Below are 217,454 nucleotides of genomic sequence, written 5' to 3'. Positions count from 1 at the left end.
GGAGTCCAAACAGACTGTGTTCACCCTCTGCCTCCCTGCTGAGCCCCCGCCTGGACTGCCCAGGTGTATTCTCTCCACTCATCCCTGTCACCTCGCTCTCCCCCTGTCCCAGTGACTGGCGCTCTCTCTGTCCCTTCATTTCTGACAGATGCCCTGTCCCCAAGAAAGCCTTTGCTCTCTGTCTCATGCCTGAATCCCTCTTGTGTGAAGACAAGAACCCCACGGCTTCCACGACCTTGCCTCCGGTGACATATCGATTTCTTATCTCCATTGGCACAAGAACCTTGAATAAAATGTAAGACCCTCAGGCCCAGAAGAGTCCCCAGTCTGGGGACCCAGCAGGGTAGGTGTGGTCCTGTGATAGCAGAGGGGAGGCCGGGAGTCAGCCTGAGTGTAGGAAACATCAGGCTCCCTGCAGGAAGGAGGAGCAGCCTGGGCACGGGAGCACCCAGGGGAAGTGGACCCTGGCTCATGAAGGCTGACTTTGTGCCTCCTGAGAACTGGCCTTGACCTCTGCTCAGCCCAGGGCTCTCTCAGCCACCATGGCCAGGGATAGCCCAGGCCAAAGTCCAGAGGGAGATACATTATCTGTGTACCGTACATAGGTGGCTGGGCACAAACACTTGGGCCCTCCTCTGCTGCTTTCCCAGGTGCCTTAGCAGAGCTCTGGGTCAGGAGTGGAGCAGCTGCGACTTGAACTGTCGCTCATATGAGATGCCAGCGACATGGGTAGAGGCTTAACCCCCTGTGCAAAGCAACAGCCCTATACTCCAGGTTTCCTGCATCAATGATTCATGGTGTCCCAGCTGTGGAGGTAACCAGGTGCCTTAGAGAGCAGAGGGTCTAAGCAAATGTGGCAGGTTCACTCAGATGAACGTGACTCAGCCGTGAAAGGACTGGAACCCTTTATTTGTGGTTGCATGGATGGGATTGAAGTGCCACTGTGGCAGCCCGCCTGGTTGAAGCTACAGTGGCTCCTGGTGTCTGGGTCCTCTGTAGCCACTAAGAGATGTGAGATCACAGGGCATGCTGGGAGGAGGAGGAGGCAGTAGGGCTTAAGGCACCCAGGGGTGGGCAACAATCCCCAATGCAGATCCCTCCACATGGGGAGAGCCTTGGGCTGGGAGGAGAGGAGAGGGAGGGTGGGGAGAAGGTGGAGGGGGCAGAAGCAGGAGGGCCCAGAGCCAGTGGGTGTTGAGGAAGCTGGGCTGGCAATGGTGTTGCCCAACACAGCTGCATAGAGGTGTACTGAGTGCGTCTCACACGAGGGGCCCCAGGGCAGGCTTGGCAATGAACTTGAAGCCGTGGGTTCTCCACAACAGTCTGCTGAGTGGAGGGAGGCCAGCAGGACTGAGTGGCCATGTGAGAGTGCTGAATGCATGGCTCCTCCGGGGATGTGTGTGAGTGCATCGGGGCCCCACCTGCACTGGAGCCCCTGACCTCCACCCCCACACTGGCAGCTACAGCTCTGTGTGCTTCTGCTCAGAGACCCTTAGCTCCTGGACCCTCTGGGGCAGGGTGTGGGTCCAGAACTGGAGCCTGCGGGCCTTCAGGGCCTGGCCCACTGCAGGCTGCACGTTCAGCTGCAGGTATCGCTCCTCCTCGTCGAACACGGGCCAGTGCGGCAGGCCCTCGCCGTTGGGGTTCCTGCAGACAAGATGTCAGGAAGGGGGCACCACGGTCACTCTGAGCCCTGCCCAGCCCAGCCCTGAGCACCTTTTCTGGGGTCCGGCCAGGCCACCTTGCAGGCAGGAAGGGTGGGGAATGTGTTTCTTGAAGCAGAACAACGACTTCCCCCTAGAGTCAGCTCCCCAAGGGGACCCGGCATCCTGACCTGGCCTGTCCCTCCCCCACAGGGAACCTCTGGGCAGAGCAGCTCATTTCCAACCCCAGGTCACTGGGATATGGGAAGAGTGTGCCTGGTCCCCAGGGCCCCTGTGAGTGCCAGTGGGTCCTGCAGCTGGGGAGGGCACTGTCACGTGACTTAGGACCCTGGGTGCTGGTGAGGTTTCCACAGAGAAGGGAGGGCAGAGGGTCCCAGGTCCCTGGGAATTTGGCGGGGGTCGTCTCACCCGTTGCGAGCAAAGTTGGCCCAGTACTTCATCACCCTCCTGTTCAGCAGCTCCTCCTCCTCAGTGAGGGGCACTGCAGAGGGGAGGGGGCAGGGTCACCTCGGGCCACCCCAGTCCTGCTGCCCCATCATGTACCACGCCCACCAGCCCAGGTGGAGGTGACCCTTGGCTACTCGCCAACCTCTATGTCTTTCCCTCACCAGTGGGACCTGCGTTTGTCACGCTCCACGATCCCAGCCAGCCCTAAGTCATTCACACTAGCTTCTCACTTGCCTACACGTTGCTTCCCTCTCTCTGTCCCTGGGACATTTGTAAGGAAACAGCATCACTTTGAACCCATGTGCACCCGGGCTGGACACTCATCCCTGGGCGGGCAGAGGAGGGAGCAGAGGCTGCCCCTGCGGGCTCTCAGACCCAAACCTGGCCCAAACCCTATGAGCTGTAAGACTTTGGACCCTGGATCCCATCTGAGCCTCGTCCATTCATTCCTTTGGTGGGTGCAGAGCCCCTAGAGAGAACCTAGACCTCATCCCCATCCTGGCGAAGGAGGAAGATTCACCTTTGCTACCAAATAAATGTGATCTAAAGACAAAGAGGATCTCATCGCCGTGGTCGGCCCTCACGTGGGGCGGCCTGAGGTCCTTTGTGAAGCTGGGTCGATGCTGGAACTCGTAGAAGTAGACAGGGGCGCGGGAACCTGGGGACAACAGGGAGATGGGTGGCCCCTTCCCAGTGTTCTCCTCCAATGCCCATGGGGATGACACATAATTGCTGCACTGGGTTGGGTCCTGGGCAGCTGGGGAGAAGTAGCAGGGGGAACAGGTACAGTGGCCAAGCTCTGGGTTCGATCCTGGCCTTGGACTTCATGCCTTTGAGGTCTGGGTCAGTGAGTGAAGCTCACTCAGCCCAGTCTGCTCCACTGTACCAAGGTGGAGATGTTGGAGTCTGGAACAAGCCATGTGAGAGCAGGGATACCAAGTCCCCAGCACCCTGAACCCACTTAAGATATGGATTAGGACCTGGACAGGACAGGTGTCACCCTTGGGAAAGGACCCAGCCCTGAGCTGCCCCCTAGCGAGTGAGGCCTCAGTCACAGATGAACTCACGCTGGAAATGTGCTACTCGGAGTGCAGGCATCACGAAAATGGCGTCTGCCATCATCTCCTGGAACTGGGCCATGAGGGTCTTGGGGTCCTCATTGCTCCCCATGTACTCGTCCATCAACAGGTCCCGCAAAGCGGGAGACAGCATCTGGCCCAGGGGGAGGGGGAGGAGTGAGGGGAGCAGCTCCTGGGAGGGAGGCAGCAGCCCCAGCCTGGGGGACGGAGGTCCTGTATAGTCAGAAACTGGGGGAAGACCCAGGCTCCGGGAGACCCCACCCAAACACACAGCAGAGCCTTGGTTCCTGGAGTCCCTGTGTGGGCAGGTGTCTGGGATGCGCTCTGTTTGGGCAGGAGCCCTGAGACCTCACCAGCTGTTCTGCTGCTTGATGGATAATCTCCCGCATCGCTTCTCTGTCTCTCTCCTCTTGAGGGTCTGTGCCGAACAGGAACTGAGTGGAGAGGGGAGAGTCCCAAGTGTGTGTGGGGGGCTGGGTTGGAGCATTGAAGCCCATAGGACTGCTCACCACATAGTCTGTGCAGGCACTCAGGAACTAGGGCTGGAGCTCACCTTGGGGAAGATCCAGCCACACTCATCGTTGTTGACACCAATGATGCTGGGGACGGGTTGAAAATCAGCTGAGGCCAGCAGCTCCTTGGGGTGTCTGGGCAGGAAGACTCCGTCCACCACCCCTGTGATGAGCATGAAGGCCTGTGGGGTCACACGGGGTAGGGAGGAAGCTGTGTTCCAGGTGTTCTCTAATGCCCTCTGTGTTCTCCCATCCCTGATTGGTTCAGCCCAGCATGTTCACCCTTACCACCTAGGGACCACAGCCAGGCATACAGGACTGGGTCCCCTGTTCCATCCAGGGCTGGGATGTCAGGAGGCATGGATGGGAGGTAGCAGCCCCAGGGACTATGAGGTGCACACAAGCCCATCACCCCTCACCCACATGCATGGGGCCCGACCTTGGTGATGGCCAGCATCTCCTCTTCACTCTTGGCCCGCAAGCAGCGCACCAGGGTCTCAGAGTCCACCTGGCCACAGCCAGACAGGTTGGCCACCACCTGTAACGGGACCACACAGGGGCTGGCACAGCCATGCGGGAGACATGGTGGTTCCAAGGCCCCACTGGAGGCAGGTGCACCTCATGTCGCTCAGGGTATGGTGTGTGCATAGCTGCAGTGGAAGCTGATTGTTGTTCCTTCTCCATGACTTGGCACCGCCCAGCCGCAGTGGGCAGCACCTGCTGAGCTGGTTGCCGAAAACCTGGGGCTCAGGGCAGGGAGGTGGATGGAGCTGAGGACTACCTCTGCCTCTGCTGGGACACAGGTGTGTGGATTCGAACCCTAGAGCCTCTCAGTAATGCAATGGTGGGCAGCAGTGCCTGAAACCCAGGTCCTCCCTCCTTGTGCCCCTTGATGAGAGATGTAGTATAGGCAGGAGCAGCAGGCCTGGGCAGTGAGGACACTCACTGTGGAGACCACCTCCGATGAGTTGGTGATGAGGCTGGGCAGCAGGGCCACCCCACTCTCCATGATGGCTCCGTGGAAGAGACCTTGGGACATGGGCGACACCACATGGGATGACACACTGGTGCCACCCGCAGACTCGCCAAAAATGGTGACCCGGCCAGGGTTGCCTCCAAAGTGGGCGATATTCTGCTGGACCCAGCGCAGCGCGGCCACTTGGTCCAGGAAGCCCCAGTTGCCGGCGGCGTGCTGGTCTCCAGTGCTGAGAAGAGGCAGGGACAGGGGTCACAGGGCTTCCTGGTGCCACTCATTCTGCAGTGCCCACCCCAGCCCTGGTCTCACCTGAAGAAGCCCAGGACACCTAGGCGGTACTGAATATTGACCACCACCACGTCCTCAAATGCCGCCAGTGCAGTACTGTCACACATGGAAGCCATGCCCATAGTCAGCCCACCACCGTGGATCCACACCATCACCTGGGGAAAGTCAAGGGCGTAACTCAAGGCTTCCCCCACCTATTGCCAGCTCATCCCCCACCTGGCCTAACCAGTGCCTGTGGTCTGTGCAGGTGCCCAGCACACAGAACTCGGGCCAGATGACAGAATCTGGACCATGAGCCAGGGACCAGGGTTCCATCAGAAAGGCCAGGACTTTCATCCTTTGAGTCTCTCACAATGTTCAAAGTCTTGGTCAATCAACTTCTGAGGCCTCTGGGAAGTGGACAAATAACAGCTCTCTATCTTATCAATCCACACGGATGCCAATCCAAGCGCCTTCCCTTCTTCAGGCCCCCACACCATTCGTGCTGGGAGCTGTGGTGACCTCTGAGTGTAGCCAGAGGTCACTGAGTGTGCCTCCTGGGCATGAGGAGCTGCAGGTGTCCTGGGTCCATTCAAAGCCATCAGTCTGACCTCTGACATCTCAGTCCCTGGGACAACAAGCCCAGGCCTCAGCTGCCCACCGTGGGGGAGCAGCACTTCTTGGCTCCGATAGTGAGAGGCTTCTGGACAGGTGCACTCACAGGAGAGCCCGTGCTCAGTTTCTCCTTTCTCATCTTCTAGCAGAAGGCAATGCCCTCCCACCCCGGCCAACCCTGCCCACACTCACAGGCAGGTCAGAGCCCTCACGGGCATGTGCAGGCGAGTAGATGCTGAGGTACAGGCAGTCCTCGGACATGGGGATGGACGGCGGGGTGAAGTTAAAATGCAGAACAGCTTGATCCATCATAGCCAAGCTCTGCAGACACCTGGAGCCACCCAAGGCAGCCATTAGTCCAGGCGGCAGCCACAGCCAAGCCTGGGTCCAGTGTGCCCGACCTCCCCGGGCCTCCTCCTACGCCCTGCTCACACATGAGCCTCCATAAGACACTTCCCACCAGGATCAGGTCCTAGACTCTGGGTGAGCTGGGAAGGTCCAACATCCAGGGAACCTCAGGTGTCTGAGAGTCTGGGGACCACTTCTTGACTGACAGGGGACTCTGTGGGAAGTTGTGACTGCAGGAGGGGACATTCAGTGCTGCATACCCAGACCCAGCCATGCCGGAGCAGGCCAGCCTCCCGCACATGCCGCCTGGATGGACGGATGGCGTTTCCCCAGGAAGGGCAGTGGACGTCCCTCACCTTCACTCTAGACTCTCAGGACCCTCACCGTTCCCACAGTCTCCAGGTCTAAGGGCATACACGGGTTCCTGGCCAATGTCCTCGCCCTGTCTTTGACTCAGTAGACATGACGACCCCCTGGTGCCCATCTCAGGGAGCTGCAGGATCTGCTGATGGAGTCAGGGACTCCTACAAGCTGTGGAGCCAGGTGGACCTCACCCAGACACAGCGCCCCCAGCAGGCAGCGAGCCTGTGGCCTCTCCTGGACACGGGGAGAGCGTCTCTGCTTTTCTCTCTGTACCTGGATTTAATGTGCTCTGAGTGCCAAGTTCTGGCCCCAAAGCATTTCATTGCCACTGCATCCTATAAGCCTAAGCAGACTCACTGAATCACGCACGAGGGAGCCATCACCCACAGGGAAAGCTGGTAATGGGAGCTCTGTCCCAGGACAGCTGGGCTGGCCCAGAACTCAGAGGATCTTTCCCCTGACCTCCTCCCGGAGTGGGAGCTTCCCTGGGCCCTGGGAGCGCTTACATGGCTGGGTGGGAGGTCCCGTCCCTCACTCCACTCCAAGCTTCAGCAGGTTCAGGAGGTGCAAACCGCAGCGGCCCCAGAGGTGGTTTGGCAAAGGGAATTCCCAGGAAGGTGTGGACGCCCGCATCGGTGCCTTCCACGTGGACCAGGCTCCCGCGCACCTGCCCCGTGTGCGTGTTCCGGATGGGGCTGGCAGAGTCGTGGCCTGTGGGCAGAGAGGCGCATCAGGTGGGGGCTCTCCATCAGCTACCCCCCACATTGCTGCTGTGGCCGTCTCAGTGACATCGGCACCTTGGCATTGCCAAGGCCTCAGACCTACAAACACTGACCTGACCAACGTCCTGCATGAGCAACTCTCCCCCATCTCCCCAGCCAGCTGTGCTGTCCCTGGGCCAGCCCAGGACATCCCACACTCACGAGGTTCCTGGGGCCCTAGCACCATCCCTGAGCACTAGGAGTTCAGCGGCAGGTGACAGCCCTGGGGGCGAGGAGATCGTCCTTTCTGCTGACTGCCCTCAGTCACAGGAGGTAGAGCTGTGAGCACCAGACTGACCAGGCTCCCCTGCTAGGAGGCTCTTGCTCCTGGCGGCAAGAAGGGAAGACAGGAAGTGTCCTCTGGGGGGCAGTGTAGTGGCGCTCGGGTGCCTCCACAGCCTGCATGGCCAGCATCCCCTATCTCAGTTCCATCCTGGCTGCCTCACCAGGATCCAGTTCCTTGCTGATGGGTTTGGGACGTAGTAGAATCCCCCAGCGCTTGGGCCCCTGCACCCTCCTGGAGGACCTGGATGGCTCCTGGTTTTGGACTGGCTCAGCCCTGACTGTTATGCGTCTATGTGGAGGGAATCTGAGGATTAAGGTCTGTTTTCCCTTTCTCTTGAGCTCAGCATTTCAAATAAAGAAGAAATCTTAAAGAAAAAACAAAACATCTATACATAATTTTCTCATACATATCAGTAAAAAAAAAAAACAGAAAGAGAGCATGCTCTATAAAAGAGATAGATGGCACTGGTGCCATGAATGCAGGAGGGAGGTGACCGTACTGAGGACATCCTGACCCGAGCACAGCCTGACCTGAGGACCAGCGAGGGAGGAGGTGACGAAGTCACCTAATGGGGAAAGTCATGGATCAGTACAAAGTTTCTAAAAACGAATAAGAACATTTTAGCCACACATCATAAAATAGGTGTAGGGACCAGAACTGTGGCATAGCAGGTAAAGCCGCCATCTGTCATGCCAACATCCCATATGGGTGCCAGTTTGAGTTCTGGCTGCTGCATGTCCATCCAGCTCTCTGCTTTGGCCTGGGAAAGCAGAAGGTGGTGCAACTCCTTGGGCCGTGCACCCACATGGGAGACATGGGAGAATCACCTGGCTTTGGATTGGCTCAGTGGCAGCCATTGAGGTCAATTGGGGAGTGAACCAGAGAATGAAGACCTCTCTCTCTCTCTCTATCTCTCTCTCTCTCTTTCTGTCTGTCTGTCTCTCTCTCTTTCTGTCTCTCTCTCTCTACGCAATTGCCTCTCTATAAAACTGCCTTTCAAATAAAATAAATTTCTCCAAAAAAAAAAATAAGGTGTACAAATATGCACATAAACCTGAGGATCTCACACAAATGAAGGGAAAAGAACGTGGTTCCAACTACCTCAGTGGCTTCTTGATTGTAATTTGTATTCATTTATTTGAAAGACAGAGACACACACAGAAAGACAGAGATGTCCCACGTTCTGGTTCACTCTCCAAGTGCCCACCACAGCTGGGACGGGGCCCTGATAGCCAGGAGCCCTGAACTCAATCCGGGTCTCCCACGTGGGAAGCAGGGATCAGTACCGGAGCCCACCTGCTGCCTCTCAGTCTGCACGTCAGCAGGAAGCTGGAGTCAGGAGGTGCCGAGGCAGGACCCGGGCACAGGGCTCAGGGCTGGGGCGTCGCCAGCGGTGGCTCCACTGCTGCTCCCAATGCGGCCCATCAGGACCTATGTTGTGCCATGAATCAGATATGAAAACGTGGAGATGTTGTATGCTGGTCTTGCCAAAACAAGAAAAAACAGAAGCAGAACCCTAACAGCTGAACCTGATGGCGCCTCTAGGCTAGAATTCCTGTGTACACAGGGTGAGGGGACAGAGGAACGGCCAGAAGGCCCCACAGGGACGGTGCCACCCTCTCCAGAGAGAGCTAGGGGTAAACCGGTTTCTTCATCACAAGGAATCAGGAGGAAGAGCACAGTGAGGCAGAGGGGGGGCTGAGCGTGAGGGAGACTCAGAGACACACAGCCAACCGCACAGGGGTGCAGAGCGCTGGGCGGGGGTGGGGAGGGGAAGCTCTGCACATCGCTGGTGTTAGGGAAATGGGACAACAGCTCTGGGAACCCGATGGGCAGTCCTTCAACATTTAACCTGGAGCTCCACCCACCTGGCAATTCCCACCCTCGGTAGAAGCCCAAGGGAAGTGCAAACTGTGGGCAGAACCTGGCACAGCAGTAGCAAGGCAGCCGGGATGCTGCCCTCCTAACACAGCGGGCGACTGAGGGTGACCGTGGAGGGAAGATCTTTCTCACTCTGTCTCTCCCTCTTTCCCTGTCTCTCTGCCTTCAAACCAGCAGAAATCAGTCATCCTAGGCCATGAAAGCTGACTCCTCCCCGGAGAGGAACCTCCCATGTCACAGTAGGCGATGCCCGGCCACAAGGGTGCTCTGGGCCCTGGGTCCGGGAGAGGAGAGCCTGGCCCCGGAGCGGGTGAGTAAACATGGCCTCTGTCCTGACCTGGTCCCGACCTTGTCCTTGTCGTTCGCCCCAACCATGGAGGACAGAGTGACTGCAGCAGCAGCTCCGGCTGTGAGGCTGACAGTGAGCTGGAGCTCAGCAGAGTCCACGGAGGACAGGGGCGGCTTCCATGCAGACGCTGCCGCGGTTCCTGCCCCGGACACGCACAGCGACTGCCACGGACCTTGGGAACAACTGCTCCCTCTCTGAGTGGGACCCAACCCCAAATATTACTTTATTGGGAGCCACTAACGATGTGGGGGAGACGATCTGCCTGGAAGGTCCTGGTCGCTGGGAGAGTCTGTGCATAGCAGGGCAGGCAGGGAGCCCATGGGTGAGCATGGAGGAGGAGGAGTGGGGACTGTGCTGGCGGACTAGAGAGGGAAAGGGGGCGGGAGAGACCTGGCTTTTCACAATTTTTTTTCTCTTTAAAGAGGTTTTTTTTTTTTTTTGAAATGTCAAGTTAGAAAGAGAGAGAGAGAGAGAGAGAGAGAGAGAGAGAGAGAGAGAACCCATCTGCTGTTTCAGCTTCCAAATGGCCCACCCAGGCCTCAGCCAGGAGCCTTGAGCTCATTCAGCGTCTCCCACGTGGGAGCATCAGGGGCCTGGGACAGAGCCATCTTGCACTGCTTTCCCAGGCACATCACCAGAAGCTGCACTGGGTGATGAGCAGGCAGAGCTGGAACCAGTGTTCCCACGGGACGCCATTGCTCTGCAATGCCAGCTCCAGTCTTGGGCCTTTGGAATGAGGAGATAAAGGCTCCACGACACACCCAGGGGTGGTGCCCTCTTGGCCTGAGCTCCCAGAATGCCAGGCACCGAGGTGTGGTCAGCTTTGCCCTGGAATCCAGCCCAGGAGGACCCCTGCCAGGTGCACAGGGTCAGAGGAGACCCTGGCAGACACACAGCCCAGGGCAGGTTCCTCATTGTCCTGGGGAGGGCACAGTCACCACAGCCTCAAGCTAGGGAGGGAAAGGGCCCCATTTCCACGCCCCTTCCTGTCCCTGGGCTGCCGACCCGACCAGCGCTGCTGAGAGCCTTCGTGCTGGGCTCACTCCTCCATGTCTGGGCCTCAGGGGCCCACCATGGGCTCCCAGGTCCTGCGTAGTCACCACCACCCCCTCCAACCTCCCAGGTGCTGCCCTCCTGTGGCCGCAGGCTCTAACTGCGGGATTGGGCAGATGTGACCATGGTCCCTGTTGCCGCCCGCGAAGCCTCACCGTGACCCGGGTCGAGGAGCAGCAGGAGCCCGCAGACCATGGCGCCGAGCCGCGCGACCCTTCGGTGCAGCCCCATGCTCCTAGGAGGCCCGCGTGTGCACCTCTGTGTCCTGTAGGCTGCACCCAGTGCTCCAGGCTGGGATCAGGGCCTCGCCCCTGGGCTGGGCAGGAAGCAGGCGGGGTGCACTGCGGGGGCGGGGCTTGAGCGCCTCTGGTGAGAGTGGACTGAGAGAAGAGAGGACAGTAGGGACCCAGGCATGGCCGCCTTCCCTCTCACCTGGCTCCTAGGGTGTCCAGGCCCCTCACCTCAGTCCTGGAGACACCAACTTCACTGTCCTTGCTGTCTTAGTCCAAGATAGTGTAGGCATACAGGAGGCAGGATACCAGGGTCCCTCTAAGGGGAATAAACCTTTAAAGATGGGATTTATCTATTTTTTATTTATTTGAAAGGCAGAGTTAAAGTGTCAGAGAGACACACAGAGAGATGTCCCGTCTACAGGTGCAGTCACAAACGTCCAGGGCTGGGTCAGCCCAGCACCAGGAGCCAGCAGCTTCTTCTGGGTCTCCCAGTGAGTGCAGGGGCCCAAGCACGGGGGCTTCTGCTGCTCTCCTAGGCGCATTAGCAGAAAGCTGGATCGGAAGTGAAGCCGCCGGGACTGGCTCTGTGCCTACATGGGATGAGGGCACTGCAGATGGTGGCTTGACTGCTCTGTGCCACAGCCCCTGCCCAGGATCACCTGAGCCAAGGCTGGCAGGTGTCACTGCCCCGGATCCTGGAAGCTGCTCCTTGGTTTCCAGGCTGGTTGCCCACTGGGTCCAGGCCCCTCCTCCATCCTTTCCCGACTCTGCCCATCCCCTTCCTGCTCACTCAGGGTCCAGGTTTTGAGAGGCAGTGACCATGGCACCAACTAAGGGCTGAACCCAATGTGTGCTGTGTCCCCAGCTTCTTCTGAGACACAGTTCTGTTCTCTCCTTGACAGTGACAACCTGCTGGTCCACCCTGATATGTGGCAACCAGGCAGGAAGAACAACGGGAATAGGGGAGCTGAACTTTGCCAGCCCTGCATTGTAACTTTATCCCTTTGCTTGTCAGTCTTTTACCCCACTTTCCCAGGATGCACCTATGTCTCAGCTGGGACCAGGAAGGAGAAGCCATGATGGAAACCTGGAAGTGACATTCTGGAGGGAGGGGCCACAACAATCCCTTCAATATTCCCACAGGTGAGATCCCACCCCACGGGGTTATGCATTTAGGGCACCGCCCCCTGGGATGAGAAAGGGGAGGGCGCTCTCTGCCCCTGGCTGTGCTTGGGAATCCTCCCTGAGCTGCCTCTTCCTCTCTTCCCTCCTTGGCAACCCTGGCCCATTCCTGCTGAGTGTCTCTCCGTGTGTGGCGGCCTCAGTAGGCGTGCAGGTGTCCCTCCCTCTCCTTGAAATAAAAGCTGCTTGTGTGCACTGTCTGTGGTTGCTTCGGCTTCTGTCAGGTAGGAAGTCACAAATTTAGCCTCTGTGTGTGTGTGTGAGAAAGGCCTGCATCCCAGCACCTACTGCGGAAGCCCCAGAATCCCAACATCTTGCACTTCACATCCTGCCCAGACCCTGATAACCTCCCTGGTGGTCCCAGCCCTTTCCCCAAGGAAAGCTCCCAGGATTCTCTCTCCTCAGGACCAGATGGGTTACCTGACCTGATGACATGGGGCAACAAAACCTTCACAGATGCCATATGGGAAGCCCCACTGCTCTGCCACGCCAGCAAATCTGCAGCGGAATTTAATAATTGTCACCCTACAAACTGTTCCACTAGGACTCCCCATCCTGTGGCCTGGAGGCGCAGCGGAGGTGGGTAAACAGGCTCCCTTTGAAACCTAGGGAGTCCACTGGCCGGCGCCGCGGCACACTTGGCTAATCCTCTGTTGCAGCGCTGGTACATGGGGTTCTAGTCCCGGTTGGGGCTCCGGATTCTGTCCCGGTTGCTCCTCTTTCAGTCCAGCTCTCTGCTGTGGCCCGGGAAGGCAGTGGAGGATGGCCCAAGTGCTTGGGCCCTGCACCGGCATGGGAGACCAGGAGAAGCACCTGGCTCCTGGCTTTGGATCGGCACAGCCCGCCAGCCGTAGCGGCCTTTTGGGGGGTGAACCAATGGAAGGAAGACCTATTTCTCTCTCTCTCTCTCTCTCTCTCTCAGTATCTAACTCTGTCCAAAAAAAAAAAAAAAAAAAAAAGTAGGAGTCCAAACAGACTGTGCTCACCCTCTGCCTCCCTGCTGAGCCCCGCCTGGCCTGCCCAGGTGTATTCTCTCCACTCATCCCTGTCACCTCGCTCTCCCCCTGTCCCAGTGACTGGCGCTCTCTCTGTCCCTTCATTTCTGACAGATGCCCTGTCCCCAAGAAAGCCTTTGCTCTCTGTCTCATGCCTGAATCCCTCTTGTGTGAAGACAAGAACCCCACGGCTTCCACGACCTTGCCTCCGGTGACATATCGATTTCTTATCTCCATTGGCACAAGAACCTTGAATAAAATGTAAGACCCTCAGGCCCAGAAGAGTCCCCAGTCTGGGGACCCAGCAGGGTAGGTGTGGTCCTGTGATAGCAGAGGGGAGGCCGGGAGTCAGCCTGAGTGTAGGAAACATCAGGCTCCCTGCAGGAAGGAGGAGCAGCCTGGGCACGGGAGCACCCAGGGGAAGTGGACCCTGGCTCATGAAGGCTGACTTTGTGCCTCCTGAGAACTGGCCTTGACCTCTGCTCAGCCCAGGGCTCTCTCAGCCACCATGGCCAGGGATAGCCCAGGCCAAAGTCCAGAGGGAGATACATTATCTGTGTACCGTACATAGGTGGCTGGGCACAAACACTTGGGCCCTCCTCTGCTGCTTTCCCAGGTGCCTTAGCAGAGCTCTGGGTCAGGAGTGGAGCAGCTGCGACTTGAACTGTCGCTCATATGAGATGCCAGCGACATGGGTAGAGGCTTAACCCCCTGTGCAAAGCAACAGCCCTATACTCCAGGTTTCCTGCATCAATGATTCATGGTGTCCCAGCTGTGGAGGTAACCAGGTGCCTTAGAGAGCTGAGGGTCTAAGCAAATGTGGCAGGTTCACTCAGATGAACGTGACTCAGCCGTGAAAGGACTGGAACCCTTTATTTGTGGTTGCATGGATGGGATTGAAGTGCCACTGTGGCAGCCCGCCTGGTTGAAGCTACAGTGGCTCCTGGTGTCTGGGTCCTCTGTAGCCACTAAGAGATGTGAGATCACAGGGCATGCTGGGAGGAGGAGGAGGCAGTAGGGCTTAAGGCACCCAGGGGTGGGCAACAATCCCCAATGCAGATCCCTCCACATGGGGAGAGCCTTGGGCTGGGAGGAGAGGAGAGGGAGGGTGGGGAGAAGGTGGAGGGGGCAGAAGCAGGAGGGCCCAGAGCCAGTGGGTGTTGAGGAAGCTGGGCTGGCAATGGTGTTGCCCAACACAGCTGCATAGAGGTGTACTGAGTGCGTCTCACACGAGGGGCCCCAGGACAGGCTTGGCAATGAACTTGAAGCCGTGGGTTCTCCACAACAGTCTGCTGAGTGGAGGGAGGCCAGCAGAACTGAGTGGCCCTGAGAGTGCTGAATGCATGGCTCCTCCGGGGATGTGTGTGAGTGCATCGGGGCCCCACCTGCACTGGAGCCCCTGACCTCCACCCCCACACTGGCAGCTACAGCTCTGTGTGCTTCTGCTCAGCGCCCCTCAGCTCCTGGACCCTCTGGGGCAGGGTGTGGGTCCAGAACTGGAGCCTGCGGGCCTTCAGGGCCTGGCCCACTGCAGGCTGCACGTTCAGCTGCAGGTATCGCTCCTCCTCGTCGAACACGGGCCAGTGCGGCAGGCCCTCGCCGTTGGGGTTCCTGCAGACAAGATGTCAGGAAGGGGGCACCACGGTCACTCTGAGCCCTGCCCAGCCCAGCCCTGAGCACCTTTTCTGGGGTCCGGCCAGGCCACCTTGCAGGCAGGAAGGGTGGGGAATGTGTTTCTTGAAGCAGAACAACGACTTCCCCCTAGGGTCAGCTCCCCAAGGGGACCCGGCATCCTGTTCTGGCCTGTCCCTCCCCCACAGGGAACCTCTGGGCAGAGCAGCTCATTTCCAACCCCAGGTCACTGGGATATGGGAAGAGTGTGCCTGGTCCCCAGGGCCCCTGTGAGTGCCAGTGGGTCCTGCAGCTGGGGAGGGCACTGTCACGTGACTTAGGACCCTGGATGCTGGTGAGGTCTCCACAGAGAAGGGAGGGCAGAGGGTCCCAGGTCCCTGGGAATTTGGCGGGGGTCGTCTCACCCGTTGCGAGCAAAGTTGGCCCAGTACTTCATCACCCTCCTGTTCAGCAGCTCCTCCTCCTCAGTGAGGGGCACTGCAGAGGGGAGGGGGCAGGGTCACCTCGGGCCACCCCAGTCCTGCTGCCCCATCATGTACCACGCCCACCAGCCCAGGTGGAGGTGACCCTTGGCTACTCGCCAACCTCTATGTCTTTCCCTCACCAGTGGGACCTGCGTTTGTCACGTTCCACGATCCCAGCCAGCCCTAAGTCATTCACACTAGCTTCTCACTTGCCTACACGTTGCTTCCCTCTCTCTGTCCCTGGGACATTTGTAAGGAAACAGCATCACTTTGAACCCATGTGCACCCGGGCTGGACACTCATCCCTGGGCGGGCAGAGGAGGGAGCAGAGGCTGCCCCTGCGGGCTCTCAGACCCAAACCTGGCTCCGCCCTATGAGCTGTAAGACTTTGGACCCTGGATCCCATCTGAGCCTCATCCTTTCTTTCCTTTGGTGGGTGCAGAGCCCCTCAGGGAAAGCCTGGACCTCATCCCCATCCTGGTAAAGGAGGAAGATTCACCTTTCTTGCCATAGAGAAACGATCTGAAGACAAAGAGGATCTCATCGCCGTGGTCGGCCCTCACGTGGGGCGGCCTGAGGTCCTTTGTGAAGCTGGGTCGATGCTGGAACTCGTAGAAGTAGACAGGGGCACGGGAACCTGGGGACAACAGGGAGATGGGTGGCCCCTTCCCAGTGTTCTCCTCCAATGCCCATGGGGATGACACATAATTGCCTCACTGGGCTGGGTCCTGGGCAGCTGGGGAGAAGTAGCTGTGTGTTTGGGTGGGGTCTCCCGGAGCCTGGGTCTTCCCCCAGTTTCTGACTATACAGGACCTCCGTCCCCCAGGCTGGGGCTGCTGCCTCCCTCCCAGGAGCTTCTCCCCTCACTCCTCCCCCTCCCCCTGGGCCAGATGCTGCCTCCCGCTTTGGGGGACACTGTACCTGAACAGCTCTGGGTTCGATCCTGGCCTTGGACTTCATGCCTTTGAGGTCTGGGTCAGTGAGTGAAGCTCACTCAGCCCAGTCTGCTCCACTGTACCAAGGTAGAGATGTTGGAGTCTGGAACAAGCCATGTGAGAGCAGGGATACCAAGTCCCCAGCACCCTGAACCCACTTAAGATATGGATTAGGACCTGGACAGGACAGGTGTCACCCTTGGGAAAGGACCCAGCCCTGAGCTGCCCGCTAGTGCGCGAAGCCTCAGTCACAGATGAACTCACGCTGGAAATGTGCTACTCGGAGTGCAGGCATCACGAACATGGCGTCTGCCATCATCTCCTGGAACTGGGCCATGAGGGTCTTGGGGTCCTCATTGCTCCCCATGTACTCGTCCATCAACAGGTCCCCCAAAGCGGGAGGCAGCATCTGGCCCAGGGGGAGGGGGAGGAGTGAGGGGAGCAGCTCCTGGGAGGGAGGCAGCAGCCCCAGCCTGGGGGACGGAGGTCCTGTATAGTCAGAAACTGGGGGAAGAGCCAGGCTCCAGGAGACCCCACCCAAACACAGAGCTGAGCCTTGGTTCCTGGAGTCCCTGTGTGGGCAGGTGTCTGGGATGCGCTCTGTTTGGGCAGGAGCCCTGAGACCTCACCAGCTGTTCTGCTGCTTGATGGATAATCTCCCGCATCGCTTCTCTGTCTCTCTCCTGTAGAGGGTCTGTGGCGAACAGGAGCTGAGTGGAGAGGGGAGAGTCCCAAGTGTGTGTGGGGGGCTGGGTTGGAGCATTGAAGCCCATAGGACTGCTCACCACATAGTCTGTGCAGGCACTCAGGAACTAGGGCTGGAGCTCACCTTGGGGAGCATCCAGCCATACTCATCGTTGTTGACACCAATGACGCTGGGGACGGGTTGAAAATCAGCCGAGGCCAGCAGCTCCTTGGGGTGTCTGGGCAGGAAGACTCCGTCCACCACCCCTGCGATGAGCATGAAGGCCTGTGGGGTCACACGGGGTAGGGAGGAAGCTGTGTCCCAGGTGTTCTCTAATGCCCTCTGTGTTCTCCCATCCCTGATTGGTTCAGCCCAGCATGTTCACCCTTACCACCTAGGGACCACAGCCAGGCATACAGGACTGGGTCCCCTGTTCCATCCAGGGCTGGGATGTCAGGAGGCATGGATGGGAGGTAGCAGCCCCAGGGACTATGAGGTGCACACAAGCCCATCACCCCTCACCCACATGCATGGGGCCCGACCTTGGTGATGGCCAGCATCTCCTCTTCACTCTTGGCCCGCAAGCAGCGCACCAGGGTCTCAGAGTCCACCTGGCCACAGCCAGACAGGTTGGCCACCACCTGTAACGGGACCACACAGGGGCTGGCACAGCCATGCGGGAGACACGGTGGTTCCAAGGCCCCACTGGAGGCAGGTGCACCTCATGTCGCTCAGGGTGTGGTGTGTGCCTGGCTGCAGTGGAAGCTGATTGTTGTTCCTTCCCCATGACTTGGCACCGCCCAGCCGCAGTGGGCAGCACCTGCTGAGCTGGTTGCCGAAAACCTGGGGCTCAGGGCAGGGAGGTGGATGGAGCTGAGGACTACCTCTGCCTCTGCTGGGACACAGGTGTGTGGATTCGAACCCTAGAGCCTCTCAGTAATGCAATGGTGGGCAGCAGTGCCTGAAACCCAGGTCCTCCCTCCTTGTGCCCCTTGATGAGAGATGTAGTATAGGCAGGAGCTGCAGGCCTGGGCAGTGAGGACACTCACTGTGGAGACCTCCTCCGATGAGTTGGTGATGAGGCTGGGCAGCAGGGCCACCCCACTCTCCATGATGGCTCCGTGGAAGAGACCTTGGGACATGGGCGACACCACATGGGATGACACACTGGTGCCACCCGCAGACACACCAAAAATGGTGACCCGGCCAGGGTTGCCTCCAAAGTGGGCGATATTCTGCTGGACCCAGCGCAGCGCGGCCACTTGGTCCAGGAAGCCCCAGTTGCCGGCGGCGTGCTGGTCTCCAGTGCTGAGAAGAGGCAGGGACAGGGGTCACAGGGCTTCCTGGTGCCACTCATTCTGCAGTGCCCACCCCAGCCCTGGTCTCACCTGAAGAAGCCCAGGACACCTAGGCGGTACTGAATATTGACCACCACCACGTCCTCAAATGCCGCCAGTGCAGTACTGTCACACATGGAAGCCATGCCCATAGTCAGCCCACCACCGTGGATCCACACCATCACCTGGGGAAAGTCAAGGGCGTAACTCAAGGCTTCCCCCACCTATTGCCAGCTCATCCCCCACCTGGCCTAACCAGTGCCTGTGGTCTGTGCAGGTGCCCAGCACACAGAACTCGGGCCAGATGACAGAATCTGGACCATGAGCCAGGGACCAGGGTTCCATCAGAAAGGCCAGGACTTTCATCCTTTGAGTCTCTCACAATGTTCAAAGTCTTGGTCAATCAACTTCTGAGGCCTCTGGGAAGTGGACAAATAACAGCTCTCTATCTTATCAATCCACACGGATGCCAATCCAAGCGCCTTCCCTTCTTCAGGCCCCCACACCATTCGTGCTGGGAGCTGTGGTGACCTCTGAGTGTAGCCAGAGGTCACTGAGTGTGCCTCCTGGGCATGATGATGTTGCAGGTGTCCTGGGTCCATTCAAAGCCATCAGTCTGACCTCTGACATCTCAGTCCCTGGGACAACAAGCCCAGGCCTCAGCTGCCCATCGTGGGGGAGCAGCACTTCTTGTCTCCAATAGTGAGAGGCTTCTGGACAGGTGCACTCACAGGAGGGCCTGTGCTCAGCTTCTCCTTTCTCATCTTCTAGCAGAAGGCAATGCCCTCCCACCCTGGCCGACCCTGCCCCACACTCACAGGCAGGTCAGAGCCCTCACGGGCATGTGCAGGCGAGTAGATGCTGAGGTACAGGCAGTCCTCAGACATGGGGATGGACGGCGGGGTGAGGTTCAACTGTAGAACAGATTGATCCATCACAGCCAAGTTCTGCAGACACCTGGAGCCACCCAAGGCAGCCATTAGTCCAGGCGGCAGCCACAGCCAAGCCTGGGTCCAGTGTGCCCGACCTCCCCGGGCCTCCTCCTACGCCCTGCTCACTCATGGGCCTCCATAAGACACTTCCCACCAGGATCCAGGTCCTAGTCTCTGTAAGCTGGGAAGGTCCAACATCCTGGGAACCTCAGGTGTCTGAGAGTCTGGGGACCACTTCTTGACTGACAGGGGACTCTGTGGGAAGTTGTGACTGCAGGAGGGGACATTCAGTGCTGCATACCCAGACCCAGCCATGCCGGAGCAGGCCAGCCTCCCGCACACGCCACCTGGATGGACGGATGGCGTTTCCCCAGGAAGGGCAGTGGACGTCCCTCACCTTCACTCTAGACTCAGGACCCTCACCGTTCCCACAGTCTCCAGTCCTAAGGGCATACACGGGTCCCTGGCCAATGTCCTCGCCCTGTCGTTGGCTCAGTGACCATGACGACCCCCTCTGGTGCCCATCTCAGGGAGCTGCAGGATCTACTGATGGAGTCAGGGACTCCTACAAGCATGTGGAGCCAGGTGGACCTCACCCAGACACAGCGCCCCCAGCAGGCAGCGAGCCTGTGGCCTCTCCTGGACACGGGAGAGCGTCTCTGCTTTTCTCTCTGTACCTGGATTTAATGTGCTCTGAGTGCCAAGTTCTGGCCTCAAAGCATTTCATTGCCACTGCATCCTATAAGCCTAAGCAGACTCACTGAATGACGCACGAGGGAGCCATCACCACAGGGAAAGCTGGTAATGGGAGCTCTGTCCCAGGACAGCTGGGCTGGCCCAGAACTCAGAGGATCTTTCCCCTGACCTCCTGCCGGAGCGGGAGCTTCCCTGGGCCCTGGGAGCGCTTACATGGCTGGGTGGGAGGTGCCGTCCCTCACTCCACTCCAAGCTTCAGCAGGTTCAGGAGGTGCAAACCGCAGCGGCCCCAGAGGTGGCTTGGCAAAGGGAATTCCCAGGAAGGTGTGGACGCCCGCATTGGTGCCTTCCACGCGGACCAGGCTCCCGCGCACCTGCCCCGTGTGCGTGTTCCGGATGGGGCTGGCAGAGTCGTGGCCTGTGGGCAGAGAGGCGCATCAGGTGGGGGCTCCCCATCAGCTGCCCTCCCAAACTGCTGCTGTGGCCGTCTCAGTGACATCGGCACCTCAGCCTTGCCAAGGCCTCAGACCTACAAACACTGACCTGACCAACGTCCTGCATGAGCAACTCTCCCCCATCTCCCCAGCCTTCTGTGCTGACCCTGGGCCAGCCCAGGACATCCCACACTCACGAGGCTCCTGGGGCCCTAGCACCATCCCTGAGCACTAGGAGTTCAGCGGCAGGTGACAGCCCTGGGGTCGCGGAGAGCGTCCTTTCTGCTGACTGCCCTCAGTCACAGGAGGTAGAGCTGTGAGCACCAGACTGACCAGGCTCCCCTGCTAGGAGGCTCTTGCTCCTGGCGGCAAGAAGGGAAGACAGGAAGTGTCCTCTGGGGGGCAGTGTAGTGGCGCTCGGGGGCCTCCACAGCCTGCATGGCCAGCATCTCCTATCTCAGTTCCATCCTGGCTGCCTCACCAGGATCCAGTTCCTTGCTGATGGGTTTGGGACGTAGTAGAATCCCCCAGCGCTTGGGCCCCTGCACCCTCCTGGAGGACCTGGATGGCTCCTGGTTTTGGACTGGCTCAGCCCTGACTGTTATGCGTCTATGTGGAGGGAATCTGAGGATTAAGGTCTGTTTTCCCTTTCTCTTGAGCTCAGCATTTCAAATAAAGAAGAAATCTTAAAGAAAAAACAAAACATCTATACATAATTTTCTCATACATATCAGTAAAAAAAAAAAACAGAAAGAGAGCATGCTCTATAAAAGAGATAGATGGCACTGGTGCCATGAATGCAGGAGGGAGGTGACCGTACTGAGGACATCCTGACCCGAGCACAGCCTGACCTGAGGACCAGCGAGGGAGGAGGTGACGAAGTCACCTAATGGGGAAAGTCATGGATCAGTACAAAGTTTCTAAAAACGAATAAGAACATTTTAGCCACACATCATAAAATAGGTGTAGGGACCAGAACTGTGGCATAGCAGGTAAAGCCGCCATCTGTCGTGCCAACATCCCATATGGGTGCCAGTTTGAGTTCTGGCTGCTGCATGTCCATCCAGCTCTCTGCTTTGGCCTGGGAAAGCAGAAGGTGGTGCAACTCCTTGGGCCGTGCACCCACATGGGAGACATGGGAGAATCACCTGGCTTTGGATTGGCTCAGTGGCAGCCATTGAGGTCAATTGGGGAGTGAACCAGAGAATGAAGACCTCTCTCTCTCTCTCTCTATCTCTCTCTCTCTCTTTCTGTCTGTCTGTCTCTCTCTCTTTCTGTCTCTCTCTCTCTACGCAATTGCCTCTCTATAAAACTGCCTTTCAAATAAAATAAATTTCTCAAAAAAAAAAATAAGGTGTACAAATATGCACATAAACCTGAGGATCTCACACAAATGAAGGGAAAAGAACGTGGTTCCAACTACCTCAGTGGCTTCTTGATTGTAATTTGTATTCATTTATTTGAAAGACAGAGACACACACAGAAAGACAGAGATGTCCCACGTTCTGGTTCACTCTCCAAGTGCCCACCACAGCTGGGACGGGGCCCTGATAGCCAGGAGCCCTGAACTCAATCCGGGTCTCCCACGTGGGAAGCAGGGATCAGTACCGGAGCCCACCTGCTGCCTCTCAGTCTGCACGTCAGCAGGAAGCTGGAGTCAGGAGGTGCCGAGGCAGGACCCGGGCACAGGGCTCAGGGCTGGGGCGTCGCCAGCGGTGGCTCCACTGCTGCTCCCAATGCGGCCCATCAGGACCTATGTTGTGCCATGAATCAGATATGAAAACATGGAGATGTTGTATGGTGAGGACTCAGCACCACATGCTGGTCTTGCCAAAACAAGGAAAAAAAAGATGCTGAACCCTAACAGCTGAACCTGGTGGAGCCTCTAGGCTAGAATTCCTGTGTACAGAGGGTGAGGGGACAGAGGAACGGCCAGAAGGCCCCACAGGGACGGTGCCACCCTCTCCAGAGAGAGCTAGGGGTAAACCGGTTTCTTCATCACAAGGAATCAGGAGGAAGAGCACAGTGAGGCAGAGGGGGGGCTGAGCGTGAGGGAGACTCAGAGACACACAGCCAACCGCACAGGGGTGCAGAGCGCTGGGCGGGGTGGGGAGGGGAAGCTCTGCACATCGCTGGTGTTAGGGAAATGGGACAACAGCTCTGGGAACCCGATGGGCAGTCCTTCAACACTTAACCTGGAGCTCCACCCACCTGGCAATTCCCACCCTCAGTAGAAGCCCAAGGGAAGTGCAAACTGTGGGCAGACCCTGGCACAGCAGTAGCAAGGCAGCCGGGATGCTGCCCTCCTAACACAGCGGGCGACTGAGGGTGACCGTGGAGGGAAGATCTTTCTCACTCTGTCTCTCCCTCTTTCCCTGTCTCTCTGCCTTCAAACCAGCAGAATCAGTCACCTTAGGCCATGAAAGCGGACTCTTCTACGGAGAAGAACCTCCCATGTCACAGTAGGCGATGCCCGGCCACAAGGGTGCTCTGGGCCCTGGGTCAGGGAGAGGAGAGCCTGGCCCCAGCCCAGAGTGGGTGAGTAAACAGCGCCTCTGTCCTGACCTGGTCCCGACCTTGTCCTTGTCGTTCGCCCCAACCATGGAGGACAGAGTGACTGCAGCAGCAGCTCCGGCTGTGAGGCTGACAGTGAGCTGGAGCTCAGCAGAGTCCACGGAGGACAGGGGCGGCTTCCGTGCAGATGCTGCCGCGGTTCCTGCCCCGGACACGCACAGCGACTGCCACGGACCTTGGGAACAACTGCTCCCTCTCTGAGTGAGACCCAACCCCAAATATAACTTTATTGGGAGCCACTAACGATGTGGGGGAGACGATCTGCCTGGAAGGTCCTGGTCGCTGGGAGAGCCTGTGCATTGCAGAGCAGGAGGGAGCCCATGGGTGAGCATGGAGGAGGAGGAGTGGGGACTGTGCTGGCGGACTAGAGAGGGAAAGGGGGCGGGAAAGACCTGGCTTTTCATATTTTTTTTCTCTTTAAAGAGTTTTTTTTTTTTTTTTTGAAATGTCAAGTTAGAAAGAGAGAGAGAGAGAGAGAACCCATCTGCTGTTTCAGCTTCCAAATGGCCCACCCAGGCCTCAGCCAGGAGCCTTGAGCTCCATCAGTGTCTCCCACGTGGGAGCATCAGGGGCCTGGGACAGAGCCATCTTGCACTGCTTTCCCAGGCACATCACCGGAAGCTGCACTGGGTGATGAGCAGGCAGAGCTGGAACCAGTGTTCCCACGGGACGCCATTGCTCTGCAATGCCAGCTCCAGTCTTGGGCCTTTGGAATGAGGAGATAAAGGCTCCACGACACACCCAGGGGTGGTGCCCTCTTGGCCTGAGCTCCCAGAATGCCAGGCACCGAGGTGTGGTCAGCTTTGCCCTGGAATCCAGCCCAGGAGGACCCCTGCCAGGTGCACAGGGTCAGAGGAGACCCTGGCAGACACACAGCCCAGGGCAGGTTCCTCATTGTCCTGGGGAGGGCACAGTCACCACAGCCTCAAGCTAGGGAGGGAAAGGGCCCCATTTCCCACCCCGCTTCCTGTCCTGGCGGCCTACCCCGACCAGCGCTGCTGAGAGCCTTCGTGCTGGGCTCACTCCTCCATGTCTGGGCCTCAGGGGCCCACCATGGGCTCCCAGGTCCTGCGTAGTCACCACCACCCCCTCCAACCTCCCAGGCGCTGCCCTCCTGTGGCCGCAGGCTCTAACTGCGGGATTGGGCAGATGTGACCATGGTCCCTGTTGCCGCCCGCGAAGCCTCACCGTGACCCGGGTCGAGGAGCAGCAGGAGCCCGCAGACCATGGCGCCGAGCCGCGCGACCCTTCGGTGCAGCCCCATGCTCCTAGGAGGCCCGCGTGTGCACCTCTGTGTCCTGTAGGCTGCACCCAGTGCTCCAGGCTGGGATCAGGGCCTCGCCCCTGGGCTGGGCAGGAAGCAGGCGGGGTGCACCGTGGGGCGGGGCTTGTGTGCCTGTGTTGAGAGAGGAGAGGTCAGGTGGGGAACCTAGCTTGGCTGTCTCTCCTCTTTCTAGGATCCTCTGGGGGTCCAGGCCCCTCACTTCAATCCTTGAGTCACCAGCTTCACTGTCCTGGCACTTGGTCCAGAATAGTGTGTGTGGACAGGAAGTTGCACTGGGCTGTAATTGGACACCCAGGAGGCCTTTTCAGAGAAGATTAAACCATTAAAAAAAGAGATTTATTTATTTGAAGGCAGAGTTAAAGTGTCAGAGAGACAAACAGAGAGATGTCCTGTCTACAGGTGCAGTTACAAACGTCCAGGGCTGGGTCAGCCCAGCACCAGGAGCCAGCAGCTTCTTCTGGGTCTCACAGTGAGTGCAGGGGCCCAAGCACGGGGGCTTCTGCTGCTCTCCTAGGCGCATTAGCAGAAAGCTGGATCGGAAGTGAAGCCGCCGGGACTGGCTCTGTGCCTACATGGGATGAGGGCACTGCAGATGGTGGCTTGACTGCTCTGTGCCACAGCCCCTGCCCCAGGGATCACCCTGAGCCAAGGCTGGCAGGTGTCACTGCCCCGGATCCTGGAAGCTGCTCCTTGGTTTCCAGGCTGGTTGCCCACTGGGTCCAGGCCCCTCCTCCATCCTTTCCCGACTCTGCCCATCCCCTTCCTGCTCACTCAGGGTCCAGGTTTTGAGAGGCAGTGACCATGGCACCAACTAAGAGCTGAACCCAATGTGTGCTGTGTCCCCAGCTTCTTCTGAGACACAGTTCTGTTCTCTCCTTGACAGTGACAACCTGCTGGTCCACCCTGATATGTGGCAACCAGGCAGGAAGAACAACGGGAATAGGGGAGCTGGAACTTTGCCAGCCCTGCATTGTAACTTTATCCCTTTGCTTGTCAGTCTTTTACCCCACTTTCCCAGGATGCACCTATGTCTCAGCTGGGACCAGGAAGGAGAAGCCATGATGGAAACCTGGAAGTGACATTCTGGAGGGAGGGGCCACAACAATCCCTTCAATATTCCCACAGGTGAGATCCCACCCCACGGGGTTATGCATTTAGGGCACCACCCCCTGGGATGAGAAAGGGGAGGGCGCTCTCTGCCCCTGGCTGTGCTTGGGAATCCTCCCTGGGCTGCCTCTTCCTCTCTTCCCTCCTAGGCAACCCTGGCCCATTCCTGCTGAGTGTCTCTCCGTGTGTGGCGGCCCTCAGTAGGCGTGCAGGTGTGGTCACGCTCTTTCTCCTTGAAATAAAAGAGCTTGTGTGCACTGCCTGTGGCTGCTGCTGCTTGTGTCAGTAGGAAGTCAGAAACTTAGTCTGTGTGTGTGTGAGAAGGCCTGCATCCCAGCACCCACTGTGGAAGCCCCAGAAGCCCAGCATCCTGCACTTCACATCCTGCCCAGACCCTGACAACCTCCCAGGTGTCCCAGCCCTTCCCCCAAGGAAAGCTCCAGGGAGAACTCCCTGCTCAGGACCAGATGGGTTACCTGACCTGCTAACACGGGGCAACAAAACCTCAGATGCCAAAGGGAAGCCCCTCTGCTCTGCACAGTGCCAGCAAATCTGGCGAGGAATTTTCTGATTTTCACCCAACAAACCCTTCCTGGGGTCCCCAACCTTTTTCCTGGAGGAGAGGGGGAGGTGGGTAAACAGGTTCCCTTAGAAACCAAGGGATTCCAGACTGGGCGTTCAGCCCTCTGTCTCCCTGCTGAGCCCCCGCCTGGACTGCCCAGGTGTATTCTCTCCACTCATCCCTGTCACCTCGCTCTCCCCCGGTCCCAGTGACTGGCGCTCTCTCTTTGTCCCTTCATTTCTGACAGATGCCCTGTCCCCAAGAAAGCCTTTGCTCTCTGTCTCACGCCTGAATTCTTCCTTGTGTGAAGACGAGAATGCCATGGCTTCCATGGCCTTGTCTCCAGTGACATTTCGATTTCTCATCTACATGGGGACAAGAACCTTGAGAAAAATGTAAGACCCAGGGTCCAACCTTCCCTACTGGGGACCCAGCAGGGTAGGTGTGGTCCTGTGATAGCAGTGGAGGGGCTGGGAGTCAGCCTGAGTGTAGGAAACATCAGGCTCCCTGCAGGAAGGAGGAGCAGCAGCCTGGGCCCGGGAGCACCCAGGGGACGTGGACCCTGGCTCATGAAGGCTGACTTTGTGCCTCCTGAGTACTGGCCTTGACCTCTGCTCAGCCCAGGGCTCTCTCAGCCACTATGGCCAGGGCTAGCCCAGGCCAGGTCCAGAGGGAGAAACATTATCTGTGTACCCCACGAGGGAGGCAGGGGCCCAAGCACTTGGGCCCTCCTCTGCTGCTTTTCCAGGTGCCGTAGCAGAGCTCTGGATCAGGAGTGGAGCAGCTGGGACCGGAACTGTCACTCATATGGGAATATCTGCAACATGGGCAGAGGTTAACCCCCTGTGCAAAGCAACAGCCCTACACTCCAGGTTTACTACATCAATGACTCATGGTATCCCAGCTGTGGAGGTAAGCAGGTGTCTCTTGAGAGCTGAGGGTCTAAGAAAACGTGGCAGGTTCACTCAGGTGAATGTGACTCAGTGTGAAAGGACTGGAACCCTTTATTTGTGCTGCGTGGATGGGATTGAGGACGCCACGCATGGCAGCATAAAGGGATGAAGCCACGGTGGCTCCTGGAGTCTGGTCCTCTGTGGCCACTAAGAGATGTGAGATCACAGGGCATGCTGGGAGGAGGAGCAGGTTATAGGGCTTAAGGCACCCATGTGTGAGCAACAATCCCCAACACAGCTCCCTCCACGTGGGGAGGGTTCTGGGGCTGGGAGGACAGGAGAGGGCAGTGGGTAGAGTGGAGGACATTGGGAGGGACTCAGGCCCAGCGGGTGTTGAGGAAGCTGGGCAGGCACTGGTGTTGCCCAACACAGCTCCATGGAGGGTGTACTGGGTGTGTCTCACTCAAGGGCCCCAGGGCAGGCTTGGCAATGAACCTCAAGCCATGGATTCTCCACAATGGTCTGCTGAGTGGAGGGAGGCCAGGAGGAATAAGTGGTCATGTGAGAGTGCTGAATAAATCTCTCCTCTGTGAGTTTACATGGGCACATTAGGGGCCCCCACCCCCACACTGGCAGCTACAGCTCTGTGTGCTTCTGCTCAGCGCCCCTCAGCTCCTGGACCCTCTGGGGCAGGGTATGGGTCCAGAACTGGAGCCTGCGGGCCTTCAGGGCCTGGCCCACTGCAGGCTGCACGTTCAGCTGCAGGTATCGCTCCTCCTGGTCGAACATGGGCCAGTGCGGCAGGACCTCACCATTGGGGTTCCTGCAGACAAGACATCAAGAAGGGGACACCTTGGTTACTCTGAGCCCTGCCCAGCCCAGCCCTGAGCACCTATCTGTGGTCTGGCCAGGCCAATTACAGGCAGGATGGTATGGAATGGGTTTCCAGAGGCAGCAGAAGAACAACCTCCCCCTAGCGTCAACCCCATGTGGGGACCCACAGAGGAGGGAGGGCAGAGGGTCCCTGGTTCCTGGGAATTTGGGGGGGGGGTTGTCTCACCCGTTGCGAGCAAAGTTGGCCCAGTACTTCATTACCCTCCTGCTCAGCAGCTCCTCCTCCTCAGTGAGGGGCACTGCAGAGGGGAAGGGCAGGGTCAGCTCGGGCCACCCCAGTGCTGCTGCCCCATCATGCACCACGCTCACCAGGCCTGGTGGAATTTGACCCTCGGCTACTCGCCAACCTCATGTCTTTCCCTCACCAGTGGGACATGCTTTGTCACGCTCCACGTCCCCAGTCAGCCCCTAAGTCAGACTCTGGCTTCTTCCTTGCCTGGATGATTTCTTCCCTCTGACCTGGGACATTGTTAGGAAACAGACATGACTTTGAACCCACGTGCTCCTAGGCTGGACACTCATCCCTGGGCGGGCAGAAGAGGATATTCCCCTGGACATCTGGACCTCAGGCTGTGGCCTGAGGGCTCTCAGATTCCAATCGCGGCTTTGCCCTCTGAGCTGTAAAACTTTGGACACTGGATCCCATCTGAGCTTTGTCCTTACATCCTTAGGGTGAGCACAGAGCCCACACAGGGAGAGCCTGGACCTCATCCCAAAGTTGAGGGAGAAGATTCACCTTTGCTGCCAAAGAGAAACGATCTGAACACAAAGACAACCTCATCGCCGTGGTCGGCCCTCACGTGGGGCGGCCTGAGGTCCTTTGTGAAGCTGGGTCGATGCTGGAACTCGAAGAAGTAGACAGGGGCGCGGGAACTGGGGACGGACAGGGAGATGGGTGGCCCCTTCCCCAGAGTTCTCCTCCAATGCCCACACCATCACCTGGGGAAAGTCAAGTTTGTAACTTGTGGCTTCCCCCACCTATTGCCTGCTCATCCCCCACCTGGTCTAACCAGTGCCTGTGGACTGTGCAGGTACCCAGCACACAGAACTCCGGCCAGATGGCAGGATCTGGGCAATAAGTCAGGGACCCAGGCAACACCAGGCAGGCCAGACCTCCTATGTTTTCAGTCTAATTTCATGTTCAAAGCCTAGGTCCGTCAATTTTTTGACAGGCAGAGTGGATAGTGTGAGAGAGAGACAGAGAGAAAGGTCTTCCTTTGCCGTTGGTTCACCCTCCAATGGCCGCTGTGGCCAGCACATCGTGCTGATCTGAAGCCAGGAGCCAGGTGCTTCTCTTGGTCTCCCATGCGGGTGCAGGGCCCAAGCACTTGGGCCATCCTCCACTGCACTCCCGGGCCATAGCAGAGAGCTGGCCTGGAAGAGGGGCAACCGGGATAGAATCTGGCACCCCAACCGGGACTAGAACCTGGTGTGCCGGCGCCGCAAGGCGGACGATTAGCCTGTTGAGCCATGGCGCCGGCTTAATATATATATAGTTTTCTAAACACAGAAAGAGAGCATGCTGTATAAAAGAGATGGCATTGATGCCATGAATGCAGGAGGGAGGTGACTGTGCCCAGGACAGAACAAGCACAGCCTGACCTAGGGACCAGCGAGGGAGGAGGTGATGACGTCACCTAATGGGGAAAGCCATGGATCAGTAGAGTTTCTACCAATGAATTAGCACGTGCTAGGCACACATTAGCAGGAAGCTGTAAGGATGTGCCCACAGACAAGGATCTCACACAATGAAGAGGAAAGACGTGGGACCTGATGCCTCTGTGTCTCTTGTTTGTAATTTGTATTCATTTATATGAAAGAAGGACAGAGACACACACAGAGAGACAGAGATGTCCTGGTGCTAGTTCACTCTCCAAACACCCACCACAGCTGGGACGGGGCCCTGATAGCCAGGAGCCCTGAACTCAATCCGGGTCTCCCACGTGGGAAGCAGGGATCAGTACCGGAGCCCACCTGCTGCCTCTCAGCCTGCACGTCAGCAGGAAGCTGGAGTCAGGAGGTGCCGAGGCGGGACCCAGGCACAGGGCTCAGGGCTGGGGCGTCCCCAGCGGTGGCTCCACTGCTGCTCCCAATGCGGCCCCTCATGACGTATTTTGTGCCTCAAAGCAGATATGAAAAGGTCGAGATGTTCTACGGTGAGGACTCAGCACCACATGCTGGTCTTGCCAAAACAAGGAAAAAAAAGATGCTGAACCCTAACAGCTGAACCTGATGGCGCCTCTAGGCTAGAATTCCTGTGTACAGAGGGTGAGGGGACAGAGGAATGGCCAGAAGGCACCACAGGGACGGTGCCACCCTCTCCAGAGAGAGCCAGGGGTAAACCGGTTTCTTCATCAGAAGGAATCAGGAGGAAGAGCACAGTGAGGCAGAGGGGGAGCTGAAGGAGAGGGAGACTCAGAGACACACAGCCAACCTCACAGGGGTGCAGAGCGCTGGGTGTGGGTGGGGAGGGGAAGCTCTACGCATCACTGGTGTTAGGGAAATGGGACAACTGCTCTAGGAACCCGACGGGCAGTCCTTCAACACTTAACCTGGAGCTCCACCTGCCCTGCGGGTCCCACCCTTGGTAGAAGCCCAAGGGAAGTGCAAACTGTTGGGCAGACACTGGCTCAGCAGTAGCAAGGCAGCCGGGATGCTCCCCTAGTAACACAGCGGGCGACTGAGGTGACCGTGGAGGGGAGATCTCTCTCTCACTCTGTCTCTCCCTCTTTCCCTGTCTCTCTGCCTTCAAACCAGCAGAAATCAATCATCCCCAGCCCTTGAAAGCTGACTCCTCCCTGGGAGGAACCTCCCATGTCACAGTAGGCGATGCCTGGCCACAAGGGTGCTCTGGGGATTAGACAGGGAAAGGGTGTGGGAGAGAGACCTGGGCCTTTTGAGTGAGTAGACAAAGGATCAAGGATACATGCCATGAGTAATTCCCACATGGCCTGATTCATGATAAAACAAATGTCAGGTTCTACAGTGGGGTCACCTTCACCATGGAGCCTTAGCCCTGTAAAAGTCCCTGGCAGGTGCACGGGGTCAGAGGAGATCCACAGGGGATGCAGGCACTTCAGGCAGCGACCTTACCCACTATGCCACAGCTCTGGCCCCAAGGGAGAGATCTTGTATCATCTGGTTTACTCCCCAAACTGCTGGGGCTGGACAAGCGAAAGCCAGGAGCCAGGAGATTCTTCTGGGTCTCCCAGGAAAGTGTAGAGGCCCAAGCACTAAGGGCTTCTGCTGCTTTCCTAGGCGCATACCCAGTGATCTGGCTTGGAAGTGAAGCAACCAGGACTCGGCTCTGTGCCTACATGGGATGAGGGCACTGCAGATGATGGCTTAACGCACTGTGACACCACTTTCCCAGGATGCACCTGTCTCTCAGCTGGGACCAGGAAGGAGAAGCCATGATGGAAACCTGGAAGTGAAATTCTGGATGGAGGGGCCATAACAATCCCTTCAATATTCCTGCAAGTGAGATCCCACCCCACGGGGTTATTCATTTAGGGCACTGCCCCCTGGGATGAGAAAGGGGAGGGCGCTCTCTGCCCCTGGCTGTGCTTGGGAATCCTCCTTGGGCTGCCTCTTCCTCTCTTCCCTCCTAGGCAACCCTGGCCCATTCATGCTGAGCATCTCTCCGTGTGTGGCGGCCCTCAGTAGGCGTGCAGGTGTGGTCACGCTCTCTCTCCTTGAAATAAAAGCTGCTTGTGTGCACTGCCTGTGGCTGCTGCTGCTTTGAATCCTCTTCTCCATGGGACCAGAACCTTGAGTAAAATGTAAGACCCAGGGTCCATACCTTCCCCACTGGGCACCCAGCAAGGTAGATGTGGTCCTGTGATAGCAGTGTGTGTGGGGGGGTCAGCCTGAGTGTAGGAAACATCAGGCTCCCTGCAGGAAGGAGGAGCAGCCTGGGCACGGGAGCACCCAGGGGAAGTGGACCCTGGCTCATGAAGGCTGACTTTATGCCTCCTGAGAACTGGCCTTGACCTCTGCTCAGCCCAGGGCTCTCTCAGCCACCATGGCCAGGGATAGCCCAGGCCAAAGTCCAGAGGGAGATACATTATCTGTGTACCCCACTTGGGTGGCAGGGGCCTAAGCACTTGGGCCCTCCTCTGCTGCTTTCCCAGGTGCCTTAGCAGAGATCTGGATCAGGAGTGGAGCAGCTGGGACCTGAACTGTCGCTCATATGAGATACCAGCGACATGGGTAGAGACTTAACCCCCTGTGCAAAGCAAAAGCCCTACACTCCAGGTTTACTGCATCAATGATTCATGGTATCCCAGTGTGGAGGTAAGCAGGTGTCTCTTGAGAGCTGAGGGTCTAAGGAAATGTGGCAGGTTCACTCAGGTGAATGTGACTCAGCCGTGAAAGGCCTGGAACCCTTTATTTGTGCTGCATGGATGGGATTGAGGGCGCCACACATGGCAGCCTGCAGGGACGAAGGCACATTGAATCGTGGAGTCCAGGTCCTCTGTGGCCACTGAGAGATATGAGATCACAGGGCATGCTGGGAGGAGGAGGAGGTGTCTTTAGGCACCCAGGAGTGGGCAACAATCCCCAACGCAGCTCCCTCCATGTGGGAGGGTCTGGGGCTGGGAGGAGAGGAGGGGGAGAGTGTAGAGAAGGTGGAGGGGGAAAGAAGCAGGAGGGGCCCATGGCCCAGTGGGTGCTGAGGAAGCTGGGCAGGCACTGGTGTTGCCCAAACAGGCTCCATGGAGGTGTACTGGGTGCTTCTCACACAAGGGGCCCCAGGGCAGGCTTGGCAATGAACCTCAAGACGTGGGTTCTCTACAACAATCTGCTGAGTGGAGGGAGGCCAGCAGGACTGAGTGGCCACGAGAGTGCTGAATGCATGGCACCTCCATGGATGTGTTGAGTGCATCGGGGCCCCACCTGCACTGGAGCCCCTATCCCCCACCTCCACACTGGCAGCTACAGCTCCATGTGCTTCTGCTCAGAGCCCCTTAGCTCCTGGACCCTCTGGGGCAGGGTGTGGGTCCAGAACTGGAACCTGTGGGCCTTCAGGGCCTGGCCCACTGCAGGCTGCACGTTCAGCTGCAGGTATCGCTCCTCCTGGTTGAACACGGGCCAGTGCGGCAGGCCCTCGCCGTTGGGGTTCCTGTAGACAAGACGTCAGGGAGGGGGCACCACGGTCACTCTGAGCCCTGCCCAGCCCAGCCCTGAGCACCTATCTGGGGTCTGGCCAGGCCAATTGCAGGCAGGAAGGGTGGGGAATGTGTTTCCAGAAGCAGAAGAGCAACACCTCCCCCTAGAGTCAGCCCCCCGTGGGGACCTGGCATCCTGACCTGGCCTGTCCCTCCCCCACAGGAAGCCTCTGGGCAGAGCAGCTCATGGCCCACCCCAGGTCACTAGGATATGGGAAGAGTGTGCATGGTCCTCAGGGCCCCTGTGAGTGCCAGTGGGTCCTGCAGCTGGGGAGGGCGTTGTCACATGATTTAGGACCCTGGATGCTGGTGAGATCCCCACACAGGAGGGAGGGCAGAGGGTCCCAGGTCTTTGGGGAAATTGGGGGGTCATCTCACCCGTTGCGAGCAAAGTTGGCCCAGTACTTCATCACCCTCCTGCTCAGCAGCTCCTCCTCCTCAGTGAGAGGCACTGCAGAGGGGAGGGGCAGGGTCAGCTGGGGCCACCCCAGTCCCTCTGCCCCCATCATGCACCACGCTCCCAGTCCAGGTGGAGCTGACCCTCGGCTGTCCTACACTGGTTCTCTGCCCCCTCTCTTCATTCCCAGGATCCGAACCCTCCCCTGACCAAGCTCCCTTTTCTCTGTGCAGCCTCCCGCTCAGTGGACACAGGCTCATTTCTGGCTCAGCCAGGGGAAGTCCTTTAGAAAACAAACACGCCTTGAAACACCTGCCGCTACTCCCTGGCAGGACCCCTGTGGTGGAATAAGAAGGCCATGCCAAGGTGGCCGCTGGCAAGCGAGCGTCAGTTACTCAGGAATGGCTTTGAAACCTACCTGGCAACGGAGCCTGCCTGGCAACAGGCTGTGATTAGATGGCTTTGTTAACTGCCTTGCAACAGGCTGTGATTGGTTGGGGCATAGACCGCCCCTTGACCGGATTGGCTGGTCTTGGCTATATAAGATGTTGTACCAGCTGAAATAAACGAGTCTGCGGGCTGCTCGCCTCAAGCCTGCTTTCACCCGACTCCCGGGGTCTGTGTGGTGACTCCGCGCCTCTTGCCCCACCACCTCTTGCCTCTTGCCCCACCACCACGCTCCTCTTCTCAGAAACGAATCCACTGCAACATTGTTGAGAAATCAACTGCAACATCTGGCGCCCCAACGTGACTGAGAGAAAGACAGCCTGTCGGACTCTGCAATGTCCGCCCTGGATTTCGACAAGAAGGCCCCTCGGTGTTTTGTGTGCTGTTCGGTTCTGTGAGGGTGAGCACAGAACCCCCTCCTACGCCCCTTTCCTTGTCCTTGTCCTCGGTCTAAGTGACCCCAGGTTAGCACACACCGCCCAGAAGCGTACGTCGCTTTACTTTCGGTTCGCCCGGCGAATTCACATAAGGGACTGATCATCCCAGAATTCAGGACCAAGTCATCTTCCCTCACTCGAGAGAGGTGATGCTCCGGAGACACCGTGTGGGCATACGGCCTTGACCTAACGAATCGAGGAAGTTGCCCACTAAGCACAGGACATACGTACGATCTGATACACCACTGTCTGTTTGTCTAACGTAGGGAAACCTCCTGCAAAATGCCATCAACAGCTGAGGTGCTAGGAATTTGCTTTGTTATGGCAGCAGTGCTGTGCGTGTCTTTCCTTTGGCTAGAGTTGGTGTGTCGTGCCACTCTTAAGCACTCAGACATGGGAAAGATACACCCCTCACAGAAGCGCACACAGATTACCAAACATAGTGAATCTGTGAGTTGTAAGAGCCTGACACTCCAGGCGTCTGTCTCACAGACAACAGTTGATGACTTAGGGAGAGAGAGCTTCATCGGTGAAAATGACAATGTAGCATACAAGATAGCAAACAATGTAGCAAACAAGGTAGCAAACAAGGTAGCAGTGCCTAGTCAGCCACCCTCCATATACCCGTGGGATGAATTTAGAGGACCTCGAGACAATAACCCATGTGAAGTCATTCCGTCCACACCCAGTGAGGATCCCAACATTTGTGGCAGTACTCGGACACCCCAAGCTCTCAGGGCAGCCGCTAGACCCCATCCCACCTGCACATTTGCTGTTAATATAGGAGCGGATGCAGAATTCAGGCCCTGGATTCCAACGCCCATAAATGACCTTACTATGCTAAAAAAGGCTTCTCAAGAGTCAGGTCCTGACTCTCCCTACTTTGAACAAGTGCTCAAACAATGGGCAGCAAACCTTCAAACTCATTTTGACTGGGTTGCACTGCTCAAAGCATGTTTGTTGAGACCACAGATTTTACAGTGGAAAGCCTCCTATCAGGAAGAGGCTGAAACTGTGGCAAGGAATAATGCTGCCTATGGAATAGCAGTAACCTTTGATATGCTTACAAGCCATGGCACCTACATATATCCTCAAGAACAGGCCCGCAATGGAGTAGTTGCCTATCTTGATCAGGTCAGAGATTTGGCAATTAAAGCCTTAAAAAATATAAATCCTCCTGGTTATAGTCAGCTCTTTAGAAACCTAGTTCAAGGCCCAGGCGAATGGTTCCCTGATTTCCTTGCCAGAGTCTTGGAGGCAGTAGAGAAAAGATTACTGCCTGGCCCCGATCAAGACAATTTGGTCAAACAATTAGCTTGGGAAGGTGCTACCAAAGAGGCAAAAGCAGCAATTGCCCCAGTCTGTAATGAAGACATTTCTAAATGGATAGTAGTCACAAAGGAGGTAAACTCTGCCGATACACCCATACAGGCCCTAACTGCAGCCATTAACAAATTGAACACAAAGAAGTCTAATGACCCTCCAGTTTGTTGGGGATGCCAGGAAATAAGATACCTACGGCGAAACTGCCTAAACGCTGAAAGACGGGGCAAGCACCAAACGCTGTGTCCCGGATGTAAAAAAGGCTTTCATTGGGCAAAAGATTGCAAGACCAAGCCTTTAAACTCCCAGTGGGGCGGCCCTCAGCCCAGCAAGTAAGAGGGAGTCCCACCATCATTAACTGGTCGATGCCCATCTTCAATCTGAGGCCGAAATTGACCCTATATTGACATTGCCTTTGTGGGTTTAATTGATACTGGAGCAGATGTTACTGTCTTAAAAGCTAGGGATGCAAGAAAAATGCAACATTGGAAGACAGCACCCGGACCTGACCTCCAAGGTGTTGGAGGATTAAAATTGGCTGATCAGGTCATTATGCCTGTAACTTGGCGAGATGACAATGGAGATACAGGAACCATCTTTCCACTAATTGCTGAGGTTTCCATGACCTTATGGGGGAGAGATGTGCTCTCACAAATGCAAGCGGTCCTTACTACGGATCACAAATCTCCACAAGCCAACAGCTTTAATGGAGAACCTACAAGTAAGATTCACCCCCAATTCTAGGGGCCACTGCTCACCTCATACAAAAGCCAAGCCCAATCCCCATTGAATGGGAAAGAACAGGAAACATCTGGGTAGAGCAGTGGCCAATAATACAACCCAAACTTAGCATCCTTAAAGAATTGGTACAGGAACAATTGGAAAAGGGACACATAGAACCCTCACTAGCCCTCATAACACACCCATTTTTGTGATACCAAAGAAACAGGGAAAATATAGGCTTCTACAGGATTTGAGAGCTATTAACAAAAATATAAGAAAGATGGGAACATTCCAGGCTGGCATTCCCCATCCAGGGTCCATTCCTAATGGATACCACATAGTTACCATTGATATCAAAGATTGCTTCTTTTCCATTCCCATTGCGGAGCAGGATAAGGCTTACTTTGCTTTTACAGTATGGGAGCCCGATTTCCAGCTCCCTGCAAAAAGATTCCAGTGGACAGTACTCTCACAAGGCATGAAAAATAGCCCTGCCATTTGCCAAAGATATGTTTCTCATGCGGCCAGCACACTTAAAGATCAGTGCTTGGTCATACATTATGTGGATGATATCTTACTTGCTCACAAGAATGCAGCAACTCTGAGTGCCTAAGTGAGACAGTAAGAAATTTACAATTTCTGGGTTTGTCTATTGCCACAGAAAAAGTACAACATTTTCCTCCCTTTCAATTCTTGGGTTATCAAATCTCCTCCCATATATCTCCAATGGGTCCAAACCTAAAAGTCAAGCATAAATACTCACTTAATAAACTTCAGCAACTATGTGGCCAAATCAATTGGCTGAAGCCCTTCCTTCCCCTAACACCTGCAGAGCTTAGACTGCTATACGATTTACTGACTAAGGGAAACAGCCCTTCTTCAAAATTCGCATTGACACCAGCAGCCAAATCCACTATAGAAAAGATCAACACCCAGTTGTCAAATTTAAAAACCTTTAGATATGACCCTAAGGTGCCTCTATTTGCCATAACCATATCTACCCTCAAGGCCCCCTTAGGAGTTATTTGGCAACAACATGGACCACTTTTTTGGGTTCACATAGCCTGGAGCAATTGTCGTAAAATAGTAAACAAAGTAGATGCCATCCTTATGATGGGACTTAAATTAAGATTTTATACCAATAAGATATTTAACACAGAGCCAGACATAATGGTCCTACCACTATCACAATTAGAACTGTCGACATGGATGCAGAATAGCACGCTCTTTCAAACTTTAATGATAAATTTCCCAGGACAGGTTGACAATCATCTGCCAGTGGACAGGCTACTCCAGACGCTACAAACCTTAGAAATAGACTATCCAAAACATGCTTTCCCTGCTAATCAACCTATACCCATGGCACCATGTGCGTTTACGGATGCCAACAAGTCACTGTTTGGAATAGTGATCAAATCTTTAACAGAAAAAGATAAGATCCATGTAGAACCCCACGGGGGATCAGTACAGTTGGGAGAAATAAGAGCAAGGTTCTACTTCTTAGCCACGATGGATCGGTAAATATATTTTCGGACAGCAAATACTCAGTACAGGTAGCAAAGATGATCCCTTTTGCAGTCTTTAACCCAACCAATAAGCCAATTGACCAGATGTTCACAACACTTAAAGAGCTGAGAACAGAAAATACCCATGGTATATATCACACGTAAGATCACATACCAGGTTACCTGGCTTTATTTTCCAAGGCAACAGAAAGGTTGATGGTCTTATCTCCTGCAACATGGCTTCCACTGGACATTTAGAACAAGCCCGTATTTTACACCAAAAATTTCATATGTCAGCAAGCAATACAAAATTGCTTTCCCCAGAGCTAACAATGACAATGAGCCAATGCAAACACCTAGTGCACTCTTGCAAGAATTGTGCACCCCTCGCCCCGTTAAGCCCACTGCAACAAGCAGGAGTGAACCCGTGAAGCCTTGCTCCTAATAAGCTATGGCAAGTGGACATCACCCACATTAACTCCTTTGGTAAACTTAAGTTTGTCCATGTGGTGGTAGATACTTATTCAAAGGCTGTATTTGCAACAGCCCCAACCAGAGAAAAGGCTAGTAATGTGATAAAGGCGGTCAAATCAGCCATGCTGGTCCTTGGTGTCCCCTGGACCATAAAGACTGATAATGGGCCAGCATATACATCACAGGAATTTAATTCCTTCCTGAAATCTTGGAACATACAGTCTGCCACAGGTATCCCATACAACCCACAGGGACAGGCAATGATTGAAAGAATTCATAAGTCAATTATAGATCTTTTACAAAGACAGAAAAACAATCATATGCCCTCAGACCCACAGCTTGCTTTGACTGAGGTCCTTTTCACTATCAATTTTCTTACTTTTGATTCCCAAGGGATCAGCCCAGCTTATAAACACTGGGGATCCTTTCTATCACAGACCCCAGCCCCTATGGTTAGGTGGAAAGACCCCCTGACAGGAGAATGGAAAGGACCACACCCTCTGCTAACCAAAGGTCGAGGATATGCTTGTATCTTTCCAGAGAATGCGGAACAGCCCATTTGGGTACCAGCCAGAAACATCAAGCCTGCAACTGACAGCCAACCAGAACCAGCTGAACAAGACTGAGACTCCGCCTTGTTAGCAGACGCACCTGCCCAATCATCCTACCCTGAGGAACTGCCCATAGCCATATCTGTTACTGTTTTGTACCCCACTAGCTCTGGTCAGCCACTCAAACGGCTCACAGCCTGTGTGTGGTCATGCCATTCCTGATTACCATTGTTCCTCATTCCTACCCCAATCTGAGCAAGCACTCCTGTGGTCTCTCGATTTGAGCACTGGTTAGTCAATGACGGGTAAGATCCCCTGGGGAGCAACCTAAGACAGGCACAGCTGCGTACGGAGACCACATGGAAATGAGATCAACAATGGTATGGTCAAGAATCATGCCTCCCGTTGCTCAAAAATAAACGAAAAGGGGGAAATGTGGTGGAATGAGAAGGCCATGCCAAGGTGGCCGCTGGCAAGCGAGCGTCAGTTACTCCAGGAATGGCTTTGAATCCCACCTGGCAACGGAGCCTGCCAGGCAACAGGCTATGACTGGATGGCTTTGTTAACTGCCTGGCAACAGGCTGTGATTGGTTGGGGCATAGACCGCCCCTTGACTGGATTGGCTGGTCTTGGCTATATAAGATGTTATACCAACTGAAATAAACGAGTCTGCGGGCTGCTTGCCTCAAGCCTGCTTTCACCCGACTCCCGGGGTCTGTGTGGTGACTCTGCGCCTCTTGCCCCACCACCACGCTCCTCCTCTCAGAAAGGAATCCACTGCAACATTGTTGAGAAATCAACTGCAACAGACCCACATGACCAGGTGGGCAGAGCAGGAGGGGCAGCTCTGGGATTCTAACCCTGGCTCAGCCCTTGGAGCCCTAGAACCCTGAACACCTACTCACCCTGTATCCCAGCCTCAGGCTCCCCATCTGTGCAGTGGGGGCAACACCCCCTTGGGGCCTTTTAGGGCCCTGGCCTGCCTCCAGGGAGGGAGGGAGGCTCACCTTGGCGGTTTACAAAGAAGATCCCAAAGACAAAGGCCAGCTCATCCCCGTGGTCAGCCTTCACATGGGGCGGCTTCTTGTCCTTTAGGAAGTGGGGCCGGTGCTGGAACTCATAGAAGTAGACGGGTGCGTGGGGTCCTGGAGGGACAGAGGGGCCGATGCTGGGGCTCCACTTTCTAGTGCACACCTGGCTGGATCTGGCCCAGGGTGCGGTAGTGGCTGGGATGGGATCATGGCCTCGGGTAGCTTTGGGAAAGTCACCAATGCTCACTCACCTCCCGTCTTCTGTGCACGATGGGGGAGGCACCTTGGGATTTACTGAGATGGGGCCATCACAGGCCAGGCTCTCAGGGACCACAGGAAGAGTGGGAGGGGAAGGGCATCTGGGGCAGTGGTTACGAAGTCACTCGGGACAGCTGCTTCCTACTAATGTGCAGGAGGAGGCAGCAGGAGATGGCCCTGCCACTCATGGCCGAGACCTGGATTGAGTTCTGGGCTCCTGGCTTTGGGCTGGGCCAGCGCTGGCTGTTTCAGGCATTTAGGGGAATGAACCAGCAGGTGGAAGAGCTCTGTCTGTTTTTCTGTGTGCTTCTTTCCTTCCAAATAAACTCTAAGAATGTGGGTAGGGACCTGGGCAGGACAGACCTCTCATAGCTCTGAGCTATGCCCTTGACTGTCAGGCCTGGGCCACAGACGAACTCACGTTGAAGATGGGCCACTTGGAGCGCAGGCATCACGAAGAGGCCGTCTGCCATCATCTCCTGGAACTGGGCCTTGAGGGTCTGGGGGTCCTCACTGTCCCCCATGTACTCCTCCATCAACACGTCCCCAGACTCAGGCGGCAGCATCTGGCCAGGTGGTGGGGAACAGGCAGGGGAGGCAGACTCAGGGCAGGGAGACGGTGGGCTCAGGGGTGGGAACTGGGTCCTGGAGTGGGACAGGGAACGGGGGGAGGGCCGGCTCCGGGATGCCTCCCTGCCCCTGCCCAGGCCCACAAAGGTGCATTTGCCACAGCTTTGCATGAGCAGGATTCCCCTGCCCAGGCATGGGGCGGGACCCGGAGCCTCACCAACTGTGCTAAAGATGTCCTCAGAATGGCCCGCATGGCCTCTCGGTCGACGTCCTTCTGGGAGTCCAGGGTCCGTGTGTTCTGGGGGGGTTGATGAGCCTGTTAGGTGGGAAGTTGGAAGTTTAGCCTCTGTGTGTGTGAGCAGGGCCTGAACCCCAGCATCTACTGCGGAAGCCCCAGAAGCCCAGCATCCTGCACTTCACATCCTGCCCAGACCCTGATAACCTCCCAGGTGTCCCAGCCCTTCCCCCAAGGAAAGCTCCCAGGAGGATTCTGTCTCATCAGGACCAGATGGGTTACGTGACCGGATAACACGGGGCAACAAAACCTTCTCAGACACCCTAAGGGGAGCCCCTCTGCTCTGCACAGTGCCAGCAAATCTGGGGAGGACTTTGCTAATTTTCACCCAACGAACCCTTCCTAAGAGCCCCATCGTTTGTCCTGAAGAAGAGGGGGAGGTGGGTAAACAGGCTCCCTTAAACACCGGGAATCGAAAGTAGGACTGCGCGCTCAGCCCTCTGCCTCTCAGCGGAGATGCTGCCTGGCCTGCCCAGGTGTGTTCTCTCCACTCAACCATGGAACCTCGCTCTCCCCAGTCTGCGCGACTGGGCGCTCTCTCTCTGTCCCGTCCGTTCTGATGGATGCCCTATCCCCAATAAAGCCATGTCCTATCCCAAATAAAGCCTTGTCACTTCACTCTCTGTCTCACGCCTGGATTCTTTCTCCCATGAAGACAAGAACCCCATGGCTTCCACAGCCTTTTCTCCGGTGACAAGCCTAGAGCAGCAGAGCCCTGGGATCCCTGAACTGACAGAGTCCTGAGTCCCCCAGGGGCGTGGAGCTCAGCCTCACCTTGGGGAGGATCCAGCCATACTCATCGTTGTTGACACCAATGATGCTGGGGATGGGTCGGAAGTCCGATGACGCCAGCAGCTCCTGGGGGTGCCTGGGCAAGAAGGCCCCGTCCACCACGCCAGGGATGGATCTGAAGGCCTAGGGAGGCAGCGAGGTCAGGTCCCAAACATCTTCTGATGCCTTCCACTCCTTCCTGGCTCATGGTCATCTTCACGCCCAGCCCAGCAGGGCTCATGCCTGACTTGGCTGTCCTGGTCTCCACTCCCCATCCAGGGCTATGAGGACAGCAGGCATGCAGGCCGGGGAGCAGGATGAGCACCCAGGCCTGTGACCACCCCCACCTTTGTGAATTCGGCCCGACCTTGGTGATGGCCAGCATCTCCTCTTCACTCTTGCCCCGCAGGCAGCGCACCAGGGCCTCGGAGTTCACCTGGCCACAGCCAGACAGGTTGGCCACCATCTGTAACGGGACCACACAGGGGCTGGCACACCTTTTCAGGAGGGGAGGGGGAGTCTGCCCAAAGCCGTGGCTGGGGGCAAGTGTGCCCCCGTCTCCCAGGGTGCTGCAGCTGTGAAATGGTTCCAGCTATGCCGGTACTCAGTGTCTCAGCCAGAGGGACCCGCCACCTGCCTAGACGATTCCACCCAGCAAGGGAGCCCCAGCGTGGCATCTTAGCAGGACACAGAATCGAGCTCTACCACGGCAGAGGTGTGTGGACTCTGACCCCCAGCCCCTCATCCCCGGGTTGATGGCAGTTCCGGAGGCACCCTGATGTTCCTTGTTGTACCCATTGAACAGAGACTGACACAGAGGCTCTGTGAGGGAAGACAGGAGCAGCAGGCCTGGGCAGGCCAGTGGAGGACACTCACTGTGGAGACCACCTCCGATGAGGTGGTGATGAGGGCAGGCAGCACGGCCACCCCACTCTCCATGATGGCTCTGTGGAAGAGACCCTGGGACATGGGTGACAGCACATGTGAGGACACACTTATGGCACCTGCAGACTCGCCGAAAATGGTGACCTGGGCAGGGTTGCCTCCAAAGTGGGCGATATTCTGCTGGACCCAGTGCAGCGCGGCCACTTGGTCCAGGTAGCCCCAGTTGCCGGTGGCATGCTGGTCTCCAGTGCTGAGAAGTGGTGGGGACAGGGGTCACAGGGCTGTCCTGGTGCCACTCATCCCACAGTGCCCACCGCAGCCCCAGTCTCACCTGAAGAAGCCCAGGACTCCCAGGCGGTACTGGATGGTGACCACCACCACATCCTCAAATGCCGCCAGCGCAGAACCGTCATACATCGAAGCCATGCCCGAAGTCAGCCCGCCACTATGGATCCACACCATCACCTGGGCAAAGTCAAGGCCAATACCACAAGGTTCCCACCCAGCCCAAACCCCACCTGGATACCACCTGGACTACCCTGTGCTTGGCTCTGCACCTGCTCAGGGAAACAGAGCTCCAGTCAGACTGCAGGACCTAGGTCATTGAATTCTTTCAGAAAAACAGGCCACTCACATTGTTGGAGCCCCTCCTCAATTATCAAAGTCTTGCTCTGTTCCTCCCAGCACCTCCATGTGTGCAAAGAAAGGAGTGTCTTCCTGACTGCTCCACTTGAATAGTAACCAACAGCCCAGGACCGTCTTCAACACAAACAGTCCATGACGCGTACTGGGGAACAACCAGCATGGCCCTTGGGCACCGAAGTGATGCTCCTGGCTGCAAATTGGTTGGGTGAGTCCTGGGTCCAACACAGGGCCACCTTCTGTGACCTCTGGGAGCAACCGGGGCTCTGGGACCCCAAGCCTAGAGGTCAGCTGCCCACCAAGGGTAAGAAGCACCTGTTGGAGCTGACAGTGCGAAGCTTCTCACTGGGCCATAATGAGGAGGGATCCGAGCCAACCTTGTCTTTTTTAATCTTCTTGCAAAAGAAATGTCTGTCCCTCCCCGAGAGGATCCCGGTCACTCACAGGGAGGCTGGAGCCCTCATGGGTGTGGGCCGGTGTGTAGACGCTGAGGTACAGGCAGTCCTCCGACACGGGGGTGGGAGGCAAGGCCGTGTTAAAGAGGAACTCGGTTGCCACGGTCATTACAGCTGCATCCTGCAGACACCTGGCGGCCACCATGGCGACAGTCAGCTCAGGGCTTGTGCAGGGCCCCCCTCAATGCCCCCTTCCCCTGATATCCTGCTCACACGTGACTCTCCTCGGGAGTCCCTTTGCACCACATGCCAGGCCACAGCCCCGGGGGAAGCTGGGACAGTACTTCCAGGGAGGTCCCACAGTTGCTGATGGCCTAGGGTGATCTTGACTCTACGGGGACCCCATGGGAGCAATTGACTTCATCCCTTGTCTTAATTCTAGACTCTCAGGGTGTCACATCATCCCATAGTCTCCATATAAGAATATAAGTCCCATGTCCGTAGATTCGGTGACTGTGGACATTGGGTCCCAGGGAGACCCCATTGGCGTCCTCCTCAGAGATATGCAGGATCTGCTGATGCAGTCAGGGGCAAGCTTCCTGGAGGCAACTGACGACACCCTCCCACCTGCCCGGAGACAGCGCCCCCTGGTGGCAGAGAACATGGGCAGAACCTGAATGTCCGCATCTGCTTTTCTAGTCGGCACCTGGAGCTTAATGCCCTCTGATTCCAAGTCCAGAGCCAGGAGCCTGGCAAAGCCCAGTGCTCTTGTGAGCCTCAGCTGACTCACTGATAACTCACGTGGGGCCATCACCCACAGGGAACGCTGGTTATGGGAATTCTACAGGACAGCTGTCGAGGCCCAGAAAACAGAGGATCAATCCCACAACCTCCACATAGGGCAGGAGCTTCCCTGGGCCCTGGGAGCGCTTACATGGCTGGATGGGAGGTCCCATCCCTCACTCCACTCCAAGCTTCAGCAGGTTCAGGAGGTGCAAACCGCAGCGGCCCCAGAGGTGGCTTGGCAAAGGGAATTCCCAGGAAGGTGTGGACGCCCGCATCGGTGCCTTCCACGTGGACCAGGCTCCCGCGCACTTGCCCCGTGTGTGTGTTCCGGATGGGGCTGGCAGAGTCGTGGCCTGTGGGCAGAGAGGCGCATCAGGTGGAGGTACCAATCAGATGCCCACCCCACTGCTGCTGTTGCCATCTCCTTGGCATCGGCACCTCGGTCTTGCCATGGCCTTGAACCTACAAACACTGACACTCACAGACCACCCCCTCACACACCTCCGCCATGCCAGCAGTGCCAGCCCTGGTCCCAGCCCAGGACATCCCACAGCTCATGAGGCTCCTGGAGCTCTTGCACCCTCACTGAACACTAGGAGTTCAGCGGAAGGTGATAGCCCTGGGGGTGAGGAGACTGCCCTCAGTCACAGGAGGTAGAGCTGTGAGCTCCAGACTGACCAGGCTCCCCTGCTAGGAGGCTCATCGCCAGGCAGCAAGAAGGGAAGAAAGGAAGCGTCCTCTAGGGGGCGGTGTGGTGGCGCTCGGGTTTATCTACAGCCTGCATGGCCAGCATCTCCTATCACAGTTCCATCCTGGCTGCTTCACCCAGGATCCAGCTCCCTGCTCATGGGTTTGGGACGTAGTAGAACCGCCCAGCGCCTGGGCCCCTGCACCCTCCTGGAGGACCTGGATGGCTCCTGGTTTTGGACTGGCCCAGCCCTGACTGTTATGCATCTATGTGGAGTGAATCAGAGGATGGGAGATCTGTTTTCCCTTTCTCTCTGGAGCTCAGCACTTCCAATAAATAAGAAATCTTTCAAGAAAAAAACAAAACATCTATACATTATTTTTAAAAATATATCAGTAAAAAAAACAGAAAGAGAGCATGCTCTATAAAAGAGATGGCACTGGTGCCATGAATGCAGGAAGGAGTGACCGTACCCAGGACGGGAAAGCACAGCCTGACCCCGGGACCAGCGAGGGAGGAGGTGACAAAGTCACCTAATGGGGAAAGTCATGGATCAGTAAAGAGTTTCTACAAATGAATAAGAACATTGTAGCCACACATCATAAAATAGGTGTAGGGACCCGAACTGTGGCATAGCAGGTAAAGCTGCCATCTGCAGTGCCAACATCCCATATGGGTGCCAGTGTGAGTTCTGGCTGCTTCACTGTCCATCCAGCTCTCTGCTCTGGCCTGGGAAAGCAGAAGATGGTGCAAAACCTTGGGCCCTGCACTCACATGGGAGACATGGGAGAAGCTCCTGCCTTTGGATTGGCTCAGCGCCAGCCATTGCAGTCAATTGGGGAGTGAACCAGGAATGGAAGACCTCTCTCTCTCTCTCTCTCTCTCTCTCTCTCTCTCTCTCTCTCTCTTTCTGTCTCTCTCTCTCTATGTAATTGCCTCTCTGTAAATCTGTCTTTCAAATAAAATGAATCTCTCAAAAAAAATATAAGGTGTACAAATATGCACATAAACCTGAGGATCTCACAGAAATGAAGAGATAATGCACAGGTTCCAGACTACCTCACTGGCTTCTTGTTTGTAATTTGTATTCATTTATTTGAATGAGAGACAGAGACACACACAGAGAGACAGAGATGTCCTGGTGCTGGTTCACTCTCCAAATGCCCACCACAGCTGGGACGGGGCCCTGATAGCCATGAGCCCTGAACTCAATCCGGGTCTCCCACGTGGGAAGCAGGGATCAGTACCGGAGCCCACCTGCTGCCTCTCAGCCTGCACGTCAGCAGGAAGCTGGAGTCAGGAGGTGCCGAGGCGGGACCCGGGCACAGGGCTCAGGGCTGGGGCGTCCCCAGCGGTGGCTCCACTGCTGCTCCCATGCGGCCCCTCATGACCTATGTTGTGCCTCGAATCAGATATGAAAAGGTCGAGATGTTCTACGGTGAGGACTCAGCACCACATGCTGGTCTTGCCAAAAAAAACAAAAAACAGAAGCAGAACCCTAACAGGTGAACCTGATGGCGCCTCTAGGCTAGAATTCCTGTGTACAGAGGGTGAGGGGACAGAGGAACGGCCAGAAGGCCCCACAGGGACAGTGCTATCCTCTCCAAAGAGCCAGGAGCACAGCGAGGCAGAGGGGGAGCTGAGCGTGAGGGAGACTCAGAAACACACGGCCAACCTCACAGGGGTGCAGAGCGCTGGGCGGGGGTAGGGAGGGGGACCTCTGGGCATGGCTGGTGTTAGTGAAATGGGACAACTGCTCTGGGAACCCGAGGGGCAGTCCTTCAACTTAACTTGGAGCTCCACCCGCCCTGCAAGTCCCACCCTTGGCACTGCAATAGCAAGGCCGCTGGGATGCTGCCCTCCTAACACAGTGGCGTCTGAGGGTGACCGTTGAGGGGAGATCTCTATCTCACTCTGTCTCTCCCTCTTTCCCTGTCTCTCTGCCTTCAAACCAGCAGAAATCAGTCATCCTAGGCCATGAAAGCTGACTCCTCCCCGGAGAGGAACCTCCCATGTCACAGTAGGCGATGCCCGGCCACAAGGGTGCTCTGGGCCCTGGGTCAGGGAGAGGAGAGCCTGGCCCCGGAGCGGGTGAGTAAACAGCGCCTCTGTCCTGAGCTGGTCCCGACCTTGTCCTTGTCATTCGCCCCAACCATGGAGGACAGAGTGACTGCAGCAGCAGCTCCGGCTGTGAGGCTGACAGTGAGCTGGAGCTCAGCAGAGTCCACGGAGGACAGGGGCGGCTTCCGTGCAGACGCTGCCGCGGTTCCTGCCCCGGACACGCACAGCGACTCCCACGGACCTTGGGAACAACTGCTCCCTCTCTGAGTGGGGACCCAACCCCAAATACTATTTTATTGGGAGCCACTAACGATGTGGGGGAGACTTCTTTCTGGAAGGTCCTGGTTGCCGGGAGAGCCTGGGCAAGGGCAGGGCAGGCAGGGAGCCCGTGGGTGAGCATGGAGGAGGAGGAGTGGGGACTGTGCTGGCAGACTAGAGAGGAAAAGGGTTGGGGAGAGACCTGGCTTTTCGTGAATTCTTATTTTCTTTAGAGTTATTTTTTGGAAAGGTCAATTTAGAGAGCGAGAGAGAGAGAGATAGAGATAGAAAGAGAGAACCCATGTGCTGGTTCAGCTTCCAAATGGCCCCAACCCTGTCCTCAGCCAGGAGCCTTGAACTCCATCAGGGTCTCCCACGTGGGAGCATCAGGTGCCTGGGACAAAGCCATCTTCCACTGCTCTCCCAGGCACATCACCGGAAGCTGCACTGGAAGCAGAGCAGGCAGAGCTGGAACCAGTGTTCCCACGGGACGCCAGTGTCACGAGTGCTGACTGCTCTGCAATGCCAGTTCCAGTCTTGGGCCTTTGGAATGAGGAGATAAAGGCTCCACGACACACCCAGGAGTGGTGCCCTCTTGGCCTGAGCTCCCAGAATGCCAGGCCCGGAGGCGTGGTCAGCCTTGCCCTGGAATCCAGCCCAGGAGGACCCCTGCCAGGTGCACAGGGTCAGAGGAGGCCCTGGCAGACACACAGCCCAGGGCAGGTTCGTCATTGTCCTGGGGAGGGCACAGTCACCACAGCCTCAAGCAAGGGAGGGAAAGGACCCCATTTCCCACCCCCCTTCCTGTCCTGGCGGCCAACCCTGACCAGCGCTGCTCAGAGCCTTCCTGCTGGGCTCACTCCTCCGTGCCAGGAACCTCAAGAGACCATGGTGGGCGCCCAGGTCCCGGGCTGTCACCTCCGCCAACTCCAGCCTCCCAGGTACTGCCCTCCTGTGCTCTCAGGCTCTAACTGCAGGATTGGGTAGATCTGACAAGGGTCCCTGTCTCTGTCTCTACCCCGGAAACCTCACCATGACCCGGGTCGAGGAGCAGCAGGAGCCCGCAGACCACAGGGCCGAGCCGCGCGCCCCTTTGGTGCAGCCTCATGCTCCAAGGAGGCCCGCGTGTGCACCTCTGTGTCCTGTAGGCTGCACCCAGTGCTCCAGGCTGGGATCAGGGCTGGGCAGGAAGCAGGCGGGGCACACCGCAGGGGCGGGGCTTGAGGGCCTCTGGTGAGAGTGGACTGAGAGAAGAGAGGACAGTAGGGACCCAGGCATGGCCGCCTCCCCTCTCACCGGGCTCCTCGGGGGTCCAGGGCCCTCACCTCAACCCTGGAGTCACCAACTTCACTGTCCTTGCCGTCTTAGTCCAAGATGGTGTAGGCATACAGGAGGCAGAAGACCAGGGCGCCTTCTAAGGGGAATAAACCATTAAAAAAGGGATTTATTTACTTTTTATTTATTTGAAAGGCAGAGTTAAAGAGTCAAGAGAGACACAGAGAGAGATCTTCCTTCTACAGGTGCAGTACAAACGTCCAGGGCTGGGTCAGCCCAGCACCAGGAGCCAGCGGCTTCTTCTGGGTCTCCCAGTGAGTGCAGGGGCCCAAGCACGGGGGCTTCTGCTGCTCTCCTAGGCGCATTAGCAGAAAGCTGGATCGGAAGTGAAGCCGCCGGGACTGGCTCTGTGCCTACATGGGATGAGGGCGCTGCAGATGGTGGCTTGACTGCTCTGTGCCACAGCCCCTGCCCAGGGATCACCTGAGCCCAGGCTGGCAGGTGTCACTGCCCCGGATCCTGGAAGCTCCTCCTTGGTTTCCAGGCTGGTTGCCCACTGGGTCCAGGCCCCTCCTCCATCCTTTCCCGACTCTGCCCATCCCCTCCCTGCTCACTCAGGGTCCAGGTTTTGAGAGGCAGTGACCATGGCACTAACTAAGTACTGAACCCAATGTGTGCTGTGTCCCCAGCTTCTTCTGAGACACAGTTCTGTTCTCTCCTTGACAGTGAAAACCTGCTGGTCCTGATACATGGCAACCAGGCAGGAAGAACAATGGGAACTGGGGAGCTGGAACTTTGCCAGCCCTGCATTGTAACTTTATCCCTTTGCTAGTCAGTCTTTTACACCACTTTCCCAGGATGCACCTGTGTCTCAGCTGGGACCAGGAGGGAGAAGCCATGATGGAAACCTGGAAGTGACATTCTGGAGGGAGGGGCCACAACAATCCCTTCAATATTCCCACAGGTGAGATCCCACCCCACGGGGTTATGCATTTAGGGCACCGCCCCCTGGGATGAGAAAGGGGAGGGCGCTCTCTGCCCCTGGCTGTGCTTGGGAATCCTCCCTGGGCTGCCTCTTCCTCTCTTCCCTCCTGGGCAACCCTGGCCCATTCCTGCTGAGTGTCTCTCCATGTGTGGCGGCCTCAGTAAGCGTGCAGGTGTGGTCACGCTCTCTCTCCTTGAAATAAAAGCTGCTGGTGTGCACTGCCTGTGGCTGCTGCTGCTTGTGTCAGTAGGAAGTCAGAAACTTAGTCTGTGTGTGTGTGAGAAGGCCTGCATCCCAGCACCCACTGTGGAAGCCCCAGAAGCCCAGCATCCTGCACTTCACATCCTGCCCAGACCCTGACAACCTCCCAGGTGGTCCCAGCCCTTCCCCCAAGGAAAGCTCCAGGGAGAACTCCCTGCTCAGGACCAGATGGGTTACCTGACCTGCTAACACGGGGCAACAAAACCTCAGATGCCAAAGGGAAGCCCCTCTGCTCTGCACAGTGCCAGCAAATCTGGCGAGGAATTTTCTGATTTTCACCCAACAAACCCTTCCTGGGGTCCCCAACCTTTTTCCTGGAGGAGAGGGGGGGTGGGTAAACAGGTTCCCTTAGAAACCAAGGGATTCCAGACTGGGCGTTCAGCCCTCTGTCTCCCTGCTGAGCCCCCGCCTGGACTGCCCAGGTGTATTCTCTCCACTCATCCCTGTCACCTCGCTCTCCCCCGGTCCCAGTGACTGGCGCTCTCTCTCTTTGTCCCTTCATTTCTGACAGATGCCCTGTCCCCAAGAAAGCCTTTGCTCTCTGTCTCATGCCTGAATCCCTCTTGTGTGAAGACGAGAACGCCATGGCCTCCACGACCTTGTCTCCAGTGACATTTCGATTTCTCATCTCCATGGGGACAAGAACCTTGGGTAAAATGTAAGAACCAGGGTCCATACCTTCCCCACTGGGGACCCAGCAGGGTAGGTGTGGTCCTGTGATAGCAGTGGGGGGGCCAGGAGTCAGCCTGAGTGTAGGAAACATCAGGCTCCCTGCAGGAAGGAGGAGCAGCAGCCTGGGCCCGGGAGCACCCAGGGGACGTGGACCCTGGCTCATGAAGGCTGACTTTATGCCTCCTGAGAACTGGCCTTGACCTCTGCTCAGCCCAGGGCTCTCTCAGCCACTATGGCCAGGGCTAGCCCAGGCCATGTCCAGGGGGAGAAACATTATCTGTGTACCCCACGAGGGAGGCAGGGGCCCAAGCACTTGGGCCCTCCTCTGCTGCTTTCCCAGGTGCCTTAGCAGAGATCTGGATCAGGAGTGGAGTAGCTGGGACCTGAACTGTCACTCATATGAGATGCCAGCAACATGGGTAGAGGCTTAACCCCCTGTGCAAAGCAACAGCCCTACACTCCAGGTTTACTGCATTAATGATTCATGGTATCCCAGCTGTGGAGGTAAGCAGGTGTCTCTTGAGAGCTGAGGGTCTAAGAAAACGTGGCAGGTTCACTCAGGTGAACGTGACTCAGCCGTGAAAGGACTGGAACCCTTTATTTGTGCTGCATGGATGGGATTGAGGGCGCCACACATGGCAGCATCCAGAATTGAAGCCACGGTGGCTCCTGGTGTTGTGGCCACTAAAGATGTGAGATCACAGGGCATGCTGGGTTGAGGAGCAGGAGACAGGGCTTAAGGCACCCAGGGGTGGGCAACAATCCCCAACGCAGATCCCTCCACATGGGGAGGGCCTGGGGCTGGGAGGACAGGAGAGGTAAGTGGGTAGAGCTGAGGACATTCATAGGGACTCAGGCCCAGTGGGTGTTGAGGAAGCTGGGCAGGCACTGGTGATGTCCAGCACAGCCCCATGTGGATGTACTGAGTGATTCTCACTCAAGGGCCCCAGGGCAGGCTTGGCAATGAATCTCAAGCCATGGATTCTCTTCAATGGTCTGCTGAGTGGACGGAGGCCAGGAGGATTGAGTGGTTGCGTGAGAGTGCTGAATGCAAGGCTCCTCTGTGGATGAGTGTGCGTGCATCGGGGCCCCACCTGCACTGGAGTCCATGTCCCGCACCCCTACACTGGCAGCTACAGCTCTGTGCGCTTCTGCTCAGCGCCCCTGAGCTCTTGGACCCTCTGGGGCAGGGTGTGGGTCCAGAACTGGAGCCTGCGGGCCTTCAGGGCCTGGCCCACTGCAGGCTGCACGTTCAGCTGCAGGTATCGCTCCTCCTGGTTGAACACGGGCCAGTGCGGCAGGCCCTCGCCGTTGGGGTTCCTGTAGACAAGACGTCAGGAAGGGGGGACCGCGGTCACTCTGAGCCCTGCCCAGCCCAGCCCTGAGCACCTATCTGGGGTACAGCCAGGCCACCTCGCAGGCAGGAGGGGTGGGGAATATGTTTCTAGAAGCAGGAGAACAACGACTTCCCCCTAGAGTCAGCTCCCCAGCATCCTGACCTGGCCTTTCCCTTCTCCTCAGGGAGCCTCTGGTCAGAGGAGCTCATGGCCCACCCCCGGTCACGGAGATGGGTAGAGTGTGCCTGGTTTCCAGGGCCCCTGTGAGTGCCAGTGGATCCTGCATCTGGGAAGGGCACTGTCACATGACTTAGGACCCTGAATACTGGTGAGGTCCCCACAGAGGAGGGAGGGCAGAGGGTCCCAGGTCCCTGGGGATTTAGGTGGGGGTCGTCTCACCCGTTGCGAGCAAAGTTGGCCCAGTACTTCATCACCCTCCTGCTCAGCAGCTCCTCCTCCTCAGTGAGGGGCACTGCAGAGGGGAGGGGCAGGGTCAGCTCAGGCCACCCCAGTCCTGCTGCCCCATCATGCACCACGCTCCCAGCCCAGGTGGAGCTTGACCCCAGGATACCCTGAATCTCTGCCGTCGCCCCTCACCAGCTGTACCCATATTGTCAAGTCCACGTCCCCAGCCAGCCCCTATTCCTTGACTCTGGCTTCTTCCTTGCCTGGACGGTTTCTTCCCTCTGACTTTGGGGTGTCATTTATGAAACAGACATGACTTTGAACCCCTGTGCACCCAAGATGGACACTCATTCCAAGGCAGACAGAGAAGGAGGGGGAACAGACTGTGCCCTGAGGGGTTCAGATTTCATTCCTGGCTCTGCTCTCTGAATGGACACTGGATCCCATCTGAGCTTTGTCCTTTCATCCTTAGGTTGGGCCCAGAGCCCCATCCTGGAGAGCCTGGACCTCATCCCCATCCTTGCGAGGGAGGAAGAGTCACCTTTGCTGCCAAAGAGAAACGATCTGAAGACAAAGACAACCTCATTGCCGTGGTCGGCCCTCACGTGGGGCGGCCTGAGGTCCTTTGTGAAGCTGGGTCGATGCTGGAACTCGTAGAAGTAGACAGGGGCGTGGGAACCTGGGGACGGACAGGGCGACATGGGTGGCCCCTTCCCGGTGTTCTCCTCCAATGCCATGGGGATGACACATAATTGCTGCACTGGGCTGGGTCTGGGCAGTTGGGGAGAAGAACCAGGTGAACAGGCGCAGTGGGCAAGCCCTGGGTTAGATCCAGCCTTGAAGTTTGTGGCTGTGAGGTCTTGAAACAATCAGTGGGGCTCACTCAGCCCAGTCTCCTCCTCCCTTCCACAGCGGAGATGTCCATCTCCGGAACTGGCATGGAGGGTTACCGAGAGGAGCAACACCTTGTGCCCGGCACCCTGGGACCCCCTTAAGACATGGATCAGGACCTGGACAGGACAGGCGTCACCTCAGGAAAGGACCCAGCCCTGAGCTGCCCCCTAGCGAGTGAGGCCTCAGTCCCAGATGAACTCACGCTGGAAATGTGCTACTCGGAGTGCAGGCATCACGAACATGGCGTCTGCCATCATCTCCCGGAACTGGGCCATGAGGGTCTTGGGGTCCTCATTGCTCCCCATGTACTCGTCCATCAACAGGTCCCCCAAAGCGGGAGGCAGCATCTGGCCCAGGGGAAGGGGGAGGAGTGAGGGGAGCAGCTCCTGGGAGGGAGGCAGCAGCCTCAGCCTGGGGGACGGAGGTCCTGTATAGTCAGAAACTGGGGGAAGAACCAGGCTCCGGGAGACCCCACCCACACACAGCAGAGCCTTGGTTCCTGGCATCCCTGTGTGGGCAGGTGTCTGGGATGGGCTCTGTTTGGGCAGGAGCCTGGGGACCTCACCAGCTGTTTTGTTGCTTGATGCATTAGTTCCTTCATGGCCCCTCTGTCTCTCTCCTCTTTAGGGTCTGTGGAGAACAGGAGCTGAGTGGAGAGGGGAGAGTCCCAAGTTAGGAGTGGCTATGCCTGGAGCTTTGAAGCCCAGAGGCCTGCTCACCACATAGGCTGTGCAGGCACTGAGGAACTAGGGCTGGGGCTCACCTTGGGGAGGATCCTGCCATACTCATCATTGTTGACACCAATGATGCTGGGGACGGGATGAAAGTCAGCAGATGCCAGCAACTCCTCGGGGTGTCTGGGCAGGAAGACTCCATCCACCACCCCTGGGATGATTTTGAAGACCTGGTGTCACATGGGGTCAGGGAGAAAGCTTGAGTTTACTCTGTGTACATCCCCCATGCCCGGCCTAAGCTATGGTGCTCCCTCCCACCATGGGATCCCCAGCCTGGCATACAGGTCTGGTTCCCCTGTTCCATCCAAGGCTTGGATGTCAGGAGGGCATGGATGGAGGTAGCAGCCCATGGACTATGAGGTACAAACAAGCCCATCACCCCTCACCCACGTGCACAGGGCCCGACCTTGGTGATGGCCAGCATCTCCTCTTCACTCTTGGCCCGCAAGCAGCGCACCAGGGTCTCAGAGTCCACCTGGCCACAGCCAGACAGGTTGGCCACCACCTGTAACGGGACCACACAGGGGCTGGCACAGCCATGCGGGAGACACGGGGTTTCCCAAGGCCCCACTGGAGGCAGGTGCACCCAAGCTCGCTCAGAGTTGGTGTGTGCATGGCTGTAGTTGGAAGCTGATTTTTGCCTTTTCCCCATGTCTTCGCACTGCTCAGCCGCAGTGGGCAGCACCTGGCTGCTGACAACCTGGGGCTCAAGGTGGGCAGCTTGGTGGAGCTGAGACACATTTCTTCCTCTGCTGTGGCTCAGGTGTGGGTTTCTGACCGCCGAGCATCTCAGCAATCACCAGCAGACAGCAGAGCCCAAACACCCAATGGTCCACGTTGTGCTCATTTCCCTGAGACTGTAATAGAGGCAGGAGCAGCAGTGCTGGGCTGGGCAGTGAGGACACTCACTGTGGAGACCACCTCCGATGAGCTGGTGATGAGGCCAGGCAACACAGCAACCCCACTCTCCATGATGGCTCCGTGGAAGAGACCTTGGGACACTGGTGACACCACATGGGATGACACACTCGTGCCACCTGCAGACTCGCCAAAAATGGTGACCCGGCCAGGGTTGCCTCCAAAGTGGGCAATATTCTGCTGGACCCAGCGCAGCGCGGCCACTTGGTCCAGGTAGCCCCAGTTGCCGGTGGCGTGCTGGTCTCCAGTGCTGAGAAGTGGTGGGGACAGGGGTCACAGGGCTGTCCTGGTGCCACTCTCCCGCAGTGCCCATCCCAGCCCCGGTATCACCTGAAGAAGCCCAGGACTCCCAGGCGGTACTGGATGGTGACGACCACCACGTCCTCAAATGCCGCCAGCACAGAACCGTCATACATTGAAGCCATGCCCGTAGTCAGCCCACCACCGTGGATCCACACCATCACCTGGGTAGTCAAGGGCATACCACATAGCTCCTTACAACCTAAAGGCTGCTCATCCCTCACCTGGTCTAACCAGTCTTGGGGTCTGTGTGTTGCCCAGCACATGGACTATGGCCAGACTGCAGGATCTGGGCTGTGAGCCAGGGACCCAGTGCAGCAGGAAGACCAGGCCTCACATCCTTGGAGTTCTAGCCCTTGTTTCAAAGCTTGGCTGCATGAATTCAAGAATGTACAGTGAGATGGAAAGCTAAGGTAGTCTCTCTGGCTACTCCACACGGATGTTATTCAAAGTGCCTTTCCTCCCCATGGGCTGCCCAAGCTCCCATGGCTGATGTCAGGTGTGACCCCCAAGGTCAGCCCTCACCACACAGCAGAGGGAGTCTCCTGGGCATGAGGGTGATGGCAGTGTCCTGGGTCCATACAGCACCAACTCATTCTGACCTCTGAATACAGTCAGGTCCCTGGGACCCCACGCCCAGGCCTCAGCTGCCCAAGTTGGGGGGGGCAGCACTACTTGGCTCCGATAGTGAGAGGCTTCTGGACAGGTGCACTCACAGGAGGGCCCGTGCTCAGTTTCTCCTTTCTCATCTTCTAGCAGAAGGCAATGCACTCCCACCCTGGCCGACCCTGCCCCACACTCACAGGCAGGTCAGAGCCCTCACGGGCATGTGCAGGCAAGTAGATGCTGAGGTACAGGCAGTCCTCGGACATGGGGATTGAGAGCAGGCTGAAGATCAGCTGTAGAACATCTTGATCCATCATAGCCAAGTTCTGCAGACACCTGGAGCCACCCAAAGCAGACATTAGTCTCGGTGGCAGCCACAGCCAAGCCAGGGTCTAGAGTGCCCGACCATCCCCGGGCCTCCTCCTACACCCTGCTCACTCATGGGCCTCCATAAGACACTTCCCACCAGGATCAGGTCCTAGACTCTGGGTGAGCTGGGATGGTCCAGCATCCTGGGAACCTCAGGTGTCTGAGAGTCTGGGCACCACTTCATGACTGACAGGGGACTCTGTGGGAAGTTGTGACTGCAGGAGGGGACATTCAGTGCTGCATACCCAGACCCAGCCATGCCGGAGCAGGCCAGCCTCCTGCACACGCCGCCTGGATGGACGGATGGCGTTTCCCAGGAAGGGCAGTGGACGTCCCTCACCTTCACTCTAGACTCTCAGGATCCTCACCATTCCCACAGTCTCCAGTCCTAAGGGCATACACGGGTTCCTGGCCAATGTCCTCGCCCTGTCGTTGGCTCAGTGACCATGACGACCCCCTCTGAAGCCCATCTCAGGGAGCTGCAGGATCTGCTGATGGAGTCAGGGACTCCTACAAGCATGTGGAGCCAGGTGGACCTCACCCGGACACAGCGCCCCCAGCAGGCAGCGAGCCTGTGGCCTCTCCTGGACACGGGGAGAGCGTCTCTGCTTTTCTCTCTGTACCTGGATTTAATGTGCTCTGAGTGCCAAGTTCTGGCCCCAAAGCATTTCATTGCCACTGCATCCTCCAAGCCTAAGCAGACTCACTGAATAACGCACGAGGGAGCCATCACCACAGGGAAAGCTGGTAATGGGAGCTCTGTCCCAGGACAGCTAGGCTGGCCCAGAACTCAGAGGATCTTTCCCCTGACCTCCTCCATGGCCAGAGCTTCCCTGGGCCCTGGGAGCGCTTACATGGCTGGGTGGGAGGTCCCGTCCCTCACTCCACTCCAAGCTTCAGCAGGTTCAGGAGGTGCAAACCGCAGCGGCCCCAGAGGTGGCTTGGCAAAGGGAATTCCCAGGAAGGTGTGGACGCCCGCATCGGTGCCTTCCACGTGGACCAGGCTCCCGCGCACCTGCCCTGTGTGCGTGTTCCGGATGGGGCTGGTAGAGTCGTGGCCTGTGGGCAGAGAGGCGCATCAGGTGGGGGCTCTCCATCAGCTGCCCTCCCACACTTCCGCATGTGGCCGACTCCTTGGGATCAGCACCTCACCCTTGCCAAGGCCTCGGACCTACAAACACTGACCTTACCAACGTCCTGCATGAGCAACTCTCCCCCATCTCCTCAGCCAGCAGTGCTGTTCTGGGCCCAGTCCAGGACATCCCACACTCACGAGGCTCCTGGGGCCCCAGCACTCTCACTGAGCACTAAAAGTTCAGCGGAAGGTGACAGCCCTGGGGGCGAGGAGAGCGTCCTTTCTGCTGACTGCCCTCAGTCACAGGAGGTAGAGCTGTGAGCACCAGACTGACCAGGCTCCCCTGCTAGGAGGCTCATGCTCCAGGGAGCAAGAAGAGAAGAAAGGAAGCGTCCTCTAGGGGGTGATGTGGTGGCGCTTGGGTGCCTCCACAGCCTGCATGGCCAGCATCCCCTATATAGGTTCCATCCTGGCTGCTTCACCCCGGATCCAGTTCATGCTAATGGGTTTGGGATGTAGTAGAATCCCCCAGCGCCTTGGCCCTGCACCCTCCTGGAGGACCTGATTGGCTCCTGGTTTTGGTCTGGCCTACCCCTGACTGTTATGCACATATGTGGAGGGAATCAGAGGATGGAAGATCTGTTTTCCCTTTCTGTCTGGAATTCAGCATTTCAAATAAATAAGAAATCTTAAAGATAATACAAAACATCTTTATATAATGGTCTAATACATATCATTTAAAAAAAAAAAGAAAGAAAGCATGCTGTATAAAAGAGAATGCATTGGTTCCATGAATGCAGGAGGCAGGTGACCTTGACCGGGATGGGGCAAGCACAGCCTGACCTGGGGACCAGCCAGGGAGGAGGTGATGACGTCACCTAATGGGGAAGCCATGGATCAGTAAAGAGTTTCTACCAATAACTCAGCACGTACCAGGCACACAACAGCAGGAAGCTGTAAGGATGTGCCCAGAGACAAGGATCTCACACAATGAAGAGGAAAGACGAGGGACCTGACACCACTGTGGCTCTTATTTGTAGTTTTTATTCAATTATTTGAAAGAAAGACAGACACACACACACACACACAGATGTCCCATGTTCTGGTTCACTCTCCAAACGCCCACCACAGCTGGGAAGGGGCCCTGATAGGCCAGGAGCCCTGAACTCAATCCGGGTCTCCCACGTGGGAAGCAGGGATCAGTACCGGAGCCCACCTGCTGCCTCTCAGTCTGCACGTCAGCAGGAAGCTGGAGTCAGGAGGTGCCGAGGCGGGACCCGGGCACAGGGCTCAGGGCTGGGGCGTCCCCAGCGGTGGCTCCACTGCTGCTCCCATGTGGCCCCTCATGACCTATGTTGTGCCACGAATCAGATATGAAAATGTCGAGATGTTCTACGGTGAGGACTCAGCACCACATGCTGGTCTTCCCAAAACAAGAGAAAAAAGATGCTGAACCCTAACAGCTGAACCTGATGGGGCCTCTAGGCTAGAATTCCTGTGTACACAGGGTGAGGGGACAGAGGAACAGCCAGAAGGCACCAGGGGGACGGTGCCACCCTCTCTAGAGAGAGCCAGGGGTAAACCGGTTTCTTCTTCACAAGGAATCAGGAGGAAGAGCACGGCGAGACAGAGGGGGAGCTGAGCGTGAGGGAGACTCAGAGACACACGGCCAACTGCACAGGTGTGCAGAGCGCTGGGTGGGGTGGGAATGGGAACCTCTGCACATTGCTGGTGTTAGGAAATGGGACAACTGCTCTGGGAACCCGACGGGCAGTCCTTCAACACTTAACCTGGAGCTCCACCTGCCCGGGGAAGTCCCACCCTTGGTAGAAGCCCAAGGGAAGTGCAAACTGTTGGGCAGACACTTTGCACAGCAGTAGCAAGGCAGCCGGGATGGTACCTTCCTAATACAGCGGGCGACTGAGGGTGACCGTGGAGGGGAGATCTCTCTCTCATTCTGTCTCTCCCTCTTTCCCTGTCTCTCTGCCTTAAAACCAGCAGAAATCAATCATCCGCAGCCCATGAAAGCTGACTCCTCCCCGGAGAGGAACCTCCCATGTCACAGTAGGCGATGCCCGGCCACAAGGGTGCTCTGGGCCCTGGGTCCGGGAGAGGAGAGCCTGGCCCCGGAGCGGGTGAGTAAACAGCGCCTCTGTGCTGACCTGGTCCCGACCTTGTCCTTGTCATTCGCCCCAACCATGGAGGACAGAGTGACTGCAGCAGCAGCTCCGGCTGTGAGGCTGACAGTGAGCTGGAGCTCAGCAGAGTCCACGGAGGACAGGGGCGGCTTCCGTGCAGACGCTGCCGCGGTTCCTGATCCAGACACACACAGCGACTCCCACGGACCTTGGGAACAACTGCTCCCTCTCTGAGTGGGAACCCAACCCCAAATTCTATTTTATTGGGAGCCACAGTGATGTGGGGCAGACGATCTGCCTGGAAGGTCCTGGTCGCTGGGAGAGTCTGTGCATAGCAGGGCAGGCAGGGAGCCCGTGGGTGAGCATGGAGGAGGAGGAGTGGGGACTGTGCTGGCGGACTAGAGAGGGAAAGGGGGCAGGAGAGACCTGGCTTTTCGCAATTTCTTATTTTCTTCAAAGCATTATGTTTTGGGAAGATGAAGTGAGAGAGAGAGAGAGAGAGAGAACCCATGTGCTGGTTCAGCTTCCAAATGGCCCCAACCCTGTCCTTAGCCAGGAGCCTTGAGCTCCATCAGGGTCTCCCACGGGGGAGCATCAGGGGCCTGGGACAGAGCCATCTTGCACTGCTTTCCCAGGCACATCACCGGAAGCTGCACTGGGTGATGAGCAGGCAGAGCTGGAACCAGTGTTCCCACGGGACGCCAGTGTCACGTGTGCTGACTTGCTCTGCAATGCCAGCTCCAGTCTTGGGCCTCTGGAATGAGGAGATAAAGGCTCCACGACACACCCAGGGGTGGTGCCCTCTTGGCCTGAGCTCCCAGAATGCCAGGCCTGGAGGTGTGGTCAGCTTTGCCCTGGAATCCAGCCCAGGAGGACCCCTGCCAGGTGCACAGGGTCAGAGGAGACCCTGGCAGACACACAGCCCAGGGCAGGTTCGTCATTGTCCTGGGGAGGGCACAGTCATCTCAGCCTCAAGCAAGGGAGGGAAAGGGCCCCATTTCCACGCCCCTTCCTGTGCCGGCTGCCGACTCGACCAGCGCTGCTGAGAGTTTCGTGCTGGGTTCACTCCTCCGTGTCTGGGCCTCAGGGTCCCACAGTCTGTGCCCTGGTCCTGCGCTGTCACCTCCACCGGATCCAACCTCCCAGGTGGTGGCCTCAGGAAAAGGCCCTTTTAAAATTTTGCGAGAGGCGGGCAGGGAAGCAGGAGCAGCGAATCCCATTAGGATGGGGGTGGAGCTTGGCACAGGTAGTTGGGCCATGTGGCCACCTGCCTTTCAGCAATGGCGGCGGGAGCCAGGGCGTAGGATGTAATCAGGGTGTAGATCGCGCCGTGGATACAACTGCACCAGTTTCCTAACAGGAGGGGAGAGTGTGAGCCTGAGGTAGTGTCCTTAGCATTTGTCTCCCCTGAGCTGTGGCTGTGTATGGGCAGATTTGTACCTGGATTTCAGACACGCCCACACACTGTATCCTTTCAGGGTCAGACTTGGGGACTGCTCTGTCCTGACTGATCATCTACTTTTTTCCCCTAAGATTTACTTATTTGTTTGTGTGAAAGGCAGACTTACAGAGAGCGGGAGGAAGGAAGAGAGAGACAGAGATCTTCCACCCACTGGTTTACTCCCCAGTGGGCCACAATGGCTGGGGCTGGGCCAGACCAAAGCCAGGAGCCTGCAACTCCATCTAGGTCTCCCAAGCACTTGGACCATGTCCCTCAGCTTTCCCAGGGGCATTAGCAGGGAGCAGGATCAGAAGTGGAACAGTCAGGACTCAAACCTGCGCTCACGTGGGATGTCAGCTTCGCAGGTGGCAGCTTAACCCTCTGGGCTTCCATGCTGCCCCCTCGACTGTTTCTTTAAGAAATAAGAATTTTGCAGGAATAAGAAACCACGTGCTCATCATAATACGGCCAGGGGATTTATTTTTGTGTTGTTGGCGGGGGAGTGGACATGGGGGCTCCTCCAGGGAGAAACGGGGTCTTTTTTTTTTTTTTGTCTTTGGGAGACTCTGTGACAACACCAAGAGACAACTGGATTCCTTCTGAGCATGAAACGCACAGGAAATACTGTTTAGCCACTGGGGCTGGAGTTACGGCCCAGCAGCTTAACCTGCCGCCTGTGACACCAGCATCCCGCATCAGAGTGCCTGTTGGATCCCAGCTGTTCTGCTTCTGATCCAGCTCCCTGCTCTTGAGCCTGAGAAGGCAGCGGAAGCTGGCCCAGGTCCTGGCCCTGATTCCTGGTCTCCACAGGGCCCATCCCCATTGTTGCAGCCCTCTAGGGAGTGAACCGGCAGATGGAAGCGCACTCTCTCTCTTTGGTCTCCCTGACTTTGTCAATTTTCAAATAAGTAAATGTTTAAAAATCGATAAATGACTAAAAGAGGCATCTACAAGGCCAGGCTGAGCCTCCTGCCAGGCTCAGACATCCTTGAGAGCCTGGGCAAAGGGCCGGGAATGGTGGAATTGCAGCCGGGCTGGGCACAGGGGAGGGTGAGTGTGGAGCCCCTGGGCAGAGTAGATTGGGACAGGGTGGGGGACAAGACCTGTCAACCCTTAGCATCCAGGGTCAGACACCCAGGCCCCATACTCACCTGGGAGAGCTCTGGTAAGGACAGGGAGGGCCCGGGCAGGTACAGAGCCCCTGGTCTTTGCCTTCAAACAGAAGCCTCTGGCCCCAGGGCAGCCGTGTGGGCCGAGGGGCCCTGTGGCCTCTGAGATCAGCCCCAGGGCCCCCATGCTCCCTGCTACTAACCTTAGAGGGGACCCGGTGCCTCTGGCCAAGAGCACCCAAATGTCGCTAATTGTTCTCAGGACCGTGGGCGGGGGCGCCAACAGCCACACACACAGGAAGGGAACGCCCAGACCCCTCAACCCAAGCTGCCCTCTTAGAGCCCCTCCTGTTAGGCTCACTCCTTGGAGTCTGGGGCCTCAGGCAGCCCTGACCCTCTCCAAGCCTCAGGGGCCCACCTTGGGCACGCGGGTCCCGTGCTGTCACCTCCACCCGCTCCACCAGCCAGGTGCTGCCCTCCCGCGGCCGCAGCTCTAACTGCGGGATTGGGCAGATCCGACCCGGGTCCCTGTCGCCGCCCGAGGGAGCCTCACCATGGGCTGGGACAAGGAGGAGCAGCAGGAGCCCGCAGGCCAAGGCGCGTCCAGTCGGTGCGGCCCCATGGTCTGGCGCAGGTCCGCATGTGGGCTGCTGTGGCCCCCAGGGCTGCGCCAGGCGCTCCAGGGGCGGATCAGGGCCTCAACCAACCTGACCAAAGGGGAGTTTGGCCTGGGCGGGGAGCAGGCGGGGTGAGCCCCGGGGGCGGGGCCTGGGAGCCAGGCGAGAGTGGGACTGAGTAGGCAGAGGTCAGGACACAGAAGGACATAGCCTCCTCCCCTGTGTCCCGGTCCCTGCGCGGTGTGCCCCGGACCCTCCCCTCCATCCTGGTTACTACATTCACTGTTCTGGCAGCTGTGGCCCAGGAGGTGGAGAGCAGGGAGCCATGGGCTGTGACTGCAAACACCGGGAGAGTCTGGAGCAAGATCAGGATCCCTCATAGAGGGAAGTGGATGATCTGTGGGGACGCAGGACTGGCCTGGCGTCGGCACTGCGAGGTGACTGTCCCCCAGCGCTGCGAGCTCCCCCTGGTTTCAGGACTCAGTTTACCTGCTCAGCTGTCTCCACAGGCCCCTCCCTACTCAGTCATGGCTCTGTTGAAAGGCACACATGACCCTGGCTCTTCTTTTTCGTTTGTTTAATCATTTACTTACTTAGTGTCCGGAGGCAGAGATATTCCCCAAAGGCCTGTGGTGGTTGGGCCTGTGCCAGGCCAAATCCAGGAGCCAGGAACTCAATCCCAGTCTCTTGCATGGGTGGCAGGGATCCAAGTAGGTGAGCTATCACCTGCTGCCACCCAGGGTGTGCATGCCCGGGAAGCTGAATCAAGAGCAGATCTGGGGGGAGGCACCCCTTGTGACGCCAGCATCCCATATGGATGCTGGTTCCAGTCCTTGCTGCTCCACTTCTGGTCCAGCTCCCTGCTAAAGCACCTGGGAAAGCAGAAGAAGATGGCTCAAGTTCTTGGGCCCCTGAATTCACATGGGAGACCCAGAAGAGGCTCCTGGCTTCAGATTGGCCCAGATCTGGCCATTGTAGCCATCTGGGAAGAAAAGCAGTCGATGTAAGATCTCTCTCTCTTTCTTTTTTTTTTTTTTAATTTTTGACAGGCAGAGTGGACAGTGAGAGAGAGAGACAGAGAGAAAGGTCTTCCTTTTGCCGTTGGTTCACCCTCCAATGGCCGCCACGGTAGCGCGTTGCGGCCAGCGCACCGCGCTGTTTCGATGGCAGGAGCCAGGTGCTTTTCCTGGTCTCCCATGGGGTGCAGGGCCCAAGCACTTGGGCCATCCTCCACTGCACTCCTTGGCCACAGCAGAGAGCTGGCCTGGAAGAGGGGCAACCGGGACAGGATCGGTGCCCCGACCGGGACTAGAACCCGGTGTGCCGGCGCCGCAAGGCGGAGGATTAGCCTAGTGAGCTGCGGCGCCGGCCCTCTCTCTCTTTCTAACTCTGCTTTTCAAATAAATAAATAAATAAAGCTTAAAAAAAAAAAAAGAGCAGATCTGGGACTCAAACCCAGGTACTCCAATGTATCATTCTGGGTGGCCCACGTGGCATCTTGACTGCTAGGCCAAGGCTCCCTCTGTTGGAGGCACTTCTTAAGGGCTATCCCCCGATCACTCTGTGACTTCCCATGTCCCCACCTCCCCCCAGAGAGGTGTGTTCTGCACTTTTCATAGGAACCTGTGGATGTGAACCCAGCGAGGCACTCCCGAGCCCCTGGAGAGGCACGCACTTCAGTGGCAGCTTCCAAAGCCTGTGTCCCTTCAGGCTATAGGGAAGCCAGCATGGCACAGGATCCAGCCTCAGTCCCCGGGAGAAATAGTGTCGGGACCAGCCTCGAGTGGCCTTTGGTACCCGCTGAGAATCAGCCATGGCTTCTGAGTGCTGCCCAGCTAGGATGATGGGCACTCGGGCTCTCTGCCCCCCTCCCGCCATCCCCTGTGAATTCAGCCTGACCTTGGTGATGGCCAGCATCTCCTCTGCACTCTTGCCCCGCAGGCAGTCCACGAAGGCTTTGGAGTTCTCGTGGTCACAGGCAGACAGGTTGGCCACCATCTGTACAGGGACCAAGCAGGGGCTCAATCATCCTTCCAGGGAGGGAGTGGGATTTACCCAAGGCCCTGGAGGGAACAGGTGCACCCCAGATGTCCCAGGTTATTGTATGCTACTTGTGTAGTTTTTTTTTTTTAAATAAACTTATATCTTTTAATTCCATGAATGTTTTTTATAAAGACTTATTCATTTATTTGAAAGGCAGAGTTAGAGAGAGAGGAGACACACACATATGAGAGAGAGCAGAGAGAGAGAGAGAGAGATAGGTCATCCATCCGCTGGTTTATTCCACAAACGGCTGCAATAGCCAGGACTGGGCCAGTAGCTTCTTCTGGGTCTCCTACATGGATGCATGGGCCCAAGGATTGGGCTGTTGCTGCTTTCCCAGGCATATTACCAGGGAGCTGGATAGGAAGCGGAGCAGCCAGGACTCAAACCTGCACCTGTATGGGAGCTGGCCTGCAGGACACAGCTTTAACCCACTGAGCCCCTGCGCTGGCCCTGACTGCAGTTTTGATGTTGCCCTAAATTCGGAGGTGCCAGTCAGGGTGACCAGCACAGCTGCTTAGATGGTTGTGCCCACCCTGGAGGTCCCCAGGGAGACAGCGTGGAGAGCACAAGCAAACTGAATCACTGCAATTGCAGAGCTGTGTGAATGCCGACCCCTCCACCCTTCACAATTCCTGGCCAGGCGCCAGTTCCGAGGCTCCCCGGTGGTCCTTGCTACGCTCATTGGATAGACAGAGTAACAGAGGCGCTAAGAGACAAGAGGTGAGGCAGTGGGTCGGGGCTTCTGCAGTGTGGGTGACTCACTGTGGAGATCACATCAGATGAGTTCACGATGAAGCAGGGGAGCAGGACCACCCCACTCTGCATGATGGCTCCGTGGAAGAGTCCTTGGGACATGGGTGACAGCACATGCGCAGACACACTCATGCCACCCGCAGACTCACCAAAAATGGTGACCCGGCCAGGGTTGCCCCCAAAGTGGGCAATATTCTGCTGGATCCAGCGCAGTGCGGCCACTTGGTCCAGGTAGCCCCAGTTGCCGGTGGCGTGCTGGTCTCCAGTGCTGAGAAGTGGCAGGGACAGGGGTCACAGGGCTGTCCTGGTGCCACTCATCCCGCAATGCCCACTGCAGTCCCGGTCTCACCTGAAGAAGCCCAGGACTCCCAGGCATACTGGATGGTGACGACCACCACGTCCTCAAATGCTGTCAGTGCAGAACCATCACACATGGAAGCCATGCCTACAGCCAGTGCACCCCCATGGATCCACACCATCACCTGGGGAAATCAAGGGCATACCACGTGGCTCCCTCCAGCCTAAAGCCTTCTCATCCCCCACCTGGTTAACCAGTCTTGGAGCCTGAGCATTGTCCAGCACTCAGAACTCCAGCCAGACTAGACACTGAGCTAGAGACCCAGGTAACACCAGGTAGGCCAGGCCTCCCATCCTTGGAGTTCAAGCCCTTGTTTCAAAGCTTGGCTGCTTAGTCCCTGAATCTTCAGTGAGGTGGAAAGAAAGGGGTGTCTCATGGGAATGGAAGGCGAGTTAGGTTCAGCTGCAGAACATCTTGACCCATCATAGCCAAGTTCTGCAGGCACCTGGAGCCACCCAAGGCAGCCATTAGTCTAGGCGGCAGCCACAGCCAAGCCTGGGTCTAGAGTACCCCGACCTACCTGGGCCTCCTCCTACACCCTGCTCACTCATGAGCCTCCATAAGACACTTCCCACCAGGATCCAGGTCCTAGACTCTGGGTGAGCTGGGATGGTCCAGTATCCATGGAACCTCAGGCGTCTGAGTGTCTTGCAGACCACTTCTTTTTTTTTAAAAAAAATTTTTTTTTGACATGCAGAGTGGACAGTGAAAAAGAGGCAGAGAGAAAGGTCTTCCTTTTGCCGTTGGTGCACCCTCCAATGGCCGCCGCGGTAGGTGCGCTAAGGCCGGCGCACCATGCTGATCCGATGGCAGGAGCCAGGTGCTTCTCCTGGTCTCCCATGGGGTGCAGGGCCCAAGCACTTGGGCCATCCTCCACTGCACTCCCTGGCCACAGCAGAGAGCTGGCCTGGAAGAGGGGCAACCGGGACAGGATCGGTGCCCCTACCGGGACTAGAACCCAGTGTGCCGGCGGCGCAAGGCGGAGGATTAGCCTAGTGAGCTGCGGCGCCGGCCGCAGATCACTTCTTGACTGACAGGGGGCTCTGTGGGAAGTTGTGACTGCAGGAGGGGACTTTCAGTGCTGGATGCCCAGACCCAGCCATGCCGGAGCAGGCCAGCCTCCCGCACACGCCGCCTGGATGGACGGATGGCGTTTCCCCAGGAAGGGCAGTGGACGTCCCTCACCTTCACTCTAGGCTCTCAGGAACCTCACCGTTCCCACAGTCTCCAGTCCTAAGGGCATACACGGGTCCCTGGCCATGTCCTCGCCCTGTCGTTGGCTCAGTGACCATGACGCCCCCTCTGGCCATCTCAGGGAGCTGCAGGATCTGCTGATGGAGTCCGGACCTCATACAAGCTGTGGATCCAGGTGAACCTTACCCAGACACAGCGCCCCCTGCAGGCAGCGAGCCTGTGGCCTCTCCTGGACACGGGGAGAGCGTCTCTGCTTTTCTCTCTGCACCTGGATTTAATGTGCTCTGAGTGCCAAGTTCTGGCCCCAAAGCATTTCATTGCCACTGCATCCTCCAAGCCTAAGCAGACTCACTGAATAACGCACGAGGGAGCCATCACCCACAGGGAAAGCTGGTAATGGGAGCTCTGTCCCAGGACAGCTGGCCTGGCCCAGAACTCAGAGGATCTTTCCCCTGACCTCCTCCTGGAGTGGGAGCCTCCCTGTGCCTCCCCCTAGCATCAGGCCCACGTGGGGACCCAGCATCCTGACCTGGCCATCCCTGCCCCCACAGGGAGGCTCTGGGCAGCCAGACAAACCCCAGGTCACTGGTTATGGGAAGAGTGTGCCTCGTCCCAGCGCCCCGTGAGTGCCAGTGGGTCCTGCAGTTTGGGAGGGTGCTGTCATGTTACTTAGAATCCTGGATGCTAGTGCGGTCCCCATAGAGGAGGGAGGGCAGAGGGTCCCAGGTCCTGGGGTTTTGGAGGGGGAGGTCGTCTCACTTGTTCCGAGCAAAGTTGGCCTGGTACTTCATCACCTTCCTGTTCAGCAGCTCCTCCTCCTCAGTGAGGGGCACTGCAGAGGGGAGGGAACAGGGTCAGCTCGGGCCACCCCAGTCCCTCTGCCCCATCATACACCATGCTCACCAGCCTAGGTTGAGCTTGACCCCAGGATACCCACCAACCTCTGCCGTTGTCTGGTCACCAGCTGTACCCAGCCTTGTCAAGCCCCACGTCCCCAGTCAGCCCCTAAGTCCTTCACACTGGCTTCTTATTGCCTGGACAGTTTCTTCCCTCTGACATTGGGACTTCATTTATGAAACAGACATGACTTTGAACCCCTGTGCACCCAAGATGGACACTCATACCTAGGCGGACAGAGGAGAAGGGGGTACAGACTGTGCCCTGAGGGGTTCAGATTTCATTCCTGGCTCTGCTCTCTGAGTGGACACTGGATCCCATCTGAGCTTTGTCCTTTCATCCCAATGGTGGGCGCAGAGCCCCATCCTGGAGAGCCTGGACCTCATCCCCATCCTTGCGAGGGAGGAAGATTCAGCTTTGCTGCCAAAGAGAAACGATCTGAAGACAAAGACAGCCTCATCGCCATGGTCGGCCCTCACGTGGGGCGGCCTGAGGTCCTTTGTGAAGCTGGGTCGATGCTGGAACTCGTAGAAGTAGACAGGGGCGTGGGAACCTGGGCACGGACAGGGCGAGATAGGTGTCTCCTTCCCCAGAGTTCTCCTACAATAACCATGGGGATGCAACGTAGTTGCTGCACTAGGCTGGGTCCTGGGCAGTTGGGGAGAAGTAGCAGGGGGAACAGGCACAGTGGGCAAGCCCTGGGTTAGATCCAGCCTTGAAGTTTGTGGCTGTGAGGTCTTGAAACAATCAGTGGGGCTCACTCAGCCCAGTCTCCTCCTCCCTTCCACAGCGGAGATGTCCATCTCCGGAACTGGCATGGAGGGTTACCGAGAGGAGCAACACCTTGTGCCCGGCACCCTGGGACCCCCTTAGACATGGATCAGGACCTGGACAGGACAGGCGTCACCTCAGGAAAGGGCCCAGCCCTGAGCTGCCCCCTAGCGAGTGAGGCCTCAGTCACAGATGAACTCACGCTGGAAATGTGCTACTCGGAGTGCAGGCATCACGAACATGGCGTCTGCCATCATCTCCTGGAACTGGGCCATGAGGGTCTTGGGGTCCTCATTGCTCCCCATGTACTCATCCATCAACAGGTCCCCCAAAGCGGGAGGCAGCATCTGGCCCAGGGGAAGGGGAAGGAGTGAGGGGAGCAGGCTCCTGGGGGAGAAGCAGCAGCCCCAGCCTGGGGGACAGAGGTCCTGTATAGGTCAGCAGCTGGGGGAAGAACCAGGCTCCGGGAGACCCCACCCAAACACACATCAGAGCTTTGGTTCCTGGAGTCCCAGTGCAGGCAGGTGTCTGAGGTGGGTTCTGTTTGGGCAGGAGCCTGGTGGCCTCACCAGCCGTTTTGTTGCTTGATGCATTAGTTCCTTCTTTGGCCCCTCTGTCTCTCTCCTCTTGAGGGTCAGTGGCAATGTGGAGCTGAGTGGAGAGGGGAGAGTCCCAAGTTGGGCATGGCTGAGCCTAGAGCTTTGAAACCCAGAAACCTGCCCACCTCATTTGAAATGTGGGCATTCACCCTACGGAGGATCTAGCCAGACTCATCATTGTTGACACCAATGATGCTGGGGATGAGTTGGAAGTCAGCCGAGGCCAGCAGCTCCTCGGGGTGTCTGGGCAGGAAACTCCGTCCACCACTCCTGCAATGACTTTGAAGACCTGGTGTCACATGGGGTCAAGGAGAAAGCTTGACTTTGTTCTGTGTACATCTCCCATGCCTGGTTCAACCTAGGGTACTCATTCCCACCCTTGGGAACCCCAAGGACTGCACCTCCTGTTTACAACCAGAGCTGGGATGTCAGGAGGGCATGGATGGGAGGTTGCAACCCCAGTGACTATGAACTGCACAGAAGCCCATCACACTCTCACCCATGTGAATGGGGCCTGACCTGGTGATGGCCAGCATCTCCTCTTCACTCTTGGCCCGCAAGCAGTGCACCAGGGTCTCAGAGTCCACCTGACCACAGCCAGACAGGTTGGGCACCACCTGTAATGGGACCACATAGGGGCTGGCAGAGCCATGCTGGAGACTGGGGGTTGACCAAGGCTCCACTGGAGGCAGGTGTACAACAGATCAGCTAGAGTGTGATGTGTGAACGGCTGTTGTTGGAAGCTGATTGTTGCCCCTTCCCCATGACTTGGCACTGCTCAGCCACAGTGTGTAACACCTGATTGCTGACAACCTGGGGCTCAGGCGGGCAGAATGGAATGGTTGAGCCGAGAATCATTTCTTCCTCTGCTGTGGCTCAGGTGTGGGGATTCTGACCACTGAGCAGCTCAGCAATCACCAGCAGACTGCAGAGCCCAGACACCCAATGGTCCACGTTGTGCTCATTTCCCTGAGACTGTAATAGAGGCAGGAGCAGCAGTGTTGGACTGGGCAGTGGAGGACACTCACTGTGGAGACAACCTCTGATGAGGCTGGGCCACCCCACTCTCTATGATGGCTCCATGGAAGAGACCCTGGGACATGGGTGACACCACATGGGATGACACATTCATGCCACCCGCACACTCACCAAAAATGGTGACCCGGCCAGGGTTGCCTCCAAAGTGGGCGATATTCTGCTGGACCCAGCGCAGTGCGGCCACTTGGTCCAGGTAGCCCCAGTTGCCATGGCGTACTGGTCTCCAGTGCTGAGAAGTGGCAGGGACAGGGGTCACAGGGGCTGTCCTGGTGCCACTCTTCCTGCAGTGCCCACCCCAGCCCTGGTCTCACCTGAAGAAGCCCAGGACTCCCAGGCGGTACTGGATGGTGACCACCACCATGTCCTCAAATGCTGCCAGTGCAGAACCGTCATACATGGAAGCCATGCCTACAGCCAGTGCACCACCGTGGATCCACACCATCACCTGGGAAAATCAAGGGAATACCACGTGGCTCCCTCCAACCTAAAGTGTACTCATTCTGCACCTGGTCTAACTAGTCTTGGAGTCTGTGCATTGTCCATCACTCAGAACTCCAGTCAGACCTCAGGATCTGGGCAATGAGCCAGGGACCCAGTGCCAGCAGATAGGCCAGGCCTCCCATCCTTGGAGTTCTAGCCCTTGTTTCAAAGCTTGGCTGCATCAATTCTATTACCTGCAGTGGGGTGGAAAGCTAAGGGCTGTCTCTTGGTCCTTCCACATGGATGTTATTCAAAGTGCCTTCCCTCCCCATGGGCTGCCCAAGCTTCCAGGGCTGACATCCTGTGTGACCTCCAAGGTCAGCCCTCACCACACAGCAGAGTGTGTCTCCTGGGCATGAGGATGATGGCAGTGTCCTGGGTCCATCAGGACCACTCATTCTGACCTCTGACAGCAGCCAGGCCCCAGGGACCCCACGCCCAGGCCTCAGCTGCCCACCATGGGGGAGCAGCATTTCTTGGCTCTGATAGTGAGAGGATTCTGGACAGGTGCGCTCACAGGAGGGCCCGTGCTCAGCTTCTCCTTTCTCATCTTCTAGCAGAAGGCAATGCCCTCCCACCCCGGCCGACCCTGCCCCACACTCACAGGCAGGTCAGAGCCCTCACGGGCATGTGCAGGCGAGTAGATGCTGAGGTACAGGCAGTCCTCGGACATGGGGATTGAGAGCAGGCTGAAGATCAGCTGTAGAACATCTTGACCCATCATAGCCAAATTCTGCAGACACCTGGAGCCACCACAAGGTAGCTGTTAGTCTCGGTGGCAGCCACAGCAAGCCTGGGTCCAGTGTGCACGACCTCCCCGGGCCTCCTCCTACACCCTGCTCACTCATGAGCCTCCATAAGACACTTCCCACCAGGATCCAGGTCCTAGACTCTGGAAGCAGGGATGGTCCAGCATCCATGGTACCTCAGGTGTTTGAGACTCTGGGGACCACTTCAGGACTGACAGGGGACTTGAGGAAGTTGTGACTGCAGGAGGGGACATTCAGTGCTAGATGGCCAGACCCAGCCATGCCGGAGCAGGCCAGCCTCCCGCACACGCCGCCTGGATGGACGGATGGCGTTTCCCCAGGAAGGGCAGTGGTCGACCCTCACCTTCACTCTAGACTCTCAGGACCCTCACCGTTCCCACAGTCTCCAGTCCTAAGGGCATACACGGGTCCCTGGCCAATGTCCTCGCCCTGTCGTTGGCTCAGTGACCATGACGACCTCCTCTGGTGCCCATCTCAGGGAGCTGCAGGATCTGCTGATGGAGTCAGGGACTCCTACAAGCATGTGGAGCCAGGTGAACCTCACCCGGACACAGCGCCCCCTGCAGGCAGCGAGCCTGTGGCCTCTCCTGGACATGGGGAGAGCATCTCTGCTTTTCTCTCTGTACCTGGATTTAATGTGCTCTGAGTGCCAAGTTCTGGCCCCAAAGCATTTCATTGCCACTGCATCCTCCAAGCCTAAGCAGACTCACTGAATAACGCACGAGGGAGCCATCACCACAGGGAAAGCTGGTAATGGGAGCTCTGTCCCAGGACAGCTGGGCTGGCCCAGAACTCAGAGGATCTTTCCCCTGACCTCCTCCTGGAGTGGGAGCTTCCCTGTGCCCTGGGAGCGCTTACATGGCTGGGTGGGAGGTCCCGTCCCTCACTCCACTCCAAGCTTCAGCAGGTTCAGGAGGTGCAAACCGCAGCGGCCCCAGAGGTGGCTTGGCAAAGGGAATTCCCAGGAAGGTGTGGACGCCCGCATCGGTGCCTTCCACGTGGACCAGGCTCCCGCGCACCTGCCCCGTGTGCGTGTTCCGGATGGGGCTGGCAGAGTCGTGGCCTGTGGGCAGAGAGGCGCATCCAGTGGGGTTCCCCATCAGCTGCCCTCCCACACTGCTGCTGTGGCCGACTCCTTGGCATTGGCACCTCGGTCTTGCCAAGGCCTCATACCTACAAACACTGACCTGACCAACGTCCTGCATGAGAAACTCTCCCCCATATCCTCAGCTAGTAGTGCTGTCCCTGGGCCAGCCCAGGACATCCCACACTCACGAGGCTCCTGGGGCCCTAGCACCATCCCTGAGCACTAGGAGTTCAGCTAAGGTGACAGCCCTGGGGCAAGTAGAGCGTCCTTTCTGCTGACTGCCTTCGACCACACGAGGTAGAGCTGTGAGCACCAGACTGACCAGGCTGCCCTGCTAGGAGACTCATGCTCCAGGCGGCAAGAAGGAAAGAAAGGAAAGGTCCTCTAGGGGGCGGTGTGGTGGCGCTCGGGTGCCTCCACAGCAGCATGGCCAGCATCCCCTATCACAGTTCCATCCTGGCTGCTTCACCAGGATCAGCTCCCTGCTGATGGGTTTGGGACGTAGTAGAATCCCCCAGCGCCTGGGCTCCTGCACCCTCCTGGAGGACCTGGATGGCTCCTGGTGTTGGACTGGCCCAGCCCTGACTGTTATGCGCCTATGTGGAGGGAATCAGAGAATGGGAGATCTGTTTTCCTTTATCTGTCTAGAACTCAGCATTTCAAATAAATAAGAAATATTAAAGAAAAGCAAAACATCTTTACATCATTGTCTAATACATATCATTTTTTTAAAAACAGAAAGAGAGCATGCTCCATAAAAGAGATGGCGTTGGTGCCATGAATGTAGGAGGGAGGTGACCGTGCCCAGGATGGGACAAGCACAGCCTGACCGGGGGACCAGCGAGGGAGAGGTGATGAAGTCACCTAATGGGGAAGGCCTTGGATCAGTAAAGAGTTTCTACCAATGAGTCAGCACGTGCCAGGCACGCATCAGCAGGCAGCTGCAAGGATGTGCCCACAGACAAGGATCTCACACAAAAGAAGAGAAAAGCATGTGGGACCTGACAACTCTGTGGCTTTGTTTGTATTTGTTCATTTATTTGAAAGAAGGACAGACACACACACACACACAGAGATGTCCTGTGTGCTGGTTCACTCTCCAATTGCCCACCACAGCTGGGAAAGGGCCCTGATAGCCAGGAGCCCTGAACTCAATCCGGGTCTCCCACGTGGGAAGCAGGGATCAGTACCGGAGCCCACCTGCTGCCTCTCAGCCTGCACATCAGCAGGAAGCTGGAGTCAGGAGGTGCCGAGGCGGGACCCGGGCACAGGGCTCAGGGCTGGGGCGTCCCCAGTGGTGGCTCCACTGCTGCTCCCATGAGGCCCCTCATGACCTAAGTTGTGCCACGAATCAGATATGAAAAGGTCGAGATGTTCTACGGTGAAGACTCAGCACCACATGCTGGTCTTGCCAAAAAAAGGAAAAAAAAAAGATGCTGAACCCTAACAGCTGAACCTGGTGGAGCCTCTAGGCTAGAATTCCTGTGTACACAGGGTGAGGGGACAGAGGAACGGCCAGAAGGCACACAGGGACGGTGCCACCCTCTCCAGAGAGAGCCAGGGGTAAACCGGTTTCTTCTTCACAAGGAATCAGGAGGAAGAGCATGGCGAGGCAGAGGGGGAGCTGAAGGTGAGGGAGACTCAGAAACACATGGCCAACCTCACGGGGTGCAGAGCGCTGGGCGGGGGTGGGGATGGGGACCTCTGTGCATCGCTGGTGTTAGGGAAATGGGACAACTGCTCTGGGAACCTGACGGGCAGTCCTGCAACACTTAACCTGGAGCTCCACCGGACCAGCAAGTCCCACCCTCGGTAGAAGCCCAAGGGAAGTGCAAACTGTGGGCAGACACTTGGCACAGCAATAACAAGCAGCCGGGATGCTGCCCTCCTAACACAGCGGGTGACTGAGGTGACCGTGGAGGGGAGATCTCTTTCTCACTCTGTCTCTTCCTCTTTCCCTGTCTCTCTGCCTTCAAATCAGCAGAAATCAATCATCCCCAGCCCTATGAAAGTTGACTCCTCCCCGGAGAGGAACCTCCCATGTCACAGTAGACGATGCCTGGCCACAGGGGTGCTCTGGGCCCCTGGGTCAGGGAGAGGAGAGCCTGGCCCCAGAGGGTGGTGTGTAAACATTGCTTCTGTCCTGAACTGGTTCTAGGGTGGGGTCATGTTTGTCCTGGAACCTTAGCCTGCAAACGTGTCTGCCAGGTGCACGGGGTCAGAGGAGACCCTGGGTTACAGATAGACTTCTGGAGTGGCATCAGGGGCTTTGTATTTTGCAGGTCCAGTTACTCTGCCTGGGGCCACCTAGAGGGTGCAGGGAGCCACTCTGCCAATGGTCATCAGCTCTGGAGACCAATGGTGCCAGGGCAGGTTCCTCTCTGTCGTGGTCTCTCTGCTCCTGCTGCATTAGCATATCCTGGAGCACAGAGGAAAGTCTTCAGTTCCCACGCCGCTGCCTGTCTCCGAGCTGCTGACCAAGGGCCGAGCTTCTGAGCGCCCTTATGTTGTGCTCGGTCCTCTGCATCTGGGGCCTCGGACAGCCCCCAGGCTCTCGGAGCCTCACGGCCCAGGTATCATCCTCCCAGGTATCATCCTCCCATGGCCTCAGGCTCTAATGGTGGAGTTGGACAGATCTGATCCAGGTTTCTGAGCCGCCTGCGGGAGCCTTAAAGTGGGCGGGGATGAGAAGGAGCAGCAGGAGCCCACAGGACATGGCTCTGAGTTGGTGCAGCCCCATGTCTGAGGCAGGTCCTCCTGTGCAGCGCTGTGAAGGGAGGCTGAGCAGGGCGATACGGGGCGGGGCCGGACCCAGCCAGGCCAGAGTCTGCCTGGGCAGGGAACAGGTGGGGCGCGCTCTGGGGGAGGGGTTTGGGGGCCTTGCAGGAGAGCAGGACTGAGAGCACAGGGCCTGGTGGGGTCCCAGGCAGGGCTGCCTCCCCTGGCTCCTGGCTCCTCCTCTGTCTCCTGCCTCCTAGGCTCCTGGCTCCTCCCCTGGCTCCTGCCTCCCTGGCTCCTGGCTTCTCTGGGTGTCCAATCCCTCTCCTCAATTCTGGAGAAATTTACTGTCTTAACTGGCTGAGTCAAGGATAGTGTAGGGATGGACAGCAAGCAACAATGGGCTTGACAGTGAAAACCTGTTGGTCCTGATATGTGGCAACCAGGCAGGAAGAACAATGGGAATAGGGGAGCTGGAACTTTGCCAGCCCTGCATTGTAACTTTATCCCTTTGCTTGTCAGTCTTTTACCCCACTTTCCCAGGATGCACCTATGTCTCAGCTGGGACCAGGAAGGAGAAGCCATGATGGAAACCTGGAAGTGACATTCTGGATGGAGGGGCCATGACAATCCCTTCAATATTCCCACAGGTGAGATCCCACCCCACTGGGTTATTCATTTAGGGCACCGCCCCCTGGGATGAGAAAGGGGAGGGCGCTCTCTGCCCCTGGCTGTGCTTGGGAATCCTCCTTGGGCTGCCTCTTCCTCTCTTCCCTCCTTGGCAACCCTGGCCCATTCATGCTGAGTATCTCTCCATGTGTGGCAGCCCTCAGTAGGCGTGCAGGTGTGGTCACGCTCTCTCTCCTTGAAATAAAAGCTGCTTGTGTGCACTGCCTGTGGCTGCTGCTGCTTTGAATCCTCTTCTCCATGGGACAAGAACCTTGAGTAAAATGTAAGACCCAGAGGCCCACACCAGTCCCCACTGGGGACCCAGCATGGCACTTGTGGTCCTGTGATAGCAGTGTGGGGACCGGGAGTCAACCTGAATTTAGGAAACATCAGGCTCCCTGCAGGAAGGAGGAGCCAGCCGGGGCACGGGAGCACCCAGGGGAAGTGGACCCTGGCTCATGAAGAGCTGACTTTATGCCTCCTGAGAACTGGCCTTGACCTCTGCTCAGCCGAGGGCTCTTAGTCACTATGGCCAGGGATAGCCCAGGCCAGGTCCAGGGGAGAAACATTATCTGTATACCCCACGAGGGAGGCAGGGGCCCAAGCACTTGGGCCCTCCTCTGCTGCTTTCCCAGGTGCCTTAGCAGAGATCTGGGTCAGGGGTGGAGCAGCTGGGACCTGAACTGTTCCTCATATGAGATGCCAGAGACTTGGGTAGAGGCTTAACCCCCTGTGCAAAGCAACAGCCCTATACTCCAGGTTTACTGCATCAATGATTCATGGTGTCCCAGCTGTGGAGGTAAGCAGGTGTCTCTTGAGAGCTGAGGGTCTAAGGAAATGTGACAGGTTCACTCAGGTGAATGTGACTCAGCTGTGAAAGGACTGGACCCTTTATTTGTGCTGCATGGATGGACTGAAGCACCCTCATGGCAGCCAGCCGGGATGAAGTCATGGTTGCTCATGGTGTCTGGGTCCTCAGTGGCCACTAAGAGATGTGAGATCACAGGGCATGCTGGGAGGAGGAGGAGCATGTAGGACTTAAGGCACCCAGGGTAGGCAACAATCCCCAACGCAATTCCCTCCTCATGGAGAATGACTGTGGCTGGGAGGAGAGGAAAGGGAGGGTGGGGAGAAGGTTGAGGGGGCAAAAAAGAGGAGGGGCCCAGGGCCCAGTTGGTGTTGAGGAAGCTGGGAGGTCATGGTGTTGCCCAACATAGCTCCATGGAGGGTGTACTGGGTGCGTCTCACACAAGGGGACCCAGGGCAGGCTAGGCAATGAACTTCAACCCGTGGGTTCTCCACAATGTTATGTTAGGTTTACGGAGGCCAGAGGACTGAGTGGCCACGTAGGAGTGCTCAATGCATGTCTCCTCCGGGGATGTGTGTGAGTGCATCGGGGCCCCACCTTCAGGAGCCCCTGTCCCCCAACCCCACACAGGCAGCTAAAGTTCTGTGTGCTTCTGCTCAGTGCCCCTTAGCTCCTGGACCCTCTGGGGCAGGGTGTGGGTCCAGAACTGGAACCTGCGGGCCTTCAGGGCCTGGCCCACTGCAGGCTGCACGTTCAGCTGCAGGTATCGCTCGTCCTGGTCGAACACAGGCCAGTGTGGGAGGCCCTCGCCATTGGGGTTCCTGCAGACAAGACGTCAGGAAGGGGGCACCACAGTCACTATGAGCACTGCCCAGCCCAGCAATGAGCACCTATCTGGGGTCCGGCCAGGCCACCTTGTAGGCCAGGAGGGGTAAGGAATGAGTTTCCAGAAGCAGGAGACTCAATGACCTCCTTCCAGTGGGGACCTGACCTGTTCCTCCCCCACAGGGAGCCCTGGGCGGAGCAGCTCATGGCCCACCCCAGGTCACTGGGAGATGGGTAGAGTGTGCCTGGTCCCCAGGGCCCCTGTGAGTGCCAGTGGGTCCTGCAGCTGGGGAGGGCGCTGTCATGTGACTTAGGACCCTGGATGCTGGTGAGGTCCCCACAGAGGAGGGAGGGCAGAGGGTCCCAGCTCCCTGGGGTTTTGGGGGGGTCGTCTCACCCGTTGCGAGCAAAGTTGGCCCAGTACTTCATCACCCTCCTGTTCAGCAGCTCCTCCTCCTCTGTGAGGGGCACTGCAGAGGGGAGGGGGCAGGGTCAGCTCGGGCCACCCCAGTGCTGCTGCCCCATCATGCACCATGCTCACTAGACCACGCTCCATGTCCCCAGTCAGCCCCTAAGTCATTGACACTGGCTTCTCCCTTGCCTGCATGGTTGCTTTCCTTGTTCCTGGGACATTTGTAAGGAAACAGACATGACTTTGAACCCATGTGCACCCAGGCTGGACACTCATCCCTGGGCGGGCAGAGGAGGGAGCAGAGGCTGCCCCTGCGGGCTCTCAGACCCAAACCTGGCTCCGCCCTATGAGCTGTAAGACTTTGGACCCTGGATCCCATCTGAGCCTCATCCTTTCTTTCCTTTGGTGGGTGCAGAGCCCCTCAGGGAAAGCCTGGACCTCATCCCCATCCTGGTAAAGGAGGAAGATTCACCTTTCTTGCCATAGAGAAACGATCTGAAGACAAAGAGGATCTCATCGCCGTGGTCGGCCCTCACGTGGGGCGGCCTGAGGTCCTTTGTGAAGCTGGGTCGATGCTGGAACTCGTAGAAGTAGACAGGGGCGCGGAAACCTGGGGACAGACTGGGTGAGATGGGTGGTCCCAACCCGTTCTTCTCCTCCAATGCCCGTGGGGATGACACATAATTAATGCACTAGCTGTGTCCTGGGCAGTTGGGGAGAAGTAGCAGGGGGAACAGGTGCAGTGGACAGCTCTGGGTTAGATCCTGGCCTTGGACTTCATGGCTATGAGGTCTAAGAACAGTGAGTGAAGCTCACTCAGCCCAGTCTGCTCCTCTGTACCAGAGTGGTGATGTTGGCCTTGAAAGGAGCCATGGGGGTTTACTGATATGAGTGACACCAAGTGCCTGGCACTCGGGGGCCCAGTTAGGACATGGATCAGGACCAAGGCCTGAAATTTGTCACCCTCAGGAAAGGGCCCCCAGCTCTGAGCTGCCCCCTAGCGAGTGAGGCCTCAGTCACAGATGAACTCACGCTGGAAATGTGCTACTCGGAGTGCAGGCATCACGAACATGGCGTCTGCCATCATCTCCTGGAACTGGGCCATGAGGGTCTTGGGGTCCTCATTGCTCCCCATGTACTCGTCCATCAACAGGTCCCCCAAAGCGGGAGGCAGCATCTGGCCCAGGGGAAGGGGGAGGAGTGAGGGGAGCAGCTCCTGGGAGAGAGGCAGCAGCCTCAGCTTGGGGGACGGAGGTCCTGTATAGTCAGAAACTGGGGGCAGAACCAGGCTCCGGGAGACCCCACCCAAACACACAGCAGAGCCTTGGTTCCTGGAGTCCCTGTGTGGGCAGGTGTCTGGGATGCGCTCTGTTTGGGCAGGAGCCTAGGGACCTCACCAGCTGTTTTGTTGCTTGATGCATTAGTTCCTTCATGGCCCCTCTGTCTCTCTCCTCTTGAGGGTCTGTGGCGAACAGGAACTGAGTGGAGAGGGGAGAGTCCCAAGTGTGTGTGGGGGGCTGGGTTGGAGCATTGAAGCCCAGAGGCCTGCTAATCACATGGGCTAAGAGGGAACTCAGGAGCTAGGGCTGGGGCTCACCTTGGGGAGGTCCCAGCCACACTCATCGTTGTTGACACCAATGATGCTGGGGACGGGTTGAAAGTCAGCAGAGGCCAGCAGCTCCTCGGGGTGTCTGGGCAGGAAGACTCCGTCCACCACCCCTGTGATGACCATGAAGGCCTGTGGGGTCACACGGGGTAGGGAGGAAGCTGTGTTCCAGGTGTTCTCTAAAGCCCTTTAAGTTCTCCCATCCCTGATTGGCTCTTCCAAACATGTTCACCCTCACCACCTAGGGACCCCGCTGGGCATACAGGACTGGGTCCCCTGTTCCGATCTAGTGCAGGGATATCAGGAGGGCATGAAAGTGAGGTAGCAGCCCCAGGGACTATGAGGTGCACACAAGCCCATCACCCCTCACCCACGTGCATGGGGCCCGACCTGGGTGATGGCCAGCATCTCCTCTTCACTCTTGGCCCGCAAGCAGCGCACCAGGGTCTCAGAGTCCACCTGGCCACAGCCAGACAGGTTGGCCACCTCCTGTAATGGGACCACACAGGGGCTGGCACAGCCATGTAGATATATGGTGGTAGCCCAAGGCCCCACAGAAGGCAGGTGCACCCCAGATCACACAGGGTGTGGTGTGTGCACGGCTGCAGTGAAAGCTGACTATTTTTCCTTCCCCATGACTTGGCACTGCACAGCCACAGTGGGCAGCACCTGCTTTGCCAAAAGCCTGGGACTCAGGGAGGTAGCACGATGGAGCAGATAACCACCTCTGACTCTGCTGAGACACAGGTGTGTGGCTTCTAACAAAGGAAACTCTCAGAAATGCAATGGTGGGCAGCAGTGCCTGAGAACCCAATGGTCCTCCCTCCCTGTGCCCCTTGACCAGAGGTGAAGTATAGGAAGGAGCAGCAGGCCTGGGCAGTGAGGACACTCACTGTGGAGACCTCCTCCGATGAGCTGGTGATGAAGCCAGGCAGCAGGGCTACCCCACTCTCCATGATGGCTCTGTGGAAGAGACCTTGGGACATGGGCGACACCACATGGGATGACACACTCAAGCCACCCGCAGACACACCAAAAATGGTGACCTGGCCAGGGTTGCCTCCAAAGTGGGCGATATTCTGCTGGACCCAGCGCAGCGCGGCCACTTGGTCCAGGTAGCCCCAGTTGCCGGCGGCGTGCTGGTCTCCAGTGCTGAGAAGTGGCAGAGACAGGAGTCACAGGGCTTCCTGGTGCCACTCATCCCGCAGTGCCCACCACAGCCCCGGTCTCACCTGAAGAAGCCCAGGACTCCCAGGCGGTACTGAATATTGACCACCACCACGTCCTCAAATGCCGCCAGTGCAGTACTGTCGCACAAGGAAGCCATGCCCATAGTCAGCGCACCACCGTGGATCCACACCATCACCTGGGGAAAGTCAAGGGAGTAACTCATGGCTTCCTCCATCTAAAGAATGCTTATCCCCAACCTGGTCTAACCACTACCTGGGGTCTGTGCAGAGCCAAGCACAACTCCGGCCTGAGTGCAGGATCTGGGCCATGAGCTAGGGACCCAGGTAGAATCAGGAAGACCAGGCCTCCCATCCTTTGAGTCTCACCCCTTGTTCAAAGTTTGGTCCATCAACTTCTGAGGGCCCTGGGAAGTGGACAAACAACGGCTCTCTATATCATCAATCCACACGGATGCCAATCCAAGCGCCTTCCCTTCTTCAGGCCCCCACACCATCCGTGCTGGGAGCTGTGGTGACCTCTGAGTGTAGCCAGGGGTCACTAGTGTGCCTCCTGGGCATGAGGAGCTGCAGGTGTCCTGCGTCCATTCAAGGCCATCAGTCTGACCTCTGACATCTCAGTCCCTGGGACTCCACGCCCAGGCATCAGCTGCCCACCGTGGGGGAGCAGCACTTCTTGGCTCCGATAGTGAGAGGCTTCTGGACAGGTGCACTCACAGGAGGGCCCGTGCTCAGTTTCTCCTTTCTCATCTTCTAGCAGAAGGCAATGCCCTCCCACCCTGGCCGACCCTGCCCCACACTCACAGGCAGGTCAGAGCCTTCACGGGCATGTGCAGGCGAGTAGATGTTGAGGTACAGGCAGTCCTCGGACATGGGGATGGATGGCGGGGTGAGGTTCAACTGTAGAACAGCTTGATCTATCATAGCCAAGTTCTGCAGACACCTGGAGCCACCCAAGGCAGCCATTAGTCTAGGCGGCAGCCACAGCCAAGCCTGGGTCCAGTGTGCCCGACCTCCCCGGGCCTCCTCCTACACCGTGCTCACTCATGAGTCCCCATAAGACACTTCCACAAGGATCCAGGTCCTAGACTCTGGGTGAGCTGGGATGGTGTGGCATCCTGGGAACCTCAGGTGTCTGAGAGTCTTGGGGACCCCGTCTTGACTGACAGGGGACTCTGTGGGAAGTCGGACTGCAGGAGGGGACATTCAGTGCTGCATACCCAGACCCAGCCATGCCGGAGCAGGCCAGCCTCCCGCACACGCCACCTGGATGGACGGATGGCGTTTCCCCAGGAAGGGCAGTGGACGTCCCTCACCTTCACTCTAGACTCAGGACCCTCACCGTTCCCACAGTCTCCAGTCCTAAGGGCATACACGGGTCCCTGGCCAATGTCCTCGCCCTGTTGTTAGCCTCGTGACCATGACGACCCCCTCTGGTGCCCATCTCAGGGAGCTGCAGGATCTGCTGATGGAGTCAGGGACTCCTACAAGCATGTGGAGCCAGGTGGACCTCACCCAGACACAGCGCCCCCTGCAGGCAGCGAGCCTGTGGCCTCTCCTGGACACGGGGAGAGCGTCTCTGCTTTTCTCTCTGTACCTGGATTTAATGTGCTCTGAGTGCCAAGTTCTGGCCCCAAAGCATTTCATTGCCCCTGCATCCTCCAAGCCTAAGCAGACTCACTGAATGACGCACGAGGGAGCCATCACCACAGGGAAAGCTGGTAATGGGAGCTCTGTCCCAGGACAGCTGGGCTGGCCCAGAACTCAGAGGATCTTTCCCCTGACCTCCTGCCGGAGTGGGAGCTTCCCTGGGCCCTGGGAGCACTTACATGGCTGGGTGGGAGGTCCCGTCCCTCACTCCACTCCAAGCTTCAGCAGGTTCAGGAGGTGCAAACCGCAGCGGCCCCAGAGGTGGCTTGGCAAAGGGAATTCCCAGGAAGGTGTGGACGCCCGCATCGGTGCCTTCCACGTGGACCAGGCTCCCGCGCACCTGCCCCGTGTGCGTGTTCCGGATGGGGCTGGCAGAGTCGTGGCCTGTGGGCAGAGAGGCGCATCAGGTGGGGCTCCTCATCAGCTGCCCTCCCATACTGCTCTGTGGTCGTCTCCGTGACATCAGCACCTTGGCCTTGCCAAGGCCTCGGACCTCCAAACACTGACCTGACCAACGTCCTGCATAAGAAACTCTCCCCCATATCCCAGCCAGCAGTGCTGTCCCTGGGCCCAGCTCAGGACATCCCACAGCTCAAGAGGCTCCTGAGGTCCTAGCAAAATCCCTTAGTAATAGGCGAAACACAGGACCAATTGCACAGGTGTACAGAGTTCTGGCACGGTGGTGGGCATCGGAACTTCTACACATTGCAAGTGTTAGGAAATTGACAACTGCTCTGGGAACCTGACGGGCAGTCCTTCAAAACTTAACCTGGAGCTCCACCTGCCTGGCAAGTCCCACCCTCGGTAGAAGCCCAACGGAAGTGCAAACTGTTGGGCAGACACTGGCACAGCAATAGCAAGGCAGCCGGGATGCTCCCCTCCTAACACAGCGGGCGACTGAGGGTGACCGTGGAGGGGAGATCTCTCTCTCCCTCTGTCTCTCCCTCTTTCCCTGTCTCTCTGCCTTCAAATCAGTAGAAACCAGGGCCGGTTCTGTGGTGCAGCAGTTTAATGTCCTGGCCTGATAGGATCTCTCTCTCTCTCTCTCTCTCTCTCTCTCTCTCTCTCTCTCTCTCTCTCTCCATCTCTTCTCTATGTGTAACTCTGACTTGCAAATAAACAAATAAATATTTAAAAAAATATAAAAATTTGCAGAAATCAATCTTCCCCAGCCCATGAAAGCTGACTCATCCTTGGGAGGAACCTCCCATGTCACAGTAGGCGATGCCCGGCCACAAGGGTGCTCTGGGCCCTGGGTCCGGGAGAGGAGAGCCTGGCCCCGGAGCGGGTGAGTAAACAGCGCCTCTGTGCTGACCTGGTCCCGACCTTGTCCTTGTCGTTCGCCCCAACCATGGAGGACAGAGTGACTGCAGCAGCAGCTCCGGCTGTGAGGCTGACAGTGAGCTGGAGCTCAGCAGAGTCCACGGAGGACAGGGGCGGCTTCCGTGCAGACGCTGCCGCGGTTCCTGCCCCGGACACGCACAGCGACTGCCACGGACCTTGGGAACAACTGCTCCCTCTCTGAGTGGGGAGAAAACCCCAAATATTACTTTATTGGGAGCCACAGTGATGTGGGGCAGACGATCTGCCTGGAAGGTTCTTGTCGCCGGGAGAGCCTGTGCATTTCAGGGCACAGACTAGAGAGGGAAAGGGTGTGGGAGAGACCTGGGCCTTTAGAATGAGGAGACAAAGGATCAAAAACACACCCAATGAGTAATACCCACATGGCCTGATTCACGATAAAACAAATGCCAGGTTCTAGGGTGGGGTCACGTTCAGCCTGGAACCTTAGCCTTGCATACATCTCTGCCAGGTGCATGGGGTCAGAGGAGACCCTGGGTTACAGATGGGCTTCTGGATTCGCCTGAGGGGCTTTGTATTTTGCAGGTCCAGTTACCACGACTGGCCACTTGGTGTGGCCAGGCTCCCATGCACCTGCCCTGTGTGTGTGTTCCGGATGGGGCTGGCAGAATCCTGGCCTGTGGGCAGAGAGGCACATCAGGTGGGGCTCCCAAATGTTGCCCTCCCACTTCTGCTGTGGCCGTCTCCTTGGCATAGGCCCATGGCCTCCCCAAGGTCTCTGATCTCCAAAGACTCGCTGCACAGATTTCCTGCAAGTGCCTTCATGATTCCCTCAAATGAGTGGCCAGAAATAACGTATCCATAGTGATAGGAAGCAGGTCAGTGCGTTTCTGCTGCTGGGGCCTGGATCTCACCGCGTGGAAGAACTGATAGAGTGATCTCTGTGAATGCAATAAAAAGCCGTGGAAGTGCACAGTGGACATTGTGCAAGGCCCTGGGACCTTGCTGGCCGCTGAGCAGGAGGCCCTAGGCTGGGTGGACAGAAGCCCATGATACCACCCACCTTTCCCACTCATGGTCTTTAATTACATTCTCCCTATATGTGGGCTCAGTAACCATAGAAGCAACGAACTTTTCAGACCGAAAATATTCAGGCAAATATATCGTGTGTCTGTGCTCAGTATCTACAGACTTCTTTGTCACTCCTCCTGACACTAATATAACAGTTCTTTACCCAGCACTTGCACTGTATGGTAGAACTCATCTGGAGATGATTTAACGTGTGCCAGAGAGCTGTGACACATACACGCAAACACGACGCGACATTCCGTAAAGAACTCGAGCGTCCCCAGTTTCGGAATAGGCGCTCTGGAATTTTGGAAGAGACTCCCAGTTTAGGAATAGGCTCCCAATTCTGGAATAGCCTGCAGCCTGCTGGAGGACCAGCAGAACGAATCCCTCATCTGATGTGCGCTGTGGCCAATCTCAGACACACCCACCTGTGGCAATTCAAAGACTTCATTATTTGTGTGGCTGGGCCAGGGTGTTAAGAGTCTTTGCTTCAAACTCCCCTTCCCTCTGGCTCATGGAAGCGGCTTTTATACACACACACAGAGCATAAGCTGGGAAATTTGGGGGCCAGGGGAGAGTCTGAGCCTGAGGTAGTGTCCTTAGCATTCGTCTCCCCTGAGCTGTGGCTGTGTATGGGCAGATTTGTACCTGGATTTCAGACACGCCCACACACTGTATCCTTTCAGGGTCAGACTTGGGGACTGCTCTGTCCTGACTGATCATCTACTTTTTTCCCCTAAGATTTACTTATTTGTTTGTGTGAAAGGCAGACTTACAGAGAGAGGGAGGAAGGAAGAGAGAGACAGAGATCTTCCCCCCACTGGTTTACTCCCCAGTGGGCCACAATGGCTGGGGCTGGGCCAGACCAAAGCCAGGAGCCTGCAACTCCATCTAGGTCTCCCAAGCACTTGGACCATGTCCCTCAGCTTTCCCAGGGGCATTAGCAGGGAGCAGGATCAGAAGTGGAACAGTCAGGACTCAAACCTGCGCTCACGTGGGATGCCAGCTCCGCAGGTGGCAGGTTAACCCTATGGGCTTCCACGCTGCCCCTCGACTATCTCTTTAAGGAATAAGACTTCTGCAGGAATAAGAAACCACGTGCTCATCATAATACGGCCAGGGGATTGATTTTTGTGTTGTTGGCGGGGGAGTGGACATGGGGCTGCTCCAGGGAGAAACTGGGCCTTTTTTATCTTTGGGAGACTCTGTGACGACACCAAGAGACAACTGGATTTTTTTTTTTTTTTATTATCTTCCATCCTCTGGTTCAATCCTCAAATGGTCACAACGGCCAGGGCTTAGCCAGCGATGAGCCAGGAGCCTGGAACTCTATCCAGACCCATGGGTGCCAGGGGCCCTAGCGCTTGAGCCATCACCTGCAGCCTCCCAAGAGGTGCTTTAGCAGGAAGCTGGATGGGAAGCAGTGTTGCTAGGGCTTGAAGCGGGCACTGTGATATGGCATCTTTTTTTATTATTTATTTATTTATTTATTTTTTGACAGGCAGAGTGGACAGTGAGAGAGATTGACACAGAGAAAGGTCTTCCTTTTGCCATTGGTTCACCCTCCAATGGCCACCACGGCTGGCGTGCTTTGGCCAGCGCACTGTGCTGATCCGAAGGCAGGAGCCAGGTGCTTATCCTGGTCTCCCATGGGGTGCAGGGCCCAAGGACCTGGGCCATCCTCCACTGCCCTCCTTGGACACAGCAGAGAGCTGGCCTGGAAGAGGGGCAACCGGAACAGAATCCGGCGCCCCAACCGGGACTAGAACCCGGTGTGCCAGTGCTGCAAGGTGGAGGATTAGCCTATTGAGCCACGGCTCCTGCCAACAACTGCATTCTTTCTGACCATGAAACCCACAGGAAATACTGTTTAGCCACTGGGGGTGGAGTTACGGCCCAGCAGCTTAACCTGCCGCCCGTGACACCAGCATCCCGCATCAGAGTGCCTGTTGGATCCCAGCTGTTCTGCTTCTGATCCAGCTCCCTGCTCTCGAGCCTGAGAAGGCAGTGGAAGCTGGCCCAGGTCCTGGCCCTGATTCCTGGTCTCCACAGGGCCCATCCCCATTGTTGCAGCCCTCTAGGGAGTGAACCGGCAGATGGAAGCGCACTCTCTCTCTTTGGTCTCCCTGACTTTGTCAATTTTCAAATAAGTAAATGTTTAAAAATCGATAAATGACTAAAAGAGGCATCTACAAGGCCAGGCTGAGCCTCCTGCCAGGCTCAGACATCCTTGAGAGCCTGGGCAAAGGGCCGGGAATGGTGGAATTGCAGCCCGGCTGGGCACAGGGGAGGGTGAGTTGGAGCCCCTGGGCAGAGTAGATTGGGACAGGGTGGGGGAGAAGACCTGTCAACCTAGAGCATCCAGGGTCAGACACCCAGGCCCCATACTCACCTGGGAGAGCTCTGGTAAGGACAGGGAGGGCCCGGGCAGGTACAGAGCCTCTGGTCTTTGCCTTCAAACAGAAGCCTCTGGCCCCAGGGCAGCCGCGTGGGCTGAGGGGCCCTGTGGCCTCTGAGATCAGCCCCAGGGCCCCCATGCTCCCTGCTACTAACCTTAGAGGGGACCTGGTGCCTCTGGCCAAGAGCACCCAAATGTCGCTAATTGTTCTCAGGACCGTGGGCGGGGGCGCCAACAGCCACACACACAGGAAGGGAACGCCCAGACCCCTCAACCTAAGCTGCCCTCTTAGAGCCCCTCCTGTTAGGCTCCCTCCTCGGAGTCTGGGGCCTCTGGCAGCGCTGACCCTCTCCAAGCCTCAGGGCCCAACCTGGGCGCGCTGGTGGGGCGCTGTCACCTCCACCCGCTCCACCAGCCCAGGCGCTGCCCTCCCGCGGCCGCAGCTCTAACTGCGGGATTGGGCAGATCCGACCCGGGTCCCTGTCGCCGCCCGAGGGAGCCTCACCATGGGCTGGGACAAGGAGGAGCAGCAGGAACCCGCAGGCCAGGGCACCAATCCGCGCGTCCAGTCGGTGGGGCCCCATGGTCCGAGGCAGGTCCGCGTGTGCGCTGCTGTGTCCCCGACGCTGCGCCAGGCGCTCCAGGTGCGGATAGGGCTTTGCTCAGGCCGGAGTTCGGCCTGGGCGGGGAGCAGGCGGGGCGTGCCGCGGGGGCGGGTCTTGGCCTTGCGGGAGAGCGGGACTGAGCTCTCAGGTAAGGACCTGGCCTCCTCCGCTGTATCCCGGCCCCTGTGTGGTGTGCCCGGGACCCTCCCCTCTATCCTGCAGTTACTACGTTCACTGTTCTGGCAGCTGTGGCCCAGGAGGGTGGAGAGCAGGGAGCCATGGGCTGTGACTGCAAACACCGGGAGAGCTTCTGGAGCAAGATCAGGATCCCTCATATATTTTTTAACCTTTTTTTTTTTTTCTTTTGAACAGGTAGAGTGTACAGTGAGAGAGAGAGAGGCAGAGAGAAAGGTCTTCCTTTGCAGTTGGTTCACCCTCCAATGGCCGCCACGACCAGTGTGTTGCAGACCTCACACCACGCTGATCCGAAGGCAGGAGTGAGGTGCTTATCCTGGTCTCCCATGGGGTGCAGGGCCCAAGCACTTGGGCCATCCTCCACTGCACTCCCAGGCCACAGCAGAGAGCTGGCCTGGAAGAGTGGCAACCGGGACAGAATCCGGCGCCCCGACCCAGACTAGAACCCAGTGTACCAGAGCCACAAGGTGGAGTATTAGCTTATTGAGCCATGGTGCCGGCAGGATCCCTCATAGAGAGAAGTGGGATGATCTGTGGGGACGCAGGACTGGCCTGGCGCCAGCGCTGCAAGGTGACTGTCCCCCAGTGCTGTGAGCTCCCCCTGGTTTCAGGACTCAGTTTACCTGTTCAGCTGTCTCCACAGGCCCCTCCCTACTCAGTCATGCATCTTTTGAAAGGCACACATGACTCTGGCCCTTTTTTTTTTTTCATTTGTTTAATCATTTACTTACTTAGTATCTGGGAGGCAGAGATATTCCCCAAAGGCCCGCGGTGGTTGGGCCTGTGCCAGGCCAAATCCAGGAGCCAGGAACTCAATCCCAGTCTCTTGCATGGGTGGCATGGAAAAAAGTAGGTGAGCTATCACCTGCTGCAGCCCTGCGTGTGCGTGCTCAGGAATTTGGAATCAGGAGCATTTCGGGGTGGGGGGCACCCCTTGTGGTGCCAGCATCCCATATGGACGCTGGTTCGAGTCCTTGCTGCTCCTCTTCTGATCCAGCTCCCTGCTAATGCACCTGGGAAAGCAGAAGATGGCTCAAGTCCTTGGGCCCCTGAATTCACATGGGAGACCCAGAAGAGGCTCTTGGTTCCTGGCTTCAGATTAGCCCAGATCTGGCCATGGTAGCCGATATAAGATCTCTCTCTCTTTCTAACTCTGCTTTTCAAATAAATAAATAAAGCTTAAAAAAAAAAAAAAGCAGCTCTGGGACTCAAACCCAGGTACTCCAGTGTATCATTGTGGGTGTCCCACGTGGCGTCTTAATGGCTAAGCCAAGGTTCCCTCTGTCGGTGGCACTTCTTAAGGGCTATCCCCCGATCACTCTGTGACTTCCCATGTCCCCACCTCCCCCCAGAGAGGTGTGTTCTGCACTTTTCATAGGAACCGGTGGATGTGAACCCAGCGAGGCACTCCCGAGCCCCTGGAGAGGCACGCACTTCAGTGGCAGCTTCCAAAGCCTGTGTCCCTTCAGGCTATAGGGAAGCCAGCGTGGCACAGGATCCAGCCTCAGTCCCTGGGAGAAATAGTGTCGGGACCAGCCTCGAGTGGCCTTTGGTGCCCGCTGAGAATCAGCCATGGCTTCCGAGTGCTGCCCCTGCCCCTGCGGTCACAGGAATCCATCCACAGAGCAAAGAACACCAGCAGAAGGGGAGGAAACATTTTCAAATGATTTATCTGACAAGGGATTAACGTCCAGAATATATAAGGAACTCAAACACACACTTTTTTAAAAAAGCAATCTGATTTTAGAAAGGCAAATTGTCTGAATGTGTAAGTTTCCTAAAGATGCTACACAAAAGTTTAAAAACTCTAAGCAGCCAACATCACTGGTTATCAAGGAAACACAAGTCAAAACCAGAACGAGAAACCAGCTCACCCTGCTTAGAATGGCTCCCATCAAAAGGACAAAAATTAGAAATGCTGGTGATGATGAGGAGGAGGGGGAACTCCTCTACACAGTTAGCTGGAATCTACGGAGGTCTTCAAAAAGCTGGAAACACACCTAGCATGTGAATTCCTGATCCTGGGCAAATATCCAAAGGAAATGAAAGCAGCATGTCAAGGAGACACCTACGCTCCGGTGTTCACGGTGGTACTGTGGGCAACAGCCGAGCTGTGGAAGCACTGGGTGTTGATGGACAGGTGAAGATGTAAAAGGCTCGTGGTACATACACAATGCGGTGTTACTCACCCATAAAGGCGAGTGAAATCCTCTCACTTGTGGCTATGTGTTTGCACGGAGGGCATCGTGTGAAATGAAATAAGCCAGCCTCAGAGAGACAAGCACCATGTTTACACTCACTTTTACTTTTTTAATACTTATTTTTATTTATTTGAAAGAGTTTCAGAGAGAGGTAGTGACCGAGTGAGAGAAAGGTCTTCCATCCGCTGGTTCACTCCCCAAATGACTGCAGCAGCCACAACTGAGTTGATCCAAAGCCAGGAGCCAGGAGCTTCTTCCAGGTCTCCCATGCAGGTGCAGGGGCCCAAGCACTTGGGCCATCTCTCCTTTGCTTTCCCAGGCCATTAGCAGGAAACTCGATTGGAAATGGAGCAGCCAGGACTCAAATCTGCACCCATACGGGATGCCAGCATCGCAGGTGGTGGCTTAAGCGGCTGTGCCACAGCACTGGCCCCTGCACTCACTTTTAGAAGCTACACAAGTTGACCCCATAGCAGCAGAGAGAACTACAGTGGTCACTAGCGGGGAGGAGAGGCAGGAGGAGAAGCCTCTGCAGAGGTTGGATAACAGTTACCACAATAGAGCTGGAAGCAATAGGCTGTAGAGCTCTAGATCACGGCAGGGTGACTGAAGTTTACTCCTTATCGTGTGTGTCAACAGAACTAGAAGACAGAGTTCAAAGATCCTTAAACAGAGAGCATTAAGTATCTGATTTGACCTTTGTTATCTTGTATGCACGTTTGCAGTATGAATGCTGCATGGACTGGCTGAGTGGATGGCCGTGGATGGAGGATTCAGCCGGCAGTCCCTACGGGTGGTGCGGGCACTTTTTCCTGAGCCCTCGACCTGCCTCGACATAGGCGGCTACAGCTCTTTGTGCTTCTGCTCAGCCCCCATCAGCTCCTGGACCTTCTGGGGCAGATACTTGGTCCAGAATTTGCGCCTGTGGGCCTTTAGGGCCTGGCCCACTGCAGGCTGCAAGTTCAGCTGCAGGTATCGCTCCTCCTGGTCGAACACGGGCCAGTGTGGCAGGCCCTCGCCATTGGGGTTCCTGCAGACATCAGATAGGCACAATATCACTCGGAGCCCTGCCTAGCCCAGCCCAGCCCAGCCCAGCCCTGAGCACCTATTAGGGTCCGGCCAGTCCACCTTGCAGGCCAGGGTGGGTATGGAATGGGTTTCTAGAAGCAGAAGAGCAACACCTCCCCCTAGTGTCAGGCTCACGTGGGGACCCAGCATCCTGACCTGGCCTGTCCCTCCTATCACAGAGAGCCTCTGGGCCAAGCAGACAAACCCCAGGTCACTGGGAGATGGGAAGAGTGTGCCTGGTCCCCAGGGCCCCTGTGAGTGCCAGTGGGTCCTGCAGCTGGGGAGGGCGCTGTCATGTGACATAGGACCCTGGATGCTGGTGAGATCCCAACACAGGAGGGAGGGAAGAGGGTCCCAGGTCCCTGGGGATTTGGCGGGGGTCGTCTTACCTGTTCCGAGCAAAGTTAGCCCAGTACTTCATCACCCTCCTGCTCAGCACCTCCTCCTCCTCAGAGAGGGGCACTGCAGAGGGGAGGGGACAGGGTCAGCTCGGGCCACCCCAGTCCTGCTGCCTCATCATGCACCACGCTCCCAGCCCAGGCGGAGCTTGACTCTGAGCTGTCCCAGGACCGGCGTCTGCCTCTTCCTTCATTCCCTGGGGGGCTGGGAATGCCCAGCATTCTCTTCCTCAGCTCAGCCTCTAGGTCACTGGACACCTGCTCATTTCTGGTCCAGAAAATTCCTTTCTTCTTCTGACTCAGGGAAGTCACTTAGGAGACAAATGCGCCTTCGAAACACCTGCCTCTGCTCCCCCGCCGTACCCCGGGGGTGGGCAGAGGAGGAGGGGCCCAGGCTGCCGAAGAGGGCTCTGGGATTCTAACCCTGGTTAGCCTTCTGAGCTATGAGATGTTGTGCACCTGAGCCGCCCTCTGTCAGAGCCTCTGTTCTCCATCTGTATGGACAGGCGATGCCCCTGTAGGGACCAGGCCATGGCTGTGCCCCATCTCCAGAGGATGAGGAAGACTCACCTCGAGTGCCCCCGAAGAAGGATCTGAAGATAAGCAGAACCTCGTCACCGTGGTCGGCCTTCACATGTGGCGGCTTGGTGTCCTTGGAGAAGCTGGGCCGATGCTGGAACTCATAGAAGTAGACAGGGGCGTGGCAACCTGGGGCATCGGGGTGGGAGGGTGGACAAGCCATATCTGGAGACCAATTACCTGAAGCTTTCCTGCCTCACCCTTGATGATGGGCTATCTTGTCCCTGGTGGACTAAGTGATGGAACAGCACAAAGTGGAGCAGGAGCAGTGGGACCAGCCTAGGTGGATTCATGGCCTTGAACTTCCTAGCTGTGTGGTCACGGAACGTCCCTGAAGTCTGCTCACCTCCCCTCAGCTTCCTCATCTGTGAAACGGGGGTTTTCTGCCTCCTGGAGTAGCCATGAGGATGAACTGAGATGAGGGCCATCAAGAAGCTGAACTCGGGGCACAATAAAGACATGGACAGGGACCCGGACAGGACAGACTTCACCAGGAACCCACAGATCTCAGCTGCTTTCTTGCCATATTGGCCTTAGTCACAAATGAACTCACGCTGAAAATGTGCCACTTGAAGGGCAGGCATCGTGAAGATCAAGTCCCCCATCATCTCCAGGAACTGGGTCTTGAGGGTCTGGGGGTCCTCACTGCTCCCCAGGTACTCCTCCATCAACAGGTCGCCAAACTCAGGAGGCAGCATCTGGCGCAGGTGGTGGAAAACATGCGGGTTAGACTCTGGGGCAGGGGGGCGACAAGTTCAGGGTGGAGGAATCAGGTCGTGGGATGGGAAAGAAAAGGGGGAAAGGGGCATTGTGACCCCGCCCACAAAGCCCAGCCTTAGCTCATGGGGTCCTTGCACGGGCAGTATCTTGGGGCTGTGGAGGAGGGAGCCAGGAGCCCCACCATCGGTTTTGAATATCTCTGTACAACAGCTTGCATGGTCCCTCTGTCTATTCCATTCTGTTGGTCGTAGATGCCCATGCTCTGGGGAGTGAGAGGAGAGTCTCAGGTTGGGTTGGGTGGTTCTGGAGCTGAGTAACCCCGCTATCCATTCTGGACACATAGTGGCTTGGAATCGGGCCTCACCGAGGGGATGATCCAGCCATACTCGTCGTTGTTGACACCAATGATGCTGGGGACGGGTCGGAAGTCGGCCGAGGACAGCAGCTCCTGGGGGTGCCTGGGCAGGAAGGCCCCGTCCACCACAGCAGGGATGATCTTGAGGGCCTGGGGGACATTCAAGTCAGGGGACAGAGTCAGGTCCCAGCCTTCTCTGATGCCTTCCAGCCTCCCTGGCTCTGCCCAGCGGCTCACACCCACCCTCAAGAGGCTGGGATGTCCTCACCTCCACTTCCCATCCAGGACCATGAGGACAGCAAGGCATGGAAATGAGGCCCTGGGCCAGGGAGGATGATGGGCACTCGGGCTCTCTGCCCCCCTCCCGCCATCCCCTGTGAATTCAGCCTGACCTTGGTGATGGCCAGCATCTCCTCTGCACTCTTGCCCCGCAGGCAGTCCACGAAGGCCTTGGAGTTCTTATGGTCACAGGCAGACAGGTTGGCCACCATCTGTACAGGAACCAAGCAGGGGCTCGATCATCCTTGCAGGAAGGGAGTGGGATTTACCCAAGGCCCTGGAGGGAACAGGTGCACCCCAGATGTCACAGGATATTGTATGCTACTTGTCCGGTTCTTTAAAAATAAACTTATATCTTTTAATTCCATGAATGTTTTTTATAAAGACTTATTCATTTATTTGAAAGGCAGAGTTAGAGAGAGAGGAGACATACACACATGAGAGAGAGAGCAGAGAGAGCGAGAGCGAGAAAGAGAGAGAGAGAGAGATCCTCCAACCGCTGGTTTATTCCACAAACGGCTGCAATAGCCAGGACTGGGCCAGGAGCTTCTTCTGGGTCTCCTACATGGATGCATGGGCCCAAGGACTCTGGCTGTTGCTGCTTTCCCAGGCGTATTAGCAGGGAGCTGGATAGGAAGCGGAGCAGCCAGGACTCAAACCTGCACCTGTATGGGAGCTGGACTGCAGGACACAGCTTTAACCCACTGAGCCCCTGCGCTGGCCCTGACTGCAGTTTTGTTGTTGCCCTAAATTCGGAGGTGCCAGTCAGGGTGACCAGCTCAGCTGCTTAGATGGTTGTGCCCTCCCTGGAGGTCCCCAGGGAGACAGCGTGGAGAGCACAAGCAAACTGAATCACTGCAATTGCAGAGCTGTGTGAATGCCGACCCCTCCACCCTTCACAATTCCTGGGCAGGCGCCAGTTCCGAGGCTCCCCGGTGGTCCTTGCTATGCTCATTGGATAGACAGAGTAACAGAGGCGCTAAGAGACAAGAGGTGAGGCAGCGGGTCGGGGCTTCTGCAGTGTAGGCGACTCACTGCGGAGATCACGTCAGACGAGTTCACTATGAAGCGAGGGAGCAGGACCACCCCACTCTGCATGATGGCTCCATGGAAGAGTCCTTGGGACATGGGTGACAGCACATGCGCAGACACACTTATGCCACCTGCAGACTCGCCAAAAATGGTGACCTGGCCAGGGTTGCCCCCAAAGTGGGCGATATTCTGCTGGACCCAGCTCAGCGCGGCCACTTGGTCCAGGTAGCCCCAGTTGCCGGTGGCGTGCTGGTCTCCAGTGCTGAGAAGAGGCAGGGACAGGGGTCACAGGGCTGTCCTGGTGCCACTCATCCTGCAGTGCCCACCACAGCCCCGGTCTCACCTGAAGAAGCCCAGGACTCCCAGGCGGTACTGGATGGTGACCACCACCACGTCCTCAAATGCTGCCAGCACAGAACCGTCATACATGGAAGCCAAGCCTATAAACAGTGCACCCCCATGGATCCACACCATCACCTGGGGAAAGTCAAGGCCAATACCATGAGGCTCCCATCCAGCCTAAATCCCACCTGGACACCACCTGGACTACCCAGCAGTTGGCTCTGTGCACCTGCTCGTGGAGACAGAGCTCCAGCAGGGGGCAGGACCTGGGCCCTGTTTCAGCAGGAGGAGCTGGCCTTCCATTCTTTTTGCTCCACCTTGTGCATTAAAGCCTGGTTCCATTACTCCCAGAACTCCTTGTGAGGTGTCCAGGAAATGTGTGTCCCCTGGGTTGTCCCACCTAACATTAATCAAAAGTGTCCTGTGAGTGCACGTGGATTCAGTTACTTTACTGTTATCATTGACCCTCCAGATAGTCCATGGCTGGGTCTTTGATGACCTCCAAGTGCAGGCCTTGGGCTCCTGAGTGGTCTTCCTGTACCTGAGCTGGCTGGGTGGGTCCTAGGTCTGTCCCAGGGCCACAACCTCTGACTTCCAGGAGCCCCGAGGCTCTGCGACTCATTCTCTCAAGGGTCAGGTGCCCACCTGGGTAAGAAGCATTTCTTGGCTGATACTGAGAGGCTCCTCAGCAGATCACAGACCGTGTGGCCCCACCAATCCTATCCTTTCTCATCTTGTAGCAGAGGAATTTCCCCCACCCCGGCCGACCCTGCCCCACACTCACAGGCAGGTCAGAGCCCTCACGGGCACGTGCAGGCGAGTAGATGTTGAGGTACAGGCAGTCCTCGGACACGGGGATGGACGGCAGGGTCAGATTCACCAGTTTCACAGTCTGTGTATTCATTGCAGCAATGTCTTGCAGACACCTGGTGACCGCCCACATGAGAAAGTCAGTCCAGGGTCTGGCCGGGGCCAAACTGGATTGTGGGTCTGGACTTTCACCCTGCCAACCTCGGTCCTCCCTCCCCGATGCCCTGCTCACACACAACCTTTCTCCCATGTCTCTTCCCATCAAGTTATAGGCCACAGGCTCTGGGAAGCTGCTGTGGGTTTCTGGGGAGGTCTCAGTGTTGTCGGGGCTCTGGAGCCCACTGCCTCGGAGCTGGGAAACCTTGATTTTAGGGGACTCTGGGGAAACCACTGACGACGTGTGATGACATTCACTGCTGTATCCCGGTACCCATTCAGGCCTGGAACAAGGGCACAGCCCACACACAGGGGCTGCAGGAACGGACAGATGGAACTGCTCATGGAAGGGCAGTGGGACGTTCCTCATGCTACACACACACTCTCAGGGAGCCTCCTCACTCCAACACAGGCTCCAGTTCTAAGAAGGAAACAAATCCTGGGGCCAGCACTCTGGCATGAGCAGAAAAAGTTGCCACCTGCAGAGCCGGCATCCCATATGGGCGCCGGTTCGAGACCCAGATGCTCCACTTCCAATTAGCTCTCTGCTTATCCTGGGAAAGCAGTAGAAGATGGCCCAAGTGCTTGGGCCCCTGTGCCCATGTGGGAGCCCCTGAAGAAGCTCCTGGCTCCTGGCTTAGATTGATGCATATCTGGCCAGTGCGACCAACTGGGGAGTGAACCAGTAGATGGAAGACCTCTCTCTCTGCCTCTCCTCTTTCTGTGTAACTCTGACTTTCAAATCAATGCATAAATAAATCTTTAAAAAACAAATCCCTTGGCCACTGGCACCTGGCTCAGTGACTCTGGACATTGTCCCCAGGCATCCACCACTGCTGCCTCCTCAGGGACCTGCAGGATCTGCTGCTGGAGTCAGGGGCTGCTGCCTGCCTCACGGAGCTACCTGAACCTGTCCTGGGGACAGCGCCTCGACTGAAGAGTCTCTGCTCGTTCTTCAGTCCCTGGAGCTGATGTCCTCTGAATGGCAAGCCAGTGCCAGGATCCTGGCAAAGCCACTGCACCTCTCCCCTCCAGCCATAGATGACTCATCGGAAAAATACTCATGGGAATCTGCTGAACACGGAGGGAAAACAGACTGGGGTGTTGGTGAACAGACAACCGTACCTGGCCCAGGGTCTAGAGGCTGGAGCTTCCCTGTGCCCCTGGGAGCACTTACATGGCTGGGTGGGAGGTCCCGTCCCTCACTCCACTCCAAGCTTCAGCAGGTTCAGGAGGTGCAAACCGCAGCGGCCCCAGAGGTGGCTTGGCAAAGGGAATTCCCAGGAAGGTATGGACGCCCGCATCGGTGCCTTCCACGTGGACAAGGCTCCCGCGCACCTGCCCCGTGTGCGTGTTCCGGATGGGGCTGGCAGAGTCGTGGCCTGTGGGCAGAGAGGCACATCAGGTGGGGCTCCCCAGAAGCTGCCCTCCCACACTGCTGCTGTGGCTGTCTCTGTGGCATCGGTTCCTCGGCCTTGCCAAGGGCCCTAGACCCACAAACCTGGCTTTACCAGCTTCCTGCCTGAAATGCTCTCCCCCCACCTCTCTGCTGACTCATGACCCATTTATAAGAAATATCCAGAATCAGTAAACGGCCGAGGCAGAAAGCAGGTGGCTGGGCTCTAAGAATGAGGTTGGCGGTGGCTGTGGGGGGAAGGTGACTGCATGCGACAACCTCCGACGATCCCGAAACTGTAGCTGAGCAGCGATACCTGAAAATGAGGGTGCAGCTGCGGAACTGGCAGTGGGCAGAGGCTGGAAGAGGAACAAGCTAGAAAAGCCTGCATCCCTGGATGTGGAGGGCTAAGGCTGCTTCAGGCAAGGGCTCAGATACGAAGAGACTAGGAAGGGGCTAGAAAATGCCAGAGACTGGTTAGATGGCCCTGCCCAGCACCCTGATAGAAACGTGGACAGTAAGGCCACCTGCCATGTTGACAATGACAGCTACCTTTTTGGAAACTGGAGTTTCCAATAGTTGTGTCTATGTCTTAAGAGATTCATGGAAGAAGGAGGAATTTGAGAGTGATGACTTAGGATACCTGGTGAAAGAAATTTCTAAGCAAAATATACAGAAGGAGCTGCGGGACCTGCACTGTGGCATAGCGGGTAAAGCCATCGCCTGCAGTGCTGGCATTCCATTTGGGCGCTGGTTCGAGTCCCGGAAGCCCCACTTCCAATGCAGCTCTCTGCTATGGTCTAGGAAAGCAATGGAGAATGGCCTAAGTCCTTGGGCCCCTGCACCCACATGGGAGACCAGGAAGAAGCTCCTGGCTCCTGGCTTTGAATTAGCGCAGCTGCAGCCATTGAGGCCATCTGGGGAGTGAACCAGCGGATGGAAGAGCTCTCTCTCTCTGCTTCTGCCTCTCTGTATCTCTGTCTATCAAGCAAATAAATAAATCTAAAACCGAAAACAAACAAACAAACAAAAAACAAAGAGTGCAGCTATTTGAAAGGTTCACAAAGAATAAAGTATATTTAAAAAAAAGAAGAAGGAGGAGGAGGTGCATGGGTATTGGTAGTTACTTTCAGTGAGATTTACCGTGAGGCTCAACAAAGGGAATCAGTTTAAAAATTTGGGAAGTTCACAGCCTGCTCACTAAAGAGCAAAGGAGTGTGTAAAGAACAACCATGGTGTGGCCAAGGGACCACTTGCTAAAGAGATTCCTGCAGAAGGAAGCCAGGCACTACGCGTCGGAACAACAGGACATTCTGCAGCCTTCGGGGCCATCCCGCTTAGCACGGGCACAGGAGCCTGGCAGGGCAGAATGGCTCCAGAGAATGGCCATGGTCACTGCCTCGCTTTCCACTGAAGTGTCCTGTGGCTATTCCGGCCCTGTTAACAAGTGCCCAAAGGGAGCGACCCACAGACCTTGGTGGCATCTCTCGGGTGCTACATTTGCAGAGGTGCGCAATTCACGTCTTATGGTGGCAGTGGGGGTGGGTCTTGGTGGCTTCCACTGAGATTTCAAAGAAAAGTTGGGGAGCCAGGCTGAGTCCTCCTCCAGGGGAGAAGCCACAGCCAACATTTACCACTAGAATGCACAGGGAGCTATGGAATTGTGTAGCCCTGTTCCTCCGAACCTCACACACTGTGCAGTGCCAGGAAGGGGAAGCTGAGGGCACCAACACACCGCCTGAAAGAGTGATGTAGGCAGGGGAGTAGCAAGAAGGAGCTGAGGGCTATACCGCCCAGACCCTAGCCCCTTCCGTGCTGATCCGTCATGGTTGCAGGTTCAGCACAGCCACTGTCCATCATGTACCTGAGTTCACTTCCCATCATGCACCAGACCCCACGATGCTTCCTAGATTCCAATGCATGCCCTGAAGCCACATGTGCACCAGACATCGTGCAACTCCTAGAGAGAACTCCGTGCGCTGTAGCCCTGCCCAAACCTCTGCTTTCATTAAATATTCAATTAGGCCCTGCCTTGGGCACCACCCATCCTATAGAAGGACAACACTGAGTCTTGCAAATTGCAACACTCATTTTCTCCTGAGATTGCCCACGTTCCTGAGTGTGTACTTCCCCTTTGTCTTCAAATAAACCTCATATCCCTGCTCCCCATTATCTGCGTCTCCCGGAATTCATTCACATGTGGAAGCAAGAGCCCGGAACAAGTCTAGTGTGAGCTGACCTCTCTCTCCCTCTCTCTCTCACCTCCCCCCTGCAGCAGCAGCAGCTTCATACCTGTGGCCAGCAAAGCCAAAAGCCCTGGGGGCTCACCCTCCCCCCCCCACTGTAGTGTACATGAGGTTCTGGCCTTGGAGTTTCAAAGCAATTGCTCTGCTGGGTTCTGGACTTGGGACCTGTGAGCCGTTTCTTCTTGCCTGTGTTTCCCCCTTGGCAGAAGAATGATCACCTATGGTGCCTGTTGTACCACTATTGCTTGGAAGCACACGAGTTGTTTGCTTCACGGTTCACAGTTACCATAGTTTGCCTTGGGCCTCCGATGGGACTTGGGACCTTGGACTTCTGAGTCATTGTGGACTGAGATAAACACTTGCAGACTATTGGCATGAAATGAACGCTTTCTCCATTGTAAGAAAGACTCATGGGGGTCGGGGCACAATGCTCCGGGTTAGCTATGGGTGTGGTCCCCAGAGCTCCACGCTGGGGGCATGGTCCCCAGTGTGGTGGTGGTGGCGGTGAGGGATGACCTCAACTTCGGGGGTTGGGCAGCCACTCTTCTTCCCTCACGGAGAGAGGTTGCCCGCACTCACGTCTGTGAGTGCATATCGACCTCTGAGGACACTCTGAGGCATTATGTCTAAGGTTCTGGGACCTTAATGGTCCCCGCAGAGGAGCCAGGACCAGCTGGGACAGAAGAAGAGCGACTCCCTGTGACTTGTCAATGATTCTTTATGGAGATGGATCCAAGCCAAACCACTATTTTAAACATGCAGATCCTTCTTCCTAAAAGATCCTTGTCAGCTCAGAGAGCCTGGAAAGGGCAGATAAAGGTTGATTCTTTGCTGGGAAGAAGAGATTGGGAAAGGGTAGCTGGAGAGAGTCAGGTCCTACAAGTCGTGCGTTTTGTGTGACAGGATCAAGGGCTGGGGACTCTGCCCACACAGCTGCTGTAGAATAGTCCTGAAGCTGCTTGGAGGAGTCACCATAGAACCCCAACACTGGGGTCCCTTGCCTGGTGCACAGTAAGCCAACCGCTAACACCAGGGTGGTGGGAAAGACACACAGGTATTCACTGCCAAGCGCAGAGCAAGGAGCCACAGGGCTAGCACTTAATTCCCGGTCTCTCCAAGGGTGGCAAGGCCAGCAATCTTCAAGTTCAAAAGCCAGCAATGAGCAGTGCCAGCTCAGCTCGCAGGGGCCCCTGGCTAGCCCACTTCCTTTGATTGGTCAGTGATGGTGGTGAGCATGTTCCCTTTGGAATGGCAAAGGTGGGCTCCTGTCCATCCAGGTCCATGGTTAGATGGGTTCTGTGTTTGATCAGGGCTGGTGACTTCCTGACAAACATCGCAGCTGAAGTCTAACTCCTGGACCTCAGTTCTTTCAGCTGTAAGGGGGAAAATGAACTCTCCACTTTGCAATCTGGGTGCTGCAAGGAGGCTAGCACTGAGATGTTAGTTATAGGTGAGGGACAACTAAACTGCAGGATGAGGGAGAGATACTGGGATCTGATAAAATCTGTACCAAAGGCTACCATGGTTGCATAGCCCTGGAGGTCAAGGTGAACCTTAGCCCCAGGTCAGGTGCAGGGACTGAGAAGGACCTGCTGGCCGTTGGATCAGCTTTGCTGTGGGGAGCTGGGGGCTTCCGAATTCCCAGACTGGCGGTAACCTTGCCTGGGGCCCTCGTTGGAGAGGACTAGGAGGCACATCAGGCCAAGGGGTTGACTCTCAGAGCCAGCAGCAGCGGGAAGGTTTATTGTGGTCGTGACTCCTTCTGCCAGCTCCAGACCCAAGCCCTGGAGGAAAACGGCCCCGGTTCCCACGCCTCCGCCTGTCCCGGGGCTGCTGACCCAGACCAGCGCTGCTCAGAGCTGCCGTACTGGGCTCACTCCTCTGTGTCTGGGGCCTTGGACAGCCCCGACCCTCTCCAAGCCTCAGGGGCTCACCCCTGGCACGCGGGTCCGGCGCTGTCACCTCCGCCCGCTCCACCAGCCCAGGTGCTGCCCTCCCGCGGCCGCAGGCTCTAACTGCGGGATTGGGCAGATCCAACCCTGGTCCCTGTCGCCGCCCGAGGGAGCCTCACCATGGGCCAGGACAAGGAGGAGCAGCAGGAGCCCGCAGGCCATGGCGCCGAGCTGTGCGCCCCGTCGGTGCGGCCCCATGGTCCGAGGCAGGTCTGCTTGTGCGCAGCTGTGGCCCCCAGGGCTGCGCCAGGCGCTCCAGGGGTGGATCAGGGCTTCGCTCAGGCCGGAGTTTGGCCTGGGCGGGGAGCAGGCGGGGCGTGCCGCGGGGGCGGGGCTCGGGAGAGCGGGACTGAGTGGGCAGAGGTCACCTGCGGCCCCCCGGGGACCGCAGGTCGCGGCGTGGTGGCCTCCACCCAGTCCCCGCCACTGCGCGGTACCTGGAACCCTCTCTTCAATCTTGGAGTCACGGAGTTCACTGGCCCAAGAAGGTGTTGGGGGCGGGGCTGCCGAGGAGCTGTTATTGGAACAACCTGGAGGGCTTCTGGTAGGTGGTGCTAGGTCGGGCTCCCACAGAGAAATGGGGTGGCCTTCAAGTGGGGTGAAGGACAGCTCTTGAGAAAAGCCTGGGAGGTGTGACTTGTCCCCAGTCCTGGGACCTCCTCCCTGGCTCTAGGACTGGTAGTTTACTGGGTCCCATGGTCCCTCTTTCCTTGGAGTCCACGCTCTGAGGGTCTCCGTGGGCCCCCTCCCTACTCAGTCACAGCCTTGCTTTTCAAACTCACAGGTGACTGGGGCACTTAAGGACACCTCCTTCCCTCCCCCCCACACCCCCCCAGTTCTCTGTGTTCTACCTCCTGCCGACATCTGGGGCCTTTCTCCACTTGACAAACCATGAAAGCCTGCTAGTCCGACTGCTAGGCAGGAAGACAGGAATTAGCCTACGTGTGTGGCAGGGGCCTTGGGCACACAGAGCGCCTGCCGGAGGACTGCAGCAGCCTGGGCAGCATGCCCGGCAAGCAGCCCAGCGTCTGCACTACACAGCCCTGCCCACACTCCAGTGACTTCATAGGGGCTCTCGGCCTCCCCCCAACCCCGTAAGGAAAGCACCCCAGGAGAATCCTCTCTGCCTGGCGCCAAGAAGGCCACCCGCTCTGATAATGAAGTGACACCCTGACAGCAGGGTCTCCATTTCATTGACAGATGAGAAAGGAAAGAAAAGCACCCCCCACCGTGAGACTATGGTCTGTATCTGAGACAACAGCAGTCCACCACATTATGCTTGGCAGAACATAGAATCCCCCTAGCTTGATTGCTCACGCTCAAAACACCTGGACCCTAATGTCACGCTTGTAGCTGGTAGAAGTCCCATGTATGATTTAGGTCATCTCGGCCCTAGCACCCATGTATTCCCCTCCCCTCCTTGTGGTTCTTGCCTTTATCAAAGCTTTGAGCTTCGGGGTTGAGAGTTTTTTAGGGCATGAGCCTGCTTTCAACTACAGGCGATAATGGACCGTCAGATTCTTTCAATGTGAGGCACTCCTCTGTTTTAGCTTGTCTGGGTACAACAACAGCACAGCCTTGGAGGAATTGTACCTATTTTGTATCCAGCAAACCCTTTGTCCAGAAGAAGATTATCTTGGGGGAAGAACTGGACATTGGAGAAATGACAGGTTCTCCAATAAATAATTTTTTTTGACAGTCAGAGTGGACAGTGGAGAGAGAGACAGAGAGAAAGGTCTTCCTTTTTGCCATTGGTTCACCCTCCAATGGCCGCTGTGGCCGGCGCGCTGCGGCCGACACATCGTGCTGGTCTGAAGCCAGGAGCCAGGTGCCTTTCCTGGTCTCCCATGCAGGTGCAGGGCCCAAGCACTTGGGCCATCCTCCACTGCCTTCCTGGGCCATAGCAGAGAGCTGGACTGGAAGAGGGGCAACCGGGACAGAACCTGGCGCCCCGACCAGGACTAGAACCTGGGGTGCCGGCGCCACAAGTGGAGGATTAGCCTACTGAGCCGTAGCACTGGCCTCCAATAAATAATTAAGAAAACTGGATACAGAAGTATGAAACTGGTCATATATATATTAAAATCAACTCAAAAAGTTGATTTGAGTAATGTAAGGCCAAAAACTATGAAACTACTAAAGAAAACATAATGAATGGAAACCCTTTGTGATGTTGGTTAGGGAAAGGGTTTTTTGGGTAAGGCTCCAAAAACACAGGCAACAAAAGCATTACTAGACAAATGGAATTCTATCAAACAAGGAAGCTTCTGCATCCCAAAGAATCAACTGAGAGGAGCAACAACCAGCAGAATGGGGAAAATATATCAGACTGTTCACCTGAGAAGAGATTAATTCACATCCAGAACCTCAGCAACAAAAAGCCGACTCAACTGATTCAAGAAATGGGCGTCAGGGTAGCCATTTGGCCTGGCAGCTAAGGTGCCGGGTAGGACAGCCTCATCCCATTGGCAGCGCCTGGACGTGATGCCCAGCTCCAACTCCTGACTCCAGCTCCCCGGTAATACAAACCCCAGAGGCAGCAGTATTGACTTTCACGTATTGGATCCTTGCTTCCCACATGGGACACCTGGATGGTCCTGGCTCCCACCTTTGATTTTCAGGCAAACTGCAGACATTTGGGAAGTGACTCAGCCTGTGGAAGCTTGCTCGCTCTCTTTCTGTGGCATACTTGGCAAATTAAAAAAAAAAAAGTGTTTTAATGGACAAATATTCTGAAAAGATATTACTCGAAAATGGTGTAAAAAAGCCAACAGGCGTATGACAAAAGAGCTCCGCATTACTGATTACCTGGAAAGTGTGAAATGAAGCCACAAGGAGATCTCGTAACAGAATAACTATTATGAGAACGACAGAAAGTTACAAGTGCTGGCAAGGATATGGAGTGAGGGAGCTCTTCTGCACTGTTCGTGGAAATGTGAATTAGGAGACTCGTGGAGGGGCTGGCGCTGTGGTGCAGCAGGTTAATGCCCTGGCCTGAAGCGCCGGCATCCCATATGGGCAGCAGTTCCAGTCTCTGCTGCTCCTCTTCCGATCCAGCTGTCTGCTGTGGCCTGGGAAAGCAGTAAAAGATGGCCCAAGTTCTTGGGCCCCTGTACCCACATGGTAGACCGGGAAGAAGTTCCTGGCTCCTGGCTTCGGATCAGTGCAGCTCCAGCCGTTGCAGCCAGTTGGGGAGTGAACCATTGGATGGAAGACCTCTCTCTCTCTCTCTGCCTCTTCTCTCTCTGTGCAACTCTGACTTTCAAATAAATAAATAAATAAAAATCTTTAAAAAAAGAGACTTGTGGAGAACTGTAGGAGTTTCCAGAACTACTCCCCATTCTACAAGTGCTATGGTTGCATGTATATCCAAAGGAATTGAAAGTAGTATAACAAAGATACACCTATACTTCCATTTTTATTGAAGCAAATAGTCACTGTGTCCACGATGTGGAAGTAACCAGGTTACTGGGTATCTGTTGACAGGTGACTACACAAAGAAAATATGTTACATATACCCAAAGGAATATTACTTTGCCATAGAAAGGAATTCAACCTTTCAGTTGTGGCTGCATGGATGGGATTGGAAGACATCACTCATGGCGGGCTGCAGGGACGAGGCCACGGTGGCTCCTGGTGTCTGGGTCCTCTGCTGGCCACTTACAGATGTGAGGTCACAGGGCATGCTGGGAGGAGGAGGGTTTCCGGCACCCAGGGGTGTGCAACAATCCCTAAAGCACCTCCCTGCAGGTGGGGAAAGCCTTTGGAGGAGAGGAGTGGAGGGGAGAGAGAGGGTGGGTGTTGAGGAGGGTGGGCTTCCACTGGTGTCGCCTAGCACAGTGCTGGGGGGGGTGGGGTGTACTGAGTGGGTCTCACAAGAGGACTCTGGGCAGGCTTGGGAATGGACTTCATGTGGTAGATAAATCAAAGCTCACTGAATGGACAAGGGCACATGAATGCATGGCCACGTGAATTGTTGAATGAATGGCTCCTTTGTGGCTGTGGGTGGGCACATCAGGGAGGCCCCCGCCTGCTCTGGAGTCCCCTGGCCACCCTGACACAGGGAACTACAGCTCTGCATGCTCCTGCTGAGACTCTATTAGCTCCTGGATCTTCTGGGGCAGGGTCTTTATCCAGAGCTGGAGCCTGCGGGCCTTCAGGGCCTGGCCCACTGCAGGCTGCACGTTCAGCTGCAGGTATCGCTCGTCCTGGTCGAACACGGGCCAGTGCAGCAGGCCCTCGCCGTTGGGGTTCCTGCAGACAAGATGTCAGGAAGGGGCACCGCAGTCACTCTGAGCCCTGCCCAGCCCAGCCCTGAGCACCTGTCTGGGGTCCGGCCAGGCCACCTTGCAGGCCAGGTGGGGTGGAAAACGGGTTTCCAGAAGCAGGAGACTCAATGACCTCCCCCTAGCGTCAGCCCCATGTGGGGACAGGGCAACCTGGGCTGTTTTGTTCGTCGCTGTCACGGGGAAGCTCTGAGGGTAATGTATCATGTGTGACCACCCTCCATGTGTCACACATGCCCAGGGCCCCTGTGTGTGCCAGGGTTGAGGGGGCTATCACATGAGACAGAACACATGCATGTTGGTGAGGTCCCCACAGAGGAGGAAGGGCAGAGGGTCCCAGGTCCCTGGGGATTGGGGGTGTTATGCCCAGTTCGATTGTCCCCAAAGACCACCAGGAACCGATACTGCTGTGAAACACATGAGTTTTATTACAGGTCCGGGCCTGGGCTCTCAACTATCACCGATGCAGCGGATTTGAATTGAGAGCCCCGGCCCTTCAGTTAACGGGGTTTTTATGGGGTTTTCAGAGACATTCTATACATTATGGTACCATTTAGCAAATCATCTCATCCCACGGGAAATGCAAAAAACATCTCTTAGAATTAATTAGTGCATCCAGTGGCGGGAATGGACCTAGTGAAGGTGGTTGGATGGCTTTGGGGTTGATGTCTTTTAAATTGCTTGGATAAGTATAGGGTCTGAGCTGCTGGGGTGTAGTGCCAAACTGCAGAATCTCGGAAAGTTATCAGTCACCTTAATTGATTTGAGAAGACACCAGACACTCTAGGTATTTCTCTGTTATCTGCTAATTGGCTGTGCTAGGAGAGTTTATTGCAAGCGGAGTTCATTTATTTACTTTTAGGAGCTTCTGGCTCAGGGTTCAGGGCCTGGTCAGGCCCAAGGTATAAGATGGAGGCCTCTTTTAAAAAGTGGCTCCTTGATCCAGGCTCAGGTGTCTCAAGATAATGTTTTTCCCCCTGGATCTGGCCTGGACTAACCCTGGCCATAGTGGCTGAGAGAGCCCTGGGCTGAGCAGAGGTCAAGGCCAGTTCTCAGGAGGCACAGAGTCAGCCTTCATGAGCCAGGGTCCACGTCCCCTGGGTGCTCCCGGGCCCAGGCTGCTCCTCCTTCCTGCAGGGAGCCTGATGTTTCCTACACTCAGGCTGACTCCCAGCCCCCCCCCCCCCCCCCCTGCTATCACAGGACCACACCTACCCTGCTGGGAGCCCAGTGGGGGAGGTGTGGGCCCTGGGTCTTACATTGTACTCAAGGTTCTTGTCCTCACGGAGATGAGAAATTGAAATGTCACTGGAGACAAGGCCGTGGAAGCCATGGCGTTCTCGTCTTCACACAAGGAAGAATTCAGGCGTGAGACAGAGAGCAAAGGCTTTGTTGGGGACAGGGCATCTGTCAGAAATGAAGGGACAGAGAGAGAGCGCCAGTCACTGGGACCGGGGGAGAGCGAGGTGACAGGGATGAATGGGGAGAGTACACCTGGGCAGGCCAGGTGGGGCTCAGCAGGGAGGCAGAGGGCTGAGTGCAGTCTGTTTGGAATAACAGGTTTCTAAGGGAACCTGTTTACCCACCCCCCCCCCTTCTCCAGGACAAAGGGTGGGGGCCCCAGGAAGGGTTTGTTGGGTGAAAATCAGAAAATTCCTCCCCAGATTTGCTGGCACTGTGCAGAGCAGAGGGGCTTCCCTTTGGCATCTGAGGTTTTGTTGCCCCGTGTTAGCAGGTCAGGTAACCCATCTGGTCCTGAGCAGGGAGTTCTCCCTGGAGCTTTCCTTGGGGGAAGGGCTGGTACCACCTGGGAGGTTGTCAGGGTCTGGGCAGGATGTGAAGTGCAGGATGCTGGGCTTCTGCGGCTTCCACAGTGGGTGCTGGGGTGCAGTCCTTTCTCACACACACACAGACTAAGTTTCTGACTTCCTACTGACACAAGCAGCAGCAGCCACAGGCAGTGCACACAAGCAGCTTTTATTTCAAGGAGAGCGAGCGTGACCACACCTGCACGCCTACTGAGGCCGCCACACACGGAGAGACACTCAGCAGGAATGGGCCAGGGTTGCCTAGGAGGGAAGAGAGGAAGAGGCAGCCCAAGGAGGATTCCCAAGCACAGCCAGGGGCAGAGAGCGCCCTCCCCTTTCTCATCCCAGGGGGCGGTGCCCTAAATGAATAACCCAGTGGGGTGGGATCTCACCTGTGGGAATATTGAAGGGATTGTCATGGGCCCTCCATCCAGAATGTCACTTCCAGGTTTCCATCATGGCTTCTCCCACCTGGTCCCAGCTGAGACACAGGTGCATCCTGGGAAAGTGGTGTAAAAGACTGACAAGCAAAGGGATAAAGTTACAATGCAGGGCTGGCAAAGTTCCAGCTCCCCAGTTCCCGTTGTTCTTCCTGCCTGGTTGCCACATATCAGGTTGGACCAGCAGGTTGTCACTGTCAAGGAGAGAACAGAACTGTGTCTCAGAAGAAGCTGGGGACACAGCACACATTGGGTTCAGCCCTTAGTGCCATGGTCACTGCCTCTCAAAACCTGGACCCTGAGTGAGCAGGAAGGGGATGGGCAGAGTCAGGAAAGGATGGAGGAGGGGCCTGGGACCCAGTGGACAACCAGACTTGAAACCAAGGAGGAGCTTCCAGAATCCAGGAAATGTGACAGCAGTTGCTCAGGGGTTCCCTGGGGCCGGCAGTGTGACACAGCACGTTAAGCCACCATCTGCAGTGCCCTCATCACATGTAGGCACAAAGCCTAATCCTGGCTGCTTCACTTCTGCTTCAGCTCCCTGGGAATGCACATAGGAAAGCAGCAGTTGAAGGCCCAATTGCTTGGGTCTCTGCACTCACCTGGGAGATGCAGAAGAATCTCCTGGTTCCTGGCTTTGGTCTGGTCCAGGCCCAGAAGTTTGGGGAGTGAAGCAGATGATATAAAATCTCTCCCTTGGGGCCAGAGCTGTGGCATAGTGGGTAAGGTCGCTGCCTACAATGCTGGCATCCCCTATGGGCACCGGTTCAAGACCTGGCTGCACCACTTCTGATCTAGCTCTCTGCTGTGGCCTGGGAAAGCAGTGGAGGATGGCCTTGGACCCCTGCTACCACATGGGAGACCTGGAGGAAGCTCCTGGCAACTGGCTTCAGATCGGCGCAGCCTGGCCGTTGCATCCATCTATGGAGTGAACCAGTGGATGGAAGACCTGTCTCTCTCTACTTCTCCCTCTCTCTCTCTACTTCTCCTTCTCTCTCTGTGTATCTGTGACTTTCAAGTAAAATAAGCAAATCTTAAAACAAACAAAAAAAATCACTTTCTTATCTCTCCTTGACTCTCTGTAACTCTGCCTTTCAAATAAATAAATAAATAAATAAATAAATGTTTTTTAAAAAAAATATATTCTCAGAGACGGCCTCCTGGGCGTCCAGTCACAGCCCATTGCTGCTTGCTGTCCATCCCTACACTATCCTTGAGTCAGCCGGCGAGGACAGTAAACTTGGTGACTCCAGGACTGAGGAGAGGGATTGGGCACCTAGAGGAGCCAGGAGCCAGGGGAGGCAGGAGCCAGGGGAGGAGCCAGGAGCCAGGGGAGGCAGGAGCCAGGGGAGGAGCCAGGAGCCAGGGGAGGCAGGAGCCAGGGGAGGCAGGAGCCAGGGGAGGAGCCAGGGGAGGAGCCAGGAGCCAGGGGAGGCAGCCCCTCCAGGGACCCCACTAGGCCCTGTCCTCTCAGTCCTGCTCTCTTGCAAGGCCCCCAAGCCCCGCCCCCGGGGCGCGCCCCGCCAGTTCCCTGCCCATCCTGGGCTGGTCCCAGGTTCGCCCCTGTATCCCCTCTTCCCCCCCTAACCCCCCCACCCCCACCTACTCACGGCCAGCCTCTGGGCGCAGAGCTGCACATGCGGACCTGCCTCAATGATGGAGACACACTGACAGGGTGCGCGGCTCCGCGCCATGGCCTGCGGGCTCCTGCTGCTCCTCCTGGTCCTGGCACAAGGTCAGGATCCCGGGGGCGGCTACAGGAACCCGGGTCAGATCTGCCCAATCCCGCAATTAGAGACTGCGGCCGCGGGAGGGCAGCACCTGGGCGGCTGTAGCTTGTAGAAGTGATAGCGCTGGCCCCTGAGGCTGGGGAGGGTCGTGGCTGCCCGAGTCCCCGGACACAGAGGACTGAGCACAGCATAAGGGTTTCTCAGCAGCGCAGCTTGTGGTTTGCAGCCTGGGAGATAGGCAGCGGCGTGGGAACTGGGACGTTCCCTGGGCTCGAGGCTGCCAGAGCAAGTGACCACGACAGTGAGAAACCTGCCCTGGCACCATTTGTCTCCAGGGCTGCAAACCCTTGGCAGAGCAGCCCCTTGTCCCCAACAGGAGGCCCCAGTCGTGGTAACTGACCTGCAAAATACAAAGCCCCTGATGCTGAAGTAGCACCTTGACAGTAGGGACTCCATTTTGGAGCATTTGAGACTGCATTCTGGGAAGGTGCACCCCCCCACCGTGAGACTCTGGTCTGAAACTATGATCTAAAACAGTTAAACAATAGCAGTCCACTACATCACACTTGGCAGAGCATAGAAACCCCAGCATGATCGCTCAAGCTTGGAAGTGGATAGGCTACACCTGGGTTAATGATAAAAATGTAACTTGTCTATGTCCTACATATGATTAAAACCAATACCTGGATTAATGTCAAGATTATAATTGGAATTGTTAAGATTGTAACTGGTATTGTCAACATTATAATTGATACTAGTTTCGCATAGGTTTTAGGTCAGCTTGACCCCAGTAACCATGTATTCCCCCTGATCCTAGCAACCATGTATTCCCCTCCCGATTTTGTGGTTTTTGCCTTTATAAACCCTGTTGCTTTGGGCTTCAGGGTCGAGAGTTCTTTAGGGCATGAGCCCACTCTCCACCGCTGGCAAATAAAGGACCATCACATTTTATCAATGTGTGGAGCTCCTTTGTTCATACTCGCTCAGGTACAACAATGCCAGTGCAGAAGTCCATCTGTAACCCAGGGTCTCCTCTGATCCCGTGCACCTGGAAGAGACGTTTGCAGGCTATGGTTTCAGGGCAAATGTGACCCCACGCTAGAACCAGTTCAGAACAGAGGCGATATTTACACACCCCCCTCTGGGACCAGGCTTTGCTCTCCCTGACCCAGGAGCCCAGAGCACACCTTGTGGCCGGGCATCGCCTACTGTGACATGGGAGGTTCCTCCCCGGGGAGGAGTCAGCATTCATGGGCTGGGGATGATTGATTTCTGCTGGTCTGAAGGCAGAGAGACAGGGAAAGAGGGAGAGACAGAGTGAGAAAGAGATCTCCCCTCCATGGGTCACCCTCAGTCGCCCGCTGTGTTAGGAGGGGAGCATCCCGGCTGCCTTGGTACTGCTGTGCCAGGGGTCTCACCGGTGTTTGCACTTAACCTTGGGCTTCTGCCTAGTGTGGGACTTGCAAGCTGGGTGTGGCTCCAAGGGTAAGTGCTGAAGGACTGCCCGTCGGGTTCCCAGAGCAGTTGTCCCATTCCCTAACTCCAGCCATGCCCAGAGGTTCCCATCCCCACCCCCGCCCAGCGCTCTGCACACCTGTGTGGTTGGCCGTGTGTTTCTGAGTCTCCCTCACCTTCAACCCCCCCCCCCCGCCTTGCTGTGCTCTTCCTCCTGATTCCTTCTGATGAAGAAACCGGTTTACCCCTGGCTCTCTCTGGAGAGGGAGGCACCGTCCCTGTGGGGCCTTCTGGCTGTTCCTCTAACCCCTTACCCTGTGTACACAGGAATTCTAGCCTAGAGGCTCCACCAGGTTCAGCTGTTAGGGTTCTGCTTCTGTTTTTTCTTGTTTTGGGAAGACCAGCATGTGGTGCTGAGTCCTCACCGTAGAACATCTCGACCTTTTCATATGTGATTCGTGGCACAACATAGGTCATGAGGGGCCGCATTGGGAGCATCAGTGAACCTGGATCAGGGAGCTGGATCCTGGATGAAGCAGTCAGGATGGAGCTGTGATATGGGATGTTGGCCATGCAGGCTGTGGAGGCACCTGAGCCCCTCCACACCGCCCCCTAGAGGACGCTTCCTTTCTTCCCTTCTTGCCCCTGGAGCATGAGCCTCCTAGCAGGGCAGCCTGGTCAGTCTGGTGCTCACAGCTCTACCTCCTGTGACTGAGGGCAGTCAGCAGAAAGGACGCTCTCCTCGCCCCCAGGGCTGTCACCTGCCGCTGAACTCCTAGTGCTCAGGGATGGTGCTAGGACCCCAGGAGCCTCGTGAGTGTGGGATGTCCTGGGCTGGGCCCAGGGACAGCACTGCTGGCTGGGAGATGGCAGAGAGTTTCTCATGCAGGACATTGGTCAGGTCAGTGTTTGTAGGTCCGAGGCCTTGGCAAGGCCAAGGTGCCGATGCCACGGAGAGGCCGCAGCAGCAGTGTGGGAGGGCAGCTGATGGGGAGCCCCACCTGATGCGCCTCTCTGCCCACAGGCCAGGACTCTGCCAGCCCCATCCGGAACACGCACACGGGGCAGGTGCGCGGGAGCCTGGTCCACGTGCAAGGCACCGATGCGGGCGTCCACACCTTCCTGGGAATTCCCTTTGCCAAGCCACCTCTGGGGCCGCTGCGGTTTGCACCTCCTGAACCTGCTGAAGCTTGGAGTGGAGTGAGGGATGGGACCTCCCACCCAGCCATGTAAGTGCTCCCAGGGGCACAGGGAAGCTCCAGCCTCTACACTCTGGGCCAGGCACGGTTGTCTGTTCATCCACACTCCAGTCTGTTTTCCCTCCGTGTTCAGCAGATTCCCATGAGCATTTTCCGATGAGTCATCTATGGCTGGAGGGGAGAGGTGCAGTGGCTTTGCCAGGATCCTGGCTCTGGCTTGCCATTCAGAGGACATCAGCTCCAGGGACTGAAGAACGAGCAGAGACTCTTCAGTCGGGGCGCTGTCCCCAGGACGGGTTCAGGTGGCTCCGCGAGGCAGGCAGCAGCCCCTGACTCCAGCAGCAGATCCTGCAGGTCCCTGAGGAGGCAGCAGTGGTGGCTGCCTGGGGACAATGTCCAAAGTCACTGAGCCAGGTGCCAGTGGCCAAGGGATTTGTTTTTTAAAGATTTATTTATTGATTGTGGCTTTATCTGCTCATGTCACAGTGTTGGCCCCAGGATTTTTTTTTCTCCTTAGAACTGCAGACTGTGTTGGAGTGATGAGGCTCCCTGAGAGTGTGTGTGTAGGATGAGAACTGCCCTTCCATGAGCAGTTCCATCTGTCTGTTCCTGCAGCCCCTGTGTGTGGGCTGTGCCCTGTTCCAGGCCTGAATGGGTACCGGGATACAGCAGTGAATGTCATCACACGTCGTCAGTGGTTTTCACAGAGTCCCCTAAAATCAAGGTTTCCCAGCTCCGAGGCAGTGGGCTCCAGAGCCCCGACAACACTGAGACCTCCCCAGAAACCCACAGCAGCTTCCCAGAGCCTGTGGCCTATAACTTGATGGGAAGAGACATGGGAGAAAGGTTGTGTGTGAGCAGGGCATCGGGGAGGGAGGACCGAGGTTGGCAGGGAGAAAGTCCAGACCCAGGATCTGGTTTGGCCCCTGGCTAACCCTGGACTGACTTTCTCATGTGGGCGGTCACCAGGTGTCTGCAAGACATTGCTGCAATGAATACACAGACTGTGAAACTGGTGAATCTGACCCTGCCGTCCATCCCCGTGTCCGAGGACTGCCTGTACCTCAACATCTACTCGCCTGCACGTGCCCGTGAGGGCTCTGACCTGCCTGTGAGTGTGGGGCAGGGTCGGCCGGGGTGGGGGAAATTCCTCTGCTACAAGATGAGAAAGGATAGGATTGGTAGGGGCCACACGGTCTGTGATCTGCTGAGGAGCCTCTCAGTATCAGCCAAGAAATGCTTCTTACCCAGGTGGGCACCTGACCCTTGAGAGAATGAGTCGCAGAGCCTCGGGGCTCCTGGAAGTCAGAGGTTGTGGCCCTGGGACAGACCTAGGACCCACCCAGCCAGCTCAGGTACAGGAAGACCACTCAGGAGCCGAAGGCCTGCACTTGGAGGTCATCAAAGACCCAGCCATGGACTATCTGGAGGGTCAATGATAACAGTAAAGCAATTGAATCCACATGCACTCACAGGACACTTTTGATTAATGTCGTGTGGGACAACCAGGGGACACACATTTCCTTGACACCTCACAAGGAGTTCTGGGAGTAATGGAACCAGGCTTTAATACACAAGGTGGAGCAAAAAGAATGGAAGGCCAGCTCCTCCTGCTGAAACAGGGCCCAGGTCCTGCCCCCTGCTGGAGCTCTGTCTCCACGAGCAGGTGCACAGAGCCAACTGCTGGGTAGTCCAGGTGGCTGCATGGGAACCTTGTGGTATTGGCCTTGACTTTCCCCAGGTGATGGTATGGATTCATGGAGGTGCACTGGTTATAGGCATGGCTTCCATGTATGATGGTTCTGTGCTGGCGGCATTTGAGAACGTGGTGGTGGTCACCATCCAGTACCGCCTGGGAGTCCTGGGCTTCTTCAGGTGAGACCGGGGCTGGGGTGGGCACTGCAGGATGAGTGGCACCATGAAAGGCCTGTGACCCCTGTCCCTGCCTCTTCTCAGCACTGGAGACCAGCACGCCACCGGCAACTGGGGCTACCTGGACCAAGTGGCCGCGCTGCGCTGGGTCCAGCAGAATATCGCCCACTTTGGAGGCAACCCTGGCCGGGTCACCATTTTTGGCGAGTCTGCGGGTGGCATAAGTGTGTCTGCGCATGCGCTGTCACCCATGTCCCAAGGACTCTTCCACGGAGCCATCCTGCAGAGTGGGGTGGTCCTGCTCCCCTGCTTCATCATGAACTCGTCTGACGTGATCTCCACAGTGAGTCGCCTACACTGCAGAAGCCCCGACCCGCTGCCTCACCTCTTGTCTCTTAGCGCCTCTGTTACTCTGTCTATCCAATGAGCGTAGCAAGGACCACCGGGGAGCCTCGGAACTGGCGCCTGGCCAGGAATTGTGAAGGGTGGAGGGGTCGGCATTCACACAGCTCTGCAATTGCAGTGATTCAGTTTGCTTGTGCTCTCCACGCTGTCTCCCTGGGGACCTCCAGGGAGGGCACAACCATCTAAGCAGCTGAGCTGGTCACCCTGACTGGCACCTCCGAATTTAGGGCAACAACAAAACTGCAGTCAGGGCCAGCGCAGGGGCTCAGTGGGTTAAAGCTGTGTCCTGCAGGCCAGCTCCCATACAGGTGCAGGTTTGAGTCCTGGCTGCTCCGCTTCCTATCCAGCTCCCTGGTAATATGCCTGGGAAAGCAGCAACAGCCCAATCCTTGGGCCCATGCATCCATGTAGGAGACCCAGAAGAAGCTCCTGGCCCAGTCCTGGCTATTGCAGCCGTTTGTGGAATAAACCAGCGGTTGGAGGATCTCTCTCTCTCTCTCTCTCTCTCGTGTGTGTGTGTGTGTCTCCTCTCTCCCTAACTCTGCCTTTCAAATAAATGAATAAGTCCTTATAAAAAACATTCATGAATTAAAAGATATGTTTGTTTTTAAAGAACCAGACAAATAGCATACAATATCCTGTGACATCTGGGGTGCACCTGTTCCCTCCAGGGCCTTGGGTAAATCCCACTCCCTCCCTGCAAGGATGATTGAGCCCCTGCTTGGTCCCTGTACAGATGGTGGCCAACCTGTCTGCCTGTGACCATGAGAACTCCAAGGCCTTCGTGGACTGCCTGCGGGGCAAGAGTGCAGAGGAGATGCAGGCCATCACCAAGTCAGGCTGAATTCACAGGGGATGGCGGGAGTGGGGCAGAGGGCCCAAGTGCCCATCATCCTCCCTGGGCAGGCACCTCATTTCCATGCCTTGCTGTCCTCATGGTCCTGGATGGGAAGTGGAGGTGAGGACATCCCAGCCTCTTGAGGGTGGGTGTGAGCTGCTGGGCAGAGCCAGGGAGGCTGGAAGGCATCAGAGAAGGTCTGGGACCTGACTCTGTCCCCTGACTTGAGGTCCCCAGGCCCTCAAGATCATCCCTGCTGTGGTGGACGGGGCCTTCCTGCCCAGGCACCCCCAGGAGCTGCTGTCCTCGGCCGACTTCCGACCCGTCCCCAGCATCATTGGTGTAAACAACGATGAGTATGGCTGGATCATCCCCTCGGTGAGGCCCGATTCCAGGCCTCTATGTGTCCAGCGTGGATAGCGGGGTTACTCAGCTCCAGAACCACCCAACCCAACCTGAGACTCTCCTCTCACTCCCCAGAGCATGGGCATCTACGACCAACAGAATGGAATAGACAGAGGGACCATGCAAGCTGTTGTACAGAGATATTCAAAACCGATGGTGGGGCTCCTGGCTCCCTCCTCCACAGCCCCAAGATACTGCCCGTGCAAGGACCCCATGAGCTAAGGCTGGGCTTGTGGGCGGGGTCACAATGCCCCTTTCCCCCTTTTCTTTCCCATCCCACAACCTGACTCCTCCACCCTGGGGAAGCAGGGGCAGGTATTTTGAAAGCGTATTTGTCTCCTAAATGACTTCCATGAGTCAGAAGAAGAAAGATTTTCTGGACCAGAAATGAGCAGGTGTCCAGTGACCTAGAGGCTGAGCTGAGGAAGAGAATGCTGGGCATTCCCAGCCCCCCAGGGAATGAAGGAAGAGGCAGATGCCGGTCCCGGGACAGCTCAGAGTCAAGCTCCGCCTGGGCTGGGAGCGTGGTGCATGATGGGGCAGTAGGACTGGGGTGGCCCGAGCTGACCCTGCCCCCTCCCCTCAGCAGTGCCCCTCACTGAGGAGGAGAAGGTGCTGAGCAGGAGGGTGATGAAGTACTGGGCCAACTTTGCTCAGAACAGGTGAGGCAACCCCCCCCCCAATACCCAGGGAGCTGGGATCCTTTGCTCTCCCTCTTCTGTGAGGATCTCACCAGCATCCAGGATTCTAAGTCACATGACAGTGCCCTCAGCAGCTGCAGGACCCACTGGCACTCACAGGGTCCCTGGGGACCAGGCACACTCTTCCCATCTCCCAGTGATTTGGGGTTTGACTGTTCAGCCCAGAGGCGCCCTGTGGGGGGAGGGACAGGCCAGGTCAGGATGCTGGGTCCCCACATGGGCCTAATGCTAGGGGGAGGTGTTGCTCTTCTGCTTCTGGAAACCCATTCCATACCCATCCTGGCCTGCAAGGTGGACTAACTGGACCCCAGATAGGTGCTCTGGGCTGGGCTCAGATGACCGTGGTGCCCCCTTCCTGACATCTTGTCTGCAGGAACCCCAAGGGCGAGGGCCTGCCGCACTGGCCCATGTTCGACCAGGAGGAGCGATACCTATAGCTGAACATGCAGCCTGCAGTGCGCCAGGCCCTGAGGCCCGCAGGCACAAATTCTGGACCAAGTATCTGCCCCAGAGGGTCCAGGAGCTGATGGGGGCTGGGCAGAAGCACAAAGAGCTGTAGCTGCCTGTGTTAGGCAGGAGGAAGGGCTCAGGAGAAAGTGCCCGCACCACCCACAGGGACTGCCGGCTGAATCCTCCATCCACGGCCATCCACTTGGCCGGTCCATTCACCATTCATGCTGCAAACGTGCATATGAGCTACAAAGGTCAAAACAGATACTTAATGCTCTTTGTTTAAGGATCTTTGAACTCTGTCTTCTAGTTCTGTTGACACACACGATAAGGAGTAAACTTCAGTCACCCTGCCGTGATCTAGAGCTCTACAGCCTATTGCTTCCAGCTCTATTGTGGTAACTGTTATCCAACCTCTGTACAGGCTTCTCCTCCTGCCTCTCCTCCCCGCTAGTGACCACTGTAGTTCTCTCTACTGCTACAGGGTCAACTTGTGTAGCTTCTAAAAGTGAGTGCAGGGGCCGGTACTGTGGCACAGCCGCTTAAGCCACCACCTGCGATGCCGGCATCTCATATGGGCTAACTGTGTAGGGGAGTTCCCCCTCCGCCTCCTCATCACCAAAATTTATAATTTTTGTCCTTTTGATGGTAGCCATTCTAAGCAGGGTGAGCTGGTTTCTTGTTGTGGTTTTGACTTGTGTTCGTTGATAACCAGTGATGTTGGCTGCTTTCAGAGTTTTTAGATGTTGTGTAGCATCTTTAGGAACTTACACATTAGATCATTTGCATTTCTCAACTCAGGTTGCTTTTTTAAAAAAGTGTGTGTTTGAGTTCCTTATATATTCTGGACATTAATCCCTTGTCAGATAAATCATTTGAAACTGTTTCCTCCCCTTCTGCTGTTGTTTTCGCTCTGTTGATGGATTCCTGTGACCTCAGGGGCAGGGGCAGCACTCAGAAGCCATGGCTGATTCTCAGCGGGTACCAAAGGCCACTCGAGGCTGGTCCCGACACTATTTCTCCCGGGGGCTGAGGCTGGATCCTGTGCCATGCTGCCTTCCCTGTAGCCTGAAGGGACACAGGCTTTGGAAGCTGCCACTGAAGTGCGTGCCTCTCCAGGGGCTTGGGAGTGCCTCGCTGGGTTCACATCCACAGGTTCCTATGAAAAGTGCAGAACACACCTCTCTGGGGGGAGGTGGGGACATGGGAAGTCACAGAGTGATCAGGGATAGCCCTTAAGAAGTGCCACCGACAGAGGGAGCCTTGGTCTAGCTGTTAAGACGCCACGTGGGACACCCACAATGATACATTGGAGTACCTGGGTTTGAGTCCCAGATCTGCTCTTTTTTAAGCTTTATTTATTTATTTGAAAAGCAGTGTTAGAAAGAGAGATCTTACTTATATTGACTGCTTCTCTTCTCATATGGCTACCACGGCCAGCTCAGGGCCAATCTGGAGCCAGGAGCCAGGAGCCTCTTCTGGGTCTCCCATGTGAATTCAGGGGCCCAAGGACTTGAACCATCTTCTTCTGCCTTCCATAGGTTGCATTAACAGGGAGCTGGATCGGAAGAGGAGCAGCCAGGACTAGAACAGCGTCCATATGGGATGCTGGCGCCACAGGGTTGTCTCCCCCCAGATCTGTTCTTGATTCCACCTTCCCGAGCACGCACACGCAGGGCGGCAGCAGGTGATAGCTCACTTACTTGGATCCCTGCCACCCATGCAAGAGACTGGGATTGAGTTCCTGGCTCCTGGATTTGGCCTGGCACAGGCCCAACCACTGCAGGCCTTTGGGGAATATCTCTGCCTCCCAGATACTTAGTAAGTAAATGATTAAACAAATGAAAAAAAAGGGCCAGGGCTATGTGTGCCTTTCAAAAGATGCATGACTGAGTAGGGAGGGGCCTGTGGAGACAGCTGAACAGGTAAACTGAGTCCTGAAACCAGGGGGAGCTCGCAGCGCTGGGGGACAGTCACCGCGCAGCGCCGGCGCCAGGCCAGTCCTGCGTCCCCACAGATCATCCGCTTCTCTCTATGAGGGATCCTGATCTTGCTCCAGAAGCTCTCCCGGTGTTTGCAGTCACAGCCCATGGCTCCCTGCTCTGCACCCTCCTGGGCCACAGCTGCCAGAACAGTGAGCATAGTAACTCCAGGATAGAGGGGAGGGTCCCGGGCACACAGCGCAGGGGCCAGGAGAGAGGGGAGGAGAACAGGTCCTTACCTGAGTCCTGGCCTCTGCCTGTTCAGTCCCAGTCTCCCTGGCTTCAAAAACCCACCCCCAGGGCTCACTCCGCCTGCTCCCCACCCTGGCCAAACTCCACTTTGGGCAGGTTGGGTGAGGCTCTGATCTGCCCAGGGAGCGCCAGGTGCAGCCTCGGAGTCGCAGCAGAGCACACACGAGGCTGCTTCGGACCATGGGGCCCCACCGACTGGACGCTCCCCTCGGCGCCCTGGCCTGCGGGCTCCTGCTGCTCCTCCTTGTCCCAGCCCAAGGTGAGGCTCCCGGGGGCGGCCTCAGGGACCCCGGTCAGATCTGTCCAATCCCGCAGTTAGAGCTGCGGCCGCGGGAGGGCAGCACCTGGGCTGGTGGAGCGGGTGGAGGTGACAGCGCCCCACCAGCGCGCCCAGGTTGGGCCCTGAGGCTTGGAGAGGGTCAGGGCTGCCAGATGCCCCAGACTCCGAGGAGTGAGCCTAACAGGAGAGGCTCTAAGAGGGCAGTTTGGGTTGAGGGATCTGGGCGTTCCCTTCCTGTGTGTGTGGCTGTTGGCGCCCCCGCCCACGGTCCTGAGAACAATTATCAACATCATCCCCTTGCCAGGGACTCTCTTGGGTGCTCTTGGCCAGAGGCACCAGGTCCCCTCTAAGGTTAGTAGCAGGGAGCATGGGGGCCCTGGGGCTGATCTCAGAGGCCACAGGGCCCCTCAGCCCACGCGGCTGCCCTGGGGCCAGAGGCTTCTGTTTGAAGGCAAAGACCAGGGGCTCTGTACCTGCCCGGGCCCTCCCTGTCCTTACCAGAGCTCTCCCAGGTGAGTATGGGGCCTGGGTGTCTGACCCTGGATGCTCTAGGTTGACAGGTCTTCTCCCCCACCCTGTCCCAATGCACTCTGCCCAGGGGCTCCAACTCACCCTCCCCTGTGCCCAGCCCGGCTGCAATTCCACCATTCCCTGCCCTTTGCCCAGACTATCACAGATGTCTGAGCCTGGCAGGAGGCTCAGCCTGGCCCTGCAGATGCCTCTTTTATTCACTTATCGATTTTTAAACATTTACTTATTTGAAAATTGACAGAGAGAGAGGGAGACAGACAGAGAGAGTGTGTGTGCTTCCATCTGCTGGCTCAGTGGTTCCATCTGCTGGCTGCAACAGTTGGGGATGGGCCCTGTGGAGACCAGGAATCAGGGCCAGGACCTGGGCCAGCTTCCGCTGCCTTCTCAGGCTCGTGAGCAGGGAGCTGGATCAGAAGCAGAACAGCTGGGATCCAACAGGCACTCTGATGCGGGATGCTGGTGTCACAGGCGGCAGGTTAAGCTGCTGGGAGTAACTCCAGCCCCAGTGGCTAAACAGTATTTCCTGTGGGTTTCATGCTCAGAAGGAATCCAGTTGTCTCTTGGTGTCGTCACAGAATCTCCAAAAGATAAAAAAGGCCAGTTTCTCCCTGGAGCAGCCCCATGTCCACTCCCCCGCCAACAACACAAAAATCAATCCCCTGGCCGTATTATGATGAGCACGTGGTTTCTTATTCCTGCAGAAGTCTTATTTCTTAAAGAAACAGTCGAGGGGCAGCGTGGAAGCCCAGAGGGTTAAGCTGCCACCTGCGGAGCTGGCATCCCACGTGAGCGCAGGTTTGAGTCCTGACTGTTCCACTTCTGATCCTGCTCCCTGCTAATGCCCCTGGGAAAGCTGAGGGACATGGTCCAAGTGCTTGGGAGACCTAGATGGAGTTGCAGGCTCCTGGCTTTGGTCTGGCCCAGCCCCAGCCATTGTGGCCCACTGGGGAGTAAACCAGTGGGGGGAAGATCTCTGTCTCTCTCTTCCTTCCTCCCTCTCTCTGTAAGTCTGCCTTTCACACAAACAAACAAATAAATCTTAGGGGGAAAAAGTAGATGATCAGTCAGGACAGAGCAGTCCCCAAGTCTGACCCTGAAAGGATACGGTGTGTGTGCGTGTCTGAAATCCAGGTACAAATCTGCCCATACACAGCCACAGCTCAGGGGAGACGAATGCTAAGGACACTACCTCAGGCTCACACTCTCCCCTCCTTTAGGAAACTGGCGCAGTTGTATCCATGGCGCGATCTACACCCTGATTACATCCTAGCCCTGGCTCCCGCCGCCATTGCGAAAGTCAGGTGGCCACATGGCCCAGCTACCTGTGCCAAGCTCCACCCCCATCCTAATGGGATTCGCTGCTCCTGCTTCCCTGCCCGCCTCTTGCAAAATTTTAAAAGGGCCTTTTCCTGCACATGTGGCTCTCTTGGCTCCTCTCTCTTATCTCTTGGCTCCTCTCCTCCTCTCGTCTCTCTTCTCTCTCCTCTCTGTCTCCTTCTCTCTCTTTTGCCTTCTTCGCCCCTTCCCTCCAGCCTGCTGGCTTTTTCCCAATAAATCCTTTCCCTTACTCCGGTGTTTGGTGTGTTTTGTGAAGGCCTAACAGAAATACATAACACCTCCCGCCCAAATTTCCCAGCTTATGCTCTGTGTGTGTGTATAAAAGCCGCTTCCATGAGCCAGAGGGAAGTGGAGTTTGAAGCAAAGACTCTTAACTGCCTGGCCCAGCCACACAAATAATGAAGTCTTTGAATTGCCACAGGTGGGTGTGTCTGAGATTGGCCACAGCGCTCATCAGATGAGGGATTCGTTCTGCTGGTCCTCCAGCAGGCTGCAGGCTATTCCTAAACTGGGAGTCTCTTCCAAAATTCCAGAGCGCCTATTCCGAAACTGGGGATGCTCGAGTTCTTTACGGAATGTCGCGTCGTGTTTGCGTGTATGTGTCACAGCTCTCTGGCACACGTTAAATCATCTCCAGATGAGTTCTACCATACAGTGCAAGTGCTGGGTAAAGAACTGTTATATTAGTGTCAGGAGGAGTGACAAAGAAGTCTGTAGATACTGAGCACAGACACACAATATATTTGCCTGAATATTTTCGGTCTGAAAAGTTCGTTGCTTCTATGGTTACTGAGCCCACATATAGGGAGAATGTAATTAAAGACTATGAGTGGAAAAGGTGAGTGGTATCATGGGCTTCTGTCCACCCAGCCTAGGGCCTCCTGCTCAGCGGCCAGCAAGGTCCCAGGGCCTTGCACCATGTCCACTGTGCACTTCCATGGCTTTTTATGACATTCACAGAGATCACTCTATCAGTTCTTCCACGCGGTGAGATCCAGGCCCCAGCAGCAGAAACGCACTGACCTGCTTCCTATCACTATGGATACGTTATTTCTGGCCACTCATTTGAGGGAATCATGAAGGCACTTGCAGGAAATCTGTGCTGTGAGTGTTTGGAGATAGAGTCCCTGTGGAGGCCATGGGCCGATGCCACGGAGTCGGCCACAGCAGCAGTGTGGGGGGCAGCTGATGGGGAGCCCCACCTGATGTGCCTCTCTGCCCACAGGCCACGACTCTGCCAGCCCCATCCGGAACACGCACACGGGGCAGGTGCGCGGGAGCCTGGTCCACGTGGAAGGCACCAATGTGGGCGTCCACACCTTCCTGGGAATTCCCTTTGCCAAGCCACCTCTGGGGCCACTGCGCTTTGCACCTCCTGAACCTGCTGAATCTTGGAGTGGAGTGAGGGACGGGACCTCCCACCCAGCCATGTAAGCACTCCTAGGTGACTGGGAAGCTCTGGACTAGGGGTTGGGGGTTGAGGATCATTTGGGCAGTGGCCAAGCCCTGCTGTCCTTGAATTCACACCCTTTAGCCACTATCCTCCTGTGTGCCAGGATTGCCAGGTGCAAGTTCAGGGAGCCTGTGAAGGCTCAGGAGGCTCCTGGCTCCTGCCAGGCTCCTGGCCCAGGACTTGACACTCAGAGGGCATAAGCTCCAGGTGCTGCAGAGAGAACCAGACACCCACCTCCCCACGTTCACTTTCGCCACAGATTCTGTGCCACCAGGGGGTGCTGGCTCTGGGTGAGGTCCACCCTGGCTCCATGACATCTGTAGGAGTCCCTGACTTCCATCAGCAAACCCTGCAGGTCCCTGAGAAGGGAACAATGGTGGCTGCCATGGTCACTGAACCAAAGGATACTGGCCAAGGGACGTTTGTCTGTCCTTACGACTGAGAGTGTGGGAGCAATGAGGTTCCCAGAGTCTAGAATTAAGGCCACAGAAGCCCAACTGCCCTTCCTGGAGAAACGCTATCCGGCCACCCAGGCAGCGTGTGTGGGAGGCTCCCCTGCTCCGGGCATGGCTGGGTCTGGCCATCCAGCACTGATGTCACCACCACTGAATGTCACTGCAGTCACGACCTCTCACAAGTCTCCTGAGAGTCAGGAAGTGGTACCCAAGTCCCTCAGACACCTGAGGCTCCATGATGTAGGCACCATCCCACCTAGCCCAGAGTCTAAGATCTGTATCATGGTGGGAGGGCATTAGTGTAGGACCATGAGTACGCAGCGTTACAGGAGGCACGGGATGGAGACGATCTGGTGTGGGCCACTGCAGAGCCCTGGACTAACATCTTGCCTTGGGTGGTTCCAGGTGTCTGCAGAGCTTGGCTATGGTGGGTCAAGATGTTCTGCAGGTGAACGTCACCCCACCTTCAATCCCCATATCCGAGGACTGCCTGTACCTCAACATCTACTCGCCTGCACATGCCCGTGAGGGCTCTGACCTGCCTGTGAGTGTGGGACAGGGTCGGCCGGGGTGGGAGGGCATTGCCTTCTGCTAGAAGATGAGAAAGGAGAAGCTGAGCACGGGCCCTCCTGTGAGCGCACCTGTCCAGAAGCCTCTCACTATCGGAGCCAGAAGTGCTGCTCCCCCACCGTGGGAAGCTGAGGCCTGGGGTGTGGTCCCTGGGGCCTGGCTGCTGTCAGAGGTCAGAATGAGTGGGTTCTGATGGACCCAGGACACTGCCATCATCCTCATGCCCAGGAGACACACTCTGCTATGTGGTGAGGGCTGATATTGGAGGTCACACAGGATGTCAGCCATGGATGCTTGGGCAGCCCATGGCGAGGGAAGGCACTTTGAATAACATCCGTGTGGAAGGACCAAGAGACAGCCCTTAGCTTTCCACCCCACTGCAGGTTCTGGAATTGATGCAGCCAAGCTTTGAAACAAGGGCTAGAACTCCAAGGATGGGAGGCCTGGCCTTCCTGAAGGCACTGGGTCCCTGGCTCATGGCCCAGATCCTGCAGTCTGGCCATAGTTCCATGTGCTGGACAACACACAGACCCCAAGACTGGTTAGACCAAGGGGAGAATGAGCAGCCTTTAGGTTGTAAGGAACCACGTGGTATACCCTTGACTCCCCAGGTGATGGTGTGGATCCACGGTGGTGGGCTGACTATGGGCATGGCTTCCATGTATGATGGTTCTGCGCTGGCAGCATTTGAGGACGTGGTGGTGGTCACCATCCAGTACCGCCTGGGAGTCCTGGGCTTCTTCAGGTGAGACCGGGGCTGGGGTGGGCACTGTGGGATGAGTGGCACCAGGACAGCCCTGTGACCCTGTCCCTGCCTCTTCTCAGCACTGGAGACCAGCATGCCGCCGGCAACTGGGGCTACCTGGACCAAGTGGCCGCGCTGCGCTGGGTCCAGCAGAATATCGCCCACTTTGGAGGCAACCCTGGCCGGGTCACCATTTTTGGCGAGTCTGCGGGTGCCATAAGTGTGTCCTCACATGTGGTGTCGCCCATGTCCCAAGGTCTCTTCCACAGAGCCATCATGGAGAGTGGAGTGGCCGTGCTGCCCGGCCTCATCACCAGCTCATCGGAGGTGGTCTCCACAGTGAGTGTCCTCCACTGCCCAGCCCAGGCCTGCTGCTCCTGCCTCTGTTAGTCTCGGTGAAATGGTCACTAGGAGGACCATTGTGTACACAGGCATTGCTGCCTATCGGCGATTTGCTGAGGAATTCCAGGGTCAGAATTTGCCATCTGAGCCACAGCGGAGACAGAGGTGCTTCTTGGCTCTGCCAATCCACCCGCCTGAGCCCCAGGATGTCAGCAACCAGCTCAGCAGGTGCTGCCCACTGTGGCTGTGCAGTGCCAAGTCATGGGGAAGGAGAAATAGTCAGCTTCCACTGCAGCCGTGCACACACCACACCCTGTGCGAGCTTGGGTGCACCTCCCTCCAGTGGGGCCTTGGGAAACCCCGTGTCTCCCGCATAGCTGTGCCAGCCCCTGTGTGGTCCCGTTACAGGTGGTGGCCAACCTGTCTGGCTGTGGCCAGGTGGACTCTGAGACCCTGGTGCGCTGCTTGCGGGCCAAGAGTGAAGTGGAGATGCTGGCCATCACCAAGGTGGGCCCCGTGCACGTGGGTGAGAGGGTGATGGGCTTGTGTGCACCTCATAGTCCCTAGGGCTGCTCCTCCCATCCATGCCTTCTGACTTCCCAGCCCTGGGTGGCACAGGGGACCGAGTCCAGTATGCCAGGCTGGTGACCCCATGGTGGGAGGGAGCACCCAAGCCTGAGCCAGGCATGGGGGATGTACACAGAGGGAATAATAAAATACCTGCAACAAAAACTTTCTCCCTGATCCGTGTGACCCCACAGACCTTCACGATAATCCCAGGAGTGGTGGACGGAGTCTTCCTGCCCAGACACCCTGAGGAGCTACTGGCCTCGGCTGACTTTCATCCCGTCCCCAGCATCATTGGTGTCAACAATGATGAGTATGGCTGGGTCCTCCCCAAGGTGAGTGCCCACATTGCCCATGTGGTGGGCAGGTTTCTGGGTGAGCCCCACCACGTGTTCATGAGTTCCCTCTTATCCCAGGTGGTGAGCAGGCCTCTGGGATTCAATGCTTCAACCCAGACCCCGACCCCCTTGGGACTCTCCCCTCTCCACTCAGGTCATGTTCGCCACAGACCCTCAAGAGGAGAGAGACAGAGAGGCGATGCGGGAGATTATCCATCAAGCAACAAAACCGCTGGTGAGGCCCCTGTCTACAGGCCCAACAGAGTGCACCTCAGACACCTGCCCACACAGGGATGCCAGGAACCAAGGCTCTGCTGTGTGTTAGGGTGGGGTCTCCCGGAGCCTGGGTCTTCCCCCAGTTTCTGACTATACAGGACCTCCGTCCCCCAGGCTGGGGCTGCTGCCTCCCTCCCAGGAGCTGCTCCCCTCACTGCTCCCCCTTCCCCTGGGCCAGATGCTGCCTCCCGCTTTGGGGGACCTGTTGATGGACGAGTACATGGGGAGCAATGAGGACCCCAAGACCCTCATGGCCCAGTTCCAGGAGATGATGGCAGACGCCATGTTCGTGATGCCTGCACTCCGAGTAGCACATTTCCAGCGTGAGTTCATCTGGGACTGAGGCCACACTTGCTAGGGGGCAGCTCAGGGCTGGGTCCTTTCCTGAGGTGACACCTGTCCTGTCCAGGACTTGATCCATATCTAAGGGGGTCCCAGAGTGCCAGGGACTTGGTGTCTCTCCTCTCAGTAACCCTCCATGTCTTAACCCGGAGATGGACATCTACGCTATGGAAGGGAGGAGGAGACAGCTGAGTGAGCTCCACTCACTGACCCAGACCTCATAGCATGAAGTCCAAAGCCTGATCTAACCCAAGGCATGCACACTGCATCTGCTCCCCGCAGGATTCTGCTATACTGCCGGGACCCAGCCTAGTGTGGCTGTGATGTGTCGTCCCCATGGTCACCATCTCCCTGTCCGTCCCCAGGTTCCCGCGCCCCTGTCTACTTCTACGAGTTCCAGCATCGACCCAGCTTCACAAAGGACCTCAGGCCGCCCCACGTGAGGGCCGACCACGGCGATGAGCTGCTCTTTGTGTTCAGATCGCTTTTCTTTGGCAACAAAGGTGAATATTCCTCCTTTACCAGGATGGGATGAGGTCCAGGCTCTGAGGGGCTCTGCACCCCCATTGGGAGGAAAGCAGGAGACTCAGATGGGATCCAGGGTCAAAGTCTTACAGCTCAGAGGGCAGAGCCAGGTTTGGGTCTGAGAGCCCGCAGGGGCAGCCTCTGCTCCCTCCTCCTCTGCCCACCCAGGGATGAGTGTCCAGCCTGGGTGCACATGGGTTCAAAGTCATGTCTGTTTCCTTACAAATGTCCCAGGGACAGAGGGAAGCAACCGTCCAGGCAAAAAAAATCCAGTGTCGATGACTTAGGGGATGACTGGGGACTTGCAAATGACAAAGCAGGTCCCACTGGTGAAGGGAAGACATAGAGGTTGGGGGGGTAGCCGAGAGTCAGCTCCGCCAGGCCTGGTGAGCGTGGTGCATGATGGGGCAGCAGGACTGGGGTGGCCCGAGCTGACTCTACCCCTCCCCTCTGCAGTGCCCCTCACTAAGGAGGAGGAGCTGCTGAGCAGGAGGGTGATGAAGTACTGGGCCAACTTTGCTCGCAACGGGTGAGACGACCCCCACCTAAATCCCCAGGAACCTGGGACCCTCTGCCCTCCCTTCTCTGTAGGAACCTCACCAGCATCAGGGTCCTAAGTCGTGTGACAGCGCCCTCCCCAGCTGCAGGATCTACTGGCACTCACAGGGGCCCTGGGAACCAGGCACACTCTTCCCATCTCCCAGTGACCTGGGGTTGGCCATGAGCTGCTCACATCTGCTTTCTGACGTCTTGTCTGCAGGAACCCCAACGATGAGGGCCTGCCGCACTGGCCCGTGTTCGACCAAGACGAGCGATACCTGCAGCTGAACGTGCAGCCTGCAATGGGCCAGGCCCTGAAGGCCCGCAGGCTCCAGTTCTGGACCCACACCCTGCCCCAGAGGGTCCAGGAGCTAAGGGGCGCTGAGCAGAAGCACACAGAGCTGTAGCTGCCAGTGGGTGGGTGGGGGACAGGGGCTCCAGTGCAGGTGGGGCCCCGATGCATTCACACACATCCCCGGAGGAGCCATGCATTCAGCACTCTCATGTTGCCACTCAGTACTCCCTGCCTCTGCCCCTCAGCAGACCGTTGTGGAGAACCCACGTCTTGAGGTTCATTGCCAAGCCTGCCCTGGGTCCCCTCGTCTGAGACACACCCAGCACACCCTCCTTGGAGCTGTGTTGGAAACACCAGTGCCTGCCCAGCTTCCTCAACACCCACTGGGCCTTGGGCCCCTTCTGCTTCTTGCCCCCTCCAACTACTCCAAACCCTCCCTCTCCTCTCCTCCCAGCCACAGTCCCTCTCCACGAGGAAGGAACTGCATTGGGGACTGTTGCCCACCCCTGGGTGCCTTAAGCCCTATCCCCTCCTCCTCCATCCAGCATGCCCTGTGTTCTCACATCTCTAGGTGGCCACAGAGGACCCAGACTCCAGGAGCCACCGTGGCTTCGTCCTGGCTGGCTGCCTTGAGTGGCGCCCTCAATCCCATCCATGCAGCCACAAATAAAGGGCTTTAGTACTTTTATGGCTGAGTTACATTCATCTGAGTGAACCTGCCACATTTGCTTAGACCCTCAGCTCTCTAAGACACCTGCTTACCTCCACAGCTGGGACACCATGAATCATTGATGCAGTAAACCTGGAGTATAGGGCTATTGCTTTGCACAGGGCATTAAGCCTCTACCATGTTGCTGGCATCTCATATGAGTGACAGAACAGGTCCCAGCTGCTCCACTCCTGATCCAGATCTCTGCTAAGGCACCTGGGAAAGCAGCACAGGAGGGCCCAAGTGCTTGGGCCCCTGCCTCCCTCGTGGGGTACACAGAAAATTTTCTCCCTTGGACTTTGGCCTGCACTAGCCCTGGTCATGGTGGCTGAGAGAGCCCTGGGCTGAGCAGAGGTCAAGGCCACTTCTCAGGAGGCACAAAGTCAGCCTTCATGAGCCAGGGTCCACTTCCCCTGGGTGCTCCCGGGCCCAGGCTGCTCCTCCTTCCTGCAGGGAGCCTGATGCTTCCTACACTCAGGCTGACTCCCGGCCCCCCCACTGCTATCACAGGACCACACCTACCCTGCTGGGTCCCCAGTGGGGAAGGTTGGACCCTGTGTCTTACATTTTACTCAAGGTTCTTGTCTCCATGGAGATGAGGATTCAAAGCAGCAGCAGCCACAGGCAGTGCACACAAGCAGCTTTTATTTCAAGGAGAGAGAGCGTGACCACACCTGCACGCCTGACTGAGGGTTAGGCTACCACACAGAGAGATGCTCAGCATGAATGGGCCAGGGTTGCCCAGGAGGGAAGAGAGGCAGAGGCAGCCCAAGGAGGATTCCCAGCACAGCCAGGGGCAGAGAGCGCCCTCCCCTTTCTCATCCCAGGGGGCGGTGCCCTAAATGAATAACCCAGTGGGGTGGGATCTCACCTGTGGGAATATTGAAGGGATTGCTATGGCCCCTCCCTCCAGAATGTCACTTCCATGTTTCCATCATGGTTTCTCCTTCCTGGTCCTAGCTGAGACACAGGTGCATCCTGGGAAAGTGGTGTGAAAGATTGACAAGCAAAGGGATAAAGTTGCAATGCAGGGCTGGCAAAGTTCAGCTCCCCTATTCCCGTTGTTCTTCCTGCCTGGTTGCCACATAGCAGGTTGGACCAGCAGGTTGTCACTGTCAAGGAGAGAACAGAACTGTGTCTCAGAAGAAGCTGGGGACACAGCACACATTGGGTTCAGCCCTTAGTTGGTGCCATGGTCACTGCCTCTCAAAACCTGGACCCTGAGTGAGCAGGAAGGGGATGGGCAGAGTTGGGAAAGGATGGAGGAGGGGCCTGGGACTCAGTGGGCAACCAGCCTGGAAACCAAGGAGACGCTTCCAGGATCTGGGGCGATGACACCTGCCAGCCTTCACTCAGCGGATTCCATGGGGCCGACAGTGTGACACAGTGCGTTAAGCCACCATCTGCAGTGCCCTCATCCCATGTAGGCACAGAGCCAGTCCTGGCTGCTTCACTTCCTATCCAGCTCCCTGGGAATGCGCCTAGGAAAGCAGCAGGAGAAGGCCCACGTGCTTGGGCCCCTGCACTCACCTGGGAGACACAGAAGAAGCTCCTGGCTCCTGGCTTTGGTCTGGTCCATGCCCATAGATTGGAGAGTGAACCAGATGATATAAGAAATCTCCCTTGGGGCCAGACCTGTGGCATAGTGGGTAAGGTCAATGCCTGCAGTTCCTCCATCCCATATGGGTGGGGGTTTAATACCCACCTCTCCACTTCTTTTTTTTTTTTTTTTTTTTATTTTTGACAGGCAGAGTGGACAGTAGAGGGAGACAGAGAAAAAGGTCTTCCTTTTTGTCGTTGGTTCACCCTCCAATGGCCGCCGCGGTAGGCGCGCTGTAGCCGGCGCACAGCGGTGTTCCGATGGCAGGAGCCAGGTGCTTCTCCTGGTCTCCCATGGGGTGCAGGGCCCAAGCACTTGGGCCATCCTCCACTGCACTCCCTGGCCACAGCAGAGAGCAGGCCTGGAAGAGGGAAAACCGGGACAGGATTGATGCCCTGACCGGAACTAGAACCTGGTGTGCCGGCGCCACAAGGCGGAGGATTAGCCTACTGAGCCGCGGCGCCGGCCCACCTCTCCACTTCTGATCCTGCTCTCTGCTGTGGCCCGGGAATGCAGTGGAGGATGGCACAGGTCCTTGGGCCCCTGCAGCCTCATGGAAGCCCAGGTGGAAGCTCTGACTCCTGGCTTCAGATCAGTGCAGCCCAGCTGTTGCGGTCATCTGGGGAGTGAACCAGCGGATGGAAGACATCTCTCTCTCTACTTCTCCTTCTCTCTCTGTGCATCTGTGACTTTCAAGTAAGATAAGCAAATCTTAAAACAAACAGAAAAAAATCACTCCCTATTTCCCCTTGACTCTCTGTAACTGTGATTTTCAAATTAAATCTTTTGTTTTTTTTTTTAATATATTCTCAGAGACGGCCTCCTGGGCGTCCAGTCACAGCCCATTGCTGCTTGCTGTCCATCCCTACACTATCCTTGAGTCAGCCGGCGAGGACAGTAAACTTGGTGACTCCAGGACTGAGGAGAGGGATTGGACACCTGGAGGAGCCAGGAGCCAGGGGAGGCAGGAGCCAGGGGAGGAGCCAGGAGCCAGGGGAGGCAGGAGCCAGGGGAGGAGCCAGGAGCCAGGGGAGGAGCCAGGAGCCAGGGGAGGAGCCAGGAGCCAGGGGAGGCAGCCCCATGGGAATCCCCCCAGGCCCTGTCCTCTCAGTCCTGCTCTCCTGCAAGGGCCCCAAGCCCCCGCCCCCGGGGCGCGGCCTGCCTGTTCCTTGCAGGTGCTGGGCTGGGCTGGAGTCTCCCCCTGGAGAGCCCCAGGAAGCCTCTGGGCACAACACCTCACACCGAGACCTGCCTCAGACCATGGGGACGCATGGACAGGGCGTGGGACTCGGTACTGTGGCCTGCGGGCTCCTGCTGCTCCTTCTCATCCCAGCCCACGGTGAGGCTCCCGCGGGCGGCGACAGGGACCCCGGTCAGATCTGCCCAACTCCACAGTTAGAGCCTGCAGCCTTGGAGAACAACACCTGGGCTGCTGTAGTGGGTAGAAGTGACAGCGCTGGCCCCTGAGGCTGGGGAGCGTCAGGGCTGCCCGAGGACCCAGACGCAGGGGACTGAGCCCAACATAAGGGCTCTGAGCAGCACGGCTCTTGGTTGGCAGCCCGGGAGACAGGCAGCGGCGTGGGAACTGGGGACCTTCCCTGGGTCCAGGCTGCTGCAGCAAGTGACCATGACAGTGAGGAACCTGCCATGGACCCATTTGTCTCCTGGGCTGATGACCCTTGGCAGGGCGGCTCCCTGCCCCCACCAAGTGGCCCCAGTGATGGTAACTAGACCTGCAAAATACAAAGCCCCTGATGCCATTCCAGAGGCCCATCTGTAAGCCAGGTCTCCTCTGACCCCATGCACCTGCCAGGGACATTTGCAGGGCTAAGGTTCCAAGGCAAAGGTGACCCCACCCTAGAAGCTGGCATTTGTTTTATCAAGACTCAGGCCATGTGGGTATTACTCATGGCGTGGGTCCTTGATCCTTTGTCTCTGCATTCAAAAGGCCCAGGTCTCCCCCGCCCCCTTTCCCTCTCTAGTCCGCCAGCACAGTCCCCACTCCTCCTCTTCCATGCTCACCCACGGGCTCCCTGCCTGCCCTGCAATGCACAGACTCTCCCGGCGACCAGAACCTTCCAGGCAGAAGTCTCCTCCACATGGCTTGTGGCTCCCAATAAAGTAATATTTGGGGTTGGGTCCCCACTCAGAGAGGAAGCAGTTGTTCCCCAAGGTCCATGGAAGTCGCTGTGTGTGTCCGGGGCAGGAACCGCGGCAGCGTCTGCACGGAAGCCGCCCCTGTCCTCCGTGGACTCTGCTGAGCTCCAGCTCACTGTCAGCCTCACAGCCGGAGCTGCTGCTGCAGTCACTCTGTCCTCCATGGTTGGGGCGAACGACAAGGACAAGGTCGGGACCAGGTCAGGACAGAGGCGCTGTTTACTCACCCGCTCCGGGGCCAGGCTCTCCTCTCCCGGACCCAGGGCCCAGAGCACCCATGTGGCCGGGCATCGCCTACTGTGACATGGGAGGTTCCTCTCTGGGGAGGAGTCAGCATTCATGGGGATGGGGATGATTTATTTCTGTTGATTTACTTTAAAACATTTATTTGTTTATTTGCAAGTCAGAGTTACACAGAGAGAGGAGATGCAAAGAGAGGAGGGAGAGAGAGAAGGATCGCTTCAGGCCACGATGTTAACCTGCTGCGCCATAGTTCTGCCCCTGATTTCTACTGATTTGAAGGCAGAGAGACAGGGAAAGAGGGAGAGACAGAGGGAGAAAGAGATCTCCCCTCCACAGTCACCCTCAGTTGCCCGCTGTGTTAGGAGCGGAGCATCCCAGCTGCCTTGCTACTGCTGTACCAGTGTCTGCCCACAGTTTGCACTTCCCTTGGGCTTCTACCGAGGGTGCGACTTGCCAGGCAGGCGGATCTCCAGGTTAAGTGTTGAATGTCTGCCCGACAGGTTCCCAGAGCAGTTGTCCCATTTCCCTAACACCAGCGATGCACAGAGGTTCCCATCCCTACCCCCCCTGCCAGCGCTCCTCATCCCTGTGCAGTAGGCCATGTGTCTCTGAGTCTCCCTCACCTTCAGCTCCCCTTCTGTCTCGCTGTGCTCTTCCTTCTGAAACCGGTTTACCCCTGGCTCTCTCTGGAGAGGGTGGCACCGTCCCTGTGGTGCCTTCTGACCTTTCCTCTGTCCCCAAACCCTGTGTGCACTTGGAATTGTAGCCTCGCGACCCCATCACATCAGTGGCTAGGATTCTGCATCTGTTTTTGCTTTTTTTGGCAAGACCAATATGTGGTGCTGAGTCCTCACCGTAGAACATCTCGACCTTTTCATATCTGATTCGTGGCACAACATAGGTCATGAGGGGTTGCATTGAGAGCAGCAGTGAACCTGGATCAGGAGCCGGATCCGGGTGAGGCAGCCAGGATGGAACTGTGTAGGGGATGCTGGCCATGCAGGCTGTGGAGGCACCCGAGCGCCACCACACCGCCCCCTAGAGGACGCTTCCTTTCTTCCCTTCTTGCCCCTGGAGCATGAGCCTCCTAGCAGGGGAGCCTGGTCAGTCTGGTGCTCACAGCTCTACCTCCTGTGACTGAGGGCAGTCAGCAGAAAGGACGCTCTCCTCGCCCCCAGGGCTGTCACCTGCCGCTGAACTCCTAGTGCTCAGGGATGGTGCTAGGGCCCCAGGAGCCTCGTGAGTGTGGGATGTCCTGGGCTGGGCCCAGGGACAGCACTGCTGGTTGGGGAGATGGGGGAGAGTTGCTCATGCAGGACGTTGGTCAGGTCAGTGTTTGTAGGTCCGAGGGCTTGGCAAGGGCAAGGTGACAATGAAAAGGAGACGGCCACAGCAGCAGTGTGAGAGGGCAGCTGATGGGGAGCCCCACCTGATGCGCCTCTCTGCCCACAGGCCAGGACTCTGCCAGCCCCATCCGGAACACGCACACGGGGCAGGTGCACGGGAGCCTGGTCCACGTGGAAGGCACCGATGCGGGCGTCCACACCTTCCTGGGAATTCCCTTTGCCAAGCCACCTCTGGGGCCACTGCGGTTTGCACCTCCTGAACCTGCTGAAGCTTGGAGTGGAGTGAGGGACGGGACCTCCCACCCAGCCATGTAAGCGCTCCCGGGGCACAGGGAAGCACCGCCATGGGGGGAGGTCAGGGGAAAGATCCTCTGAGTTCTGGCCAGCCCAGCTGTCCTGGGACAGAGCTCCCATTACCAGCTTTCCCTGTGGTGATGGCTCCCTCGTGCGTCATTCAGTGAGTCTGCTTAGGCTTATAGGATGCAGTGGCAATGAAATGCTTTGGGGGCAGAACTTGGCACTCAGAGCACATTAAATCCAGGTACAGAGAGAAAAGCAGAGACGCTCTCCCCATATCCAGGAGAGGCCACAGGCTTGTAGCCTGCAGGGGGCGCTGTGTCTGGGTGAGGTTCACCTGGCTCCACAGCTTGTAGGAGGCCCTGACTCCCTCAGCAGATCCTGCAGCTCCCTGAGATGGGCACCAGAGGGGGTCGTCATGGTCACTGAGCCAAAGACAGGGCAAGGACATTGGCCAGGAACCCGTGTATGCCCATAGCACTGGAGACTGTGGGAACGGTGAGGTTCCTGAGAGTCTAGAGAGAAGGTGAGGGACATCCACTGCCCTTCCTGGGGAAACGCCATCCGTCCATCCAGGCGGCGTGTGCGGGAGGCTGGCCTGCTCCGGCATGGCTGGGTCTGGGCATCCAGCACTGAATGTCCCCTCCTGCAGTCACGACTTCCCACAGAGTCCCCTGTCAGTCAAGAAGTGGTCCCCAGACTCTCAGACACCTGAGGTTCCCAGGATGCTGGACCATCCCAGCTCACCCAGAGTCTAGGACCTGGATCCTGGAGGGAAGTGTCTTATGGAGGCTCACGAGTGAGCAGGGTGTAGGGGTAGGCGCGGGGAAGTCGGGCACACTGGACCCAGGCTTGGCTGTGGCTGCCAGGTAGACTAATGGCTGCCTTGGGTGGCTCCAGGTGTCTGCAGAACTTGGCTATGATGGATCAAGCTGTTCTGCAGCTGAACCTCACCCCGCCGTCCATCCCCATGTCCGAGGACTGCCTGTACCTCAGCATCTACTCGCCTGCACATGCCCATGAGGGCTCTGACCTGCCTGTGAGTGTGAGGCAGGGTCGGCCGGGGTTGGAGGGCATTGCCTTCTGCTAGAAGATGAGAAAGGAGAAGCTGAGCACGGGCCCTCCTGTGAGTGCACCTGTCCAGAAGCCTCTCACTATCAGAGCCAAGAAGTGCTGCTCCCCCATGGTGGGCAGCTGAGGCCTGGGCGTGGGGTCCCAGGGACTGAGATGTCAGAGGTCAGACTGATGGCCTTGATGGACGCAGGACACCTGCAGCACCCTCATGCCCAGAAGGCACACTCAGTGACCCCTGGCTACCCTCAGAGGTCACCACAGCTCCCAGCCACGGATGGTGTGGGGGCCTGAAGAAGGGAAGGAACTTGATTTGGCATGTATGGATTGATAGATGGACAGCCTTTAATTGTCCACTTCTCAGGGGGCTCAGAAATTGATGGACCCAGGCTTTGAACATATGTTAGACTCAAAGGATGAGAGGCCTGGCCTTCCTGCTGGCATTGGGTGCCTGGCTCATGGCCCACATCCTGAGTCCCGTGGCCCGAGTTCTACGTACTAGAAACCTGCACAGACCCCAGGCACTGGTTAGACCAAGTGGGAGATGAGCAGGCTTCAGGAGGGGGGAAATCACGAGGTTCATTCTTGACTCTCCAGGTGATGGTGTGGATCCACGGTGGTGCGCTGACTACGGGCATGGCTTCCATGTATGATGGTTCTGCGCTGGCGGCATTTGAGGACGTGGTTGTGGTCACCATCCAGTACCGCCTGGGAATCCTGGGCTGCTTCAGGTGAGACCGGGGCTGGGGTGGGCACTGTGGGATGAGTGGCACCAGGACAGCCCTGTGACCCCTGTCCCCACCACTTCTCAGCACTGGAGACCAGCACGCCACCGGCAACTGGGGCTACCTGGACCAAGTGGCCGCGCTGCGCTGGGTCCAGCAGAATATTGCCCACTTTGGGGGCAACCCTGGCCAGGTCACCATTTTTGGGGAGTCTGCAGGTAGCAGGAGTGTATCATCCCATGTGCTGTCACCGATGTCCAAAGGTCTCTTCCACGGAGCCATCATGGAGAGTGGGGTCGCTGTGCTGCCCAGCCTCATCACCAGCTCATCGGAGGTGGTCTCCACAGTGAGTGTCCTCACTGCCCAGGCTTGCTGCTCCTGCCTATACTACATCTGATCAAGGGGCACAAGGAAGGAGGACCATTGGGTTGTCAGGCACTGCTGCCCACCATTGCATTTCTGAGAAGTTCTAGGGTTAGAAGCCACACGCCTATGTCCCAGCAGAGGTGGATGTGGTCCTCAGCTCCATCCACCTCCCTGCGCTGAGCCCCAGGTTTTCGGCAACCAGCTCTGCAGGTGCTGCCCACTGCGGCTGGGCGGTGCCAAGTCATGGGGAAGGAGCAACAATCAGCTTCCACTGCAGCCAGGCACACACCACACCCTGAGCGACATGAGGTGCACCTGCCTCCAGTGGGGCCTTGGGAAACACCCACGTCTCCAGCATGGCTGTGCCAGCCCTTCTGTTGTCCCAATACAGGTGGTGGCCAACCTGTCTGGCTGTGGCCAGGTGGACTCTGAGACCCTGGTGCGCTGCTTGCGGGCCAAGAGTGAGGAGGAAATGCTGGCCATCTCCAAGGTGGGCCCCGTGCACATGGGTGAGGGGTGATGGGCTTGTGTGCACCTCATAGTCCCTGGGGCTGCTACCTCCCATCCATGACCTCCTGACATCCCAGTCATGGATGGAACAGGGGACCCAGTCCTGTATGCCGGGCTGCGGACCCCATTTTGGGAGTGAGCACCCTGGGCTAAGCCCGTCAAGGGGGATGTACACAGAGGGCATCAAAAAATACCTGCAACAAAAACTTTGTCCCTGAACTTGTGACCCCAGGCCCTCATGCTCATCGCAGGGGTGGTGGATGGAGTCTTCCTGCCCAAACACCCCGAGGAACTGCTGACCTCTACTGACTTTCAACCTGTCCCCAGCATCATTGGTGTCAACAATGATGAGTATAGCTGGGTCCTGCCAAAGGTGAGTGCCCACATTGCCCATGTGGTGGGCAGGTTTCCGGGTTTCAAAGCTCCAGACCCAACCACGCCCAACTTTGGACTCTCCTCATTCCACTCAGCTCCTGTTCGCCACAGACCCTCAAGAAGAGAGAGACAGAGGGGCCATGAAGGAACTAATGCATCAAGCAACAAAACAGCTGGTGAGGTCCCTAGGCTACAGCACCAACAGAGCGCATCCCAGACACCTGCCCACACAGGGACTCCAGGAACCAAGGCTCTGCTGTGTGTTTGGGTGGGGTCTCCCGGAGCCTGGTTCTTCCCCCAGTTTCTGACTATACAGGACCTCCGTCCCCCAGGCTGGGGCTGCTGCCTCCCTCCCAGGAGCTGCTCCCCTCACTCCTCCCCCTTCCCCTGGGCCAGATACTGACTCCCACTTTGGGGGACCTGTTGATGGACGAGTACATGGGGAGCAATGAGGACCCCAAGACCCTCATGGCCCAGTTCCGGGAGATGATGGCAGACGCCATGTTCGTGATACCTGCACTCCGAGTAGCACATTTCCAGCGTGAGTTCATCTGGGACTGAGGCCTCACTCGCTAGGGGGCAGCTCAGGGCTGGGGGCCCTTTCCTGAGGGTGACGCCTGTCCTGTCCAGGTCCTGATCCATGTCTTAAGTGGAGCTCAGGGTGCCAGGCACTTGATGTCCCTGCTCTCAGTAGCCCCCCATGGCTTGTTCCAGACTCCAACATCTTCACTCTGGTACAGAGGAGCAGACTGGGCTGAGTGAGCTTCACTCACTGACCGAGACCTCAAAGGCATGAAGTCCAAGGCCAGGATCTAACCCAGAGCTTGGCCACTGTACCTGTTCCCCCTGCTACTTCTCCCCAGCTGCCCAGGACCCAGCCTGGTGCAGCAATTATGTGTCATCCCCATGGGCATTGGAGGAGAACTCTGGGGAAGGGGCCACCCATCTATCTCTCCGTCCCCAGGTTCCCGCGCCCCTGTCTACTTCTAAGAGTTCCAGCATCGACCCAGCTTCACAAAGGACCTCAGGCCGCCCCACGTGAGGGCTGACCTCGGCGATGAGCTCCTCTTTGTGTTCAGATCACATTTCTTAGGCAGAAAAGGTGAATCTTCCTCTCTCGCCAGGTTGGGGATGAGGTCCAGGCTCTCTCTGAGGAGCTCTGTACCCAGCATTGTTTTGAAAGGAAGAGGCTCACTTGGGATCCAGGATCCAAAGTCTTACAGCTCAGAGGGCGGAGCCAGGTTTGGGTCTGAGAGCCCGCAGGGTGCAGCTTCTGCTCCCTCCTCCTCTGCCCACCCAGGGATGAGTGTCCAGCCTGGGTGCACATGGGTTCAAAGTCATGTCTGTTTCCTGAACAATGTCCCAGGGACAGAGGGAAGCAACCATGCAGGCAAAAAAAATCCAGTGTCGATGACTTAGGGGATGACTGGGGACGTGTAAATGACAAAGCAGGTCCCACTGGTGAAGGAAAGACATTGAGGTTGGCGAGTAGCCGCGGGTCAGCTCCGCCGGGGCAGGTGAGCGTGGTGCATGATGGGGCAGCAGCACTGGGGTGGCCCGAGCTGACCCTGCCCCTCCCCTCTGCAGTGCCCCTCACTGAGGAGGAGGAGCTGCTGAGCAGGAGGGTGATGAAGTACTGGGCCAACTTTGCTCGCAACAGGTGAGAAGACCCCCCACCCTTTCCCCAGGGACCTGGGACCCTCTGCCCTCCCTTCTCTGTGGGGACCTCACCGGCATCCAGGATCCTAAGTCACGTGACAGCGCCCACCTAGCTGCAGGACCCACTGGCACTCACAGGAGTCCTGGGGACCAGGCACACTCTCCCCATCTCCCAGTGACCTGGGGTTGGAAATGAGCTGCTCTGCCCAGAGTCTCCCTGTGGGGGAGGGACAGGCCAGGTCATGATGCTGGGTCACCATGTGGGGCTGACCCTAGGGGGAAGTCGTTCATCTCCTGATTCTGAAAACCCATTCGCCACCCCTCCTGCCTGCAACGTGGCCTGGCTGGGCCCCAGATAGGTGCTCAGGGCTGCGCTGGACAGGGCTCAGAGTGACCGTGGTGCCCCCTTCCTGACGTCTTGTCTGCAGGAACCCCAACGGCGAGGGCCTGCCGCACTGGCCCGTGTTCGACCAGGACGAGCGATACCTGCAGCTGAACGTGCAGCCTGCAGTGGGCCAGGCCCTGAAGGCCCGCAGGCTCCAGTTCTGGACCCACACCCTGCCCCAGAGGGTCCAGGAGCTAAGGGGCGCTGAGCAGAAGCACACAGAGCTGTAGCTGCCTGAGTAGGGGTGGGGGTCAGGGGCTCCAGTGCAGGTGGGGCCCCGATGCACTCACACACATCCCCGGAGGAGCCGTGCATTCAGCACTCTCATGCAGCCACTCAGTGCTCCCTGCCTCTGTCCCTCAGCAGACCGTTGTGGAGAACCCACGGCTTCAAGTTCATTGACAAGCCTGCCCTGGGTCCCCTTGTGTGAGACCTACTCAATACATCTCTATGGAGCTGTGTTGGGCAACACCATTGCCAGCCCAGCTTCCTCAACACCCACTGGGCCCTGGGCCCCTCCTGCTTCTTGCCCCCTCCAACTATTCCACACCCTCCCACTCCTCCCCTCCTAGCCCCAGACCCTCCTCACATGGAGGGAGCTGCCTTGGGGATTGTTGCCCTCCCCTGTGTGCCTTAAGCCCTACCCCTCCTCTTCCTCCCAGCATGCCCTGTGATCTCACATCTCTTAGTGGCCACAGAGGACTGGGACTCCAGGAGTCACCGTGGCTTCATCCTTGGGTGGCTGCCATGCGTGGCGCCCTCAATCCCATCCACGCAGCACAAATAAAGGGTTCCAGTCCTTTCACGGCTGAGTCACATTTACCTAGGTGAACCTGCCACGTTTTCTTAGACCCTCAGCTCTCTAAGACACCTGCTTACCTCCACAGCTGGGATACCATGAGTCATTGATGCAGTAAACCTGGAGTATAGGGCTGTTGCTTTGCACAGAGGGTTAAGCCTCTACCCATGTCACTGGCAACTCATATGAGTGACAGTTCAGGTCTCAGCTGTTCCACTCCTGATCCAGATCTCTGCTAAGGCACCTGGGAAAGTAGCAGAGGAGGGCACAAGTGCTTGGGCCCATGTCGCCCACGTCGGGTACACAGATAATGTTTCTCCCTCTGAACTTCGGCCTTGGCCTGCCCTAGCCATGGTGGCTGAGAGCACCCTGGGCTGAGCAGAGGTCAAGGCCACTTCTCAGGAGGCACAGAGTCAGCCTTCATGAGCCAGGGTCCACTTCCCCTGGGTGCTCCAGGGACCAGGCTGCTCCTCCTTCCGGCAGGGAGCCTGATGTTTCCTACACTCAGGCTGACTCCCGGCCCCCCGACTGCTATCACAGGACCACAAGTGCCCTGCTGGGTCCCCAGTGGGACTGGTGTGGGCACTGGGTCTTACATTTTTTTTTTTTTTTAATTTTTGACAGGCAGAGTGGACAGTGAGAGAGTGAGAGAGAGACAGAGAGAAAGGTCTTCCTTTGCTATTGGTTCACCCTCCAATGGCCGCCACGGTAGCGCACTGCGGCTGACGCACCGCGCTGATCCGATGGCAGGAGCCAGGTGCTTCTCCTGGTCTCTCATGGGTGCAGGGCCCAAGCACTTGGGCCATCCTCCACTGCACTCCCTGGCCACAGCAGAGAGCTGGCCTGGAAGAGGGGCAACCGGGACAGGATCGGTGCCCCAACCGGGACTAGAACCCTGTGTGCCGGCGCCGCAAGGCGGAGGATTAGCCTAGTGAGCCGCGGTGCCGGCCGGGTCTTACATTTTACTCAAGGTTCTTGTCCCCATGGAGAAGAGGATTCAGAGCAGCAGCAGCCACAGGCAGTGCACACAGCAGCTTTTATTTCAAGGAGAGAGAGCGTGACCACACCTGCACGCCTACTGAGGCCGCCACACACGGAGAGACACTCAGCAGGAATGGGCCAGGGTTGCCTAGGAGGAAGAGAGGAAGAGGCAGCTCAGGGAGGATTCCCAAGCACAGCCAGGGGCAGAGAGCGCCCTCCCCTTTCTCATTTCAGGGGGCGGTGCCCTAAATGCATAACCCCGTGGGGTGGGATGTCACCTGTGGGAATATTGAAGGGATTGTTGTGGCCCCTCCCTCCAGAATGTCACTTCCATGTTTCCATCATGGCTTCTCCTTCCTGGTCCTAGCTGAGACACAGGTGCATCCTGGGAAAGTGCTGTAAAAGACTGACAAGCAAAGGGATAAAGTTACAATGCAGGGCTGGCAAAGTTCCAGCTCCCCTATTCCCGTTGTTCTTCCTGCCTGGTTGCCACATATCAGGGTGGACCAGCAGGTTTTCACTGTCAAGGAGAGAACAGAACTGTGTCTCAGAAGAAGCTGGGGACACAGCACACATTGGGTTCAGCCCTTAGTTAGTGCCATGGTCACTGCCTCTCAAAACCTGGACCCTGAGTGAGCAGGGAGGGGATGGGCAGAGTCAGGAAAGGATGGAGGAGGGGCCTGGACCCAGTGGGCAACCAGCCTGGAAACCAAGGAGCAGCTTCCAGGATCCGGGGCAGTGACACCTGCCAGCCTTGGCTCAGGTGATCCCTGGGCAGGGGCTGTGGCACAGAGCAGTCAAGCCACCATCTGCAGCGCCCTCATCCCATGTAGGCACAGAGCCAGTCCCGGCGGCTTCACTTCCGATCCAGCTTTCTGCTAATGCGCCTAGGAGAGCAGCAGAAGCCCCCGTGCTTGGGCCCCTGCACTCACTGGGAGACCCAGAAGAAGCCGCTGGCTCCTGGTGCTGGGCTGACCCAGCCCTGGACGTTTGTGACTGCACCTGTAGACGGGACATCTCTCTGTGTGTCTCTCTGACACTTTAACTCTGCCTTTCAAATAAATAAAAAATAATAAATCTCTTTTTTTTAATGTTTTAATCTCCTTGGAAAGGCCTCCTGGGTGTCCAGTTACAGCCCTATGCAGCTTCCTGTCCACCCCACACTATCCTGGATCAAGTGGCAAGGACCTTGAAGTTCATGACTCCAGGACTGAGGTGAGGGGCCTGGACACCCCTAGGAGCCCGGAGAGAGGCGAGGCAGTCATGCCCAGGGTCCCCACCAGACCTTTGCTCTCTCAGTTGTCTTTCATCCCAGGCTCACAAGCCCCGCCCCCGCGGTGCGCCCCACCTACTTCCTGCCCAGGCCAGGGGCGAGGCCCTGATCCCAGCCTGCAGCACTGTGTGCAGCCTCAGGGACAGAGAAGCTCAGAAGCCCTCCTGCCTCAGAGCATGGGGCTGCACCGAAGGGGCGCGCGGCTCGGCGCCATGGTCTGCGGGGTCCTGCTGCTCCTCGACCCGGGTCACGGTGAGGCTTCGCGAGTGGCGGAAGGGACCAAGGTCAGATCTGCCCATCCCACAGTTAGTGACTGTGGCCACGGGAGAAAAAGACTGGCAGGTTGTGGAGGGCGGAGGTGAAGCCCGGGACCCCAAGGTGGGCCCCTGAGGCTCCATACACTGAGGAGTGAGCCCAGCACGAAGGCTCTGCGCAGCACTGGGGTGGGTAGGAAACCGGGACAGGAAGGGGCGTGGAAATGGGGCCCTTTCCCTCCCTTGCTTGAGGCTGTGGTGACTGTGCCCTCCCCAGGACAATGAGGAACCTGCCCTGGGCTGTGTGTCTGCCAGAGTCTCCTCTGACCCTGTGCACCCGGCAGGGGTCCTCCTGGACTGGATTCCAGGGCAAAGCTGACCACACCTCCGGGCCTGGCATTCTGGGAGCTCAGGCCAAGAGGGCACCACCCCTGGGTGCGTCGTGGAGCCTTTATCTCCTCATTCCAAAGGCCCAAGACTGGAGCTGGCATTCAGAGCAGTCAGCACATGTGACACTGGCGTCCCGTGGGAACACTGGTTCCAGCTCTGCCTGCTCATCACACAGTGCAGCTTCCAGTGATGTGCCTGGAAGAGCAGTGGAAGATGGTGCTGTCCCAGGCCCCTGATGCTCCCCCGTGGGAGACCCTGATGGAGCTCAAGGCTCCTGGCTGAGGCCTGGGTTGGGGCCATTTGGAAGTGAACCAGCAGATGGGTTCTCTCTCTCTCTCTCTCTCTCTCTCTCTATCTCTGTCTAATTTGACTTTTCCAATAAGGAACTCTTTAAAGAAAATAAAAAACCACGAAAAGCCAGGTCTGTCTACTGTACCCTTTCCCTATCTAATTCCCAGAACAGTCCCCACTGCTCCTCCTCCATGCTCACCCACGGGCTCCCTGCCTGCCCTGCAATGCACAGACTCTCCCGGCGACAAGAACCTTCCAGGCAGATCGTCTCCCCCTCATGGCTTGTGGCTCCCAATAAAATAGTATTTGGGGTTGGGTCCCACTCAGAGAGGGAGCAGTTGTTCCCAAGGTCCATGGCAGTCGCTGTGCGTGTCCGGGGCAGGAACCGTGGCAGCGTCTGCACGGAAGCCGCCCCTGTCCTCCGTGGACTCTGCTGAGCTCCAGCTCACTGTCAGCCTCACAGCCGGAGCTGCTGCTGCAGTCACTCTGTCCTCCATGGTTGGGGCGAACGACAAGGACAAGGTCGGGACCAGGTCAGGACAGAGGCGCTGTTTACTCACCCGCTCCGGGGCCAGGCTCTCCTCTCCCGGACCCAGGGCCCAGAGCACCCTTGTGGCCGGGCATCGCCTACTGTGACATGGGAGGTTCCTCTCCGGGGAGGAGTCAGCTTTCATGGGGCTGGGGATGACTGATTTCTGCTGATTTGAAGGCAGAGAGACAGGGAAAGAGGGAGAGACAGAGGGAGAGAGAGATCTCCCCTCCACGGTCACCTCAGTCGCCCGCTGTGTTAGGAGGGGAGCATCCCAGCGGCCTTGCTACTGCTGTGCCAGTGTCTGCCCACAGTTTGAACTTCCCTTGGGCTTCTACTGAGGGTGGGACTTCCCCGGGCAGGTGGAGCTCCAGGTTAAGTGTTGAAGGACTGCCTGTTGGGTTCCCAGAGCAGTTGTCCCATTTCCCTAACACCAGCCATGCCCAGAGGTCCCCATTCCCACCCCCGCCAGCGGTGCTCACACCTGTGCGGTTGGCCGTGTGTCTCTGAGTCTCCATCACCTTCAGCCCCCCCTCTGCCTCACTGTGCTCTTCCTCCTGATTCCTTGTGATGAAGAAACCGTTTTACCCCCGGCTCTCTCTAGAGACGGTGGCACCGTCCCTGTGGGGCCTTCTGGCCGTTCCTCTGTCCCCTCACCCTCTGTACACAGGAATTCTAGCCTAGAGGCGCCATCAGGTTCAGCTGTTAGTGTTTTGCTTTTTTTTTTCTCTTGTTTTGGGAAGACCAGCATGTGGTGCTGAGTCCTCACCATAGAACATCTTGACATTTTCATATCTGATTCGTGGCACCAAAGAGGTCATGAGGGGCCACATGGGAGCAGCAGTGGAGCCACCGCTGGGGACGCCCCAGCCCTGAGCCCTGTGCCCGGGCCCCGCCTCGGCACCTCCTGACTCCAGCTTCCTGCTGATGTGCAGGCTGAGAGGCAGCAGGTGGGCTCCGGTACTGATCCCTGCTTCCCACGCGGGAGACCCGGATTGAGTTCAGGGCTCCTGGCTATCAGGGCCCCGTCCCAGCTGTGGTGGGCATTTGGAGAGGGAACCAGCACACGGGACATCTCTGTCTCTCTGTGTGCCTCTGTCTGTCTTTCAAATAAATGAATACAGATTACAAACAAGAGCCACAGAGGCATCAGGTCCCTCGTCTTTCCTCTTCATTGTGTGAGATCCTTGTCTGTGGGCACATCCTTACAGCTTCCTGCTGATGCGTGCCTGGCACGTGCTGACTCATTGGTTAAACTCTTTCCTGATCCATGGCTTCCCCATTCGGTGTCTTCCTCACCTCCTCCCTCGCTGGTCCCCAGACCAGGCTGTGCTTATCCTGTCCTGGGCACAGTCACCTCCCTCCTGCATTCATACCATCAATGACATTTCTTTTATAGAGCATGCTTTCTTCTGTTATTTTAATGATATACATTAGACAATGATGTAAAAATGTTTTTTTTTCTTGAAAGATTTCTTATTTATTGGAAATGCTGAGCTCCAGAGAGAAAGGGAAAACAGATCTCCCATCCTCTGATTCCCTCCACATAGGCCCATAACAGTCAGGGCTGGGCCAGTCCAACACCAGGAGCCATCCAGGTCCTCCTGGAGGGTGCAGGGGCCCAGGCGCTGGGGGATTCTACTACGTCCCAAACCCAAGAGCAGGGAGCTGAATCCAGGGTGAAGCAGCAAGGATGAAACTGTGATAGGGGATGCTGGCCATGCAGCTGTGAGGGCACCCGAGCGCCACCACACCGCCCCCTAGAGGACGCTTCCTTTCTTCCCTTCTTGCCCCCTGGAGCATGAGCCTCCTAGCAGGGCAGCCTGGTCAGTCTGGTGCTCACAGCTCTACCTCCTGTGACTGAGGGCAGTCAGCAGAAAGGACGCTCTCCTCGCCCCCAGGGCTGTCACCTGCCGCTGAACTCCTAGTGCTCAGGGATGGTGCTAGGGCCCCAGGAGCCTCGTGAGTGTGGGATGTCCTGGGCTGGGCCCAGGGACAGCACTGCTGGCTGGGATATGGGGGAGAGTTGCTCATGCAGGACGTTGGTGAGGTCAGTGTTGTAGGTCCGAGGCCTTGGCAAGGCTGAGGTGCCGATGCCACGGAGAGGCCATAGCAGCAGTGTGGGGGGCAGCTGATGGGGAGCCCCACCTGATGCGCCTCTCTGCCCACAGGCCAGGACTCTGCCAGCCCCATCCGGAACACGCACATGGGGCAGGTGCGCGGGAGCCTGGTCCACGTGGAAGGCACCGATGCGGGCGTCCACACCTTCCTGGGAATTCCCTTTGCCAAGCCACCTCTGGGGCCACTGCGCTTTGCACCTCCTGAACCTGCTGAAGCTTGGAGTGGAGTGAGGGACGGGACCTCCCACCCAGCCATGTAAGCGCTCCCAGGGCCCAGGGAAGCTCCCACTCCGGGAGGAGGTCAGGGGAAAGATCCTCTGAGTTCTGGGCCAGCCCAGCTGTCCTGGGACAGAGCTCCCATTACCAGCTTTCCCTGTGGTGATGGCTCCCTCGTGCGTTATTCAGTGAGTCTGCTTAGGCTTGGAGGATGCAGTGGCAATGAAATGCTTTGGGGCCAGAACTTGGCACTCAGAGCACATTAAATCCAGGTACAGAGAGAAAAGCAGAGATGCTCTCCCCATGTCCAGGAGAGGCCACAGGCTCGCTGCCTGCAGGGGGCGCTGTGTCTGGGTGAGGTCCACCTGGCTCCACATGCTTGTAGGAGGCCCTGACTCCCTCAGCAGATCCTGCAGCTCCCTGAGATGGGCACCAGAGGGGGTCGTCATGGTCACTGAGCCAACGACAGGGCAAGCACATTGGCCAGGGACCCGTGTATGCCCTTAGGACTGAAGACTGTGGGAACGGTGAGGGTCCTGAGAGTCTAGAGTGAAGGTGAGGGGCGTCCACTGCCCTTCCTGGGGAAACGCCATCCGTCCATCCAGGCGGCGTGTGCGGGAGGCTGGCCTGCTCCGGCATGGCTGGGTCTGGGCATCCAGCACTGAATGTCCCCTCCTGCAGTCACGACTTCCCACAGAGTCCCCTGTCAGTCAAGAAGTGGTCCCCAGACTCTCAGACACCTGAGGTTCCCAGGATGTTGGACCTTCCCAGCTTACAGAGACTAGGACCTGGATCCTGGTGGGAAGTGTCTTATGGATGCTCATGAGTGAGCAGGTTTGTAAGAAGAACCCGGGCAGGGTCAGGCAGACTAGACCCAAGCTCTAGACCAATGGCTGCCTTGGGTGGCTCCAGGTGTCTGCAGAACTTGGCTACGATGGGTCAAGATGATCTGAAACTGAACTTCAGCCAGCTCTCAATCCCCATGTCCGAGGACTGCCTGTACCTCAACATCTACTCGCCTGCACATGCCCGTGAGGGCTCTGACCTGCCTGTGAGTGTGGGGCAGGGTCGGCCGGGGCGGGAGGGCATTGCCTTCTGCTAGAAGATGAGAAAGGAGAAACTGAGCACGGGTCCTCCTGTGAGCGCACCTGTCCAGAAGCCTCTCACTATCGGAGCCAAGAAGTGCTGCTCCCCCACGGTAGGCAACTGAGGCCTGGGCGTGGGGCCCAGGGACTGAGATGTCAGAGGTCAGACTGATGGCCTTGAATGGACGCAGGACACCTGCAGCTCCTCATGCCCAGGAGGCACACTAGTGACCCCTGGCTACACTCAGAGGTCACCACAGCTCCCAGCACGGATGGTGTAGGGGCCTGAAGAAGGGAAGGCACCTGGATGAGCTTCTGTGTGTATTGATGAGATAGACAGCCGTTATTTGTCCACTCTCAGGGGATTCTGACATTGATGGACCCAGGATTGTATATTGAGTTAGAATCAAAGGATGGGAAGCCTGGCCTTCCTGCTGGCACTGGGCCCCTGGCTCATGGCCCAGATCCTGCACTCAGGCCGGAGTTGTGCTTGGCTCTGCACAGACCCCAGGTAGTGGTTAGACCAGGTTGGGGATAAGCATTCTTTAGATGGAGGAAGCCATGAGTTACTCCCTTGACTTTCCCCAGGTGATGGTGTGGATCCACGGTGGTGGGCTGACTATGGGCATGGCTTCCATGTGCGACAGTACTGCACTGGCAGCATTTGAGGACGTGGTGGTGGTCAATATTCAGTACCGCCTGGGTGTCCTGGGCTTCTTCAGGTGAGACCGGGGCTGGGGTGGGCACTGTGGGATGAGTGGCACCAGGACAGCCCTGTGACCCCTGTCCCTGCCTCTTCTCAGCACTGGAGACCAGCACGCCACCGGCAACTGGGGCTACCTGGACCAAGTGGCCGCGCTGCGCTGGGTCCAGCAGAATATCGCCCACTTTGGAGGCAACCCTGGCCGGGTCACCATTTTTGGCGAGTCTGCAGGTGGCATGAGTGTGTCCTTGCATGTGGTGTCACCCATGTCCCAAGGTCTCTTCCACGGAGCCATCATGGAGAGTGGGGTGGCCCTGCTGCCCGGCCTCATCACCAGCTCATCGGAGGTGGTCTCCACAGTGAGTGTCCTCACTGCCCAGGCCTGCTGCTGCTGCCTATTCTTCACCTCTGATCAAGGGGCACTGGGAGGGAGGACCATTGGGTTGTCAGGCACTGCTGCCTACCATCGCATTACTGAGAGTTTTTTTTTTTTTAAATTTTTGACAGGCAGAGTGGACAGTGAGAGAGAAACAGAGAGAAAGGTCTTCCTTTTGCCGTTGGTTCACCCTCCAATGGCCGCCGCGGTAGGCGCGCTAAGGCCGGCGCACCATGCTGATCCGATGGCAGGAGCCAGTTGCTTCTCCTGGTCTCCCATGGGGTGCAGGGCCCAAGGACTTGGGCCATCCGAGTTTTTTTAGGGTTCAAATCCACACACCTGTGTCCCAGCAGAGGCGGAGGTGGTTCTTGCTCCATCAAGCTGTCTGCCCTTTGCCCCAGGTTTTCGGCAACCAGCTCAGCAGGTGCTGCCCACTGTGGCTGGGCGGTGCCGAGTCATGGGGAAGGAGCAACAATCAGCTTCCACCGCAGCCAGGCACACACCACACCCTGAGCGATCTAGGGGGCACCTGCCTCCAGTGCGGCCTTGGGAAACACCCACGTCTCCAGCATGGCTGTGCCAGCCCTTCTGTTGTCCCAATACAGGTGGTGGCCAACCTGTCTGGCTGTGGCCAGGTGGACTCTGAGACCCTGGTGCGCTGCTTGCGGGCCAAGAGTGAAGAGGAGATGCTGGCCATCACCAAGGTGGGCCCCGTATACGTGGGTGAGGGGTGATGGGCTTGTGTGCACCTCATAGTCCCTGGGGCTGCTCCCATCCATGCCTCTTGACATCCCTGCCCTGGATGGGAACAGGGGACCCAGTCCTGTATGCCAGGCTATGGCCCCTAGGTGGGAGGGTGAACACACTGGGCTGAGCCAATCAGAGATGGGAGAACACAGAGGGCATTAGAGAACACCTGGGACACAGCTTCCTCCCTACTCCGTGTGACCCCACAGGCCTTCAAGGTCATCGCAGGAGTGGTGGACGGGTTCTTCCTGCCCAGACACCCCGAGCAGCTGCTGGCCTCGGCTGATTTTCAACCTGTCCCCAGCATCATTGGTGTCAACAATGATGAGTATGGCTGGGTCCTCCCCAAGGTGAGCCCCACCCCGGGCTCCTGAGTTACCTCCTACCCTTGTGGTGGGCAAGGCCTCTGGGATTCAGTGCTCCAATCCAGGCCCCCCGCCACTCTTGGGACTCTCCCCTCTCCATCAGCTCCTGTTCGCCACTGACCCTCAAGAGGAGAGAGACCGAGAGGCCATGAAGGAACTAATGCATCAAGCAACAAAACAGCTGGTGAGGTCCCCAGGCTCCTGCCCAAACAGAACCCACCTCAGACACCTGCCTGCACAGGGACTCCAGGAACCAAGGCTCAGCTCTGTGTTTGGGTGGGGTCTCCCGGAGCCTGGCTCTTCCCCCAGTTCTGACTATACAGGACCTCCGTCCCCCAGGCTGGGGCTGCTGCCTCCCTCCCAGGAGCTGCTCCCCTCACTGCTCCCCCTTCCCCTGGGCCAGATGCTGCCTCCCGCTTTGGGGGACGTGTTGATGGACGAGTACATGGGGAGCAATGAGGACCCCAAGACCCTCATGGCCCAGTTCCAGGAGATGATGGCAGACGCCATGTTCGTGATACCTGCACTCCGAGTAGCACATTTCCAGCGTGAGTTCATCTGGGACTGAGGCCTCACTCGCTAGGGGGCAGCTCAGGCCTGGGGGCCCTTTCCTGAGGTGACGCCTGTCCTGTCCAGGTCCTGATCCATGTCTAAGGGGGTCCCAGGGTGCCGGGCACTTGATGTCCCTGCTCTCAGTAGCCCCCCATGGCTTGTTCCAGACTCCAACATCTCCACTCTGGTACAGAGGAGCAGACTGGGCTGAGTGAGCTTCACTCACTGACCCAGACCTCAAAGGCATGAAGTTCAAGGCCAGGATCGAACCGAAAGCTTGGCCACTGTACCTGTTCCCCCTGCTACTTCTCCCCAGCTGCCCAGGACCCAGCCGAGTGCAACAATTATGTGTCATCCCCATGGGCATTGGAGGAGAATCTGGGGACAGGGCCACCCATGTCGCCCTGTCCGCCCCCAGGTTCCCGCGCCCCTGTCTACTTCTACGAGTTCCAGCATCGACCCAGCTTCACAAAGGACCTCAGGCCGCCCCACGTGAGGGCCGACCACGGCGATGAGCTGCTCTTTGTCTTCAGATCGTTTCTCTTTGGCAGCAAAGGTGACTCTTCCTCCCTCGCCAGGATGGGGATGAGGTCCAGGCTCTCCAGGATGGGGCACTGCGCCCACCCTAAGGATGTAAGGACAAAGCTCAGATGGGATCCAGTGTCCAAAGTCGTAGAGCTCAGAGGGTAGAGTCAGGAGTGGAATCCGAGAGCCCGCAGGACACAGCCTGAGGTCCACCTGTCCAGCGGAATATCCTCCTCTGCCGCCGAGCCTGGGTGTCCAGCCTGGGAGCACGTGGGTTCAAAGTCATGTCTGTTTCGTGAACAATGTCCCAGGTCAGAGGGAAGACACCATCCAGGCAAGGGAGAAGCCAGTGTCTGACTTACAGGATGATTGGGATCGTGGAGCGTGACAAAGCAGGTCCCACTGGTGAGGGAAAGACATAAAAGTTGGCGAGTAGCCGAGGGTCACCTCCACCTGGGCTGGTGGGCATGGTGCATGATGGGGCAGCAGCACTGGGGTGGCCCGAGCTGACCCTGCCCCTCCCCTCTGCAGTGCCCCTCACTGAGGAAGAGGAGCTGCTGAACAGGAGGGTGATGAAGTACTGGGCCAACTTTGCTCGCAACAGGTGAGATGACCCCCCAAATCCCCAGGGATCAGGGACCCTCTGCCCTCCCTCCTCTGTGGGGACCTCACCAGCATCCAAGATCCTAAGTCACATGACAGCGCCCTCCCCAGCTGCAGGACCCACTGGCACTCACAGGGGCCCTGGGGGCCAGGCACACTCTTCCCATCTCCCGGTGACCTGGGGTGAGCCATGAGCTGCTCTGCCCAGAGGCTCCCTGTGGGGGAGTGACAGGCCAGGTCAGGATGCAGGGTCCCCACAGGGAGCTGACCCTAGGGGGAAGTTGTTGTTCTCCTGCTTTTAGAAACACATTCCCCACCCCTCCTGCCTGCAAGGTGGCCTGGCCGGACCCCAGATAGGTGCTCAGGGCTGCGCTGGGCAGGGCTCAGAGTGACCGTGGTGCCCCCTTCCTGACGTCTTGTCTGCAGGAACCCCAACGGCGAGGGCCTGCCGCACTGGCCCGTGTTCGACCAGGACGAGCGATACCTGCAGCTGAACGTGCAGCCTGCAGTGGGCCAGGCCCTGAAGGCCCGCAGGCTCCAGTTCTGGACCCACACCCTGCCCCAGAGGGTCCAGGAGCTCAGGGGCGCTGAGCAGAAGCACACAGAGCTGTAGCTGCCAGTGTGGGGGTGGGGGACAGTGGCTCCAGTTCAGGTGGGGCCCCGATGCACGCACACACATCCCCGGAGGAGCCATGCATTCAGCACTCCAAGTGGCCACTCACTCCTCTGGCCTCTGTCCACTCAGAAGACCGTTGTGGAGAACCCATGGCTTGAGGTTTATTACCAACCTGCTATGGGGCCCCTTGTGTGAGACTCACTCAGTACATCCACAATGGGGCTGTGCTGGACATCACCAGTGCGAGTCCAGCTTCCTCAACACCTACTGGCCTGGGTCCCTCCCAACATACTCCACTCTACCCACTTCCCTATCTTGTCCTCCCAGCCCCAGGCCCTCCCCCACGTAGAGAGAGCTGTGTTGGGGATTGTTGCCCACCCCTGGGTGTCTTAAGACCCCTCGTCATCCTCCCAGCATGCCCTGTGATCTCACATCTCTTAATGGCCACAGAGGACCCAGACACCAGGAGTCACCGTGGCTTCATCCTTGGGTGGCTGTCATGCACGGTGCCCTCATCCCATCCACGCAGCACAAATAAAGGGTTCCAGTCCTTTCAACTGAGTCACATTCCCCTGAGTGAACCTGCCACGTTTTCTTAGACCCTCAGCTCTCAAGAGACACCTGCTTACCTCCACAGCTGGGATACCATGAATCATTGATGTAGTAAACATGGAGTATAGGGCTGTTGCTTTGCACAGGGGGTTAAGCCTCTGCCCATGTTGCAGATATCCCATATGAGTGACAGAACAGGTCCCAGCTGCTCCACTCCTGATCCAGATCTCTGCTAAGGCACCTGGGAAAGCAGCAGAGGAGGGCCCAAGTGCTTGGGCCCAGCCACCCACATGGTGTACACAGAAAATTTTCTCCCTTTGGACTTTGGCCTGCACTAGCCCTGGTCATAGTGGCTGAGAGAGCCCTGGGCTGAGCAGAGGTCAAGGCCAGTTCTCAGGAGGCACAAAGTCAGCCTTCATGAGCCAGGGTCCACTTCCCCTGGGTGCTCCCGGGCCCAGGCTGCTCCTCCTTCCTGCAGGGGGCCTGATGTTTCCTACACTCAGGCTGACTCCAGGCCCCCCCACTGCTATCACAGGACCACACCTACCCTGCTGGGTGCCCAGTGGGGAAGGTTGGACCCTGGGTCTTACATTGTACTCAAGGTTCTTGTCCTCACGGAGATGAGAAATGAAATGTCACTGGAGATAAGGCCGTGGAAGCCATGGCGTTCTCGTCTTCACACAAGGAAGAATTCAGGCGTGAGACAGAGAGCAAAGGCTTTCTTGGGGACAGGGCATCTGTCAGAAATGAAGGGACAGAGAGAGAGCGCCAGTCACTGGGACCGGGGGAGAGCGAGGTGACAGGGATGAGTGAAGAGAATACACCTGGGCAGGCCAGGCGGGGGCTCAGCAGGGAGGCAGAGGGTGAGCACAGTCTGTTTAGACTCCCTAGGTTTCTAAGGGAGCCTGTTTACCCACCCCCGCTCTCCTCCAGGACAAAGGGTGGGGGGCCCCAGGAAGGGTTTCTTGGGTGAAAATCAGAAAATTCCTCCCCAGATTTGCTGGCACTGTGCAGAGCAGAGGGGCTTCCCTTTGGCATCTGAGGTTTTGTTGCCCCGTGTTAGCAGGTCAGGTAACCCATCTGGTCCTGAGCAGGGAGTTCTCCCTGGAGCTTTCCTTGGGGGAAGGGCTGGGACCACCTGGGAGGTTGTCAGGGTCTGGGCAGGATGTGAAGTGCAGGATCTGGGCTTCTGGGGCTCCCACAGTGGGTGCTGGGGTGCAGTCCTTTCTCACACACACACAGACTAAGTTTCTGACTTCCTGCTGACACAAGCAGCAGCAGCCACAGGCAGTGCACACCAGCAGCTTTTATTTCAAGGAGAGAGAGCGTGACCACACCTGCACGCCTACTGAGGCCGCCACACACGGAGAGACACTCAGCAGGAATGGGCCAGGGTTGCCCAGGAGGGAAGAGAGGAAGAGGCAGCTCAGGGAGGATTCCCAAGCACAGCCAGGGGCAGAGAGCGCCCTCCCCTTTCTCATCCCAGGGGGCGGTGCCCTAAATGCATAACCCCGTGGGGTGGGATCTCACCTGTGGGAATATTGAAGGGATTGCTATGGCCCCTCCCTCCACAATGTCACTTCCAGGTTTCCATCATGGCTTCTCCTTCCTGGTCCTAGCTGAGACACAGGTGCATCCTGGGAAAGTGGTGTGAAAGATTGACAAGCAAAGGGATAAAGTTACAATGCAGGGCTGGCAAAGTTCCAGCTCCCCTATTCCCGTTGTTCTTCCTGCCTGGTTGTCACATAGCAGGACCAGCAGGTTGTCACTGTCAAGGAGAGAACAGAACTGTGTCTCAGAAGAAGCTGGGGACACAGCACACACACCTCCCCGACCAAGACTCTTTGGATGGCATTTTGGAATTCACAGGAAAGAAAGAAACCCTAAATTGATCTGTGTCTGTCAGTGAACTCTATTCTGCTACCACATGAGCATTCTGCCAACCGGCACAGACCTAACCTACAGAGAGCTGCAGAGACACCACGGGGAAGTGGAGGAGGGTGATGAAGCACTTCTCAGAAAGAGGTCGACTAACCAGACAAATTCTTCTTTCTTCTTCTTCTTCTTCTTTTTTTTTTTAAAGGGCTCTATATTTAAGCTTCTGGAAACTTAAGAGTCTGAACAGAAATAAAAAGAGTCGGTGCTAACATAAAAAAAAAAAAAAAGTGCCATGGTCACTGCCTCTCAAAACCTGGACCCTGAGTGAGCAGGAAGGGGATGGGCAGAGTTGGGAAAGGATGGAGGAGGGGCCTGGACCCAGTGGGCAACCAGCCTGGAAACCAAGGAGGAGCTTCCAAGATCTGGGGCAGTGACACCTGCCAGCCTTGGCTCAGGTGATCCCTGGGGCAGGGGCTGTGGCACAGAGCAGTCAAGCCACCATGTGCAGTGCCCTCATCCCATGTAGGCACAGAGCCAGTCCCGGCGGCTTCACTTCCGATCCAGCTTTCTGCTAATGCGCCTAGGAGAGCAGCAGAAGCCCCCGTGCTTGGGCCCCTGCACTCACTGGGAGACCCAGAAGAAGCCGCTGGCTCCTGGTGCTGGGCTGACCCAGCCCTGGACGTTTGTACTGCACCTGTAGACGGGACATCTCTCTCTGTGTCTCTCTTGGCTCTTTAACTCTGCCTTCAAATAAATAAATCTCTTTTTTTAATGGTTTATTCTCCTCTGAAAAGGCCTCCTAGGTGTCCAATTACAGCCCAGTGCAGCTTCCTGTCCACCCACACTATCCTGGACCAAGTGCCAGGACAGTGAAGCTGGTGACTCCAGGATTAAGGTGAGGGGCCTGGACCCCCAGAGGAGCCTGGAGAGAGGGGAGGCAGCCATGCTAGGTTCCCCACCTGACCTCTCCTCTCTCAACACAGGCACCCAAGCCCCGCCCCCGCGGTGCGCCCCGCCTGCTTCCTGCCCAGCCCTGGGGCTTGGCCCTGATCCCAGCCTGGAGCACTGGGTGCAACCTCAGGGACTGAGAAGCTCACAAGCCCGCCTGCCTTGGAGCATGGGGCTGCACCGAAGGGGCGCAGAGCTCGGTGCCATGATCTGTGGGCTCCTGCTGCTCCTCGACCCGGGCCACAGTGAGGCTTCCTGGGCGGCGACAGGGACCAAGGTCAGATCTGCCCAATCCTGCAGTTAGAGCCTGCGGCCACAGGAGAGCAGCACCTTGGAGGTTGGAGCTGGTGGAGGAGACAGCCCAGGATTGGAAGGCGACCACAATGGTCTCCTGAGACTGCTGGCACGGAGGAATGAGCCCAGCACGAAGGCTCTGAGCAGCGCTGGTTGGGGTTGGCCGCCAGGACAGGAAGCGGGGTGGGAAATGGGGCCCTTTCCCTCCCTTGCTTGAGGCTGTGGTGACTGTGCCCTCCCCAGGACAATGAGGAACCTGCCCTGGGCTGTGTGTCTGCCAGGGTCTCCTCTGACCCTGTGCACCTGGCAGGGGTCCTCCTGGGCTGGATTCCAGGGCAAAGCTGAGCACACCTCCGGGCCTGGCATTCTGGGAGCTCAGGCCAAGAGGGCACCACCCCTGGGTGTGTTGTGGATCCTTTATCTCCTCATTCCAAAGGCCCAAGACTGGAGCTGGCATTCAGAGCAGTCAACACTCGTGACACTGGCGTCCCGTGGGAACACTGGTTCCAGCTCTGCCTGCTCATCTTCCAGTGTAGCTTCCGGTGATGTGCCTGGGAGAGCAGTGGAAGATGGCTCTGTCCCAGGCCCCTGATGCTCCCACGTGGGAGACCCTGATGGAGCTCAAGGCTCCTGGCTGAGGCCTGGATTGGGGCCATTTGGAAGCTGAACCAGCAGATGGGTTCTCTCTCTCTCTCTCTCTCTCTCTCTCTCTCTAATTTGACCTTTCTTATAAGGAACTCTTTAAAGAAAATAAAAAACCACGAAAAGCCAGGTCTGTCTTCTGCCCCCTTTCCCTATCTAATTCCCAGCACAGTCCCCACTCCTCCCCCTCCATGCCCACCCACGGGCTCCCTGCCTGCCCTGCAATGCACAGACTCTCCCGGCGACCAGAACCTTCCAGGCAGATCGTCTCCCCCTCATGGCTTGTGGCTCCCAATAAAATAGTATTTGGGGTTGGGTCCCACTCAGAGAGGGAGCAGTTGTTCCCAAGGTCCGTGGCAGTCGCTGTGCGTGTCCGGGGCAGGAACTGCGGCAGCGTCTGCACGGAAGCCGCCCCTGTCCTCCGTGGACTCTGCTGAGCTCCAGCTCACTGTCAGCCTCACAGCCGGAACTGCTGCTGCAGTCACTCTGTCCTCCATGGTTGGGGCGAACGACAAGGACAAGGTCGGGACCAGCTCAGGACAGAGGCCATGTTTACTCACCCACTCTGGGCTGGGGCCAGGCTCTGCTCTCCCTGACCCAGGGCCCAGAGCACTCTTGTGGCCGGGCATCGCCTACTGTGACATGGGAGGTTCCTCTCCGGGGAGGAGTCAGCTCATGGGCTGGGGATGACTGATTTCTGCTGGTTTGAAGGCAGAGAGACAGGGAAAGAGGGAGAGACAGAGGGAGAGAGAGATCTTCCCTCCACGGTCACCCTCAGTCGCCCGCTGTGTTAGGAGGGCAGCATCCCAGCGGCCTTGCTACTGCTGTGCCAGGGTCTGCCCAAGTTTGCACTTCCCTTGGGCTTCTACCGAGGGTGGGAATTGCCAGGTGGGTGGGCATGTGCAGGTGAGTAGATGCCGAGGTACAGGCAGTCCTCGGACACGGGGATGGACGGCGGGGTGAAGCTCAGTTTCAGAAACCATGGATTCATTACTGCAACATCCTGCAGACACCTGTGACCACCTGAGGGCAGACAGTGAGCCCAGGGGTCCCGATCTGCTCCCTGCCACCCTCGACCCCCCCTCCCCCCGTCCTACTTATACCCTGCTCAGACATGACCTTCAGCGATGTCCCCATCATGGTACTGGCCTCAGACTCTGGGGAACCTGCGATAGGTCTGGATTTCCAGGGAGGCCTCAAGGGTTTTGAGGGCTTGGGTACACGAACAGGAAGTCTTGACTCTTAGGGAAGCATTGGAACAGGTGTCGCCATTCTCTACTGGATCCCAGGATCCATTCAGGCCAAGAAGAGGAGCAGAGTCAGTCCCAAGTGCTGCAGCAATGAATGGATGCCATGTCTCATGGGAGGACAACAGGATATCCCTCATCCAGAGAACCTCATCACGTCTACACTTTCCATCTGTAGGAGCGTTCACATGTCCCTTGGCCAGTGGTACCTGGCCCCGTCTGTTGCCTCAGAGACTGTGATCATTGGGTACCCAGGGGACTACCACTGCTGCCCTCCTCAGGGCTCTGCGGACCTGCTGATGCAGGCAGAGGCTCCTACAAGCTTCCCGGAGCCAACCTGAACCTCTCCCAGGGACAGCGGCCCTAGTGGCAGAGAACATGTGGCATAAGCTGCATGTAGGAGAGGGATCTCTTCTGCTAATGCCTTGTAAGTGTCAAGTCCTGAGCCAGGAGCCTGGCAAAGCCACTGCACCACCCTGATCCTCAGCAGGCCCACTGGAAACGCACGTGAGAATTCACGATGTGCATAGGGACGGCGGCTGTAGAGTCTGGATAAATTGACAGTTGGACCTGGCTCAGAGGATCCCTGACTCCCACCCCAGAGCCGGAAGTTCCCTGGGTCCCTGGGAGCGCTTACACAGCAGGTAGGAGGTGCCGTCCCTCACTCCACTCCAAGCTTCAGCAGGTTCAGGAGGTGCAAACCGCAGCGGCCCCAGAGGTGGCTTGGCAAAGGGAATTCCCAGGAAGGTGTGGACGCCCGCATCGGTGCCTTCCACGTGGACCAGGCTCCCGCGCACCTGCCCCGTGTGCGTGTTCCGGATGGGGCTGGCAGAGTCCTGGCCTGTGGGCAGAGAGGCGCATCAGGTAGGGGCTCCCCACCAGCTGCCCTCCCACACTGCTGCTGTGGCCTCCTTCCTGCCGTCCTGTTAGGCTCGACACCCAGCCACCCATGGGACCTCCAAACACCAGTTTCACAGGCTTCCTACGTGTGCTGCGGCCCCTCATGCTCCTGCTCTCTTTCCGAGTCCACTGAGATGAAATGTCACCAGTGAGCATAACCAGATGGCAGCTGCCTGCGGCTCGAGCTTGGGGTTGCACTGGGGGGAATGGAGAGTTGACCTGGTGACCTCTGTGAATGCGGTGAAAATCCACGGTGGTGTGCAGTAGGCTCTGTGTGCAAGGCCCTGGGAACCCTGCCGGTTCTTGTGGAGGTCCAGGGATGGCCGGACAAGAGACCTTGGGACCTAACACCCTTGCCCAATTGTGGTTTTCAATTACAGTCTCCTCATCTGGAGGTGCAGTGACCATGGATTCAATTAACCTTGCAGACTGGAAATGCTCAGAGAGGGGCCAGCGTTGAGGCACGACAGGTTAAGCTGCTGTCGGGTGATGCTGGCATCCCATACAGAAGCAGCGGTTTGAGTCCCGGCTGCCCTGCCTCCATCCAGCTGCCTGCTGTTACTGGAGAAACAAAAGGGACCTTGTCTTCGTGCAAGAAAGAATTCAGGCGTGAGACAGACAGCAGGGGAAAGCAACATAGCAAGGTTTATTAGGGTAGGGACATCTGTAAGCACGGATGGGCACCTCTCCAGACAGGACCTGGGAGAGAGTGCACAGCGTACATTTAGGCTGGGGCTTTTAAGGGGATGGGTCTTGCCTTCCCTCCCCCTCTCCTTCCCCTCTGGTTATCGAGTGGAGGGGGAGGACCCCCTGGAAGGTCATCAGGATCCGGGCAGGACGTTTGAAGTGCGGATACTGGGCTGCACCTGAAAGGTTATCGGGATGGCTTTGAGATGCGGATGCTGGACCTGGATGTCAATGCCTTAGGCCTTTGTCACACACACATAAGCTCATTTCTGACTTTCTACCTAACACTGCTACTCACCTGGGAAAGCACTGGAAGGCGGCGCGTGTGGCCGTGGCACTTCCTAAGGACCCACCCCGGGGGTTGTCCGTGTTCCCCTCGTTTATTCACTTTGCAAACCTTTCTACGGAACTCCAGGCACTCCTGGTTTTCCCATGCAGCGGGGAGGCAGAAGCGTCTCCTGGGGGTTTCCGGAAACACCAAGAACCTTGCCAAGGCCTGGGAGCGAGCCCCCAGTGTGACAGCCCCGAGAAGGTGGCGCCGGGCTCCACCTCGGACCGCCGTTAGCTTCCCCTAGAACTGGCTTTGACCTCTGCATTCCAGCTCTGCAGGGGCTCGGCCGGCCAGCACCGCCGGGATGCCCTCGAGGTGCCACTGCGGGAGCCATCGGCATTTTCCCGGGTCCTAGAACCGGGCACTCTGAAACCGCTGCCTCTCTCAAACGCCAGGTCGGGCGCCGGCAGCGCGGCGTGTCCCTCGCGCGACCCCGTCGCCGCGCCACGCCCCCTTCCTGTTCCCCGGAAGTGCGCCGGTAGGAACGGAAGCGCTCGCCGGCTGGGGCTTGGCGCAGTCGTCCCGCGATGGTGGGGGGTGGCGGCATGGGGGGCGGCCTCCTGGAGAACGCTAACCCCCTCATCTACGAGCGCTCAGGGGAGCGGCCGGTGACGGCGGGGGAGGAGGACGAGCAGGTTCCGGACAGCATTGACGCACGCGAGATCTTCGATATCCGCCGCTGCAGGGAGCGGGCGGGGTCGCCGGGGCCTGGGGCGGGCGGTGGGGATGGGGGAGTGATGTGCAGCAACCCCTGGAGCCGTGTCGGGGCCGGGCGTTCCTGGCAGAGGACTCCGAGCGGGCGGCGGCACGGGGTCCCTTTTCCTTCACTTACCACATCTTATTCGCTCCATCAATGATCCGGAGCATCCGCTGACCCTGGAGGAGTTGAACGTGGTAGAGCAAGTCCGGGTTCAGGTGAGTCACTCGGGCGGCTTGAGAGAGCCGGAGAGCCCCAGCCGGGCGCCAGCGGCCACGGACACACGGGAGAGAGGGTAGTTGTGCCCATTGTGTGGATGATGAAGCCGAGGCCCCGAGAATTCGGACGCCGTGTGCAAAGTAACAAACTGAAAAGAGCGTTTCTGGCCTGGGGCTGGGTGTGACTGCCCCCCTCCCTCCACATCTCCCTTCTACAACAGGTCAGCGACCCCGAGAGCACAGTAGCTGTGGCCTTCACCCCCACTATTCCGCACTGCAGCATGGCCACCCTTATTGGCCTGTCCATCAAGGTCAAGCTTCTGCGGTCCCTTCCCCAGCGTTTCAAGGTCAGTGGCATCCAAGGCCCCTGCGGTGAGACGGGCGCCACGGTCCGTTACTGGAGGAGGGGGCCACACAAGGGCGTGAACATGGGCAAGACCTCCGAGTGGGGCCTGGAAGGCTCTCACAGACGTGAGGAGTGTGGCAGCCAGGGCAGTAGACAGCTGTACAAAGGTCTGGCCCGCGGGCAGGCCTCTGAGTCAGCAGTGGGTGACCAGTTCCTCGGAGTGGCTGTGGGTGAGATTTGCCTTTAACAGAAGGACCGGGACCCAGAGGAAGGGTCAGCTGGGGGGCCGTGGGGGCGGGGCAGAAGGGCGGGCAGCCGCGTGGGTGTTCAGGCTCCGGTTATCTCCTTCCCAGATGGACGTGCACATTACTCCAGGGACCCATGCCTCTGAGCACGCGGGTAAGTGGGGGCTGCCGCCTGAGGCTTTCCCCTTGCCACAGTGGCTTTGGGGGTGAGACCGCACGAATGCAGTTGCCAGAGACCCCTCAGTGAAAGTGTTGGTCCAGGCCAGCGCTGGGCTAGCAGGGGCAGCCAGGTGGGAGGGAGAGGGCAGAGTAGATGTGAGCTCAGGAGGTTGGGGACCCGGGAAGGAGGCATCAGGAGGGCCTTGTTGATGGGGACACAGCCTACACCTGGCCCCAGAGGTGAGCGCGCCTGAGGTCCTGGCCAGAGCCTGGCTCTGACCCGCCTTCCCACTCCCTCCCTCCCACAGTGAACAAGCAGCTTGCGGATAAGGAGCGGGTGGCGGCCGCGCTGGAGAACACGCACCTGCTGGAGGTTGTCAATCAGTGCCTGTCAGCTCGCTCCTGAGCCTGGCTGCCGCCCGGACTTACCACCTCGCCGGCGTCTGCCCCCAGCTCTGTGCTCTTCAGTTACTGACAGTGAGAAACTAATGTTTTGCATTTTGTAATAAACCCTTAATTTATATTCGTTTCCCAACATGCCTTGGCATCTTTCATTTTGATGGAATCTTTTGGACTTTGGGAAGGGACAGTGATGGCGAGCGCAGAGTGAATCAGCGCGGTGCAGTTTATTTATCTGTAAAAGCGCTCCCAGTACTTTGATGAGGAAGAGCTGCAAGTGTAAAACAAGGCGGGTGGGGGGGGAGTGGGGGACGGTGGATTAAGAGGTCAAAGGGCTGCCTGCGACCCTGGGGTCCCATGTGAGTGCTGGTTGGAGCCCCGGCTGCTCCAGCTCCTATCCAGCTCCCTGCCTGGGAAAGCAAAGGAAGATGGCTTAAGTGCTTGGCCCGCCACCCACGTGGCAGAGATGAAGCCAGATGGGGTTCCTGGCTCCTCACTGCAGCCTGGCCCAGCGCACGCTTTTGTGGCTACTTGAGGAGTGAACCAGTGATGGAAGATTATCTGTCTACCGTTCAAATAAATAAATCGCTCTTCCTTTCCAATAAATAAATAAATCTTTAGAAAAAGAAGAAAGGAATTGAATACTTACCACGACCAATAAATTCAGCTCTTCACCCTATGGGTGCCAGTTCGAAACCCCGCTGCTCCACTTCTGATCCAGCTCTCTGCTGTGGCCTGGGAAAGCAGTGGAGGATGGCCCAAGTCCTTGGGCCCCTGCACCCAGGTGGGAGACCCAGAAGAAGCTCCTGGCTTCGGATCGGCGCAGCTCCAGCCGTTGCAGCCAATTGGGGAGTGAACCATCAGATGGAAGACCTCTCTCTGCCTCTCCTCTGTGTAACTTTCAAGTAAAATAAATAAATCTTAAAAAAAAAAAAAAAAGACCCAGTCATGTGGATATCCCTCAAATGTCATTCACAGTTTTTTGGTTTTTAATTCAGGCTCCAGGTTTATATAATACTGCGTTTGGTTATCTCTCTTTAGCCTCTTCTAGAATTTTCCCTCCCCCCCCCCCCCCCCCCGCCTTTGTCTTGACACTTTTTGAACAGTCCAGGTGAATTGTCTCGGAGAAGTCCCACAGTCTGGTGTGTTCCTTTGTGTGTTTCCTGTAAGCCTGGAGCTGGTCTGAAGGCCTGTATGAGTTTGGGTTTGAGTGTTTTTGATGAGACCCCTGCCTGTGGTACCACGTGTACCCTGTCATGCCCTCCAGGAGGTGTGCGGTACTGGCTTGTCCTGCTCTTGGTATTGTTCATCGCCCTCGCCGTCAGCCCTCCTGGAGCTGCCTGGTGGCCGGGGAAGCTCAGCACCGTGCAGCGCAGCGGTTGCTCCGGTCTGGGGGCTCTGCCTCTCCCTGGCCCGTGCTGACTGCGCTTGCTCACCTGAACATTGTGGGCTTAGCCCTTGGCTCAGCCAGTTAGGAGGCCTTTCCCCAGGCTCCTGCCTCCGGGTCCCTGCCTCACTCTAAGGATAAGCGGGGATATCAAGAGCCCCTGCCCCATCCCCTCACCACTGAGGCTCAGATGCCGGTGTGAGCAGAGACCTCCAGAAGCCTCAGAGGGAGCTGGGCACTTGGCAGATCTGGTCTTAGGATCCCGCCTGCACTGTCCCGAGAGTGGGCACGGGGCCGAGGACTTTATATCTACCATCCAGTCACTTTTCCATCCCGTCCTGTGTGATGGTTATTATTCTTTTGCCTTAAAAAAAAAAAAATCAAGGCAGAGAGACCTTCCATCCACTGGGACACTCCACAAATGCCCACAGCAGCCAGGGTTGGGCCAGGCCGAAGCCAGGAGCCTGGAACTCATTGCTGGTCTCCCACATGGGTGGCAGGGACTCCGGTCCTGCAGCTTATCCCCTGCTGCCTCCCATGGTGAGCAGAGCTGGGAACTCAAGCCCAGAGACTCTCATGGGAATTGGGCGTCCCAGTCAGTGTCCAGCTGTTGCCCCAGCCTGCTATTCCTTTTTAGCCCCAAATTGCAGGTGAGGAAGTGGGCTTCTAGGGTAAATACTGCACAGCTGCACACAGCTGAAGAGCAAAGGGGAGCCCGAGCAGCTGGGCAGGTGCGGCTCGGCCGGCAGGGGCCGCTGTTGCTGCCGTGGAAGGGCTAGGCCCATCCCCAGCTCCTGTTGCCACCCAGCCGGCTGTGGGGAGGGAGCGCTTCATCTTAGCACCAACAGGAGGCTGTGAGAGACGAAGCCCTCAGCCTGTGTCGCTCAGAGTTTCTTCATCATAGTCACGCCAATCACTGGGGATGCTATGTCGGGGGTGAAGGTGATCTCCCAGGCCTTGTACCCCCATTTCCGCAGCGTGAGCAGCCAGGGTGACCAGGCCCAGGGAGCCTTCCCCAGCGCCAGGCCTCATCACATGGGCACTTCTGCCCTCGCAGCCCCTGTCTCTGCTGAGCTGGGGGTGAGACAGGGGTCATGGGGGAGGCAGGTGTCGCTGAGTCATTCCGCCGGCCCTCCTGGCAGCCAAGCTGTGGTGAGTGAGGGCCACCAAACTGCTCATGCCACAGCTGTATATCACATAGTCCGCTTGACTCATCCGTGCCTGGCCCCCTTTGTAGGGACACCATCTGTGCACACTGGGCCAGCGCCCAGGGAACTTTCTGGAAGCCCAGCTACTGTGTGAGGGTACAGAGGGGTGGTGAAGTTTAAGCTTGAAACTGTGCACCAGGTGTTGTCTGACTGCTGTTTCTGGCCTGTGACCCCTTAAGGCCTTGGTCACCACGTCTACAAAGTGGGAACAGCACAGGGCTAAGTGAGATCAAGCCAGGGATTAGGTGACAAGTAGGGACATGCCCAGCTCTGTTTTCACTCACCATCCTGTTCCCAGCACAGGGCTGGTACACAGTAGGTCTTTAGTACAGGGTGAATGAATGAGTGAATGGATCCTTACAGCAGAGGCCCTGGGCATGGGGGCTGTGTTATGATGAGGGTGGGGACCCTGAAGCCCAGCCAAGTTCCCTGTGCCCACCTTTTATTGCCTGAAGGACGGGGAGAGGTATTTGCTTTGTTCCCATGATCTCTGCACCTGTCCCATGGGCCAAGGGTGATGATAAAAGTATTCCCTTGGAGGTTTACTTTTCTCCCTGTATTTCTTGGTATTTATGCCTTGTAACAACTCCCAGGAAGATGTCCCTGTCCTACACAGGAGGACACAGCCTCAGCCAGGATGAATGGACATCCTGAAACAGCTGGCAAGGGGGTAGAGCAGGGGTGTGGCACTCAGGCTGTCCTAGGTGAGCGCAGCCTATTCCTCATGGGCATCCAAGTTCAGAAGCTCAGAGCTAGGAGGACCTGGGGGTGGGAGTGGGGGCGTCTCAAGGTCGTGTCCTGGTGTTGGTCCCGAGGGTTCCTGGCCACACTTAGGCTCACGCTGAGCGGCTCTGGCTCGTGGGGCAGCTGCTGAATGCCTGGGGTCTGAGTGGCTCTTTGTGGATGCAGTTCCCTTGGCAATGAAGAAACACTACTGTGGTGCCGAGCTCAGATTCCCAGAGGGGAACCCCACCCTGTTTCCCTGCAGGACCCTCTGCTGGGAAAGGCCACAGCACCCTGTTACACCACCCTCTGCCGGACACCACAGGGCTCTTTCCAGGGGCACAGCTGCGTGTGTTGGCGGGGCGGATGGCACGGTATTCACAGCCCAGCCAGGATTCCTGATGGGAAGCGCTGTGTGCCGGCTCTTCAGGCTCCCTCCCGTCCTCTGACAGGTGGCTGGGCCGTCATTCTCTCTTCCCACGGGACTTCATCCAGGAAGCCAGCGGCAGCATGGGGCTGTCCAGATCTCCAAGTTCCCTCCCCCATGGGGAAGGCACAATTGGGCAGACCACCCCTTGGGCCCAGCTCTTATCTATTTTGGGGACCTCGCGAGAGGGCCCTCTAACCTTAGCTAACCAGGCCATTGTCATTCCAAGGCCATCGTTGGTGTTGCTAAGGAAACTGATGCAACAGCCTGAGAGCCTGGACCAGGTCTCCATGACAACCTGTGACAGCTCACCAGGGTCTATCTGTGATGTCACCTGAGTCCCGAGTGGGTGCCCTCCCACTGCCAGCATACTCATCACAAACATCAGAATCCAATGGCAGTTTCCTGCCACAAAACACTTCCGCCTGTCTGTCCCCAGTGCTCACCCTAGAGATGAGCGCCCTGCGGGGAGGGATGGCTCCTGATGCCCAGGTTACAGCTGAGCCCTCTGAGGATGGGAGACTCAGCAGGCTGGAGGCAGAGCCTGGACTGGAAACCAAGCTCTCCCCTCTGCCTCCGCCCTCTGTGCCCTGGGGCCCACCCTCGGTCTGACGGGGAGGGGGACTCTGGGCAGTGCTGGCACCAAGTGGCAGCCCACTCCTGACTGTTCGCAGCCCTCCTGGGCAGGAGTCTGGACCTCCAGGCCCTGGCTGAGCCCTGCATGGCAGGCTCCCTGGGGGACTGGCGAGATGGAGGGAGATCTTGAAGACTGTGGTGGCTGGCTCCTGCTGGCATCCCAGCCCCATCGGCCTGGGTTTCCCCAGCGTGGGGCAGCCTCCAGCCCAGGAGCGGAGTGACCAGGAGCAGGGTCATGTCCAGGGGCAGATATTTTTAGCAGAGTTGCTGGCAGCTGCTTGGGGGGTGCTGGGAGGGGGGAGGGGCAGAGGCTGAATCCATCCTTTTCCCCTTCTCCCGCAGTGTTTCCTCCCCAGGATTCAAAGCCCGCACCTGCAAAACATGGCCCCAGGGTGCCCTGCTCCCCACCCAGCCCTGCTGCCCCCCAGCCCTCACCCAGAAAGGCAGGCTCATGAGGGAGAACTTTCGCCTCCCAGGACAGGGAAGGAGGGGAAAGGACTTGGTGTCTAAGCTAGCCCTCAATTCCGCTCCGATCTGAGTGATCCGTGGGGAGTGATTGTGCACCCCACAACTGCTCTACTTGCTTGGACCATGAGCCAGGACCAGGAGATAAGGAAAGGAGACCTCACTCTGAAAGGGCCAGACCTAAATCTTCCCCAGAGGGGAGCTGCCGCACTGGACACAGCTGGTCCAGTTCCCCCTGGCCCGTCCCCTCCCATCGTGCCCCAACACACTCCCCTCTCTTTCTCCCTCCTCCCTTCTCCCCCTCGCCCCCCCTCTCAAACACAATCACACCAAGCCCCCGGCAGCTCTCCGCCCCGCCCCTGGAGGGCGGGGGTGGGGGGGCTCAGTGTGAGGTCCCAGGAGGAGGGTGGGGATTCCCCGGGCGGGGGTGGACACGTCAGCCCCCGCAGCGGCGTGGGCCGGAGGCGGGGGCGGGCAGAGGCTTAAATAAGAGGCTGCCGAGCCAGCCAAGCTGAAAAGGCGGCGGCCGCAGGGCGGGTGGAGTGCTCGTGTCCGAGCCCGGGTGTGCGAGGGGGTTCTATCGGAGCCCGGATCTCAGTCCTACCCGTGTCTGTGAGCGCGTGGGTGAGTGTCCTGACAGAGCGGGGTGGCCACCCCGTCTGGGTTGGGATGGGCCGCGGGTTGGGGCTCCAGAATCCTCGTGGCGGGGAGTGGACTGTGGCGGGTCCTGGGCGCTTGCCCGACTCGAGGTTGGGCAGGGGCGGTCGGGCCTCGTCTCCCGCGCGGCTCACGTTGCCGTCCCGCTTCTCGGTCTCCCAGACGGCGTCGGACGCGATGACCCTGAACGGCGGCGGCGGCGGCGGCGCGGGCGGGAGCCGCGGCGGGGGCCGAGAGCGCGAGCGCCGTCGGGGCAGCACGCCCTGGGGCCCGGCGCCGCCGCTGCACCGCCGGAGCATGCCAGTGGACGAGCGCGACCTGCAGGCGGCGCTGGCTCCTGGCGCGCTGGCGGCCACTGCGGCCGGGGCGGCGACCCAGGGTCCGAGGCTGGACTGGCCCGAGGGCTCCTCCGACTCGCTCAGCTCCGGGGGCAGCAGCTCGGACGACAGCGTGTACAAGGTGCTTTTGCTAGGGGCGCCTGGCGTGGGCAAGAGCGCTCTGGCGCGCATCTTCGGCGGAGTGGAGGACGGGCCTGAAGCAGAGGCTGCAGGTGAGGGGATGGGGTCACCCAGGCGAGGGGGCGTTCCCAGGGTCGCCACAGGCAGCGCGTGGGGGTGGGCTGGGGCCGGGGACCTGGACCGGAGGTGGCAAATACCGCGGAACTCTACCTTTAGAATCACGCCTCTAGTCACCCTTTTTCAAGGAGGTGAAACTAAGGGAGAAGAGAACACCTTTGGCAGGGGACGAAATACTAGCAGCGAGGGTCCCAGGGTGTAGATGCTGCAGCTCTGTGGCAAAGGCTGGGCCATCCCTCCTTGCCAGGCTGCCAGGAAGAAAACCAGAGGGAGTTTGGAGGTGGCCAAGGCCCTCAGGGGGTGTGACAGTCACTCTTGTAAGTCAGCTGCTGTGGTCGGAGCCGGCGGGGTGAGGCGGCAGTGGGGCAGGGAGCGCCCCAGCCAGGACAGGGCCTACCTGAGGGCATGTCGCTGGAGGTCAGTGCCCTCCATCCCCCAGCTCCCAGCCCTGTCACCCAGCAGCGGAGGGGGAGGGTTGAGGGGCCCCTTAGGGGGAGTTGGAAGGTGTGGCCTGAGCAGGAACCCCCCCCCCCCGCACTGTGGGGAGGGCTCTTGTGAGTCAGGTGGTAACCTGGCTGCTGACCTTCTGCCTAGGGCACACGTATGATCGCTCCATCATGGTGGACGGAGAAGAGGCGTCACTCATGGTCTATGACATTTGGGAGCAGGTAGGATACAGGCTGAGACCCAGGGTGGGGTGGGAGGGGCCTGCTGCGAGTAAGGGGCTCGTGGCAGGGGCGTGGAGACTTGGAAGCCATGTGTGAGTGAGTGTGTGTGTGTCCTTCAGGATGGGAGCCGCTGGCTGCCTGGCCACTGCATGGCCATGGGGGACGCGTATGTCATCGTGTACTCCGTGACCGATAAGGGTAGCTTCGAGAAGGCGTCAGAGCTGCGGGTCCAGCTGCGGCGGGCACGGCAAACGGACGACGTGCCCATCATCCTCGTGGGCAACAAGAGCGACCTGGTGCGCTCTCGCGAGGTCTCCGTGGACGGTGAGCAGGTGGCAGGTCGGAAGGGGAGGGAGGTGCTGTCCTGGGCTGTGACCCGGTCCATCTTGGCTCCGCTTGAGTCCCCGGGGATCATCAGTGACTAAAAATGTCCAGGAAGAAAACCTGAAGGGGCGGGAGGGCAGGGGAGGGGAGAGAGCTGCTGCCCACCCACAGGGCTGCGGGAGGCGGGTCAGGACTAGAGCGAGAGCCCAACTTGCTGGGGGCGCAGGTGCCATTCAGGCCTCTCCTCGCTGGCCCCTTTAGCCCTGGCCTCACGGGTGGGCTGTGAATGGGTAGAAGGCAGTGCAGGGCACCAGGCCTGCAGGTCGGAGCCTGGATGCCAGACCTGGGGCGGTCTTGGAGCAGGCTTGGCCCTGTAGCCCCCAGGACCCAGACCCTCAGAGGAGCCCAGCGGTTCCTCCTCACCCACGGCTTGGCCTGTTGCCCCCAGGCCCCCGTCCAGGGAGCCGTCACTTCGTAGAACACCATTGTAGGGCCGGCGCCGCGGCTCACTAGGCTAATCCTCCGCCTTGCGGCGCCGGCACACCGGGTTCTAGTCCCGGTCGGGGCACCGATCCTGTCCCGGTTGCCCCTCTTCCAGGCCAGCTCTCTGCTGTGGCCAGGGAGTGCAGTGGAGGATGGCCCAAGTGCTTGGGCCCTGCACCCCATGGGAGACCAGGAGAAGCACCTGGCTCCTGCCATCGGCTCAGTGCCGTGCGCCGGCCGCAGCGTGCTACCGCGGCGGCCATTGGAGGGTGAACCAACAGCAAAAAGGAAGACCTTTCTCTCTATCTCTCACTGTCCACTCTGCCTGTCAAAAAAAAAAAAAAAAAAAAAAAAAAAAAAAAAAAAAAAGAACACCATTGTGATACAATGTCCAGTGGTAAAACGCTTAGCGCTCCAACACTGTTCTCATTTTCTTGTGTCTGCTACTGCTGCACTTCCCTTTAAATATTAGACTCCAGGTTGCTGCAGCACATTAATCCCCTCGTGGGGACCCCTGATTTGGGGACCGCTTAAACGTGGGCACACTCTGTGGGGTGGCCCTCGGCCGGAGTCTCTGGGTTCTCTGTGCCTCTCGGGAAGACCCCGGCACCCCCTGCCCTTGCCTGCAGACTCCTGAGTAGCAGCTGCCAAGGGCAGCCGGGGTCCAAACAGGCTCCCAAGCCGCCCCACCCCACTCTGCTGACTGGCACGTACCTGTCCCCACCCACACCAGAGGGCAGGGCCTGCGCCGTGGTCTTCGACTGCAAGTTCATCGAGACGTCGGCCGCTCTGCACCACAACGTCCAGGCACTGTTCGAGGGGATCGTGCGTCAGATCCGGCTGCGCAGAGACAGCAAGGAGGCCAACGCCCGGCGGCAGGCAGGCGCCCGGCGGCGGGAGAGCCTCGGCAAGAAGGCCAAGCGCTTCCTGGGCCGCATCGTGGCACGCAACAGCCGCAAGATGGCCTTCCGCGCCAAGTCCAAGTCCTGCCACGACCTGTCGGTTCTCTAGGCCCCACGGGCTGTCACCGCGGCGGGCGGATGGATGGACAAGTTGTGGTGGGCTGGCCCAGCCAGCCGCCCGAAGTGCCTCAGGACTGGCTCAGATTCTAGGCCCCTTGGAGCTGCCAGCAGGCCATCCCTCACTTCATGGAGTGGACAGACAGACGGACAGTGCTGCCCCGGGGAGGCGGCTCCCAGTGGCCGGCGAGGGCTGGGCCCGCGGAGATGCACGTGCAGGCCCACGTGCAGCCCGAGCCGCAGCCTGCCCAGCTGCAGGGCCGGCCTGTGTGTGGGGAGAGGCCTCTGCCTTTTTCTCACCGTGGCGGGAGCTGTTGGGTGTGCTGGCTATTTGTTTACATGAGTTTTTTTTGTAATAAAGATTATTTCCTGATAGGTCACAGCTGTCAATTCTGTGTTGACCTCGAATCCAGGGGCTCCAGGAGCAGGAACTTGAGGGATGGAGGCTCTCTGCCCCGCCCTAGCATGAGGCTTTGGCCGTCCTTGTATTTGGGCCCAGATATAGCCGGCCGGACCCAGGGGTGGATGGGGAGTGGGGCCTGGATGGGGAGACCCAGCCCCTCCTAGCCCCTGTCATCCAGATCCTTCTTTACTTGGGCCTGATGTCTCCCCGTGGATGAAGGCTTCGGTCACTTCGCTGTAGAGTTCGGCCTGTGGGCCACGTGGATGCAGGTGACATCACTTCCTCTGGCTCTGCAGGAGGGACTCAAATCCAATCAGTCTGTAGCAGGTTGATCTTGAAGTTGGTCGTTTTGTATGGCCTGTAGATGATGTTATACATACCCAAATGGGGGCTGGCGCTGTGGTGTAGCGGGTTGGGCTGCCACCTGCAGTGCTGGCATCCCATATGGGCACCGGTTCAAGACCCAGCTGCTCCACTCCCTGTTCAGCTCTCTGCTGTGGCCTGGGAGTGCAGTGGAAGATGGCCCAAGTGCTTGGGCCTCTGCACCTGTGTGGGAGACCGGGAAGAAGCTCCTGGCTCCTGGCTTCAGATCGGCACAGCTCCAGCCATTGCGGCCATTTGGGGAGTGAACCATCGGATGGAAGTCCTCTCTCTCTCTCGCCCTCTCTCTCTGTCTCTCCTCTCTCTCTTTCAAATAAATAAATATATTTTTAAAAATACCCAAATGGCCCTTGACAGAAAAAAGATTCCTCACTCTTGCTTTACATAAAGAGAAACTGAGGCTGCCCAGCAGAGTGCGCCCTGCTTTGGGTCTCACACCCAGTCAATAGCCTGGGCATGGCTCCAGGGCTGGTGCCTCTGCCCTGCTCTGTCCCCAGAGGCTAGGGGATGGGGGAGGCTTTGGAGACTTCCAGGCAGGACAGGAGGCAGCGGGTCAACGGGGGAGGGTGGGGAGGGATGAGGGCGCCCTCTCTGGTGGGTGTGACCCCGGGGGGGGCCTCCTCCACCTTCCCGCTGAGGGGGCAGAGGGAGCTCTCAACTTCTTACCACTGTGAGTGCAAGGCCAGGACATCCAGAGCGGAGCTGCCACATCCCATGGCCCATGTGAGAGTGCCTGTCTCCCCAGCCACGCCCAGGAAAGGCAGCAGCACGGGTGCCTGCGAGCGAGCTCACCCACAGTAATCCTCCCTGATCCCTGATTTCATTTTCCATGCATTCAGTTACCCGTGACTGGCCACAGTCTGAAAATATTACATGGAAAATTCCAGAAGTCATTCGTACCTTGTTAGTGGAGTGCTATTCTGAGTCATGTGATGAGATCTCGCACTGTCCTGCTCTGTCCCTCCCCGAACGGAAATCAGCCCTGTGTGCAGTGGATCCACGCTGTACATGCTACCCTCCTGGTAGTCACCCGGTAACCATCTCGCTTATCAGCAGACTCCGTCTCACAGTGCCTGTGTCCCAGCCGCCCTTGTCTCCCTTCGTAGTGGCCCCACAGCCCAGGAGGACTCGGGCTGGCGATTCGTATGTGTCAAAGAGGCAGCGAAGGCTTCCTGTCGGTGGAAAGGTGAACCACATCAGAGGCGCACTCTGTACTTATAGGGTCTGGCACTCTCCGTGGTCTCTGTACCCAATGGGGTTCTTGGAACATACCTTCTGAGGATGGGGTAGGGGGACTGCTGTGCACAGTTTTGGGCATGAGTATCCCCGTTTAGTGATGGGTGGGAGGTGGCTGAGTGAGGACTGCCCACCACCAAGACTAGAGGCAGCACGGGGCCAGAGAGGGTTCAGGCCAAGACCCAGACACACCTTCATTCATTCCACTTATTCGTTCTGCAGCCCCCTAGGAGCCCTTGCAACCTGAACCCTGATTGCAGCTCGGTCCACAGCCAATGCGAGGGGTGCGGGCTGCTCTTCCGTGTGTGGGTCGGGGCAGGCGCCTCTGAGACACCCACCTGCCCCCAGAGGTTGCTGCTGCCACCACCCCAACATACTCTAAAGGGGGCGGCGCTCTCAGAGCAGGGGGAGGTCCCCAAGGGCCTTCCTGGCTCTGCCACTTAATTGGCTGTGTGACTCTCAGCAAACCACTGAACCTCTCTGTGCCCCCAGGGTGTGAGGAGGTGGAACACAGGAGATATGTGCTCGGAGCAGTGCCTGGTGCACGGCGGGAGCCCAACGCACACAACAGCCCTGCCACCCCCGCCGCTGCACGGCTCCAGGCTGGGTCCACTGAGGGGTGCTGGCCCAGCCTCCAGCCTGAGAGAGACGCACAGCTCCCCTTGCTCCGGAACAAGCTGGCTTTGAGGCAGGGGCCTGTGGAGTGAATAATGGAACTCACGAAGGAACGTGAACCTTGGCCTGGAGCCTTTGCAGGAACATTACCCCCCAACCCCCAACCAGCAGAGGGAAGGACCTGGGGAGGCCATGGGACGCTCCAAGCACGGAGAGGGACTGGAGATCAGGATCCCACCCCCTCCCCTTGTCCTGGACTCCCAGCCCCAGAAGCTTCTCCCAGGTCTGCCTGGCTGCCTGCACTGCGGGGAGGCCCCGGCCGGCCCTGCAGCTCTCTCAAGGTCACCTGAGCTGGCTCACTCCTCTCAGCGGCACGAGGCAGCCCAGCATCCCAGCGCTGTGAGTGTGCAGGCGCCAGGGGCCAGGGTGAGGCCTTGGAAAGCTCACAGGCTGCTGTCCCCCCAACCCTGCAGTCCCACCTGCGAATAATCGGGAGTCCCTCATACCTGGTCCCGGTCACCACTGCTCGCCCATGGGGGGCTTCCTGGGATGGGATTATCTGAGCTGAGCAGATGAAGAAGCTGGAAGGGCATTCCAGGTCAAAGGAACAGAGTGTGCAAAGGTGCAGCGGTGGGTGCCGGTGCACAGGGGAGACATGGGACAGAGTCTGGAGCCACAGAGAAGTTGTGTTCAAGCCCAGAGGGCTAAGGAGTACCCACTGGGCCGTGGCAGGGGCTGGGGAGTGCCCGGAGAATGATCTGCCCACCTCCCAGGGCTGGCAGTCACGGACGCTGGGCAGCAGCGCCTTGCTCTCCAGAGTCAATGAGTAACTGGGGGCCTGGGCGGGGCCAGGCCCGCCGCTGTGGGCCCAGTGGCATTTTGCCACCCGTGAGCTAGCGTGGCCGGACCGCCTACCTGCTCAAGTGTCCACCTTGGTGAGCCCCACCTGGCCTGGCCTGGCCAGAGCTCCCTGGAGAAGGAGCCCTGTCCCCTGGCAGCTGGACCGAGGGAGCCCACCTGTGGCAGGAGTGGGTGAGGGGCTGGCAGCAAAGCGGGGAGGGCTGAGGCTGGGGTTGGTGGGCAGGAAGAGAAACGCCACCCTGTCCTCCCGCGGTCTGGGAAGAACTCCCAGGGACCCCTCTTGGACTGGAGTCCGCGCTCCGGAGGCCTGGGCTCCACGTCCAGGGGGTGGCAGTGGGAGGCAGGACAGCCCCGGGCACCCCGAGCCAAGAGTCCTCTACAGCAAGAGGACTCCTCCTGTGTGCGAGTCCTCCATGACCTTGGCCGGGCCCTGCCCTTCAGGCCTTGCCTGTAACAGGAAGTGACCCTCAGAGTCACTTCTCCGCGTCAAACTTGTGAGGCTTGGGGGGCCGCTGGGAAATCACCGCTTGGGGTGTCTGCGCTGCTGAGACTGCGGCGGGACGAAGACCAAGTTCTGGTGGCGAAACTCCCGGGAGGGGCCTTGTAGGGGCAGGGCCGAGGCACAGGACAATTGGCCTGCAGCAGCAGGTGCCCGGGAGCCCCAGGGCCTTCATGGCAGTGGGGGTGGGGAGGAGGGGAGGCCACTCTACAGCGAGCCCCTCCGGCTGTGTGAGTGGGATGGAAGTGACTGGATCCTCACCGCCATGTCCCTCAGGCCCGTCCTGACCATGGTCCCCGCCTGGCTGTGGGTGCTCTGCTTCTCTGTCCCTCAGGTGAGCTGAGCCCTGCCCCCTTCCTCCAGACCCTGGCCTTGGCACCCCTGCCCCCAGCTCCACCAGACCAGTTGCCCTGACCACTGCAGTAATGGAGGAGGGGAGCGGGGGTTCAGACTGCGTCATGGGCCCGTTGTGGGCACGGAAAGTCAAAGGTCAGAGTGTGGAGGGAGCAAAGTAGGGCCAGGCCCAGGGCAAGGACAGAAATCCCGGCGGCCAGACAGGAAGGCGGGCCCTGGTGACAAAGCGGGGCTCCTCTCCCAGGCCCTGGCCGAGGCGCCGCCTGCCGCGCTGCACGTGGAAGTCCCGGAAAACTACGGCGGAAATTTCCCTCTGTACCTGACCAAGGTGAGCCCCCCAGGACCCCTCGCCCCTTCTTGCCCAGGCTGCCTTCTCCACAGCGCCTGGGAGAGGGAGGGGGACTGACAGGAGCTGATCCCGGGGCTTCACGGTACAGCGCGCGATCGTTGGCGAGCTTCCTGGGGAGTGCCAGGGGCAGAGCCAAGAGCTCTGGCTTTGCAGCCCAGCCCTGTGTCTCACCGGCGGCGTAACCCAGACGAAGGCCTGCCCTCCCTGAGACTCAAATGGGGGCCCTGGGGGAGGAGGCCTCCCCCAGGCCCAGCGTCCGCTTCCTTTCCCACCAGCTGCCGTGGCCCCACAAGGAGGCCGGAGGCCGGCTCGTGCTGTCGGGTGACTCGGGCGTGGCAGCCGAGGGCCCCTTCGCTGTGGAGGCAGAGTCTGGCTTCCTGCTGGTGACCAGGGCCCTGGACCGAGAGGAACAGGCAGAGTACCAGATACAGGTAGGGCTGGGCCCGGCGCTGCGGAGAGCAGGCCAGGCACAGCCGGGCACTGACCGCCCTGTCCTGCCAGGTGACCCTGGAGGCTGAGGATGGGCATGTCCTGTGGGGTCCACAGCCTGTGACGGTGCGCGTGAAGGACGACAATGACCAGGTGCCCCAGTTCTCCCAGGCCCTCTACAGCGCCCGGCTGAGCCAGGGCACCAGGCCCGGTGAGTGGCCAGGACAGTCAGCCTGCAGCACGTGCCGGCGGGGTGAAGGGATGGCAGAGAACGAAGAGACAGTGGGCACAGGGCCAGGGCAGTGAGGGCCCGAGCTGTCCCCTCTTGCTTCTGTCCCCTGTCATCTCTGCTGAGGGCCCCATCCGCTCTCGGTCTCCGTTTGCTCATCAGTGAAGTGGGGTGAAAAGCTGTGGCTCACTTCCAGAGTCCTGATATGATGGGCATGGAAAGACCGACCCAGGAGACCGAGCCCAACCCCCCATCCCTTACAGTTTTCCTTCTTCGCACACACCAGGCGTCCCCTTCCTCTTCCTTGAGGCTTCGGACCAGGATGAGCCAGGCACAGCCAACTCAGATCTTCGATTCCGCATCCTGAGCCAGACCCCTGCCCAGCCTTCCCCAGATGTGTTCCGGCTGGAGCCTCGCCTAGGGGCTCTGGCCCTCAGCCCGGAGGGTGAGCCTCAGCTGGGAGCCGTGGGGAGGGAGGACCAGGGAAACCTGGGGAGGGGGCATCTGAGCTGTAAGAGAAGATGGCGAGGAGCTTTTGAGATGGAGGAGGAGCGCTGGGCACCCTGGGTGGAGAGAGCAACCAGAGCAGGAGGCCGTGCCTGGCCCACGCAGGAGGCAGGACCATGCACGTGGTCAGGCAGTGGGGCGAATGGACTGCCTCGGCGCCAGTCTGCACACCCCAGGGGAACGGCCTGAGGGGGTTTAGCCTAGGATGTTCCCGGGAGCCCTCAGGAGAGAGCTGGGCCCAGGAGTTCAGACCAGAGGCAGGGACTGGGCTGGGAAGAAAAGTGAATCCCTCATCCGCCCGGCCAGCCAGCCTCTCACACATCTACTCCCCAGCCACCCACACGGGGTATCTGACACTAACTCATCCGAACCCTGCTCCAGGCACCAAGTCAGCAGCCCAAGGGTCCAACCCATCACCTTCCCATCTCTCCCCCTTCCCACCCTGATCATCCCCCTCCCCCTCCAGTCCACCCACCATTCACTGTGCTGATAGCTATGGAAGGGACTTTGTAAACTTAAGTCCTGGCTGGGCACCCACAAGGGTGCCCGAAAGTCCAAGTGAGTCTCCCCAGCACCTGCTGTATGCCTGATGGGTGCTGGTGACTTGCTAAGAAGGACTTCCTGGCCGCTAGTGCTGGCCTGCTGCCCAGCTAACCACCCCTCCTTCTCTAGGGAGCGCTGGCCTTGACCATGCCCTGGAAGGGCCCTACCAGCTTTTGGTACAGGTCAAAGACATGGGTGACCAGGCCTCAGGCCACCAGGCCACTGCCACTGTAGAGATCTCCATAGTAGAGAGCACCTGGACGCGCCTAGAGCCTGTCCACCTGGCAGAGAACCTCAAAGTCCCGTACCCACACCACCTTGCCCAGGTGAGTAAGCGGGTGCTACGGGGGGGGGGGGGTTTGGGAGGTGGGTCTGGGGCCCAACTTGACCCCTGCTCCTCCTTCCACTCTTCCCATCACTCCCCACCATGAGCGAGATGGTTACGGCCCTAGGACCAAGCCCACGGGCCCTCCCCAGCTATCCTCTGGTGGCACGACTCTCTGCTCTGACCTCCACCCACGCCTGCCCAAGATTTCCTTAGAGAGAACAGCTGCCACCTCGAGCTGCCGTGGGGATTGTCACCCAGGCCAGGAATGTCTCGGGCTCCTCCGGGAACTCCCTGGGATCAGGCCCAGGCTGAGAGGGCAGAAAATAAAATCACCCGGTGATTCAGCTCTTGGGGCAGAGTCCACGTGGGGACCAGGGCAAGGCCCTGTGGTCCTGCCAACAAGTGCCCCTAACCGAAGGACCCCACCTGGGCTGTAGGCTGAGGAAGGGCAGCACATTGCCAGGGGCCCAGGCTCCTCACCCAGGAATCCGTCGGGGCATAGGGGATGACCCAGATCATTCCCGACCCTTGGCCCTGGGTGCCTTCGTTCCGTGTCCCCCCAGGTCCACTGGAGTGGGGGGAATGTGCACTACCGCCTGGAGAGCCAGCCCCCTGGGCCCTTTGATGTGGACACAGAGGGGAAACTCTACGTGACCGGGGAGCTGGACCGTGAAGCCCAGGAGCAGGTGAGGAGAGCCGGGGAGCAGGCGGGGATGTGCTTGGTCACCGCCTGCTTGGCTTTGGGGGGTTTCCACATGCCCCACAGGTGCAGAGACAGTGGAGAGAGTCCAGGAGAGCTGGAGCTGACCACCAGCAGAGAACCCAGAGCTGGGCCAGGCTGGAGCTGCCCTTGGCCTTGACCTAACGCCCCCTACTGCCCTCTACAGTACGTGCTCCAGGTGCAGGCTCAGAATTCCCGTGGTGAGGACTACGCAGAGCCGCTGGAGCTGCGCGTGGTGGTGACGGATGAGAACGACCATGCGCCTGTGTGCCCCCCGCGAGGCCCCCCAGTCAGCATCCCTGAGCTCAGCCCCCCAGGTGGGCTACGGGCCCTGTCAGGGGTGCGGAGGTGTGGAGTCCCTGTGAACCACCCTCCGTGCTTTCTCTGGCTTGGGGCCCAGCCTTAGATCTCCCAGGCCAATGTCCTTTCCCCAAAACACACACACACACGCAATACATCCACACACATACATACACTCACACAGATACACTCACACACTTACATACACTCACACACATACACTCACACACACATATATACACTCACACACACACACACCCATACATACACACACAATACATACATTCTCACACAATACATACACTCTCACATACATACATACACTCACACATACTCACACACATACATCCACATACAAACATACACTCACACACATACACATACACTCACACAGATACACTCACACACATACACATACACTCACACACACTTACATACACTCACACACATACATACACTCACACACACATATATACACTTTCACACGCATACACCCATACATACACACACTCACACACAATACATACATTCTCACACAATACATACACTCACACATACTCACACACATATATCCACACACATACATACACTCACACACACATATATACACTTTCACACGCATACACCCATACATACACACACACTCACACACATACACTCACACACACATATATACACAATACATACATTCACACACATGCACTCTCACACACATACATACAGTCGCACACATACATTCACACACTCTCTCTCTCTCTCACACACACACACACTCACCCACACAAGCTTCAATTCCACTCAGCATGGAAGAGGGTGGGGCCTCCAGGCCAGGCTGTGGGCCCACGGGGTGGGTGCTGTCTGGCAGGCACGGCGGTCACTATGCTGGCGGCGGAGGATGCGGATGCCCCTGGGTCCCCCAATTCCCACGTTGTGTATCGGCTGCTGAGCCCCGAGCCCCAGGAGGGGGCCGAGGGAGGAGCCTTCCAGCTGGACCCAGCTTCCGGCAGTGTGAGCCTGGGGGCCGCCCCGCTCCGGGCTGGCCAGAACATCCTGCTGCAGGTGCTGGCCGTTGACCTCGCAGGAGCAGAGGCTGGTAAGTGTCCCGGCCCCTGCCCCGCCGGCGGCCCCTGCCCCCTGCTCCTGCTGATCCTCCCCAACGTGTCCTCTGCTGCCTCAGGCCTCAGCAGCACGTGTGAGGTCGCAGTCACCGTCACCGACGTCAACGACCACGCTCCCGAGTTCACCTCCTCCCAGGTCAGTGGAAGCAGCAGGGGGGACCTCGGGAAGGGTGCCGGGTGCGGTGTGCTCACCATCTTCCTATCGCTTCAGGTTGGGCCTGTAAGCCTCCCTGAGGACACAGAGCCTGGGACCCTGGTGGCCACCCTCACAGCCACTGATGCCGACCTCGAGCCTGCCTTCCGTCTCATGGACTTCGCCATTGAGGCAGGGGATGGGGAAGGGACCTTCGGCCTGGACTGGGAGCCAGACTCGGATCACGTCCAACTCTACCTCCTCAAGGTAGGGGGCTGGGTGGATGGAAGAGGAGCACCCATGCATGCACACACACGCACAGGTGCACAGGCACATACGCCTGTGCTGCACCCCAGCTCCCAGTGTGACCCAGGCCTCACCTGTTCCAGAACCTCAGCTATGAGGCAGCTCCAAGTCACACAGTGGTGGTGGTGGTGAGGAACGTGGTGGAGATGGTGGGCCCAGGCCCAGGCCCCGGGGCCACAGCCACAGTGACTGTGCTGGTGGAGAAGGTGTTGCCGCCCCCCAGGTTGGAGCAGGAGAGCTATGAGGCCGACATCCCCGTCAACGCCCCAGCCGGCTCCTTCCTGCTGACCATTCAGCCCTCAGAGCCCTGGAGCGGAGCCCTCAGGTGAGCCAAAAGCCCAGCCCTGACCTGGACTGGCCCTCCCATGCTCCCCAGGGATGACCCACATTACCTACGACCTGGAACATTCTTTGAGCTATGGCCAATGCCCAGGCTGTGACTGGAGGGTGGTGATCAGGACCGGATGGACTGGGCAGGGCATGGAGGGGGAGTGTTTAGACCCCCGGAGAGCTCAGCTTATCCCTCGCCATCTGGGGGGGGGGGGCACCAGGCAGTTGATTCAGGCCCCTGGGCCCCGACAGTTGCAACAAATCCCGAAGCTGGGGACACAGACTGGGCACCCTGGGCCTTGATGCCGCCCCTGAGAGAGAGCCTGTGGGACAGGAGCAGATCCCACTGCTCTGCGGGTCCCTGGCACATGTGGTCTCTGTGCCCCCCTGCCCCCACCCCCTTCTCTGGGCCTCAGGTTCTCCCTGGTCAATGACTCAGAGGGCTGGTTCTGCATCCAGAAGGTCTCTGGGGAGGTGCACACTGCCCGGCCCCTGCAGGGCGCCCGGCCCGGGGACTCATACACAGTGCTTGTGGAGGCCCAGGACGCAGGTATGGCCAGGTAAAGGTGGCCTCTGGGAGGGCGTGCAAAGCTCAGACAGACAGACAGACAGAGGGGCGGCACTGAGCTTCCTCCTGGGGCTCCTTGGCATCTATGGCACCCCAGGTGGGAGAGGGGACGGGCCTGGCCTCTGCTTCCCTTCTCTGGCCACCAGCCCAGTTGGATGCTGGAACCGCTGTGATGCCCAGCCCCGTGGAGGTGAGCCGAGTGGGAGGCTGAGGCCAGGCGTGGAGACTGAGGCTTTGATGGGGGGAAGAGCTGGCCTGGGGGAGGGTGAGGCAGGGAGGCAGGCATGCACGGGCACTTCCACCCTGCTGGGCACTGCCTCAACAGTGAGGGCACAGCTATGGGGGCAGGTGGGCCTGGGGAGGCTCACAGTGAGCAAGAGGCTGGGATGGAGAGAAGGGGTGGAGTGGGGGAGAGTGGTGGGTGCAGCAGGGGGAGAGTGACTGCCTGCTGAGTGGAGGGAGCAGCCTGGGGACTCAGGCACTCACCTCCCTACCCCAACACGCAGATGCCCCCAGGCTGAGCACCTCTGCCGCCCTGGTGATCCACTTCCTGAGAGCCCCTCCCGCCCCGGCCCTGCCGCTGGCCCCCGTGCCCAGCCGGCACCTCTGCACGCCCCGCCAGGACCATGGTGTGCTCATCCCTGCCCCCAGCGAGGACCCCGACATGGCCACTGGGCACAGGCCCTACAGCTTTGCCCTTGGTCCCAACCCTACAGTGCAGCGTGATTGGCGCCTCCAGCCCTTCAACGGTGTGTGGTGGGGAAGGGGAGGGAAGCTGTGGCCAAGGCTGGGAGGAAGAAGTGGGTGTGTGTGGCGGTGGGAGCAGCCCTCAGAGGACCTGCCCAGGCTGGTGACCCTGGTTGTCTCCTGCCATCCCCACAGGTTCCCACGCCTTCCTCACCCTGGCCTTGCATTGGGTGGAGCCACGTGAGCACATTGTCCCTGTAGTTGTCAGCCAGGATGCCCGGGTGTGGCAGCTCCCTGTTCGAGGTGAGGCTGAGCTCAGATACATTTCCTGCGGGTGTCACTGGGGTGAATGGGGAGGGGCTGGGGACCCGTACGTACTTGGAGGCTCACATGAACAGCCCTGCCGGGTACACGAAGAGAACAGGTGTGATTACATACGTGGGCACACTGCACATGTGTCAGCAGCCGGGGAGCCCTTCCCCACCATCTTTCCTCTCCTTCCCCCTCCCCCACAGTGGTCGTGTGTCGCTGCAACATGGAGGGGGAGTGCATGCGCAAGGTGGGCCGCATGAAGGGCATGCCCACCAAGCTGTCGGCAGTGGGCATCCTTGTGGGCACCCTGGCCGCCATAGGTAATTGAGACTGGGCTCCTGGCTGGGGGAGGGCGAGGGGTGGTTGGGACCACAGTCACCAGACAAATGGTGTCCCTTGTCCCCAGGGTGCCCCTGGGGTGGGAGAGGAGTCCCCTCTCTCCCAGTCATTCTACTCTTGCCCCTGCTATCACGGCCATCATTGGTGTCATGGACAGCAGCCCTGGCTGTGCCAACGTCACCACTGGCTGTGTCAGGCTCCACGCCAGGCATTTGAGGTGGGGTGGATCCTGTGAGCCCACCCTTTGCACAGGAGCTCCCCGAGGCTCAGAGAGGTGAAGCACTTGTGCCACAACGTGGCAGAGCTTGGTTCACTCCCCAAATGGCCTCAACGGCCAGAGCTGGGAGGATCCGAAGCCAGGAGCCAGGAGCTTCTTCCGGGTCTCCCATGTGGGTGCAGGGGCCCAAAGGCTTGGGCCATCCTCCACTGCTTTCCCAGGCCATAGCAGGGAGCTGGATTGGAAGTGGAACAGCTGGGATATGAACCGGTGTGCATATGGAGGTGGGCACTGCAGGCAGAGGCTTAGCCTACTATGCCACAGCGCCGGCCCCTGAGAGCCTGGGTCTTTCCAGCCCAGTTTCTTCACTCCACCTGTATACCCTGTCCAGCCCTCCCATTGCCTTCACCCCCTGCCGTTCTATCTGGCTGGGTCTCCGCTGGCTCTTATGGGCCTTCCCCTGGGAGGCCCACAGGAGCGGCTCCCCTGTGTCCAGATGACCGCCACCCAACTGTCCCCCAGACAAGGGGCTGGCGCAGCCTCAGAGGCGTGAGGGCCCAGCAGGCAAAGCAGCCAGGCTTCTCCAGGCCCAGGACCATGGAGTCGCACCCAGCCCAGGCTCGGGAGTGCTGTCCCAATGCTGACGGCAGGGAGTCCCTCATCAAGGGCACGTCCTTCAGCTCCTGCTAGGACCTGATTCCTCCCTCTTGGGCCCCTCAGGCTTCTTCCTCATCCTCATCTTTACCCACCTGGAGCTGGCAAGGAAGAAGGACCTGGATGCTCCAGCAGACAGTGTGCCCCTGAAAGCCGCCGCCTGAAGCCTGCCTCCAGCCCCCTCTGAACCCAGGGGAAAGGTCTGGTCCCGAGGTCCTCCACCTGGGGCCCACCTGGGGGCGGCACCGTCACCCGACACGTCCCCAGTGCCTGAGCACTGACATCATGGCTGCCTGGGAGAAGTCAAGACAGTGGCTTGTTTGCCCAGTAATAAAGCCTCAGAGCTGGGCTGGGCCCATCAGGACTGCTGTGTCCTCCATGCCGCAGAGAATGGTCTCACCCTGTGGGGTGAGATCGTGGGGCCACAGCAAGGTGAGTTGCTTCCGCGGGCATCCGGAGCCGACCGACCGCAGCCCCTGCACGGGTTGACCCTGCAGGCGATGGTCAAGGACGGGTGTCTTTCAGGCGTCGTTTCTGGGTTTTTCTGGCAATGTTTTCCTTCGAGAGGGCATAAGCTTGGGAGTCTGAGCCTTCCGGTCATGTGTGAGCACAGTCGTGTCCCTGTGCCCAGGTCACCTGCATGTGGGGGTGGGCAGAGGTCCCTCAGTCTCTGGAGGGGCCTGGGTAGGAACCTTGAGCCAGGCCCCAGGAGGCTGGAGCAGGAGAGGTGAGGCCACGGTGCTCCCGTGCAGGCTCCAAGGCACTTGCAGATTTCACATTTGCAGGTGATCATGCCCATGGGGACATCTGCAGAAAGTCAGGGGAGAGGAGTCACTCTGATGGACACCATTGGAGGGGGGCCAGGAGCCCTAAGCTCACCCTGGAGCTACGCCTGCCCCAGGTGGACGCCTGGCTCCAGCCCAAGGTTAAGCCATGTCCCCAGTGCCCTGCTGAGCCCTGACAGTATCTCCCGCTGATCCATGACTGCCCCCAGACTCACACTGGTTCCCTCAGACTCCCTTCCCAGCAGTCTCTGGGAAGCTGGGGTGGGACCTGCTATCCTGGGCACCCTGGGTTGATGATGGTAAATCACGGGGAAGAGAGAAAAACAACCTCTGTGGGGCCCAGGCCCTATTTTTAGGAGATAATCTCTGCACTGCCAGCAGATCTGTGGGCAGGGGGCCAAGGCTGGCCGAGAGACAGGGCGGGCGTAGCCTGGGAGATTCAGCCAGGGGATGAGCCCGGAGGCCGGCCCAGAGCCTCCTGCTGGAGGCTCTGCCGACCGTCCTGGCCCTGGGAGAGCTCCCCTGCCCCTTCCCAGGATCTTCTGCTTGGCCTGCACCACTCAGAGTGCAAAGCTGTTTGCAGGAAGCCTCTCATCCAGTCTTCGTCAACCTGCAAAGCCAGCTGATCAATCAGCCCCATTTCTCAGTGAGGATCTCCAAGGTCTGGGAGGCTAAGGGCTGCAGGTGGCAGCGTCAGAACCAGGGCATGGGGCGGAGCTCCCAGGCTGAGGTCTGCATTCACTCTCTGCAAGTGTCCACAGCCTTCTGCCGGTCTCTGCTCCCGTGAGATCCCCCGTAGGGCCTTAGAGATCTCCTGGGTCAGCTTCTTGTTGCAACGGTGGGAAGGTGCATTGTGGAGAGATGGAGGGACTTTCCCAGGCTCACACGGCCTGTGAGATGCAGCACCAGGGCAGGAACCACCCTGCTTTTTGGCTCCGTGTTCTGGGAGGAGGGGGCAGGCAGATCGCTGGGTATGTGGCTGAGCGGGTATGTGCAGTGGATGGGTGGGTAGATGGATGGGGGGGTCGGTGGGCACGTGGCTGGATGACAGGATGTGGGGACAGATGAAGGCGTCAGCTCCAGTCTGAGGGCTTCTCCCCCAGGCCTCCAGAACCCGGGTCCTTCCTTGGCTGTATAGAAGCTAGAGAGACCCCAAAGTCCACAAGCCCCTTCCCCGGGACAAGGGCTCCACAGGTCCAAATAAACCTCTTCTGGGATTCTCAAGGGACAGGTCAGAGGGGAGGAGGAAGTCAGAGAGGGGCGGGGCTCATCCTGGGTCCCAGAGGGAGAGAAACAGAGCTGGCTCTGGACCCCGGCCCCTGCGGGTCTGTGAGTGCCTGCAGGGCTCATGCTGGTGAAGTGGCACTCGCTGTGCGAGGTCACTGTGGCTCAGTGCTCCACGCTGTGTCTCACCTTTGCTGTGTGTTGCCAGGTAAATCTCTTCACCTCTCTGAGCCTTGGTTTTTACTTTAAAAATTTCTTTAATTTTTAAATTTATTTGATAAGCAGGCACACACACAGTGAGCAAGAGATAGAGACAGAGAGGGTGCTGTGGCGTAGCGGGTAAAGCCGCCACCTGCAGTGCCGGCATCCCATATGGGCACCGATTTGAGTCCCGGCTGCTCCACTTCTGATCCAGCTCCCTGCTAATGTGCCTGGGAAAGCAGTAGAAGATGGCCCATGTGCTTGGGCCCCTGCACCCATGTGGGAGACCTGGAAGAAGCTTTTGCTTTGGATCAGCCCAGCTCTGGCTATTGTGGCCACTTGGGGAATGAACCAACGGAAGGAAGACCTCTGTCTCTAGCTTTCTCTGTAAGCCTTTCAAATAAATAAAATAAATCTTTAGAGAGAGAGAGAGAGAGAGAGAGAGAGAGAGAGAGAGAAATGTGTTCTCCCAACTGCTGCTCCATTCCCCAAATGGCTGTAACAGCTGGGGCTGAGCCAGGCCAAAGCCAGGAGCCTGAAACTCCATCCAGGTCTCCACATGGGTGGCAGAGACTCAGGCGTCTGAGCCATCACCTGCTGCCCGGGGTCCGCATCAGCAGGAAGCAGGAGCAGGAGCAGGGCCGAGATGGAAACCCAGGCACCCTGATCTGGGACGAGGGCATCCCAAGTAGTGTCTTGACTGCCAGGCCGAGTGCCCAGCCGGAAGCTTAGTTTTGATGAGATGGCCCTCCGTTCCTGGGGTGGCCGGGAGGAGCACGTGCGAGAATCCCAGGGCCAGGCTCAACACGGGAGCTGGAGGAATGGGGCTCTCCCCGCTCCCTGGATTGCTGGGGGAGTTGCCATGGAGGCCCACAGCTCCACACTCACACAGGCCTTGGGGTGGGACTACGGGACTGGGCCCCTGCTCCAACACCAACATGGCCTTGCTGGGTGCCCCGGGACAAGACGCCCTTCCTGCCCTGCTGGTGCCCAGGCTCTGTCCAGTTCTGAGGTGTCAGCCACGAGCGGCCGGGGTCGAGGGGTGGACCCCAGTGGGGGGCTCATGCTCCTCCTCTCCCAGGCCCCTCCCAGAGGCAGGGGGCCAGATCAAAGCGCCCCAGCACTGAGGCTTGGAGGCGGGCTTGGAAAGAATGTAAACAGGAGGATATTTTTAAACTTTTTCCAGCTCCAGCGATTATGGCTCTCAAAGCAAGAGGCCCAGAGGTCAGCATGGCCCTCTCTCTCCAATGAACACAGCAGTCAGGGGCCCGAGAGGTCCCCTCCCCACCACCACTTACCTGCACCTACCCAGAAGCATCCTGCCGTGAGACCACAGGGTTCTAAGGAGAGGGTCTCAGAGGCAGGGCAGGGCTGCTAGATTGCAGGGGCTGGGGTGGAGACCCCCCTCCGGCAGCCCTGTCCCCCACGGGGCGTGTGTGTGTGTGTGCACCTCCGTGGGTGTGTGTGTGTGCTTCCACCCATGGCGCCGGTGCCGGGACGTGTGTGAGTGTGGTGGGCTCACCTCAGCCCTCCCTTCCTCACCTGGCATCTCCAAGTTCCACCGGGGACCCCTTGGGTGTATGGATGCCCTGGTGGGGTGGGGAGGAGTGGGGTGCGGAAGATCGAGCAGGGCTCACACGGGAGTCACCTGAGAGCAGGAGGGGAGGGGAGGGGAGCGGGGTGGGGCGGGGCAGGTGAGGAGGCTGGGGGACCTGGCACTGTGAGAGCTACAAGGGTGGCTGATGTGGGGAGGGGCGCTCGGCTCCCTGGATGACACCCAGGTGCCACAGCACCCTGGGTCTCCTCCCGGTGTCACAGCGACAGTCACCATGGGCTCCATGACAACAGGCTCGTCCCTTGGAGTGACGCAGCCACCCTCCCACGCTCCCTGCAGGAGAGTCACGCAGGGGACTCAGCCACAATACGCCCCACACACACCCTGCCATCACAGTCCCGGGACTCCTACACGTGGTACACAGGCCCTGACCCCATGCACATGGCGTGGGCCACAGTCAGCGTTCCCCGGGGCGTTCAGACCCAGGCCAGGTGCGGGCTTCAGGACGACGAGGGGCCCAAGCCCCAGGAGGGACTCTGCGGGCTGTCTCCTGGGGTTCAGGGCACTGCTCTGCTACCTTGTCCTGCTTGTGGGCCCAGAGAGGGGTGGTATGCAGCCCCAGGTCACACAGCTCCTCAGTAGAGACGAAAACTCAGGCCCCACACATGGTTCCCCCCCAAATCCCTGTGCTGAGGCCTCAGGGGCAAAGAGGCTGGGAGCTTTAACAGGTGTGAGGGTCCAGGATGGCAGGAGCCCGACTAGGGCTGGCACTGGTGGGGAGAGGGACCTGGAGCTGCCCCCCTGAAGCTGTTGCTATGTGGTCCCGAGTGCTTGGTGCCCTGTGTATCCCTCCCTGGGGCTCTCGCTCTTCGCACCCCCCTGAGTGGTGGCATCGGTGGGGTCAGAGATAGCAGCCGCCTGGGAGGGAGTCATGTGCACCCAGCCCTTATCTGACACTTTCCCCGGAAACTTGGCGGGTGCTGCCAGTTCCTAGGAGCCTGGGCCAGGCTGGGGGCGAGGTGGTCACAGGGATGGCATGGTGGAGGGAGGCTGGGCTCCGTGTGGATGGGGCCCCACTGCCACAGCCTCCCCGATAGCCAGGCAAGGTCCCATCAGAGCTGAGCTGGCACGTTTCTGAGGGATTTCGCCCATGTGGCCATTCGGAGCACAAGTCACCCTGAGGTCCTCCCCAGGCCCCCTTTGTTCCCGTCCCTGTACTTTCGACACCCCAGGGACAGGGCGCTGCCTTCGGCCACGGGGCCCAGCCTGCCCATTGCCTAGCCGCTTGGCCCAGAGAAATGTTCTTCCCTCCTCTGAGCTGCAGGGTGCTCTTCTCTCTCGTGAGTACTGCGGGGTGACTGGAAGGAGGGCTAAGGACTGCAGCTTGAGCATGCGTGTGCCTGCCCGTGGGCCCATGTGTGTGTGCCCTCATACTCGGGGGTGCGGGACGAGGCTGGGGAGAGAAAGGCACTTGGGTCCCCACCTTGGAGACTCCCGCCCCATGGATTTTCCACTGGCACGTCGGCACCCTCTCCCCCAAAATAGGCCCTATGAGCCGTGTGCGACAGAGCCCAGACGGAGGGGCCTTTTTTTAGCTGCCCTTTGATTGTCAGCTCTCGAGCAGCTGCTATTTCAAGCCCCAACGCCTGGAGAGGTAGGGCCAAGTGGGGGCCAGGGTCAGCTCAGTGGGTCTGGCTGGCTCCCCACAGGCATCCCCGGGGGGCTGGCCATGCCCTCTCATGCCCAGAACTGCTGGCATCCCCTGCGTATGGGGCCCAAGGGCTGAGGCATCCACCTCCAGGAAGCTGCAGACCTGGCAAAACCCAACCATGTCTGCAGAGCTCACTGCACGGTCTTCTGCCCACTCCTACTCCCGAGAGCGCACTGTGGGAATTAACTGAGAGAATACGAGCAAAGCCCTGACCGGGCAGGCGAGCTGGCAGAGAAGCTGGGACAGTTACTATCATTATTGCCATTGTTGTCCTGTTGCAATCGTGCTTTTATCAGATTCCCTTCCAGCCTCTGTGGCACGTGCACACACACCCTGGCTTCAGCAGTAACAAGCACCCCCTGTGTCTGTTGGGCTCCCCCTTTATGCGTCTGTGTGCTGATCCCCAGGTCCCCGACCCCTGAGAGTGTACTTGACCTTTCAGACTTGCGCTCACAGTTCCCGTCATCCCCCTCAAACGCCATCAGCCACTGCCCCTCAGGACTCCAGCTTCCCAGGTTCTGAAAGTCAAGGTCTAGATGCTGGATTCCCCGGACAGCCCCTGCGTCCGGATTCTAGAACCCTCTGAGAGGACCCTCAGGAAATGGGCCTGTTCCCCAGGGGACAGGAGGGAGAATTTTCTGGCTGCCCACATGCTTGTCTGGCAATGGGTCACAGAGACAGACGAAGATGCTCTTGGCTTCCTGGTCACGGCGCAGCTGTGTGTGGAGGTGTGGCCTGCGAGAAGGCACAGGTGTAGGAAATCAGATGCTGAGAAGCAGCTGCAGCAGAGAAGGGGGTGTGGCCGAGCCAAGCCTCCCCCTTCCTGGCCCGGTTATTCCCAGCAGGGCAGCGCAGGCCATGCTGGGCACGTGTCCCACCCTTGGCCCCAGTGGTTACAGCACAAGGTGAGACCTCCCCCTTACCCGAAGGACAAAAATAGGTCCCAGGTGATGGCCTGCTATCCATGCCCAGAACTGCCGGGTCTGGTCTAAGAGTGGCAGGCGTGGGGCCAGGCCAGGGCTGGGTCAGGTGGTGCCGAGCTGCACGCAGACACCCTGCCTGCTGGCCCTCCGTCTGGGGAGACCCAGTTCTAACCCAGTCAGGGGACCCTGGCATCTCTGAGTGTCCGCTCCCTTCGGCTGAGAGAATCTGGTGAAGCTGACAGTGCTGCTCAGAATGTGGGTGAATGCTCACGTCAGCTGTCCCCAGGGCTCCAGGCCCAAGGGTCCAGAGAGGGCAAGGGCCTGGCCCAAGGCTCCCAGCAGTAGAAAGACCCCGTCCCCTCCAATTCTGAAGGAGCCAGAGCCAGGCCCAAAAGCTCGCTCTGGAAGGGCTTGTGGGGATTTTCCAGGAACCACTCATGTAGCTGGAGAATTCCATTCTTGGCCCTGCTGCCCAGGGCCCACGCTAAGGAGGGGATGCTCCGGCTCATTCCGGTTCTGTCCAGCTCCTGCTCCTTGCCTGCAAAGCCCAGGCCAGGCTGCTCCGCCCCAGGTTCTCCAGCTGAGAGACTCGGGGCTTCTGGGTGTCCCTCAAGGCCCTGGCACAGAGCAGGGCTGAACACTCGGAGGGTCCTCTTCTGAACCCCCACCATCCCTTTATCCAAAACGTCCTAGAAATCTCTCTGGACCCAGCCCCTGGCCTCAGATGGACATGGACAAGCTGGCCGGATGGACACTGACTTGAGGACAGAGGCACCTGACCAGCTCTGGGGTGGGCGCTGACAAAGGTGGCAGGAGAGGGGGTAGCAGCAGGGTGGGGACAGCTGTTTGGGCAGAGGCTGGGAGTAGGACAGAGTTCTGGGAACTAAGACACACTGCACAGCTGTCTGGAGCTGGGACACAGGTTTGAGGGACCTGCCTGGGCCCTGGGGGCTGGAGGTGGGGGTGGGAATTGAACAGAACTCAGCTATTTGCCTTTCCCAGCTCAGATTTCTTCCCTCCACAACTACCTCCAGAAAGAGGGCGCATTCTGGCTGATTGCAGTCCCAAGACTTATCAGGGTGTCGGAGGCACTGCCGGGCCCAACTCAGGATCTCACAGGGTGGCCGTTCTCCGGGATTGTTCCTGCACCCACAAGATGTTCTTTCTGCTCATCTAAGCCCCTGGGGAGCCATGGGACACCCAGATCTGCTGGGAGCAACCCAGCTTGGTCCTGGGACCCCTGCCTACTGGCCCTCAGACTCACCTTACCACTTATCTCAGCTTCAGCCTAGCACCTGCCTCCTATGCAGTTCGGGTCGACATCTCCACCCTGGGGAGGGAGAACCTGCCTCCCCCCTCCCTGAAGGCTGGCGCCAGGGTTTATGAGCCAGTGCAGAAGTCTCTGAGAGCCATATGGATGGAAAAAGTTACCCGGTCCTAAATCAGCCAGCCTGTGGGTGATCTCATCCCTTTCCCGAGATGGCCACGCTCCCTCCCCCACCCGCCCGGCCCTAGCCAATAGGAGCCCGTGGAGGAGTGTGTGTGGGACTTGGGGAGGGATGTCGACTCAGGGTCACACTGTACACTCTGTCGTGTGCTCTGATCCTCTCCCGGTTTATGATATTTACAATGGGCAGTGTCCTGTCAAATAAAAGAGAGATCTTCCACCATCGCGTCTTCTCTTCACAGTCACTGCCGGGAGGGATGTACCAGAATCCCGGAGGAGAACATGTCAGCATGTCCACTTTCCCTTCCTTACAAACGCCAGTCTATGCCCATTTTTGTTCAACTCCCCTATGTAGCCGCCTAGCTCGCTCGCTCACTCTCTCGCTCGCTCTCTCTCTCATACTGAGACAAATTCTGACAGGTGCTGGGTGGGCGGGCAGGCAGCCTCTTTGTGCCTGGGGAGTTCTGGCCCCTTCTCCAGGTCCAGGGCAGCAAGGAGTCTCAAGAGACCAGGCCAGAGCCACAGGACCAGGAAAGCGGGACAGGCTGTGGCCTGCGGCCTCTCCTACCTGTGCCAGGTGGGCAGGGAACCCTTAGCTTCCGTTACACTTGCTCTCCTAGCCCCAAAGGCCAGGCTGATAGGGGACACAGGCAAAGGCCATATCAGGGTCTGTGTCCCCTGCCTCCTGCCTGCGGTTGTGTGCACACACACAGAGCCTCCATCCTAGGTGGAGGCTCCGGCCGCGGGCCCCCCTCCCCCTGCCATCCAGGGCACATCCTGCTAAGTGCTCCTGCAGCTCTGGCTGGAACACTGCCGTGGGCCAACAGCTCACTCCTTCCTAAGTGGCTGCCAGGCTTTGGGGAGCAGGTGGGACATGTGCTTTTTATCAAATGAAAGAACAGTCAACAGAATTGGGTGACGGCTAAGAGGAAACTTTGAAGTCAGCCGTGGGGTTTGAAATTTAGCTCTGCATTTCCTAGTTTTGTAGTCTCGCCACCTCAGGCTCAGTGGCTTCCTCTGTGAAGTGGGTTCATCATACTTGCTCATAGGATTATGTGAGGATAAAGCGAGATATGCGTGTAAAATGCTCAGCACAGCGCCTGGCCAGAGTACATGCTCAAAGAAGCTGGTCTCGTTCCGATCACAGATGATCGTTCACTGGGCCCTGCTGTGTGCCCCGCTAATGGGAGACAGCAGAGTGATCGGGGCGACAGAATCAGAGTAGGGGCCGGTGTTGTGGCGCAGTGGTAAGCCGCCACCTGTGAGCCTGTGTCCCACATGAGCGCCAGTTTGCCCCTTGGCTGCTCCACTTCCAACCCAGCTGAAAGAAGCAGGAGAAGGCCAAGTACCTGGACCCCGATCACCCACGTGGGAGACCTGGATGGAGTTCCAGGCGCTTGGCTTCAAGACCTGACCCAGCGCTAGCTGCTGTGGACATCTGGGGTGTGAACCAGCAGATGGAAGAGCTCTCCCCCACCCCGCCCTGGACCTCTGACTCAAATAATAATAATAAAACACAGAGTGCGGCCAGCGCTGTGGCTCAACAGGCTAATCCTCTGCCTTGCAGCGCCAGCACACTGGGTTCTAGTCCCGGTCAGGGCGCCGGATTCTGTCCCGGTTGCCCCTCTTCCAGGCCAGCTCTCTGCTGTGGCCCGGGAGTGCAGTGGAGGATGGCCCAAGTGCTTGGGTCCTGCACCCCATGGGAGACCAGGAGAAGCACCTGGCTCCTGCCATCGGAACAGCGTGGTGCGCCGGCCGCGGCGGCCGTTGGAGGGTGAACCAACGGCAAAAGGAAGACCTTTCTCTCTGTCTCTCTCTCACTGTCCACTCTGCCTGTCAAAAACAAAAAAACAAAACAAACAAACAAAAAACGCAGAGGAAGAGGTAGGAGGTATGGCACATCACAAAGGGACGGAGACATTTTCATTTTCCTGACTCTTTGAAAGCGGGGGGGGGGGGGGGCAGGGATGGGAGGATGTTGCTGAAAGCTCTTTTCATTAATAGAAAAAAATTCGAATACCCACAACAGTAGAGTCAATGGTAAGCAAGGCCATTTGCATCATTCCCAGATTCATCGATTATCACGACTTGGCTATATTTGCTTTGTCATGTCCATCCACGCTCAGAGCATTGTGCTGATGTAAGAAAAGCCTGGCCGGCGCTGTGGTGCAGAAGGTTAAGCCTCCACCTGCAGCACCGGCATCCCACAAGGGTGCTGCTCAAGGTGGCAGCCCCTGTCCCTCTGCCCACAGCCCTCCACCAGGCTCAGGCTCAGCCTGGACTCCTGCAACCCCTCCCCAAGACCGGCTGAGTGACCACGGGACAGTGTCCTTTGCCCACCCTACACTGCCCCCAGCCCCGAAGACATCCCAAATCCCGTGAGGCTCATGTACGTGCGTGTGCATGTGTGTGTGTGTGCGTGCGTTGCAGGTACCCACGGTTCCGGCTGTGACTCCAGGGAGACCCTTCTCAGCCTGGGGGTGGAGCCATCTTTTCTGGAAACTGCCTCCCTCCTGGGCTGTGGTGGAGGCCAGCACGGCCAGCTAGCGACATCTAGAGGCAGCCCCCAGCTCCTACACCGCCTCAGCTGCAGCGCGCACCATGCTCTGCTGGTGTTCCGGTCCTGCCCTGCCGTCCTCTCCTCTGAGTGACCAGGCCACCAGGCTGCTCTGGGCCAAAGCCCTGTGTGGAGTCATTAAGGCCCTGGGGACCCTAAGCGACCCCTGGACACGCTCTCTCCCACAGGAGCAGGCTGGCTTGTAACAACTCCCCCAGGTTATCACCCAATGCACTTTTGTTCCAGAGGAAGGGCTGTCCCGGCAGCTCAGCCAGCATCCTCAGCACCCAGGTCCACCCTGCAAGCATGTACAGCGGTCTTTGCCTTTCCCAGAGTGGAATATATGTATTTATGTACGTATGTGTTACTAGAATGGCAGAGAGAGACAGGAAGACAGAGAACTCTTCCATCTGCTGGCTCACTCCCTCAAATGCCTGCAGCAGCCATGCCTGGGCCAGGCCGAAGCTAGGAGCCTGGAATGCCATCCAGGGGGCCCAGGGAGCATATTAGCAGGCAGTGGGTTGGAAGTGGAGCCGGAGCTCAGACCCACCTCTAATATGGGTGAGCTACAGCACCTGCCCCTGGAGCGATCCTTTCAAAAAAGAGATTTATTTACATTTGTATGTATTTATGTTTATTTAGGTATGTATTTGAAAGACAGAGAGAAAGAGATATCTTCAATCAACTAGTTCATGCCCCAAAAATCCACAACAGCCAGGGCTGGGCCAGGCTGAAGCCAAGAACCAGGAACTCCTACATGGATGGCAGGGCCAAGCTCTTGGGCCATCATCTGCTGCCTTCCCTGGACCATGAGCAGGAAGCTGGACGCTAAGCAGAGTAGCTGGGACCCAAACCGGCACTCCAGCACGGGATGTGGGCATGCCGCATGCCAGCAGCAGCTTGGCTCGGACACCGCAATGCCCAGCCCTGGACGGATTCTTGTACAGCCAACTGTTCATTTCTTATTCTTTAAAAAATATTTATTTTATTTATTTGAAAGACAGAGTTATAGAGAGAGGTAGAGAAGGAGAGAGAGGTCTTCCTTCCGCTGGTTCACTCCCCAGATGGCCTCAATGGCCGGAGCTACGCCAAAGCCAGGAGCCAGGAGCTTCTTCTGGGTCTCCCACGTGGGTGCAGGGGCCTAAGGACTTGAGCCATCTTCTACTGCTTTCCCAGACCAGAGCAGAGAGCTGGATCAGAAGTGGAGCAGCCAGGACTTGAACCAGTGCCCATATGGGATGCCGGCACCTCAGGCCAGGGCGTTAATCCGCTGTGCCACAGCGCCGGCCCCTAATTGTTCATTTCTATCCAACCACACCCACAGTGTTTTTCTGCTACTGGGCCCCCTCTCCACCCACTCTTCTCCCTTCTGTCACTTCCACACAGTCACTGCTTCCCTCCTGCTTGTCCTCTCTCCCCACACCGTCCTGCCGTCCATCCACTCATCCACCTGCACTCGTTTCATAATCAGCCTGTACGTGCCTAGTGCAGGAGACAAACAGGCACAAATGCTCAACAACACAGGGAATGTGGGGACATCGAGGCAGGACTGCCTGCTCTGGCCTGCGTCCCACCTCCAGGCAGGTAAAGAGCCAGCGAGGCCACAGCCCTTCCTGAAGCCACCGCACCTGCCGACTCACTTGACCATCCCCAGAGGGGTCGTGAGGAATGACTCCTTGTCCACACAGCCACAGGGGGCCGGCTCCGCCACACCTTTGTGCAAAGCGCACTCTCTCTCTTTTAAAATTTATTTATTTGAAAGCAGAGTTGCAGAGAGAGAAAAGGAGGGAGAAAGGGAGGGAGAGAGAGAGAGCATTTTTAATTGCTGGTTCACTCCCTCAATGAACGCAAAAACTCGGGCTGGGCCAGGTCAAATAAGAAGCGGGAGCTTCATGTGGGTCTCCCACATGGGTGGCAGGGCCCCAAGCACTTGGGCCGTTTTCCGCTGCTTTCCCAGATGCATTAGCATGGAGTGGGTTGGGAAGTGGAGCAGCCAGGACCCCACCTGGGGCTTATATGGGATGCGGGCATCCCAGGTGGTGGCACAACAATAGGCCTCACTGGCCCTTATCTCTGCCGTGCCCTCAGGGCCCATCCCCCTGACCTGCTGGACTTCCCCGGCTGGCCCTTCTGTCCTAGGCTTGTCAGCTGGGCAGGGTGCGTGCCTGGCCCCAGGGCGTGCGCGGCTCAAGCATTCCTTCTGTGCATCTGCTCGGGACACCCAGGGCTGTGCGGAGGGGCAGGCCGGGCGGAGACCGGAGACAGAGGGGCCTTTGGAGAGTCCTTCCTCTGACCACTTTCCGGGGGTGCAGGGGAGGAGTGAGCCCCAGCCTGCGAATGCCCTTGCCAGCTGAAGTCAGAACTGGAACACTGGCCTCCTCACTCCCGGCTCGCTCCTTCCCACCAGGCCACTCCCCAGCCCGGGACAGGCCTGCTGATAAGGAGAGGAGGTCAGGGGCCAGTGGGGCAAAGACCCTGGCTCACATGCAGGGCCGGCCACCATCATTCAGAAGGCCAGCAGGCTGTGCACCATTTAGGGTGTTTAGTAGCGTCAGGCAAAACGGAAACAACTCTAGAGGTAAAGATTAAATGTTTGCATCCCTCTCTGGTTAAAGAGCCCAAACAGCTTTTTTTTTTTTTTTCCCAGAAGAAGCATAGGGAGAAAGAGGTCTTCCATCTGCTGGTTCACTACCTAAATGGCCACAAAGGCCAGAACTGCGCTGATCTGAAGCCAGGAGGCTGGAGCCTCCTCTGGGTCTCCCACGTGGGTGCAGGGGCCCAAAGACTCAGGCCATCTTCTACTGCTTTCCCAGGCCACAGCAGAGAGCTGGATCAGAAGTGGACTTGAACCAGTGCCCATATGAAATTCTTGTGCTATAGGCGGTGGCTTTACCACAGTGCCGATCCCATTTCTGACCCAGCTCCATGCTCATGGCCTGGGAAGGGGCCCTGAAAACCACATGGGAGACCTGGATGGAGCTCCTGGTTCCTGTCTATGGCCTGGCATAGCCTTGAGGGTTGCAACCATGTGGAGAATGATCCAGCAGATGGAAGATCTCTCTCTGAAACTCTGCCTTTCAAATTATTTAAAAATAAATAAATAACCCTCTATGTTACTCTCAGCAGCAAACAAACAAACAAAAAGCCTTCTGTTTCCTCTCAGCACCACTTCTCTCTCCTCCCATCCCACTCACCCTCCCCCAAAACTGTACAAAAAGATTTTCCATGCATCATTACCCCGTCCTGGAAGCCCAGTATTGGGACAATGCTGTTTGGACTTTGTTCAAATCCAGGTCCTACCATGGTGCTGTGGGCATGTTGCAACCTCTGGGTCTCAGCTCTATGAGGGAGATGCAGTAGCTGGGTAGGGCTTGAATGTCCCCACAAAACTTACTGGGACATAGACTCTCTGTTGCAAGGTACTAGGAGGCAGTCCCTTAAAGAGACAGTTAGGTGGTGAGGCTTCTGCCCTCATGGAGGAATCCACTCGTGGACTACCGCATAATCTCCAGATCTAATGGGTAGATCTGTTACAAAGCCAGCCAGGCTCTTTCTCTTGTCTGGGCCTTCGTGCCTGGGGATACCGCAGAGGCCCCAGCAACAAGACTTCACCAGGTGCAGCCCCTCGACCTTGGCGCTCTCGCCCCCCACACCTGGGGGCGGAATAAAACTGCCCAGTCTGTGGCAGCAACAGAAATGATGCTCCTACCATTACCAGACTCCACACATTCCTTTCTGGTGAGCATCCCAGTTCACACTAGAGTGTTGATGACTTAATATTTGCATTTGGATTTGCATTTTAAGTACCTACTGGGGGCAGTTAAGACCCCCTCCTTGTCTGCTCTTTGTCCTACATCCCATATAGTCCTGGGTCTGACTCCCAGCTCTCTCCTAATCCCAGCTCATGTACACCCTGGGAAGCAGCAGGTGCTGGCTTAGGTACCTGTGTCCCCGCCACCCATGTGGGATACACAGAGTTCCAGGCTCCTGGCTTCAGCCTGGCCCAGTTCCAGACGTTACAGACACTTGAGGAATGAACCAGAGTATAGGAGATCTCTGTCTCTCTGCCTTCAAATACAAATTTTTAAAAACCTTTGTTGTAAAATAGATTTTAAAAAGAACCTACAAGAACTGTCCTTATAACTGAACTACATCCCTCCTGGTGCAGGAGGGACAGATCAGCCAGGCGGTGGGATGCAGAGGGCTCATTGCGTTCCATCCAGGCGGCTGCCTGGCTCTGCACCAGCCCGATCCTACAAGTTGGTTTGAAGAACTCAGCTGGCTATGAAATCCCAGCAGCCGTGACCCCGTGTGTGTGGAGACCCCCACAACAAAGGCTCCACTTCCTGTTCCTTGTTCTCATGGTCAACACATAACGAGGACTTCCTGTGCAGTCAACAGTGCCAAAAACGTGCAGAGCCTCATGCTTCTCCTTTGGGTGGACTTCCAAGCAGCCTGAAATCTCCCACGGCGAGAGGAAGGGGGTGGGACAAAGGTTGGCCTAATCTCGCAATAACCCCAACACTGAAGCAACCAGTATCCAGCTTGAGAGAAAGCACATTTCACATGGCCTTTTATTTATGCTTCGCTTCAATATCTCTAATGGTTAGAAAATCAGTGGCAGATACAGACATGGGTAAACAGCTTGACATACAAATGGCAGTAATTACTAAAGGACACAATTAATAAATGTTCTAAGAAAATGCTTGGCCAGAAATATTTTTCAGGAGACAAGTTAGACATCAGGTGCACAAGGAGCAAGGGGCAGAACCTCAGTGGGCTCAGGAGATGAGCATCCAAGGGTCCCACCAGGTGACACGGCGGCAGCTCACACCACAGGCTGCACCTGCTGCCCTTAGCCTCAAGAGTCACCGCTCCAGAGACGAATGAACCACTTCAGGATGAAGCCGGGGTGGCTCCACTCCAGGATATTCTGGTTCAAACTGGGGAATTAAGTCTTCCCAAAAGCCAAAAATCCCAAGTGCAGCTGGGCCCACCAGGGGCTAATGAACAAAAAAGCCAAGCCAAGCCCACCCCGAGCACAATTTTTGGTTGCACAGAACAACACTCTTCACAAATTAACTCATGTTTGAGCTGCTTAGTTTTCACTTCTGTGCGAAAGCTGCCAATTCAATAGTGTCTCAACGGAGAGATCCAGGCCTAATGCACTCCTGACTCTGATGTCACCGAGCTCATCTCGACATGTAGAATTTACATCACTGGATCTGGCACACTAACTTGAATTTAGGACTAATATCATCTTCTCTACCCATTTTGTCCAATCCCCAGACCCCAGACTTATTTACATATAAGATCATATATGATGCCAATATTATCAAAGCTCCTTAGCTAACATAATAAATAAGCAATTTTAAGCACCAAAGCATGCTTCCTTCAAGTTGCATCTAAAATATTAAGCATTCAATCTCAGCTTTTAGTTCATTTTACAACTCTCAATATGGACATCTCTATGTAAAAGGAGAAAGTGCTTTGGAAGATGTGACGAGGACCACCAGCCTCCTCTCAGATACCAGTGTCTGGAAACAGTAGCCCACGTGCTTATTGAAGGCCATCGACAGCGGAGCCGTGGTCAAGGAGACAGATACGCTGCAGCCTAATGAGGAGGGAGTGCTCCCTGGAGCATTCGTGGAAAGAAATGAGAGTTCACAGTGGAAAAGGATGGGCGATCATTTGGCCTTTCTTCTCTATACATCCGCTTGCAAGCAGGAAAACCTATCAGGCGGAGAAGAAACACAGATAGGCTCGGAGACACAGGTGCGAAGTCTGTGTTCTCTCAGCTGCCCCACGAGTTACTGAATCAGAGACATTTATGACTTGGACTTCAAAGGAGAAGGCAGACGCTCTACGCCAGTACAGGCTCCGAGGGCACTCCGGGACTTAGCTGGCACAGAGAACAAAGAGCAAGACGCCAGACAAGTGGAGTTCTCAGTTCTAGCAACAGACTGTCACACCAGCAGATGGTAGCGGTTCACGTCTTGTTTTTCAGTTAAGGTCTAGAAGATCCACAATGGTTGCTGGACAAAGGGACCAAGGCTTAAGCTCAAGTACTTGAGATTTCCTAGCTGAAGCCACAGCACTGAACAATAGCACTGGAAAACGCACAGAAAAACATCCCCAAGCGAGCAGGATCCCAACCCTTGCCTGAACTGTCAGCTGCACCACAGACAGAAATGAGGAAGCCAGACCGAGCGATTTTGCTTTTCTTTCCAGCGGGTGGCATGAGGGGGTGAGAGGGGATCGAGTAATGTCGCTGAACTACACTGAAGACTTTTTCCTGATGCGCTACGGGAAAACAACACTGTCGGTTCTGTGGGATTATAGCTGTGTTTCCATTTAGGGACACATTTCCTGTTGTGTCAATGCCACAGCAATTCATAAGATGAGATTCACACCCCCGAAAGGCTCCACATGGCTTAATGTTCAAGTAAACACAGGCTTTGCGGCCCACGGAAACCACGATAAGTTCCACTTGTGTTTTTGTCCCAGCTGGGCAGGCTAAATACAGTGTAATACCTGAGGAACGGGACTGCCCATTTCTCCAGGCTAGCGACAAGCGCCCCATCTGGTAAGCCACACGCCTCTCTCCTCCCCACTGCCTCCCACGACGCAGACAGAGGCTTCCGCTGGGGATGGTTCCGAGGCCCTTTGTGAATTCCCCTTTCCAGATTCGGGCTGACTCTCAAGTCTGCCGTCCGCAGCGTATACCTGTCCTGCCTCGAACACCCGTCAGGACCACCACGTGCCAGAGCATCTGATCAACTTGCCCGCAACTGTCTGGAGAGGGGACAGGCGAAGGCTTCTCTCCAGGCCATACTGTGCCGGCAGAAGCAGAGCAGAGGTAGGACGAACAGGTGGAACGAACAGGAGGATGTCTGAGAGGTACGATCAGCAAGGTTAGGTGCCATACACAACCCCTAGAGTAAGTCAGGGAGGAGATTTGCTAACGCTGGGAGGGCTCAGAGTTAAGGCTTAGACACAAGTTACCTATGGCTCAAAGATTCTGGGGTGTGTCTCAGTGGAGGGGACCAAAAGCCGTAGAAGTGAATTCAGCTGGTCCCGGGGGGGGCCAGGCCCAGTCACGCTGGCGGTGAGCCTGCCTCCAAGCTGCAGGAATCAAGCGAAGATGGAACTGGAATGCAGTATCACAAAATGTGTCCACACTCACAACAGAGATTGTCACAACAAAGACAAGTGTGCTGTAGTATGCGTTGTAGACTTAAGCTTTAGGACTTAAAAAAAAAATGAAAACAAAAACTTGGTTGCCTAGAAATGGTCAAGAAAGTGATCCAATTTGCCGGTTTTTGCAGCTGGGCCTCGGAAGAGGCCCAATTTTTGCAGGAAGAGCCTGCAGTTTTTCTTCTTGGAATCATGATTAAATTTCCCCTCCTCAGGCCTGGGCTGACAGCGTTCAGCCTCTTTTTTTTTTTTTTTTAATTTTGACAGGCAGAGTGGACAGTGAGAGAGGCAGAGGTCTTCCTTTTGCCGTTGGTTCATCCTCCAATGGCTACTATGGCCGCTGCATCACGCTGATGCGAAGCCAGGAGCTTCTCCTGGTCTCCCATGCGGGTGCAGAGCCCAAGCACTTGGGCCATCCTCCACTGCCTTCCCGGGCCACAGCAGAGAGCTGGCCTGGAAGAGGGGCAACCGGGACAGAATCACGGCACCCCGACCGGGACTAGAACCCAGGGTGCCGGTGCCGCAGGCTGAGGATTAGCCTATTGAGCCACGGTGCCGGCCAAGCATTGGGCCTCTTTATGAGAGGCAAAAGACACAGCCTCCAAGGCCTGCCCTCTGCAGAGGGTAGTTAGGCAGAACGCAAAGGAAACCACTGCTATTGTTTTCAATCAAGGCTTTTCTCCACCTCCTTGTGTTGGCCAATTATTCAGCAAGCTACGTCTGCCTGCCCTTAGAACAGTAAGGTCTGAACAGCTTGCTTATAGCATACGTGAAAATATTTTCAAGAGCATTTACATTAGCCTTGGCCGTAGGATGGGAGGCTCTTAACCGCCCCGGTAATATGCATCAATGGAGTCTGAGTTAAAATAGACCACAGTGACAGTGATGTCATCCCGGTACATCCTCGCCAGGTCCTCCGGCAGCGTCAGCATGGCCGTCAGCCGCTCCGGCTCCATCTCCCCGTACTCGTTGCTGCCGAGGGCGTGTCTGATCAGGTGCGTGGCGGCATTTCGGTCGGCCGCGGGGAGCCCGCTGGCTTTCCTCTGCAGCAGCAGGCTCTGCAGGCGCCCCAGGCTGGTGCGTCCCTGGGCCAGGTCTGGCTGCTGCTGACCCACATCGGCCAGGTGCCCCACCACCAGCCTCACCACGTCCTCGTTGCTCAGCACGTCCCACAGGCCATCGGAGGCCAGCACGAGGAACTTGTCCTGGGGCCTCAGCTTGTGGTATGTGACCTCGGGCTTGGCAGTCAGGTAGGGGGGCGTGTGGTAGTGGGGGGGCGTGAACTGGTAGATGTTGAGGGCCTCTGTGTCGAAGCCCCTCCCCAGGACGCTGCGCTGCAGCTCCGGGCTCCACTTGAGCTGAACGTCCCCGAAGGCCCTGCAGGGCAGCAGGATGCCTAGCAGCCTGTCATCTACGACGATCGTCCTGTCCTCTGACTCGGGGTGCTCCCTCTTCAGCCGGGACAGCTCGGCCTCGTTCCAGGCATTGTGGTCACGGGTAAGGGGCAGACAAGACCACCTGCCGTTGTCCTCCTGCACACCCAGGATGGCCCGGCAGTCACCGGCGTTTGCCACATGCAAGTGCACGCCATTGACGTGGGCCATGCAGGCTGTCGCCCCAGAGAAGGCGACCTGGAGCGACAAGTTCTTGGCCATCTCGTCCTCCAGAGGGGCCTGGATTTCCAGCGAGATGTCAGAATCCAGTCTTTGGAAGGAATGTACCAATGCCTCTTCGATGCTCGGTCCCATTTCCATGTGCAGGTCAAGCAGCTCCTGCCAGTAGACGCGGAGGTGGTCGAGGTGCACCGAGGTGACATTCTTGTAGATGCTGTCCCCTGGGTGCTTCAGCCACTGCAGGATGGGCAGCACGGGCTTCATGTTTTCCATGGCCCCCTCCATCTGCTCCAGGGTCTGGTAGGACATCAGGGACACCGCCACATAGTAGAAGAGCCTCTCGCTCACGGCTTGTGCGCAGGCGGGACCACCGTGTCCATCGAAGACCCCGAACATCAGTCCGTCGGTCTGCAGGCAGGAGGCCACGCCTCGCCGGTCCTCCACGGGGGAATTGGCAGCCAGCTGGTTGCTTTCAAATCGCAACACTGAATTCGGGGCTCCGCTGTTGAGGTTGAGAATCTTGTGGGCCAACTCGCTGGCCCGAAGCACTTCATTTACCTGCTCGGGGCCGAGCTGCAAGTGCAAATCCTCTTCCTCCGTCGTCGACGTGTGTCTGCAGGCTTTCTGGAGGGCAAAGCCACCACCCAGGAATTTGCTTTGTAAGGCGGGTGGCGCCTGGGAAAAGAGCCTCCCTCTCAGACTCCTCTGCAGGACGTATCCTGAGTACGAACGTCTGCCCCCTCGCCACGTGGCGACGCTCTTCCTGGCGGAACTTAAGATCCGGGAGGATACCATACCCGACATTCTGAAACTCGCCCGCAGCCGTGTCAAGACCGTGTTTACACCTGAAAACCAGAGTTCAAGAAAAATTCAAATCTGATTTCTTACAAAGACTGACTTCTGAAACGTTTAATTGGCCAATATCCTGAAACAGAGCTGATCCAAAGCAAGCTAGAGTCCCGTGGCACTCAATGAGGACAGCTCCTGAGAAGGTATTAGGCAATTTCGACACGTGGTGGGAACGTCATGCACAGAGCCAGCTGCCGCACCCTGAGGCACTGCCTCAGGGGACCTCCACTGTACACAGGATCTGTTGTTGACAGAAATCTCATTAAACGGCACATGTAAAGAGCTGGCTACACGCAGAATACAGGGGGCCGGTGTTGTGTTGTAGTGGGTAAAGCCGCCGCCTGCAATGCCTGCATCCCGTACAGGCGCCGGTTGGAGCTGAGGCTGCTCCATTTCCATCCTAGCTCCCTGCTAGTGCACCTGCGAGAGCAGCAGAGGATGGCACAAGTACTTGGGCCCCCCGGATCCACGTTGGGAGACCAGGGTGGAGTTCCAGGCTCCTGGCTTCTGCTTGGCCCAGCCCCGGCCATCGCAGCCATGTCAGGAGTGAACCAGAAAGATGGACGCTTTCCCTCTTTTTGTCTCTCCCTCTCTAACAATGCCTTTTAAATAAATTTTAAAAAATTTATTTAAAAAAAAGCAGAGAGTTTACTTGAAAGGCAGAGAGTTACAGAGAGGCAGAGGCAGAGAGAGAGAGAAGTCTCTCTTCTGAAGTGGAGCAGCTGGGACTTGAACCGGTGCCCATATGGGATGCCAGCCCTGCAGGCAGTGGCTTGACCTGCCTTGCCACAGTGCCGGCCCCAAATTAAATCTTTAATTTTTAAAAGTGCAGTACGAAAACCTTTTACACCAACATAGACTTATCTTTTTATTGATTTTACTGTTTAAAATTTGTTTGAAAGAGCTACACCGTTTCAACAGGAACAATCGCAATTTACTAAGCTATTCTCAATCTTGGGGATGTAGAGGTCAACCCCACGAACTTGCTGTTTATAAGCCACTCGACTGTACTGTCTCCTACAGACCTCTCCCGACTTAGGTCTCATCCTGCTTATTTCCAAGCGAGGAATTAGGAGGCCAAAGGGCGAAGCTCGCTGCCAAGGTTATTTCCAACTGCTTCGAATTTGCCTCCGTGGGACACAAAGGTTTCCTAGGACCTTCGCCAGCCTCGGGTGGTATTTCTCCTGGACAACAAAAAACCCACACAACTACCCTATTAGCACCAGCTTTTCTCGCGTGAGCGAGACGAGGCGCGTTCCCCACGAGCGTTTAGATTTCATTTAGGAATTCCAAAGACCCCGCGGGGCCCACCTCGCCCACCCTGGGGCAGCAGCTGTCGGTCGCGGGGTGCAGAGGGCGCCCCACCCTCCAGGTAAACTGCCCGGACCAGTTTCGCGCCCCTAAACAAAACGCACAGATCCCCCCACCCCGCTCAAGTCTCCGGTCGCCGCCTCTGGGGCTAGCGCCCCGGCTCGGGGGTCACCCAGCCGCAGACCCTGGCGCGGCCCGGTCCCGGGCGTCTCCGAGCCTCGGCGTCCCAGCTTGGGGTCGGCGGGCGTCCAACGGGTCGTCGAGCGCACTGGGGTGCTCGCAGGGCCAACGCCATGGGCGCGGGCCCGGTGAGTCCGCGCACCCACGTGGCGCCAGCGCGCAGGCAGGGTGATGGTGATCGCGGGCCAGGCTAGTCCGTCCGGGTCCCGAGCCCGCCCCCTCGCCTCACTTCACCTCACCTCGGTTCTCCGCCCCATCGCCTGAGCCAGTGTCGCCGGACCGGGGAGAGGCCGGGCGAGCAGGCCGCGGCGCCCACGCCCCTCCTTGGTCCACTACCTACCTCGGACCCTCGTCCTCTTCGCGCCAGCCGCTGCCGCTGCCGTCGGGGCGGTCCCGTCAGCTCCGAGTCCTCGCACAGCGCCGCTGCAGCCGCCGCCACCCGAGTCTCTCCTCCCCAGAGCGGCCCCTCTGGAGGGACCGAGCTCCGGAAGAAAGCGCCCTCCTACCATCTCCTATTGGTTCATCTGCGGAGGCGGGCCCTTGATGGACGGTGGGATCGCCCAATGGCTGCAGAGGGCAGGAGGCTGGCAGAAAGGCTAAACCGGGAGTGGCCGGCACCGCCCTTCTCGGCCTCTCTGCACCCAGATTCTGAGGATCTTAGAGCGCGGGACTGCTGGGGCCGGGCAGTCACGTGGCTGCCCACCCCAGCTACCTGACCGTCACTCTGAACGCCCCCGAGCCGAGCTGCCACTCCAGTCACTTCCTGTTGGTAACGTCCCACGGCTTCCTCCTAACCACCGCACCCGCACTTGCAACCCCTGGGACAACTCCCGTGGGCCCCGTGGGCGTTCAGTGGTTAACTTGCCCTGAGCGCCTCTTGCCGCCAACCCTCTCTTCCTTTCCTCCTCTTTGCGGGTGACGCCCCTGGCTGTTTGCCTTGAGGTCCAAGCCAGAAGCCTGGGGGGGTCATCTTGGTGCCCCCCTGGCCTCCCCACCTTCCTTTCAAGTGTGGAATCATGCAATCCTGGCTTCTAAAGACCTCTCCAGTCGCCCATCTGCCTTCAGCTCCCCACCCTAATCCAAGCCCCTCATGTGGTCTCCAACCTCCAATATTGACTGGACAGGGCAGCCAGAGCCGTGCGCTTCTGAAGCTTACCTGCCTGTCCTGAAGTTTTCCGTGTCCCCGACCACCGCCCCACCTTGACAGTTACACTGACTGCCCCTGACCATCGCCTCTGCAGGTTGAGCAGCCAGTAGCTTGCAGCAAAAAGGTTAGCAGGACTCAAGCCAGCAATTAACAGTGCTTGTCTGTGGGCCTTGGCCACTCTTACCATATTTTTTTTTTCCTTTCCATGTATCCCCTTACTTTCTGTTTTATTTATTTTCACTTCATATGAAAGGCAGAGAGACAGAGAGGGACACAGGCAGACAGATCCTCCACCCTCTGGTTCACTCCTATAAACACCTGCAACAGTCGCAGCTGTTCAGCCCAAGCCAAGAGACCCCCACGAAGGCAGCAGGGATCCAAGTAAGTGAGCCATCACCTGCTGCCTCCCAGGGTGTGCATGGAATTGCCGGCGGAGCAGACTGAGCCCCAGTCTTCTACACGCAGCGTGCCTCCTGCCTTGCAGGCTAGTGCAGGAGTGGGACTGAGCCCCAGTCTTCTACACGCAGCGTGCCTCCTGCCTCGCAGGCTAGTGCAGGAGTGGGAGGGAAGAGGACACAGCACAGCCCATTGTCCTGGGCCTGGGGCAGCAGCTGGGAGGAGGGCAGGGTTCACCCTGGCCCCAGGGGTGCGGCTGGAGTTTAGATCAGGCAGTCAGGATGACTTCTCTGATAAGACAGGCTTTGGAGAGAGATCTGAAGGAAGTCTGGAGCCAGCTGGAGGAATCTGGGAAAGAACATTGCTGGGAAAGAGAAGTGCAGCGGGCTAAGGGCGGAGTTGGTGAGTTCTGAGGGAGAGCTTGGATTTTCTGGCCTGGCTGCCTGCCCCACCTCCAAAGCTTGGGCTCTGAAAAGTTATCCAGGAGAAGGATCTTCTTGACAGCCAATCCAGTCGTCTCTGCAGGAAACTCCTCTTTGCTGGCCATAGCCGGGGAAACCCTGCACTCTGATGTCCATCCTTTGAGATGTAAAATAAAATCCTGAGGCCTGAACCCACTTCCGCTAGAAGCCTGTGGCTGAGCTGGGCCTGGGCCCTGGCCTCTGGGCTGCCCCCCTAGTCTCCGGAGGGGCCAGACGGAGGGTCTCCGAGGCCGGATTGGAAACTGCTGCCCCCTGCAGTGTTGCTTTTTTGCATATTCATAGTCAGATAAAGACCCTAATTGATATGGGACCTCTGACCAGGAGTATGGGTGTGGTCTAAACTCCATCCTTCCTCTGCTGCCTGGGTGTGTGTGTGTGTGTGTGTGGATGCCAGGTGAGTGTGTGTCCAACAGGCTCCTGGAAAACCCAGCCAATAGCCACAGTCAAAGCCTACCCACTTGTGGGTGCCTCAGTGCAGCAGTTATGATGCCGCTTGGAATGCCCACATCTCGGGTGGAGCTTCCTGCTAATGCAAACCTGAGTTAAGTTAACTCACTTGGGTTCCTGCCACCCAAGTGAGTTCCAGGCTCCTGGCTTCTGCCCAGCCTAGCCCAAGCTGCAGATGGGCATCTGGGGAGCGAACCAGCAGATGGAAGAGCTCTCTGTTGGTGCCCCTGCCACCATTGCTGGAAGCTAGGTGACCACATGGCCCAACCACTGGTGTCAGCCCCACCCCCATCCTAATGGTATTCAATGCTCCTACTTTCCTGCCCACCCCCCTGCAAAGTTTTAAAAGGACCTGTTCCTAAACACAAGGCTCTCTTTCTCTGTCTCCTGATCCCCCCCCCCATCTCTTGATCTCTCTCTCTCTCATTCTCTCTCACGCTCTCCTCCTCCCTCTTTTCCTTCCTTGCCCTTTCCCTCCTGTCAGGTTTCCCCCAACAAACTCTTTCCCTTACTCCAGTGTTTAGTGTGTTTTGTGGCAGCCTAACACGCTCTCCATCTGTCTCTGTCTTTCAAATAAAAATAAAGAAGTAAAATATATTTTTTTTGACAGGCAGAGTTACACAGTGAGAAAGAGACAGAGAGAAAGGTCTTCCCTCTGTTGGTTCACCCCCCAGGTGGCTGCTACGGCCAGCACTGCATAAAACATCTTTTTTAGGCCGGCGCCGTGGCTCAATAGGCTAATCCTCTGCCTGCCGCTCCGGCACACCGGGTTCTAGCCCCTGATTCTGTCCCAGTTGCCCCTCTTCCAGGCCAGCTCTCTGCTGTGGCCAGGGAGTGCAGTGGAGGATGGCCCAAGTGCTTGGGCCCTGCACCCCATGGGAGACCAGGAGAAGCACCTGGCTCCTGCCTTCAGATCAGCACGGTGCGCCAGTCGCAGCGCGCTGGCCGTGGCGGCCATTGGCAGGTGAACCAACGGCAAAGGAAGACCTTTCTCTCTGTCTCTATCTCTCACTGTCCACTCTGCCTGTCAAAAAAAAATCTTTTTAAAAGCCTGCAAACTTGCCCTTGAACCATCTATTTCTCTGTAGAAGGCTGAGAACTCAGACCGAGTTTTTTTTCTCTCTTTTTCCCTGATGAAGACCAGAATGGCACTGAGGCCTTGAGGCTCCTGGACCCAGGCTAAGCCCCTGATCATTCTTCTTTTTTTTTTTAAAGAGATTTATTTTATTTATTTAAAAGACAGAGTTACAGAGAGAGGTCTTCCTTACGCTGGTTCACTCCTTAAATGACCACAGTGACCAGAGCTGAGCTGACCCAAAGCCAGGAGCCAGGAGCTTCTTCTGGGTCTCCCACACAGGTGCAGGGGCCCAAGGGCTTGGGCCATCTTCTGCTGCTTACCCAGGCCATAGCAGAGAGCTGGATCGGAAGTGGAGCAGCCAGGACTTGAACCAGTGCCCAAATGGGATGCCGGCACTGCCGGCCAGGGTTTTATCCTGCTGCTCCACAGCGCCCTCCCTGACCATTCTTTCCATCTGCTTTTCCAGAAGACAAGAGCCTCCCCCAGCACAGGTCCCTGTGTGACGTGGGCGCGGCTGGGTTTTGGCACAGGCAGGCTTGAGAGCCTCACCACTGTCGCTGACTGCACGCGTGATTTGGGTGAGGGACCTGCACTTGGTGTCTCCGTTTGGACAGCCATTCCCATGTCACTTGCGGGGGCCCAGCAACACATTGACGGTGGAATGAGTTCGGGGGAAGTGTGCGGGGTGTGAGGGTGGAGCTGCCCTCTTTTTTTGGCTCCTGAGCTATTTGTGTCTGTAGAACTAGGGCCTGCCTCTGGAATCAGGGCACCCCCCTTCCCAGGCTATGTGGGAGACTGGGTCACATTTAATCTAGGTGGCTCACGCCTCCGCTTTCACATAACCACCTCGAGGCTGTTGCCTGCTGTTCCTCTGACCGGAACGTCCTGTGTCCCCGTACCTTTGGGAGACATGGGAGCCCCGACTCAGCACTCCCATGCATGCCCTTAGCCAGCTAGTCCAGTTGACTGTGGAGCTTGGCCAGGAATTGAAGCCAGAGCTTAGGGGTCCTGAGAACTGGGAGAGCAAATAACAGCAAAAGTATTATGTTCTAAGTAGTTTGACCGGTAGTGACCCTCGGGCAAGGTTATTTGCCAGCGTAGCCAGGGTTTGGAGTTATGGCTGGCTGGCAGGCTGGAACAGAGACCAAACTGCGGCTTTAATCATGGCCACCAGGGGGCGTAAAAAGCCTGCAGGAGGCACCTGAACATCTCACTTCTCAGAGCAGGTGGCGGAGGTGTGGTAGTGGGTGGGGCCCACACAGCCTGGTTTAGCCTCAGAACTGCAATGACAAGTGCTGGAGAGGCCGATCAACTCCTCTTTAGGGACCTAGAGTGTGCTCCAGGCTGAGCCTTGGCTCTGAGGTGAGCCAGTCCCGGCTGAGAGCCCTAGAGCAGTGTCCTAAGCAACGAGACACTCGGTCTCTCACCTGCAAAACAGGAACCCGAGTGGCACTTACTTCAGAGGGCTTGGGGTCTGGTTAAACAGGTCACTGGGGGGTCTACGGTGGGTCACCCCACAGGCATGTTCTTGGGGCTACCAAAGGGAGGCACTTTGAAATAACTTAGTACTTAACATTCTATGAAAACAAACGTAGCACAGGGAAAAATTGCTTTCCTTCCTTATACTGACCAGGGTCAGATTGTACTATTTTTACACTTAATCATGTATAGGAAAGCCCCATAATCCCTTTGGGTGTATGACTTAGGTTCTGGGGCAATGTAGTTCCCAGGGGCAGGGTCCCTGGATGGTTGAAAAGGAGCTGTCCAGGCTGGATCCTCTGTGGGCTGCCCTTGCTGATAGGTGATGAGGACCACGTAGAATCCTCCAGCCCTGCACGCCCAGCGCCCAGCCTGTACCCCCAGGAGCCGGCTTTGGGGAGGTCCAACCTGGGAGTCCCCCAGCAAGGTTCTCACCTGGGTCCCCACCTCCTTCAGCCCACGTCCAATCTTCTACCCCTCCTCCCTCTGTGCTCTTCCCATGCCACGACCTCCTCTCCCATCTGTTAGACTCGTGGCTCCATCCTGGAGAGCAGAATGTGGAGGGGTTTGTCATGAGGCATTTGGGGTGCTCAGAGGTTCTGGGAGCCCTCCAGGGTGGTTCCACACAACAAAGGCTTGTCTGAGTCTTGTGTGATCTCTGAATTCCCACCTGAATGTTCAGACAGATGAACAAGCCATTGGCCATAGTCAGAGCCTACAATTTTCTTTGGAAACACAAAGTAACTTTGCACAGTTTTAATGGAGAGCGAATTCTTCAAGAATGCAATAAATGTGCCCAAGGAGGGAAGAGTGTACCTCGTGCTTGCTGTGTGGCTTGTCCTCACCCAAATTCATGGCAAGGCTTTGTTCCTCAATGGGGGGTGCAGAGAAGAGGCGGGAACTTCAAGACATGGTTAGGCCCCGGGAAGGGGTGGATGCAGCTCTCGGGGGAGTCATCAGTCATCTCGAGAGCCAGTTGTATTAACAGAGCCTCACACCTCTCACCCCATTAGCCAATGTGTGTTCTCATCTGCCTCCCGTCTGCTTTCTGCCCTGAGCTGAGACAGCGCGAGGTCCTCTCCAGAGCTGAGCACGTGCTGCCGGAAGGTCTTGAACTTCCCAGGCAAAACACACTTCTCTCCCTTCCTGCCTTCCTTTCCTCCCTCACTTCCTTCTGGTTTTCCTCCCCCTCCCCCTTCTGTTATTTTTAATAGATTTATTTGAAAGGCAGAAGGAGAAAGAGAGAGAAAGAGAGCTCTTCCATCACTGGTTCACTCCCCAAATGCCCACAAGAACAGGGCTGGGGCAGGAAGCAGGCCAGCGCCAGGACTGGAACTTCACGAAGGCTCCCATGTAGTTGAGCCATCACCTGTTGCCCTCAGGGCATATGTTATCAGGATAATGGATTCAAAATGGATTAGGGGCTTGGATCCAGGCACTCCAACATGGAGCACCCACGCATGCGGGCATCCTAGGCAGCGTCTTTACAATGCCACATGCTGCCTCACTTTTCTTTATGAGCTACTAGCCCCCGGTATTTTGTGACAGCAGTGGAAAATGGACCAAAGGCAGTGTGGGATGGAATTTTACCAGCAGTCATTACTGTCTAGGGAAATCACACCATAAGAGCGAGGATACTCGTGTTCCCCTGCGTGGGGTGGCTGTATAGCCGCCGCGTTACAGAGCTTCTCAATATGAACCCAACATCAGAGGCCTCGTCCCATTGGTGCCCTTGCACCCCACCATTTACATCCCAACATGCATATCATTTTTGTTAAAAATGGCAATAGTTGTGTATAAACACAACTTTGATTTTAATTGTGTATATGTCAGTGTATTTTATTGTATATTTTACATTACTGAACTTTATTTTACAGTTAAGGCATCAAACTGATTTTTTCGCAATTAATAAGTTGTATTTTCTTTGAATTTCATTTCAGGCTCATAATGAAAGCCATTGCAATAATTTTTTTAAGATTGATTTCTTTATTTGAAAGTCAGAGTTACAGAGATAGAGAGAGAGATCATTTATCCACTGGTTTACTTCCCAAATGGCCGTAATGGCCGGGGCTGCACCAGGCCAAAGCCAGGAGTCAGAAGCTTCTTCCGCTCTCCCATGTGGGTGCAGGGACCCAAGCACTTGTGCCATCTTCTGCTGCTTTCCCAGGCACATCAGCAGGGAGCTGGATCAGAAGTGGAGCAGCCAGAGCTCAAACCGGCGCCCATAAGAGATGCAGGCACTGCAGACGGCAGCTTAACCCACCGAGCCACAGTGCCAGCCCCAGCATTGCAATTATTAACATAAAAAGTAGGCTCTGATTCTCACAACCCTCATGTGAGCAAAAAAGCCAGAAACTAAGGGGGTTTCTGAAATGAATTATTTCATTTTGTAGAAGTTCCGAACCAGACAAATGCAACGCGTGCTGTTAGAAATCAGGATGTTGCGAAGGTGGTAACTTGGTTGGATTAGGGTAGATTTATGAACTTCTGTTGATCTGGGTACAGGTCATACAGATGTACTTAGGTTAAAAAAAAAAAAAGCTTTTAAAATTTATTTGCAAGGCAGAGCGACGGAGAGAGATGGAGACATAGACAGACAACTCCCATCCTCTGGTTCACTTCCCAAATGCCCGTGGTAGCTGGGGCCGGGCAAGGGTGAAGCCGGAGCCAGGAACTGGTTTCCTGACCTGGGAGGGTCTGTGTACCCCTGGGGGCTGAGGCCCTCTGGCTCCCGCAGGCCGCGCTTACAGCAAGAGCTGAGCCAGGCTGGCCCAGGCAGGTCCAGCTCCAGCCACCTGCCCTGCTTTCCTCCTTGCGCCAGCCCCCTCCACTTCAGTCTTGCTCACTGGCACCTCTCCACACCCCTACAGCAAGACCTCCAACCTCACAGGGTGCCAGGCTCCAGAGAGCTGGATGCCGATACCCTGACCCGGACCCCCAGGAGTTGCCGGAGCCGCTGCTGGCGCCAGCTAAAGCAGTGGGTTGGCACGGAGTCTTCTGCCCCCAGTCTGGGGTCAAAGGGCACACGCCAGTGGCTGTGCACCCTGTATATCCGAGCTCCCCTCCGGGGCCTTCCCGCTGCCCCCAACAACCACAGGCTTCTGGGGTTAATACTGGGGCCAGGCTTCAAAGGCTAAGCTGCCCCCCCCCAGCACTCTTGCAGCCCCCGTTCCCCTGCCTGAAATGCACACACATCAACGCCGAGAGCACACACCTCGTCGGCGCAGGGACCACGGGTCATGGACTTGGATACACCACCGCTGCGGCTCGCCTGCACTTCCTGTAAGTCACTTCCGCCTGGCTCAGAGCCCCCGCTGCACAGACAGGCGTTCTCCCACTCCAGCGATGCGCGCTGGTCTGGATGCCCAGGCAGCTCCTCCAGTTAGGAGCTCCGCCTCTTTCAGTTCGTGATGGGGGTGACCTAGAGCCTGAGCTCCCGCCCCTGCCCAGCCTCCGCCCCAGCTCTGCCTCTGCCTCCAGGAAACCTGCTTTGGCTTTCTCCTCCCTCAAATCCTGCCTGAGGCCCCTCAAGCCTCCCATTGACATTTTCCACACGGGGAAACTGAGGCACAGAGCACCGGTCACACGGAAGGCTGAAGAGGCGGTGAGGAAATCTTTTCCCAAGGTGTCACTGTGTGTCCCTCCCAGGGCAGCGGCATTCCCAGGGCTGCTGGGAAAGTGCAGCCCCCATGGCAGGATTGCAGGCTCCGAGACAGGCGAGCAGGAGTTCTCGGGGCGGGTGTGTTTCTGAGCCATGAGACGCTCCTGATGGAGGGAATCGCCCTCGATCCTAGCTTTTCCACCAACACCCCCTGGGCAGGCTCGGGTCCCCGTTGGGGCCTCAGCTGTTCTGTCTGTACAGTGGGCTCCGCTTGGGTGCCCTGGGACTCCCTGGGTGGCTTGTTGACACTTCGTCCGGCTGGAGGACTTGAACCCTCCCTCAAACCCCTGTCATGAATACCCAGGAGCAGCCTAGCAAAGTCCCCGGAGGATGGGGCTCAGTAACCAGAGGAATGGGACAGTGGGGTCCCTCGAGACATCTACGCCTGGAGCACCAAGCACATGTCACTCAGAGCAGGAGCTGGGAGAGGAGGAGGAGGGAGAGAGGGAGGAGGAGGAGGGGGAGGAGGAGGAGGAAGTGCTCCCATTCTCCTTCCTGAAAACTTGAGCTTCCCCAGGAGCCCGGATGCCCCCAGCCTCTCCCTCGATGCCCGTTCCGCGGGGACAGATGGCCCAGAGGGAATCAGTGTGCCACCCACTCACCGTCCCAAACCCTTGAAGACACAAACACTGGGAAGGATTAAACCAAGACACACAGACTGCCCAGCTGGGAACCGCCGGGGCTGCGGCCTGAGTGCACCCTGCAGGGCCGAGGCGGGCGGCAGGGGGAGGGGACGAGCTGCACCTGCCAGAACGTGGGCTTGAGCCCCGAGAGAGAAAGTGGGTTGGGCCAAGCGATGCCCAGTGCTTTCTGAGTCTCGGGCAGGGACCTCTTCCTCCAATCCAGGAGGCCCTCAGCGCCTGCTTTAGACCCCCAGTAGCCCTCACGGCCCCGATGCAAACTCCTGCCTGGCACTGGAAGCTTCTGGAGCCTGGGAACCGCTGTGCCCCTGACACACACACACACACACATTCTCTCTCTCTCTCTCTCTCTCTCTCTCTCTCTCTCTCGGCCAACGCATGCTGGGCGAGAGCCAGCCTTCCTCCTCCCTGGGTGCCCTGGGATTGCCTGTGTGGCTTTGTTGACCCGGCCATGGTGACCCTTGGCTGAAGGAATTGAATCCCCAAAACTTCCTCCTGAACATGGGATGTTCTCCTGGGATGCCTACTACTTGGCTGTGGGCCCCGCCTCCAGGGAGCCCTCCCAGATTGAGCAAGTCCCCTCACCCTAGCCAGGACCCTTCTCAGGAACCCCACCCCCTCCCTTGAAAAGCAAAGGTCCTGCAGGCTGGCTAAGGGCAGTGCCGTCAAAGACTGGAGTTGTCGTGGGATGGCTGGGTCCATGCTCTTGTCTTCGATGCAGGAAAGAATTTGAGGATTAGACGTGGGTAAGTACTAGTAGAGGAACACGTTTATTGTTAGCTAGGTGATAGTACACCCACAGGAGGGAGTGTGGGAGTGTTGGAGAGTGGGCTGTACCCAGTGAGTTCTGGGGTCATCCCTTTATATGATCCGGGGGCATTGTGGGTAGAGTCTGGGTGGGATTTCATTGAATACTCACAGAGGACAGTGTTTGGGGTGGGCTTCGAGCACTGGCCATTCTTGGGAATCTTGGAAGTGTTAGAGCATCTGGTGCGCGATCGGAGCAGGAGTGACAGTCATGGTCACTTTATGATAATGATATTCTAATTCACGGTAGGTCATTCCGAGGACACAGTCAGCAGCCACGTGGGTTGTCTCTGGCTGCAGTGGTTCCACAGAGACTGCCGTTTGCCCCAGAACAGAGAGAGGGGTGGGTCGGGCGGCTAGGCGAGAGGGAAGGGAGGGGCTGATGACGCTGGCTGCTCCTTGCCAGCTGCCTGCTTGCCTGTATCAGAGTGAAAGGGATCGGTGGTGTGCCCTGGATGAGGAAGGCCCTGGCTGAGGGAGCCAACTTGGCATCAAATATTCTGAGGCTGCTCTTGTGGAGGCTGGAGGCTCAGAGACGTCTCACTCCTGCCTGCCACCTCTTTGCCTGGCTGCAGGCCCAGCCAGAGGGCTTCTCAGGCACCTCGCTAGCAGACGGCCCTGCTAAGAGTGACATCCATTGTCTGATATGGCAGCCACTGGCTGCACATGGCTTTTGAGTGTTTGAAATGCGGCTAATATGAGTCGTGCAGTATAAAAATTCTCATTGGATTTCCAAGTCTCAATCCGGAAAGAGAATATAGAATATCTCAATAACATGTCTGTGCTGATGACATGTTAAAACGGACGTCCTTTGGCAAAGTGGGTGAAGCTGCCACTTGGGATGTCTGCATTTCCTGTTAGAGTGCCGGGATGGAGTCCCGCCTCTGCTTTCAGTCGGCTTCCTGCAGACATGCACGTGGGAGGCAGCAGGTGATGCACTTCGTTCTCTGCCACCCACGCAGGAGACCTGGATTAAGTTCTGGCTCCTGCTTCCATCCTGGCCTAGCCCTGGCTGTTGTAGGCATTTGAGGAGCGAATCAGTGAATGGAAGCGCTCTTTCTCTCTCTCTCCCTTTCTCTCTCTCTCTCTCTCTGTTGCTTTGCCATTCAAATACATGCAAATAAATAAATAAACTTTAAAAACAGGTCTGCTTGTGTTTTGGAGACTATTGGGTTAAGTAAAACACATTATTAAAATGACTTGTTCCCCTGTCCGTTTTTGATAGTCGCTAGGAAATACTGAGTGACAGAGGAACTCCCACTATGTCATCTCCATTACGGAGGTGATGCAATGCAAAGCCATGTGTGACCTGCGGCTCTGCCCCAGGCTTTGTGACAGATAAGACTCCAAAAGAGACCTTTCCCTGGCCCTGCTGCTGGCTGAGGAGCAAACGCATGTGCGCATGTGCGGAGTCACCCTTACCCTTCCTCTGAGTCTTGAGCAACTAGCACTACGTCCTGCCTTTGACCGTGGCCTTGGAATTGGTGCTGGGAGCCAGCGACATGGGGGCTGTGGCCCCTCCCAGGGAGAGGAGCAGCCTAGCTTGTGGGTGTCCAAGGAAACCTCCAGACCTCTGTAGCAGCTGCACCTGGAGTAGCACCCACCGGATCAGAGAGGCCCCAGGGGGTTGGTTCTTCACAGCCAGCCCACCTCCTGGGCTCCCACCACACGAAAGACCCACGCTGGGGCACAGGGTCTGCCGCCTCCTGGAGGTGCTTTGGAGAGGATCCCGTGCCCCTCACCTGGGCACAGACTCCGCACTGTAGCTCCTGGCCTGGGTCCCAACCCCACATGTGTCCCCTCGAGGTCCCCCCATGCTGCCCTAGGGAGGGCCTCTCTGGGAGCCTAGGAGCCGGGATCTTTCCCAGGAGGAGACTTTGCCCTGGATGAGGACCCAGGACCTGGTCGTGGGTCCCTTGAGGCCAACTTTGCTGGAGGCATTTGGAATCCAGCTGGGAAATCCCGTTTGGATGTAATGGAGTCAAATGCTGGGCTGTGACTGTAGCATAAGCAGGCACTGGGTTTTAAAATGGTTTTAAATTTAACAAATGAATTAAGGGAAAGAGTTTAAGGAGTGAGGTTTCTTGACAGCCTTGGGATCATTATCACAAAACCAACTCCTATTGTCCAAGTCCTCTGCAGTGCCAGGCCTGTGGACACCATCCCTGGGAGAGGCCGGACAAGGTCTTCAGCGTGGCCATGGGCACTGAAGCCATTTTACCAATGCCGGTGGCCACCACCATAGCCATCCCTCCATCCCTTGGGCCTGGTTGCTCTGGTGTAAAGTCAGAGTTTGCAGACAGATCCAAGTTTGAGTCCTGTTCTGCCACTTGCCTGCTCACCCTCCCCGAGCCTCATCATCCTAATCTGTGAAATGGGAGCAATGACAGCTCTGGAGAGCTGGCCATCTGCCCCAGGCCCTTGGTCTCAATGGGCACCTTTCCCACCTGACATCACTGCTGCCAGCACCGCCTGTCCCCAAGCTGAGCAAACACTGTCCTCCAGACACCGCTCCTGAAGCTCCAGGGATCAGATGGCCCCTAGACCAGGTCCCGGGGACCTGCAGGAGCACAGCTGTGCTGGGCCCTAGGTTGTTGGCACAGCCCTTGCCAAGGGGCCCTGTCCCTCCCAGCCTCCCTCCATGCCCACTCTGCAGAAGGTTTGCCCTGAGCACGGAGGCCAGAGGGGACTCAACAGAGGGGAATCAACATTCCTCCCTTCACTGCCTCCCTGAGCTCAAAGCCAGGGGTCCAAGGCCCACAGATTCCCTGGAGTTCTATGGCCAGGGAGTGCCCAGGTACAGAGACAACAACGGGAGCTGTGCTCTAGGGAGCAGACGGCAGGTGCCACAGCCCCTCCCAGCCCTGCAGCTCCGCCCCTTGCCCATCTCCCCACCCCCACCTGGGGGCCCCTTCCTCCTTCACAGCCGGTCTCAAACATTCTCACCCCAGTTTCCCCACTTCCCCTTCTTCCTCAGCCCCCTCAGCATCCTGGCCACCAGGTGGCCTTGCCTCTGGGAGTCCTCTGGACTTGGGCTGTGATTACAGGGAAGCAAGAACAATGCATAGGGCGCACACTTAAGGAGGCCGAGGGTCCGGGCCTAAAGGTATGTGCCTCCTTAAATTTTGCTTCCAGAGCCCTACAAATGCTTTGTGTCCAAGTGGTCAGCCCTTCCCCAGGGTCCTCAGTCCTTGTGGCCAGGTACACACCCTGGACTCCTGTCTCATGGATGACCAAATGCCATCGCCTGGGTCCCACCTCCTTAATCTCTCTCACCAGCCCCCTGCCCCCCCTCCTCCTCCCTGTCCCCCCCTCCTAGACACTGGCCATCACTTCCTCTTCTTTGCACTCCCGTCTGCCCACCCACACTGCACAAGGATCTTCCCCATTCACATACCTGGCCCTGCCCCCTCTCTCTATAAACCCTCGATGGCTCCCCGCTAGCCTGGGAGAGAGCACCAGACCCCACCTCCGGGGTCCAGCAGCCCCACCATCCTCTGCAGCTCTGTGACCACACTGGGCTCTCTCTCACCTCTGAGCCTGCACACTTGCTTTCCCCCGCCTCAAACATCTGTTCTGTCTCAGAATTTCAATGCTTTCTTCTTTTTCTTTTTAAAAACTTTCTAACATTTGCTTCAAAGGCAGATTGGCAGAGAGAGAGTGCGAGGTAGGTATCTTTCATCCACTGTTCACTCCCCAAACATCTATAAGAGCAGAAGGTGG

General features: G+C 57.6%; 12 protein-coding genes, 2 long non-coding RNA genes and 2 pseudogenes across 16 annotated transcripts; 7 read left to right on the top strand and 9 right to left on the bottom strand.

Annotated features, from left to right (window-relative positions):
- Positions 1-888: 888 nt before the first annotated feature.
- Positions 889-24,022, bottom strand: LOC133748462 (cocaine esterase-like). 3 transcript variants are annotated; one of them, XM_062177259.1, is made up of 12 exons: positions 23,889-24,022; positions 19,906-20,110; positions 5,753-5,891; positions 4,988-5,121; positions 4,649-4,907; positions 4,142-4,240; positions 3,744-3,884; positions 3,544-3,624; positions 3,179-3,323; positions 2,632-2,769; positions 2,073-2,145; positions 889-1,647 (listed from the first exon to the last, which is right to left on the bottom strand). In XM_062177259.1, exons 1-12 carry the CDS (start codon positions 23,962-23,964, stop codon positions 1,461-1,463), a joined length of 1,677 nt encoding a protein of 558 aa, XP_062033243.1. In that variant the 5' UTR covers positions 23,965-24,022; the 3' UTR covers positions 889-1,460. The 3 variants fall into 3 exon arrangements, with proteins under 3 accessions (XP_062033243.1, XP_062033240.1, XP_062033242.1); XM_062177256.1 differs by lacking the exons at positions 19,906-20,110; positions 23,889-24,022 and adding exons at positions 6,778-6,982; positions 10,757-10,891; XM_062177258.1 differs by lacking the exons at positions 889-1,647; positions 2,073-2,145; positions 2,632-2,769; ... (5 more) ...; positions 4,988-5,121; positions 5,753-5,891 and adding exons at positions 13,866-14,622; positions 15,048-15,120; positions 15,607-15,744; ... (5 more) ...; positions 18,116-18,249; positions 18,883-19,021.
- LOC133748465 (uncharacterized) lies at positions 9,450-12,602 on the top strand. Its single transcript, XR_009864457.1, has 3 exons — positions 9,450-9,509; positions 11,850-11,977; positions 12,422-12,602. It is a non-coding gene; the product is annotated as an uncharacterized LOC133748465 (long non-coding RNA).
- Positions 24,023-26,661: 2,639 nt separating the features above from the next.
- LOC133747726 (cocaine esterase-like) lies at positions 26,662-28,361 on the bottom strand (the record flags this gene model as incomplete). Its single annotated transcript, XM_062176029.1, has 3 exons — positions 26,662-27,370; positions 27,608-27,680; positions 28,178-28,361. Coding segments are annotated over 3 exons (444 nt in total), but the record flags the coding sequence as incomplete, so codon positions are not given.
- Positions 28,362-31,812: 3,451 nt separating this feature from the next.
- On the bottom strand, positions 31,813-48,349 carry LOC133748457 (cocaine esterase-like). Its single transcript, XM_062177251.1, has 12 exons — positions 48,142-48,349; positions 44,251-44,455; positions 43,366-43,507; positions 42,611-42,744; positions 42,271-42,529; positions 41,762-41,860; positions 41,398-41,538; positions 40,546-40,644; positions 40,180-40,324; positions 39,477-39,614; positions 32,991-33,063; positions 31,813-32,566 (listed from the first exon to the last, which is right to left on the bottom strand). Exons 1-12 carry the CDS (start codon positions 48,215-48,217, stop codon positions 32,380-32,382), a joined length of 1,698 nt encoding a protein of 565 aa, XP_062033235.1. The 5' UTR covers positions 48,218-48,349; the 3' UTR covers positions 31,813-32,379.
- A 2,070-nt stretch (positions 48,350-50,419) lies between these two features.
- LOC133747724 (cocaine esterase-like) lies at positions 50,420-65,487 on the bottom strand. The gene is made up of 17 exons (XM_062176028.1): positions 65,423-65,487; positions 65,194-65,312; positions 65,054-65,136; positions 64,145-64,243; positions 63,869-63,956; positions 62,182-62,325; positions 56,720-56,924; positions 55,694-55,832; positions 54,921-55,054; positions 54,582-54,840; positions 54,079-54,177; positions 53,702-53,842; positions 53,504-53,584; positions 53,141-53,285; positions 52,586-52,723; positions 52,039-52,111; positions 50,420-51,622 (listed from the first exon to the last, which is right to left on the bottom strand). The coding sequence occupies exons 1-17, from the start codon at positions 65,485-65,487 to the stop codon at positions 51,436-51,438; spliced, it is 2,199 nt and encodes a 732-aa protein (XP_062032012.1). The 3' UTR covers positions 50,420-51,435.
- Positions 65,394-74,993, bottom strand: LOC133748464 (cocaine esterase-like; annotated as a pseudogene).
- A 1,522-nt stretch (positions 74,994-76,515) lies between these two features.
- LOC133748461 (cocaine esterase-like) lies at positions 76,516-87,521 on the bottom strand. Its single transcript, XM_062177255.1, has 12 exons — positions 87,390-87,521; positions 82,293-82,497; positions 81,268-81,406; positions 80,509-80,642; positions 80,170-80,428; positions 79,667-79,765; positions 79,268-79,408; positions 79,068-79,148; positions 78,703-78,847; positions 78,143-78,280; positions 77,656-77,728; positions 76,516-77,254 (listed from the first exon to the last, which is right to left on the bottom strand). The coding sequence occupies exons 1-12, from the start codon at positions 87,466-87,468 to the stop codon at positions 77,068-77,070; spliced, it is 1,680 nt and encodes a 559-aa protein (XP_062033239.1). The 5' UTR covers positions 87,469-87,521; the 3' UTR covers positions 76,516-77,067.
- A 2,448-nt stretch (positions 87,522-89,969) lies between these two features.
- LOC133748460 (cocaine esterase-like) lies at positions 89,970-101,494 on the bottom strand. Its single transcript, XM_062177254.1, has 12 exons — positions 101,338-101,494; positions 96,802-97,006; positions 95,443-95,584; positions 94,660-94,793; positions 94,320-94,578; positions 93,398-93,496; positions 93,015-93,155; positions 92,832-92,912; positions 92,484-92,628; positions 91,922-92,059; positions 91,343-91,415; positions 89,970-90,915 (listed from the first exon to the last, which is right to left on the bottom strand). The coding sequence occupies exons 1-12, from the start codon at positions 101,414-101,416 to the stop codon at positions 90,729-90,731; spliced, it is 1,683 nt and encodes a 560-aa protein (XP_062033238.1). The 5' UTR covers positions 101,417-101,494; the 3' UTR covers positions 89,970-90,728.
- A 17,660-nt stretch (positions 101,495-119,154) lies between these two features.
- On the top strand, positions 119,155-128,326 carry LOC133748431 (cocaine esterase-like). The gene is made up of 12 exons (XM_062177222.1): positions 119,155-119,300; positions 122,416-122,620; positions 123,504-123,642; positions 124,280-124,413; positions 124,494-124,752; positions 125,164-125,262; positions 125,517-125,657; positions 125,815-125,895; positions 126,115-126,259; positions 126,644-126,781; positions 127,260-127,332; positions 127,564-128,326. The coding sequence occupies exons 1-12, from the start codon at positions 119,222-119,224 to the stop codon at positions 127,748-127,750; spliced, it is 1,680 nt and encodes a 559-aa protein (XP_062033206.1). The 5' UTR covers positions 119,155-119,221; the 3' UTR covers positions 127,751-128,326.
- Positions 128,327-131,207: 2,881 nt separating this feature from the next.
- Positions 131,208-139,833, top strand: LOC133747723 (cocaine esterase-like; annotated as a pseudogene).
- A 1,098-nt stretch (positions 139,834-140,931) lies between these two features.
- On the bottom strand, positions 140,932-143,695 carry LOC133748433 (uncharacterized). Its single transcript, XR_009864456.1, has 3 exons — positions 143,630-143,695; positions 141,140-141,267; positions 140,932-141,009 (listed from the first exon to the last, which is right to left on the bottom strand). It is a non-coding gene; the product is annotated as an uncharacterized LOC133748433 (long non-coding RNA).
- On the top strand, positions 142,221-152,067 carry LOC133748432 (cocaine esterase). Its single transcript, XM_062177224.1, has 12 exons — positions 142,221-142,386; positions 145,770-145,974; positions 146,847-146,985; positions 147,608-147,741; positions 147,823-148,081; positions 148,704-148,802; positions 149,055-149,195; positions 149,314-149,394; positions 149,614-149,758; positions 150,181-150,318; positions 150,819-150,891; positions 151,317-152,067. The coding sequence occupies exons 1-12, from the start codon at positions 142,311-142,313 to the stop codon at positions 151,501-151,503; spliced, it is 1,677 nt and encodes a 558-aa protein (XP_062033208.1). The 5' UTR covers positions 142,221-142,310; the 3' UTR covers positions 151,504-152,067.
- A 7,394-nt stretch (positions 152,068-159,461) lies between these two features.
- CIAO2B (cytosolic iron-sulfur assembly component 2B) lies at positions 159,462-161,127 on the top strand. Its single transcript, XM_062176439.1, has 5 exons — positions 159,462-159,656; positions 159,823-159,900; positions 160,122-160,247; positions 160,600-160,645; positions 160,959-161,127. Exons 1-5 carry the CDS (start codon positions 159,513-159,515, stop codon positions 161,054-161,056), a joined length of 492 nt encoding a protein of 163 aa, XP_062032423.1. The 5' UTR covers positions 159,462-159,512; the 3' UTR covers positions 161,057-161,127.
- A 5,295-nt stretch (positions 161,128-166,422) lies between these two features.
- Positions 166,423-170,332, top strand: RRAD (RRAD, Ras related glycolysis inhibitor and calcium channel regulator). Its single transcript, XM_062176711.1, has 5 exons — positions 166,423-166,519; positions 166,715-167,102; positions 167,722-167,795; positions 167,915-168,119; positions 169,336-170,332. Exons 2-5 carry the CDS (start codon positions 166,730-166,732, stop codon positions 169,611-169,613), a joined length of 930 nt encoding a protein of 309 aa, XP_062032695.1. The 5' UTR covers positions 166,423-166,519; positions 166,715-166,729; the 3' UTR covers positions 169,614-170,332.
- Positions 170,333-173,905: 3,573 nt separating this feature from the next.
- On the top strand, positions 173,906-182,204 carry CDH16 (cadherin 16). Its single transcript, XM_062177208.1, has 17 exons — positions 173,906-173,950; positions 174,215-174,298; positions 174,595-174,750; positions 174,821-174,959; positions 175,264-175,422; positions 176,157-176,353; positions 176,919-177,041; positions 177,243-177,393; positions 178,242-178,469; positions 178,554-178,630; positions 178,706-178,894; positions 179,017-179,258; positions 179,680-179,813; positions 180,338-180,580; positions 180,714-180,821; positions 181,034-181,150; positions 182,107-182,204. The coding sequence occupies exons 1-17, from the start codon at positions 173,906-173,908 to the stop codon at positions 182,202-182,204; spliced, it is 2,490 nt and encodes an 829-aa protein (XP_062033192.1).
- A 14,793-nt stretch (positions 182,205-196,997) lies between these two features.
- Positions 196,998-204,037, bottom strand: PDP2 (pyruvate dehydrogenase phosphatase catalytic subunit 2). Its single transcript, XM_062176941.1, has 2 exons — positions 203,934-204,037; positions 196,998-202,098 (listed from the first exon to the last, which is right to left on the bottom strand). The coding sequence occupies exon 2, from the start codon at positions 202,055-202,057 to the stop codon at positions 200,465-200,467; it is 1,593 nt and encodes a 530-aa protein (XP_062032925.1). The 5' UTR covers positions 202,058-202,098; positions 203,934-204,037; the 3' UTR covers positions 196,998-200,464.
- Between the last annotated feature and the right edge of the window lie 13,417 nt (positions 204,038-217,454).

This window comes from Lepus europaeus, chromosome 19 (genome assembly GCF_033115175.1).
Source record: "Lepus europaeus isolate LE1 chromosome 19, mLepTim1.pri, whole genome shotgun sequence".
Taxonomy (NCBI): domain Eukaryota; kingdom Metazoa; phylum Chordata; class Mammalia; order Lagomorpha; family Leporidae; genus Lepus; species Lepus europaeus.
Note: the sequence above shows the minus strand (reverse complement) of the source record. Positions and strands in the feature narration are given on the sequence as shown.

Coding starts and splice junctions, on each gene's coding strand:
- LOC133748462 (XM_062177259.1), bottom strand. CDS start 23,964: ATGGGGCTGCACCGAAGGGTCGCGCGGCTCGGCGCCATGGTCTGCGGG. Junction 3,324..3,543: donor ATCAAGCAGCAGAACAGCTG/GTGAGGTCTCAG, acceptor CCCCTGGGCCAG/ATGCTGTCTCCCGCTTTGCG. Junction 2,770..3,178: donor CCGAGTAGCACATTTCCAGC/GTGAGTTCATCT, acceptor TGTTGTCCCCAG/GTTCCCGCGCCCCTGTCTAC.
- LOC133748457 (XM_062177251.1), bottom strand. CDS start 48,217: ATGAGGCTGCACCAAAGGGGCGCGCGGCTCGGCCCTGTGGTCTGCGGG. Junction 43,508..44,250: donor GGGACCTCCCATCCAGCCAT/GTAAGCGCTCCC, acceptor GGTGGCCGCCAG/GTGTCTGCAGGATGCAGCTG. Junction 42,530..42,610: donor GGAGTCCTGGGCTTCTTCAG/GTGAGACTGGGG, acceptor ACCACTTCTCAG/CACTGGAGACCAGCATGCCA.
- LOC133747724 (XM_062176028.1), bottom strand. CDS start 65,487: ATGGCTTCCATGTGTGATGGTTCTGCACTGACAGCATTTGAGGACGTG. Junction 62,326..63,868: donor CGCTGGGTTCACATCCACAG/GTTCCTATGAAA, acceptor AGGTTGGTTGAG/GCCCTGATCCGCCCCTGGAG. Junction 52,724..53,140: donor CCGAGTAGCACATTTCCAGC/GTGAGTTCATCT, acceptor GTCCGTCCCCAG/GTTCCCACGCCCCTGTCTAC.
- LOC133748461 (XM_062177255.1), bottom strand. CDS start 87,468: ATGGGGCCCCACCGACTGGACGCGCGGATTGGTGCCCTGGCCTGCGGG. Junction 80,643..81,267: donor GTGAAGGCTCTGACCTGCCT/GTGAGTGTGGGG, acceptor GACTTTCCCCAG/GTGATGGTGTGGATCCACGG. Junction 80,429..80,508: donor GGAGTCCTGGGCTTCTTCAG/GTGAGACCGGGG, acceptor GCCACTTCTCAG/CACTGGAGACCAGCACGCCG.
- LOC133748460 (XM_062177254.1), bottom strand. CDS start 101,416: ATGGGGCCGCACCGACGGGGCGCACAGCTCGGCGCCATGGCCTGCGGG. Junction 95,585..96,801: donor GGGACCTCCCACCCAGCCAT/GTAAGTGCTCCC, acceptor GGCGGTCACCAG/GTGTCTGCAAGACATTGCTG. Junction 90,916..91,342: donor GCTAACTTTGCTCGGAACAG/GTAAGACGACCC, acceptor TGATGTCTGCAG/GAACCCCAATGGCGAGGGCC.
- LOC133748431 (XM_062177222.1), top strand. CDS start 119,222: ATGGGGCCCCACCGACTGGACGCTCCCCTCGGCGCCCTGGCCTGCGGG. Junction 126,260..126,643: donor CCGAGTAGCACATTTCCAGC/GTGAGTTCATCT, acceptor GTCCGTCCCCAG/GTTCCCGCGCCCCTGTCTAC. Junction 127,333..127,563: donor GCCAACTTTGCTCGCAACGG/GTGAGACGACCC, acceptor TCTTGTCTGCAG/GAACCCCAACGATGAGGGCC.
- LOC133748432 (XM_062177224.1), top strand. CDS start 142,311: ATGGGGCTGCACCGAAGGGGCGCGCGGCTCGGCGCCATGGTCTGCGGG. Junction 149,395..149,613: donor ATCAAGCAACAAAACAGCTG/GTGAGGTCCCCA, acceptor CCCCTGGGCCAG/ATGCTGCCTCCCGCTTTGGG. Junction 150,319..150,818: donor GTTTCTCTTTGGCAGCAAAG/GTGACTCTTCCT, acceptor TCCCCTCTGCAG/TGCCCCTCACTGAGGAAGAG.
- CIAO2B (XM_062176439.1), top strand. CDS start 159,513: ATGGTGGGGGGTGGCGGCATGGGGGGCGGCCTCCTGGAGAACGCTAAC. Junction 159,901..160,121: donor TAGAGCAAGTCCGGGTTCAG/GTGAGTCACTCG, acceptor CTTCTACAACAG/GTCAGCGACCCCGAGAGCAC. Junction 160,248..160,599: donor CCCTTCCCCAGCGTTTCAAG/GTCAGTGGCATC, acceptor TCTCCTTCCCAG/ATGGACGTGCACATTACTCC.
- RRAD (XM_062176711.1), top strand. CDS start 166,730: ATGACCCTGAACGGCGGCGGCGGCGGCGGCGCGGGCGGGAGCCGCGGC. Junction 167,103..167,721: donor GCCTGAAGCAGAGGCTGCAG/GTGAGGGGATGG, acceptor CCTTCTGCCTAG/GGCACACGTATGATCGCTCC. Junction 168,120..169,335: donor TCGCGAGGTCTCCGTGGACG/GTGAGCAGGTGG, acceptor CACCCACACCAG/AGGGCAGGGCCTGCGCCGTG.
- CDH16 (XM_062177208.1), top strand. CDS start 173,906: ATGGTCCCCGCCTGGCTGTGGGTGCTCTGCTTCTCTGTCCCTCAG. Junction 179,259..179,679: donor CCCTGGAGCGGAGCCCTCAG/GTGAGCCAAAAG, acceptor TCTGGGCCTCAG/GTTCTCCCTGGTCAATGACT. Junction 180,581..180,713: donor GCGCCTCCAGCCCTTCAACG/GTGTGTGGTGGG, acceptor CCATCCCCACAG/GTTCCCACGCCTTCCTCACC.
- PDP2 (XM_062176941.1), bottom strand. CDS start 202,057: ATGTCGGGTATGGTATCCTCCCGGATCTTAAGTTCCGCCAGGAAGAGC.